Source organism: Artemia sp. Qi Xiang Cuo, chromosome 14, assembly GCF_049724085.1.
Source record: "Artemia sp. Qi Xiang Cuo chromosome 14, ASM4972408v1, whole genome shotgun sequence".
NCBI classification, from domain to species: Eukaryota; Metazoa; Arthropoda; class Branchiopoda; order Anostraca; family Artemiidae; genus Artemia; species Artemia sp. Qi Xiang Cuo.
The window spans coordinates 69,915,008-70,203,365 of NC_142807.1; the positions used below are offsets into that span (position 1 = coordinate 69,915,008).

The 288,358-nt window shown below is 35.4% G+C and overlaps 2 protein-coding genes and 1 pseudogene across 4 annotated transcripts in view; 1 reads left to right on the forward strand and 2 right to left on the reverse strand.

The window, feature by feature from the left end:
- The first annotated feature begins 29,034 nt into the window (after positions 1–29,034).
- Positions 29,035–153,690, forward strand: LOC148944805 (pancreatic lipase-related protein 2-like). Of its 2 annotated transcripts, none has more exons than XM_089099674.1 (12): positions 29,035–29,182; positions 42,822–42,973; positions 71,713–71,820; positions 82,173–82,319; positions 104,858–104,978; positions 113,265–113,381; positions 119,823–119,945; positions 123,257–123,410; positions 131,811–131,935; positions 139,848–139,980; positions 147,763–147,954; positions 153,488–153,690. In XM_089099674.1, exons 1-12 carry the CDS (start codon positions 29,041–29,043, stop codon positions 153,642–153,644), a joined length of 1,671 nt encoding a protein of 556 aa, XP_088955800.1. In that variant the 5' UTR covers positions 29,035–29,040; the 3' UTR covers positions 153,645–153,690. The 2 variants fall into 2 exon arrangements, with proteins under 2 accessions (XP_088955800.1, XP_088955801.1); XM_089099675.1 differs by lacking the exon at positions 29,035–29,182 and adding an exon at positions 32,267–32,465.
- On the reverse strand, positions 75,812–77,028 carry LOC148944806 (52 kDa repressor of the inhibitor of the protein kinase-like; annotated as a pseudogene).
- A 51,306-nt stretch (positions 153,691–204,996) lies between the features above and the next one.
- Positions 204,997–288,358, reverse strand: part of LOC148944807 (uncharacterized) — a 288,793-nt gene continuing 205,431 nt past the window's right edge. For both annotated transcript variants that reach the window (XM_089100223.1, XM_089100224.1), the window contains exons 5-6: positions 215,197–215,335; positions 204,997–207,384 (exon numbers count right to left, since the gene is read on the reverse strand). In XM_089100223.1, the coding sequence (XP_088956349.1) occupies positions 207,165–207,384; positions 215,197–215,335 (359 nt within the window). In that variant the 3' untranslated portion in view covers positions 204,997–207,164. The remainder of the gene's footprint in view (positions 207,385–215,196; positions 215,336–288,358) is intronic.

Here is a 288,358-nt window from a genome sequence, read left to right on the forward strand (position 1 = left end):
TTCTGTGCCAAGGTGGTAGACCTAGTAAATATTTTACAAAACGGAAAAACAGCAAACAGATTTTTGACTTTTCAGATTTTGTAAATATTTTCCAAAATTGGGCGATGTAGAGGGCTACTGCATTGAACAGGCTAGCTAAGAGATGACGATTGAAGTAGAACTTGCAAGTGACAATAGAGGCGCAAGATGCTGAAATTCGACGTTTAAGATGCTCGATGAGAAGAGATCTAGTGTGACGTAAAGAGGACCCGATAAGAGGCCTTAGTATACTATATGATCAGCAGGCTGAACCGTTGTGCTTCCAAGTGATTGAAGAGGGAGTAGGACTCTTCCAGTTGAAAAGAACTATTTCGGACTTCGGATATCTAAATCTATACTCTTTTTTCTATTATTTTTCCTATGCCGTCTTGATCGATTTTTACGTTTAATGGGATGATTAAAAGAAGAATGGTCCATTAAAGCATTTATACAATTAACAACAACATTAGACATGTCTCCATATTTAGCCACTCGATTATTCAACCCGAAAGGATAAGCAGTACCAAGGGCATGGATCCAATAATCTTCACGTCTACGTAATTTTATATATTTTTCTTCTTTAGTTAAATTATTTAAATACGAATTTTCTAAAATCGTAATACGAGATTTTACGTTCCAACAGAAAAAGAATATTAGTTGTTTTACAATTTACCTTACCCAGAAATAAACATTGAAACTTTTTATTATATAAAGTAGGGGAGACTGGGGTAATGGGGGTCACCTAAGGCAAAATGAGAATAACAATTAAAAGAAAGATAAAATTCAAACCTAAACACGTTAAGTCTCTAGCATAGTATATTTTACCTATTGCATACTTGAATTGAGCCTTAATCAAGATTACATATAGGCATTAAGCATTGTTTTGCCAAACCAGCTTTGACCGGTATTACCCCCTATGATAGGGGTAATGGCAGTCGGTAATGTCATGTTCTACGAAAGGGCTGTAAATAAAAAAATGTGGGAAATTTCAATGACATAAACACTTTAAATTGAAATCATCATATTTATATTGTTACATAATTCTGTATATAGTAAATTAAAAAAATTTAATTTAAAGTATGGGAATAATTATAAATAAATTATTTGAAAAACAAAAAAAAAACAAAAACATATTTCCATAGCAAAAAACGGCTTAAAGAATTAAATCGCCAAAAAAAAAAAATATTCATATAACTTATGAGCTTGCAAAACTTTAAGTCAATTTTAATTTATTGAGCACATGTCACATAAATAGCCCTCAGGAGTGTCCCATCTGCAACATTCTTGATGTGCCCATAATGCACAAGAAGTGCACCGATACCACATTTCTCCATCTTTCCCGGTGTCTTCGCAATAGAAACAGGTTTCTTTGCCAATCTCTGTCAAACATAGCTCACTTTCTGATTCGTGTTGAATAAAATGGCTATCTAAAAATTTTGATTGGATGTGTTTGGGGAAATGATTGGCGTGGGAGGGGGGCTAGTTCCCCTTCAATCACTTTTAACTGTTAAAAAGGGCACTAGCCCCTTCAATTTCCAATTGAATGAGGCCTTTATGAAGTTTCTACGACAACTTTTTGGATTCGAAGTGCCCTGGTCTAAAACCGAAAAAAAAATAATACATTGTGTCAACATCGTTCTTCACTTAGGCAACGCTATTGCGCTGCCTATGATTTCTGAGTAGCATTGCTGGAAAGCACGAAAAGGGTACTATTCAAATCTACATGATCGAAAACCAATAACTACAGGTTTAGTTCTACCCCCTGCCAGACCTTTTAGCTATCTAGTCAATAGGTAGTCTACTTTTATTCAAACCCCATCCCAATAGTAACCAAAGCTTTAAAAGCACGGTTTGAAAAAAAATGTCTAGCGAGATAAATTACCGTTTAAACCTGATTTAACGCTTTTATAGTATATTTGGCTACTAAATTAAAAAATAAATGATGTTTTTAAATTTGTATAGGTGACATTAAAGTCTGAAATTAGGTGAAAAAGATTATGTCACCGAGAGGAGAGGAGGTGGGATTAAAAAAAAACTGATTTAGAAACGGAACCGTTTTTTTCGACTAATCTTAATAGTAAAAGTTTATCACGGAAAGAAACCTATAGGAATTTCGAAAAAGACCCTGAAACTCCCGAAAATCCTTTTGCCTTGAGGGCTTGCGATTGTCTCACCCTATTTATTATCATTTATTTTTGACCCACACTATACAAAGGTATAATACATGGATTAACACGCAGAAAAACACATAAAAATACAATGCAAATCAATATAAAATCAAAGGAAATCAGTTACAGAGTAGCACATAAAATATAAAAGATACTAAAACAAAAGAGAAATGACATAAAAGGATGGGGGAGAAAGAAGAGGAAAAAAAAAAAAATCAAAACTTGCAGAATCTAATAAAGCAGTAACGTAGAGAAATATTGACGACAGCTGTCTTTATTGTTATCATTATTTGATTTTTACTCACTTTTTACAATACTATGAAATGTGGAGTAACCAAAGAGAGAAAAAACCAACAAACAAATTAAGGAAAAATAACTTACGACTGAAAAAAATTGATAAGGTGGTAGTGCGGAGAAAAACGGATACAAGCGGTATTTGAAAGCTTTCTGTGCAGTACTTTACAGTAATATCAGGAACAAGAAATTTGTTAATAAGAACCCGGGTTTTAGTCCAAGGTGGAAGAAACAGCAAAAATTTAAAAAATCTAATATATTAGATTTCTTTTTAATTCTTTTTACTTAAAAAGGGGAAAAATTCCAGAAGCAAAAAGAATTGAATGGTCGCAAAAAGCGGAGTAGATCTTGGCCAACGCAAGTTTATTATATTTACCTCTATTGCCAACAATCTTAGCATATCCTAAGTGTCTTATTAATATCGGAGACTGTGCGCTGGCGCAAGCTTGGAAGACTATTAGTAATAGAAATACCGAGCCATCGAAAAGAATCTACGAGAGGGATAATAAAGCCACTACAACGAAGGGGAGTACTAAAATTTTGTGAAACGAAAGAAAGTCACATTTATCTACATTGAGAGAAAGACCTATATCAAAAAAAGAAGTAGCAACACGAGAAATCATGTTAGATAGACCAATTTCAGTTCGGCTTATAAGAAGCAGATCATCGGCATAGGCAAGATATGATACATCAGAAAAACCAGAGAGATAGGTGGCCGATATCTTTGCCCGAACTCCTGAAATACATAGTTTAAATAGGTTCGGAGATAAAACTCCACCTTGCCTTAAACCTCTTTTCAATTTAATAATAGTAGCTGGCTCCAATTTCAGCCGAAAAAGTATTATAACCGATAGATTGACACCGCAACCATGAAGAGCAGAAAAAAGCTGACTATGACATACACTATCGAAAGCTTTTGATAGATCTAAAGCACAAAGATAGATACTCTTTCCCTTAGAAGAGTTCTCAAGGAGCAAAGAAGATAATACACGATATGCATGCTGACAATCTACTCCGGGCTTAAATTCAAACTGGCTATCTCCCTCAAGCATATTATAGTCACAAAAGGTAGTAATACATGCTCAAGAACTTTACTAAAAGTGCAAGAGACAGTAATAGGTCGGTAAGAAGAGCAAATTAATGGATATTTTCCCCTCTTTAAAATTAAAGAAACAGTACCACACAAAAAAACTCTCCTGTTATGCTCTGTAAGGGGGTGCAATCTAATAAAAGGTGAAATCTAGTTATAGCCTACCATCATTATCAACATTAATTCATTTAAGTTTCTTAATTGCTTCAACTACGAAAGAAAGAGAAATGGGAATACAAAGAAGTTGAGATAGAGGGGGTACTAAATATAGCAGAAAGAGAATGAGCATACAAAGAATGCACATGGCAATTAACATTAGAAAAAATAGACGAGTAATGGTCATGCCAAGCAGATGCAGGAAGACAAGCACTACTTGTTATGTCACTTCTAATCGACTCAGAATCAATATCTTTTCGCCATTCTCTCTTTGATACAGGAAAATCCATACCACGATAACGCATTGACTTAAGATAATTTTGTATTCACTACGCTTCTTACGCTTAAGGTCAGTTACAATTCCACAATGCGATCTATCACATCCATTCCATACTTTTAACCAAAGCTTTGCTTTATTTTTCAAAGTTTTTAAATTAGGATCTGAAGACCAAATAGATTTTTGTGTACCACATCTAACACGTTGCAACGGCACTGCAACTGTCTCAGCATCTTTTAGAAATTTAATTATTTGATTATTATACTAATCCAGGTCCTTTTTGCAATTCACTGGTACAGAGCACTGGAGCAGATGATAGGGAACTCGTATGGCAGACAGCAGGTTTGTCAGTGTTGAAAAAGTTTAGAGAGGGACATCAGCTTTCTTCCAATTACTTTCTTCAAACCATTTTAAAGACGGAAGTACTTCACAAATTCTTGTAAGGTTTATATTAAGTGTAAGGGTCAATGAAATAGGGAGATGGTCTAAATCTTTTTCTTCATCATGTACGGACACAATTGATGTAGTAATACTAGGTGAGCAAATAATGTGATCAATATTGTTCTTAGTGCCTGATTGGTGAATGCAAGAAAATGGATGAGTTTTGGGTATAATATGATAAGATGGAAGGCAATCTAACAACAAATCACTTCTCACTGACGAGTGATCTATATCCGTACTGAGGTTACCAATGATCATATAATCTAGAGAAATAGAATGAATTTTTCCACTTTAAACTTCAACGTGTTGCAAGCTTTGGCATATCTAGTCATCAATCTGGCAGAACGATCCTCATAAGGCAGATAAGAATTAATGAAAACTGTAGTGAAAGAAAAACTCATCCGAGTAAAAAGCCACAGGAGAAGCCAAATTCGGATTGCCCTTAAAAACACAAGCTAGCCCACAGGATGGGCGGCCTCTTGTAGCTTGGGCAGTAGTAAAAAATACACCATGATGAGGGCTCCGACGCAAAAGGTTAATGCTAAAGTCTCTAACAAGAAGTTCCCGCAGACACACCAAATCAAAATCATTGTAGAGCTCATCAATAACGAAGTCCTTATCCTTAGTACCATTAATATTAAGCGATATTATTGAAAACACCAAAGTCATTGCGAAATGGGGGAGCGCAAAATTAGTTCCTTAGATACTGAGCAGGACAGACTATAAGAAGCATGATTTTTACCACAGTTAGCACACTTGGGAACAGCGCTACAAGGACTATCCATATTAGAAAGATGTGGCCTTCACATCTGGCACATTTAGGGACATTGCTGGTGCAAGCACTTTGAAGGTGATCGGGTGACCGGCATTTGAAGCAGCATTTAGGTATTTCCTTAATTCCATGAAATTGAAAAAAATTCATATCCAACTTTAATTCCTTCTTTGAAATAGCGGACTGACTGAAGGAGTCTTCAAATTCAAGCTTGACTGACATAGTCTGGCCCAATTTATTTGCACTTTTTATACCTTGCAGTCTATTAATAACTGAAAGCTCGCCATCAACTGGGAAACCTCGGAGAATCCCAAAAAAGCGCTTGGATCGTACTTTAACTGTTGCTCCGGAAATTAAGTTCTGAAGTGACGTACAAAAATCTTCAGTTGCAGATTTATCAAAATTGACATATCATCTGTCATTAACAGGTTTCACGCTAAAAACTAAGTCATGCCCCGCTATTTGATCGAGAACAGAGATGTCTCTGGTTAAACCTAACCATAGACAAGCGTTACCAACGTGGTGCTATTGTGCTATTTCTGGTACAATTTAGAAGTTCTGGTCCAATGCGGTACATTTGTAAGTTTTTTGGTAAAATGAAATTTGCTGGTACATTTTGGTTTTACTTGTTCCTACCTGGCTCGGATATCTGCTCAAGCTTCAGTTTATCGAAAATTTTATTTTTTTGCGGCAATTTTGTAACCTGCTGTTCAGATGCTACAAATTAATCTCGTGTCGATACAATTTTAGTTGGAAGACTAGTACAGTTTATATCAAAGCGTTGGCAACGCTGCCAAAGACTCATTTAGGGTAAAAATTGGAATCGAATTGATATTATAAAGAATCCCAAAAAAGCGCTTGGATCGTACTTTAACTGTTGCTCCGGAAATTAAGTTCTGAAGTGATGTACAAAAATCTTCAGTGGCAGATTTATCAATTATGACATGCCATCTGTCATTAACAGGTTTCACGCTACAAACTAAGTATGCCCCGCTATTTGATCGAGAACAGAGGTGTCTCTGGTAAAGTTTTACATCTTCTTTTGACTTCACTTTTTAGCTTGTGACTAAAGGCCTTCAGTTGTGGTTTATGCCAAATGATTAGAGTTCTCCAAAAATTTTGAAGCCCCAGAAGTCAAAACAACGGTATTTTTGTTCTTCAGCTTCTCGAAGATATTAAGGATAATATACTCCCTTGGCTCTTTGTTTGATAAAATTCAGAGTTTTTTTCAGGAAAGATTGAGAGGGATGTGGGGTAAAACCTGTATACGCATAATGCCTTTTTTTTTTCGAAAACTCATGCACTTTCGTTTGATCGTCATGAAACAAAATTCTTTTTGTGAGGCTCAGTGTGATTATTCTTCAAACCTAAAAATAAACAAAATTCAATGTTAAAAATACAGAATTTTCTGATGGAAGTAAAAAGTGTAGATGAAACTTAAAACGAGCAAAAATTATTACTTTTCAGTTTATGAGACACATATCTGCAATATTGCTTTAAATAACCCGACTCATAACATTTCTCACAAAAAGTAGCGCAAAGCTCTGCTGATAATTGATCTTACTTGAGGTTTTTAGAGAATAAATTGTACAATTAAATTTACTGATTACATGGCCAATAAATCGAGAGCCTTATAAATTAGTCTTTTAATTTCTGCAGGGTACTATATACTTTTCTGTTTTATTGTGTCGACTTTGTGTTTTCAGCAAGTGCTGGTTTTTCAGAATTTTACAATTTTATGGAAGCCTATGGGTCAGTTTATTTAAGCCAACTGGAGAGTTTATCGTTTGACAATGTAGAAGACGGATGGAATAGTTTTAGGAAAATAATTTGTAAAGCCGATGATAATGTCGTAGGGAAGAAAGTTAGGAACCCAGCTAGGAATATTAGTGAAACCAAGGCCGTATCCAGGGGAGGTTAGAGGGTTTGAACTCCGTCCCCCCCCCCAAAATGTTGATCTGACTCATAAAAACGTAATAAAAATGGATATAAACAATTTTTTATGCGTTTTTTGAGTTTTTCTGTGTGCCACCCCCCCCCCAAAAAATCCCTGTGTAAAACACCCCCCGAAAAAAAAATCCTTGGTACGGCCCTGGTGAAAATTCTTTATGTTTAATTAAGGGGAGGAGGGGCTGTACAAGAAATATCTGAGTAATAGATAATATGAAAATAAGAGTTATGTACAGACAGTGGAGAAAGCCTTAAAATATGAAATAAGGAGGTGTAAAGTGGAGGCCGTGGATAAAATTGCTGAAGATGTAGCCAAACGGATAACCAAACGCATAATAGTAAGATATTGTACTGGGATGCTAATAAATTGAGATGGAATAGTCAATCTTGACTTGTCCCATTTAAACACAGGAACGGGGCCACAATCAAACAGTTCGTGGTTATAAACTGTAAGTAATGAGCGATGCGGCTCAATAGTAACCTAAAATCTAAGAAGCAGAGTCTGAATAACAATAGATACATCAAAAGAATCGAATATCGATGGTTATTCAATATATGTAAACTTCATCAACTTAATGGCACCCATCCAAAGTTACGAGCATGAGAAAATTCGCCCAATTTTGGAAAAAGTGGGAAAACACCCTCAAGCCATCAAGTGTTTTTAATTAAAATCACTCCGTCAGATTCAGCATACCAGAGGACCCCATTGTAGAGGTTTCAAGCTCCTATGTAGCCTACTAAAATGTGGAAATTTGCATTTTTTTTGCCAGAAGAAAGATCACGGATGTGTGTTTATGTTTTTTTTTCAGGATTGATCATATCGAAACAATGACTGAAGAATATCGGAAGAGGGCTCATTTGATTGGAAATCAAAAGTTCTAGTACCCTTGTTGAAAAACCAAGAATGTTGGAGGTTAGCTTAGCCCCCTCCCTCGCTCATTTTTTCACCTAAGTCACCCTGTCAAAATTCTGATATAGCCATTGTGTTCAATATAGTCTAAAAATCTAATAACTGGGTCTTTGAGGAGGACTTAATCCCCCACAGTCCCCAGGGGAAGGCCTGCAAGTTATGAACTTTGCCCATTTTTTTACATATAGTATTGGTTATGGGGAAGTATGCAAAGGTTTTCAGAGGGATTTTCTGGAAGGAGGGAGGGGTTAGAGACGTTACGTGGGAGGATCTTTCCTTGGAGGAATTTTTCCTGGGGGAAGGGAATTTTCCATGGAGGGTTACAGGATTTCCTAGCATTATTTACGAAACGATCAGAAATTAAATAAAAAACAAGTTTCTTTTTAACTGAAAGTAAGGAGCAACATTACGACTCGAAACGAACAAAAACAATTACGTATATGAGGGGGGTCGCTCCCTCGTCAATACCTTCCTCTTTACGCTAAATTTTTTTTAACACTTTTAAAAGAGCTATTTATTCTAATTAAACGGTCTTTGTAATTCATAAGTCGTTCTTAAAGAATTGGGACAAAATTCAAACCTAAGCGTAAACAGTGAGGTATTGACGAGGGGGCGACCCCCTCATATATCTGTTCGTAATAATTTCTGTTTCCTAATAATTTCTGTTCGTTTAAGTTTTAATGTTGCTCCTTACTTTCAGTTAAAAAAAACTTGTTTTTTTTTATTTAGTTAGTGATAAGGAAAGAGTTAAAGAGAGATGGACAGAACAATTCTGAAAATTGGCTAAACCAGGATAAAGTTACAGGAAAAAACATAAGGAAAATGAGAAAGTTTGTGACACCTTGGATGTGTAGGAAGATTTATTTTTTGAAGGAGAATTAGTAACATTACTATAAATGATTAAAACCTGATAAAGCCCTAGGTGCTTACAGTTTGGTAAATGACTTTCTTCAAAATGAGGTTATGAGGTAAGAAATAAGTTAGAGAAGAATAAGTTACATATGCTTTGCAAAAAGGGAAGTACATAGCGATTTTAGGAAATCCCTAATTTAACCCCTGTATAAGAAAGATGATGAGTGAGTGTGAGGATTACCAAGGCATTATCCTGGTCTCTGTAGGTAGCAAATTACATAGTAATATGATACTTTTTAGACTGAGAGATGCTGTACACAAAGTGATAAGAGAAGAATAATGCGGTTTTAGAAAGGCTAGAGGATGTGTGTCGACCAAATTTTCACTCTTGGGTTAGTAATTGAGAAATACCAGAGTTATCAAACACCTTTGGTCCTCAGTTTTATTGATTATGAACAAGAGTCCGATTCTGTTGATAAAAGAGCTTTAGCGAAGGTCTTATCCTTGTATGGTATATCAGACAAATAGGCTACCTTAGCGCTACATACGAGAATAAGACTGCTGCGGTTAAGGTAGGAAATGAGGTTAGTAGCTGGCGTGGTATTAAATCAGGAGTTAATCAGGATTGTGTTCTATCCCCGTTTATATGGATCACTTTGATTTACTTTGTCTTAAGCGAAGCAAAGGAAAGACAATGGGAAAAAACGGAATCAAATGGGGAAGTAAAACTTCCCTGGACTAAGATTATGCTGATGATTTAAGCATCTTAGTTGAAAGTGTGAGCAAAACGAATGAGAGGTTTTGCGAGTTCAGGGTGCTTGAATAGGTTTGAAAATTAATGTTAAAAAGAATACGTCGCTAAGGCTAGGAGTAAGTGAAGATGAAAGGGTGAAATTGTGTAACGAAAAGATCGATCAAGTGGACAGCTTCACTTACCTTATTAGTATTATTAGCAAAGGCGGTGGGTGCAGTGAAGATGTCAAAAGTAGAATAGCTTAGCCCCACGGTATTTTTTCACAGTTGAATAAAAGTTTGAAGATTAGGAAGATAAGTCTACAAGCCAAGAAAAGATTATTGGAAGCTACAATAATGACAGTGGTCAAATATCGTTCTAAAGCTTGGGTGCTCTGAAAGACAGATGAAGATAAACAAGGTGTTTGCCAGAGAAGTTGCCTACAAATTATTTTGGGTACGTGACTGACTGACTGACTGTATTTGGAACAGTAGGCCATGCGAAAGGTATGGTTCAATCCTGCTTTCTAGGACTATAACGAGAGAAAGGTTGATATGGCTAGGGCGCGTTCTGCGGATGAAGGATTATAGATTGCCAAAGATTTTCCTTTGCGGCCAACCGTCAAGGGCTAAACGAGAAGCGGGTCGTCACCGAATGAGGTGGGAGAATGTCGTAAGAAAAGATTAAAGGGAAATGGGAACTTCCAAAGAGAATGTAAAAAGGGAGCTTTGAATAGATTGGGATTGAGGAGGAGCGTGCGTATCTGTGTTGGCCTCAGGCGGCTTGGTGCTGCGTTGAGCTGTTAGTAGTAGTAGTAGTAGTCGTCGTAATATTGCAGATATATGTTGGATAAACTGCGAAACAATAATTTTTCTTCCTTGTAAGTTTCATTTTCAATCTGTATATCGATCAGATCATCTTCTTTTTTTTTATTACTCAGGAACAGAGATCATCATTCTCTCCCACTCAAGGGTCATTGGTAAAACAGTTGATTAGTCTATACTGTTATTTTTTCTCTGCAAGAGATATTCACAAAGGGGATTTTCTTTCATTGCATTTACTTGGTTTTTCTTTTATTATTACTAACTTATACTTAAAATCCAGATTCACTTTTGGGTGCCTACAAAATCATAATGGTGGGGAGTGAAGGGATGGGGAGGGAAGCAAGATTACAAAATTTTTCCTAAGGTCAGGTTTTTTACATCAAGTTTCAAAATCACGCATTCAAGTTTTGGTAGTGAGGCCGAGTCGCTCTTCCCACCTATATTTACTCATGTTCTAAAGAACTTTTGTATCCAAGTTCTTTCTTTTCCCTCAGAGTATGATAGTAAAATTCAATAAAATTTTGAAAGCTTAGTATTCTGTGAATCAGTTATCCATCTTACAAAATACGCTGCTTTTATTTAATTACATTTGCTCCACTTTTCCTAGAAGCTTGATTTAGAAGCACTTTTGCCTTAATGTCAAGAGTGAACTCCCTTGGCTACGAAATGTATGGTTTCTTACACCTTATTATGAAGAACTCATTTACAGCGTGTCTTTTTTCACATTTTAGTAGAAATAGGAAGTATATTTAAATATATCTTTATAATAGCAAGTAGCCAGGAAAGTATCTAAGGGTTGTTTTAGGGGCGCCCCCCCCAGGAGGTCGAAATTCAAACGGATTACAGAAGCGGAAGGGCAAAAAACATCAAGGAGGTAAACCAAGCTATGGTGGTGCCTAAAAACATCAGTTCCCTCCAAACATCAGTAATTCTGTATCCGTTCCTATAAATAGCTACTCCCTATTAAGCTTTAGCTTCTCTTTCAAACAGTTCGGGATAACGAATCGTAGGTAAGGAGTGACTAGTGCTGAAACCAAATCGAACTCCCCAAAAAAGAGTTGTTATATATATTTATGCTTCAAAAGAATTAGCATTTTACGGTGATTTCAATTACATATAATTCAGTAAGTTTAAATATACCTACCAAAGGCTAAACGCTTAAAAAAAATTGCATAATTTCCAAAAGAAGAGGCAAAATTACCCCTAGAAGGGTGAGTGATTTTTATGAAAATTACCTAGTCATAGTAGGTAATTAAAGTCACAGAATCCCAATGCAGAGGTTTCCAGCCCCCGTTTACAAAAATGGGATTTTTCCCCCCGAGAAGAGTGACCACTAATGTGTTTTATTTGTTTGTTTTTGTTTCTCTCTTTTGGGCCCAGGAGTGACCATATCGAGCCTATGGTCTAGAAAATCGGGGAAGACCCACTTGAGTGAAAATTTTAATGCCCATTTAAGTTCCAAAAGAGATAATCCCACAGCAAACTTATGTTTCCTGACAATCGTCGGTGCAAAACAGTTATTTAGTCCAAATAGGGTCAGAAAAACAATTAATTATAATATAAAGCTACTGATATATAAAAAGCTATTGATTGTACATACCATTCGATTTAAAACTACCTAAAGTCTTCATAGTAAGCTTTCCAGTTTCAGAGGCATTAACACCGCGCGATGACGCATTCGTTCCTAAAGATGTCATACATTAGACCCGTTCTTTTGCACTATGATCTTACATCTAAGATCTCACATCTTTCTGCAAAGATTTCCGTTCTTCTAACTCATCTTTGTTTTAAGATCTTACAGCTCACTGATGTTAGCGAAAAGTGTGAAAGACGCCATCTTTCTTCTATATAGAACAAATGATGAGAGAACTTTGATGATATACTCATAATTGTTCTTAGACCGCTGATCAGAGCAGAATGATGAAAGACGTTTGTAAAAGAACGCTATAAGATGTAAGATCTTAGTGCTAATATTTCACTTTTAAGCGTTCTTTGTCAAAAGATATAAGATCTTAGCACAAAGATGAGTAAAAGAACGGCCTATTAACTAAATTAATTCATTTGGGGCTCAATAAAATAATGTACTGTGATGACCGATTGTGTATCTGCTAGAATGGATGAGGGTAAGTAGATCTTTGTTTAGATAGGGAGGGAAGAGTATGCTTGAAGCCTCAAAAAATGCAGTTTCATGCCAAAACTTCCTCTCTCTCCGTGAGCTTTCAGGTAAATAGAGATGTAGGTATAAAAGGAAGGGCGTTTAGAAATTAAGCTCTAATCTCACTCGATTCTTGAAAATATTTCTGTGAATCATAAAAGATTGCATTCATATGCTCACTAGTACAAAACGTTCAGAGGTAGCAGGGGGTCGTCATGAAAGCTTCCAAGAAATTTCTCAGGAATAGTGGGGGCAAGTGCTATAAGCAGTTTTGTTTGCGTGAAATTTAGTTGAGAATACATCTCATTCTTCTATTTATTATATGCTTAATTACTTCTTATTTTCATTGGGTATTTGCTCCTTTGCCCTCCCCCTTCCTACTGGCATCTCTTGTATAAAAAGGTTTTGATCGAAGAACCCACCTTGAAAATTATGCAAATGATGACCCTGTAATTCATTTTTGATGTTTCACACCCCCCTTTCCCTTTTAATAACCATTTAGATTGTACATCTTTCAGGATGACCACCCTTTTCGAAGAATTATTAAATTTGTTAAGCATATTTTAACATTGTTAAACGAATATTAAACTTGAACTTAAAAAATGGGAGATAAAGCAGGGAGTATTTGCATCCGTCCCATTTAATAGAGTTTTGAGTCAATAGTTCGTAACAACAAGCTGTAAATGAAGATCAACCTGTCATAGCAACCTTGTCAGTAGAAAGCGAAACTCTTAAAATCGAGGTTTTATTTAGAATATGTTTAGCAACAAAATCTATTAAATATGCGAATTTCTAACATTCAAATGTTAACTTTACAGTTGCTCATAAAGCTAAAGACACATTAAAATTTACGATATTTTAGAAATATGAATTGACCCCCCATTTTCTTCGGTCATTTGGAAATCATAAACTATTTCCGAATTGAACTGGTAATTAATTTGCAATCCCAAAAACAAAACAAAATCTATCTGGAACTTCTGGAAATTTTGAAAAAAGTCTTGAAAACCTCCAAAGACGACGTCAGACTTAAATAAAAAACACACTAATATATGAGGGGGTAGCCCCGCTCAAATAAGGACTAATATACGTCCATTTTAAGTTTTAGTGTTGCTCCTTGCTTTCAGATGAAAACACTTATTTTTTTTTTTTAATTTACTTAAAATAATTTGCATAATTTACACTTTAGTGAAAACAAAATACATATTAAATGTTTTCACTCTTTTTTAATTTAATAAATAAAAAAGAAAAAACCCCAAGAAGGTGTGTTACCATCTTAGAAATTATGCAAAGAAATTCATGTTGGGAAATCCTAAGGCTATTGTTGGAAAATATGGACTTTCTGATTTTTCCAAAGAAGGTTTCTTTTCTTACTTTTTGAATGTGACCATCCATAGTTCTTAGACGTAGACTATCAAAATAGGCTTTACTTCAATGAACATTTATAGATCTTTCGCCCTTTTTAACTAACAGAAGACTTCACGCCACAGGAAGTTGCCAGTTCATAGTATTTTGGCCCGAAAACTTCTCGGCCTGCCGAGCAGAAATTTTGAGAACTGTTTAGGAGTATTTATATAGCCGCCTAGTCTCTGAGGCCAAACTGGAAGGCAGCACACCATTCGCCCGCAAATGCTGTCCGTAAAAAAGAACCGTTGAAGCAGACAGCATATCCAATAAAATCCCTTGCTATAAAGTTTCGCACAGTTGCACTTTGTTTATTAGGATGATGGCCAACAAATTTCAATTATGGATGGGGGGTGTAATCTAGCCCCCAAAGCGTTGGATGAATACCAAAGTGATTGTGGGGTCAACCTCCGAACTCCCTTAATTAGGAAGTATATATATATATATATATATATATATATATATATATATATATATATATATATATATATATATATATATATATATATATATATATATATATATGTATATTATGTTTAAGAGGTAATTACTTGGCAAAAAAAAAAAAAAAAAAAAAAAAAACTGTCGTCCTAATCCAGCAATTGAGACAAATGTGCACTTGAACGAGGTTTTTACCTTACTCATCTATCCAACTACCTAGGACCAAAAAGTATAACCGAACCATCAACCCAATAGAAATGTCCAAATCCATGCAAAGTCGTCATCAATAAATGTAAGTCGTTGTAAATTTACAAGCAAAAGCACCTTAAATCTAGCGAAATATTTCCAAGTAGAACCTTCCATTAGGGCTCATCAGAAGAAATACCACCTGCCTTAACGGGTTTCGAGGCTTTACTTTCTTTACCTGGCACAGTGGAGCCTCTACCATAAGATCTATATGGTATCCCTATGTCAGGTAAAACTTGTGAACTACTGGCATACTAGTAAAGCTATTAAAAATCACATACAAAAAGTGTTTCATTGTTTCCTTAATAAAATCCCAGAGGTCACTGAGCTAAGACTATTCTGGAACAAATGAAGACTGGTCCAGATGTGTCTTTTATTGGTATCCGGAACCAATTACAGATTTAAAGATCCTCAAGCTTGTTTGAAAACAGTCTACAAATTCAAAATTCGAAAAAAGAAAAGCGAAAGAGAAATTATATTAAAATATCATTCAGTATTTCTTTATAATTTTTTGTATATTTACCTAAAAGTTCATGATGCATAAAACTAAATATTTGAATTGCCAACTAATTTTTTTGGCAGAAAACCCTCTTAAGATCAGTTTTTCGCTCAGATTTTTACGTCTATTTTTAAAATCTGTGTAATTACTGCATATTTTTGCATACCTAAATAATTGGGAATAATAAGCTGAATAAGTAAGATTTGAATGTATATTACTTTCAAGGAATGGAAAATTAATTGCGTCAAAATTAAAATTATCTGTTTTATTATATATTTTAAAAACTAGTTTATTATTATCTTAAATTTTAATATTTAAATCTAAGAAATCGTCAGAGTGTCCTGTCACATAGCTAGGCTCCAGAATTAACTCTTGTTGATAAATATTTTATGAAATCTCCATAAACTCTGCAAAATTTCTTACTAAGAGATCGTCCAGATATCTTTTATTATTTGAAAGATTATATTTTACATTACTTTGGCTATTTTTATTTATCATATATTCGTATTCAAATTGACTTAAAACAGGTCCGCTATGAATGGACTCGCATTCCCACCCATAGGAATGCCAACAGTTTGTTTACATAAATTCCCATTAAATCTTATAAAGTATTAAATAGAACAAATTCCAATAAATCACATACCATATCCAAGCTATAACATCTTGAATCAATAGTAATTCTAAAAAAAATTCGTCCATCGGGCTTTTTTATTAAAAGTATCAATTTTCAAAAATCCTATATTATACATAAGAAAATATTTATTAATGACAATTTTCATTTTTTAGAATGCTAAATTAAGGTAAAGTTTTTTATACAGATTTGTAAAATAAATTTACTCGACTCTTTTAGCAGAAACATTCACTAAAGAATCTATCACTTGTAACGAGTTATTAACGCTCCAATATGGGTTAAAGTTAGAAAATTTTTTAATTCCGGAGCAATATGCTTTAAATTTATTTCTAATTTCTCCAAAAATTAAAGTTAGGCCAGTTGTCGCAATTCTGGTTGGACACCTCGCTGCCCCAGCAATAAAACGTGGTTTTGGTGGATATTTATGAAATTTTACCGTCCAATATAAGAAAGGAAACGTTTTATCATTATCATTAATTTTAATATTGAATTGTTTCTTCTATATTTTTAATTAAACTATTCTCATCTATATGAGCCTTTTCGTATGTATTTGTTGTTTGTAACTCTTTTGATAAAATATCACAATAGAGCTTCTGACAAATTATGGCAAAATTATTGCTATCTTTATCAATTGGTACTGGTACAATTATAAATTCATTCTGTATATTAGAAATTGCTTGTTTCATATTGGAATTATAAAATATTGAATTTTTCTCAGAATTTGTTGGATTAATTCTATACATGCTATTTCGTACACTAGTCAAAATCAAATTTATCCAATTCTGAAATCTGTCTTTAGTTATTTTCTCCTTCTTGCACCATTTATCAATAAATAAGTTTAAATCATTCTTTAATCCCCTAAAGATATCTTCTGGCCTTATCAGATTACAACGACAAAGTTTAGCTCTAATTTTCATCATGTTTTCTGGGTCAAGACGCTTTAGAATGGACAAATCCTCCGTTACAAAATGTTCTTAGGTCTGATTTCTATACGGTAAAATTTGCTCGCAACTACAAAATTGTTTCAAAGTACTCTCCCTGTTAAGTTTTTTAAGCATTGAATTATAGTTAAAAATCATTTGACCAATCGTTTTTGAAAATTTATATGTTAAAATTGGACTATCTTTATACACCAAATTATATGGAAGGGTATTCTTCACCTTAACGATTTTTCTCAGACTTCTGACCTATCTAGATCATTTTTTATGCACCAATGCAAGATACCAAGTTTCCCGAAATAACATGAGGCCGCTTTCGAGAAATAGAATATATATATATCTACTTATACAATTATTCCTCACATATAAAGATAGTATATATATAGTATCTAAGTATATATATACTTATAAATATATACTTATATATATATACTTATAGTATATATATATATATATATATATATATATATATATATATATATATATATATATATATATATATATATATATATATATATATATATATATATATATATATATATATATATATATATATATATATATATATATATATATATATATATATATATATATATATATATATATATATATATATTTATAAGTAGTAGGCTAAATATGTCACTCAGTTATATATTTCTGTATATAACTTATATAGGCCTAGTCAGTGAGTTACACATATTTATAAGTAGTAGGCTAAATATGTCACTCAGTTATATATTTTTGTATATAACTTAGATAGCGCTAGTCAGTGAGTTACACATGTTTATAAGTAGTAGGCTAAATTTGTCACTGAGTTATATATTTCTGTATATAACTTATATAGGCCTAGTCAGTGAGTTACACATATTTTAAGTAGTAGGCTAAATATGTCACTGAGTTATATATTTCTGTATATAACTTATATGCCTAGTCAGTGAGTTACACCTATTTATAAGTAGTAGGCTAAATATGTCACTCAGTTATATATTCCTGTATATAACTTATATAGGCCTAGTCTGTGAGTTACACATATTTATAAGTAGTAGGTTAAATATGTCACTGAGTTATATATTTCTGTATATAACTTATATAGGCCTAGTCAGTGAGTTATGTATATTTATAAGTAGTAGGTTAAATTTGTCACTGAGCTAAGGCCTTTGCAAAACAAAAGTGATCCGTTTATCTGGCCTCCCCCAGGCCATTCAGTGTGTCCTCAGGTGGCAATAGGGGAACGCTCTACAGATATGTAGGGTGTCTCCATAGGAGGCACGGACCAAGGGGGGGACCTTGTCCCTGGGGATCCATAATAGAATATGGGGCACCCTTGCCCGGGGTCATAAATACAGGCGGAGGAGGAGGAAGGCCCCTCAAATGTACACTCAAAAGGGCCCACTGGTTTGTCCACAAGTTCCATGAGTTGCAAACCTTCTCCCAGCAATGGGTTAAATTGCATGGTGATGCAGAACACCATCGCGGGAGGATCCTCTATAGGAGGACAACTGTGGCAGGGCGTAAGATCCAGATCTATGGACAACGGCCTCTGCAAAGAGCTGCCTCGACCTTTTCGGGGTACCTTCAAGACTGGGGACCTTGCGGTCAACTCTATTCCGACTTGAGGAGTGGCGCCCCTCGAGGAAATTATAGCCTAGTAAACGACACAGCATTCGCACGGGATTCTGACTAATGGACAATTCTTCTGGGATTGGTATGTTTTGATGGGCGTCTTTGGGCTGAAAAACCTCTTCCTAGCTAATTTATCTATTACGGGTTGCCTCCCCGTAGTAGCATAATATTTGTAGGCATGAATATATAATGAGTCGTAGGTAATAGGCTTAAGATTGTCTGTGCAGAATTTCGACTCTTGTTGATAGAAGAGCATCACCAAGTGCTGAAAACCAAGTTGTGACCAAGATGGGCCCAGGATTGCACAAAACCTCCATTCATGGAGGTCCCAGGGACTTCTTGCTGTCCAGTCCTAAGCCGGCTTAAGTACTTCGGTGTAGACTCGAGAAGATATGTGATCCCCGTCCTGCACTGGTATCCGGGATCATTGCTTTTCCTGAGGCGAAAAAAATTTCAATGATTTAAAGAACATGAAAATTGGAACTTGGAATGTTACGACATTAAAAAATGACTATCGTATCGACATTTTGGCTGACGAATTCAGACGATTCGAACTGGATTTATTAGGAGTTCCAGAAACTCATATCCCAGGGGTAGGAAGCATGAAATTAGGTGATATAGAATTTGTTTACTCAGGCAGGAAGGATGGGTTACATAGACAGGGAGTAGGGCTCATGATGAATAAGGAAGCTGCTAAGTCTTGTTTAGGCTGGGAAGGTGTTAATAATAGAATACTAATTGCTCATTTTATGACTAGAAAGTTCAGGGTATCAGTTATAGTAGTATACGCCCCCGTAGAACAGACTGACGGAGATACTAGTGACTCAGATGAATTTTATTTAGAGTTACAAGAGAAAATAGACATGGTCCCTGGTAGAAATATGATTTTATTGCTGGTAGATTTTAACACCCAGGCTGGTAGAAATAAGGATTGATGGTATCTCAGCTTAGGTAAATTTGGTGTAGGAAAAGAAAACAGTAATGGATACAGACTTTTGCAATTTTGTACGTATTAAATAAAAAAAACAAGTTTTTTTAACTGAAAGTAAGGAACGACGTTAAAACTTAAAACGAACAGAAATTATTCCGTATATGAAGGGGGCTGTCCCCTCCTCAACGCCTCGCTCTTTACGCTAAAGTTTTGAGAAAGTCAAACTTTAGCGTAAAGAGCGAGGCGTTGAGGAGGGGACAGCCCCCTTCATAAACGGAATAATTTCTGTTCGTTTTAAGTTTTAATGTCGGTTCTTACTCTCAATTAAAAAAAAAACTTTTTTTTTTATTTAATTTTTGAACGTTTTCGAATTAATGCAGGTTTTGATTTTGGCTCACCGTACATGAATAATTAAAACAAAATTTGCATATTATATTTGGTTAAATGGCTTTCTCGAAACTTGTTTAATTTTATTTACGAACGTTTTTATTAGTAATAAATATACGTAACTTAGAATTAACTTACGTAACGAACTTCTATATTCATAAATTTTTAACACGTATATTAGGGGGTTCGCCTCCTAGTCAATACCCTGCTCTTTAAACTATAGTTCGAATTTTTTTTTCCAGTTCTTTAAAAATGACCTCTTAATCACAATCAGTTGATCAGTTGAAAAACTTGTTTTTTTTTATTTAATTCCTGATCTTTCTCTTTAATAATGCTGGGAAATCCGGCGCCCCCGTCATAGCAATGTCCCTTCCCCCCTGTACTCGGCCTTCATGGAAAGATCCTTCCATATAGCCCCCCACCCTCTCCGTCCCCCACCTACCAGAAAAAATCTCCTCTGAAAAAGTCTGTATACTTCCCAATAACCAATACTAAATGTTAACATTGAGTAAAGTTCATAACTTTCAGCCCTCCCCCTGGGGACTTTGGGGGATCAAGTCATCCTAAAAGACATTTTTATCATATTTTCGACCATGCTGAACAAAATGGCTATCTCAAAATTTTGACCGGGTGACTTTGGGAAAAAAATGAGCGTGGGAGGGGGCCTAGTTGCCCTCCATTTTTTTTTGTCACTTAAAAAGGGCACTATAAATTTTAATTTCCGTACAAATGAGCCCTCCCACTATATTCTCGGACCAAGGGTACAATACGAAAACCCCTGGGAAAAAAAAAAAAAAAAAAACAACAACCAACCCGCAAACCTAACACCGCATCCGGGATTTTTATTCCGGCAAAAAATTTAAAATTACACATTTTTGTTTATAAGAGTTTGGAACAACTGCCTTCAAGGTCACTGATAAGCTGAATATGATGGTGTGATTTTCATTAAGGTTCTATAACGGTTAGGGGGTCTTTCCCCCTTTTTTCGAAAATCAGCCAAATTTTCTCAGGCACGTAACTTTTGATGGGTAAGATTAAACTTAATGAAAATTATATATTTGAAATCAGAATTAAAATCTGATTCTTTTGATGTATCTATTGATATCAAAATCCCGTTTTTTAGAGTTTCGGTTACCATTGAGCCGGGTCGCTCCTTACTTACAGTTCGTTACCACGAACTGTTTGATAACAATCTAGTTATAACCAATACGGTGTTTGGTCATAAAATGGCTCATAAGCTAACATGGTATTCACGTGATGGTAAGACAGCAAACCTTATTGATTATGTTTTAGTAAACCGAAGACTGGAAGGATCAATACAAGATACTAGGGTATATAGGAGTGCTGTTATTGATGTTAAAAGTAAAGATCACCATCTAGTAGTGTCAAGGGTTAATTTAAAGCTGAAATATCGGAAGAGTAATTACCTCCCGGGAAGTTATGATGTTAGTAGACTCCAGGATGAGAATTTGAGAGAAACTTTCCAGGAACAGTTGAATACTAAACTTGAGAGTTTAAAATTTGATAATGTGGAAGATGGTTGGAATAATTTTAGAAAAATAACTTGTGAAGTTGCTGAAGGTGTATTAGGGAAGAAAGCTAGAACTGCAGCTAAGAATATTATTGAAAAAGCTTTATCTTTAATAGACAGGAGAAAGGACTTGTACAAGAATTATCTGAGTGATAGATCGCATGAAAACAAAAGAAATGTAAAGAAAGTGGAGAAAGTATTGAAACATGAATTAAAGAGGTGTGAAGTGGAAGCCATGGATAAAATTGCCAAAGACTTGGAAGGTGCAGCCAGACGGCATAATAGTAAAGTATTGTACTGGCACGTTAACAAATTGAGAGGTAGTAGTCAATCCGGACTTGTCCCAGTTAAAGATAGGAATGGGGTGGCAATTAGCGATAAGGAAAAAGCTAAAGAGAGATGGGCCGAACATTTTGAGAATTTGCTTAACCGAGATAGAGTTGCAGGAAAAAATATAGAGGAAAATAGAAAAGTTTGTGATACATTGGATGTGAAGGAAGATTTGTTTTGTGAGGAGGAATTAGCAACAGTACTAACAGGATTAAAGAATAATAAGGCTCCAGGTGCTGATAGGGTAGTAAATGAGTTTCTTAAATATGGTGGCTCTGAGGTTAGAAATAAGTTATTGAAGATTATGAATATGATTTTTGAAAAATGGGAAGTACCTAGCGACTTTAGGAAAACCTTAATTAAACCACTGTATAGGAAAAATAATAAAAGTGAGTGTGGTAATTATCTTGGCATTAGTCTGGTCTCTGTAGGTAGCAAATTACTTAATACGACTAATATGATACATTTTAGACTGAGAGATGCCGTAGACAAAGTTTTAACAGAAGAGCAGTGCGGTTTTAGAAAAGGTAGATGATATGTTGACCAAATTTTCACTCTTAGGTTAATAATTGAGAAGTGCCTAGGTTTTCAAGCACCTTTGGTCCTCAGTCTTATAGATTATGAGAAAGCGTTCAATTCTGCTGAGAGAGGAGCTTTAGTAAAGATTTTATCCTTGTATGGTAAGCCGGACAAATACATTAAAGTGATTAGTGCTATGCACTAGAATATCACTTCTGCGGCTAAGGTAGAAAATGAGGTTAGTAGGTGGTTTTGCATGAAATCAGGAGTTAATCAGGGTTGTGTTCTATCCCCCTGTATATGGATCATTTTCCGGGACTTTGTCTTAAGGAGCACAGGAAAGGCAATGGGAGACCACGGAATCAAATGGGGAGGAAAATGTCTCCTGGACTTAGATTATGCTGATGATTTAAGCATCCTAGATGAAAGTGTGAGCAAAATGAATGAAGTTTTAGAGGTTTTGCAAGTTCAGGGTGCTAGTATTGGTTTGAAAATTAATGTTAGGAAGACTAAGTCAATAAGGCTAGGAACAAGTGAAGATGAAAAGATGACGTTGGGTAATGAAAAGATTGATCAGGTGGGCAGCTTCACTTACCTTGGTAGTATTATTAGTAAAGATGGTGGGAGCAGTGAAGATGTTGAAAATAGAATAGCCAAGGCTCAGGGTGTTTTTTAACAGATAAAAAAAGTCTGGAAGAATAGGAAGATAAGTCTACAAACCAAGATTAGAATCTTAGAAGCTACAGTGATGACAGTGGTCAAATATGGCTCTGAAGCATGGACGCTCCAAAAAGCGGATGAAGATTTGCTAGATATTTTCCAGAGAAATTGCTTAAGGATTGTTCTGGGTACCCGGCTGACTGACCGTATTTCAAACAATAGGCTATACAAAAAATGTGGTTCAATCCTGCTTTCTAGGTCTATAATGACAGAATGGGTGAGGTGGATAGGGCCTATTGTGCGGATGAAGGATGACAGAGTGCCGAAGATTGTTCTTTTCGGCGAACCCTCAAGGGTTACACGAACATCAGGTCGTCATCGAGTGAGGCGGGAGGACTTCATAAAGAAAGATTTAAAGGAAATGGGAACTTCGTGGGCGGGTGTAAAAGGGAGGCTTTGAATAGATTGGGGTGGAGGAGGAGCGTGCGTAGCTGTGTTGGCCTCAGGCAGTTTGGTGCTGCCATGAGTTGTTAGCAGTAGTAGTATATATATATATATATATATATATATATATATATATATATATATATATATATATATATATATATATATATATATATATATATATATATATATATATATATATGTATATATATAGTATATATATACTATATACATATATAGACTACCATATATACCAAATGTTAGCCCAATTTTTAGAGTGCACGTTGTAATTTTTTGAATCTTTTATTGTTCAATCCCTCAAAAAAGGGATATTGCAACGAGAAACCAATAATTGTTTTCTTCTATATATTTTGAAGAAGAGGCCCTAAACTATACTATGTAGAACAGGGTCTTATTTTTTTGGGGGGGGGAGGTGTCCAAAAAAATTGGAGGGAGACGTTAAAAAAATTAAGAAACACATTCAATTTTTTATATTCATTCTGGCTACATTTTTTACGAGTCGGACAAACATTTCAGGGGGGGGGGTCGAACTCCCTAACCCCCCTGGATACAACCTTGATGTAGAACGTTACTAGATAGTATATGAATAATCTGATCCCTGAGAAAAAGGGACAATGAACTGCCTTGTTTAGCTTTACATTGTCGACGTTAGCTTCAGGAACACAGGATGTATGGTAAACTTGACTATGGCCTACTAGGAATGATAACTAGGCCTACTCTCAATTTTTTTATTTTTATTTTTTTAATTTGATTCTCATGCAAATTTGCCTTGGTATGTCTTTTACTCTTATTGTTCTGTTAGCAGGAAAAAGAGAAAAAAATAATTATGATTAAATAGTTTTATATTCAATGCTAAGAAGTTTGGTTATTCTTTGAGGTCTCTTAAATTGCTTCATTCGCTTAGGCACCGCTGGAATTTCAGCCCCTTGATTAAATTTTCGCGTACGAGTAGCAGTATAAGCGAAATAATGATTCTATGAGTTTATTTACCGCTTGTTTTTAGCTGGTCGTCCTTATCCGTTTCAACATTATTGAACATCACAATGGTACCGCTCGCGGTCGTACGTTACTCGACTGACCTTACGCTCGGTCTTTGACTTTTTAGCGGCGTCGTCAAAATAAATTAAAGCAATAGTAATTATCTTAGCATCAACGCTAGCAATGTCTATAAATAATTTTTGTTGTATTTCATTTGTAAATATCTCATTCCATAATACCTGAAAACAGGGAGGACTGCAATAATTTCGAGAGGAGAATTATGCAAAATCTTGCAAAAATCTTTTTTGTTAGGTGAGGGGTATGGGTTGACTTTCTTAAAAAAAGGAAATGTGAACAATATGCAAATTATTGAAAAAGCTGTAACGAAATCACCATGGGATATTTCGGGGGGTGTAGTTTTTTTTATAGAAAAAGCTTTTATTGGGAAGTGGTATGGAGTGGCTTTCTTAAAAAAAGAACATATTAGCAAATTACAAATTATGGAAACATTATTATGAAAACACAAAAAAAGACATTTCGGAGAGTCTATTTTTTTGCATATAAAAATCTTGTTTTTTGGGGGCGGGGCTAGGGGTGGCTTTATTAAAAAAATAAAATATGAACAATATGAAAATTGTTGAAAAAGTTATAGTGAAAACATAATTAGATATTTCGGGGGGTGTAGTTTTTTTATAAAAGAAAATCATTCATTGGAGAGTGGTATGGAGTGGCTTTATTAAAAAAAGAAAATATTAGTAAATTACAAATTATTGAAAAAATATTATGAAAAAACAAAAAAATAAATATAGGTGAGTATATTTTTTTTTATAGACAAATCTGTTTTATTGGGTGAGGGGCTCGGGGTGGCTTTCTTAAAAAATAATTTGTAAACAATATAAAATTGTTTATGATGACAATTATGATCAAAACTCAAAAGATTGGCAGTTGGGGGCTGAGCCTCTCCCTTCTCTGTGCCTAAGGCTGGGCCTCATTAAAACATTTGACTTTAGGTTCAAAAGGATTTGGAATTGAACGACAATCTGTACAACTAATTGCGCTGTGATGCAGCAAACGCAGTTGCCAAATAAGTGGCAAAAGCTTCAATACAGGTATTCTTGGTTATGTGGTGATATGAGGGACATCGTTGTTAGGTAGGTGGGGGGGATTGCGCCTCACTTAAAAACTAATCTAAGGCTAAATAATATGCCCATTGCTATTGGGTGGAAAAGCCACGCGCCTTTTCCTGAACTTGAAGGAACTCGGTCGCAAAGCCTGACCGGTTTTGAAAACTGTAAAGAACTTGAAGAGAAAAGTAACAAAAGAGAATGCTAATTTAACAAAAAATAAATAATTATAGGTTTCCTTTTTAGAATCAGAACTTCCTTTTTAGATTTAATGAAAGCATAGTTTTTTATGGATATAAATTTCATTATAGGTCTTGGTATTATGGAGTATTTGGAGTGCTTTGCACAGGCGGGAATGGAATGAAAATGGAATGTCTAGAAGGAAGTGCTGATCTGACGGGATGAATTGCTCCAGAGGCGCTATTTATGTCGATTTGGGTAAGTTAAATCAGGATTACAGCAGGTATTTACTCAGTGTCCTAGGGCCAACACTTCCCTTCTAACTAACTTTCGAAACTAACTTTCCTGGTACTTGTGCATTATATGGTAAACACGAATGGAGTCAAGATTAGTTAATGCTAATGAAATGAAATAAAATAGGATGAATATATAATAGTTAAGAAACAAATTTAGGCTATATATTTGCACATAAGGGGTGGGGGTGGGGATTAAAGCATAGTATATATTAAATACGTAATCAACCTAACCTAGGTACCTTTTCCCCCCTAAACCCCCCCAAAAAAAGGTTTAAATATTGTAAATTTTGCCTGGAGAATTCTCCTTAGCCAACTTTCATTTGAAAAAAGACAAGGTTTTCATTTGATCTCTAATCGTTCTTTAAATCATGCCGGAAATGCCTCCACCCCCTCCGTGAAATATTTTTTCTGGAAATCTCACTCCCCTATTTGGCAAGTTTCTACCACGGAAGACTTCCCCATAGAGAGTTTTTCCAGAGAAAAATTCCCCTATGGAAAATTTCTCCCACAGAAAATCCCCTCCCACAGAAAACTTCCTAGATTCAAAACCCTTTGAAAATTTCCCCCGGACCATCTTTCCCGAGCATCTCCACGTGTAAAATTTAGTCGCCAAAAAGAAAGTAACACAAATAAAAAGAGTTTCATATAGGAATTTTGGCTAATTCTCCATTGTAAGATTTCTTCTTGAAAGCTCATTCCTGGAAACCTCCTACCCAAGGAAAATCCTCATCGTAGAAATTACCCCCCCCCCTCCTTCTTCCAAAAATATTTTTATGCTTCCCAAATAAAAAAATACTATGCGTAAATATTGGGCAAATTTCATAACATACAGCCTTTTCCCCAGGGCTGTTGGGATCATGCCATCCCCAGTACCACGGTTATTTGACCTTTTAACTATGCTGCACAAATGGACCCTCCTACATAGCCCCTTCTTTAGGCCATGGAACCTTTGCAGGGATTTGTTGATTGTAGTGTTATTATTGCATTTTAATGTGAAAAAACACAATCTATCTATCTACATAATCAATTTATCTATTTATCTATCTTTCTATCTATCCATCTATCCATCTATCCATCTATCAATCTATCTATCTATCTATCTATCTATCTATCTATCTGTCTATCTATCTATCTATCTATCAATCTATCTATCTATCTATCTATCTATCTATCTATCTATCTATCTATCTCTCTATCCATCTATCTATCTATCTATCTATCTATCTATCTATCTATCTATCTATCTATCTATCTATCTATCTATCTATCTATCTATCTATCTATCTATCTATCTATCTATCTCATCATCTATATATATATATATATATATATATATATATATATATATATATATATATATATATATATCTATATATATGCTATATATATGCTATATATATATATATATATATATCTCTCTCTCTGCTGCTGCTGCTGCTGCTGCTGCTGCTGCTGCTGCTGCTGCTGCTCGCTCGCTCGCTCGCTGTATATATATATATATGTCTGTGTGTGTGTGTGTGTGTGTGTGTATATATATATGTATATATATATCTATTTATCTATTTATCTATCTATCCATCTATCTATCTATCCATCTATCTATCTATCCATCTATCTATCTATCTATCTATCTATCTATCTATCTATCTATCTATCTATCTATCTATCTATCTATCTATTTATCTATCTATCTATCCATCTATCCATCTATCAATCTATCTATCTATCTATCTATCTATCTATCTATCTATATATATATATATATATATATATATATATATATATATATATATATATATATATATATATATATATATATACTATATATATATATATATATCTAGTGCATCTATCTAATAGATATATCAAAATTTTGATCAGATGACTTTGGGGAAATAGTGGGAGCGGGAGGGGAGATAGTTGCGATCTAATCTTTTTGGTCACTTAAAAAGGCACTAGAACTTTGAATAATCCCTTTGGATTACCCCTCTCCTGATCTTCGAGGACGATTGGTTTGATACGATCACCCCTGGGGAAACAAAAAACAAATAAAGACATATCCGTAATCTTCCTTCTACAAAAAATAAAATTCGTTCCTTTTTGATGTTTCTGTCTATATCTATGTTTCAGAAACATAGATATAGACAGAAAATAAACAAAATTCGTTTATTTTTGTAGGTTGGAGCTTGAAACTCTACAGTAGGATTCTCTGGTACGTTGAATCTGGTACGTTGAATTTTTTTTTAATATTTACCCATACTCGTATAAATGTTGCCTGTGGAGCAATTCAGCCTATTGAATCAAAGACTTCCTTCTAGATATTTTTCGTTCTGCCTACATATTCTTATGTCTGCGTATTCAGAGTACTCCATCATAAGAATGATTAAAGCCGTAACCGAGATCAGCACATCTACAAATAGCCATTTTTTTTTATTCTAGCCAAAAAGAGAATTCTACGTGAAAAATAAAGATGACTGAGAGAAAATTGGCAATTGCGTTGATTTTCCCCCAAGATCCCATGAGACAAGGTGGTTAGAACTTTGACCTGCTTTTTCAGTTTCTGACAATGATGGATCTGGTTCCGCTTCTTTAAACTGTGGGTGCAAAGCAATAGGACTTGTGTGTTACGGGAATGAAAACGATAAACCAGATTCAACACCCTAAAAAAAAAAAAAAACCTATTTGAGGCTGGGCAGCCTATTTGGCTTTTGGCTTGTCGATCGACATCACAGTTCTATCAAATTTTTTACTAGAAAAAAATTTCCAAGAAATGTTAATGAATAAAAAAAAATCTGGAATTAAACCTAACCTTTACATAAAAATTTCCTTGACTGCCAAATACTACAGACCCCAATCTATTAACCAGGAAATAAATATGACAGTCGGCATAAAAAGAAACGGAAAACCATAGAAACAGGAGAGATAAGAATGCTTGGAAAGAGAAACTATTTTTTTCTGTGCAGTCCCACTTGTTTGATGATTTTTAATTTTTTTTAGGTTCAGAGACCGTATATAAAAACAAGCCAGCCTACATCCATAATTATTGTACAAAGCAGAAACCTACTTTAAAAAGTTATTTAGTCATTAGTTAAATTTATGCTTCAAAAACTAGTTCCTCAAGGATGACTGTAGCTTAGATTTAATTTGTCCAGATTCCTTGTTTTAAGATCAGAACCTCCAAGTGCCAAAGAAGTATGATGCTAAAGACAAAAAAGGGGCGATGGTGCGAATAGTTTATTTTGTCGTAATTTTTCTGTGTTTTTCTAAGGGATTAACTAGGCAGGAGTGGAGTGGTGGGGAAGTATTAGCAGAAGTGGAGTGGATTGGTAGAAGTATTACCGGCGTTGTACCTGACCCTGAAAGTAAGTAATTTTTTCCAATATCCTCGTGTCTGGAAAAACGCCGGCACAGGGGGAGAGAAGTGGCGTTATTTGTGAGGGGGGGGGGGTCAGTTGCTCCCCATTAATTTGGAGAAAAAGATATTTTGGAGAAAAAATTAAAAATATAACCCATGACCTTTGACTCTCCAGCTGTGGGCCCCTCTTGACCCGCAATAAAAGTGCTGGAGCTACGTTCCTTGTGGAGAGGGTGTTTCCAAGCCTGAACTTGCTATTAGTACTGCATTCCCACTCTCCAGAAAAAAAAAACGCTATTAAGGCCCAAAGACCCTTATAAAATACTAACAAATATCATTCCCTAAGGCATACCAATAAACTTTAACCCCCCCCCCTAATGATCAAATATACACCCTACACCCTGTTTTGTATATACGCAAGGCATTTCTATAGGCTTAATTTGCTGTTGTACATTCTTGAGAGGGTTTATTCAAATAGAAATTATAAGTTTTAGTGACCCTTTAAAGTTACCAAAAACATTTAAGGGTAACTAACCCCCCACCTATCCATGCCATTTTCCCAAAGACGTCTGATCAAAATTTTAAGACAATCATTTACTCAACATAATTGAAAAGTCCAAAAAAGATTTAAAAGATTTTAAGTTACCAAAAACATTTAAGGGCAACTAACCCCCCACCCATCCATGCCATTTTCCCAAAGACGTCTGATCAAAATTTTAAGACAATCATTTACTCAACATAATTGAAAAGTTCAATTTCGGTCCCTCTAATTTGGGAAATCAAATTTGTCCATTGTTTGCATATAGTATTAGTTATTGAGAAATTTAGAGATATTTTTCGGAAGGAGGAGGTCTGCCGGGGCGATTTCCGCAGGGAAAATTTTTCATCAAGGAGGGAAGTTTCTGGGGGAAATTGCCAGGGAAATTTTACATGGGACATTTTAAAGGGGAAATTTTACACGGGGTGAAATTTGACAGTAATCATATACATAATTCGTTTTACTCGTCTTTGTCTTTGGTGACTCAATTTTACATGTTGAGATGTCCTTGGAAAAATTTTTGCTTGGCTGGAATTGTATGGGTGGATTTTTCCATGGGTGGATTTCCCATGGAAGAAATTCCCCATAGTGAAATTTCACACAGGGAGAATCTTTCCATAATGGAGGAAGGAGAGGATTTCCGAGAAAAATTTTCTGAGGAGGAGAGGGGGATTTCAGAGAATTTGAAAACGATCAGAAATTAAAGAAGAAAATGTCTTTTTCGAATGAAAGTAAGGAGAATTATTCAGGAGGAACTGTCCGCAGAAAATTTTCCTGGGGGTATTGTCAGCAAGGATAGTATTGTCCGGGAAGTTTGCTTTCGGGGGGAATTGAAACAGAAAATACTCTGCATGGGGAGGTTTTTCATAGGGTGAACGTTCCATGGAGGGGGGGGGGGCAGATTTCCCGGCATAATTTGAATCATTTTGTTTGTCAATTGTCATAGTGTTATCGAAACAACAATTTAACAAAAGTTGGTCTTTGACTACGTGGCGCCGTCATCCAATTAAATTAAGGCAATAGTAATTATCTTGATAATAGTAATTATCATGGTGTTATCCAGAACACACTCAAGAACTTTGCTCTGTAAGATCTGACACCGGTTTGCCTCTCTGAAATCGGTTATTATTTGCTTATTTTGAGGGAGAAAAACTACGATGTAGGCATGTTTTAATTAAATATTTAACATACAGAGGTGGTTAGGTGTTAAGTTAGGTATCTAATATAACGAGTTCCAGGCGGCCTGCTTTCCATAATTCTCTGTTTTAGTTTTCATAATTTTGCTACTAAAGTATTATATTTTTATCATATGTTGGTTTGTTTTATTAGGATCAACCTAACTTTTCTTCTTGGGTGTGTTCTGCATAATTAAAAAGTACCTAAATAAAATTGACAGGAGAGTGGATTTTTTTCCTATTCTGATTTGTTTGAAAAGTACTTGTTTACCCTACTATGTATTTGGCCAGTATTTTTTTTCTTTGAAATACTTACCAATACTCATTTAAATAGTAATAGTGCCTATGGAGCAATTCAGCCTATGGAGCAATGAGCCAAACATTTCCTTCTTGATGTTTTCCGTTCTGCTTACATATCCTTATGTTTGCGTATTCAGAGCACTCTATCATAAAAATGAATAAGCCTTAACCGATTAGTATATCCATAAATAGCCATTTTTCATTCTAATTAAAAAGAGAACCCCGGCTAAAAACAAAAGAGGACTTACAGAAAGTGTGCAAGAAATTGTATTTATTTACGCTCAAAATTTCATGAGACACATGGTTAGAATATTTTGCCTCGCTTATTCAGTTTTTGGAACTGATGGCTCTGATATAATTTCTTTAGACTATTGGAGCAAAACAGTGAGACTTGTGTGTTATCAAAATGAAAAAGGTATACCACGTTCAATACCCTGAAAAATAGCCTACTGCTTTATCCTTTATTGGTCTGTGGCTGGTGAGCCGTAAGTTCTTAGATATAGGGAAGAAGCAACCCGCTTTCGAAAATTTTGTACGCCACGTGGCTTAAGTGTGCCACTCGAGGCGGAACAATTGGCACTCCGAGGTGCAACCTGCATCACAAAGTGGGCAACTTTCTTGGCTATAGGCTCATCGATTGAAATTACAGTTTTTTTTTATAATTATTTTGTAGGTCTTTGGAAGTATTCCAAATAATATTCATGAATAAAAAATATGCGTGATTAAATCTAACCTTTACATAGAAATGTCCTTGACTGCCAAATACTACAGACCCCAATCTATTAACCAGGAAACAATTATGACAGTCGGCATAAAAAGAAACGGAAAACCATAGAAACAGGAGAGACAAGAACGCCTTGAAAGAGAAACCATTTTTTTCTATGCAGTCCCATTTGTATGACTTTTTATTTTTCAGGTTCAGAGACCGTATATAAAAATAACCCAGCCCACATTAGTAATTATACTACAAAGCGGAAACCTTCTTTAAAACGTTATTTAGTCATTAGCTAAATTTATGCTTCAAAAACTCGTTCCTCAAGGATGACTGTTACAGCTTAGATTTATTTTGTTCAAATTCCATGTTTTAAGATAAGAACCTCCAAGTGCCAAAGAACTATGTTGCTAAAGAAAAAAAGAGATTATGCGGCGAATAGTTGATTTTGTTGTAATTTTTCTGTGCTTTTCTAAGGGATTAACTGATACCCCTACTCGTGTTTTGTATAATGTTACAGAGTGGATTGGCAGAAGTATTGCCGGCGTTGTACCTGACCCTGAAAGTAAGCAATTCTTTTCGATATAATCGAGTAATAATAAAATATTCCGGCACATTTGGAGAGGGGGCATCCAGGCCTGAGCCTGGTTTTAGTAATGAGTTTTTAGTATCCGACGACAATATTATTTTTACCTCCCCTAATTCCTCCCCCTCCCCCACCATCACCACCACAGTATAAGAAGACCATAGTATTTACGAAAAAACCTCAGTTGCGCCCACTAAGATGCTGCACCCTGGAACATTCGTCTTTCTTACCCTGTCTAGCAACGCCAATGGTAATATCATTCTTTGAAGCGTTCCAACACCCCCCCCCCTTAATGGTAGAATATTTACTCCGAATTGCACATACGCAATAAAATTTCCTTGGACAGAATTTGCTACTATATCGCTCGTTAGCCGTTAAATCAATTTGAAGAAAAGAATTGCGTACGGAAAATTCATTCCGTATATATATTTTGGGGTATATATTTAACCTTTAGGAGGGGGTCGGGATGGAGGGTGAAATTTGTGGGTACGCCTTAAAAGATGAAATTAGTAAGAATTTTAGAATGTTTAAATTAGTTTTCGGAATTTTATAGAGTTTTCTTTGGAGAATAGGAGTGCAGCACTAATATCCTGGGCTTTAATGCCCATCACAATATCACTGTTTTTACGATTAATTAAATAAACTTTTTCCACAAAATAAGTATTTCAAAGAAAAGCAAAGAACTCCATTAAACAAAAAATGAGCAAAAACAAAATCAAATAATCTACCAAGCGTGAAACTACCACAAATCAGCATCAATAAATAAGTGAAACCCAAAAAGAACATAAATTACAATAAATAACCGAGTTAAACTCAAAACGAGCAGAAATTAACATAAGTTGGGCTCAAAACCCCTATACCTTCCCAAGGCCAGAACATAATTTACACCTTACTGAAAAAAATATAAGTGTTTTTACTTTTATAACTTTAATAAATCAAATAATATTAGCGTTTTGATGACTAAATATCAGTTGACTAGGGGGCGAACCTCCTAATATACATATTAAAAATACTTAAACATAGAAAATTGCTACGTTTTCTACTTATGAACTTGCACACATTTGTTCCTAATAAAACGTTCGTAAATAAAATAAAAAAAGTTTCGAGAGAGCCATCTAGCCGAAAAGAAGCAAAATCAAAATTCAAATTTTGTTTTAATTATTCATGTACGATGAGCTAAAATCAAAACCTGCATTAATTCAAAAACGTTCAAAAATTAAATAAAAAAAACAAGTTTTTTTAACTGAAAGTAAGGAACGACGTTAAAACTTAAAACGAACAGATATTATTCCGTATATGAAAGGGGCTGTCCCCTCCTCAACGCCTCGCTCTTTACGCTAAAGTTTGACTTTCTCACAACTCTTATTTTTCTTTAAACAATAAAAAACTTTAGCGTAAAGAGCGAGGTGTCCTTTTCATATTATTTCGAGGGGACAGCCCTTTCATATACGGTATAATTTCTGTTTGTTTTAAGTTTCAGTTAAAAAAAAACTTGTTTTGTTATTTAATGAAACTAAAAACTTAAAAGATAAGAACACTCTAGCATTCAAGTCCAGGAATAAAATTAAAATTTATGATATAAAGCAATATTGCAGTGAAATTATGAAATAAAACAAAAACACTGGAATTTTTACCAATAGTTAAAAATGTAACTTATTATTTACGATAATAATTGTAAATGATAAGATGATTAGTGAAGTATTTCAGCTTAAATTGAAAATAAAACTCAGGACATCCCACAATCTCCATAATCCCCAGTGTGAATTTCTATCTTTATTCCTCATTCCTGCAAGATGCACCTATATTTGTGATGTCTTGCCTTTGCTCTGATACTATATTTCAGGCGCGTACGTAAATTTGTCCAGCAAGAAAATGGTTGGGGCAAATGCTTCAAACCGCATGAAATAGGTTACAAATATGATAATTAAGAAACTACGGCTGAATCCTAAAAATGCTGAAATTTTATAAGGGCTAAAGTCTGGATATACCCTACACGTAGTCGCTGGAATACATTTTTTCCCAGCAATCAAGAATATCCAAAAAAGACTTAATTTGCATTTATTAACATAATAAGTGTATAATAAGTGTAACATAATACTTATTAACATAATAACATAATAATAACAAGACTTAATTAACGTAATTTGCACTTTACTGAAAAAAATACAAATGAATGGGCATTGTCAGTTTAATATACATATAGCCTACCTCGCTCTTTAAGCTTAAGTTCTAATTTTGTTCCGATTCTTTAAAAATGACCCCTTAATCACAAAGGCCGTTATTTAGAATAAATAGCTCTTATGAAAGTACTAATAAATCTTTGGCTTAAAGAGTGAGGTATTGACTAGAGGGTGAACCCAATCAAACACGTAATATTTTCTGTCCGTTTTAAGTTTTGATGTTACTCCTTATTTTCAGGTGGAAAACTTGTTTTTTTTTATATTTAATTTCTGATATTCTTTTTTTTTTAAATAATGCTGGGAAATCCAGCGCCCCCTTCATAGCAATGTTCCTTCCCCCATGAAAACTTCCTTCGTGGAATTTCTTCCCAAATAACCCCCGACCCACCCACCCCCCTACTACCAGAAAAAATCCCCCTTGAAAACGTCTGTATACTTCCAAATAACCAATACTATATGTTAACATTGGGTGAAGTTCATAACTTTCAGCCCTCCCCCTGGGGACTTCGGGGGGATTAAGTCATCTTAAAGGACATAGTTTTCATATTTTCAACCATGCTGAACAAAATGACTATCTCAAAATTTTGATCAGGTTACTTGGGAAAAAAATGAGCGTGGGAGGGGGCCTAGTTGCCCTCCATTTTTTTGGTAGTTTAAAAAGGGCCCTAGAACTTTTGGTTTCCGTTCCAACGAGTCCTCCCACGATATTCTAGGACCACTGGGTCGATACGATCACCCCTGGAAAAAAAACAACAACAAATAAACACGCATCCGTGATCTTTCTTCTGGCAAAAAAAAAAATTGCAAAATTCCACATTTTTGTAGATAGGAGCTTGAAACTTCTTCAGTAGGGTTCTCTGATACGCTGAATATGATGGTGTGAGTTTCATTAAGGTTCTATAACTTTTAGGGGGTCTTTCCCCCTTTTTTCAAATATCACCCACATTTTTTCAGGCGCGTAACTTTTGATGGCTAGGACTAAACTTCATGAAAGTTAAATATTTGAATTCCGCATTGAAATCTGATTCTTTTGATGTATCTATTGGTATCAAAAACCCCTTTTCTAGAGTTTGGGTTACCATTGAGCCGGGTCGCTCCTTACTTACAGTTTGTTACCACGAACTGTTTGAAAATGCTGCTAATGAACTGTCATGACGTACATGCTTATGTTTACTCTTGACACGTCTTATAGGTACCTATTAAGAAGAGATTAGATAAAAGTTGTCTTATATGTTTAGGTTCTTTTTATTTACAAACTAAATACAACTAAAAAAACGGTATGCCCGGCTGAGAGTCCAGCTCGTGTTACCGGGCAAGCAATAACAAATAAAAACAAAATAAAATATTACACAAAATATTACTGTAATGACACGCAATCACACTCTTTTATAAATAAATAAAAAGAAAGAAATGTATGACTTACCAAGCATCACCCCAAGCCACAAGCAAAATGGAGAAGTTACCAAAACAAATCACCAAAAATAAAACAAAAATAGTAAAGTGAAGCTGCGGTGAAACCGACTAAGACAATGAATCAGCAGGACGACCATAACAATATATGTATATATATATATATATATATATATATATATATATATATATATATATATATATATATATATATATATATATATATATATATATATATATATATATATATATATATATATTTATGTATATACATACATACACACACATACATATATAAAAAAAATATTGAAGTAAAGGAGTTTTTAATTGACTCTGTAGTGTACCAAAAGAAAGGCCAAGATTAAGACCCGACCCATGCACATTCCAAAGTTTGGTTATACAGTACCTTAGTGAGAGCCTCGATCTTTCAGTGCATGCTTGGTGTTAAACATGCTTAGAATATCTCCTCGTTCCATAATCATGCGGTTAATCACGTATAATCACGTTGGTTAAATATTTCCATAGCATAAAAATGATTTGGTAGAATTTAGGGAAAAAACTTAATACAAAACATCATTCCATGAAAAGATAATAATAATTCCACAGGCAATATATTAAGCATATAATATATACTTTTAATTGGGGATTTTGATGGTAGGGATATTGGAGAGGGGATGAAACTTTTTAGAATACGCATAGCTTCGTTTCGCTGTCTTTGAAGTGGTTTTATATGAGTTTTAAATGTATTCAGGAAAATCAAGGGACAACGACTCAGATAAGAATGGACAAGGGCAAAATATACCGATCTCATTGCATGAAAAGGTAGAATAAATTTCAAATGCCGCAATATTCCGACATTTATTTCCAACTTCATCCGCAATTTAGCAATGTGTTCCTTCCAACTCATATTCTGATCAACTAGCACACCTAAATATCTCACACTAGATACACTCTCTAAATAAGTAGATTCACCAATGGGTAGTCTACTAAGTACAGGTAGTGACTGGCCAGTAAGAGAGAAAATCATGTACTTGGTTTTTGTCACAAAGACAGATAATATATTGGCATTAAACCTAGTTTCTATCCTCGCAAAAGCAACCGACATAATCTTTTTAAGCGACATTTCATCAGCACCGCCCACTGTGCAGGCCGTATCGTCAGTGAATAGGACGTTTAGCCCGAGATCTTCCAGCGCCCTGTTGATGTCGTTAGCATAAATAGGAAAGAGTAGGGGTCCAAGTATGGTCCCCCGAGGAACGCCGACTTGACCAGTGACTCCAAGTAGCGAAGAGGTTGCATTTCCACCATCCACAAACTGACTACGCCCAGTTAAATATGGTTCAATCAAAGAATTTGTAGGTCCACGTGTACCATAGTTATCGATTTTACAAAGCAGAATTACAGGACAAACAGTATCGAACGTTTTTTTTATATCAATATTTATAGTAGCCGAATTTTCATTTTTATCCAAAGTGTCATGTATAAACTGTGTGAGTGACAGAATTGCATGTTCAGTGCTATGACCTTTCCTAGACCCAAACTGAAGGTCATTAAAACATCTCCTCTTATCAAAAAACTTCACTATGCGGTTGTAAAGACATCGTTGAATTACTTTTACGAATGAAGATAGGATCAAGATTGGCCTGTAGTTTGTTGAATCTTTCACTTTATCACCCTTATGCAGGGCTAAAACACGTGCAGACTTTAAACAAGTTGGGAAACATCCACTTGAAAAACATAAGTTGATAATATGAACTAAAAATTCTGTAACATACCTTCCGACGACCCATTCTTTAGTTGGTATATTACTTGCAGTAATTCCTCCGCTGATATCGGCGTTAGGAAAAAAGAGTAATCCGATGGAGGCAACATGGAAGTAGAATATGCTGAATTAGGTAAACTTCGAGTCGATGCCTCAAGTGATGTTACGTGACCAATATTTGCGAAATGCTCATTTAGGACACCAGCAAGATTTTGCTTTCCTTTAACAATTTTCTTGTTTTTTGGTGATAATACCTCTTCTGGAAGGTTTTTCATTTTCTTTTTCCCAAGGCATTCATTGAAAATCAAGCAAGTCTTTTTTGGGGACCCTTCATCATTTTGAAATTCATGAAGATAGTATGACTGCTTCGTTTTTCGCAGTAGCTTTGTCAGACAATTTCTGTACTGCCGAAGTTTGGCCTGATTTTAATATGTAGGACCTGCCATGAATTTCCTGAAAAAGTTATTTTTGGTATGGATAGTAGACAGAACAGCAGCTGTAATCCATGGTTTCTTCGTTTTAAAATAACGCCTAGCTTGTCGGCTTGATAAAGGACATGCCTTATTAAGTACTATTTCAAACTGGTCGATGAAGTACTCAGTAGCTTTGTCCACATCGTCACATTCGATAAATAAATAAAAGTTTAAATAGGGATCAAATCCTCTTAACAGAAAGTGATTTTCACCAACAGTGATAAAATTTCACAAAAATACTAGATATTTCGGTCACATATGCAGTGACCGTCATCAGTAGTAAAACTCCTGATGAGTTTTACTGCTAGTAATCAGTAGTAAAATGTTTTACTACTGATGACGGTCACTGCATATGTGACCAAAATATCTAGTATTTTTGTGAAATTTTATCACTGTTGGTGACAATCACTGTCTACTAAAAGGATTTGATCCCTATTTGAACTTTTATTTATCTATCGTCATGGAAAGGCAGTGTGGTCTCCGAAATTACCGTCGTCATATTCTAAGAAGGGAGACCGGCCGACTAGGGACAGTAAACTTTTCAGTTTATCAATCGAAGAAGCATCCAGTTTTCTTGTCCTCAAAGAAGAGGGTACAGGGGATGTGGTCTGGTTTGAAGGTCGCACAAGATCATAAAATGGTCAGAAGTATCTTCAACTATAACATTACAACTCAGTGTCTCAAAATGTGTGAAAGTATTGTTAATTAACGACGCTGATGACTCCGTGATTCTCGTTGGGATCCGGCATGTTAGAAGCAAACCCGTGGACAAACAACTCATTACAAGGTCAACGGCCACATTATTTGAAAGCATTGAATTCACGTTCCTATGTACATTACAAATATCAAAATATCAATATTAAAGTCACCCAAAACACTTTTGAATGGCAACATAACACTTTTGAATGACTTAAATCTAGCTCAATAGCAAAAAATTCAAATGAAATTTCTTCATAAAAATAATCATAATCATTCACTTCTCTTATAGATATACTATCAAAGAGTTTGTGGTAACGAACTTCAAGTAAGGAGCGACCCGGCTCAATAGTAAGCGAAACACTAAAAAACGGAAGTTTGATACCAATATATACATCAAAAGAATCAAATTTTAATGCTGATTTCATGTATATAAGTTTAATCAAGTTTATTCCTACCCATCAAAAGTTAAGAACCTGAGAAAACTTGCTTGATTTTCGAAAAAAGGGGGAAACACCCCGTAAAAATTTCACACCCTCAGATTCAGCGTATCAGAGAACAGACTGTAGAGGTTCCAAGCTCCTATCTGCAAAAACGTGGAATTTTGTATTTTTTGCCAGAAGGAAAGATCACGGATTCGTGTTTATTTGTTTTTTTTCCCAGGGGTGATTGTATCGACCAAGTGGTCCAAAAATATCGTGGGAGGGCTTATTCGAAAGAAAATTATAAGTTCTAGTGCCCATTTTAAGTGACCTAAATAAAATGGAGGGCAACTAGGCCCCTTCCCACGCTCTTTTTTTTCCCAAAGTCACCTGACCCAAATTTTGAGATAGCCATTTTGTTCACCATGGTTGAAAATATAATAACTATCTCTTTTAGGATGACTTAATCTCCCAAAGTCCCCGGGGAGAGGGCTCGAAATTATGAACTTTACCCAATGTTTACATATAGTATTGGTTATTGGAAAGTATACATACGTTTTCAGCGGGGATTTTTCTGATAGTAGAGGGGGGATCGGGGGCTATGTGTGAGGATATTTCCATGGAGGAAGTTTTTATGGGGGAAGGGACATTGCTATGAAGGGGGCGCTGGATTTCACAGCATTATTTAAGAAAACGATAAGAAATTAAATAAAAAAAACAACAGTTTTGCAGCTGAAAGTAAGGAGCAACATCAAAACTTAAAAGGAACCGAAATTATTACGTATAGGCTATGATTGGGTTCAACCCCTAGTCAATACCTATCTCTTTAAGCCAAAGATTTCTTAATACTTTCGTAAGAGCTATTTGTTCTAATTAACAACCTTTGTGAATAAGGGGTCATTTTTAAAGAATTGGAATAAAATTTAAACTTTAGCGTAAAGAGCGAGGTAATGACTAGGGGCTGAACCCCCTAATATGTATTAAAAATTTATGAATATAGAAGTTCATTACTTAGGTTAATTCGTAAGTTACGTATATTAATTACTAATAAAAAAGTTCGTAAATCTAATTAAAAAACTTTCGAGAAAACCAATTAACCAAATAAGAGTAAAATTAATATGCATATTTTGTTTAATTATTCATGAACGGTGAGCCAAAATCAAAACCTGCATTAATTCAAAAACGTTCAGAAATTAAATAAAAAAACAAGTTTTTTTTAACCGAAAGTAAGGAGTGACATTAAAACTTAAAAGGAACAGAAATTATTCCGTATATGAAAGGGGCTGTCCCCTCCTCAACGCCTCACTCTTTAAAAGCTAAAGTTGGACTCTTTTTCACAACTCTATTTTTTAAAGCAATAAAATACTTTAGCGTAAAGAGCGAGGCGTTGAGGAGGGGACAGCCCCTTTCATATACGGAATAATTTCTGTTCGTTTTAAGTTTTAATATCGCTCCTTACTTTCAGTTTAAATAAACTTGTTTTTTTATTTAATCATTTACAAAAAAGCCAACCCTCCTCTCTGTCTACCTAATCTATTTTTAAACAGCGACTTATACCCATTTATATGAGCTAGCTCAGAAGATTGCTGATAAAAAAACGTTTCACATACACAAAATACATCAATCTTATGGTCGGGAAGTAATGTTGAAATGTTTTCTAAACTACTCATAAATCCACAACAATTTAGAAATGTCGTTCTCAGACACTTCTTTGTTCGTTTAGTCACAATCATTCCAGAAGAAAGGTATTTGTTCGTGGGTAAATTATTATTAACATAATCATAAGCATTTTCTTCCTCTCTATCAATGCCTGAAAGAATCTGGGTCTCCCCTCCAACTCACTCAACATATCACGAGTTCAGCCGCAACCACCACCATTCAAATTAGAAAATTAATACTCACTCATATTCCCCACTTGGCTGTGGACTGGGATGATGCAGTGGAAAAAAGTCAAACCTTTTTGAAGTTTCAAACGCTGACACTGCGGCAGTAAGTTCTTGTAGAATTTCTGCAACAAAAGTTATACGGCAAAAAAACTGAACCAATCTTAATGAATTTAGGTGTAGGAGCTCAGTGATCGATGAGAAGGGATTTGGAAACAATAAAAAAACACGAAAAAAGAAAGCATATAAGAACAAAAAGAGCAAAAAGAAAGGAAACAGAAATAAAGAAAAACACAGACAACGAGATAAATACACTTCTTTTTCAAGTAGGGCACTTTACTTATCATTCTTCACATCCTTAAGCAGCATAAACTATATACTGAATAAAAAAACATAATCAATCTGACAAATTATTATATAGAGCTATATGCAACCGATATTAGCATTCGTCATGTGTTACCCATTGGCCAGTAATATCGCTTCTAGTTTGCAGCAATAATCTGGTACCGGATTGTTTCACTCACGTGAACTTGGATATTTTCTGAGCTTTAAGATTACGTGCCTTGGCCAAAAGCTCATTGTGTAAGGCATTTAATGAAGGAAGCAGCTCAGTACATATTCTCATACCGCTTATTTTAAGTTTGCCTACATTGCTCAATAGCATATACAAGTCCGAATCATTCACAAAAGAAATAAGAAACGGCGATACTCCAGCTTGTTTGTTGTTTCTGGTTGTAGTGGTGCTAACAATCTTTATACGGTACAATTTTTTAAGAGGAATATCCTTTTCAATCTCTAATTTTTTTTTAATAACGTCTCAATATTTTCGCTAAGAGATTGGCCTGATTTCTCTTTTGGCAGCTTGATGGCTTTCGATAGAAGATCGGAGCTCTACTATCTCACCATCTTTATCTGCTAAGCTTTGCCTAAGACTGTATGTCGGATATAATCGTATCGATCTTGGAAGGCACACTAGCCTTGTACGCTTTGGTCGAAGATTGATCAGCAGAAATTAAAACCAGGCGTTCCTTCAAGTCCTTAATTGCTTTTCCAAACAACGATAATGTCACCGCCATTGCTGAATATTTGTGCTGTAATAGCTACGCAGCAGAAATTTAGAGAAAACATGAGACGAAGACTTACACGCAAGGGTGGGGGCAATATTAAACCCCCCACTGTCCAAAAAATGTAGCTGTAATTTAACTCCAATTGGGAATTTTCCTTACGCTTGTAGTCAGCACGCCAGTAAAGCAGTCAAACAAGTTAACTTGGCAAAGTAGAAGTGCTGAATTAACGAATATCGACTTACGAATATAGAACACAAATACGCTTACAAACACGAACACGCTTACGAATATAGAATAACGAATAACGAGTGTAGAATTCAATTTATAATCCTCTTAGCTCGCTAGGTGTTATCTCATTGAACTTTGTATCAATACAACAGTTCATATATGCTGTTTATTGTGTTTTTTCTTAATGACGCTAAAATTTTATAATTGTTTCCAGGAACTGTACAGTGCTACGGTCCGTATGGTTGTTACTCAATAGACCCTCCGTGGACATCAGCGATTCGACCAATTGGTGTATTTCCAAAACCCCCAAAAATAATTGCCCCTTCGTTCTGTTTTCGCTCAAAGAAGAACCCTAACCTGTGCATAGTAAGTAATTTTCGCCTTGTTCATTTTACCCATCACAAGTTAATTTTTGTCAATTTTCAACAAAGTACAAGTATTGTTTACTTTCATACAAAACAAATAGTAAGCAACAAATATTAAGTTTTCCGCCAGGTGATTTCCTAGACTTCAATCATGGAGATATTTTCCAAGACAATTTTTTTCTTAAAATCAAATGACATATAAAAAGCTGTTGTGGGTTCCGGGACGGGGGGGGGATACATCCTCCTCCCTTGTCCAGACTGGAGATTTTCTTGACATTCACAAATATTCTGAAAAACAGACAAGAGACCCGTCGCAAATATTACCTGAAGATCTGTCGAAAAAATGTATTATCAAAATTCTATTTGCGGAAATATGTTACAGAACTAAATTAACATTGGGGTATGAGAGTTGATGGTGTGATTGTTGATATTAATTTTAAGAAGACCAACTTGCTTGAAATAAGATTCACTGAGAATGAAGAGGTTGGGTAAAGTAATGAGAAAACTGACTGAAGCTTCACATGGTAGCTGAATTAAAAATGATGGTGGATGCAGTGAGGTACGTAAGAAGTAGAAAAACCAAAGTGCAAGGTGTTTCTCTACATTTGAGAAGAAAGTTTGGTAAAATTAGAAGATCAGTCTTACAGCAAAGATTAAGATACTAGAAGCCACTGTAATTTCAATAATCAAGTATTGCTCTGAGCTGCGGAAGCTTCGAAAGGCTTAGAAACATATGTTAGATATTTTCGAGAGGTAATGTACACTCAAAAAGGCCCACTGGTTTGTCCACAAGTCCCATGAGTTACAAACCTTCTCCCAGTAATGGGTTAAATTGCATGGTGATGCAGAACACAATCGTGGGAGGATCCTCTCTAGGAGGACAACTGCGGCAGGGTGTAAGATCCAGATCTAAGGACAACGGCCTCTGCAAAGGGCTGCCTCGACCCTTTCGGGTACCTGCAAGACTGGGGACCTTACGGTCAACTCTATTCCCACTTGAGGAGTGGTGCCCCTCGAGGAAATTATAGCCTAGGAAACAACACAGTATTTGCATAAGATTCTGACTAATTGATAGTTCTTCTGGGCTTGCTATGTTTTCGCGGATGTCTTCGGGCTTAAAACCCGTTTCCTAGCTGATTTACTTATTATCGGCTGTTTCCCCGTAGTAGCGTAATATTTAAAGGTATGAATATATAATGAGTTAGAGGTAATAGGCTCGAGATTGCCTGTGCAGGATTTGGACTCTTGTTGATATAAAAACATCGCCAAGTGCTGAAAAACATGATGTAACCAAGATGGGCCCAGGATTGCGCATAACCCCCTTTCATGGAGGTCCTAAGGACTTCTTGCTGTCCGGTTCTAAGCCAGCTTAAGCCCTTCGGTGTAGACTTGAGAAGATATGTGATCCCCGTCCTGCACTGGTATCCGGGATCATTACTTTTCCTGAGGCGAAAAGAATTTCAATGATTTAAAGAACATGAAAATTGGAACTTGGAATGCTACGACATTAAAAAATAACTATCGTATCGACATTTTGACTGAAGAACTCAGACGATTCAAACTGGACTTATTAGGAGTTTCAGAAACTCATATCCCAGGGGTAGGAAGCATGAAATTAGGTAGTATAGAATTTGTTTACTCAGGCAGGTAGGATGGGGTACATAGACAGGGAATAGGGCTCATGATGAATAAGGAAGCTGCTAAGTCTTGTTTAGGCTGGGAAGGTATTAATAATAGAATACTAATTGCTCATTTTATGACTAAAAAGTTCAGAGTATCAGTATAGTAGCATACGCCCGTGTAGAACCGACTGACGGAGATACTAGTGACTCGGATGAATTTTACTTACAGTTACAGGAGCAAATAGACAGGGTCCCAGGTTGAAATATTATGTTTTTACTGGGAGATTTTAAGGCCCAGGTAGGTAGAAACAGGAATAGATGGTATCCTATCCTAGGTAAATTTGGTGTAGGAAAAGAAAACAGTAATGAATACAGACTTTGCAATTTTATAGGTATAACAATCTAGTTATAACCAATACGGTATTTTGTCATAAAATGGCTCATAAGTTAACTTAGTATTCACGTGATGGTAAGACAGCAAACCTTATTGATTATGTTATAGTAAACCGAAGACTGATAGGATCAATACAAGATAATAGGGTTTGTAGGAGTGCCGTTATTTATATTAAAAAAAAAAAGATCACCATCTAGTAGTGTCAAGGGTTAATTTAAAGCTGAAATATTGGTAGGGTAACTACCTCCTGGGAAGTTATGATGTTGATAGACTCCAGGATGAGAATTTGAGAGAAACTTTCCAGGAACAGTTGAATACTAAGCTTGAGAGTTTAAAATTTGATAATGTGGAAGATGGTTGGAATAATTTTAGAAAAATAGTTTGTGAAGCTGCTGAAGGTGTCTTAGGGAAGAAAGCTAGAACTGCAGCTAAGAATATTAGTGAAAAAGCTTTATGTTTAATAGAAAGGAGAAAGGACATGTACAAGAATTATCTGAGTGATAGATCATATGAAAACAAAAGGAATGTAAAGAAAGTGGAGAAGGCATTAAAATATGAACTAAGGAGGTGTGAAATGGAGGCCATAGATAAAACTGCCGAGGATCTGGAAGATGCAGCTAGACGTCATAATAGTATCATATTGTATTGGCATGTTAACAAATTGAGAAGGTTTTACCCTTGCTTTGGTAAAGGTTTTATCCTTGTATGGTATACCAGACAAATACATTAAAGTGATTAGTGATATGTACGAGAATAACACTGCTGTGGTTAAGGTAGGAAATGAGGTTATGAGCTGGTTTTGTATTAAATCAGGAGTTAATCAGGGTTGTGTTCTATACCCCTTTATATGCAGGAAACTTTTTAAAACACGATTAGCCTTCAAAATCAAACTATGTACATACCGACGAGAAAATGTTAAAGGAGTGTCACCAGCAAACGAAGTCAGACAAGAATCAGGCAGGTAGAACCTCAGCGTGCATAGATATACCTAATAGGGAAGTGGACTAAGCACCGAACCTTGTGGTACCCCACAAGTTACACGAAACGCGGCAGAAGCGACATCATCAAAAATAAAATTAATAAACCTACCATTGAAATAACTTTCAAAATATTTTAAACATGATCCCTTCATGCTTATACTTTCTAATAAAATTCGTAATAAAATTCTAAAATCCACTGAATCAATTTTTTTTTTAAATAAAAAAAAATCGCGCGGGGAATTTCACCTTTTTTTCCAAACTATTATTTATGAAATTAACAAGGTGAATAACAGCATGACTAGTGGAGTGGCCTCTCCGAAAACAAAACTGTGTCTCACTTAATACACCATGCTTCGTAAGATGATCATAAAGGCGGCGATGGACCACTTTCTCAAGTATCTTGGAGAATAGCGGGTAATATTGAAATTGGTCTCCAATTACCCATATCTGTATTCAAACCTCCTTTGACAGTAGAAAAAGATCTGCTAAGCACTTCAGAATAAATTTGTATGAAAATGAATTAGGTGCTAGTCTATACGAATATATACAAAACAATTGGATGTACGAAAAATTGGATTCGAAACCATTGTCTAGGCCTCTAATCGAAAAAAAGTTAGAATTGTAAAAATACATTTTTTGGAAACAAGAGTATAGGTTGCCCGAAACTGTGTTTTTTTTGTTAATCCAGCTAGAACTAAACAAGAAGATGTAAATCCTCAACTTAGGCGATCAGAAGTCACAAGAAAATAATTAAAAGAAGCGCGCTTCCTAATGCTATTTTGTTATGACTGCTCTTCCCTTGGGAACGTAGTGCCATGGAGCAAAAATGAAGTTTTTAAATAGAGAAGGGTGAAGGATAGGTGAGTACAGTCGTGTTGACCTCAGACATTCTTTTGTTATGTTGAGTGCTGTAGACCCAACCTACGCTAAAGTTGAAACTATAGTTCTCGATCTTAGATAGGCTCTAGCTCAATAAGACTTGTTTCATGGCTTGGCGACAACTTTCCGAAAAAAAAACATTTACTTTATCAAGCTGACCCCTAGATCAGCAATTTTTTTAAATTAATTCATTATTGAACCTAGCTCTTGGAGTTAGTGATGTTACGGCACCATATCTATGATTGACTAGTGAGTGACTTCAGTACGGTGAACTTCATTAGACTGAATATGGCAATGTCAGTATACTATATTATGATACGTTGGAATTCAATACACCATATGCTGTAATACCAACATAGCTAATAATGATTATTATCTATATGATACTAATATTACTGTAAGGTTAGTAGTACTGTAGAGAGGATATACCTGTCATTCTTGCTGCTAAATTCTTTGGAGAAAAATTGAAATTTGTCCCTGCGATCGTAGATCTAGACTATCATCATTAAAAAAAGATTAAAGCACAAATTATCATATGGGTTTCTTTTTAGAATAACAACATTAAATGAAAAAATACTAGAGCGTATTATTGTTGCATCTTCAGACTCTTTCCTCATGGTTGTATGAACAGGCATTAATGTTAGGACCTGCAATGACGGCGTTCGTGAAACAGATTAACAAGGGAAAAACTTCGAATGAATTGATTTTTGATGGCCCTACAGCATCGGTATTGTCTGATTTTAATCAAAGCGCCTTGTAGTTTGAAGTATAATCGGAATTAGACCATTTCCATTGTCATTTGCTAAGGGACCTGGCATAGGGTCCAGTAATTTTCCCAGGGATACCAAAACGAAAGAAAACCCTCTTCATCGAACTGTAGGGCGAATGTCTCTATTTTTTCGTACGTCTTGTAAATATTTGCACCTCATGAATAGCCCAATGTACCCCCCCTCGAATAAAGTAAGTCTTAGGTTATTTTCGGAAAATAAACCTATAATATGACAACACAAGGGGCAAAGCTTTTTCTTGGCAATATATGATGATGTCAAGGCAAATTTCACTTTCGGTAGATGAACACTTTTTGGATTCATTAGTGGTGTAATACCATTCGTTCTCTAATGGGACACTTAAAACCAACCACAAACTTAAAAAAAAAGTAAAAGCAAAGAAATAACTAATTTTCTGTTAGGGTAAAAACTTGGATGCACACTTAGTAAATAGCGAGTTAAGTCCTACTGTAATCCTAATTTCCAAAAATTTAAAGTTAGAGGGAAAGATATAATTAGTCAAAATCTGATTTTTACGTTAAAGTCAGAGATTTAGCTTTTATAAGATTGATATTACCAAAAACAGAATCATAACAATTAATTTACTGTGGCAAGAAGCTATATAGTCAGCATTTCAAATCTAAGTTCATTAAAAACGCCATACTCTTCCAATAAGTAAGTATCGTATTGAACTTATCCATGATGGTAGAAATTTAGGAGAGACCTCATTCGAGCAAGATTCTGAAGATTTAATGCTCTAGCTAAGAATAATACCACATCACACCGAAGGACGACTTTCTGCCGCAAAGTGACAAAGTCGGATATAAATGACAAAACGGGCTTCGGTCAAAAGTTCTTGGTTGCCTAATTAGCTTAAAATTATCTAATACATTTATGCGATGTTTTGCGCTTCTTACAACATTCAAGCTACGTGTAGCGGTCATAATTTCAGGCAGAGGAGGTAGAAAGCCTCTCTGGTGAGCACTGTGCAGGGCCCATCAGTGCATGAGAATGTCTCACGAGTCACAAACCTTGTCCCAGCAATAGCTTGAATTGTTGGTATTGCAGAAGAATGTATTACCGTTGGTAGATATAGCCAACCCCTGCTAAGAATGGAAAGGAAGTGTTTACTGCTGCCTTGAAAGTACCGAATAAGTTTTCTTTCTTCTGGGAATAAAAAAAAAATACTAACAATGAAGAATGAAAGACTGCGCTACCGCGTCCAGGGTAACCGAAGAGCGTCATGCGATGATAGCCACCATGTCTGGGGCTGCTGATCATTTGAAGACCTGTAATCTCGCAAACGCAGCTCCTTTAAGAATGTTGACAGCATTGCCCTGAAGGCTGTATTCTCCCGATCTCACTCATTGGAACCCTTAACGTTCAGATGCTTGTCGTAGGAGGCAAAATTGACCTGCTTGTTTTGTGCCGCTCACAACAGCCGCAGAATACAATTAAGTCAGGCCTGAAACTTAATAAATAGAGGATTCAGTGGACGTGGACCAACAAGTTCACCTATCTTGGCAGTCTGATCAACAGCGCCAACAACCGCTCAATAGATATAAAAGTTGACTCGCTCTTGCGAGTTGCGGTTTCAAAGCCCTTATGCCATAAGGCATAACAACAATCCGTCCTTACATCTTAGGCCACGAATTTTCAATACTTTGGTCCCTACCCCTCCCCGTAACAATGTACCTTTGTAAAAGTTAAACACTGAAAGTAGATGACCAGTGTCGTCTCGCAAAATAAGAAAGCTAAATGCTTCCGCCAAATTACCAGAACTAACTAAATTGATATAATCTCAAACGTCGAACCCTTCAAAAGCCTTAACATTCAACAAGCAATTCCCCATAAAGATCCATCTCCAGTAACTTCAGTGACGAGGTCACATCTGAATGATGATTCTACCCCGTCTCTGCCAAACTAACGGTTCTCGCCCTCGTGGTCTTCTCCCAAAGAGGGGGAAGGATAAATTCACGCCTTCATTCCCTCTTAGACCCTCTTCGTTTAGCCGAAGCCTGAAGGAAATAGAAAATACATTTCCACACCATTACTATGAAAGAAGCCCCAAAACGACTTTCAATGGAAGACGGGACTTAAGGATAACAAAATATGCTGTAAAACGGTGGAGTATAATATGTCTGCGTATTTAAATGGATTCCGCCGAAATAACAGGTCTGGGTGAGGCTTTAATTTGATAGACTTACTTGAGCTGAGGGCTATCTATATAAATTCTGTCTTGATATGTGGGAAGAACTTACCCCCCCCCCTCAAAAGCCTGTTCACAGAAAATCCCTTTAAGGGGTGATAATTATAACTGCTAAATAAAAACTAATGGAATAGTGAGTGTGAATTAACACAAATTTTAATTTCATTTCTGCTCTTGAGATGTGTATCCACAAAAAGAAGAGTGTTTCCCTTTCTGGTTGCTGCAACAATTAATTTTATTAATTATTATAATATTTTGATAATTATTTATTACTTTTTGGTGGGTTTGGGGATAGAAGTGTTTAGCTTGCTTGGTTTACCCTTTCTAGTCTTTGGTAAATCTCTTAGGACAATGAAAATAAATCCTTTCTAACTTCATATTAACGATTTCGTACGCTCGACAGTACGAAAGCGATCGAGACATTGCAAAAGTGCAACAGTACGATGCATTATTTGATGTCATTTGCAAATATACTAATCACTACCCTTGTAATTTTGCCCTTTTCCCCCTCCACCCAATGGACTGGATCTATCAATGTTTGGTTAATATTGCCAAATAAAGTGATTAACAGAAAAATACAAAACAACACAAAATCAAAAAACTTGTGTAGGCTATATAGCCCAGGCCGATACCTAGCCCCGTCAGGTGCAGGGAAACTTGAAACCATCTACGAGGGTAGCGATGAATATGTTCGGAAAAAAACATTAAAAGATGTATCGAATGGTAGGTATATCTCCTAGCTAGCAAATCAATCAAGAAAAGGAACATTTAACCACAACACAGATTTTCAAAGGATAATGAAGAAACTGACAATTTGTTTTTCGAGTCTCGCGTTCTTTGGAATTTTTTGAGGTTTATAAAGAAGAAGAATTGAGTTTTGCTCTTTGAAATTACTAGGTGTATATTTTTGAAGGTGAAAATTATTGATGAAAGAAGGAGTTATTCATATGGGATATTTAAAATCTTCACAAAAACATAAATTACTGAATGTCCTTCTTTTTGGGTTAAAGTTGGAATAAGACTAAATAAATAAAAAGGCTAAACCAACAAATATTACTGCAACGATAGTTGCTCTGGGGGTTGTCAACTCCAAAAATCATTTAAACCCGTACCACGCGTGATTTACCTGCGCTATGCTTGGATCAAAATGTGTCATTCATGGTTCAGTTAGGAACGGCATGGTAGCAGTGCTTCACGAAATTTGGGAAAAATGCCACTCCGAAGTGTTCACCAGATGGTGAAAAGTCGGCAGTCCCTTGCACATGTAGTCAATGATTTAATTTAAGAAATTTGTTTTGAACCTTTTGTGTCTTATGTATGTCAAAGGGTAAATAATACCATAATATTTCCAGGAATATTAATGGTTAGTATTTTCCCACACGTATTAGTAATTTCTAAATAGCTTAAAGTCAAAGTAAACATCTTGTTTTGTCGATCAGTCCAAATGAACAAGTAAGAGTGAATCCCAAGCTTTTGAAATTATCCCTTCCTTGCGAAACGCATTTCCAAGGAACCTAGAAAACATGAGATAGAAATTCAACTTTAACCTTATTAATAGTTTTGTGGTAAAACACTAATTTAATTGCGATAGATAGATAAGTTCTTTGTTCGTAACTGAATCAAAATCAACATTTATAGCATAGAAAACACACGTAAAAGAAATAGAATATAAAAAAATAAAGTAAATAGAAAAACAATCAATAGGAAACATCACAGAAAAAAAAATATTATGCATTATGCCGTTCATAATTGGAATTGCTGTGCTGGAGTGGGATGAAGCGTTTAAGTATCTTGGGGTTTCATTAAATCTGATGATGTCTTTGAGTACCAAGGGTAATGTCCAAGAAGAACTCTGGAAAACTATTGAACGTGTCAGGAAATACAGCTCTGACTCTTCAATACTAACGTCCTCTCGTACTAATACACAGACAATAATCTTGGGCTTTGCCTAAACAGTTTGGAAGTCGAATCTAAGCAGGGGCGGATCTAGAGAGTGGTTTTTAGGGCACGTGCCACCCAAGAAGAATGAAAGTTGCACTAACTATAAAGATGGCATGGTGAAAGATACGAACGGGGAATTTAAATTACGGTAGTGCTTCGCCAAAATAAAACATTATTTCTGTATTTGCCCCTGAATTCAAGGCTTTAAGAACAGCTGTTTTTGACGCATCTTTGGAGCAAGCTAGTTCACCTACAAAAATAAAATTGAAAAGACCTCTATACACAGGATTACCTGAACAGCCACTTCTCAGAGATGAAATTTCAAGTAATTAATAGCGTTAGTTGGGTCAGATGGTTTGAATGGGTGTCTATTTCCTCGTGAGAACAGGTGCCAGGCCCCCTGAGATGAACAGAAGTAAACAAAAGTAGAAACTGCCTGGATGATCCCTTGAAAAGGATCCTGCGTGGCACAGGTCATCCCCGGAGGATATTTGATGAGCAGAAAGAGAAAAGGTCTTCGTAGAGAGGTGCTGTTGTCGGCTTATCTACCAGCCGGTGTGGGAAGGTACTTCCAGTTTTAGAGGCAGTACCTGAAATTGGGTAGAGGATTTAAGGAATTTGAATGTAACTGTCTTTGGGATGATTATGTTCGTTTCTATGCTCTTAATAATATTATCCATAATAAAAATAAAATAAAAATGAAACAATGGGTGCCATGAGAGTTATGGCCTTGATTAGTCCGTTTAGTATGCTTAAGGGAGCATTTTCAATTTTAGTTAGGGAAGTGCCCCTACACACCACCATACCCCCTTGTAAACTCCGATCTTTTCTTGATACTAATTGTGGCTAACTGCACCACTCAAAAGGTAAACGATGGACAATGTATTTTCGACGTAACACATTTAAGTAGATGTTATTTTATTTAGACCACACTGCCTTTCAATGATGAACAAACAAATAATTATTTATTCGTCATAGAAAGGCAGTGTGGTCTAAGAAAACAACATCAAATTAAAGGTGTTACGTCGAAAATACATCGTACAAAAGGGCAAATGAGACCAGCCCAGTAAACAGCTATCAATTTCAATTTCAATCAATTTATTCAATCAATAAACTCAACGAAATACACTTAAATATAAACTCCCCCATAAGGCTCTATGGCCAGGAAAAAAAACAGGCGAGAAACAAAAATGAAACAAATACATAAAGAAAAAACATTTTCGACATCATACATTCACACCTTTAAGAGACTGAACACAGGAGAAAAAAACCCAGAAAATAAATAAGAAAAAAATCATAAAATACAATGATCCACATAAAAAAGAAGAAATTTTGTTTACAAAAACCAAAAACTAAGCAGGGGACTACCAAGCAATCAATCAAACAGTCAATTTATTCCGCGTGGACTACCCTATGCTCAATCAATAAATCAATTTATTCAACAAATAAATTTACGACAAAAACACTTCAATATAGAATCCTCCGTAAGGTTTTATGGCCAGGAAAATAAAAATAAGAAAAACAGGGGAAAAACAGAAATGGCAAAAATACTAGAAAAAAAAAGTATTTTCAATAGAATACACTTCAACCTTTCAAAGACTCAACACACACACACACACACACACACACACAAAACAAAACAAGGAAGAGAAATAAAACAAACAATAATTGAAAGACCCAAACAAAAAGCGATTTTAAGAGACCCCCCCCCAAAAAAAGGACAATCCAATAAATTAAACCAAATTCCAAATATATATTTGAAACCGATCCACAAAAAATATTAGACAAACTCAGTACCCTCACAACCAACGTTTCCAACCCAGGCTAGGTCACCCGCCCCCCAAATAATAATAATAAAATTAAAAAAAATATTTTAAACATGAAAAATCAAGACATGAAAAAATTTCTTAAAATTCTTTTGAAACTACCAAACGAGTGACATTCTGGAGCTGACTCCGGTAGGCTATTCCAAACGATAAGACAAGCAGTTACTGGATTAAAGTCAGACCTCACCGATGGAGTAAAAAAAAAAATTAATTATCCTTGAATTGCGAAGATGATGCGAAGACCTATCATTGACGAAAGAATAAGTAGTTTTTAAGAGCTGTGGGAACATCACCATGAATTTGATGAAAAGCGAAAGACGCACACGAAAGAATGTAGAGAGACTGCAAATCAAGTAATGGGCTAGTTGGTTAGTTGTAGGAAAATTTATTTCCTGTATAAGCCTTCTTGCCTTATCATATAAATTAGAAAGTGGTTTAAAAAAAGTAGAGAAAGTTGACATCCATATTGAAGGGCAATAAGAGACGTAGGACTGAACTAACCAATGGAACACAATTTTTAAAACTGATCCAGGAAAAATGTGTTTTAACTTCCTCAAAATTCCAAGACTCCTTGAGATCTTCATATTAATTAGTCCAATATGATGCTTAAATGAAAGGTTTTCATCGAGAAGAATACCGAGAAATCGGACATATCGTTCCTTAGGTCTACGGAGAGAGCCTCTTCAAAGCTGGATATTAGTCAACTCAGGGCACGCCATATAAATACGGGAAAAATTAAAAAACTTTAATTAGCAACATTTAGGGCAAGGCATTTTGCATCAAACCAAAGAACGACTCTCCCAAAAACGTCAACTAATTTGGGAAGCATCTCAGGCTCAGTTCCTACTATAGTATCAATGGTACTTTCATCAGCGAAAGCAACAAGAGTGTCCATATCCTGCGAAAACTAGGGATTTTTCTTAGCACTGAAAGATTCAGAATGACATAGGCGACAGCAAACTGTAGGTTTTTGATTCTTAACTGCAACTATAAGGTCATTAACATAAATCAAAAACAGAAAAGGTCCAAGAACAAAGCCTTGAGGAACACCAAACTCAACTTTACACGAAAAGCGGGAAAGGAAATCTATGGAGATAGTTCTACCTGACAAATAGGAATCAAACCAAGCATGAGCCTGTCCTCTTACACCACTATGTGATAGCTTATACAGCAGAATCTCATGAGTTAAAGAGTCAAAAGCCTTGCGGACATCTAGGAATATAGCAGCAGGAATCAAACCAGAGTCAAGCGCGGTGTGGAGAAAAGAGATTTTGTAAACTCAAAATTTGGTTTGCAATTAGAAGCCACGGAAGGCTTTGTCACCTTCATGGGAAATTTGTTTCACATTTGGGCAAGATTAAAGAAGGAAATTTGCATCAAGACTTTGAATGAACATTGTCAATAAACTCTCTCTGAAAATAATCTGGAAGTTTGTTATTTTGTGAATGACCCGAAAAGTTATTTATTTTGTTGTGTATAAATATGCTAGTTTCAATTTCATCATTTTAGTATTTCTACTGAAGACGGTCACTGATAAGTGATCGAAATATCTGGATTTATGTACCTTTTTTCACTGTTTAATTAGATGGATTTATACCCATTCGAAAGCTTATTTGCACGATTGACAATAAGAGGTGGAATGTCGTTTTTTGGATTTATGAATTTTATCTATTAGTTCCGAGATTCATCATTAAAGGTGTTATGATCATCAGAGTGTCAAAATAATGGAAAGAAGAGTATGAGAAATCTGGTCTAACAAGCTCGATACGTTCGTATGAAGATAATTTAAATGGTACTGAGGATAAGGTAGCATGGGTTCAGCGCGTTCATACAAATACGAATAACTCAAATTAAGTATACTGTAGGTCAAAAAGAGATAAAAGAAGGTGACAGAGAGTTAGAAGATTCCAGGCTGTGGAAGAATCTTGATTCTGCGAGCCAAGATTAGAATATTGGAAACAGCAGTGATGACAGCGGTCAGGTATGGATCTGAAGCTTGGACGCTCCAAAAAAAAAACGGAGGAAGTTTTGCTAGATGTTTTCCAGAGAAATTGCACATGGATTGTTTGGGGTACCCTGCTGACTGACTGTATCTCGATCAGGGTTGCCAACTTTCCGTGTGAAATGCACTCTTTTTTACCTCAGAAGGAAAGCGAAAGAGTGAAAATCACTTTTTGGGTGTTAGTTTTCATTCACTTTGAACGTCAGTAGTTGGTAACTTCATCAGAAGTGAAATGAACCCAAGGAACAGGGTTACCAACTTGCACACTTTTCATTTGAAATGCACTGTTTTAAACCTCAGAGGTGATGCGTAAGCTTTGGTAGCCGTGCGCGTTCACGTTTTTTTACTTGCACTGTTTTTGAGCAAAAATCACTCCTTTTTTTTTTTACCTTGATTTGGAATCTTTGGACGTCAGTGGTTCGCAATCATGATCTCAAACTGTAAGCTATACGAAAAGTGAGATTCAATACCACTTTCTAGGGCTATAATGAGAGAAAGGTTGAGAATGCTGGGGCACGTTCTGCATATGAAGAATAGCAGATTGAAAAAAGATTGTCCTTGTCGACCGACTAACAGTCTAGGGTCAAGCTAAAAGTAGGTTGTCCCCGGTTGGGGCTGGAGGATGTCGTAAGAAAAGATTAAGGGAAATGAGAACTTCTTGGGAGGGTGTAAGGAGGGTGGCTATGAATAGGTTGGGGCGGAGGAAGTGCGTACAAATCTGTGTTGGCCTCAGGCGCAGTTTACAGTAGTAGTATACATTAAATATTTCTTTTTCAAAAGTTAAACCAAAACTATGCTTTTTAGAAAAAATATATCTAATTTTTATCCCACACGGCCTCTCTCTGTTGCTCTCTGTCTCTCTTTCTCTCTCTCTCTCTCTCTCTCTCTCTCTCTCTCTCTCTCTCTCTCTTAATAACCCCGTTCTGCCTCTCTCTCTTTGTCTCCCCTCACAGAAACTCTTTTTTATCTTTACCCTCTCTCTCTCATCCTCTACATCAGTTTTATTTGATTTCTTTTTCAGCAACATTTAACTAATTATAATTTCTAACTATGAAAGTTGATAAAGAGATCCTCAAAAGCAGAAAATACTAAACAAAATATGCTATCAATGAAATATATAACATTGATCCATGGAAACCTTAACTGGATTAATTTAAAAAAAACTTTTTCAACAAGACAAATTTTTCAAAGAAAAGTAAAGAGCTTGATTAAGCCAAGAATGAGCAAAAATAAAGTCAAATAATCTTCTAAGCGTATAACTATCACAAATCACTATCAATAAATAAATCAAACTCAAGACAAACAGAAATTACAATAAATAGCCGAGTCAAACTCGAAACGAGCAAAAATTGACATGAATAGGGCTGATAACCCCCATGCCTTCTCAAAACCAGAACACCGTTTACGCTTTACTGAAAAAAAAAAAAACAAACAACACAAAAACAAATGACTGTGGATTGTCAGTTTAATTGACATATACTGACATTTTTCCTTAAGGTTTTGATAATTTTTCGTTTATGAAAGTAAGAAGGTGAAAACCTTTAAAATGTATTTTGTTTTTAGTAAAGTGCAATTTGTGTTCTGGTCTTGAGAAGGCATTGGGATTATGCCTTCTCAAAATTAATTCATATTAATCTTTGCTCGTTTTGAGTTTGACTCGGCTATTTATTGTAATTTCTGTTCGTTTTGAGTTTTATTTATTTATTGATAGTGATTTGTGGTACTTTTATGCTTTGGAGATTATTTCACTTTATTTTTGATCATTCATTGCTTAATGGAGCTCTTTACCTTTCTTTGACTAGCTTGTATTGTGGAAACAGTTGTTAAAATTAATTTCTGTTCGTTTTGTACCGACATAGTCTTTTTCATCGAAAAAATAATATTACATATCTTTTCAGTTTTCTTCTATAAGAATCCATAGAATGGATTGCTATTTGTATGTTGGGGAAACTTTTACAACAATTTTTAATCTTGGCACAAACAGTATTTTTAGTTTAATTTTATAGCTTATGAAGTTGACCTGAAAAATAAAACTTAATATCATTCTCCAAAGATTCTATCTATATCTCTTTGACAACCTGGATACACTTATACTCTTTTTATTTAACCAGCCTGAAGCATTCACCGACCACTCAATCTTTTAAAATGATTACAGTGTAGCCGAATTTTGTCTCCTATAACCTAAAGGACTATTAAAAATACTATAACACAATTACTTCAGAGCAGAGAAGATTCTAAACTATTACTTCAGGCTGGTTATAAGTAATACGAAGCATTTATAAAAGAACCAAAAGTGTTTATAAGTGTTACAAATTATCGGCGAGGGTTCTATAAGTGGTACAAAACATTTGTAAAAGCACAAAAAGCATTTACGAATGTTATAACGCATGATAAACAGTTTTATAACTAATTCAAAGCATTTATAAAAGGACCAAAAATGAAGCATCAGTAAGAGTTTTATAAGCAATAGAACATATTAATAAAAACACAAAAGCATTTAAAAGTGTTAAAAAGCATCAGTAAGAGTTTTATTAGTTATATAAAGCATTTATAAAAGCACCAAAAGTGTTTGTAAGTGATGCTTACACTAAGCATCACTAAGAGTTTTATAAGTGAAGAAAGTATTTATTAAAGCACCAAAAGCATTTATAGTAAGAGTTTTATAAGTGAGACAAATCATTTATAAAAGCACCACAAGTGTTTGTAAGTGATGCTTTCACTAAGCATCACTAAGAGTTTTATAAGTGAATAAAATATTTATTAAAGCACCAAAAGCATTTATAGTAAGAGTTTTATTAGTGAGACAAAGCCTTTATAAAAGCACCAAAAGTGTTTGTAAGTGATGCTTTCACTAAGCATAACAAAGAGTTTTATAAGTGAAGAAAGTATTTATTAAAGCACCAAAAGCATTTATAATTGTTCTAAAACATCAGTAAGAGTTTTACTAGTGAAACAAAGCCTTTATAAAAGCAACAAAATTGTTTGTAAGTGATGCTTACACTAAGCATCACTAAGATATTTATAAGTGAATAAAATATTTATTAAAGCACCAAAAGCATTTATAGTAAGAGATTTATTAGTGAGACAAAGCATTTATAAAAGCACCACATGTGTTTGTAAGTGATGCTTTCACTAAGAATAACAAAGAGTTTTATAAGTGAAGAAAATATTTATTAAAGCACAAAAAGCATTTATAGTAAGAGTTTTATTAGTGAGACAAAGCCTTTATAAAAGCACCAAAAGTGTTTGTAAGTGATGCTTTCACTAAGCATTACAAAGAGTTTTATAAGTGAAGAAAGTATTTATTAAAGCACCAAAAGCATTTATAATTGTTCTAAAACATCAGTAAGAGTTTTACTAGTGAAACAAAGCATTTATAAAAGCAACAAAAATTTTTGTAAGTGATGCTTTCACTAAGCATCACTAAGAGTTTTATAAGTGAAGAAAGTATTTATTAAACCCCCAAAAGAATTTATAGTAAGAGTTCTATTAGTGAGACAAAGCATTTATAAAAGCACCAAAAGTGTTTGTAGGTGATGCTTTCACTAAGCATCACTAAGAGTTTTATAAGTGAAGAAAGTATTTATTAAAGCACCAAAAGCATTTATAGTAAGAGTTTTATTAGTGAGACAAAGCCTTTATAAAAGCACCAAAAGTGTTTGTAAGTGATGCTTTCACTAATCATCACAAAGAGTTTTATAAGTGAAGAAAGTATTTATTAAAGCAAAAAAATCATTTATAATTGTTCTAAAACATCAGTAAGAGTATTACTAGTGAAACAAAGCATTTATAAAAGCATCAAAAATTTTTGTAAGTGATGCTTTCACTAAGCATCACTAAGAGTTTTATAAGTGAAGAAAGTATTTATTAAAGCACCAAAAGCATTTATAGTAAGAGTTTTATTAGTGAGACAGAGCATTTATAAAAGCACCAAAAGTGTTTGTAAGTGATGCTTTCACTAAGCATCACTAAGAGTTTTATAAGTAAAGAAAGTATTCATTAAAGCACCAAAAGCATTTATATTTGTTCCAAAACATCAGTAAGAGTTTTATTAGTGAGACAGAGCATGAGTTTACAAGTGGTATAAATCATCAATTAGAGTTCTACAAGTGATACACAGCATTTATAAAAGCACCAAAAGCGTTAATAAGCGTTAACTTTGTAAACTCTTTCTCATGCACACTTATAAACGCTTTTGGTGTTTTTACAAATGCTTTGTTTCACTAATAGAACCTTTACTGATGCTTTGTAACACTTATTAACGCTTTTGGTGCTTTTATAAATACTTTTTATCACTTTTAAACCTCTTACTGATGTTTTATAACACTTATAAATGCTTTTTGTTCTTTAAGAATGCTTTGTATCATTTATAAAACGGTTTATCAGGCTTTATGACACTTACAAACGCTTTTGGTGCTTTTATAAATGCTTGTTATCACTTATCAAATTCTTGATGATACTTTATAACACTAACAAACGCATTTTGTGCTTTAATAAATGCTTTGTATAGCTTATAAAACTCTTACTGATACTTTTTAACACTTATAAATGCTTTTGTGCTTTCATAAATGCTTTGTGCTTTCTAAAATTCTTGATGATACTTTATAACACTAACAAACGTATTTTGTGCTTTAATAAATGCTTTGTATAGCTTATAAAGCTTTTACTGATGCTTTATAACATTTATAAATGCTTTTAGTGCTTTCATAAATGCTTTGTATCACTTTTAAAATTCTTGATGAGACTTTATAACACTAACAAACGTATTTTGTGCTTTAATAAATGCTTTGTATTGCTTATAAAACTTTTACTGATGCTTTTTAACACTTATAAATGCTTTTGTGCTTTCAAAAATGCTTTGTATAACTTCTAAAATTCTTGATGATACTTTATAACACTAACAAACGCATTTTGTGCTTTAATAAATGCTTTGTATAGCTTTTAAAACTTTTACTGATGCTTTTTAAAACATATAAATGCTTTGTGCTTTCATAAATGCTTTGTATAACTTCTAAAATTCTTGATGATACTTTATAACCCTATCAAACGCGTTTTGTGCTTTAATAAATGCTTTTTATAGCCTATAAAACTCTTATTGATGCTTTTTAACACTTATAAATGCTTTTGTGCTTTCATAAATGCTTTGTATAACTTCTAAAATTCTTGATGTTACTTTATAACAGTAACAAACGCATTTTGTGCTTTGATAAATACTTTGAATAGCCTATAAAACTTTTGCTGATGCTTTTTAACACTTATAAATGCTTTTGTGCTTTCATAAATGCTTTGTATAACTTCTAAAATTCTTGATGAGACTTTATAACACTAACAAACGCATTTTGGGCTTTTATTAAATGCTTTTTATAGCCTATAAAACTCTTATTGATTCTTTTTAACACTTATAAGTGCTTTTGTGCTTTCATAAATGCTTTGTATCACTTTTAAAATTCTTGATGATACTTTATAACACTAACAAACGCATTTTGTGCTTTAATAAATGCTTTGTATAGCTTATAAAACTTTTGTTGATGCTTCTTAACACTTAAAAATGCTTTTGTGCTTTCATAAATGCTTTGTATAACTTCTAAAATTCTTGATGATACTTTATAACACTAACAAACATATTTTGTGCTTTAATAAATGCTTTTTATAGCCTACAAAACTCTTATTGATGCTTTTTAACACTTATAAATGCTTTTGTGCTTTCATAAATGCTTTGTATCACTTATAAAATTCTTGATGAGACTTTATAACACTAACAAACGCATTTTGTGCTTTAATAAATGTTTTTTATAGCCTATAAAACTCTTATTGATGCTTTTTAACACTTATAAATGCTTTTGTGCTTTCATAAATGCTTTGTATCATTTCTAAAATTCTTGATGATACTTTATAACACTAACAAACGCATTTTGTGCCTTAATAAATGCTTTGTATTGCTTATAAAACTTTTGCTGATTCTGTTTAACACTTATAAATTCTTTTGTGCTTTAATAAATGCTTTTTATAGCCTATAAAACTCTTATTGATGCTTTTTAACACTTATAAATGCTTTTGTGCTTTCATAAATGCTTTGTATAACTTCTAAAATTCTTGATGATACTTTATAACAGTAACAAACGCATTTTGTGCTTTAATAAATACTTTTTATAGCCTATAAAACTCTTATTGATGCTTTTTAACACTTATAAATGCTTTTGTGCTTTCATAAATGCTTTGTATCACTTATAAAATTCTTTATGAGACTTTATAACACTAACAAACGCATTTTGTGCTTTAATAAATGCTTTGTATGGCTTATAAAACTTTTACTGATGCTTTTTAACACTTATAAATGCTTTTGTGCTTTCATAAATGCTTTGTATCACTTCTAAAATTCTTGATGATACTTTATAACACTAAAAAACGCATTTTGTGCTTTAATAAATGCTTTGTATAGCTTAAAAAACTTTTACTGATGCTTTTAAAAACTTATAAATGCTTTTGTGCTTTCATAAATGCTTTGTATTACTTCTAAAATTCTTGATGAGACTTTATAACAGTAACAAACGCATTTTGTGCTTTAATAAATATTTTTTATAGCTTACAAAACTCTTATTGATTCTTTTCAACACTTATAAGTGCTTTTGTGCTTTCATAAATGCTTTGTATAACTTCTAAAATTCTTGATGTGACTTTATAACAGTAACAAACGCATTTTGCGCCTTGATAAATACTTTGTATAGCTTATAAAACTTTTAATGATGCTTTTAAAAACTTATAAATGCTTTTGTGCTTTCATAAATGCTTTGTATCACATCTAAAATCCTTAATGATACTTTATAACACTAACAAACGCATTTTGTGCTCTAATAAATGCTTTTTATAGCCTATAAAACTTTTATTGATGCTTTTTAACACTTATAAATGCTTTTGTGCTTTCATAAATGCTTTGTATCACATCTAAAATTCTTGATGATACTTTATAACACTAACAAACGCATTTTGTGCTTTAATAAATGCTTTGTATAGCTTATAAAACTTTTACTGATGCTTTTTAACACTTATAAATGCTTTTGTGCTTTCATAAATGCTTTGTATCACATCTAAAATTCTTGATAATACTTTATAACACTAACAAACGCATTTTGTGCTTTATTAAATGCTTTTTATAGCCTATAAAACTCTTATTGATGCTTTTGACCACTTATAAATGCTTTTGTGCTTTCATAAATGCTTTGTATCACTTCTAAAATTCTTGATGATACTTTATAACACTAACAAACGTATTTTGTGCCTTAATAAATGCTTTTTATAGCTTATAAAACTTTTGCTGATGCTTTTTAACATTTATAAATGCTTTTGTGCTTTCATAAATGCTTTGTATCACTTTTAAAATTCTTGATGAGACTTTATAACACTAACAAACGTATTTTGCGCTTTAATAAATGCTTTGTATGGCTTAAAAAACTTTTAATGATGCTTTTAAAAACTTATAAATGCTTTTGTGCTTTCATAAATGCTTTGTATCACTTCTAAAATTCTTTATGATACTTTATAACACTAACAAACGCATTTTGTGCTTTAATAAATGCTTTTTATAGCCTATAAAACTTTTATTGATGCTTTTAAAAACTTATAAATGCTTTTGTGCTTTCATAAATGCTTTGTATAACTTATAAAATTCTTGATGATACTTTATAAAAGTAACAAACGCATTTTGTGCTCTAATAAATACTTTTTATATCCTATAAAACTCTTACTGATGCTTTTCAACACTTATAAATGCTTTTGTGATTTCATAAATGCTTTGTATCACTTCTAAAATTCTTGATGAGACTTTATAACACTAACAAACGTATTTTGCGCCTTAATAAATGATTTTTATGGCTTATAAAACTTTTGCTGATGCTTTTTAACATTTATAAATGCTTTTGTGCTTTCATAAATGCTTTGTATCACTTTTAAAATTCTTGATGAGACTTTATAACACTAACAAACAAATTTTGTGCTTTAATAAATGTTTTTATAGCCTATAAAACTCTTATTGATGCTTTTGACCACTTATAAATGCTTTTGTGCTTTCATAAATGCTTTGTATCATTTCTAAAATTCTTGATGATACTTTATAACACTAACAAACGCATTTTGTGCCTTAATAAATGCTTTGTATAGCTTATAAAACTTTTGCTGATGCTTTTTAACACTTATAAATGCTTTTGTGCTTTAATAAATGCTTTTTATAGCCTATAAAACTCTTATTGATGCTTTTTAACACTTATAAATGCTTTTGTGCTTTAATAAATGCTTTGTATAACTTCTAAAATTCTTGATGATACTTTATAACACTAACAAACGCATTTTGTGCTTTAATAAATGCTTTTTATAGCCTATAAAACTCTTATTGATGCTTTTTAACATTTATAAATGCTTTTGTGCTTTCATAAATGCTTTGTATCACTTTTAAAATTCTTGATGATACTTTATAACACTAACAAACGTATTTTGTGCTTTAATAAATGCTTTGTATGGCTTATAAAACTTTTACTGATGCTTTTTAACACTTATAAATGCTTTTGTGCTTTCATAAATGCTTTTTATAACTTCTAAAATTCTTGATGATACTTTATAACACTAACAAACGCATTTTGCGCTTTAATAAATGCTTTGTATAGCTTATAAAACTTTTACTGATGCTTTTAAAAACTTATAAATGCTTTTGTGCTTTCATAAATGCTTTGTATTACATCTAAAATTCTTGATGATAATTTATAACACTAACAAACGCATTTTGTGCTTTAATAAATGCTTTTTATAGCCTATAAAACTCTTATTGATGCTTTTTAACACTTATAAATGCTTTTGTTCTTTCATAAATGCTTTGTATAACTTCTAAAATTCTTGATGTTACTTTATAACACTAACAAACGCATTTTGTGCTTTGATAAATGCTTTTAATAGCCTATAAAACTTATTGATGGTTTTTAACACTTATAAATGCTTTTGTGCTTTCATAAATGTTTTGTATAACTTCTAAAATTCTTGATGATACTTTATAACACTAACAAACGCATTTTGTGGTGTAATAAATGCTTTGTATATCTTATAAAACCCTTTCTCATGCTTTATAACACTTATAAATGCTTTTGGTCCTTTTATAAATGCTTTGAATCACTTATAAAATTCTTTATCATGCTTTATAACACTTGTAAACGCTTTTGTTGATTTTACAAATGCTCTGTATCACTTATAAACGCTTACTGATGCTTCGTAACACTTATTAAGGCTTTTGGGGCTTTTACAAATGCTGTATCACTTATAAACTCTCACTGATGCTTCGTAACACTTATTAAGGCTTTTGGTGCTTTTATAAATGCTGTATCACTTATAAACTCTCACTTATGCTTCGTAACACTTATTAAGGCTTTTGGTGCTTTTAGAAATGCTGTATCACTTATAAACGCTCACTGATGCTTCGTAACACTTATTATAAGGCTTTTTGTGCTTTTATAAATGGGGTATCACTTATAAACTCTCACTGATGCTTCGTAATACTTATTAAGGCTTTTGGTGTTGTTATAAATGCTTTGTATTTCTCATAACCAGCCTGAAATAATAGCTTAGAATCTCCTCTGCTCTGAAGTAATTGTGTTAAAGTATTTTTAATAGTTTTTTTTAGGTTATAGGAGACAAAATTCGGCAACATTGTAATTAATTTGAAAGATTGGGTGCTTGGCGAATGGTGTTTTCTTCAAAATTTGGCAGCACTGAACATAGATTGATGGCCAGGGCGAAGGGCTATTACTTCTGGCTGGTTTTAATTTATTTAACTTGTAAGAGGCGAAGTAGTCATAGTAGTATCCCCAAAATTTTCAACTTAATGCCCCCAGTCCTTCTCGACATATTTCTGAGGTGTCTTATTGGCAACCATAAATAAGATGCCTTTTGATTTATTTCAAAGCAACTTTTAGCTTCAAACCATAATGGGCCAATTGTATAATAATCGTGGGGGCTGGACAATACCAATGTCTCTAAAGACATAGTTGTTGGACCGCTCTACTATGCTGAATAAAATGCCTGTCTCAAAATTTTGACTGGATTCGTTTGGAAAACGAATGGTCTCGAGAGAAGGGCTTCTTACCCTCCAATCTCTTGTTACTCTTAAAAAGGGTACCTGACAATTTGCGCTGTAATTGAAGCGCAAGGGGGAGGATTTCTACCTTCATATATCTAGTAAAAACATTTTAAACACATAAAAGCAAAGAGAAAACATTTTAAGTGTATTTTGTTTTCAGTAAAGTCTAAATTATGTTCTGGTCTTGAGAAGGCAAGGTGGTTGTCAGCCCTACTCATGTAGTTTTTTCTCGTTTTGAGTTATTTGTTTGAGTTACTCGGTTATTCGTAGCATGATTTAAATAAACAAAGTACGTTCGAAATGTTCTAACTTTTTTAATTTTAATAAATTAAAAATTATTAAAACTTTAAGGAATATATATATATATATATATATATATATATATATATATATATATATATATATATATATATATATATATATATATATATATATATATATATATATATATATATATATATATATATATATATATATATATATATATATATATATATATATATATATATATATATATATATATATATATATATATATATATATATATATATATATATATATATATATATATATATATATATATATATATATATATATATATATATATATATATATATATATATATATATATATATATATATATATATATATATATATATATATATATATATATATATTTCAGCTAATTTAAGGACACTTTATACATATATATACACATACATATATATACGTATGCATATATATATATATATATATATATATATATATATATATATATATATATATATATATATATATACACACATATATATATATATGTATATTTTGCTAGATTTAAGGTGCTTTTGCTTGTAAATTTACAACGACTTACATTTATTGATGACGACTTTCAATGGATTTGGACATTTCAATTTGGTTGATAGTTCGATTATACTGTTTTGTCCTAGGTAATTGGATAGATGAGTAAGGTTAAAACCTCGTTCAAGTGTAATTTACCTCACTTACTGGATTAGGATGACAGTCCTTTTCTTCTTCTTCTCTCTCCTTTTTTTGCCAAGTAATTACCTCTAGAACAATATATATATATATATATATATATATATACATAGATATATATATATATATATATATATATATATATATATATATATATATATATATATATATATATATATATATATATATATATATATATATATATATATATATATATATATATATATATATATATATATATATATATATATAATATATATATATATATATATATATATATATATATATATATATATATATATATATATATATATATATATATATATATATATATATATATATATATATATATATATATATATATATATATATATATATATATATATATATACATATATATATTCCAATCGAATGAGCCCTTTTCGAAATTTCTACGATAACTCCATCAATACGAAGTGCCTGGTCTAAAGCAACCCCCCCCCCGCTCAAAAAAAATAATACATTGTGCCCATATCGCTCTTTACTTAGGCAGCGCTGTTGCGCTGCCTAAGATTTGGTAAATGGTTGACGAAAATTAGCATTGACAATTATTTAAGTGGTAATAGTCACCAATAGGTATGCTGTAAATACTCACTCTCACTCATAATTAGTCATGTTAGGCTCGTAAGTTCCTTTGGGAGTCTATTCAAGCGGGCAAAGACCTCTGCCTCTCTAGAATAGATACTTACGATGTTTCCCGTGGCATTCTGTACTTATTATGTAATTTTTTCAGATTCGCTTTTTTTCAGATTCGTTTTTTTTTAAGAGTCATAACCGTTGAACGTTTTTTTTCTTCTTGTGCCTTAACCAAGACAATCACATCCGTTTATTTTGCCAACTAACAATCACTGTTCAGGATTTGTTGTATGAATAGTGAATAAAAACAGTAAATCTGGGTAGTTTGCGGTATGACTTGCTTCAGCTTCCTTTTCAAAACCATGAATTGAATTTAATACCTATATTGACATTTCTTATGTAATACTTGGCAGATATATGCCAATAATCGTTTTGACTTTGGATGTTTGCCTGAAGATCAAGTAACAAAACTTACATCACTTTTGTTATTAAATATATCCTAGTGAAATGAAAATGAAAGTTTTGTTTACAGGTGCGTATACTACGTTTCAACTGTCGAAGGATTGAATATCTGATTCTTCTGGATACTAATCCTTATGATTACAGCCAGGGACAGATCTAGGGCAAAATCTTGGAGGAAGCCCAATTTGACAAGGGCACCAATGAGCAAAATCTTGAGGGGGGGGGGCAGTGTGACAAAAGTGCCAATAATTGACCAATCTGACAAATTTATTCTAAAAAAAGAGTAAAAAAAAGAACAAAAGAGGGAAAGAGGGCGCCAGAAAGAATCTTGGGGGCCCGAGGTACCTCCCCCTTGGCCCCCCATGGTCCGACAGTGATTACAGCTCTCCAAGGGTGGGTACAGAATTAATGTTTCTAGAGGGGGCACCAGTGAAACTTAGGTAGCAAATTTCGACCGTCTGGAGGGGAGGTGTGGGAGGGGGTATATGCCTCAAAAATGACCCTATGGGCCTACCTAAGAAGCTCTCAGTCCTGATCCAGGCCATTTCGTTAAGTTTTGGGATTGAGGCTCAATTTCAAATTTCATATTTTAAAGAGAACCAATGCATAAGAAGGTATACTAGAATTAATTTTGGGAGAGGACGCATGCCAGAGCGGCAAATTTGTCAAACCGGTGGATTGTATGAGATGAATTCCCTCGGGTTTTCATTTAAATTACCGTGTTTCTATTGTTGTTTCGAAAGTTTTGTTCGTCCCTTCTCCCCCATAGTGCTCCCGTCTAAAAAAAACTCAATTCGTACGTACACGTCTGGGTTAAGAGCAAATTATCTGGTAACCCTTTGCAGAGATTCTTTTTCTGAAAAGAAAAAAAAAACTTTAACAACAGAAGAGTTCGATTCCTGATTCTACAGTCTTTCAAAATATACTAGTCGCAGCCCTACAATTGGTTTCCAATACCCCTAATTGGGGCCAATACAGCCCTAAGCTATGTACAAAACTTTGCTGATTTTGTTGTTAGTTTTTTTTTCAAATTCCAGGTTTCCCAGCATTATTTAAAAAAATGATCAGAAAGTAAAAAAAACAAACAAGTTTTTGAACTGAAAGTAAGGAGCAACATCAAAACTTGAAACGAACAGAAATTATTAAGTATATGATTGGGTTCGCTCATCTAGTCAATACCTCGCTCTTTAAGCCAAAGATTTTTCAGTACTTTCATAAGAGCTATTTATTCTAATTAACAGCCTTTGTGATTAACGGGTCATTCTTAAAGAATTGGAACAAAATTCGAACTTTAGCGTAAAGAGCGAGGTATTGACTAGGGGGAGAACCCCCTAATATACGCATTGAAGAATATAATAAAATGTCGAAAATATAACAAATATGTCTTTTAGGATGACTGAATCCCCCAAAGTCCCCAGGGGGAGGGCTGAAAGTTATGAACTTTACCCAATGTTTACATATAGTATTGGTTATTGGGAAATATATAGACGTTATCAAGGGAGATTTTTTTCTGGTAGGGGGGGTCGGGGGGTATATGGGAGGATCTTTCAATGGAGGAATTTTGCATGGGGGAAGGGACATTGCTATGAAGGGGGCGCCGGATTTCCCAGCATAATTTAAAAAAAACGATCAGAAATTAAATAAAAAATAAACAAGTTTTTTTTACTGAAAGTAAGGAGCATCATTAAAACTTAAAACGAACAGAAATTATTCCACATATGAAAATTGCTGTGCCCTCCTCAATGCCTCGCTCTTTACGCTAAAGTTTTTTATTTTTTTAAAAAATAGACTTGTGAAAAAGAGTCTAACTTTAGCGTAAAGAGCGAGGCGTTGAGGAGGAGACAGCCTCTTTCATATACGCAATAATTTCTGTTTGTTTTAAGTTTTAATTTTGTTCCTTACTTTCAGTTAAAAAAAAACTTGTTTTTTTATTTAATTTTTGAAGGTTTTTGAATTAATGGAGGTTTTGACGTTGGCTCACCGTACATGAATAATTAAAAAAATAGTATATTAATTTTACTTTTATTTGGTTAAATGGCTTTCTCGAAAGTTGTTTAATTTTATTTATGAACGTTTTTTATTAGTAATAAGCATACGGAATTTACGAATTAACTTATGTAACGAACTTCTGTATCCATATATTTTTAATACGCATATTAGGGGGTTCACCCCCTAGGCAATACCTCACTCTTTACGCTAAAGTTCGAATTTTGTTCCAATTCTTTAAGAATTACTTTAAGAATTACGACTCTTCTAGTTTCAGATTTTCATTTTACCTAGATTTTTATTGAGAAGTTTTTGTGAATTGTTCTTAGAGTACTTTTTTTTATCTATTTTGCCGAGGAAAACTATTAGTCATATAGCCAAAATATAAATATGGATTTGTTTACTTGTCACTTTCTTGATTGGAAGAAAAGTCGTCATCTATGGAATGGTTTTGTTCTTGTGTAAAGGTAGCAGTGAAGCCACATTTCAGCCTAGCTGCGTTGTTGAGTCACACAGTTTCCATGGCAGAGTAATTGGTGAAGTCGAAGCCATTTTCAAAATTAAAATTCATATAAAGTGAACTTGCGATTGAAAAGGCCACTCTTTAACAATCATTAAACAGTGAAGTTATACCAAGTTACCTTTCAGACTGCATCCCCAAAACTAAATTCCCTGGGTGTTATAAAATTACTGGTTCAACTGCTAAATTGGAATGTCAGTTTTTGTAGTGCTTCTTAATTACCAAGACTTGCACATGCCAGTGTCCTTTCCATGGCCATGTCGTTAACATAAAAACAGTTCTTACTTGCTAAAATTATATGCCTACCATGCCTGCCTCGTGCCGGTCAGGTAAAGCATGTAATGGCAACTCTAGTTAATGCATAAATTTCGGTGCTTGACTGAAAGTAATTAAATCCAAGCATCCTGCCCAAGAGCCAAAAGCTTCAATTGCCGTTGACTTCACTGGAGTCAAAACTATATTCACTGGCCGTTATAATATTACCCATTCTATAAAAAAAATTTGACGGTACTTATCTGTTATATCCACCACACTCCAGTTCTTGGTCTGACAGAACCGGTTTCTTTCTGTAGGTTCTCTCAGCTTTGCGTCGGAGAGTGTATATACACGGCAATGTAGGTATATTTTAGTCAAACATTTTAGTTGGTATTTTGGCTTGGTTAGCAACCATTTAATATAATGCGTTCTGGGGGGCCTGATTTCCATAATTGTTTGTTGTAGTTTCCATAATTTTGTTACTAAAGTATTTTATTTTCATAATACTTAGGCATATTTTATTAGGATTAACCTTACTTCACTTCTTGAGTGTGGTGGCTATAACAGATAAGTACCAATTTGACAAATGTGACATGGATAGTTTTTTTTAGAACTCCTACATTACCATGATGTGCCCATGCCATATCTGGCATGTTTGAGAGCCCATGGTTCTCAACGATCTGTACGAGGTATTTCAGTTATAACCCCATGCACGTCTAACTCCCACGACTAGACAAAGATGTCCACCCAGGCACTTCCCCTATACGGTGTAAGATATAAGGTAAACTCTTATTAGTTTTAGCTTCATTATGCCACTAACGATAGCACCCATACTATTATGCTAATACAGGATTCTACTTTCTTTTTTTTTACTTCAGAATATATCGAAACAGCAGCATATATCTTACAGTGATTATAAAGATTAGAAGTCCCCAATTACCCAATCGTAGAGAGAATCTGTCTATAGATATCTACAAATACAGGTTTAGGCCTATGTAGCAGAAATTCCATGTTTTTAACAATTTTTCTTATTTTGTCTGTAATTCTGGACCCCCAAAACCTTTCCTTGTTAAGCCTTAAGCATGCCCATCTGAATATGAATTAATATAGCGCAACTGTTTAAGCGATAAAACTAATAAGAATTTACATAATTTTTTTTCTCTGTTTTTCAGAATATATCAAAACCACAGCACATATCTTATACTGACTATAATGGTCAGAAGCCGACTGTTATAATTACTCACGGCTATATGGAAAATGGAAGACAAGCATGGTTACAGGTAGGTTTAAATTCTTTGTTAAATGTTAAAAATAATATTTTAAAAAGGTCAATATAAAATAAAAAAAACTTGTGTTAGGATTTGTGTTAATAGTAGAAGTGTGACTTTGAACCAGAAGTTTAACACACACAAATAATGAACACAAATTATGTGGGGCAGAGCGACAATTTTGGCACAAGTATGGCCAAAATGTCTATTGGAATTTGACACTTGACAGTGTCATTTGACACTAAAATTTATAAGGTTCAAATTATTTGGTTCAAATTTTGAAAAATACTTTTACGAGTCCTATATTTTTGCGTTATTAATTAAAAAAACTTTTTCCACAAAATAAGTTTTCCAAAGAAAAGTAAAGAACTCCATTAAACCAAAAATGAGCAAAAATAAAATCAAATAATCTACCAAGCGTGAAACTACCACAAATCAGGATCGATTAATAGATGAAACCCAAAACGAACCGGATTTACAATAAATAACTGAGTCAAACTCAAAACGAGCAGAAATTAACACGAGTAGGGCTCAAAACCTCTATGTCTTCCCAAGGCCAGAAAATACTTTGCACTTTACTGAAAAAAAATATAAATGTTTTTACTTCTATTATTTTAATAAATCAAATAATATTAACATTTTGATTAATAAATACCAGTATATGTATATTAAACTGACAATGCACATTCGCTTTATTTTTTCAGTGAATTGCAAATTATGCTCTGATCTTGGGAAGGCATGGAGGTTTTGGTCCCTACTCATGTTAATTTCTGCTCGTTTTGAGTTTGACTCGGTTATTTATTGTAATTTCAGTTCGTTTTGGGCTTTATTAATTTATCGATGCTGATTTGTGGTAGTTTCACGCTTAGTAGATTATTTATTTTTTTTTAGCTCATTTTTGGTTTAATGGAGTTCTTTACTTTTCTTTGAAAAACATATTGTGTAGAAAATTTGTTTTAAATTAATTTCTGTTCGTTTTATATTTACATAGTCTTCAGGGAAAAACAAACAGAAGTAGCCCCAAAAGTTTGAACATAATACCCTCTGTCGTTCTTGGGATACTGCTGAGATGCCTTATTGGGAATTAGCTTTAATACAGTGCATTTTGACTTAATGTTAAGGCAATATTTAGTTTTGAAATATAATGGGCAAATGGGAGGATGGGCATGGGAGGGGGATTAGTTGCCCTCCAATCACTTTCAACTATTAAAAAGGGCACTGCCCCTTTCTATTTTCAATCGAATGAGCCCTTTTTGAAGTTTTTACGACAACTCCTTTGATGCGAAAAAAAAAAAATATTACATTGCACCCACATCGCTCTTTACTATAAAAATGGTAAGCCTTACAATCACTTTCGACTATTAAAAAGGGCACTAGCCCTTTCAATTTCCAGTCGAATAAGCCCTTTTTGAGATTCTACGTCAACGCTTTCTATAAACACCTTGTATGCTCCCAGGGCATAAATTACAACCCTTATCCCGAGGGCTATCAGGGGGTTGTCATCCTAAAAGACCTAATGTCCAGAACTTTCAACGTCATGGAAAACATTGGCTATCACAAAATTTTGATCGTACGTGTTTGGGGAAATGATGGGCGTGAGAGGGACGTTAGTTGCTCTCCAATCACTTTCAACTATTAAAAAAGGCACTAGCCCTTTCAATTTCCAATCGAATGAGCCCTTGTGAAGTTTCTACGGCAACGCTTACTATAAGAACCTTATATACTCCCAGGGCATAACTAACAACCCTTGCCCTGAGGGCTGGGTGGGGGGGATGTCATCTTTAAAGACCTAATTTCCAGAACTTTCAACTACGTTGAGCCAAATTTCTATTTCAAACATTGATTGGATGTGTTGGGGGAGGGAGGTTAGGGGCGGGGGGTTGGAGAGGGATGTGTTTGGGCGTGAGAGGGAGGTTAGTTGCCCTTCAATCATTTCCGACTATTGAAAGGGCACTAGCCCTTTCAATTTCCAATCGAATGAGCCCCTTTTGAAGTTTCTATGACAACGCTTCTAATAAAAACCTTATTTACCCCCAGGGCATAACTTACAACCCTTACCATGAGGGCTGTGAGGGGGTCGTCATCCTCAAAAACCTAATTTCCAGAACTTTCAACTACGTTGAACAAAATGGCTTTCTAAAAATTTGATTTGGTCTGTTTGGGGAAAAGGTGGGCAGGAGAGGGGGGTTATTTGCCCTCCAAATACTTTTGATTATTAAATAGGGCACTAGCCTTTTCAATTTCCAACTGAATGAGTCCTTTTTGAAGTTTCTACGATTGCGCTTTCTATAAAAACTTTATATGCCCCCAGCGCGTAAATTCCAACCCTTGCCCTGAGGGTTGCATGGGAGTGTTATCCTCAACTACATAATTTCCGGACATTTTAAGAGATTTAAACCAGACGGTTACTTCAAACTTTAGATTGGATGTTGTTGGAAAAAAGGTGGGTGCCCGAGGTGGGTTTGTTGTCCTTCAACAATTTTTAACATTTTAAAAAGAGCCCGATTCCTTCTAATTTCCAATTGAATGAGCCCTTTTTTAAAGTCTCTACAATATCGCTATCTATAAAAATATTATATGCCCCCAGAGCATAACTTACAACGCTTGCCCTGAGGGCTCTGAGGAGGTTATCATCCTCGAAGGCCTAATTTCTAAAACTTTTAACTTCTTTGAATAAAATGGTTATCTAAAAAATTTCATTGTATATTTTTGGAAAAAGGTGGGCGTGAGAAGGGGGTTGATTGCCCTCCAATAACTTTCAATTATTAAAAAGGGCACTAGCCTTTTGAATTTCCAATCGAATGAGCCCTTTTTCAAGTTTCTACGACAAAGCTTTCAATAAAAACCTTTTATGACCCCAGGACATAACTTACAACCCTTACTCTGAGGGTTCTGGGGGAGTGTCATCCTCAAAGATATAATTTCCGGACCATTAAACTACTTTGAACAAAATGGCTATCTCAAAATTTTTATTGGATGTGTCTGGATAAATCGTGGGCGTGGAAGGGGTGTTACTTTCCTTCCAATCACTTTCGACTATTAAAAAGGGCACTAGCCAATTCAATTTCCAATCGAATGAGCCCCTTTTCAAGTTTCTACGACAAAGGTTTCAATAAAAACCTTATATGCCCCCAGGGAATAACTTACAGCCCATACCCCGAGGCAGGCACGTACGCAGGATTTTGTTTCTAGAGGGGGGGGGGACAAATACTTCAAAGCAGAAGATAGAAAGCACATTATATTACGTAACATCTACAAAAACCAAAAGCACATGTATCAAGAAATAGAGACTCGCCCCATATTGAAAATTGCAACCTACGAGCAGAGCTAAGAGCAAACTTTTCCTGAATCTCATCCACTGATATAAAAAATATCTTGATGGACATTCAAGAGCGCAAAGCCATTTAGTCGGCCTTCATCCATTCGGCTACAGAGATAGGTTTTTAGCCTTTTCATTGAAGAAAATGACCTCTCAATACATGCTGTAGAAGTAGGAATGACGCAGAAAATGCTGAGTAACATATGGACGTTGGGAAATATGCCTCGCTCACGCTCTGCCAGGCTCTGTACTGCCGTCTTTGGAAAAAGACAGGGGGCTACTTTCAGCCACTTAGCCCGCCATAGTTGAAGCTCAGGCTTCATAGTGGACTCCGAGCTTGTTAGATCTGAGGCAAATAACTGGATCAGATCTTTAACATCGCCAATAGTCTCTTTTACGACAAAAGATGGCAGGATTCCGCTGAGGCCTTTCAGAATAACTTTGTGCTTTGTGAATCGAGCTTCGAGTGATTGTATGAGCTGGTCCACGATTGGGATGAAAAGGGAAACTCAATAGAAAATTCTATGTGCTTGTCTGCCGGGATATCATGTGGGATGTTGACGACATTTCTCTTTCGTGGCATGACAATAGTGATTTCCAGCTCTTGGCATATGCACGTGACTTCCCAAAACAGCTGACCACACTTCTCCTCCGCCTTATTTCTTGTATCTTGAAACATTTCTGTCACACTTTCGACACACTGAATGCACAAAGCCATATCGATGTTTTCTGACTGCATCAGCTTGGACAAATTCAGTGTGTACCCCTGAAAAAAATCCATCAAAATAAGGGTCACTATATAGTCAAAGCTCAGGATGTTATTGAGCAGATTTCTGGCTTTTGACGACGCCACGGAGTCCCCATTTGTCTCTATGTCTTCTAGCGCCTTAAAGATCGGAACAATTAACTGCTTTGATATCTATATCGCGTCGTGTCTTTCGACCCATCGAGTTTTGCACACTCCTTTCAGATTGACTTCAGTATATGTTTTTAAGACAGCACTTCGCTTGGCACTGAAGTGAAAGAAATTAACTGTATCACGAATAACCATCATACAGTTCTTGATATCAGGAATCTTGCTCGAGTCCGTCAATACCAAGTTCAAGGAGTGGGCGACACAGTGAACATACTTGGCGAGTGGATATTTGTTCGAGGTAAAAGCCTGGGCTCCTGACATATGCCCGCTCAAGTTTGCAGCCCCATCATACCCTTGTTCTCTGCATAGTTTCTTATCGAAACTAAGTTTCTCAATTCGAATTATCATAGATTGACTGAGGCTTTCACCTCACAAGTCTCCAACAACAGCAAACTCGATAAACTCTTCCCTGATCTGAAAAGTTTCGCTATCCAAAAATCGAAGCCCTAGAGCCATCTATTCCTGCCTCGATATGTCGGTTGTCTTGTCTGCAAGGATGGTGAAAAAGCGAGCCGATTTTACTTGATCAATAATCTTTGCAGTAAAGAGCTGTCCACAAATCGATCGTATCGACTAGTTCGTTCTGAATTCTGGGGCTGCAGTACTGGGCATTGCTCGCACTTTTCTCAAACACCTCTTTCATTATTAGATCGTCTTTCATATGATAGCGTAGCAAGGTCCTAAACTTTCCATGGTTTTTTACAGCGTCTACAAAGGTCAATTTCCCCGAATCCTCGTCCCCATGCATTGCAAGTCCTTGCCGCCCACACAACAGTATTGTTTCTGTGATAAGACGAAGCCTTTTTCTGTTTATTTCTATTTCATCTCTTTTCTGAGTATTCAAGACTTCCATTATAGAGGACTTTTGCCTGCTCACTGTTGCCAGAAGACTTTCCTCCCAAACAACAGCGTCTTTATGGTAAGAGTTTGACTGATGTTTAGAAAAGTCTTCCAGCACGTTTTTCCAATTCACGCGAGGCTCCATGACAAGCTGCCCTAATTTTTGGTGAGACCCCCTTCCGGCTTGATCACAAGCAAACAAAGCTCATATTTGCAGAAATACCCTTTTTTCACGGAAGAAAATACTAGCCAAGCGTACTTATTCATCTGGCTAACTTGAAACTTCCTTGTTTTTGAGCCTGTGACATGAACTCGAAAAGGATAGTCTTGTTTAGCTTAAAATGCCTTTTCAGTAAATTATACTTTGTTTCATCGGAAACCGAACCTCTTCTTTCAAAAAAGGTTCCAATGTCAAGCTCAACGTCATTGTTTATTTCATCACTTTTGCCTGCTACTACCTCAGCATTTGGGATTGATTCTTGAGCTGAAGTCGAAGGCTCAGTCTTAACGGCATTGTTCAGCTAATCACCATGGCCACTTTTTTCCGAGTCAATCTCACTAATTCGTCGTTTTTTATCCCAAAGCTGGAGAACACTCTGTTGTTTTTTCGACACTTCACACTTGTCCTATCTTTAGCAACACTTGGTTTTAGACTGTCAACTGCAAGAGCAAAGGCCTGGCTCTGGGTTTAATTGCAAGAATGACCGCTTCATCCCCTGGGGAAGGACCACTCACGAAAAAATAATCTTTAAAAACTAACAGTTAGCTTAAAAAAGATGGACAGGAAATGGATTAATACTATGCTGGTGACCCAATCGGGTAATTACAGGCTGAAAAATCATCGAAAACGGTTAACACATTATGTCTAGATCAGTAATTAGTCACTATCACTTATTCTGTGAGAAGTATCAGAAAATTATGGGAAAGTAAGAAAAAATATCGTGAGATTTCGAGGGGCTGGTGGACCTGGAGGCCCCTCCCCCTGCGTACGTGCTTGCCCTGAGGGCTGTGGGGGGAGTGTCATCCTCAAAGATATAATTTCCGGACCTTTCAACTACTTTGAACAAAATGGCTACCAAAATTTTGATTGGATGTGTTTGGATAAATGGTAGGTGTGGAAGGGGTGCTAGTTGCCTTCCAATCGCTTGCCTTCCAATCAACTATTAACAGGGACACTAACCATTTCAATTTACAATCAAATGAGCCCTTTTCGAAGTTTCTATGACAACATTTTCTTTAAAAATCTTATATGTCCCCAGGGCACAACTTACAACCCTTGCCCTGAGGGCTGTTGGGGGGGGGGGGGTCCATCCTCAAAGACATAGTTTCTAGATCTTTCAACTACGATGAACAAAGTGGCTATTTCAAGATTTTGATTGGATGGGTTTGGGGAAAAGATGGGCGTGAGAGGGGTGTTAGTTGCCCTGCAATCACTTTCGACTATGAAAAAGGGCACTGGCCCTTTGAATTTTCAATAGAATGAGCCCTTTTTGAGGTTTCTACGACAAAGCTTTCTATAAAAACCTTATATGCTCCCAGGGCATAATTTACATTCCTTGCCTTGAGGCCTGTGGGGGGAGTGTCCTCCTCAAAAATATAATTTCTATTTGGAAATCAACTACGCTGAACAAAATGGCTATCTCAAAATTTTTGATTGGATGTGTTTGGGGAAATGGTGGGCGTGAAAGGCGTGTTACCTGCCTTCCAATTACTTTTGACTATTACAAAGGGGACTAGCCATTCCAATTTCCAATCGAATGAGCCCTTTTAGAGGTTTCTACGACAACTCCTTCGATACAAAGTGTCCTGGTATGGAAAAACAAATCGATGTTAAGTCCCCCAAAAATGTTTGGGGAAATTTTGGGCTTGAGAGGGGGGTTAGTTGCCTTCCAATTACTTTCAACTATCGAAAAGGGCAATAGCCCTTTGAATTTCCAATCGAGTGAGCCCTTTTTCAAGTGTTTACGATAACGCTTTCTATAAGAACCTTATATGCCCCCAGGGCATTACTTACAAACCTTGCCATGAATACTGTGGAGGGGGAAGGGTGTGTCCAGCTCAGAGGTATAATTTCCGGACCATTCAACTGCGTTGAACAAAATGGCTATCTCAAAATTTTGACTGGATGTGTTCGGGGATATGGTGGGCGTGGAAGGGCTAATAGTTGCCCTCCAATCACTTTCGACTAATAAAAAGAGCACTCGCCATGTCAATTTCCAATCGAATGAGCTGTTTTTGAAGTTTCTACGACAACACTTTCTATAAAAACCTTATATGCCCCCAGGGCATATTTTAGAACCCTTGCCCTGAGGACTGTGGGGGGGGGGGTTGTCATCCTCAAAAATATAATTTATGTCTGGAAATCAACTACGCTAAACAAAATGGCGATTTTAAAATTTTGATTGGGTGTTTTTGGGAAACCCTGGACGTGGAAGGGGTGTTAGTTGCCTTCCAACCACTTTCGACTATTAAAAAGGGCACTAGCCATTCCAATTTTCAATCGAATGAGCCCTTTTCGAAGTTTCTACGACAACTCTTCGATATGAAGTGCCCTGGTATGGAAACAAAAATAAATTGTGCCAACATCGTTCTTTACTTAGGCAGCGCGATTTTGCTGCCTATGAAATTTTTTTTATGAATTATAGATCGCACGATTCTGTGTGCTCATCAGTAAACCCTGTAATTGTTTGTGGGGGCCATTGGTAACTCTGATAAGGTTGTTTTTTTTTCTGTTGGACAACCACCAGAGACCAGCTGTAGAGAGATCCAAGTAATTCCCTGAGAAGAAAAACACCTGTACCATATAAGGCCCGTTCTTTTGCACTAAGATCTTACATATAAAAACTCACATCTTTCTGCAAAGATTTCCGTTCTTTTAACTCATCTTTGTTCTAAGATCTTACAGCTCACTGATGCTAGCAAAAAGAATGAAAGACGCCAATGTTCTGCCATATAGAACAATGATGAGAGAACTTTGATGATATACTCATCATTGTTCTTAGACCGCTGATCAGAGCAGAATGATGAAAGATGTTTGCAAAAGAACGCTATAAGATGTAAGATCTTAGTGCTAAGATTTCACTTTTAAGCGTTCTTTGTCAAAAGATGTAAGATCTTAGCAGAAAGATGAGTAAAAGAACGGCCCTATAGCTTCACAGCTACATCATAAAATGTGATCACTAAGGTGGCTGTTAAGCGAGATTTGGAGTGAATGCTATGATACTATTAGGCGTCTTGGAAGACTCCTCAGAGTATTTGTCGCATTGAAAATTGCAGAAGATTATAGGCTAATATTGTCTTTAAAACTTATTGTAACTGAAACTTTTTGTTTTAATTTTTACATTTTATTTTACCGACTTTGGTAAGGCATGCTAACCTACTCATATGTTACTTCACAATCAATATAAAACATTTTAAAAACAATTTGTGACAATTTGAAAAAAACAGTTGTTTAAACAATTTTTAAAAACAGCGAAAAACAACTTAAGACTGAATTTAAAAACCAATTTGTTTACTTCCAAGAAATTTATGAATGGATACAAATAAACTTGGACCCTTAATTGAAATCAATATTTTGGTGAATTATAATTAATCTATTTTTGAATTCATCTAGGTCTAGTCTGGGCATTGCTATAATTGTTTTGGCAATGATAGTCCTGAATTTCCGTTAAACCCATGTTAAAATACCAAAGTTCATTCTATTATTTAAAAATTCAGTTATCCATACCTTTTGAGATAAAATCCTCCATACGTAATGAATTCGACTATTATTAATTTTAGGCTCAGGACATAATTAAATCCACAGCGAACCACTAAAGGTATATACATCTGATATGTTCGATAACATACACGCCAGGATGCAATTTTTCGACGTTGGTATTTTTTAAGACCACGCATATACAGTGGCCGTCATCAGAAGGCCAGCTTGAGTCTATCTGCTGATGATAGCCACTTTATATACTACTGAATTATCCAGAGATTTTGTTGTTGTTTCACTGTCAAATAGAAGACTTTGTCCTTATTAAACTGCTATTTGTACGATTTTTTCACGGGGGGGGGGGGGGCAAGCCAAGGTGCCGAAAAACTGTGTCTTTACGCACATAATAGATCAGAACCTTATATTTTGGGGAGGGGGCTGAGCCATTCAAGAAAATGCTCCAGGAAAGGTTTTAACCCCCGGCCTTCTTCCCACACAGATGTTTCATGCAAAACTTATATTTTATTTACGTATTTATTAAAACGAAACTTTAGTTTGCCTACGTGTAAAGACCGATATATTAAGTGAGTTATGCTCATAGTATTTAATTCTAAATTACTTAATTGTTTTTGGTGTGTGTATGAGGTAGGGGGTAAACCTAGACAGATTTTTTTTATAATGGTGTGATTTTTATTCCTTTTTTTTTTTACCAGAGATTGTCATTTTGTTTCTGAATACAGCAAGATTTCTCCCTTTCTTGTATTTTATTTATCCTCCAGGAGAGGCATAGCCACCCATTATATCCCCTACCCAGAGTGCATTTGTATGACTTTCTACACTAGGACAATTATCAAATAATTAAACATAAATTTCGTACAACTTAGTAAATTTAAAGCTCATTTTCTATGACAGAGACATGTATCTATTTTCTAATTTTCTTTGGACGTAAGGTTCTAGCTAGTCGCTGATGCAAATTAATTCTAAACCATGCCTTTTTATATTATTATTTTATTTGTTCAACTTTAGGCCGGAAATTAACAAAAATAAACTTTAGCGAGAGATAAAAGATTTTTCTTAGTTAAGGATTTGGACTTCTCCATTCCATCAAGTTTTGCCTGCAATTTTCCTGAATATTTCGTAGTAAAATTGGTTCCATCCCAGACACGCACAGAGGACAGTCTTGAGTCGCGCTTTCCACGGAGGGATGCCAAGCTATAAAAAAACGTCAAATTCAGAGTTTAGCGTGAGCTTTCCAAGTGCCAGAAACCTCAGTATTATCTACCCAGTATTCAATACAGCTTATTTTAATTTTATTTTTGTCACGACAACCAATGAAAACTAATTTTTCTTACTAAGAAAATCGTTTTCATTGGCTGTCAGTGACGAAAATCAGTTGCACAATACTGAATGTGGGGCTAATTTTACCATGAACATCAGGTTTTACTTGAATTCTTCCCTCATGTAACTCCAGCCGACTCAATTTTGGCAAAGCATCAAAATATAATAAACCATAAAAATGTCCCCAATCCCGCCATGCGGAAGTGTGAATCTGGAATCGACTACAAACTTGTAAATCAGTTTTTCTATAACAGGACATGGCGACCACACTGATGTTATATTACGATGCCAATGTTATTGTCCTTGACTGGGTTAGTGGTTCTGCTCCTCCTTATACACAAGCAGTTGCCAATATACGTTTAATTGGTACAATGGTTGCGCAATTCATAGTGGAAGTATCGGTAAAGTATATTTGGTATCTTAGTTGTGTTTTTTGTACTTCCGTCTCAGACCTAATGAAAACATTTGCCACTGATATCGTAACCGACTCTTATTTATTGCGAACAATTAACCTTTGGCCTTTACTGCTCAACGAACGTACCTCTCTCTCTCTCTCTCCATATAAATAAATATATATATATATATATATATATATATATATATATATATATATATATATATATATATATATATATATATATATATATATATATATATATATATATATATATATATATATATATATATATATATATATATATATATATATATATATATATATATATATATATATATATATATATATATATATATATATATATATATATATATATATACTGTACTGTTTTAATAGCTGGAAAACATGTGAGAATTGAAGTTTGGTTAATTCTAATGAAATAAAACAAAATAGGATAAAAAATATACAGTTTAGAAACAAATTTGGGCTAAATATTTGCACATTAGGGGGATGGGGGTAAAGCATAGCATATATTGAATGCGTAATTCTAACCTAGGTACCTTTTCTCCCCTAAACACCAAAAAACTAAAGTTTAAATATAGTTCCCGGAGAGAAAAATACCTTGTTTATACCGTCAGATAGGATTCATCGGGTAATGCGTGTTGCAGACTAACAGGCAGGTTTTTACTATATCTGATCTTCGCATTCGCGCGTGTTTTCCAGCTAATTGGACAGTATCATATATATATATATATATATATATATATATATATATATATATATATATATATATATATATATATATATATATATATATATATATATATATATATATATATATATATATATATATATATATATATATATATATATATATAAAAAAAAAAAAAAAAAAATATATATATATATATATATATATATATATATATATATATATATATATATATATATATATATATATATATATATATATATATATATATATATATATATATATATATATATTATGTTTAAGAGGTAATTACTTGGCAAAAAAAAAAAAAAAAAAAAAAAAAAAAAAAAAAAAAAAAAAAACTGTCGTCCTAATCCAGCAATTGAGACAAATGTGCACTTGAACGAGGCTCTCACCTTGCACATCCATCCAACTACCTAGGACCAAACAGTATACCCAAACCATCAACCAAATAGAAAAGTCCAAATCCATGCAAAGTTGTCATCAATAAATGTAAGTCGTTGTAAAATTACCAGCAAAAGCACCTTAAATCTAGCAAAATATTTCGAAGTAAAACCTTCCATTTAGTGCTCATCAGAAGAATACCACCGGCCTTAACGGGTTTCGAGGCTTTACATTCTTTACCCAGCACGGTGGCGCCTCTACCATGAGATCTATATGGTAACCCTATGTCAGGTCAAACCTGTGAAATACATGCATACTAGTCAAGCTATTAAAAATTTTATACAAAAAGTGTTTAAATGTTTCCATAATCCACTCCCAGAGGTCACTGAAAGAAACCATTCTGGCACAAATGACTACATGTACATACTTAAAATTTATTGGTTTCTGGAGAAAATTACAACTTTAAAAAAAAAAATGATTGACTGAAACCCATAGAAACTAACACGTTAATATCTCATAACAACATATCTTTCATTATGTCTTTATAATTTTTTGTCTAATTAACTAAGAGTTCATGATAAATGAAGATAAATTTTTTTAATAGCCGACAAATTTTTTTGGCTTAAAAACCTCTTAAGATCAGTTTTTCTCTCAGCTTTTTACATCTATTTTTAAAATATGTGTAATTACTGCATATTTTTGCATACCTAAATAATTGTGAATAACAAGCCGAATAAGTAATATTTGAATGTATATTACTTTCAAGATATGGAAAATTAATTACTTCAAAATTAAAATCATCCGTTTTATTATATAATTTAAAAACTTATTTATTATTATTTGAAATATTAATATTTAAATCTAAGAAATGGTTGGAGTGTCCCATCCCATAGCTAGGCTCAAGAATTAACTCTTGTGGATAAATATTTTTTGAAATCTCAATAAACTCTGCACAATTTATTACCAAGAGATCGTCCAGATATCTTTTATTATTTGAAAGGTTATATTTTACGTTGTTTGGGCTATTTTTATATATCATATATTCATATTCTAATTGACTTAAAAACAGGTCTGCTATGAATGGACTTGCATTCCCACCCATAGGAATACCTACAGTTTGTTTATATAAATTCCCACTAAATCTTATAAATGTATTAAATAGAACAATTTCCAATAAATCGCATACCATATCCAAGCTATAACATCTTGAATTAATAGTGCTTCTCAAGAAATTCGTCCATCGGGTTTTTTTATTAAAAGTATCAATTTTCAAAAATCCTATATTAGAAAAAATAAAAGATTTCTTTATCACCGTTTTCAATTTTTCTAATACTAAATTTAGTGACAAATTTTTATAAAGAGTAGTAAAATCAAATGAATCGACTCTTTTAGCTGATTAAATAAAAAAAATAAGTTTTTTAAACTGAAAGTAAGGAGCGACATTAAAACTTAAAACGAACAGAAATTATTCCGTATATGAAAGGGGGTGTGCCCTCCTCAACGCCTCGCTCTTTACGCTAAAGTTTTTTTTGTTTAAAAAAAAAAGTTGTGAGAAAGTCAAACTTTAGCGTGAAGAGCCAGGCGTTGAGGAGGGCACAGCCCCTTTCATATACGGAATAATTTCTGTTCGTTTTAAGTTTTAATGTCGCTCCTTACTTTCAGTTTAAAAAACTTGTTTTTTTTTATTTAATTATGAATAGGCTTGAGATTGGTCCAAGGGGCAAAAATTGTTTTCATTTTGATGTCCTTGGTACTTTGTCTTGTAAGTCGTAAATTAGACAAACCTTACTTTACCATACCATATACAAGTTTTCATTCTAGTATACCAAGTTTTGACATGTTTTGGCGAGTCTACTGTTCTGACACTCCCATTTAATAAATTTCAGTCCAAGAAGTATGTATAATTTTTAGTAATACAGCTATTTTAAAAGTTGTGCTACCATACGGCAAATTAGGAATAAGAAGTTAAGAAAATGGTCCAATATATAATATATTTCGACTAGTCTGTTGTCTTCAAAGTGCTTGATAATTAATAAAAAAAATGAGATGAATATCTTCAATTAATAGCATTGAAGATTTTGCTAAAACAATCTGACTGGTTTAAAGTGTAATTGTTGAAAATCACGTCAGGATTTTTCAATAAGCACCTCTTTTCAAATGTCAATGAATCTTCCATAGAGTGGTAATGAAACTTTAGTTATAACAAGGGGGTGACCCTCTCGCTACTTACTTTGGAAAAATTCGCTGGTTCATTTAAAGGTTTAGCTAAATTTTTAACGAAAACTAAGGTTTAAGCTCTAACCTAAAAGGATACTTACGATCATTGTTCGTATCATAAACGCAATTTCCAAGCCAACAAGTCGTGTGTTAGCCGTTGCTTGAGTGTAAAGGGGCAAAGATCCTCCTCCCCAATCGACGATAATAGTATTGTAATCGCCATGTCCAAGAAGAGCAATTGCCATCTCCTGGAATTAAATAAGTAGTTTTTGAAACAAAATTAAAATAGCCACGAGATAGGGGCTTTTGTTGTACTCTAAAGGGGCAAAGATCCTTCTCCCCAGTGGACGATGATAGTATTGAAACTGCCATGTCCAAGAAGAGCAATTGCCATCTCCTGGAATTAAATAAGTAGTTTTTGAAACGAAAATATTGAGTTCAGGAGAAGGGCCCGTGGAAAATTAAAATACTCAAGTAGGTAAAACTCTCCTAGATTTTTTCAAAAACTAACTTCATCATCTAGTAATTATGAAAATGATTTAAATTTCCTCCATTTTGTTTGTGAACCGAAAAAAAAATTGAAGGTTCTTAGAGATCAAGAGACGAGAATGGGCATGAAAATTAAAGTAAACTAAACTAAGCGGCTCAGAGTAGAAATTAATGGGAGTAAAGAGTGATACTTTAGAACAAGAAAATCAACCAAGTGAACCACTTCGCTTAAAACTTCACCAACTTTACTTACCACTTCACCTGGGTAGTATTAAAAGGAAAAACGGCGGATGCAATGAAGTTGTAAAAAGTGGAATAGCCAAAAGGTAGGGGCTTTTGTTACAATTAAAAAAAAGTTTGAAGACTAGCAAGATAAGTATGCCAACTGATATATATTGAAAACATGGGTGCTTTGAAGGTGTTTAAGTGTTTAAGTGAAGGTGTTTAAGTGTTGAAGGTGTTGAAGTAAGTGTTCAAGGTGTTTAAGTGTTGCTTTGAAACATGGGTGCTTTCAAGTTTTGAGGATGATATGCTGGAATTTTTCCAAAGGAATTGTCAAAGGACAGTTTTATGTACTCATTTAACCGACTGTATATCAAAAAAATAGCTGTAAGAAAATAGTCGTTCGAGCCCACCTCTTAGGTTATAATAAATGAACGGTTAAAATTTGTCGCCTAAAAATCGTGGTTGGCTAATGTTTTATTTTCGTCGTTCCAAATTACTAATTTTTGGGATATATCAAATATTCCTCAGTATCACCATGTTATTATTTTTAAAAACGAATGGATCCACTGTTACTGGCTCAATGCTTGAGCCTTCAGGGCCCGTTGCCTCCACATCCCAAAACTAAATTGTCAATTAAATAAAAAAAACAAGTTTTTTAAACTGAAAGTAAGGAGCGACAATAAAACTTAAAACGAACAGAAATTATTCCGTATATGAAAGGGGCTGTCCCCTCCTCAACGCCTCGCGCTTTACGCTAAAGTTTTTTATTGTTTTAAAAAATAAAGTTGTGAGACAGAGTCAAACTTTAGCGTAAAGAGCGAGGCGTTGAGGAGGGGACAGCCCCTTTCATATACGGAATAATTTCTGTTCGTTTTAAGTTTTAATGTCGCTCCTTACTTTCAGTTTAAAAAACTTGTTTTTTTTATTTAATTTCTGATCGTTTTTTAGTTAATGCAGCTTTTATTTGCATAAAAATTTTACTTTTCTTTTGCTAAATGGATGTCTTTACAAATAAACTTACGTAGCTGACGTCTATAGTCGTATATTTTTCTTCTGGCAAAACATACAAAGTTGCAGATTTTTGCAGATATGAGTTTGAAACCTATGTAATAGGGTTTTCTGACACGCTAAATCTGACGGTGTGATTTTCATTAAAATTCTTTCACTTGTAGGGGATGTTTCCCCCCTCTTTAAAAAATCGAGTAAATTTTCTCAGGCTCGTAGCCTTTGATGAGTAACACTAAACTTAATAAATTTTAAATATTTAGGATCAGCATTATAAACACATTCTTTTGATACATTTATTGACATCAAAATTTCGTTTTTAAAAGTCTCGATTACTATTGAGCCGTATCGCTTGTTTTTCTATTGTTTTTTTTATTACGTATATGTTATTACTTATATGAAGGGGTTCTCCCCTTAGTCAATACCACGCTCTTTACGTTAAAAGTAAAAAAAAAATTTGATTCACAAACCCCTCAATCACAAAGGCCGGTTAATTAGAATAGATGCTCTTTTGAAAGCACTAAAAAAAACTGTAGCGTAAAGAGTGAGGTATTGACTTGGGGGAGAACCCCCTCACATACGTTATAATTTCTGTTCGTTTTAAGTTCTAATATTCCTTCTTACATTTCAGTTGAAAAAACTTGTTTTTTTTATTTAACTTCTGATCGTTTCTTAAATAATGCTTGGAAATCCGGCGCCCCCGTCATATAAATGTCCCTTACCCCAAAGAAACATCCTCCCTGGACATTTTATCCAGAGTAATACCCTCCTCTCGCCCCCCCCCCCCCCTCGAGAAAAAATCCTTCCTGAAAATGGTTGTATACTTCCCAATAACCAATAAATAATGCTGGCAAGTCCGGCGCCCCCTTCATGGCAATTTCCCTTCCCCCATGAAAACTTCCTTCATGGAAAGATCCTTCCATATAGCCTCTGACCCTCTCCTTCCCCCACCTACCAGAAAAAATCTCCTCTGAAAAAGTCTGTATACTTCCCAATAACCAATCCTATATGTTAACATTGAGTAAAGTTCATAACTTTCAGCCCTCCCCCTGGGGACTTTGGGGGATCAAGTCATCCTAAAAGACATTTTTATCATATTTTCGACCATGCTGAACAAAATGGCCATCTCAAAATTTTGATCGGGTGACTTTGGGAAAAAAATGAGCGTGGGAGGGGGCCTAGTTGCCCTCAATTTTTTTTGGTCACTTAAAAAGGGCACTAGAACTTTTAATTTTCCGTTCCAATGAGCCCTCCCACGATATTCTAGGACCACTGGGTCGATACGATCACCCCTGGGAAAAAAAAAAAAACAACAACAAACAAACAAACAAATAAACACGCATCTGTAATCTTCTTCTGCCAAAAAATGGAAAATTCAAAATTTTTGTAGATAGGAGCTTGAAACCTCTTCAGTATGGTTCTCTGACACGGTGAATATGATGGCTTGGTTTTTATTTAGGTTCTGTAACTTTTAGAGGGTCTTTTTCCCTTTTTTCGAAAATCAGCCAAATTTTCTCAGGCGCGTAACTTTTGATGAGTTGATCTAAACTTAATGAAAATTAAATATTTGAAATCAGTATCCAAATTTAATTCTTTTGATGTATCTAGTGATATCAAAAATCCGTTTTCTAGAGTTTTGGTTGCTATTGAGCCGGGTCGCTCTTTACTTACAGTTCGTTACCACGAACTGTTTGAAACATTCACCAAAGAATCTATCACTTGTAACGAGTTATTAACACTCCAATATGGGTTAAAGTTAGAAAATTTTTTAATTCCAGAGCAATATGCTTTAAATTTATTTCTAATTTCTCCTAAAATTAAAGATAGATCAGTAGCCGCAATTCTGGTTGGACACCTTGCTGCCCCAGCAATAAAACGTGGTTTTGGTGGATTTTTGTGAAATTTTATCGTCCAATATAAGAAAGGAAACTGTTTGTCATTATCATTTATTTTGATATTGAAATTTTTCAAAATTCTTTCTTATATATTTTCAATTAAACTATTCTCCTCCATATGGGCCTTTTCGTATGTATTTGTTGTTTGTAACTCTTTTGATAAAATATCACAATAGAGTTTCTGACAAATTATGGCAAAATTATTGCTAGCTTTATCAACTGGTACAATTATTTTACTGGTACAATTTTTTTACTGGCCGTTTAATGACCCCCTAAAATTTATAGAATCTTAATGGAATTATAGAATCTTCACCATCATATTCAGCGTATCAGAGAACCTTACTGCGGAAGTTTCAAGCTCCTATCTACAAAAATGTGGAATTTTACATTTTTTGTCAGAAGAGAGATCACGGATGCGTGTTTATTTTTTTTTTTATTATTTTTTTTTCAGGGGTGATTGTATCGACTCAGTGGTCCTAGAATATCGTAAGAAGGCTCATTGGAACGGACATTAAAAGTTCTAGTGCCCTTTTTAAGTGACAAAAAAATTGAGGGCAACTAGGCCCCTCCCACGCTCATTTTTTTCCCAAAGTCACCCGATCAAAATTTTAAGATAGCCATTTTGTTCAACATGGTTGAAAATATGATAAATATTGCTTTTAGGATGACTTAATCCCGCGAAGTCCCCGGGGGGAGGGATGAAAGTTATGAACTTTACCCAATGTTAACATATATTATTGGGAAGTATACAGACGTTTTCAGGTGGGATTTTTTCTTGTAGTGGGGGGAGGGGAGTGGGCGGGTCGTAGGTTATGTGGGAGGATTTTTCCAACAAGGAACTTTTCATGGGGGAAGGGACATTGCTATGAAGGGGGTGCCGGATTTCCCAGCATTATTTAAAAAAAGATCAGAAATTACATATAAAAAAACAACAAGTTTTTCACCTGAAAGTAAGGAGCAACATCAAAACTTAACACGAAAGAAAACATTAGGTATATAATTGGGTTCCCCCACTAGTCAATACCTCGCTCTTTAAGCCAAAGAGTTTTTAGTACTTTCATAAAAAACTATTTATTCTAATTAACGGCATTTGTGATTAAGGGGTCATTTTTAAAGAATTGGAACAAAACTCGAACTTTAGCTTAAAGAGCAAGGTATTGACTAGGGGGTGAACCCTCTAATATACGTATTAAAAATATATGAATATAGACGTTCATTACGTAAGTTAATTCTTAAGTTACGTATATTTATTACTAATAAAAACGTTCGTAAATAGAATTAAACAAGTTTCGAGAAAGCCATTTAACCAAATAAAAGCAAAATTAATGTTCAAATTCTGTTTTAATTGTTCATGTACGGTGAGCCAAAATCAAAACCTGCATTAATTCAAAAACGTTCAAAAATTAAATAAAAAAAAGAAGTTTTTTTAACTGAAAGTAAGGAACGACGTTAAAACTTAAAACGGACAGAAACTATTCCGTATATGAAAGGGGCTGTCCCCTCCTCAATGCCTCGCTCTTTACGCTAAAGTTTGACTTTCTCACAACTCTATTTTTTTTAAACAATGAAAAACTTTAGCGTAAAGAGCGAGGCGTTGAGGAGGGGACAGCCCCTTTCATATACGGAATAGTTTCTGTTCGTTTTAAGTTTTAACGTCGTTCCTTACTTTCAGTTAAAAAAACTTGTTTTTTTATTTAATCATCGTGAAGGGACTATCTGAATCATCAACATTGGTAGATTTTGCTTGCATTTTCTCTATTTTCTTACTCCCGTTTTGGTTAGAACCAGTACCATTACAAGATTCAGGAATAAACAGAACAGAGGGGCCTACTCCAAAGATACTTGATTTAAATTTGAATAGAACTGTTTTTCAGGTCCCAATATTTGCTTTACCTTTATATTATGATAAATAAATATCAAAATCAAGGTACGGACGTTACATAAATAATTTTGGCCAATCATTATCGACGAGTTGTATATTTGAAACTGTTCTTCCCAATTTCATTTCTAATGATGGTATACTGCTGTTTTGGGCATTTCTTTACCATTTTATCAGGACACATTTTTAACTCCCCATATATGTTTTCTAGAATGATTTTTATAAAAAGGTTTCTCTTGGTGTTCAGGAAGGGGTTTATCCTCTCACTTCAGAATCGAACCCATTAAAATATGATGAAATGGGATTCATCCTATTTCCCGGAAAAAACTCCCTAGCAATTTTCGTTACTGTCGAAGTCCTCAACACTTCTCCGAATTATCGCTCTATGAAGAAATTTTTGTCCTCATTCCTTGATCATCCTGATACCCGAAGCCTCATCTACTAAATTGAATATATAAACTACCAATTCTTCGCTCCCCAGCGTTCGTTAAAAATGAACTAGGAACCAATTACTGATTTCTTGGAAAGGTTATGTCATGTACGGCAGTCAAATCGAAAGTTACGGGACACAATTAACAAAGTTCTTAGACGAGAGGAAGTCTTGTTACTCTTGAAAAAAATGTGGGTTTAAACCTCCTCTGAGGCTTTTCGTACCTAATTGGCTTCCTTTGTCTAACTTTGTTCAAAATAGAAAAATGTAATCCAATCTTTTATTTCTGACATGCTTACAACTATTTAAAACTCGCCGCTTAGATATTATTATTGAACTGCTGGTTATCTAAGACCGTATCCAGGATATTTGTTTGGAGATTGGGGGGGGGGGGGAGGAGGTCAGGTGGTAGGGGTCTATCAAATCTTTTTTTACGGGAGAGGTTACCAAAAGAATGAAGAAGAAGGGTTCTACCTCCCATGAACTTTGTATAGCGATCTAAAATAAGTTTTTTTCACCTGCATTTTGAAAGCCAATTTATGAGCCGGACAAATATTTTTAAGTTTCTCATAAGAAATATTTTTTAAATCTATTTTTGACAACTGAATACGAGTCATTTTCGAATTTTGTAATTTACGTTAAAACAAGGACGACCATCGTCAACAGTACCCAAAATAAAACTGGAATTTAGTGGAAAAAAGTTGTTACAAAAATGCTTGATTTTACGGGGGTTGAAAATATCTAAATCATATCAAGCTTGCTTCATATCTATCAAAATTGATTTTAATATTATCTAAAGTTGTATAATTTTAGAAAGGGGAAAATAACCCAAAGCCTGGTGGGATCTTCATGGAATGGCACCCAAAACTTCAGTGCGTCTGCTTATCCCAAGCTGAAGTTTTTGGCCCACTATCTACACAAATGCAAAGTTTAATGTTTTACTCGAGACAAACGATCAGGGATGTGACTTAATTTGGTTGTTTTGTGGGGTTTTAAATTCTAGCGTTAGTTTAAGTTGCAAAATCAAACTGTGCTCCATTAAACTGCTGTAATTTTATACTGTTGAGTGTTTCTGTTGGCACCTATTAGCCCGATTACGCAAAATACAAGAAAAAAACAGACACAACACCAGAAGAAAACGAGGAAATTTGTAAAGACAGATAGAAAAAAGTAACAAAAAACAAACTTACTCAAAAAACTAATCGATAAAACAATGTTTAGAGCTAAAATCCTAAAATAAAATCCTAAAATCCTAAAATAAAATCCTAAAATAAAATCCTAAAATCCTAAAATAAAATCCTAAAATCCTAAAATAAAATCCTAAAATCCTAAAACAAAATTCTTAAATCCTAAAATAAAATCCTAAAATCCTAAAATAAAATCCTAAAATCCTAAAATAAAATCCCATTTAAAAGAGTGTCAGGTTTGTCATTTTACATAGATTCAACGGAAACTGACAAAAAAAGAAAAAAAGGTGATGAGACTGGGACTTCATTTTATGATCTTAGTTTTAAAATCTGTTTTGTCGATGCAATTTTTTAAATATGTTTGTTTTCTTTGTTTTTTATTGTACTTCGGCCATGACGGCTGTTGCATATATAGCCGAAATATCCACATAGGTTGTATTTAATGTCTTGAAAAATTTCCTCGTTATCTTCTCTTGTTTTGCATGATGGGAAGGAAGTGTGGTTTTCGTCGGCATTTAAGAAAAAACACTTTTGGACGGACACTTGGACGGAAGAGATAGTCATTTTGTTCAAAATTGTTCAAAGATCATATAAAAAAGGCCTTCGGGGTTGAAATAGCCCCCCAGAACCTAGGGGCATGGGTTGCAAGTTTTGCCGCGAAGGCATATAAGGTTTTTGTGGAATTGGTGGTCCTATGAACTTTTAATAGGGCTCATTTGATTTCAAATTGGAAGTTATTCTGCTTTTATAAAATTCAGAATTGAATTGAGGGCAACTAACACCCTATCCCTTCCACAACCATAATTTTCCAAAACAAGCGTCCAATCAAAATTTGATATGTCTACTTTCTTCAGCATTGTTGAAAGGTCATATAATTATGCCTTTGGGAACGTCAAACTCCTCAGAGCCCCCAGAACAAAGGCTGTAAGTTAGGCAATTCGTTCACTGTTTACATATAGTATATATTATTGGGAAAGGTATGCATGCTTGACCTTTAGTTGATTGACAAAGGGTATTCAGGTGAGCCTTTTAGAGAAGGTCGAGGGGAGTGTTGAACTAAATCAAAACAAATTTTGTATAAGGGCTGTCAAAAGGGTACAATTCAGGAACTACATAGCATATTAATCTAAGATTTTCAAAAAATGATAAGGGAGATGATCAATTGACCAAAAAGGCAATATTTGTACGCTACTACTAGTACTACAACTATTAGCACTACTACTGCATCCACTACTACAATCACAGTACTACATTTAAAATATTGAGGGGAAATTTGAACTAAATCAAAAGACATCATATACATTCAAATTGTCAAAAGAGCGTATCTCAAGAATAGATTCGAGTATTAAGATGGAACTTTCAACAAATATTTAAAGGGGAAGATTGATTGACCAAGGGAACAATGTGTGCATGCAACTACTACTACTACTGCCGCTACTTCAACTACTACCTTTATTGCATCTACAAGTAAGGCTAGGAATGGTAAGGTGAAAATCATAAAAGTATACAAATATCCGGGTTATCAAAAGGATATATCTAAAATGCCATACAAATGGCTACTTATATTAAGTTGAAACTTCCAGGACTTGATGAGAATGGCGTTCAAATCGCTAACAGGTAATACACACTCTATTAATATTACCATTACAGTTACTGTAACTAATGGCGCTAAGGGTATTAAGGTTAAACTTTTAGGAACATTTAGGGGGAAATTCAATTAAACCAAAAAATTATATGCATGCAGATTTTCAAAAGGGCATATAAGCAATATTGCAGGCAGTGCCTCTCTGTAATAGCTATAAATATCATTGAAACTTTTAAAGGAGCTAACTTAACTCAAGATTAAAAGTTCTAGTGCTCTTTTTAAGATTCAGAACAGGATGGAGGACATGTGGCCCTCCTCCCAAGTCCATTAATTTTCCAACACACATCCAATCAAAATTTTGAGACAGCCATTTTATTCAGCACTGTATAACAGTCCAGCAGCTAAGTCTCTAGGTATATTAAATATTTCGACCCCCCACAATTATGCAATTGGACCATTATACTTTATAACTAAACGTTCCTTTAAAACTAAATCAAAAGGTATTGTGTGTATGGTTGCCAATAAGAAACTGAGCAATATATCGACAACGACTGGGGGTATTAATTTGAAACTTATGGGTTACTACTATCACTAATTCTGCTCTTACAAATTGAATAAATTAAAAGACTGTAAATGTATCCAAGTCTTTAAACAGCATAGACAGAAAATTCGGGAATGATATTAAGTCTATTTTTCAGGTTAACTTGAGGAGTTTTAAACTCAAATCAAATAATACTATTTATATCAGGATTAAAAATTGTCGAAGAAGTTTCTCCAACATAGAAGTAGTAAGCCAAACTATGGATTCTTACAAAAAAAAAGACGAACAGATTTAAAATATATTTTTTTCCATTAAAAAGACTATCATAGGCAGGGCAATAGCGCTGCCTAAGTGAAGAACGATGTTGACACACTGTATTATTCCTTTTTTTTTGGGGGGGGGGGGTTCTTAGTTTTAGACCAGGGAATTTCTTATCAAAGAAGTTGTCGTAGAAACTTGGAAAAAGGCTCATTCCATTAGAAATTGGAAGGGCTTGTGCCGTTTTTAATAGTAGAAAGTGAATGGAAGGCAACTAGCACCCCTCTCAAGCCCATCATTTCCCAAAACACATCCAATGAAAATTTTGAGATAGCCATGTTGCTCAACGTAGTTGAAAGTTCTCGAAATTAGTTCATTGAGGATGATAACCCCCCTACCCCCCCCCCCCCCACAGCCCTCAGGGCGACGGTTATATGTTATGCCCTGGGGGGATATAAGGTTTTTATAGAAAACGCTGTCGTAAATACTTCAAAAAGAGCTCATTCAACTGGAAATAGAAATGGCTAGTGCCCTTTTTAATTGCTGAAAGTGAATGGAGGGCAACTAACCCCCTCTCACGCCCACCATATCCATAAACACATGAAATCAAAATTTTGAGATATCCATTTTGATCAACGCAGTTGAAAGTTTTTGATCTTTGAGGATGATAACCCCCTCAAAGTCCTCAGGGTAAGGGTTGTAAGTTATGCCCTGGGGGCATATAAGTTTTTATAGTAAGCATTTTTGTAGAAACTTCAAAAAGGGTTCATTCGATTGGAAATTGAAAGGGCTAGTGCCCTTTTTAATAGTAGAAAGTGATTGTAGGGCAACTAATCCCCCTTTCACTTCCATCATTTCCCCAAACAAATCCAATGAAAATTTTGAGATAGCCATTTTGATCAACGTAGTTTAAAGTTCTGGAAATTAGATCTTTGAGGAAGACGACCCCTTCCCAACAACCCTCAGGGCAACGGTTGTAAGTTATGCCCTTAAGCCATATAAGGTTTTTATACTTTGTACTTTACTGAAAAAATTCCTTTAAATGTTTTCAATTTTATAACTTTAAGAAATCAAAAATTAATTAAGATCTTAAGGAATTTACTGAAAAAAATATAAATGTTTTTACTTTTATAACTTTAATAAATCAAATAATATTAACATTTTGATTAATAAATATTAGTATATGTATATTAAACTGAAAATGCACATTAATTTGTATTTTTTTCAGTAAAGTGCAAATTATGTTCTGGCCTTGGGAAGGCATAGGGGTTTTGAGCCCTACTCATGTTAATATCTGATCATTTTGAGTTTTAATTTCTGTTAGTGGGCATGTGGGAAAATGGGCGTGGAAGGGGGATTAGTTGCCCTCCAATCAACTTCAACTTTTAAAACAGCACTAGCCCTTTCAATTTTCAATCAAATGAGCCCTTTTCGAAGTTTCTACGACAACTCCTTCGATACGAAGTGCCCTGGTCTGAAAAATAAATAAAAAAATAATACATTGTACTAACATCACTCTTTACTCTAAAAATATCAAGCCTTCCAATCACTTTCGACTATTAAAAAGGGCACAAGCCCTTCTATTTTCAAATCGAATGAGCCCTTTTTGAATTTTCTGCGACGTCGCTATCTATAGAAACCTTATATACCGTCAGTCTATAACTTACAACCATTGCCCTGAGGGCTCTGAGGAGGTTAACATCCTCAGAGACCTAATTTCTAAAACTTGTAACTTCTTTAAACACAATGGCTATGTAAAAATTTTGATTGGATGTGTCTGGGGAAAAGGCTGGCGGGAGAGTGGGATTAGTTGCCTTCAAATCACTTTCGACTATTAAAAAGGACACTAGCCCTTTGAATTTCCAGTCTAATGAGCCCTTTTTCAAGTTTTTACGACAAAGCTTTCTGTAAAACCAAATATAACCCCAGGGCATAACTTCCAACCCTTTCCCTGAGGGCTGTGGGGGGAATATCAACCTCAAAGATATGATTTCCGGACCTTTCAACTACTTTGAACAAAATGGCTATCTCAAAATTTTGATTGGATGTGTCTGGATAAACAGTGGGCGTGGGAGGGGAGTTAGTGCCCTTCAAATTACTTTCGACTATTAAAAACGGCACTGGCCATTTCAATTTCCAATAAAATGAACCCATTTTGAAGTTTCTACGACAACGCTATCTATACAAACAATATATGCCCCCAGGTTATAACTTACAACCCTTTCCCTGAGGGCGGTGGGGGGGGGGTGTCATCCTCAAAGACCTAATTTCCAGAACTTTCAACTACGTTGAACAAAATGGCTATCTCAAAATTTTTATTGGATGTGTTTGGGGAAAAGGTGGGTGTGAAACTTTGATTGGATGTGTCTGGATAAATGGTAGGCGTGGAAGGGCAGTTAGTTGCCCTTCAATAACCCTTTTGACTATTAAAAAGGGCATTAGCCCTTTGAATTTCCATTCAAATGAGGCCTTTTTGAAGTTTCTATGACAAAGCTTTCTATAAAAGCCTTATATGCCCCCAGGGTATAACTTACAACCCTTGTCCTGAGGGCTGTGGGGAGGGGTTCATCCTCAAAGACATAAATTCCAGAACTTTCAACTACGTTGAAAAAATGGTTATCCAAAAATTTTGATTGTATGTGTTTGGAGAAATGGTGGGCGTAAGAGGAGTTTAGTTGCCCTCCAATCATTTTCAACTATTAAAAAGGGCACTAGCCATTTCAATTTCCAATCGAATAAGCCCTTTTTGAAGTTTCTACGACAGCGCTTTCTATAAGAACCTTATATACCCCCAGGACATAACCTACAACCCTTGCTCTGAGGGCTGTCGGGGGGGGGGGGTGTCGTCCTTAAAGACATAATTTCCAAAGTTTCCAACTATGTTGAACAAAATAGCTATCTAAAAATGTTGATTGGATGTGTTCGGGGAAAAAGTGGGCGCGAGAGGGGGGTTAGCTGCCCTCCAATCACTTCCTACTATTAAAAGGGGAACTAGCCCTTTGAATTTCCAATCATATTTCCAAAGCTTTCAATAAAAACCTTATATATATACCCAGGGCATAACTTATAACCCTTGTCCTGAAGACTGTAGGGTGTGTGTCCTGCTCAAACATATAAATTCCAGAACTTTCAACTATGTTGAACAAAATGGCTATCTCAAAATTTTGATTGGGTGTGTTTGGCGAAATGGTGGATGTGTAAGGGGTGTTAGTTGCCTTCCATTCACTTTCAATTAAAAAGGGCACTGCCCATTTCAATTTCCAATTGAATGATCCCTTTTCGAAGTTTCTACGACAACTCCTTCGATACGAAGTGCCCTGGTCTGACAAATAAATAAAAAAATAATACATTGTCCTCACATCGCTCTTTACTGGAAAAATATCAAGCCTTCCAATCCCTTTCGACTATTAAAAAGGGCACTAGCCCTTCTAATTTCCAGTTTCCAATTCCTTTTTGAAGTTTCTACGACATCGCTATCTATAAGAACCTTATACCGTCAGTCCATAACTTACAACCACTGCCCTGAGGGCTCTGAGGTTATCATCCACAAAGACGTAATTTCTAGAACTTCTAACTACGTTGAACAAAATGGTTATGTAAAAATTTTGATTGGATGTGTTTGGGGAAAAGGTCGGCGTGACAGGGGGTTTAGTTACCGTCCAATCCCTTTCGACTATTAAAAAAGGCACTAGCCCTTTGAATTTCCAATCGTATCAGCCTTTTTTCAAGTATTTACGACAAAACTTTCTGCAAAAACCTTATATGCCCCCAGGGCATAACTTACAACCCTTACCCTGAGGGCTGGGAGGGGGGGGGGGGAGTATCAACTTCAAAGATATGTTTTCCGGACCTTTCAACTACTTTGAAACAAATGGCTATCTCAAAATTTTGATTGGATGTGTCTGGATAAATAGTTGGCGTGGAAGGGGAGTTAGTGGCCTTCCAATCACTTTCGACTATTAAAAACGGAACTGGCCATTTCAATTTCCAATCAAACGAACCCCTTTTGAAGTTTCTACGACAACGCTATCTATACAAACTATATGTGCCCCCAGGGCATAACTTACAACCCTTGCCCTGGGGGCTATGGGGGTGTGTGTGTGTCATCCTCAAAGACCTAATTTCCAGAACTTTCAACTACGTTGAATAAAATGGCTATCCCAAAATTTTGATTGGATGTGTTTGGGGAAAAGGTAGGTGTGCAATTTTGATTGGATGTGTCTGGATAAATGGTGGGCGTGGAAGGGCAGTTAGTTGCCCTTCAATAACTTTTGACCATTAAAAAGGGCACTAGCCCTTTGAATTTACAGTCGAATGAGTCCTTTTGAAGTTTCTATGACAAAGCTTTCTATACAAGCCTTACATGCCCCCAGGGCATAACTTACAATCCTTACCCTAAGGTCTGTGGGGGGGGGGGGATGTTGTCATTCTCAAAGACATAATTTCCAGAACTTTAAACTACGTTGAAAAAAATGGCTATCTAAAAATTTTGATTGTATGTGTTTGGGGAAATGGTGGGCGTAAGTGGCGTAACAAAGTGGCTATCTAAAAATGTTGATTGGATGTGTTTGGGGAAAAAGTGGGCGTGAGAGGGGGTTAGTTGCCCTCCAATAACTTCCTACTATTAAAAGGTGCACTAGCCCTTTGAATTTCCAATTGGATATCCAAAGCTTTCAATAAAAACCTTATATATTCCCAGGGCATAACCTATAACACTTGCCCTGAAAACTGTGGGGGGAGTGTCCGGCTCAAAGATATAATTTCCAGGATTTTCAACTGCGTTAAACAAAATGGCTATCTCAAAATTTTGATTGGATGTATTTGGGGAAATGGTGGGTGTGGAAGGGGTGTTAGTCGCCTTCCATTCACTTTCAATTATTAAAAAGGGGACTAGCCATTTCAATTTCCAATCGAATGAGCACTTTTTGAAGTTTCTACGACAACGCTTTCTGTAAAAACCTTGTATGCCCCCAGGGCAAAACTTACATCCCTAACCCTGAGGGCTGTGGGAGGTTGTCATCCTCAAAGACCTAATTTCCGGGTGTTTGTGAGAGGGGGATTAGTTGCCTTCTAATCATTTTCAACTATTAAAAAGGCACTAGCCCTTTGAATTTCCAATCGAATGAGGCCTTTTTGAAGTTTTTTCGACAAAGCTTTCTATAAAAATCTTGTATGCCCCCAGGGTATAACTTAAAACCCTTGCCCTGAGGGCTGTAGAGGAGTGTCCTCCTTAAAAACATAATTTCTATTTGGAAATCAACTACGCAGAACAAAATGGACGTCTCATAATTTTGATTGGAAGTGATTGGGGAAATGGTGGGCGTGGAAGGGGTGTTAGTTGCATTCCAATAAATTTTTACTATTAAAAAAGGCACTAGCCATTCCAATTTCCCATCGAATGAGCCCTTTTTCAAGTTTCCGCGACAACACCTTCGATACGAAGTGCCCTGGTCTAAAGGAAAAAAAAAAATACTTTGTGCTAACATCGTTCTTTACTTAGGCAGCGCTGTTGCGCTGCCTGTGATTTCTTTTTGTTTTGGGTTGCATTTATTTATTGATATTGATTTGTGGTAGTTGTATGCTTGGTAGATAATTTGATTCTATTTTTCTTCATTTTTGGTTTAATGGAGTTCTTTTTTTGAAAAACCTATTTTGTAGAAAAGGTTTTGTAATTAATGTCAATAAAAAACAAACAGGAAATTACTAAAAAAAAAATTCGGTAAAATAATTTTTTAAAAGAAAAGTAAAGAGCTAGACTAGGCCAAAAATGAGCAGAAATAAAGTCAAATGACCTTCCATGCGTAAAACTATCACAAATCACCATCAATAGGTAAATGAAACTCAAAACGAACAGAAATTACAATAAATAATCGATTCAAAGTCAAAACGAGTAAAAATTAAGGCGAGTAGGGCTGACAACCTTTATGCCTTCTTAAGACCAGAACATAATTTGACTTTACTGAAAAAAAGAAAAAAATAAATGACCGTGGATTGTCGGTTTAATATACATATAGGCTACTGATATTTATTCCTTAAAGTCTTAATAATTTTTTATTTGCTAAAGTGAAAACATTTTAAGTGTATTTTGTCACATACATTTATAAATGTATTTATTATATGTATTTATTACATATGTACATTTATGTATGTATTAAATAAAAAACAAGTTTTTTCAGCTCAAAGTAAGGAGCAACATTAAAACGTAAAAAACAGAATTATTATGTATATGGGAGGGGGGAGGGAGGTTTCCCACTCCTCAACAACTCGCTCTTTATGCTAAAGTTTTTCGGCACTTTAAAAAAAATTACTTGTTGTTCTAATTAAACTGCACTTGTCGTTTAGGAGTCGTTTTAAAGAATGGGACAAAATTTAAACTTTAACGTATAGAACAAGTAGCTGAGGGGGCGGGGGAACCCACCTCATTTATGTAGTAATTTCTGTTTTGTTTTAAGTTTTAATGTTGCTCCTTACTTAGAGCTGAAAAACTTTTTTTTTATTTAATTCTGATCTTTTTTAAATAACGCCAGGAAATCTGGCGGAAAAATCCCCCTCTCCATGGAAATATCTTCTGGACAATCCAATCCTTGTAAAATTTTTCCCCGGAAAATTACACTTAACATGTCACGCGTAAAATTGAGTCCCTAAAGAGAAAGCTTGACATAAAAAGAAATTTCGTATACGAAGTCTGGGGAATTCTCCCTATATAAAATTTCCCCTGAAAAGTCTACCCCCTAGCAACTTCCAACTCCTTGGCAAACTCTCCCCGTGCAAAATACCTCAGTAGATAATTCGTTCTCTCCTACTCACCTGAAAAATGCATGCATACTTCCCAATAACAAATGCTATACGTAAACAATACGCAAATTTTATAATTTAAAGACATTTAACAAATAAACTTTCAAATCGGGAATAAATCCATTTATTTAGACAGTGAAAAAACAGGTACCAAAGTGCAGATATTTCGGTCGCTGTATATGTGACCGAAATATCTGAACTTTTGTACCTGTTTTTTCACTGTCTAAATAAATAGATTTATCCCAATTTGAAAGTTTATTTGTTCGTCGCAGAACGGCAGTGTGGTCTAAGAAAACCACATCTAATTGAAAGGTATTATGTCGAAAAATAAAGACATTTCCCCAGCGGCTGGGGGAGGGGAGGTCACGTTATCTCCGAAGACATAGCTATTGGCCCTTTAAATTATGCTCATCAAAATAGCTATCTCAAAATTTTGACCGGATAATTTCGGAAAAAAAAGTAGCGTGAAAAGGGGCCTAGTTGCCTTCCAATTTTTTTGGTCACTTAAAAAGGGCACTGAAACTTTTTTTTTTGAATGAGGTCTCTCCCGATGTTCTAGTTCCACTGGCTTGATATGATCACCCCTGGAACAAAAAACCAAACAAACATATAAACACGCATCCGTGATCTTTCTTCTGGCAAAAAAAAATAAAACCACATTTTTGAAGATAGGAGTTTGAAACCCCTATAGTAGGCTCTGGTACGCTGAATCTGATGATGTGATTTTCATTGAAATTCTATTACTTTTAGGGGTGTTTACCCCTTTTTTTCGAAAATCAGGCAAATTTTTTCAGGCTCTTAACCTTTGATGGGTAGGACAAAACTTAATAAAACTTATATATTTGGAATCAACATAAAAATCCAATTTTTTTCATATAATTATTGGTATCAAAATTCCGTTTTTTTTATAGCTCCGGTTACTATTGAGCCAGATCGCTCCTTACTTACTGTTCGTTACCACAAACTGTTTCAAAAAACATAGATTTTTAAATGTATGTCTCACCCACAGTAGACAGAATATACCAGTAAGCTTATCGCAGATCATTTCTGGTCTTCGTGAACAAAAAGCTCCTCCTACTTATTTCTGCCTTAGCTTGTCTCGCTTGTCTAGCTTGTTTCTGCATTAGCTTTATTTCCGTTTGTTTCAATGCACTTTGATGGAAACAGTCCGAAACAGACTAACCTGTATAGCATGTCTAACATGTTTATATCTGCCAAAACGTTCTCCGGAGCACTCACACCCCGGTCCGGGTTTTTATAATGGGTGAGATAGAGAATGATCATACTGGATAATATATGAACTGTGGTCTCACCTTTAAGGCTAAATAAAAAAATATTACTCGTTTGTGCTGCGATTGTTTGTCAATAATAATCAAAAGTAATCAAGTATAATTTTTTCATTTTTGTTCACTTTATTCAAAATTTTAAAACGTGGCTTATATCGTTTTTTTGTTTTTTTTTATTACTGCAACTGAGTAGAGGTACGACCTTTTATAGTTTCGTACAAGCTTACTTGTATTCTTCAGAAAGGTGTTTAATAGTTCCTACACACAGGGGATGGGGGGACCTCTCCAACCCAACATCGGCCCAGAGGCCTTGTCCCTGGATAATATAAAAATATGGACGTAAAAACCCGTTCATTTTTTGACATTTTTCTTCTGTTCGATTTTACAGTAAGCCTTTGAGCATTAGTAAAACAAAACTCTTGATTTTTTTTTTTTTTATCTCACTTCTAATGAACGTTCTACTTTGAAAGTGGACAAGGTTATGTTTTTAATTTTAGTAAAATTAATAGCACGCATAGTTTATAATCATAAATACATAATTAATATAGTAAGTTATTATTAGTAGCTTCTCTGCAATTGCTTGGAAATTTTTAAATACTGACAGCGAACATCGACAGGTTCATAGTTTCTGTTTGGAGAGCACCGATGAAACTTTAGCTCCCCCAACGGTATTGCTCAGCCCTCTACCCCTGTAAGTTTTTAACATTTTTTAGGGAGGAGGGGGCACATCTCTCTGTGCCACACCTAGGATCGGTCCTTGGCTGCAAAGGATATCAGACGTGATAATTTTGTGTGCCTGTAGGACAACAAGAAACAATAAAGCATAAACTACAAAGGGTCAGTAAAAAAATTCCCCCAACACACAATTTGAAGCCTACAAGTTTTGAAGCGAACTTTAAATATCTAGTATGAAATGTGTCACATTTTAGCCTTCGTTTTAGCCATAGCCATTTAGCCATAAAGGTTTTAGCCATTTTAGCCATAGCCTTCGTTTGATAAAGGATAGCTTCTTGTCTCTGGCGTGTAACGTCATACGGTTATTATGAAGGCCATATCCAGGGGGATAGGGGATTTGAATTCCCCCCCCCCGATATGTTTGCCCGACTGTTAAAGACGTAGGAAAAATGAATATAAACACATTTTTGATGCGTTTTTTAAAGTTTTTATTTGTACCCCCCCCCCAATTTCCCTGAAAAATATCCTTTCGCATAACGCGTATCGAAAAAAAAAATCCTGGATACGACCCTCGCTATGATACAAATTTAGTTAGCAGACATAGCAAACTGTTATATTTAAATATAAAAGGAACATTTTGATGTGAACTTTAAATATTCACCTATTGTTAGTCAATTATAAGAATCTGACGAAAAAAAAAATATATACTCATATATGTCTTTCGAGTATAATTGATGTTAGCCACTTCTTTCATTTATTGCAACCTGTAAATCTAGAAAATAAATAGTCTGACAACGAATTTCAAGTGAGTTATAACTCATCAAAATGCATTAGTTTGCACTCAGATTTCTTTTCTTTTTGTCACCACGGATGCTTAGGAATGGTCTCTCAAGGAGAACAAAAAGTGGAATTTCTATCTAGATTGTATGATAATTTGACACAAATTTATCCTTTTCAGGAGAAATATGGTCCCTCAACTAGACAATTCCATTTTATTGGTCACAGCTTGGGCGCTCATCTCGGGGGATATGCTGGTTCGACATTAAAGAGATTTGGATTCACTCTTGGCAGAGTTACAGGTTTGTATTCTCTTGGAATTAAATAGAATTTGAAAAAAATTGTATTAAAGACATTGAGTTTAAATAAAGCCAAGTGAAACACCAGTATATATTCCTACTGGGAGAATTGACACTTCGTCTCTTTTTGGCATTTCTATGTTTTGGGTGATGCTTCAAACATTTATGTTCAGGTAACGTGAGTGTAAAAGAAAAAAGAATATAGAAGGAAATTGGGGGCATGTTTTTGGTCAAATCTCTCTAACATCCTCTTGGCATTTATAACGAATGAAAATATGGCTATAGTTGCTACAGGGCAAGGGGGTAATTGCTTTCTACGCAAATGATTTCCCCCTTACAGACTTTAGATCCTGGTCCTTCTCCACTTAGACTTAATTGCTGAAATCACTTAATCAATCAAACACGAGCATGAAAGACAAAGAAAAAGTTAAGGGAAAAAGAAACTTACGAATGCCAAATCATAAAGTGTTCACAGTTTCTTGGCGTAGTGGAGCTTTTGAGAGCTATTAAATAAAAAAAACAAGTTTTTTAAACTGAAAGTAAGGAGCGACATTAAAACTTAAAACGAACAGAAATTATTCCGTATATGAAAGGGGCTGTCCCCTCCTCAACGCCTCACTCTTTACGCTTAAGTTTTTTATTGTTTTAAAAAATAAAGTTGTGAGACAGAGTCAAACTTTAGCGTAAAGAGCGAGTCGTTGAGGAGGGGACAGCCCCTTTCCTATACGGAAAAATTTATGTTCGTTTTAAGTTTTAATGTCGCTCCTTACTTTCATTTAAAAAAACTTTTTTTTTTTATTTAATTTCTGATCGTTTTTTAGTTAATGCAGCTTTTATTTTGGCTAACCGTCATTGAATAAGTAAACAAAATTTGCATAAAAATTTTATTTTTCTTTTTCTAAATGGCTGTCTCTAAATTTGATTCTGACGTAATTTGCAAATTAACTTACGTAACGAACTTCTATATTCGTAGCCTATATTTTTCTTCTGGCAAAAAATACAAAGTTGCATATTTTTGCAGATATGAGCTTGAAACCTATGTAATAGGGTTTTCTGATACGCTGATTCCGACAGTGTGATTTTCATTAAAATTCTTTCACTTGTAGGGGATGTTTCCCCCCTCTTTAAAAAATCAGGTAAATTTTCACAGGCTCGTAGCCTTTGATGAGTAATACTAAACTTAATAAAATTTATATATTTAGAATCAGCATTATAAGCCCATTCTTTTTATACACTTATTGACATCAAAATTCCGTTTTTAAAAGTTTCGATTACTATTGAGCCGTATCGCTTGTTTTTTTTATTGGTTTTTTTTATTACGTATATGTTATTACGTGTATGAGGGGGTTCTTCCCTTAGTCAATACCATGCTCTTTATGTTAAAAGTAAAAAAAAATTTTTCCATTCACAAACCCCTGAATCACAAAGGCCGTTTAATTAGAATAGATAGCTCTTTTGAAAGCACTAAAAAAAAAACCGTAGCTTAAAGAGCGAGGTATTGACTTGGGGGAGAACCCCCTCATATACGTAATAATTTCTGTTCTTTTTAAGTTCTAATGTTGCTTCTTACTTTCAGTTGAAAAAACTTGTTTTCTTTAAATTTAATCTCTAATCGTTTTTTAAATAATGCTTGGAAATCCGGTGCCCCCTTCAAAGAAATATGCCTTACCCCAAAGAAACATCCTCCACGGAAAGATTCTCCCTAGTAACCCCCTCCTCCAGCCCCCCCCCACCAGAAAAAAATTCTTCCTGAAAATGTCTGTATACTTCCCAATAACCAATACAATATGTAAGCAATGGGAAAAGTTCATATTTTGCAGCCCTTCCCCTGGGAACTGTGGGGAATTACGTCATCCTAAATGACATATTTATTAGATTTTCGACTATGCTGGACAAAACGGATATCTCAAAATTTTAATTGGGTGACTTTGAGAAAAAAATGAGCGTGGGAGGGGGCCTAGTTGCCCTCCATTTTTTTGGTCACTTAAAAAGGGCACTAGAAGTTTTAATTTCTATTCCAATGAGCCCTCCTACGATATTCTAGGACCACTGGGTCAATACGATTACCCCTGGAAAAAAAAAAAATAAATAAACATGCATCCGTGATCTTTCTTCTGGCAAAAAATAAAAAATTCAACATTTTTGTATATAGGAGCTTGAAACCTCTACAGTAGAGTTGTCTCATACGCCGAATATGATGGTGTAATTTTCATTAAGGTTCTATGACTCTTATGGGGTCTTTTCCCCTTTTTTCGAAAATCAGCCAAATTTTCTCAGACGTGTAACTTTTGATAAGTAAGATAAAACTTGATGAAACTTATATATTTGAAATCAGAATTAAAATCTGATTCTTTTGATATATCTATTGGTATCAAAATTCTGTTTTTTAGAGTTTCGGTTACCATTGAGCCGGGTCGCTCCGTACTTACAGTTCGTTACCACGAACTGTTTGATAATAAAGTACTTTATAAATATTGCATATCTCACAGGCACTTCTTAGAGTATTGTGGCGTTTTGTGCCAGAAAATGTTGCTCTAACTTTCCCTTAACTTTCATAGTAAATTATCAAGATCAAATGTCATAATTTTCAATCTTAAGTTTTAGATATTAATCAAATAAAAAAAGCAAGTTTTTTAAACTGAAAGTAAGGAACGACATTAAAACTTAAAACGAGCAGAAATTATTCCGTATATGAAAGGGGCTGTCCCCTCCTCAACGCTTCGCTCTTTACGCTAAATTTTTTTATTGTTTTAAAAAATAAAGTTGTGAGACAGAGTCAAACTTCAGTGTAAAGAGCGAGGCGTTGAGGAGGGGACAGCCCCTTTCATATACGGAATAATTTCTGTTCGTTTTAAGTTTTAATGTCGCTCCATACTTTCAGTTTAAAAACTTGTTTTTCTTTAGGTAATTTCTGATCATTTTTTAGTTAATGCAGCTTTTATTCTGGCTCACCGCCATTGAATAAGTAAACAAAATTTGCATAAAAATTTTACTTTTCTTTTGCTAAATGGCTGTCTCTAAATTTGGTTCTGACGTAATTTACAAATTAACTTACGTAACGAACTTCTATTCGTATATTTTTTTCTGGCAAAAAATACAAAGTTGCAGAATTTTGCAGATATGAGCTTGAAACCTATGTTATAGGGTTTTCTGATACGCTGAACCTGACGGTGTGATTTTCATTAAAATTCTTTCACTTTTAGGGGATATTTCCCCCCTCTTTAAAAAAGTAAGGTAAATTTTCTCAAGCTCGTAGCCTTTGATGAGTAATACTAAACTTAATAAAATTCATATATTTAGAATCAGCATTATATGCCCATTCTTTTGATACATTTATTGACATCAAAGTTCCGTTTTTAAAAGTTTCGATTACTATTGAGCCGTTTCGCTTGTTTATTTTTATTGCTTTTTTTATTACGTATATGTTATTACGTATATGAGGGGGTTCTCCCCTTAGTCAATATCATGCTCTTTATGTTAAAAGTTAAAAAAAAATTTAATTCAGAAACCCCTGAATCACAAAGGCCGTTTAATTAGAATAGATAGCTCTTTTGAAAGCACTTAAAAAAAAAATGTATCGTAAAGAGCGAGGTATTGACTTGGGGGAGAACCCACTCATATACGTAATAATTTCTGTTCATTTTAAGTTCTAAAGCTTCTTCTTACTTTCAGTTGAAAAAACTTGTTTTTTTTTTAAATTTAATTTCTGATCGTTTTTTAAATAATGCTTGGAAATCCGGCGCCCCCTTCATAAAAATGTCTCTTACCCAAAAGAAACATACTCCAGGGAAAGATTCTCCCGAGTAACCCCCTCCTCCAGACCCCCCCCAGAAAAAATCCTTCCTGAAAATGTCTGTATACTTCCCAATAACCAATACAATATGTAAGCAATGGGCAAAGTTCATAACTTGCAGCCCTTCCCCTGCGAACTTTGGGGGATTAAGTCATCCTAAAAGACATATTTATTAAATTTTCGACTATGCTGAACAAAATGGCTATCTCAAAATGTTAATTAGGTAACTTTGAGAAAAAAATTAGCGTGGGTGGGGGGGGGCCTAGTTGCCTTCCAATTTTTTTGGTCACTTAAAAAGGGCACTAGAACTTTTAATTTCCATTCCAATGAGCCCTCCTAAGATATTCTAGGACCACTGGGTCAATACGATAACCCCTGGAAAAAAAAACAAAAACAAACAAACAAATAAACACGCACCCGTGATCTTCCTTCTGGCAAAAAATGGAAAATTCCACATTTTTGTAGATAAGAGCTTGAAACCTCTACAATAGGGTTCTCTGATACGCTGGATATGATGGTGTGAATTTCATTAAGGTTCTATAACTTTTAGAGGGTCTTTCCCCCTTTTTCGAAAATCAGCCAAATTTTCTCAGACATGTAACTTTTGATGGGTAATATTAAACTTGATGAAACTTATATTTTTGAAATCAGACTTAAAATCTGATTCTTTTTATGTATCTATTGGTATCAAAATTCCGTTTTTTAGAGTTTAGGTTACCATTGAGCCGGGTCGCTCCTTACTTACAGTTCGTTACCACGAACTGTTTGATACATTGTTTCTCTAGGTGTCAGAGGAAATCCAATAAAAGGTGTAAAATCTTTTTAGATATTATGTTATATATTTTATAATGTTTTTTTCCTGAAATATCCGTAATTTTGCTGCAAATTTTTTTTCAAATTATTCACCCACGAATTATTCACCCAAAATTAGGTATTTGACGATAATACTACTACTGGCAACTCACTGCAGCACCAAGCCACCTGACACCAACACAGCTCCACACGCTGCTCTTTTACCCAAATCTAATCAAAGCCTCCGTCTTTATACCCTCTCAAGTTACCACTTCCCTTAAATCTCTGATGACATCCTCCCACGCACCCGGGGACGACTTACCTTTTGTTTGGCCCTAGATGGCTGGCCGCCAAGGACTATCTTTGGCAATCTGTCATCTTTCGTCCGCAGAATATGTCCTAGCCATTTCAATCTTTCTCTCATCATAGCCATAGAAAGTGGGATATGACCATATTTTTTATACAGCTCACTGTTTGAGATACGGTCAGTCAGTCGGCAACCCCAAAGAATCCATAGCTCTCTGGAAAACATTAGGTAAATCCTCCTCCGTCTTTCGGGGCACCCGCGCTTCAGAACTATACTTGACCACTATAGCTTCCAATATTCTATTCTTGGTTCGAAGACTTATCTTCCTATTCTTCCAGGCTTTCTTCAACCGTGAAAAAACAACATGGGCTTCGGCTATTCTACTTTTAACATACTTCACTACACCCACCTTCTTCACTAACAATACAACCTAGGTATGTGAAGCTCTCCACTTGATCGATCTTCTTGGTGCCCAACATCACCTCCTCACCTTCACTTTTTCCTAGTCTTAGCGATTTAGTCTCCTTAACATTAATCTTCATACCTATTCTTGCACCCTGAACCCTCAAAACCTCTAAAAATTAATTTATTTTGATAAATGTTTTCACCTAGGATGCTGAAATCATCAGCATAATCTAAATGTAAAAGATTTTTACTTCCCCAGTCAATCCCGTTTCCTCACAATGCCTTTGTTGCGCTTTTTGGGACAAATTCCATAAAAATGATACATATAAATAGGGATACGACGTAATCCTGCTTAGTTTCTGATTTAATACTTCTTTTTTTTTAACGCTGTGACGTTCCAAATTGCAATTTTCTCGTTCCTTAAATTTTTGAAATTATTACGGTCTCAGGAAAAGCGATGGTCCTAGAACCAGTCCAGGATTGGTCCTAACACATCTTCTCAAGTTTACATGAAGCGCTTAAGCCGGCTTGGATCCAAGAAGCAAGAAGTCCCTGCGACGGCCAGTATGAATAGAGACTTTCAGCAATCCTTGGTCCATCTTGGTCACAACATAGTATTTTGCGATACTTTTCTATCAGCAAGAGTCGACATTCTACACCGACAATCTCAAGCCTACTACCCCCGACTCATTATATATTCATGCCGACAAATATTATGCTACTACGAGGAGAGCAACCCATAATAAACAACTTAGCTAAAAAGAGGTTTTTAGCCCCAAAATGCCCACAAAAATGGATCAAACCAAGAAGTATAATTTCCTCGAGGGGTACCACTCCTCAACGTCGCCTTGCAGCACTGTTAGCAGTCACGGTAGGAGTGTTCATTGGTAATACTTAAAGAGATGGGACTTCTTTAAGCAAACTCTAAAATATTCTGAAAACTACTTTAAAACAATCATAAATATTTACTTGTCTCACTCCTGAAGGCACTTTGCTTCAACTCACCCACTTCATCCAAGTCATCGAGCAGCTGGTAGCCCTGTCTATGTGCTACTATTATTGTGCTACTATGTCTATTTGCTATATGTGCTACTCTTTTCGGTTGTATGATAACAATAGCAAACGCTTATCAAGTGGCAAAAAGAAAAAGATGTGGTACTAGGGAATATAATGGCAATATGTAAACTGGGCAATATATTGCTCCCTTAGGGTGCGATGATAAATTGAAGCGAAACCCTTTAACAATGAGATAAGTAACTATCTTATGATTTTTTTTTTCAAAACTAATTTTAACAACTTTATAGGCTTTCCGTAAAATAGTCTCATCTCCTTAAGCATTGCTACGACATCTAACGTTGAAACTCTAAATGGTTTGGGCATTGACAGAAAACTAGATCTAAAATATTTTAAGAGGTGAGGTCTGATATTTTCTTTAACCAATAATTTTGACTAATAGTTTTTTTTTGTTTTGGCAGAAATTTTGACGAATCTCTACCTTTCTTCTAGAAGGAGGGGGGGGGGGTTCTTTTATTAGAACTTTTTTCCATATTGTTTCCATAATTAAATATTCGAGTTTTTGATCATTTCCTTCTCTTCTCTGTGAAATTGAAAAAATAAATTTAAGCAGCAAGTCTGATTTTTTTTATTCATTACAACTTTTGTTCAGTTTAGGCTGTAGTTCTACAGTTTAAATACAAAAAAAATAAAATAAAGTATGAAATTAAAAATTAAAATGAAATGTGAATTATTCTGGGTTTGACGGTGGCTGTCGCATAGTCTTTACCCCTCTCCTACTCTTCACGCTAGGATTTGAGTTTCTTCTTGAAAGTTTTTAGAGTCCAGCAAACATAACTGATGGGTAAAAACATGTATTTATTTACCGTTTGCCTTTAAAAATATTTCAAGAAAAAACTAAATTGTTCAAAGCTATGAGAAATGAGTAAACCTTTCATTTTAAAGACATTATGCTAAATAATTTATAAATTTCATTACATTACTCTTGTATTAGCGCATTCATTCTTGAAGTTTCGGGAGAAAAGTTGAACTGTTGCGTGAAGAACCTGAGGTTAAAGGGGTGACAGCCCCCCTCATCCATGTAAATAGTTTACGTTCATTTTAATACTTTTGCCGTTACTCTTTTCACTTATTTCCTTTTTTGTAATCTGAGTTCATGTTTATTTAGGAGAATAGCTCGTTTAGGTATTTTTACTTCTGAAAAATAAAATAGAATGGTTCCAAGGAAGAGGAAGGCTGTCACCCCAATAAAGCCCCACAGTTTAACCTTAGCGAGGGTTTATCATAATGCTTCGATATTTAAAAACCATCGCTTAACGCTAAAAACTACCTTTTCTGCAGGAAAGGTGTCTCCCTTCACCAAGAAACAAATATTCTTCCAAATGCAAAGATATCAGCGGTTATTTTCCCCCTCTCTCCATATTTGTCTAAGCAACCACACATGATAAGTTTGTTTATATCAAAGAAGTAGAGTAGATCGAGATCGAGGAGGAGGGCTTAAAGCTCTGTTGCCCTCAGGTGGCTTGGTGTTATAATGAGTTGTTTGTAGTAGCAATTGTAGTAATACTACCACTAGACGAGTAGAGAATTACATATAAATATAAAGACTTAAGAATTAAATATAAACCACAAGTTTTTACTACTAAAAGTAAGGAGCAACATTAAAACTGAAAACTAACATAAATTGTTCTGTATCTTATGGGAGCTCCTCAGACCCCTACTCTTTGGGCGAATGTAATATAACTCTTTACTTCTACATAAAACCACTTTTTTTATTTATTAATTTCCGTTCATGTTTGTAGCTTGCCCAGGACTACTCTAAATGCGAGGAAGGTTACCATCCCCTCAAAGTAACTCTTTAAATCAGAATTTAAGTCTTGCATTGCAGTGTTTCGAGAAAAAGGCTCATTTAGTTCTTTTCTTTAAAATAAAGTGTAATTATCAAAAACAGACTATCCAGTGTATGATTTGTTTTCAGGTTTGGATCCTGCAGAACCGTTTTTTGAAGGAACGGAGACAATTGTCAGACTAGATCCTAGTGATGCAGACTTTGTTGATGTCATCCATACTGATGGCAAGCCTATTCTTGCTGGCGGTAAGCTCTTAAGAATTATTTATACCCAGTCCTACCCAGATCCAGTGGGTCTATCTAAGATTTTTTTTCGAAACTAATTTATTGTGCTCGAAACAATTTTTTGGAAGGTTTGCATTTACTCGTTGTATTCCTAGACGTGCATTTATTTCACAAAAGGTAAGGGAAACCTGTCTTCATTATTTCAAACATAGCCGATGCCGAATAAATGAAATCAAAATATGGTAGTGAATAAAACACAAGCGATTAGCTTTAAAGAATCCACAGCAGTAACGATGGTAGCAATTTTACTTCCATTATCAGAAGGATCTAAAATATTTTGTCCCACAGTGCTTTTCTTTTCGCAGTGGGCATTTCCCCTCTTTTGAAGAAAGTATTCCGAGGGTCTGCATGATAGTAAAGCAGTTTTGTATTCGCAGAAAAGGCCTTTCTTCATGGGGTACAACTTTTGCCTACACAAATCTCTATTTCTGTCACTAAAGCATAAAAAAATGTACTTTAACAAATTTATTGCTTTCGCGGTTTCTTCACCGATACCAGCACACAGGCCATCCTTGTCCCCTTCACCCGTCAAGCTAAGAATATCACAAAAAGAGCTGGGCAGAAGAACATTACCTATAGCAAGTTTTATAATTTAACCTTTCATGGTTAGATAGATCTACCCCTTCTTCAAGGATCATACGGATTTCTGGTCCACCTAATTCCGATTCCGAACTTAATTTGAAAGTTTCGTGACTTTTAAATGTTCACCGGCATGAAATTCCTCTTCTAAGAACAAAAAAACAGCCAGAGAGACATTAAATCCGTAGAATCGAGAAAAAAAAGGGCGTTTCTTACTTCGTTCGGGATTATTTTCATATCTGTTTACTTTAAAAAAAAATTGTATTCTTTGACAGAAGAAAGATCACGGATAAATGTTTATTTGTTTGTTTTCTTTTTTTTTTGTTTTCCCATGGGTGATCATATCGATCCAGTGAATATTGTGACAGGACTCATTATAACGGAAACTAAAAGTTCTAGTGTCCGTTTTGAAGTGACCAAAAATTGGAGGGCAACTTGGCCCCCTCCCACGCTCACTTTTCTTCCGATGTCACCCAATCAAATTTTTAAGATAATCATTTTGTTCAGCATAGTCGAAAATCTAAAAAATATGTCTTTAAGATAACTCAATGCCCCACAATTCCAGGGGGACGGGCTGCAAGTTATGAACTTTGCCCATTGTTCACATATAGTATTGGTTAATGGGAAGTATACAGACGATTTCAGGAGGGATTTTTTTCTTGTGGGGGGGGGGAGGAGGAGGGGATTACGGGGGATGATCTTTCCATGGAGGATGTTTCCTTCTGGGAAGGGACATTTCTATGAAGGGGGCGCTGGATTTCCCAGTATTAGTTAAAAAACGATCAGAAATTAAATAAAAAAAACAAGTTTTTTCAACTGAAAGTAAGGAGCAGCATTAAAACTTAAAGCGAACAGAAATTATTACGTATATGAGGTTCGCCCCCTAGTCAATATCTCGCTCTTTACGCTAAAGTGTTTTTTAGTACTTTCAAAAGAGCAATCTATTCTAGTTAACCGGCCTTTGTGATTCGAACAAAATTCAAACCTTAGCGTAAAGAGTGAGGTATTGACTTGGTGATTGACTATATTGACCATGTGAGGTATTGACTATATTGACTAGAGTGAGGGACGAACTCCCTAATATACGTAATAAAAACATACGTAGATAGAAGTTCTTTACGTAAGTTAATTCATAAGTTACGTCAGAACAAAATTTCGAGAAAGCCATTTGGGTAAAAAAAGTAAAATTAATATGCAAATTTCGTCTTAATTATTCATGTATGGTAAGTCAAAATCAAAGCTGCATTAATTCAAAAACGTTCAGAAATAAAAAAAAAACAGGCTTTTTTTAACTGAAAGTAAGGAGCGACATTAAAACTTAAAACAAAAAGAAACTATTCCTTATATAAAAGGGGTGTGCTAAAGTATGACTCTGTCTCACAACTTTAGTTTTTAAAACAATACAAAACTTTAGCGTAAAGAGCGAGGCGTTGAGGGGGGACATCCCCTTTAATATACGGTATAATTTCTGTTTGTTTTAAGTTTTAATGTCGCTCCTTACTTTCAGTTAAAAAACTTGATTTTTAATTAAATTAAAACAAAGGTCCACAGTCTCCGATCTTGAAAACCAATAAAAATTCCATTTTAGCATTGGTAGCACTGAAGCTAGTTGGGCACTGTAAAACCACAGAGGGATGAATAAGGGTCACTATAATGCTGTTTTTTACCTCTAATGGAATTACATTTTCATAAAGTCGTATTTTAGCATTGGTCGTGTAGAAGTGTTTCCTTTTTTCCGGTTGCAAACAAGCTGCTGGAAGGTCGAAGAAAGATTGATAAGAGCTCATTTAATAGCTATATTTACATCCAATTCCCTTGTTAAGTAGAAGAAGAGATAAGGACTGCAACCGTGCTCCTTATAGTAATCTCGAGTGGTTGCCTACGCTTTACTGAAAACTTACTACAATGCACAATTGATAAGTAATATTGTGTTGGCAATTAGCAAAGATATAGAAGCAAATTAATTGGACATATCTATCATGCGTTATTTTTAGTAGAGTACCAGTAACCACTGAAATGTTACAAGTGGGGCTCTTTAGGGCATAGAGTGATTTTTCTCATTTGAAGCTACTATTTTGCTTTTTACTTGTATTTACAAGCAGTTTTTTGGTTAATGATTTATAATAGACTACCTTAGAAAAGTATTGTGAAGAAGCTATAGATGTGCACCCGTGTAAAGAGGCTTTGTTTGTTTTTAGTCTGTATGGATAATGCTGATAATAATGAACTGGGCGGAAGATCGTGCTTTGCTTTTTAAGGATTTAAAGTGGCTTTCTGATAAAGTTCAGAAAGCAGTTGGTACTTTTGGCTGCTGTAATTCATAAAGCAGTTTGTTGTGCAAAATATTTACATTCCAAAAAAGACGGGTGCATAATCTTTCAGCAGAGGGTTTAAAACCATCACTAATAATGTAGTGGAACAATTGAGAAATGTGTCCTTTTTTTTTAAAAAAGGAGTAGCTGTTTGTAACAGAAACATTGTCTACGGATGTTTAAGATACGTGAAAATAGGCTGAAGTAATCAATAGAGCTTGCTTTGTTTGAAGAGATGAAAATTGAGTCTGTGTTTTTCTAAATCTATCCCAACAGTGCCTTATGAACTTCCACTTTATGGTTTAGGTGATTCATACCGAAGCCATTCTTAGTTTTCATTGCGTTAGAAGGATATAACAGTCATAAATATGAAGCAAAATTCAAAATGAATGTTGAAACTTATTATTAAAAGTATATTATCATATAATAAAATTAAGTTTAGAATAGACATTATAAATATATGCTAGGAATATGTCTTATTGAAATATATTAGAAGAAGTATATATAAGTATCAGGGTTGGAATCAGGAGGAGCCTCAGGGCCAGATCTTTCCCTGCCCGAAATCCTATTTTTTTTAATTCCTGAGTAATTCTTATTCAAAATATATAATAATACTAGCTATTTTTGTTACGGGCTCCCTCTCTAAATAATTCCTCATTACAAACCTGAGAAGTAATCATTGTTAGTATATTATTAGAACAATTTTAGTATTAGTATTGTGAAAAGTCTTTGGTGTCTGGATAAAATCCAAGCATTAATTGATGCAAGGAAAGATTTTATAACAAGTCTCAAACTGAATACATACAAAAGCAGGAAGCATCACCTGGAAAAATTAACTTAGAAACTTTTTTGTTGCCGAGAATATAAAACCTGTCAAAAGGTTATCATCAAACCATCTCATTATGTTACATAGCAACAATCTTTTCTAATAAAGCCCACGCGAGAAAATTTCCGAAAGATCTATTTTATTGTAATGTTGAATTTCGGGCGTTTCTTTGGTAAACATTAATATTTTGAACAGAAATTACACTGTATAAAAACTGAATGATTTAATCATAAGAGAAAGATGTCAAAATTAATTTTTGAATAGTCTAATTGAATGTCTAAAGAACTTAAGATCGCAATACGTACAAAAAAGTACAGACTAAAGGGTGTGCCACTAAATAGCCTTATTAATTTTGTAACAAAATGACAAATGTGGTACCTCTCTCTCCTCCTCTCACACCCTCCTAACAATTCTCCCTCTTTCTCCCTCTTTCTCCATATTTTCCCTCTTTCTCCATATTTTCAACGTCATTTTACCTTTACTTGACTTGGGAATTAACAGTAGGCCTACACTTTATGTATCTAGGGTTGGGGAATTAGAAGCACTCTTTCTGTGTCTGGGGCTTGAATACTAGTAGCATATTATATGTGTCTAAGGATTGAGAATTAGCAGCATATCTTACGTATCCAGAATTTGTCGTGGCACATTTAATTTGTCTAGGGTATGGGGATTAGCGGCACATTTAATGTGTCTAGAGTCTGGGGATTAGTGGCACATCTTATACCTTTAACAGCGCATTCTTTCCAGCTGGGAACTGGAGACTAAGAACCCATCATCCTCGTTTGAAGAAAGACAACATAGAATAAATAATTAAATCTCAGGGTGTTTGAAAGAAGTTTTAAAAGAATGCAAACGGTGGTAGTATTTAAAGCTTGCTTCAATGCGGTAATTCGAAAGGCAATATGATATGCGTAATAAATTTCACAGAGTAAAAAGAAGCTGAAAAATATGTTTTGTGTTTTTGATATTGACGAATGATTGTTGCCAGAAGGAAAGTCGTTAACTAGCTATTAAGATGATATAAATCAAATTCTTAGATAAAAAATTCCAATTATTTATGCAAAATTTCAGTATTTTAGAAAAGGATATATTACAAAGTTTGAAAAAAAAAACGTAGTAATTACCTTGAGGCCTAAGATACAGGAACGCAGATTAGAGTGGTCGATTAAGCGCATTTCTTTTAATAGGGCGAGTAGGCTGAACTGATTTCAATACCTTTTTAACTACTGTCGTCGGCATCTACTGAACGCTTCATGTTTCAAACACTTCGTGGTAACGAACTGTAAATAAGGAGCGACCCGGCTCAATAGTAACCGAAACTCTAAAAAATGGAATTTAATACCAATAGATACATCCATGGAATCGAAATTTTATGCTGATTTCAAATATATAAGTTTTATCAAGTTTATTCTTACCCATCAGAAGTTATGAGCCTGAAAATTTGCCTTATTTTCGAAAAAAGGTGGAAACATTCCTAAAAATCATAAAATCTTAATGAAAATCACATGATCAGATTCAACGTATTAGAAAACTCTACTGTAGAGGTTTCAAGCTCCTATCTGGAAAAATGTGGAATTTAGTATTTTTTGCCAGAAGAAAGATCACGGATGCGTGTTTATTTGTTTTTTTGTTGTTTTTTTTCCAGGGGTGATCGTGTCGATCAAGTGCTCTTAGAATATTGCGAGAGGGCTCATTCGAAAGGAAATTAAATGTTCTAGGGCCCTTTTTAGGTGACCAAAAAACTGGAGGGCAGCTAGGCCCTCTCCCACGCTCATTTTTTCTCAAAGTCACCTGATCAAAATTTTGAGGTAGCCATTTTTTCAGCATAGTCGAAAATCTAAAAAATATGTTTTTGAAGATGGCTTAACCCCCCAAGCCCCTGGGGGAAGGGCTGCAAATTGTGAACTTTGCCCATTGTTTACATATAGTATTGGTTATTGGGAAGTATACATACGTTTTCAGGAGAGATTTTTTCTGGTGGGGAATCGGGGGAGGGGATTACGTGGAAGATCTTTCCATGGAGGATGTTTTCATGGGGGAAGGGATATTTCTATGAAGGTGGTGCCAGATTTCCAATTATAATTAAAAAACGATCAAAAGTTAAATTTAAAAAAAGAGGTTTTTTCAACTGAAAGTAAGGAGCAACATTAAAACTTAAAAGGAACAGAAATTATTGCGTATATGAGGGGGTTTGTCCCCTATTCAATACCTTGCTCTTTACGCAAAAGTTTTTTTTAGTACTTTCAAAAGGGCTATCTATTCTAATTAAACGGCCTTTGTTTTTCAAGAGTCATTCTTAAAGAATTAGAAAAAAAATTCAAACTTTAGCGCAAAGAGCGAGGTATTGACTAGAGGGCAAACCCCCTCTTATTCGTAATAATTTCTGTTCCTTTTAAGTTTTAATGTTGCTCCTTACTTTCAGTTGAAAAAGATTGTTTTTTTTTTAAATTTAATTCATACCAATAGTCATTCATGCTTAATCATTAAGCATTTGCCACCCCGAATTCATACAATTTGTTTTTCTTTTTCAAAAATTGCATCATACTTACAATAATTAAAAAAAAAACACAAAGAAATATTTCAAGTTTCTTTTTCCAGTAAATTTTGTATTGTACAACATGTCAACTTATGAGTTGTCGCTGCCGAGAATTGCATCCCTCTACTAAGATTACTTTGAATTTTTAGGTCTGGGTCTAATTCAGCCTTCTGGACACGTAGATTTTTATCCCAATGGAGGCATGAAGCAGCCAGGTTGCGGAGGTGACATTACTGAATCAATTGACATGGAAGATGGCAGTATTGTTTATGGTATAGTTTAATTTTATAGATTTTTTTTCTTAGTTTTTTTTTTGTGCAAAGAAATGTAAATTTAAAATAATAAGGACAGGCCTCAGTAATTTTGGATTGAATATGACCAACCTGAACTTATTTGACTAATGAAACGCTTATAAGAGACATAAAAGTCCGAAAACTAGATAAATGAAAATAAAATTTGTTTAAAAACAATTTATTTATCAGTTATATTAGCGTCAGATTTTTAATTAGTTTCTTTAGGTCTTTAAGATTTTTTTGAGCATTAAATATAGTTTGTCTAAAAATTTTGTGTTGTTGTAAATTAACTATTTACAGAAAAGATTAACATGCTTATTCAAGATTCAGGACCCCTATTATTTTTGCCCTACACTAATCTTGTCAAATAAGAAACACCCTAAAACTGAGGAACTGACAATTTATTAAGAGTTGAATGAAACCTTATTTTTTTTTAGTTTCAAGTACTATTTTCTGCTAATTTATATGTAGCTCTCAAAATGAAGAAGCTGAAGAAAATGCTGGCCGTCTTTATGCTTCCTCTTCTTAAATTCAAAAATAATTCCAACTTCCTTGGCTTTTTAGCCGTGCAGAAAATGGTCTCCACAGGGGATCTGCTCATCAAAAAGGCTCGATTTTTTAATTGAAATGATTTCTCTGCTGTATCTGCCACAGAAAATCTTTTCTACTCGATGCAGCAGGATTATGCCATCTTTGACGAACAAATTGGTGGAACTTCTTCTCCATACCCAGCTCGACCTTCTTCTTCTTCAAAGCTTGTGATTTATGCGAAAAACTCTTTTCTTTTTAGAAAACATGTTGCCAGCTGATTTAAAATACCTCTAACTGAGTTTTTACTTGTAGGATAAATATAATCTCAATGTAAGTATAAACAGGTAGACAAAACAAACCCATTTACCTTTTTAGTGAAAGTAGCTCGCAAAGTGGTGTTGGTTTCCTTTGAAGGTGTAATTTTCTTTGTGCGTGTTCAGATGCTGTTTTCTGTCACAGACTCTGTCCAAGTTTCCCACTCAGAATTTCCCCAGTTATACGATTATTATTTTCCCTTAGACAACCATGATTTAAACACCTTACTATAAGTTAACTACTATTTAGAGTAGCAGTAATCCCCAAAATGTCATAATCACTCTGGTCTCCATATTGACTGTGACAATATTTATTGCTTGAAATGTTAGATGGAATACTTTTCTTTATGTTTACCCCTTCTATGGAGAAACAAAATTTCACTCAATCTTTATATATTCCCTTATTGTTTGTAAGACTTGGCAGGACTTGGCAGAAATTGATTAAAGCTCGGAAAACATTTATGAAGTGAAAGCTTAGCGCAACACTAGTTATGGAACTGTTTTTCCAAGAAAATGAGATGTCAATCATCAAAATGATCAAATAGTTGGTGGTAACGAGCTGTAAGTACAGAGCGACATAGGGTAACTGTAACTGAAACTCTGAAAAAGAGTTTGATTACAGCATATACATCAAAAGAATGAAATTGTTATGGTGATTCCAAACATATGAAACTGAAAAAGTTTAAAGATCTCCATCAAAAAATGAAGTTTTCTGCTAGTTTGTGGTAAAAAAACAGAATTCTGCCCCAAAGAGGGCCAAGCTCTATCTACTGAAAATTCAGAGAGGGTCAGTCAACTCAAAATTATCGAAAAACTATATATTAACCTTCCTAGTTTCAGTGGTAGTAATGCTGCGCGGTGGCGTGTTTGTTCCTAAGGAATCAAGTAGTCCATACAAAATAAAAGGTTATTATATTTTAAAGCTTGAACCTCCTTAAGCCTGAACATAAGTGCTGCGGGGTGATGACCCCGCAGCAAAATGTTTTGCCAAAAATGCTTTCTTTGAAATATAAAATATAACTTCCATATTCTAACAAACATAAAAGATGGAGAGCCGGGGGGGGGGGATCTTGAGCGTCGTCAGAAAATTTCTTAGGAAGGGGAGGACAGCGTTTCAAGGAAATTTGTTTATCGAATTTGCAACGGAAATAGTAAGTTTTATTTTAATTTATTATATATTAAAGGGTTCGTGGTAACAGAATGTAAGTAAAGAGCGAGTCGTACTAATAGTAGCATAAACAGGTCTTTAAAAGGATTTTTGATTCTAATACATACATAAAAAAAAAATTATTTTCTATTTCATTCTAGATATATAAAATTCATTAAGTTTAAATTACCAAGCAAAAGTTGGGAGCCTGAGATGTGTACCATCTACAAAAACGGGGGAAAGACCCCCAATAAGGCAAGTGATTTTGATGAAAATATTATCATCAAACTTAGCATAATAGAGGTTGATATTGTAAGAGGTTCAAGCATCTATCTACAAAAATGAGAAATTTTATATTTTTTCCCCGAAGGATGATCATATATTCCTGCTCATTTGTTTTTCCTTACTTTTTGTTGTTTTTTACTCTTATGTTATTTCATCGAACTACTGGCCCTAGAATAGCAAGAAAAGGGTCTTTAGAGACGATATTGAAAATTTTATCGATCTTTTAAGTAGCAAAAAAGATTGTAAGACAGCAAAGTGGCGTTTTCAGACATTATGTGGCACACAAAACAACTATTTTGACCCAAAGGGTTTCAAAAAGCCAGTAACTGAAAACATTGAAAAATGAGTATCGAAAAAATTTAGAAGAGAAGGGAGACGAAGTTTCAAATAAAGGTTAAAGTATTGCGCTAAAAAGTGAGCGCTTCAAAGGTCGAGGAAGAAGTGCGGAAGTTTTTCAAAGGATTTGTCTAATTAAAGTTTCAGGTTCTCATTTGAGTGGCAATGTATCCACCAATAAGCTGATAGGTTATCTCAAATTTTTTGTTTGAGGGTTCTTACGGTTCCGAACGAAAATCAGGATATTCCCAAATTCGATGAGAGTATTTTTTATGCAAGAATGTAAAGGAAAGTAGAATTTGGAAGCGATTAAAGGCTCGGATAAATTCAAGAAGGGAAAGAGTGTGCTTAGTTTTGGCTATCTCAATCGGCTTTGTGCTGCGGTGAGTAGTTAGTTATACTAGTTGTATCTCTTACCTTTCATTACTGCAGAAAAATGCATTTTTATAATCATGAAAAAAGACCAGGAAATAACAATGTCATGTTCTTTTTTTTATAAAGTGTGTAATTTTGGTTACTTCCAAATAAAAGATTGAGTTAAAATAAAATTTTTTGCCTTTTGAATTGATTCTATAGTTGTATTTTTTCTAAGTTAAAAAATTTAAACTTAAAATTATATTTTGATGAAACCTTTGTGACCTTCAATGCTTCTATTGAAATTGTTTGGGTAATTTCAGGTATTCGACGCTATATTGGCTGTAACCATATCAAGGCAAATGAGTTCTTCACGGAGTCCATAAAACGTGATCACTGCCCGTTCTTAGCTGTTGAATGTCCTTCTTGGGAAGATTTCCAAAGTGGGAAATGCTCTTGTGGATCAGGTGCAATTAGGTAAGACCGTTGCCTAGCAAAAGCATGATGTACAGCTGAAAATAGATACCGCAGTGTTTGGACTAGATTACTAACGTAATCAAAAATAAAGCTTGGATTACGTCTTCTAATAATACTTTTCAACCGAGTTCACCCATTAGCCACCTTTTTATTTTTTTTGTGGAAACTGGATTTTAATTGATTTTTAAAATTGTTTAGAAAATTTTAGCTCGGAGAAAAGATTACACATAAAAGCCATGAAAATTAAAAAAAAATACTTAATTTTAATTATAGGCCGTTATGGGCACTCAATTTTATCATTATTAAAACAAAAGATCCATAATCTGGTATTTACAAAACCAGATCATGTTATATTACTGATATTTTTATTGAATGCTTATTTTATAATTTGATATTGTTACTGAAACCTTAATAATTATTATTGAATGCCGATCTTTGATCTGGTATCCCCAAAACTCTTCCAAATTAGCTTTCTATCCTATTAATCAACCCGATTGTCCAAGTATGTGTTAATGGACTCTACTTGCATATTGTGTGAGATCCCCATTTTTTCAACAATATCTATAATTAAAAAATACTTAGAATATAGTTGTACACTGCACGACTTATAATGACAATAAAATAAATTTTTCATTAACGAAAGTCAAATATTTTTTTTTTTTCATTTAAGTTTATACTGAAAATTATGTACTAGCGGTTATAGCGAACAGAGCGACTAATGGCTTTGAAAAAAATGCCCCTTCCCCTCTCCATGATAATGGGACAGATAAGATGAGTTTTAGTGGTCAAACACATTATACATCAAAACGAATTAAAATCCCCCAACAGAAAGTATGCTGTTTATATGCTTTATAATTGGTTACTATTCTTTATACATTGTTTATGGATTTTTTTAAAGGGGTTCCTACAAAAACAAGATTTTGTGATAATACGAAAAAAATGGAATATAGTAAGTTCCTCCAACAGAGGCCACACTGTTAAGACTTTATGCTTGATTCTTTATCCTTGTTTTTAAGGATTTATTTTTTTGCAGGATTTTTTTTAATCACTTTAGTGGCAAAAAACATATTACATCAAAATACATTTTATTACCCCGACAAAGAGCGCAAAGTTACTTTACGCTTGATTACTATTTACCTTTTTTAGGGATTGTTTTCAAAGATGGGATTTAGTGATGAGAGACAATACATCAAAATATATAATTTTTTACATTAGAAGTACTAAGTTCCCTCTATAGTAACTGTGCTGATTTTCTTCTTTTTAGTTGATTACTTAAGGGATTTTTTAGATTTTGAGACGAAGTTTAGTAACAAAATACACATTACATCAAAATGTATTAGACTCTTTCAACAGAGATCATACTGGTACTACCTAGTGCTTAATTATTTATCTTTATACTTCTTTAGGGATCAATTTACATGTTTAAAAAAACATAGAAAGAAGCCGGAAATATCGGAGCAATTTAACTTCTTTTGCATTCCAGAAATTCTAAGGGAGTTTTTTCTTTTATAAAGAGTAACTAACTTTCTAGTGAGTAAGTTATAAGGCATTTTTATCCAAGATTGAAATTTATTGCATGATATTGATAATTCTTATGTTTTGACCACCAGATACAGGCCCATATAGTCATCAAACTTTTTTCGATGACTGCTCTTTATAATCTGTTTTTTTACTGCTTTTGAAATTAAAAATATAAGATCATAGAAGGAAAGCTGTAGCCACGACACCCAATTAGGTTTTTCATGTCTCAGAAATTGTAAGGGAAGCAATTCGTATTTATTAATTGCATGAAACAAGATTTTATATTATTAATACGAAAATATATACACAATATACTGGACCAGGAACAATGTTATTAATCATTACTGTCCTAGTAGGGGCATTGTAAAATTAGCTACATTGGGTAAAATCATTAAAACATTTGGCCAGTTTGTTGTGACTATTTTTCTCACCTGCGTCAGAGTTCTTCTCTTCTCTCTTTTTTGCATGCTGACCAAAGGTCTGTGTTGCGCAGGTACCGATCTGACGATTCAATGCCTTAGATCGGGAGCGCAATGCGTGGTTGGGGGCAAATCATCCGACGCTTCCCTCGTTTTTCCCCCAGATTTCTCCAGGTACCCATTTAGAGCTGGGTCGACTCTGGCTGACGTTACAGGGTCACCATTGACCCCCGTTCTAAACAATATAACCAGCGACACCAGGACTCGAACCCATGACCTCAGGATTTCAAGTCTGGAGCTCAAACCACTCGGCTAGGACGGCTTGTCAGGATTGCCACTAAACATTTAACAATATCCCAAGGTTAACTTTTGGAAAATCCCAAGGTTTGAAAAAACAAACCAAGACTTCAGAAATTCTAATATTGTTGTTTGACTTTTTAAATGCTTAGCATAGTTTCTCTGTATTTCCTCTTTTTATAATTTTAGAGACCAAACTGCCTTTCCATGACAATAAATAAAAGTTCAAATTGGGATAAAATCCTTTTAATAGACAGTGTTTCACAAAGAGTGACAGAAATTCACAAAAAACACCAGATATTTCAGTCACATATGCAGTGACAGTCATATTTTTTTTTCTTTCTTACTTTTCTTTTTTTACTACTGATGACGGTCACGGCATATGTGGCCGAAATATCTGGTATTTTTTGTGAATTTCTATCACAGTTTGTGAAACACTGACTATTAAAAGGATTTTATCCCTATTTGAACTTTTATTTATCCTCTTTTTATTTTTTATATCTTCTATGGGCAGTGCCGTTTTTCACATTTTTTTCTACTAAAACTTTGATGGCTCTCATGTTTTGGAATTTTGACCATTAGTGTTTTATTTACACTCTGTTGAGCTGAGAAAAAAATCTCACAGCAGAAGTCGAAGAATAAGGCAAAGCAGTTGAATTGCACATAAAAATGACAATAAAGGAAAGTAACTGCTATCCATGCCATCATTTGCATTCCATGTGAGACCCATCACCTTAACATGTTTCTTGTTTCAATTGCAAGGTAATTTGCACAAAATCTATAGCTCCTTCAGATCCACTTTAGATTTAAGTTAGGGGATTGGATAGCTAATCTAAATATGCCACCTAACGCCACTAGACTTGAAAGCCCATCCCTACGTCTAGAAGGTATGTGTCCTCTTCTCCCTATGCAAGTTTATGGAGCTGAGGATGAGGCTGTTTGCAGAGTTCACAGAAAAGATTTTGTTCGGAAATCCAAGTCAATCCAACATAGAGAAAAGGCCGAAACACCTTACAACGATTATAGGTAATGACCCGTGGAACTTTAGCTCATATTGTAGAATTTTCAGGCGGCAGCATCTTTTCACAACGATTTGAGTCATCTGGAATTGATGAGCAATCTATATTTTTCGTACCAACTTTCATTAATGTTAGTATGCGTTTGTCAAAAGTGACCCAAAATTGCGAATATAAGTGCTAATTACTATAAGACAGAGTGAGGAAGGTCTTCCACGGAAACCACTTGTTCCGTCGCCACATATCCATCGCGTGAATTCCATTTTGCAATACAATTTTATCTGACCTGCTGACGGTCATATTGTAGAGATAAAAACAGATGGGAAAATTTATCAGCCTTCTTAAACCGATTGTATTTATTTTTATGAATGGGCACACAAAATGAAAAAGAAACGTTGAATACAATTTCTTTATTAGTTACAACAGACGATTTCATCCTCCCCACAGACAACTAATAAGCCGCAACCAAAACCACTTGTAAAACAGAGCAACGATTCAATCTAGCTCAGCTTCAACTAAGTCAAAAAACTACAAAATCTACAAAACTTCACTTTTAGGTCTTTCTTATCATCGACTTGCCGATTTCTATCCAGAATACTCGTTTCGTAGGCTACTTCCCTCACTCCCCATTGATTATAATCAGCTCTTGAATTGGAATTTCTAATTCTATCTAGATTTATAGTTCTAAGAACAGATCAGAAGTGATTAAGATCTACTGTTCCTCTGTTTTTTCGCTGTTAAATTGTTTAGCCTTTGCATGGTGTCCCTTCCTATTTAAGTCAAGGTTTTACCTCCTCCAAAAATCTCATCTTCATAGTTACGAATTCACTGTCAATGACATTCTCGATAAATTCTCGGAAAACCAATTCTCGTGTCAGGAAAAGATCGTGGCCTATTCTAAAATTTCCTCTTCCCTTAATGCCCGGAAAAATAAATCAAAAGTCGTGACCGAGAAATCAGCTGGACAAACGAATTACAATCTCTGAAGAGCAATTTTTTTGCTTACTATTCATTTTAATGATAATTCTGACTTAACAAATGGCACTTATATTATGTTATATTCAAGTAGCCTCCGTACCATCAGAAATAAAATCTTCAAGTAGCAATTATAATTTTACTTCTTACCTTCAGTTTGAAAACTTGTTTTTTATGGTAATTTCTGACCGTTTTTCAAATCATACCAGGAAATTCCCCTCCCCCTCCCGTGTAAAATTTACCCTGGAAAATTCTACCAAAAAATTTCCTCCCCATGGAAAATTATCCCCGGTGGTAATCCCCCTCCCGCAGAAAACACCCCCTAAAAACTTCTGTACATTACCTAATAACAAATACTGTACGTTAACAATGGGCAAATTTTTCTACCTTTACAGCCCTTTCCCCAGGGACTATGGGAGGTTATGTCATATCCAAAGGCACTGTTATTTGACCTTTATATTATACTTAATAGAATGGGTATCTCAAAAGGTTGATCAGAGGTTTTAGGGGGACTAAAACTTTTGATTTCCGATCAAATGAGCCCTGTCTCGATCTTTTAGGATCAGTGGTTCAGTACGATCACCCCTGGAAAAAAACACGTGTCCGTGATCTTTCTTCTGGTAAAAAATGCAAAATTCCACATTTTGTATAAAGGAGCTTGAAACCTCTACAGTAAGGTTTTCTGATACGCTGAATCTTAATTTTCATTGAGATTTTCCAAACTGGGCAAACTGTCTCAGGCTTGTAACCTTTGATGGGTAACTTGGAATCTGCATAAAAACTCAATTCTTTTGGTGTATCTATTGCTATCGAAATCATATTTTTTACTATTACTTTACTATTACCTTTCGGTTACTATTAGCCCGAGTTGCTCCTCACTTACAGTTCGTTACCGTGAACTGCTTTATTCGAAATCAGTAAATATCCTACCCGGTTAGTTTACTTTTGTGGAATCTTAAGCCAGTAAAAAGGACGACAAGCTTTTGAGAATCAAGGATTTCTACAATTAGTTTCTCTGTTTCTCTCTGGAATAATAAACATTGTACAATGAACGTCCCGCACTATAAGCAGGCTGCTTTGTTTTTCTCTATTCTTAAGTTTGAAACTGGGATCCTTAATATCTGTTAAGTTAAGGTCTGTAGTTCACAGGATCTCTAAAACTTAACAATTAGAGCTAAAGCCGAGGGTATCTTTTGAGTACCGTCAAAATAAATGCTAATGAGCTAATTTCATCCAAAAAGTTACCATATACTAGTAGAAGTGAAATTTTTTCTACTTTAGGAAAAACTTTCGCTCGCCTAAACAAAAATTCAACTTATTTGAAAAAAACTGAAGCAATAGGTGATCACTAAATCGAGCTTAGAATGAATTAACTTTGTCACCACTGCTCATATTCACCTGAGGACAAAATCATCACGTAAATTTCTTTGGCATCTCACCTTTTACCACAGCAGTCCATGTAGCGTGCCTTGAAAACCCTAATCCTATTAGATGTGTCATTATTCAACACTAATGCTCGGAATAAGGTTTGGGGATTGGTAGTCGGTCCAAAAATTTTTATTTTTTAAATTTAGAAGGCGTTTTGAATAATTTTGATGAATCTTCTAAGAAGTTTTAAAAGTTCTATAAGATGTTCTGTTTTTATTTTGTTTTACCAATTTGCGTTATGTCTCATTTTGCCCATTTGTGGAAATATTCATAAATTGGAGCCTTTGAGATCATAACAGTTTTTATCCTATCTCAAATGAGATACTATACTAAAAGATGTTTTTGCGTAAAATAAAGCTTCATGAACCGTCCTGAATTTTCTGGGAGCAAGTGCAAACATAACATATTGCAGCTTCTTCGATTATGGCTGCTTTATGGTGGTTGCAAATTAAGACAAATGATATTTCTTAGGATAAAAGACAAATATGACTTCAGTGCAGAAACGGGACCCACTGTAAAGTGGAAACTGCCATTTGGAAACAATTTCATGATGAGTATTGGGACAAGGATAAGTGTGGAAAACTTTTTGGAAATCTCTTCATGATTAATTTTTTGTTGCTGGGAAAACAGTTACTAAATCGTCTGCCAAATGATTCAAACGATTCCAAAAGAGTTTTCTGTCTGTTAAGACAAAGGCAACTTCATGTCTTAGTTTTGGGCTCAATTTTGGAGATCGTATTATCTCAGATGCTGATTTTGCTGATGACCTGGCCATCCTATCGGACTCCATGGATCAGTTGCTGGAAGCGCTTCTGATCTTACGAGAAGAGGCCGCAAATGTAGGACTGCAGATAAACTGGGATAAAACGAAAATTATGGCTATAGGTTCGTCTTTTCCTGATGTCAATTCTCCAGTTAGCCTATATAGAACAACTAGCATTGAAATTGTCCAAATTTTCACCCACCTGGTCTCTACAGTATCTTCAGATGGCTCGCTTCTCCCCGAGCTTCAAGCAAGGACACCCAAAGCGTCTTCTGTCATGGGTAGGTTGAACCGTCTGCATTAGCGACAACCGAACATCAGTCGTTCAACTAAATTGCGGATTTTCAACGCCCTCGTCGGTTCTGTAATGCTTTACGCAGTTGAAACATACCATGCACCAGCCATAATACTAAAGGCCATCGACGTATTCCAGATAAGGAGCCTGAGAAGGACGGAAGGTCTAAGGTGGTTTGATTTCATGAGTAATGAGAAGCTGCTGCAGCTCACCAAGCAGCCTTGGTTTTCAATCCAAGCAGCTGAGCGTACCTTACAATGGTTCTGACACCTACTCCGAGTGCCCCTGCTCTTACCCGTAAAGACGATCTTTGACTTCGACCCAACAGAAGCCGGTTGGAAGCAACCCCTTGGCCAACCGAAGAAACAATGGTCCGACACCCTGTCTGAGCTTCTGGCGATAGTAAATATCAGACCGGGCGAAGTACAAACGCTCGCACTGGACCAAAGTGGATGGAGGAGGCAGACGTCACTCTCTACACCTAACAGTGCCTGGCAGGAGACCTGAGCCAAGTTAGTGAAATCATCTAATGTTCGGCAGAACCATTGCTTCAGGGCAAAGAGAATGGGAGATTTCTGAGAATTTCATATTTGGCGGTTTATCATAGGAAGATATAGATGAAAGAATACCAGTGCTACTGCTAGTGGAGCATCTGGTAACTTCATTATAGAAGAAGAAGATTTCAAAGAAAATTGCATAACTCATATAGTAAATATTGATTCTTCTTTTCTAAAGCTAATGCTTTTTTTAAATTACAATTAATATGATTCTTTTTAGTTTTCAAAGATTTTTTTTAGTCAAAATCCAGTCTTTGCAAAATACGACCAGATCAGCTGGGGAAAATCTTGGCAAGACTAGTTGAACAGACTAAGTAATCGTAAGCTGATACGCGTACTGGTGGTTGAGTTCTGCTTTCTTTACAACTTCTTGTATGATTAACTACCTGCAAACGCAAGTATGCTGCAGTCTAGGGCAGGCTAAAAAAAGGAACAAAATCGTAAAAAGCTAGATGGCGTAGGTGATTTTTTTGGGGGGAAATTGCACCTGTTTCTGCGCTTATAATTTATTAATTCTCTTTTCTTTTCAGGGAGTAAATTCTCAATTTTTCATTGTGCTCTGCTGAACAATTTAAAATACAATAGTAAATCGTTTGCTACCTATTTCGAATTTAAATATAAATTTTTAGAGTTGAAAAAAAATCTAGATATTGAATTTGGGATGCAAGATGTCAAGCAATGAAATTCCGTTGAAGTTTCTTAAGATCTTTGGCCCATTCACCAAAGATATTAAACCTGTTTTCAATTTAAAATTATTCATTCAGTAAAGTTCCTTCAAACAAAAATCCTGGATACGCCCCTGCTATAAAAATATATATTAATCATTTTAATTATTTCAACAATCCTCTTTGTTTTGATCAAGTGGCTGGATAGGAATTCTTACTGTCTATTGGAAATTTTCACATAAGCTGGGGTTAGTACTGCCTCTGGGGCTAAAACAGCTAGTAGCTGCCTCCGCGGGGGGGGGAGGGAGAACTGACACATATTCTGACCTGAGATATCTTGATTATTTTAAACAGTGGTCATTTCAGCAGTTTTGTATCATGACTACGTGGGAAAGCCCATATCCCTAGGAATATGTTTAACTACTAATACATGGCAGCAAAATATAAATTTCTTTCTAATTTAGGTGTCATGTTATGGGCATGCATTCGCGTCAAGCTTATGTTCAGAAATTTCCAGTGGGCTCACAGCAGCCAGTTCCACGTTCTATTACTGCGTATTTGTTGACAGGATCAGAGAAACCTTTTTGCAGTAAGCATTATGTTTGTATGACTTCTTACGGTATTAAATAAAAATAACAAGTTTTTTTTTAACTGAAAGTAAGGAGTGACATTAAAACATAAAACGAACAGAAATTATTCCGTATATGAAAGGGGCTGTCCCCTCCTCAACGCTTTGCTCTTTACGCTAAGGTTTTTTATTGTTTTAAAAAAATAGAGTTGTGAGAAAGTCAAACTTTAGCGTAAGGAGCAAGGCGTTGAGGAGGGGACAGCCCCTTTCATATACGGAATAATTTCTGCTCGTCTTAAGTTTTGATGTCGCTCCTTACTTTCAGTTAAAAAAAACTTGTTTTTTTTATTTAATTTTTGAACGTTTTTGAATAAATGCAGGTTTTGATCTTGGCTCACAGTACATGAATAATTCAAACAAAATTTTCTTATTAATTTACTTTTATTTGGTTAAATGGCTTTCTCGAAACTTGTTTCATTTTATTTACGAACGTTTTTATTAGTAATAAATATACGTAACTTACGAATTAATTTACGTAACGAACTTCTATATTCATATATTTTTAATACGTATATTAGGGGGTTCGCCCCCTAGTCAATACCTTGCTCTTTAAGCAAAAGTTCAAATTTTGTTCCAATTCTTTAAAACTGACCGTTTAATCACAAAGGCCGTTAATTAGAATAAATAGCTCTTATGAAAATAATAAAAAATCTCTGGCTTAAATAGTGAGGTATTGACTAGGGGGTGAACCCAATCATATATGTAATATTTTCTTTTTGTTTAAATTTTTGATGTTGCTGCTGTTGCAGTTGAAAAACTTGTTTTTTTATATTTAATTTCTGATCTTTTTTTAAATAATGCTAGGAAGTCCGGCGTCCCCTTCATAGCAATGTTCCCCCATGAAAACTTCCTTCATGGAAAGATCCTCCCACATAACCCCCGACCCCCCCCCACTACCAGGAAAAATCTCCCCTGAAAACGTCTGTACTGTATACTTCCCAATAACCAATACTATATGTTAACATTAGGTAAAGTTCATAACTTTCAGCCCTCCTCCCGGGAACTTCGGGGGATTAAGTCATCCTAAAAGACATACTTATAATATTTTCGAACATGCTGAAAAAAAATGGCTATCTCAAAATTTTGATCAGGTGACTTTGGGAAAAAAATGAGCGTGGGAGGGGGCCTAGTTGCCCTCCATTTTTTTGTTCACTTAAAAAGGGCACTAGAACTTTTAATTTCCATTCCAATGAGCCCTCCCACGATATTCTAGAACCACTGGGTCGATACGATCACCCCTGGGGAAAAAAAAAATAAACACGCACCCGTGATCTTTCTTCCGGCAAAAAATGCAAAATTCCATTTTTTTGTAGGAGCTTGAAACCTCTACAATAGGGTTCTCTGATACGCAGAATATGATTGTGTGATTTTCATTAAGGTTCTATAACTTTTAGGGGGTCTTTCCCCCTTTTTTTGAAAATCAGCCAAATTTTCTCAGGCGCGTAACTTTTGATGGGTATGATTAAACTTGATGAAACTTATATATTTGAAATCAACATTAAAATTTAATTCTTTTGATGTATCTATTTGTATCAAAATACCGTTTTCTAGAGTTTCGGTTACCATTGAGCCGGGTCCAAATAACCAATACTATATGTTAACATTGGGTAAAGTTCATAACTTTCAGCCCTCCCCCTGGGGGCTTCGAGGGATTAAGTCATCCTAAAAGACATAGTTATAATATTTTCTTCCATGCTGAACAAAATGGCTATCTCAAAATTTTGATCGGGTGACTTTGGGAAAAAAATGAGTGTGGGAGGGGGCCTAGCTCCCTCCCACATATTTTCCTCCATTTTTTGGTCACTTGAATAGGGCACTGGAACTTTTTATTTCCATTCCAATGAGCCCTCTCGCGATATTGTAGGACCACTGAATCGATATGATCACCCCTGGGAAAAAAAAAAACAAATTAACACGTGTCCGTTGTCTTTCTTCTAGCAAAAAATGGAAAATTCCACATTTTTGTAGATAGGATTTGAAATCAAAAGCAAAATCTGATTCTTTTGATGTATCTATTGGTATCAAAATTCCGTTTTTTAGAGTTTCGGTTACCATTGAGCCGGGTCGCTCCTTACTTACAGTTCGTTACCACGAACTGTTTGAAAATCAAGTTTTACATTTTATTGCTATTCAGTACTTTAAGTAGTACGTGAAGCAACAAAATAAGTAAACTTTCTTCAGATGCGTGAAAAAATTGTTTAACTTGTATAATACTGATAACTATTCTCTGTGGTCGTTTTAAGGTTTAAATTTTATTTTTATTAAAATAAAGGAGAGGGCACAGTTGGCAGTAAGAACAAGCAAATTCAATCCGAAATTTTATTTCTACATATCTTCAACACCATTCTATGAAAATAAAAGTACATAGACCAGATTTTAATTAATTAAAATGTTTTTTGTAATATCTTGTATTCAAATTTTAGAAATACGTGAACATTTTGCTAATAAATGAAAATGTTGTTAAAATCTGGTCTTAAAATTTTTGAGATGGAGGGAGGGGCTGTCTTATCAAGATTTAACCCGGGCATAGGAGAGGCCAGAACGGCCACTGCCTTTTCTAAACCTAACTGAATTCTAACTAGAAATTTTAACTAGAAATTAATTTAACTAGAAACACATTTAACTAGAAATTTTTTATTTTTAAGCATAATGCTCACCTTTGTTTACTTTCCTTTCATACGATTTATGTTCAGTTTTTTTCTAATTTTTGATATAAACTCCTTTGTCCCTCTGAAAATTAGAAGTGTTTTGCACTACTTTTCATTTAATTTTTTGAGACACACAATCAAGAAGGAGCTGTACTGACACAAGACTGAATAATGAAAAAACGGCTTTATAAAAGTAAATATCTAGTAAAAGGGATACAAATTTCCCACCTAGCGTTTTTATTTGTTCAGTAATAAATTTTGTGTGATCAATAGCCTAAAAATTTCGAAAAACCAGTCCACCTGTGGGTATTGAAACGTCACTAACTAGAAGGTCCACGTCCCTCGAGTACAAAAATTTGAGTTCTATTAAAGCTTGGAATCGTTGACTTGTCCTCCCCAAAAAGACTGGATCGAATAGGTGCGGGACCTGACTGGATTTTTTTATGGAGGGGGGGGGGGGCTTCTATATATTAAATATTTAAATATGATTCAGATTTAGTATATATATATATAAATATATTAAATTTCCAATTAATTGAATATCAAATAATGTGGTAACATGGTTTTTATGGTATTTAAGTGGTGTAGTGGTAGATACCTCTATTCTCCCTTTATAGGGGAGATAAACTATGGCCCTAAGGTAATTAAACTTTGGTAGCGCGCCTTAGGCTATGGACGGACTAATGAGGCGTACCAGCTGGGTATATTCGAGAGACTAAAGGTAGATTGTAGAGAGGTTGGCTATAATACCATTTTTTTATTCAGTTGACATGTACTAATACAAGGTTTGATAATACATATATATTCTACTCTGACTGGTTTTCCCAGGTAGACCAAAAGTTTCAGAAAACTATAATAATATATAATAAGATACTTAGACACTTACAATAATCCGACAATATTCCAAGGTATTTCTAATAAGATAATAAATGGGCAGAGGTTCACCCTGCAAGTCCGCCCTCAGTCTCAAAAATCTTAGTATATATATGAAAAACCAACCACTTCCATTCGGTTCATTGACGTACTTATCCAGGAAATTGGTTATTGAGCAAGTTCCCTCCAAGCTAACACATTCCAGGATGTGTATCTTTATCTTAATAAAAAGTGGTATTTCGAAACTTTGTAGTTGCGTCTTAATATATTTTTACTAAATTCCAAATTGACTTAATTAGAAAGCTTTACCACAATAATAAACACGTTAATAAATCTCATCAAGCAATGCGAACGTGAAATAAATATAATTTTAATTATTTTAATAATTAATTATTTTTACATTATTATAAAAAGTAATTTGCTCTATATTCCGAACAATTTTTTGTTCATTTAGATGATAACACGGGGCCTTTTCAAATGTGGGGCCCAGTTAGGCCTAATCACTCCAATTGCTCTTAATCGGCCCTGCCCTCCAATAATTTGTCTTCAAGGAGTCGATCAGCTGGATCATTTAAAAAATCATTACAACTCAAAGTTTTCGACTCAAGACTGATTAAAATCAGAATGCAGCATTGAAATCATTGTTTTTAAATAAATTCTCTGGCAAAAGGAAATTAGACCAGAGTAGAAAATACTCATCTAGCGCCCTACTCCTTCCTCGTAGTTTGAAAAATCTCGCGTGATTAGGCATGTATTTACTTCGAAAATCGGGCTTCTTGTGTAAAATTTAACTAAATGAAAGATTGTTGAAAGTTACAAACCCCCTCGACCACCCACACCCACCTTTAAATTTGAAAAAAAAACCCATAAATTTTGCACACGTTTTTCATTTGTTTTAGATTTAAGGGCGCAACAAAGTAAAAGAATCAGGTTAAAATGGATATTACTTTTACAAATATATTGAATAAGAATTTTCATATTTTATATATATATAGTTACTACTGGAACAGGTCAATATTTGCCTTCAAGTCATTACCTCCAACTATTTGTTAGAGATATCTAATTATGTCAGCATGTATCTCATTTTGAATTCAGCTGCCGTGTCATTTTGAAAATGGTTGTGTGCTATCAAGAAGAATACTTTAGAAGCTTTACGACGAGGTTCTTGTTATATGACAGTTCTTGCGTTTTCCTGAGTGTTTTTACCAATGTATAGTCGACGGTCCAAAGCAACATTTCAAAACTAACAACATTAGTTGGTAATGGTTTTGTGGAAGATAGAAAGGGCTATGTATCCTATACCGAAGAAGAAAACAAATTAGAAAATCGCGAAATTAAAGAGATTAACCTGTATTCGCGAATTATCAGCTTTGTTTTATTCTAAACTTAACCAAAAGGAAAATAAAGATACTGTCCTGTATTTCAATGCTGAAACGTGTTTTTTATTCCTATTAGTTTATTTTAATGTCGTATTCCAATCACAATAACAATATTTCTCATTTTTAGAGAAAAAGATAGCCCCATGATTTTTGAAATCTGACTTACAAATGCTGTGTGTTAGCTAATATTAAACAAAAAATTTAGAGATACAAGTAACCTAATTTCTGGAGAGACAAACAAATCCGCCTTATTAAAGCTTAATTAGCTCTTGAAAAGAAACGTCTTAGATACAAAGAATGGAGAATGTAGAGAAAATAGCATTAAGTGCAAAGTTGCTTCAACATTTCAGTTTTGCAAAGCAGGCAAAGACACATAACTGACGCTTCTCAAAACATCCCGGGCTGATATGTCGAATCGCGTAAGGACAGCAACAGCTTCAAAAACTCATATATTTTTTTGTAAAACCAAAAAAAAATTGAATGAAACGGATAGGATTGAGTCAGTCGGGGACAGACATTGAGTTTCCTTGGGTGAAGCTTGCAGACGGGTTCTTATGTCGCTCGGATCTCTGGTCTTCTTATGACGTAATTTTTGGCTGGGGATTTTTTTTTTCGGTTTTTTTTTGGAGGTATTTTATGGTCTACACTGATGCTCTTGGTTTCAAAATTCCTTATTATAGAATTTTCGTGTTTTTAGCTTGATAAGATTAGTTTTAATATAATAATCTTAATATGATACAATAATATAATAATTTAAGTTTAAAATAATAACAGATTTAAGCTGAAAACACGTATGGACTCCCAATATTTTGTATGCCAAAGAGCTGGCTACTACGGGTTTTAACTAGCGCTTTGTAGGCTCGCTATGATCGTCACTCGCTATGATCGTTCAGCTTATGCATGATTTCCGTTGTGTATTTTGGCTCCATTTGCTTACTAATATTGGCAACAGAGCCTTGGGCTCTGACACGATCTTCATACCAAGTAGAGTTTTTGGGATTTCTTTTCCCTGGATTTTTTGGGAGGTTTTATAGTTATTAAGAAGTCTCTTAGTTCCAAACAGTTATGATAAACTATCTGAGGTCAAGCAAAAAGCGGGACGCTCTCGTCGGGATAGACATAATATGGAGGGATCTAAATGAAATAGGATTTGTATAGGAGTGAGCAAACTTTGGAGTTATGAATAGGTGCGTGTGGATGAGGAGTATAAGCTGCTTTTTTGGGCTCCATGGGCTTGGTGCTGTAATAAGTTTTCAGTAGTAGCAGCAGTGGCCTGCAGATCAGCTATATTTCAATTTTGTATTTCAAATGGTCTCTGCATCATTTAATAATCTAAACTTAAATATATCCCCTGTTTATGGGATCAAGCGGTTGAAATTTCTTTTGTCTTCGATAAAGAAAATTCAACATAAATTTTAAATGTAGAAATAATCACAAATCGGAAATGGTTATTCTAATCTAGACATCTGTAACTGAAACAGTTTCCTTTTTCTAATCTTCACTTTGAAAACAACTTAGCATACGGTTTTTCACTATTACTTCGTAAGTATGGGAATTTTTTTTGTATCTTGGATCTACTGGTTTGTTATCACACATCTCTAGAAAAATATGCAAGTCAAAAGTAAAACCTTAAAGTCTAAAGTGATTTAAAATTAACTTTGGGCAAAAGCCGTCACAAATATATCTTTGGGGGTTAATTCGGTCCGATTAATAAATTTAGGAAAATTACTTGGAAACAAGTAGAACTATATGACCCCCTTCCTTTAATACTTGCCTTCTTGTCGATTTTTCAATATTTACTTCCACACTGTCTTACTATTCAGACGGGTTGACTGGCAAGAACCTCGGCAAAGTAGAATTTTCTTTCACGTTAGGATTGCGTTGTGTGATAACACAAAAATGACAATCTTGTTTAAAATTGAAAGAAAAATGGCATTCACATTGTCTTGAATAGTGTAAACAAGACAATCGGCCTTTTTTTTTTTACAGCTAATCAGTTTTAAACAGAAAATCGTATTGAAGGAGGGGGCAGGGGGTAGTTAAGAATTGTCAAGCTTTAATAATATGATGCAAAAGATCTGTTTGATAGTGCAGCGGTCATCCCAACTGTTTTACAATCAGTTCTCTGTTTATTTCTTTTTTGTTAACAATTGTGCTTTTGCGGGAGGAAATATCGAGAAGTGGCATGAAAATGTCAATCGAAGATTAGAGGGGTTCGTGGGGTCATATAAGAGGGTGGCTTTTGAATCAGTGGAGAGCGAAGTCATTGCAGGAATCGCGAAGGCATCTTCTGGTTTTGGAAGACTTAACAAACTGGGGCATAACCCTGTTGCTAGCCGTTTCGCAAAGATGCGGATATTTAATGCGTCTGTAGGCTCAGTCCTACTCGACGTAAAACTTAGCCAACAAGAACCACGGTTTCAAGGAAGCTGGATGTGAGAAGACTCCGAAAGATAGACAAAATCTGCTGATACAACTTTATCGGAAAAGCCAGCCTCCTGACCTATGCGATAAAGATTCCATTTCTCCAGTTAGTATCGTATTATACGCTGAGATGGTGTATGCATATCTTACGATTGCCAGAAGAAACTCATTGTCAAGGTACTTATGATTCTAACTTCGCGGTCGCCAGGTAGAAATGACTGCGTGGTTGTTCAAGCCTACATCAACTCTTACGAAAGGCAGGAATAAGACCTGATGATGCACCAACGGCCGCCAAACGCCAGATATCCTGGATAGTGTCTGTTCTTTCAATAGATCCAAGTCCTTAGAAGAACTAAGTTTAACGAGTGGGGTAGGTATTTGTGGAGTGATTTCAGGAAGTACTAGATATTCGAGCTGTTTGATAATAAGAGCATATGCAGCTATAATAAATATTCCCGAGTAACACCGGGCAGTTTCAGCTTGTTGAAAATAAAGCCACATTTAAAAGTTGTTCGTGGAGTAACATGTTTATAGCTTTAATTTTTTCAGGGTATCACTACCGAATAACTCTATTCATATCTGACACGGATGAGAGTATATCCCATGGAGTTGATTATGGCTTCCTATATCTGGCACTAGGAGATGCTTTGAGGACATCTGAACCAATTAAACTTAATAAGAAGTAAGTATGAATAAGGGCCAGGGGTTGTATTTTTCTTTCAGAAACTAAACTAGACAATAGCAACTATATATATTTTTTTGACAGGTTTCACTATCAATGGAATTGATTGACTCTTAGCCTTATACAGTAAAATGGATATTCCTTACCATAATCTATGATCTCCGTGTGGATACTAAGAAGTGACGGATCCAGGGGGCGAGGGTCCCCCCTAGCATAGTCTAAAGTAGTGTAGTTTAACTAATTAACGCAAGTTTGCGTTAATTAAATTTGCTTCAAACGCAAGTGTATCGGATCAACCTATTTCCCCCCCCCCCCTCACCAAAAAAAAAATCCTGGATCCGCCCCTGATACTAAGATTACTGGTTAATATGTTTGATTGTTTGATATTTTTAAGTCACATTTTCGCACCTGTTCAGCTTCCGACTTTACACCCTTCTACTCCATGTTTGTATTTATTCACTTCTGTGTTTGTTTTTGCTTGTATTCTTAGTTCATTCTCTATTAATGGGACATTTTAGCACGAATTTCTGTCAACAAATGTGAAATCGGTTTCTATAAATTGTTTTGGCTGTAACAAAGTACAATCAATATTGACAACCTAAAAGCAAAGAAATAAAACCAAAATATCAATGATTTTGACTTGCTATATATGAATATGTATATTTGATTCGATATCTAGAAACCTGAAATTATAAACATTGTAAAAAGACTAAAATAAAAAGTTTGGTATAAACAAGTCGCACCATCATGAGGATTTTTTTCCCGCGCATGATTCAACGCGAAACTTGAGTCAATCAAAGCCTAATTTTGGATCAACTCAAGTAAGGCTTAAACTCTATTGACGTCCCTAGCTTCCTGTCACTTATCCTTTATTTGTAGGAAACATGTCAATTGATTGCCGCTGTCACGGCTAAAGGTGGTATCTGAAAGTCTCACGCTTCTGAAGCAATTTCCCGAAAACTGTTTTCTTAGCTCTTCTTAAAGTGAAGATCAGCAAAGCAGCAAGGCCGTACCCAGGATTTTTTTTTCAGAGGGGGTTTTACTCAAAGATTTTTTTTTTTTTGGGGGGGGGGGGTCTACACCAAAAAACCTCAAAAATCGCATACAAAATTTGTAGTTTTGTTAAGCTTTTACCAGTCAAAAAACATTTCGGGAGGGGTTCAAACCCCACTAACCCCCCCCCTCTGGGTACGACCTTGCAAAGTAGTGAACGTTCGGTCCTTTTCCGGTCCTCCTCATCTACATCGCTTTGCTAGTCTGGAAATTTCTAAATTTTTGGGTAATTTGATTTACCATAAATATTAGATTCAGTATTCGGTATAAGTATTATGATCTGAACTTCTTTTTATAGAGTTTTGGTTTCAATTGCTAAGGGTCGCTTTCCAATTACATTTGTTTTTCTTACAAACCGTTTGATTCAGAACTCTGTTAAATATGAGGTAGGTTGTGACCACCTTCCCTTAACCCATGTAGTAGCAAATTCACGTTTAATATTCGTACTGCTGCGTTTTTATTGTCCTTGAAACATTATTGATCCCGAAAAAGTGTACCCCTTAAAATATTTAGGGGGTCTAAAATATTTAAAAGTTAAAGAGTCGTCACTTTAATTTTCAAAAGGAGCTCTTTGAAAGAGTCCTTTTTATAAGGAACTCCATTAGCCCCCCCCTTCTTTGAAGATAGGCATATAAAAATCTTCCTTTAGACTACACCTACATCAGCTCTACAATCCACTATACAAGGAGAGCTATTATCATGATGTACCCATACTATAGGCCTAGTAAAAACTAATCCTCACAGTTAAGGGAGATTAGGCGGGAAATCGTAACTGTGATCCCCCTACTCCTTTATTCACCTGAATGCTCAATGAAATCTAGAGGCAGCTTTGTGCCTAAAAAGCCCTTTTCAAGAGGCTCCAAGCTCTGATCTTTGCTCATGGGGATTCAGTGAATTCTTATCAATAACTGATGCCTATCTATGCACCAGTGTAACTAATTCTTTGAAGCTTCAAATGAATCAACTCAGGTAACAAAGCTTAAATCGGCTTTCTGTAAATCTCTTCATTTCCTGCAGATTGGACGTAGCTGCCTAAGGAACAACTGTAGTAGGGCGCGCATTATAGCCTCTGAAACTTGGTTCCAAATTATCTGTTGCATCCAGTTGCATCACAGAGTTGCACATTATATATCAGAGTGTATGCAAGCGAATTCTTTTACGGTGAGGATGCAACTAAGGTCTGAAAAAACTGTTTTAAACCCAAATTTCCAAACTTTCTATGAAAGGTCCTTCACAGAAATTGCAAAAATGTTCAAACGATTACGAATTTAAATTCTGACTTCCTTTCATTAAGAGGAATATATGTGGATGAATATAGGATGATGCATGCAGCAGGGGTGTAAAGGGAGGAAAACGCTCCATTCTTATTGCGGGGGAACTTTCAATAAGAGGAATATATGTGGATGAATATAGGATGATGCATGCAGTAGGGGTGTAAAGGGAGGGAAACGCTCCATTCTTATTGCGGAGAACCTTTCATTAAGAGGAATATATGTGGATGAATATAGGATGATGCATGCAGTAGGGGTGTAAAGGGAGGGAAACACTCCATTCTTATTGCGGAGGAGATAGTTTTCATCGGAAAATCATATTATTTTTTGAAAAGCAAATGCACTAAATTAACTTTTGTTATCGAGGCATTGCTCTGCAAAAGTTAAAATTTGCTGTAAAGAGTGAGGTTATTATACATAGCAAATACTTTGATTATATATCAGAGTGCTTGCTCGCTGATTCTTTTATGGTGAGGATGCACCCAAGGCCTAAAAAACTGTTTTAACCCCCAATTTTTTAACTTTTTATGAGAAGTCCTTCATAAAAATTGCAAGTTCTGACTTCCTTTCATTTTGAAGAATATATATGGATGAATAAAGGATAAAGGCCGCAATATGGGCGTAAAGGGAGGGAGACATTCCATTCTTATTGCGGAAGAGATAGTTTTCTTTGAAAATCATATTTTTTTGAAAAAAAAAACTACACTAAAATAACTTTTGTTATCAAAGCATTGTTCTGCAAAAGTTAAAATTTACTATAAATAGTGGGGTTTTAACCCCGGAGCCCTTTTGGAATAACCTTGGGTACGGTATTACTTAAGAAGAAAGAAGCTAAATAAACTAGATAAAAAACTGTTACAAATTAAATAAAGAAACTGTTTTAAAATCGAAAGTAAACGACCAAATTAAAACTTAAAGGCCTCAATTAAAGGCTTTTAATTAAAAACCTTTGTTTTAAAGGCCTAAATTAGATGCGAAACTAAAGGCTCATGAAAAGCGTTTTAGGCTAACATATTCAAACTTTCTATGAGACAAATTGATTGGATATTTAGATGACCATGGATCTAACTTTTGACCCCTTTCATTAGGAAGAATGTATATATATATATATATATATATATATATATATATATATATATATATATATATATATGAATATATATATATATATATATATATATATATATATATATATATATATATATATATATATATATATATATATATATATATATATATATATATATATATATATATATATATATATATATATATATATATATATATATATATATATATATTGTAAACGGTTTCAACTGTTTGTATGTTATGACACATGAGCAAAAACTAAATAAAGAAACAAGTTGTTTTTCAAATGAATGTGAACAACAAAATTAAAAATTTTAAAGGACACAATCATTCCACACATGAGAGAGACTTGGCCCTTTACAGCCCCTCAACCTTTACGTTAAAGTTTTACTTTTTGCTGTTAAATGGTTTAAGAACGACTGCTCAAAGATAAGGACAACTGGAATGAGATAAAAGATAATTTTTCACAATCCATGAAGGATGAAAGTGCATATTAATGCGTATTTGCAAAAGTAGTTTCGTTTTTTTTAAGACAAATGGCAAATATAATACGCGAAAGCAACCATAAATATATAAGTTGCATTCATGAATGCTTTCGTATAGCATTGTAAAAATTTAGCACAGACAACACAGGTTGAGGAGGTGGATGCGCGACAAAATTTATGTCCGTTTAATGCTGCTCTTCACTTTCAATAAAAAAAAACTTGCTTTTTTAGTTATTCTTTTGAAGTTCAAATATTGCTCTCGTTGTTCTCCGTTGAATGCAAATACCATATCTAAGTGAAGTCCGTTTTGCTAGCTGCCGTGGAAAAATCGTCCTTTTATTAGGGTCCTCACTTAGAATTTTATCTTTGGTACTCTTATGGATATAGAATTAGAGAAACGGTTTCCTAATGTCGGAACCTGAAGGCATCTAGAATCAGGATAACAGCTTACCGATTTCGATACACCAGATAAATTCATTACATAAAATACATGACGTATTGCGTCTATGTATATTTCTTAACCCAACCCAAGTACCAAAGAACTGACCATAGTTTTGTTGTTTTATCAGTGTTTTAAAGCTCCCGTCATAAATTCAAACTTTATAATCTTGTGCCTGTTGAAGACCATCATGTTTTTTTTAGAATCAAGGGAGGGTACAGAAAGCAATTATTTTGATGATAAATGCTAAACACTAAACAAGAGAAACGGAGAAAATACAGTCATCGTACATTGTTTCTACCATTCCTCTATTTCCGTTAGCGGTTACGACTCGCTAGCCGATGTAGCCAGTTAATTGTAAAGAGCAATGATGTTCTGGTAACTCTTCACCGAATGTAAACATTAAAAAAATCCTTTCTTAGCTCATACTGTGTTTTTGCAGAAAACTAGAACAGGTTTGTGGACTGCCCATGAGTTTTAACAGACATTTTGCGGAAAAACTCATATGCGTATGCGTCGAAGCTTCCCAACGCGTGCAAGAAAACGTGCTCCGGAATCAAGCGAATAGCCAATTTGAAAAAATGGACCTCAACTAAAAAACATATTATTTCTGTACAACTTCGTAGATACTCGTGAAACTTTGCTGATTATTTGTTAGCAAGAATAGAAATCACCAGCATCAATTGATCGAAACTCATTTTTTGTAATGTAGTTGGGATTTTTCCACATCGTACCCGCCATTTTCACACTACTTTATGCACTTTTCTCCTCGAAAATTATATACATAGTTCAAACTATGTTTTCCTGTAAATCAATTTAGGAAAGGGTAATGGAAAGCCTGTTTGTCTGGATTGGATATTAAGGGTATTCCCTGGAATGTGGGCCAATTCACTTTAAAAAGTAGACATCAAATAATAAATAGGTTCAATGTAGCTGGTTAATAACCAGTTCACATTACTTAAAAAGTGAAGAATATACGTCAAAGAGTATCTATGCAAACAATTGTAGGTAAAGCTTTGGTAAATTATAATGTCTAGCATAGCAATGAGAATTCATTTTAGGATAGGATGGCAATTGATGTTTGTTTGTATTCCTTTATACAATTTTCTAGAAGTTTTCCAACCTTACTGTATGATATGTTGTCCAAAAAGGAAATTCGGGTATACAAATTGAGGTATATCATAATGCCTGAAAAAAAAAATAGTACTTAAAAAAATAGAAGGATCAAATTGAGATTTAACCAATGCAGCTAATTAATTCCAAGGAGTAAATAATGTTCTGGCAAGTCTCTACTCAGCGTTAATATCAAAGTAACGTTGAGTTGGAGTCAGTTGACCCCTTTATTAGTATTCTAAAGCTATTATCATAACTGTCAGTTTTATACTTCAATGCCTCTGTTATTTTTGCAAACTTTCTAATTTTAGTGTTACCCAGTCTTCTTTTGTCTTTAGAAAAAATTGTACAGGGAGATTGAAGACGTCAAACTTTTAATTGATTCTCCTCTCATAGTTTTGATGAATTCTAGTTTCCAGTTTATTTCAGTATGTTCTTCTAATCCGCAAGATAATAGAAAACTTCTTACAATTTCTATAAGAAAAAGGGCAAATGTCTGAGCTATGAACTTTTCTTTTTGTATAGTCGTCAAAAATGCCAGACCAAAGACCAGACCTTTTCTATCCCTTTGGAATAGTTCTTTTTAGACATAATTTTTTGAAGTCTTGATGTTTAGACAGAAAGTAGATATTATGCAAGAGCTAAGGATGCCAAAAAAGGAAAAAAAACCTAACTTCATTCTGAATTTAGCCTACAAAGCTGCTCATGGAAAGCTTTTTCAAACATTTTTGATAAGGATAAAATATAGAAACAAAATGTATAAAATGCCGTACAAAAAAGAAACGAAACAGCTCGTTGCAGATTAGAGTTTCTGATCTTCTTGTATGTATTTATGAGACCAGCTATAGATATTAAAGAGGCTATAGATCTATAGATCTGTTATTCCAACCATCTTCCACATTATCAAATTTTAAACTTCAACTATTCCAGGAAAGATTCTCTCAAATTCTCATCCTGGAGTCTACCAACAATATAACTTCCCGGAAGGGTAGTTACCCTTCCGAAATTTGAGCTTTAAATTAACCCTAGACACTGCAAGTTGGCGATCTTTAATTTTAACATCAAGAACAGCACTCCTATATACCCTAGTATCTTGTATTGATCCTGCCAGTCTTCGGTTTACAACATAATATAAGGTTTGCTGTCTTACCATCATGTGAATACCATGTTAACTTATGGGCCATTTTATGACCAAACACCGTATTGGTTATAACTAGATTGTTACACATACAAAATCTATAGATCTGTATATTCCATCCATCTTCCACGTTTTCAAATTTTGACATGTTGCTTTTACCAAATTCAAAATAGTTTGGAAAAATGCCGCATACTCTCTAAAGCTCAAACTCTGACTCCTAAATAGCAATGTCGTCTCTGTACTAACGCATGGATGCGAGACATGGGCACTGACGAAAGAGCTTGAGAAACGAATACAATGTTTTGAAAATAACTATCTTCGGCGCAACCTGGGGATCCTCTGGTCCGAAAGAATTACGAACGCTGCCATACATGAAAAGACGGAACAACCGCTAATAGTTGAAAAAGTCCTAAGTAGTAGATGACGATATTGCGGCTATATGGTCCTAATGGGCGATGGCATACTCCCCCATGATGTCTGGTGTTGCCTCCTCCCCCCCGACATTAGAAGACGTGCATAACAGAGAATGACGCTTGGCCGATCCCTAGATAAAGAGGCTGCTGTGGCGAGGACATCTTTGGAAGATCTGTAGTCTCAAGCTGTTCAGAGGTCGTCGTGGAGAGGCACCGTTGTCGCCTTATGCGCCAGACGGCGTGGAAGGAACTAAGTCGAAGTCTAAGTAAGTTTTGTATCTCCAGTATATCCACGCAAGGTTTTGACTGTAGAAACCGATAAAATCCGTTTTAACTCCTGTGAATACTGGGGTCCTATATCAGAAAGTATAGTAGACTGAAAACCTTTTAAAGAACCATTGGGCATTCGTGTTGAAATAAGGGTATTTCAATCTTTTGAATTTTTGTGTTGAAAATTAGTTTTGATAGAGGGCAGCTGAACACAACTTTGTCACAAAGAGACAACTACATGCAATTACAGATTTCATAGTTAGGATAAAACGTTAAATTGTAAGTATACTGAATCATTTTCGGTTAAAAATGTATTGGACAGTTTTATTTATTCTAAATAAATTATATTTTAAGCCTCGAGCCACCTTTACCTTAATGATCGACTTATCACAATCTATATACATGTTTTAGTATTTACCAGCATTTCACAAAATAGCTATTTGCTAATACCAATCTCTAATATTTCTATCTAAAGCAGAAAAATCTAATACTTTATCCGTCTTTTTTCTAGGAAAATAAAGTTTGAGCCTGGAGCTTCTTATTCCTTTATGACCGACTTACCACAGCCTAGCAAAATAACACTGGCGATTTTGGAATGGAGACACTGGAGGAATTTATTCAACCCTTTTACATGGAGAATACTCTCTCAGCCTGGATTATTCGTCAATAGGATAGATATTGAATCTTTGGAAACTGGAGAAAGGTAGATAAATAAGTAACATTAATTTGATCAGATCTTAATTAGAAAAGGTGATCTTATTAGCTTACTTCCCAAGAGTTTTGGAAGGTAAATTGCCTGATTTTTTGTTTAAATATCATATTGGCAAAATATTTCATTAACATGGTAATTTTGACATGGTAACTTTACTTACATGGCAATTTTATTAACGTGGTAAGTTTAATTAGAAAAGCTGATATTATTAGCTTATTTCCCAAGAGTTTTGAAAGGTAAATTTTCTAATTTTTTTAATCATATTGATAAACCCTTCCATTAATATTGTGATTTTCATTATTTTCTAGAAGTAACGAATCAGAATAATGATAATTAACAGGACGAATGAAAACGAAGCGAAAGAAAATAATAACAAGAGCAAATAAGAGGAATGGGAGGAATTGGTATAAGAAATTCTTTTAAAATATCTATTAGCTTTTTTTAAAATAAAATATTACAAATACAAAAATAATTACTATAAGCAATATTAATACCCGGTATGGTTAGATGAGTGACAGGGACTTAGGTGAAATCCTATTTAGGGGGAAGGAGGGTATGTTTAACTATAAAAAACATATTTCATAGGCAGCGCGATAGCGCTGCCTAAGTTAAGAACGATGTTGGCACAATGTATTTTTTTTTTTTTGGTCATTGGTCTTAGACCAGGGCACTTCGTATCGAAGGAGTCGTCTTAGAAACTTCGATAAGGGCTCATTCGATTGGAAATTGGAGTGGCTTGTGCCCGTTTTAATAGTCGAAAGTGATTTGAATGCAACTAACACCCCATCCACCCTCACCAATTCTCCAAACAGATAGGGATAGCCATTTTGTTCAGCGTAGTTGATTTCCAGACAGAAATTATGTTTTGAGGAGGACACCCCCCCCCCACAGTCCTCAGGGCAAGGGTTATAAGTTATGCCCTGGGGGCATATTAGGTTTTTATAGAAAGTGTTGTCGTAGAAACGTCAAAAAGGGTTCGTTCGATTGGAAATTCAAAGGGCTAGTGCCCTTTTTAATAGTCGAAAGTGATTGGAGGGCAACTTGCCCCCCTCTCACTCCCACCTTTCCGCCAAACACATCCAATCAAAATTTTGAGATAGTCATTTTGTTCTATGTAGTTGAAAGCTCTGGAAATTAGGTCTTTGAGGATGACACCCCCCCCCTCCCCCCGACAGCCCTCAGGGCAAGGGTTGTAAGTTATGCCCTGGGGGCATATACGGTTTTTTTAAAAAAGCGTAGTCGTAGAAACTTCAAAAAGAGCCCATTTGATTGGAAAATGAAACGGCTAGTGCTCTTTTTAAAAGTCAAAAGTGATTGGAAGGCAACTAACACCACTTCCCCGCCCACCATTTATCCAGACACATCCACTCGAATTTTTGAGATAACCATTTTGTTCAAAGTAACTGAAAGCTCCGTGAATTATATCTTTCAGGATGATACTCCCCCTCAGCCCTCAGGGTAAGGGTTGTAAGTTAGCCCTGGGGGCATATAAGGTTTCTATTAAAAGCTTTGTCGTGGAAACTTGAAAAAGGACTTATTCGATTGGAAATTCAAAGGGCTTGTGCCCTTTTTAATAGTCGAAAGTGATTTGAGGGCAACTAACTCCCCTCTCACTCCCACCTTTTCCTCAAACACATCCAATCAAAATTTTTAGATAGCCATTTTGGTCAACGTAGTTAAAAGTTTTAGAAATTAGGTCTTTGAGGATGATAACCCCCTAAGAGCCCTCGGGACAAGGCTGGTAAGTTATGCCCTGGGGGTATACAAAGTTTTTATGGATAGTGATGTTGTAAAAAGGGCACATTCAATTGGAAATTAGAAGGGCTGTTCCCTTTTTAGTAGTCAAAAGTGATTGGAGGATAACTAACACCCCTCTCATACACACCATTTCCACAAACACATCCAATAGAAAATTTTGAGATAGCCATTTTGTTCGACGTAGTTAAAAAGTCTAAGAATTATGTTTTTGAGGACTCCCCCCAGAGCCCTCAGGGCAAGGGTTCTAAATTATTCCCTGAGGGAATAACTTAAGGTTTTTCTTATCGAAAGCGTTGTCATAAACACTTCAAAAAGGAATCATTCGATTGGAAATTGAAACGGCTAGTGCCCTTTTTAACAGTCGAAAGTGATTGGATGGTAAGTAACCCCCCTCTCACGCCCACCATTTCCCCAAAAACATCCAATCAAAATTTTGAGATAGCCATTTTGTTCAACGTAGTTGAAAGGTCCGGAAATTATACTATTGAGGATGACAACCCCCTCTCAGCCCTCAGGTCAAGGGTTGTGAGTTATGCCCTGGGGCATACACGGTTTTTATAGAAAGTGTTGTCGTAGAAACTTCAAAAATGCTTCATTCGATTGGAAATTGAAAGGGCTAGTGCCCTTTTTAATAGTAGAAAGTGATTTAAGGGTAACTACCACTACTCTCATGCCCACCGTTTCCCAAAGCACATCAAACCAAAATTTTGAGACAGTAAATTTGTTAAATGGGCTTGTAAGTTCTGGAAATTACTTCTCTGAAGATTAAAACCCCCCCCCTTCAGCCCTCAGGGCAATGGTTTTAAGTTATGCCCTTGAGGCATAAAAGGTTTTTATTGAAAGCGTTGCCGTAGAAATTTCAAAAGGGCTCATTTGATTGGAAATTGAAAGGGTTAGTGCCTTTTTTAATAGTTGAAAGTTATTGGAAGGCAGCTAACGCCCTCTCGCGCCCACTATTTCCCAAAACACATCCAATCAAATTTTTGAGATAGCCATTTTGTTTAACATAGTTGAAAGTCCTGTAAATTAGGTCTTTGAGGATGACACCCACCCCCCTCTCCAGCCCTCAGGGTAATGGTTTTTAGTTATGCCCTGGGGGCATATAAGGTTTTTATTGAAAGCTTTGCCGTAGAAACTTCAAAGGGCTCATTCGATTGGAAATTGAAAGGACTAGTGCCTTTTTTAATAGTTGAAAGTAATTGGAAGGCAACTAACGCTCTCTCACGCCCACTATTTCCCCAAACACATCCAATCAAAATTTTGAGATATCCATTTTGTTTAACATAGTTGAAAGTCCTGGAAATTAGGTCTTTGAGGGTGTTGTCGCCCTCAAAGCCCTCAGGGCGAGGGTTGTAAGTTATGCCCTGGGGGCATATAAGGGTTTTCTTATAGGAAGCGTTGTCGTAGATACTTCAAATAGGAATAATTCCCCTACGTAGGGCTCAAAACCCCTATGCCTTTCCAAGGTTGAACATAATTTGCACTTTACTGAAAAAATATAAATGTTTTTACTTTTTATAACTTTAATAAATCAAATAATATTAACATTTTGATTACTAAATGTCAGTATATGTATATTAAACTGACAATGCACATTCATTTTTATTTTTTTCAGTAAAGTGCCCTGGGAAGGCATAGGGGTTTTGAGCCCTACTCATTTTAATTTCTGCTTACTTTGAGTTTGAATCGGTTATTTCTTGTAATATCTGTTCGTTTTGGGTTTCATGTATTTATCGATGCTGATTTGTGTTAGTTTCACGCTTGGTAGATTATTTGATTTTATTTTTGCTCATTTTTGGTTTAGTGGAGTTCTTTACGTTTCTTTGAAAAACTTATTTTGTGGTAAAATTTTTTTAATTAGTTTCTGTAAAAATTATAAATATTCACTGTTAAGGTTCAGTGTTAAAAACGAGTATTTCGTTTTTTCAAAATATTTTCAGATACGAAAAAACTGAGCAGATAATTACGACTTCGAAGCAAATAAATACATAGGTCAGGTTTTGCCATGGGTCCCAACGAATCAAGAACTTTTGTTTGTTTATTTTACTTTTAGCGAAAATGAACAAATATTATTTGCCCTGTTCTTCCAATATACGCCCGATTGAAAAGTCGACAAGGCAGAACCAAGGATCTTTGATACTATTGAATAAAAAAAACAATAAGTTTTTTTCAACTGAAAGTAAGGAGCAACATTAAAACTTAAAACGAACAGAAATTAATACGTATGTGAGGGAGGATTCATCCCCTAGTCAATGCCTCGCTCTTTAGGCTAAAGTTCAAATTTTATTCGAATCACAAACCATTGAATCACAAAGGCCGTTTAATTAGAATAGATAGCTCTTTTTAAGTACAAAAAAAACTTTTGTTGTAGAAAGTGAAACACCTATTAGGATTAATTAATACATTTATTATTCATTAATTCCAGCCCCCCAAGAAACAAGACAAAAAAATAAGGCTATGCCTTTTTATTGAGCCCTCGGTTCCAGGGTTGTAAGATATGCTGAATTGTAGAATAAAATTTTCATTATTCGCCCCTTTTGAAGGGGTTACAGCTTATGCACTTTTGTTATTCTTTTTAATTTAGTAAATAGACATGTTGCTAACGAAACATTTATGTTTTCTATTAAGAAAAGGAATTTCGTGTCTTTATTTTTCTCCTAACTGATGGAAATTTTTTTTATTAAGAAGTAAATACAAAAGGAAGTATTGTTACATAATTATTTACTTTGTTTATATTTGTTTCCTTTGTTAGCAGAGCTACCAAAGGGAATTTCCTGGGGATCCAGAGTTCATCCTCAAAACAATTTTTAATATTAGTTTTTGTTATTTCATTTTTTCAGAACTGAAGAAATTTTTCATTGAAAGGCAGTAAACATAAAAGGGTTGATTGTCATGAAGTTGCCAATTTTGTTTAAATATTTTCTCCTTTGTCAACAAAGCAGCCAGAAAAGTGTCCTGGGGTCTAGTAATCCCCTCACCTCACAATTTTATATTATCTGTAAATTATAACTTTTTTGTCGACAATGTCAAGGCCAAACCGCATATCTCGACATTTTTTTTTTGGGGGGGGGGGGGGGGGTTTAACACAATTTTATATTCAAAAACAATCGGTGTCGTATATAGAGTTTTTATGAAGTATATTTGATACAGTTGCAGATAGTGTAAAAACCATATATCTCGCTGACTTTTTGTCACAATCCTTTAAGAGGGACTGTTAAAACACAAGGGTGAATTTTAGTTAGAAATATTTTTAGAGAACTTTGAAAATTTGGCGTAAAGAACGAGGGTTTGAGGAGGGCAAACCCCTTCATATGCGGGATAGTTTCTGTTTGTTTTAAGTTTTATCGTTGCTCCTCACTTTCAGTTTAAAAAATTTGCTTTTTATTTAATCAACTCAAAAGAATAGAAAATTCCTTAGACTTTTTCACTTTCCTCTAGCTATTATCTTAGATTTTTAATGTTTTTATGATCAGATAATTGTTTTGGAATGGTGCTTGTCCGTCCGTAGGCCTGTCTAAAATCGAAAGACACTGCCACACATATCCGTGTACGTAAAATGAAGTGTGCGTATTTGTGTGTGCCTGCAGATTTTATTTTGCAAAGAGAAACGAACCAAACTAACTAATCTAAAAACGTGACAATAAATGCAGTGTCATTATGTATAAACTAAAAAAAAGTGTTTAATGAAATAAGTGTATGAGGACTAAGGGTCCTGAGCTGCGGGTTGTACATACTTATTTGCTCATTATACGAAAGTTTTTTTCAGGTTTACTCTTTGTGGGAACGATGTTATGCTGACGTCAGGAATTCGTACCGTTTTAGCCGAAGACACGGAATGTCGAATCCAGACTCAGTACACACAAGGAAGTCTTAGGTATCGCAAGCTGAAAAATAGATTAAGCATTTTTTCAAGGTTTTCTTGATCTTACTGTGATATTATGTTTTGTTCAAACAAATATATTTTTTATATTTCTTAATTATTAGTTTATGAGAAATGGTATGTCGTGTGTTGAAAATTAAATTAGAAAGCAAGTTTTCATATGAAACTAAAGAACAACATTAAACTGAAAACGAACAGAAACTGCCTTGCATATGAAGGGAGCTGTCCCCTCTAATCTCTCACCTTCAATGCTAAAATTAAACTATTAGTCTACCTAAGGAACTTTAGAGTGTCAATAATATTGCCAGTTGGTGATTATATAAATTCTATTTTCTGGTTGCCTCTCGAAATACTCGAAATAAAACCTTCTTTTTCAAAGCAAGTGCCAATATATAAACTCACTAGTTCTCGTGACTCTGTGAATTCTTTTTTTTTTTTTATCACGACATATTTTCATTAGAACATTTGTCCTTGAAGTACTGGTAGGAAAACTCAAACAACATCGTAAAAGAAGTGGGGGGTCAAAGGGGTGACAGCTTCCTCATATACAATTTCTGCCATTTTTTAGTTTCAATGTTTTCTTTGATTTGGATTTGAAAATATGTTGTTTTTTAATCTAATTTCTTTTCGTTTTTAAAATCGTACTGGGGTTAATTCAGGGTATTATTCATCTTCTCACTGCAGTAACCATTTTGGCTTTAATTATTGCTTCTTGTTACGCCACGATGGGAACCAAAAGCAAGAAGGGTCTTGTCACTTCTAAGTGCATGGGTCACTTTCAAACCATAAAAAATTGAAAGTTTAACTTTCAATATCCTTTCTTTGGAGTCCGCTTTCACTATTCTACGACCATCAATTTGCTTTTGACATCCCTTATTATCGTATATTGTGGATGATAAAAAAAAATATTTTCAGCTGAAAAGAAAGGACCACCATTAATACTTAAAACGTATAGAAATCATTACATAAGTAGAAAGGGGGGTCCGACTCCCACGATTCACCCCTGCTGCCACCTACAACTTTTTGCACACCATATATGGGCATAGAGTCCCTAGGGGAAATGGATTTCTGAGAAATTGATTGCGTAATCAAAGTGTGTCAATGACCTAAATTTCCAAAGGTGTTGATGTTGTTGTTGTTGTAAGTGCACGCTCTCAGCGAATGTCAAGGTCAATGTTATTGTTGTTGTAAGTGTACGCTCTCAGCGAATATCAAGGTCAATGTTGTTGTTGTTGTTGTAAGTGCACGCTCTCAGCGAATGTTATGAGTTTCCAGAAATTTGGAACACCTGTGCTGTCGACCTCAATTCCCCTATCGTGAATCAATAATTCCTCTTAAAAACAACAAATTAATTCCCCTTTCTTGACAGATCAATCAACCAATGACATCATCTGTCAGACTTTAAAAATTTTCACCTAGAAACGATTCTCCAGGAATAGATCCAAGTCATTAATGTCTTTGCCTCGGAAACAACTCTACTGGTCGAACTCCAAAAGATATTAATAACCAAACGCCATGGAAACAATTCTCCAAGAAATATCTTAGCGATGAATTGTTTTAGCGCGGGAATCAGGTTTCTTAGTAATTTGAAATGCGTCAGCGCAGAGATGCCAAAAACAAAAGGAACACGCTGAAATTACGTTTAGGGATTATTTGGGTGAAACCGTTTTAGACAGGTTATGGAATTATTTCGGCGAAACAGTTAGAGACATTTTAAAAGATGATTTAAAAGATGATTTTAGAAGAGGATTTGAGAGTGAAACTCTGTGGTCGTTATACCACACAAGTTCCATTTGAACAGTGTTGTGAGGTCCACTACCACAACCCCAAAGGGTTCCGATCCCCCAAACCCAACCCCGAAGGAAGCCACCGGCCCTCAAAGGTTCTCCGGATTCCCAAAGGGCCCCCGGCGCCCCAAAGGCTCCTGAGCCCCCATTTTAATACTTTTTTAAGGCTTTATTATATTTTTTCAGAACAAGTTTTTTTCTTAATGTCCTTCCTAAACCAATTTTACAACATGAAGTAGTTATCTTTTCCCCCAAAACTTTACTATAAGGCTTTTTGCACACCCAAACATCAAGCAATACTTTCCAAAGCCATTTCAGAACAAGTTCTTTTCTTAATGTCCCTCCTAAGCCCATTTTACAAATTGAAGTACCCATCCTTTACACCCACAACTTTACTATACTGATTTTTAATTCTCCAACAGCAATCAATAATTTTCAAAAGGCATTTAAGAACAAATTTTTGTCTTAATGTTCCTCCTAAACCCATTTTAAAAGTTTAAGTCCCAATCATTTTCACCAAAAACTTGAAATTAATGTTATTTGAATACTCAAACACCAAGAGATTCTTTTCAAAGTGCATTTCAGAACAAGTTATTTTCTTAATGTCCCTTCTAAACCTATTTTCCAACTTGAAGTACTTATCTTTTTCCTCACGTCTTTACTTTCCGACTTTTTGCATACCACAACACCAAGCAATACTTTTCAAATGGCATTTCAGAACCAGTTCCTCTCTTAATGTCCCTCCTAAACCCATTTTACAAGTTGAAGTACCCATCCTTTTCACCCACAACTTTACTTTACAGCTTTTTGAATGCCCCAACTCCAAGCAATACTTTTCAAAAGGTATTTCAGAACAAGTTATTTTCTTAATGTCCCTTCTAAACCTATTTTCCTACTTGAAGTACCCATCCTTCTCACCCACAACTTTTCTTTAAAGATTTTGAATTCCCCAACACCAAGAAATACTTTTCAAATTGCATTTCAGAACCAGTTCCTCTCTTAATGTCCCTCCTAAACCCATTTTCCAACTTGAAGTTCCCATCTTTTTCACCCACAAATTTACTTTACTGCTTCCTGAATGCTCCAACACCCAGCAATACTTTTCAATGGCATTTCAGAACAGGTTCTTTACGTAATATCACTCCTAACCACATTTTACAAGTTGAAGTACCCATCCCTTTCACCCACAACATTACTTTACAGCTCTTGAATGCCACAAACCCAAGCAATACTTTTCAATGCATTTCACAACAAGTTCTTTTCTTAATGTCCCTCCCAAACCCATTTTACAAGTTGAAGTACCCATCCTTTTCAACCCACAACTTTACTTTACAGCTTTTGAATGCCCCAACACCTAGCAATACTTTTCAAAAAGCATTTCAGAACCAGTTCCTTTCTTAATATCCCTCCTAAACCCTTTTTACAAGTTGAAGTACCCATCCTTTTCACACACAACATCACTTTACAGCTCTTGAAGGCCACAACACCAAGTAATACTTTTCAATGCATTTCAGAACAAGTTCTTTTCTTAATGTCCCTCCTAAACCCATTTTACAAGTTGAAGTACCCATACTTTTCACCCACAACTTTACTTTACAGCTTTTTGAATGCCCCAACAGCAAGAAATACTTTTCAAAGGGCATTTCAGAACAAGTTATTTTCTCAATGTCCCTTCTAAACCTATTTTCCAACTTGAAGTACTTATCTTTTTCCACACATCTTTACTTTCCAACTTTTTTGCATACCACAACACCAAGAAATACTTTTCAAAAGACATTTCAGAACAAGTTTTTCTCTTAATGTTATTCATAGACCAATTTTACAAGTTGAAGTACCCATCCTTTTCACCCACAACTGTACTATAAGGCTTTTGAATACCCCAACATCAAGCAATAGTTTTCAAAAGGCTTTATTATATCTTTTCAGAACAAGTTCTTTACGTAATTTTCTTCCTAAACCCATTTTACAAGTTAAAGTACTTATCTTTTCACCCAGAACTTTACTATACTCCTTATTGAATGCTACAACACCAAGCAATACTTTTCAAATGTAATTTCACAACTAGTTATTTTCTTAATGTCCTTCCTAAACCTATTTTCCAACTTGAAGTTCCAATCCTTTTCACCCACAAATTTACATTCAAGCTTTTTTGGATTCCTCAGCGCCAAGAAATACTTTTCAAAAGATATTTCAGAACATGTTACCTTCTTAATGTGACTCCTAACCCTATTTTACAAGTTGAAGCATCAATCCTTTTCACCCACAACTTTACTTTACACCTTTTTGGTTACCTCAACACCAAGCAATACTTTTAAAAAGGAATTTCAGAACAAGTTATTTTCTTAATGTCCCTCCTAAGCCCATTTTACAAGTTGAAGTACCCATCCTTTTCACCCACAACTTTACTATACTCCTTCTTGAATGCTCCAACACCCAAAAATACTTTTCAAAGGCATTTCATAACAAGTTCTTTTCCTAATGTCCCTCCTAAACCCATTTTACAAGTTGAAGTACCCATCCTTTTCAACCCACAACTTTACTTTACAGCTTTTGAATGCCCCAACACCTAACAATACTTTTCAAAGGGCATTTCAGAACAAGTTCATTTCTTAATGTCCTTCCTAAACCCATTTTAAAAGTTGAAGTACCCGTCCTTTTCACCCACAACTTTACTTTACAGCTTTTGAATGCTCCAACACCAAGCAATACTTTTTAAATGGCATTTCAGAACAAGTTATTTTCTTAATGTCCTTCCTAAACCCATTTTGCAAGTTGAAGTTCCCATCCTTTTCACCCACAACTGTACTTTACAGCTTTTTGAATGCCCCAACTCCAAGCAATACTTTTCAAAAGGCATTTCACAACCAGTTCCTTTTCTTAATGTCCCTCTTAAGCCCATTTTATAAATTGAAGTGCCCATACTTTTCACACACAACATTACTTCACAGCTCTTGAAGGCCACAACCCCAAGCAATACTTTTCAATGCATTTCACAACAAGTTCTTTTCTTAATGTCCCTCCTAAACCCATTTTACAAGTTGAAGTACCCATCCTTTTCAACCCACAACATTACTTTACAGCTTTTGAATGCCCCAACACATAGCGATACTTTTCAAATGGCATTTCAGAACAAGTTATTTTCTTAATGTCCCTCCTAAACCAATTTTACAAGTTGAGATACCCACCCTTTTCACCGTCAATTTTACTATAATACCCTTTTTAATGCTCCAACACCACTCAATACTTTTTAAAAGAAATTTCGTAACAAGTAATCTTAATAACGTCATTACTAAATCTATTTTAAAAGTTTAAAGACCAATACTTTTCAAACCACACTATACTTTAAAGATTTTTGAAGGCCATAAATCCAAGCAATACTGACCAAATGACATATCAGAACAAGTTCCTATCTTAATGTCCCTCATAAAACGTTTTTACAAATTGAAGTACCCATCCTTTTCACACACAACATTACTTTACAGCTCTTGAAGACCACAACACCAATAAATACTTTTAAATGCATTTCACCACCAGTTCTTTTCTTAATGTCCCTCCTAAACCCATTTTACAAGTTGAAGTACCCATCCTTTTCAACCCACAACTTTACTTTACAGCTTTTGAATGCCCCAACACCTAACAATACTTTTCAAAAGGCATTTCAGAACCAGTTCCTTTCTTAATGCCCCTCCTAAACCCATTTTACAAGTTGAAGTACCCATACTTTTCACCCACGACTTTACTATACTGCATTTTTGAATGCTCCAACACCAAGCAATACTTTACAAATGGCATTTCAGAACAAGTTATTTTCTCAGTGTCCTTCCTAAACCCATTTTACAAGTTGAAGTTCCCATCCTTTTCACCCACAACTTTACTTTAAAGCTTTTTGAATGCCCCAACTCCAAGCAATACTTTTCAAAAGGCATTTCAGAACCAGTTCCTTTTCTTAATGTCCCTCAAAAACCTTTTACAAATTGAAGTACCAATCCTTTTCACACACACCTTTACTTTAGTCTTTTGAATGTTCCAAGACCAATCAATACTTTTAAAATACATTTCAGAACAAGTTTTTTTTCATAATGTCCTTCCTAAACCCATTTTACAAGTTGAAGTTCCCATCCTTTTCACCCACAAAAGTACTTTAAATCTTTTTGAATGCCTCACAACAATCAAAACTTTTCATAGGCATTTCAGAACTAGTTTGTTGCTTAGTGACCGTCCTAAACCCATTTTACAAATTGAAGTACCCATCCTTTTTCACCCACAACTTTACTTTACAGCTTTTTGATTGCTCCAACACCAAGCAATACTTTTCAAAGGGCATTTCACACAAAGTTCTTTTCTTAATGTCCCTCCTAAATCCATTTTACAAGTTGAAGTAGCCATCCTTTACACTCATAACTTTACTTTACAGCTTTTTTGAATGCCACAACACCAAGCAATACTTTTCAAAAGACATTTCAGAACAAGTTCCTCTCTTAATATAACTCCTAAGTCCATTTTACAAGTTGAAGTACTCATTTTTTTAACCCAAAACTTTACTTTACAGCTTTTGAATGCTCCAACACCAAGCAATACTTTTCAAAGGCATTTCAGAACAAGTTCTTTTCTTAATGTTCCTCCTAAGCCCATTTTACAAGTTGAAGTACTCAACCTTTTCACCATAACTTTAGTATACTACTTTTTGAATGCTCCAACACCATGCAATACTTCTCAAATGACATATCAGGAGCTAATTTTCGCATTGATGTGAAGAAAAATTCAAGTTCTTTTCCTAACTATCCATATGAAAAGAAATAAGTTACAGATCAATTCTATTTTTCAAGAAAAAATAAAAATTTTCTACTTCAGTTCAGATTTTTCTCAAAGAGATGGAAAAATTTAAAATTACTCTTCTAAATTTTTCATAGAAGATACAAAAATTTATACGTTGATCATGAAAAGTTAACTCAAGTCTGAATTTTATTAAAGAACTTACAGTTCAATTCTAATTTCTCCAGAGAAAAATAAAAATCTTCCTCTGCAGTTCTTAATTTCACAAAGACACAAAGAAATTTAAATTTCTCTTCTGAGGTTTCGTAGATAAAAGAAAAATTTATAGTTCAATTTTAATTTTGTTTCAAAGAAAATGATAAATCTCCAACTCTTTAATAAACATTCTAAGCGCTGAACATGCTAACGTTTCCAAAGATAATAGAAATATAACAAAGTAATGCATAAAATATTTTTATTGAAGTAACAACATAAAAATATGTTACAGACATTATTTTACATTATTAACATCATTGAACAGCATTGAACATTCTGAATCTGTTCCATAAAATAATTTATCGAGTTCTCTCTCTCTTGATACTAGAGTTACTCGCTTCTCTTAGTTCATAACCACTAGAATAATCATTCCTCCATTTTGAGTCATATACAATTTCCACTGAGAATGTCACCTACTGATTCAATACACGTTTCATCCTAGGTATTATTTGATTCATTGACTATATGATCAATAGTGGTAATAATGCTCACTTGTGCTTCATTTTCCAATCAATTTGTCATTATATTCATTAGTAATATTGTCTGCCAATGCTCTTTTTATTTTACCAGCAATTTCACTGTCTATTATCACATTATTTTTACAGATGCGGCAGTTTTGACACGTTGACAAGATATGATTTATAATGTTGGTGCAGCAGTAGGCTCTTCTTTTCTTTACTGATTTCATTCGAATGCTAACACCGGAAAGATGACAATAAGATCTATCAACAGCTAACATGTTACCAGAACCATTAGCTAGAAGTTGACCATCTTCATCAACTATTATTTTTAAGTTGGCATTCTCTTTGAGCACTAACTTCTCTGGAAATGATACTTTCACATATCCAACTTTTGAACGATGAAAATTCTTGACTACTCCAAAGGAATTTAACTCCTCACTGTCATGACAACGTAGGCACACATTCCCAATAAGATCTCCACTACTACTTGTCCCATAGTTCAAATATATCTCTTTGTCAGCATTCAAGGCAACAATGACTTTATCATTGAATAATTCATTTTCACGTCTTTTTTAAAAATATGTTTAGGTGTTTATCCCTCCAATGGTAAAAAATGACTGATTTAACGCACGTAATAAACTTGATAGTCTCGATAACCTACCATGGAGTACCACTGGGAAAGCCGCTCCCATTGTAAGAGCAACAAGAGAGTACGCTTGCTACACCCGCAAGCATGCTTAGTGAGAGAAAAATACACAGTCGACCTGGGGGGATTTTCCGATGAGTATGGTTAGGTTAGGGTAGACTAGATTAAGTTAGGTTAGATTAGATTAGGTAAAGTCAGGTTAGGTAAGTTATCATAGGTTAGCTAAGTTAGGCTACGTTAGCTAGTAAACATCTCTCCATGTTTAAGTTAGGTTAGGTTAGGCTAGATTAAGTTATGTTAGGGTAAGTTAGGTTAGGTTAGCCTACGTACGCGCGCGTACTTAGGCTAACCTAACCTAACTTAACCTAAAATAACTTAATCTAGCCTAACCTAACCTAAATTAAACATGGAGAGATGTTTACTAGCTAACCTAGCCTAACTTAGCTAACCTAACCTAACTTACCTAACCTGACTTTATCTAACCTAATCTAACCTAACTTAATCTAGTCTAACCTAACCTAACCTAACCAGACTCGCAGGAAAATCCCCCCAGGTCGACTTTGTATTTTTCTCTCACTAAGCATGCGTGCGGGTGTAGGAAGCTTACTCTATTGTTGCTCATACATTGGGAGCGGCTTTCCCAGTGGTACTCCATGGTAGGTTATCGAAACTATCGAGTTTATTACGTGCGTTAAATCAGTCATTTCTTACCATTGGAGGGATAAACACCTAAACATATTTTTAAAAAAGACGTTAAAATGAATTATTCTAAGAAAGTGTGTGCACATGATAAAGTCATTGTTGGCTTGAATGCTGAAAAAGAGATATATTTGAACTATGGGACAAGTAGTAGTGGAGATCTTATTGGGAATGTGTGCCTACGTTGTCATGACAGTGCGGAGTTAAATTCCTTTAGAGTAGTCAAGAATTTTCATCATTCAAAAGGTGGATATGTGAAAGTATCATTTCCAGAGAAGTTAGTGCTCAAAGAGAATGCCAACTTAAAAATAATAGTCGATGAAGATGGTTAACTTCTAGCTAATGGTTCTGGTAACATGTTAGCTGTTAATAGATCTTATTGTCATCTTTCCGGTGTTAGCATTCGAATGAAATCAGTACAGAAAAGAAGAACCTACTGCTACACCAACATTATAAATCATATTTTGTCAACGTGCCAAAACTGCTGCCTCTGTAAAAATGATGTGATAATAGACAATGAAATTGCTGGTAAAATAAAAAGAGAATTGGCTGACAATATTACTAATGAATATAATGACAAATTGATTGGAAAATGAAGCACAAGTGAGCATTATTACTACTATTGATCATATAGTCAATGAATCAAATAATACCTAGGATGAAACGTGTATTGAATCAGAAGGTGATATTCCCAGTGGAAATTGTATATGACTCAAAATGGATGAATGATTATTCTAGTGGTCATGAACAAAGAGAAGCGAGTAACTCTAGTATCAAGAGAGAGAGAACTCGATAAATTATTTTATGGTACAGATTCAGAATGTTCAATGCTGTTCAGTGATGTTAATAATGTAAAATAAAGTCTATAACATATTTTTATGTTGTTAGTTCAATAAGAATATTTTATGCATTACTTTGTTATATTTCTATTATCTTAGGAAACGTTAGCATGTTAAGCGCTTAGAATGTTTATTAAAAAGTTGGAGATTTTTTATTTTCTTTGAAAAAAAAATTAGAATTGAACTATAACTTTTCCTTTTCTCTACGAAAATTCAGAAGAGAACTTTAAATTTCTTTGTTTCTTTGTGAAATTAAGAATTGCAGAGGAAGATTTATATTTTTCTCTAGAGAAATTAGAATTGAACTGTAAGTTCTTTAATAAAATTCAGACTTGAGTTAACTTTTCATGATCAACGTATAACTTTTTGTATCTTCTATGAAAAATTTAGAACAGTAATTTTAAATTTTTCCATCTCTGAGAAAAATCTGAACTGGAGTGAAAATTTTTATTTTTTCTTGAAAAATAGAATTGATCTGTAACTTATTTCTTTTCATATGGATAGTTAGGAAAAGAACTTGAACTTTTCTTCACATCAATGAGAAAATTAGCTCCTGATATGTCATTTGAGAAGCATTGCATGGTGTTGGAGCATTCAAAAAGTAGTATACTAAAGTTATGGTGAAAAGGATGAGTACTTCAACTTGTAAAATGGGTTTAGGAGGAACATTAAGAAAAGAACTTGTTCTGAAATGCCTTTAAAAAGTATTGCTTGGTGATGAAGCATTCAAAAGCTGTAAAGTAAAGTTTTGGGTTAAAAGAATGAGTACTTCAACTTGTAAAATGGGCTTAGGAGTGATATTAAGAAAGGAACTTGTTGTGAAATGTCTTTTGAAAAGTATTGCTTGGTGTTGGGGCATTCAAAAAGCTGTAAAGTAAGGTTGTGGGTGTAAAGGATGGGTACTTCAACTTGTAAAATGGGTTTAGGAGGGACATTAAGAAAAGAACTTAGTTTGAAATGCCCTTTGAAAAGTAATGCTTGGTGTTGGAGCAATCAAAAAGCTATAAAGTAAAGTTGTGGGTGAAAAAGGATGGGTACTTCAATTTGTAAAATGGGTTTAGGACGGTCACTATGAAACAAACTAGTTCTGAAATGACTTTGAAAATTATTGCTTGTTGTTGGGTATTCAAAAAGCTGTAAAGTAAAGTTGTGGGTGAAAAGGATGGGCACTTCAACTTGTAAAATAGGTTTAGGATGGACATTATGAAAAAACTTGTTGTGAAATTTATTTGAAAAGTATTGCTTGGTGTTGGCGCATTCGAAAGACTGTAAAGTAAAGTTGTGTGTGAAAAGGATGGGTACTTCCATTTGTAAAAAGGTCTTATGAGGGACATTAAGAAAGGAACTGGTTCTGAAATGCCTTTTGAAAAGTTTTGCTTGGAGTTGGGGCATTCAAAAAGCTGTAAAGTAAAGTTGTGGGTGAAAAGTATGGGTACTTAAACTTGTAAAATGGGTTTAGGAGGGACATTAAGAAAATAACTTGTTCTGAAATGTCATTTGATAAGTATTGCTTGGTGTTGGAGCATTCAAAAATGCAGTAAAATGAAGTTGAGGGTGTAAAGTATGGGGACTTCAACATATAAAATGGGTTTAGGAGGGACATTAATAAAGGAACTTGTTCTGAAATACCTTTTGAAAAGTATTTTCTGTTGTTGTGGCATTCAATTGAAGTAAAATAAAGGTTCGGGTTGAAAAGGGTGGGTACTTCAACTTGTAAAATGGGTTTAGCAGGGTCATTAAGAAAAGAACTTGTTGTGAAATGTATTGAAAAGTATTGCTTGGTGTTGTGGTCTTCAAGAGCTGTGAAGTAATGTTGTGTTTGAAAAGGATGGGTACTTCAATTTGTAAAATGGGTTTAGGAGGGACATTAGGAAAAGAAACTGGTTGTGAAATGCCTTTTGAAAAGTATTGATTGGAGTTGGGGCACTCAAAAAGCTGTAAAGTAAAGCTGTGGGTGAAAAGGATGGGAACTTCAACTTGTAAAATGGGTTTAGCAAGGACATTAAGAAAATAACTTGTTCTGAAATGCCATTTGAAAAGTATTACTTGCTGTTGGAGCATTCAAAAGCTGTAAAGTAAAGTTGTGGGTGAAAAGTATGGGTACTTCAACTTGTAAAATGGGTTTAGGAAGGACATTAAGAAAAGAACTTGTTCTGAAATGCCCTTTGAAAAGTATTGTTAGGTGTTGGGGCATTCAAAAGCTGTAAAGTAAAGTTGTGGGATGAAAAGGATGGGTACTTCAACTTGTAAAATGGGTTTAGGAGGGACATTAGGAAAAGAACTTGTTGTGAAATGCCTTTGAAAAGTATTGTTGGGTGTTGGAGCATTCAAGAAGGAGTATAGTAAAGTTGTGGGTGAAAAGGATGGGTACTTCAACTTGTAAAATGGACTTAGGAGGGACATTAAGAAAATAACTTGTTCTGAAATGCCTTTTGAAAAGTATTGCTTGGTGTTGAGGTAACCAAAAAGCTGTAATGTAAAGTTGTGGGTGAAAAGGATGGGTACTTCTACTTGTAAAATGGGGAACTTGTAAAATGGGGAAAGAAAGGAACTTGTTCTGAAATGCCTTTTGAAAAGTATTTCTTGGTGTTGAGGTATACAAAAAGCTTGAATGTAAAGTTGTGGGTGAAAAGGATTGGAACTTCAAGTTGGAAAATAGGTTTAGGAAGGACATTGAGAAAAGAACTTGTTCTGAAATGCCATTTGAAAAGTATTGCTTGGTGTTGGAGCATTCAAGAAGGAATATAGTAAAGTTGTGGGTGAAAAGATAAGTACTTTAACTTTTAAAATGGGTTTAGGAAGAAAATTACGTAAAGAACTTGTTCTGAAAAGATATAATAAAGCCTTTTGAAAACTATTGCTTGGTGTTGGGGTATTCGAAAAGCCTTATAGTACAGTTGTGGGTGAAAAGGATGGGTACTTCAACTTGTAAAATTGATCTATGAATGACATTAAGAAAAAAACTTGTTCTGAAATGTCTTTTGAAAAGTATTTCTTGGTGTTGTGGTATGCAAAAAAGTCGGAAAGTAAAGATATGTGGAAAAAGATAAGTACTTCAAGTTGGAAAATAGGTTTAGAAGGGACATTGAGAAAATAACTTGTTCTGAAATGCCCTTTGAAAAGTATTGCTTGCTGTTGGGGCATTCAAAAAGCTGTAAAGTAAAGTTGTGGGTGAAAAGTATGGGCACTTCAACTTGTAAAATGGGTTTAGGAGGGACATTAAGAAAAAAACTTGTTCTGAAATGAATTGAAAAGTATTGCTTGGTGTTGTGGCCTTCAAGAGCTGTAATGTAATGTTGTGTGTGAAAAGGATGGGTACTTCAACTTGTAAAAAGGGTTTAGGAGGGATATTAAGAAAGGAACTGGTTCTGAAATGCCTTTTGAAAAGTATAGGTAGGTGTTGGGGCATTCAAAATCTGTAAAGTAAAGTTGTGGGTTGAAAAAGATAAGTACTTCAACTTGTAAAATGGGTTTAGGAGGGACATTAAGAAAAGAACTTGTTGTGAAATGCATTGAAAAGTATTGCTTGGTTTTGGGGCCTTCAAGAGCTGTAAAGTAATGTTGTGGGTGAAAGGGATGGGTACTTCAACTTGTAAAATGTGGTTAGGAGTGATATTACGTAAAGAACCTGTTCTGAAATGCCATTGAAAAGTATTGCTGGGTGATGAAGCATTCCGGAAGCAGTAAAGTAAAGTTATGGGTGAAAAGGATGGGAACTTCAAGTTGGAAAATGGGTTTAGGAGGGACATTAAGAGAGGAACTGGTTCTGAAATGCCTTTTGAAAAGTATTTCTTGGTGTTGGGGCATTCAAAAGCTGTATAGTAAAGTTGTGGGTGAGAAGGATGGGTACTTCAAGTAGGAAAATAGGTTTAGAAGGGACATTAAGAAAATAACTTGTTCTGAAATGCCTTTTGAAAAGTATTGCTTGGAGTTGGGGCATTCAAAAAGCTGTAAAGTAAAGTTGTGGGTGAAAAGGATGGGAACTTCAACTAGTAAAATGGGTTTAGGAAGGACATTAAGAGAGGAACTGGTTCTGAAATACCATTTGAAAAGTATTGCTTGGTGTTGTGGTATGCAAAAAGTCGGAAAGTAAAGACGTGAGGAAAAAGATAAGGACTTCAAGTTGGAAAATAGGTTTAGAAGGGACATTAAGAAAATAACTTGTTCTGAAATGCCTTTTGAAAAGTATTGCTTGCTGTTGGTGTATTCAAAAAGCTGTAAAGTAAAGTTGTGGGTGAAAAGTATGGGTACTATAACTTGTAAAATGGGTTTAGGAGGGACATTAAGACAAGAACTTGTTCTGAAATGCCTTTTGAAAAGTATTGCTTGATGTTGGAGCATTCAAAATCAGTATAGTAAAGTTGTGGGTGTAAAGGATGGGTACTTCAATTTGTAAAATGGGCTTAGGAGGGATATTAAGAAAAGAATTTGTTCTGAAATGGCTTTGGAAAGTATTGCTTGATGTTTGGGTGTGCAAAAAGCCTTATAGTAAAGTTGTGGGGGAAAAGATAACTACTTCAAGTTGTAAAATTGGTTTAGGAAGGACATTAAGAAAAAAACTTGTTCTGAAAAAATATAATAAAGCCTTAAAAAAGTATTAAAATGGGGGCTCAGGAGCCTTGGGGGCGCCGGGGGCCCTTTGGGAATCCGGAGACCCTTTGAGGACCGGTGGCTTCCTTCGGGGTTGGGGTGGGGGGATCGGAACCCTTTGGAGTTGTGGTAGGGGACCTCACAACACTGTTCAAATGGAACTTGTGTGGTATAACCGCCACAGAGTTTCACCCTCATATCCTCTTCTAAAATCATCTTTTAAATCATCTTTTAAAATGTCTCTAACTGTTTCGCCGAAATAATTCCATAACCTGTCTAAAACGGTTTCGCCCAAATAATTCCTAAACGTAATTTCAGCGTGTTCCTTTTGTTTTTGGCATCTCTGCGCTGACACATTTCAAATTACTAAGAAACCTGATTCCCGCGCTAAAACAATTCATCGCTAAGATGTTTCTTGGAGAATTGTTTCCATGGCGTTTGGTTATTAATATCTTTTGGAGTTCGACCAGTAGAGTTGTTTCCGAGGCAAAGACATTAATGACTTGGATCTATTCCTGGAGAATCGTTTCTATGCGAAAATTTTAAAGTCTGACAGATGATGTCATTGGTTGATTGATCTGTCAAGAAAGGGGAATTAATTTGTTGTTTCTAAGGGGAATTATTGATTCACGATAGGGGAATTGAGGTCGACAGCACAGGTGTTCCAAATTTCTGGAAACTCATAACATTCGCTGAGAAAGTGCACTTACAACAACAACAACAACATTGACCTTGACATTCGCTGAGAGCGTACACTTACAACAACAACAACATTGACCTTGACATTCGCTGAGAGCGTGCACTTACAACAACAACAACATCAACACCTTTAGAAATTTAGGTCCTTGACACACTTTGATTACGCAATCAATTTCTCAGAAATCCATTTCCCCTAGGGACTCTATGCCCATATATGGTGTGCAAAAAAGTTGTAGGTGGCAGCAGGGGTGAATCGTGGGAGTCGGACCCCCCTTTCTACTTACATAAATGAAGGAGGATGTCCCCTCCTCAATACCTCGTTCTTAAGCGTCTCTCTTTACACCCTCCCAAGAAGTTACCATTTCCCTTAAATCTTTTTTTTATGACATCCTCCCACCCCAATGTGGACGGCCTACTTTCCGATTAGCCATATAGGGTTGGCTGAAAGGGAAAAGCTTGGGCAATCTGTCAACCTTCATCTTCAGAACGTGCCTTTCCATCTCAACCTTTTTCTCATTATAGCCCTAGAAATTGGGATTGAATCGCACTTTTCATACAGCCTACTGTTTCAAATACGGTTAGTCAGCTGGGTACCCAGAACAATCCGTAGGCAATTTCTCTGGAAAATATCAAACAAATCTTCATCCACTTCTCGGAGCGCCCATGCTTCAGAAGTATACTTGACCACTGTCATCACTGTAGCTTCCAATATTCTTATCTTGGTTTGCAGAAATATCTTCCTATTCTTCCAAACTCTTTTTAACTGTGAAAAAACACCCTTAGCCTAGGCTGTTCTAATTTTAACATCTTCACTGCTCCCACCGTCTTTAAGAATAATACTACCAAGGTAAGTTAAGCAGTCCTTCTGATCAATTTATTCGTTACCAAAAGTCACCTTTTCATATTCACTTATTCTAAGCATTACTGACTTGGTCTGTGGTAAGGTGACTTTATGGTATTTGGGGGCTCTAGTCGTAGATGCCTTTATTTCTCCCTTTATAGGGGAGGTAAACTCTGGCCCTTAGGTAATTAAACTTAGGCTAGCCTTAGTCATAGCCTTAGGCTATGACTGAACTAATGAGGCGTACCAGCTGGGTATTTTTCGAGGGACTAAATGTAGATTGAAGAGAGGTTGGCTATAACACAATACTTTTATTCAGTTAACGTATTATAATACCAGATATATATATTCTACTGGGACTGGTTGTCCCAAGTAGACCACAAGTCTCAGAAAACTACAACAATATATAATAAGATACTTAGACGCTTACAATAATCAGACACTGTTCCAAGGTATTTCTAACAAGATAATAAACGGGCAGAGGTTCGCCTTGCAAGTCAAAGAGTCTGCCCTCAGTCTAAAAAATCTGAGTATATATATGAAAAACCAACCACGTCCTTCCGGTTCATTGACGCATTTAGCCAGGAAATTGGTTATTGAGCAAGTTCCCTCCAAGCTTACCCATTCCAGGATTTGTATCTTTATCTTAATACAAAGTGGTATTTCGAAACTTTGTATTTGCGTCTTAATATATTTTTACTAAATTCCAAATTAACTAAATTAGAAAGCTTTACCACAGGTCTTCTTAACATTAATTTTCAAGCTTGTTTTAGTACCATGAACTAACTTGACCTCTAAGAATTTATTCATTTTACTCACAGTTCCGTCTAGGATGGTTAAATTATCAACATAGCCATAGGCCCGGGAAGTTTTCCTCTCCGTTGGTTTTCGTGTTCCCCTATTGCCTTTCTTGTGCTCCTTAGGACAAAGTTCAGCAAAATAATTCATATAAAATGGGATAGAAGACAACCGGGCAAAGTTCTTAGCCTGCAGCCCTTCCCCCGGGAGTAATAGGGGGTCAAGTTATCCTCAAAGACACAGCTATGGATATTTGGACTATGTTGAACAAAATGGCTATCTTAAAATTTGTATTGGTTGACTTTGGGGAAAAAAGGGGGTGGGAGGGGGCATAACTTCCTTCCAATATTTTTGGTCGCTTAGAAAAGTCACTAACTTTTGATTAAAGATAAAATGAGCCCTCTCTTAATCTTCTAGGAGCACTGGTTCGATACAATAACCCTTAGAAAAAAACAACAACAAAAAAACAAATAAACAAGCATCTGTGATCCTTCTTTTAGCAAAACGAACTGTCACATTTTTGTATGTAGGAGTTTGAAAGCCTCTATCGTAGGATTCTCTGATATACTGAATCTGATGGTGTGATTTTCATTTAGATCGCTTGATATTTCGTTGGTGTTTCTCCCCTTTTTCCAAAATTGGGTAAATTTTCTTAGGGTGGTAGCTTTTGATGGGTAACATAAAAAACTTGACGCATTCAAAATATTCCAAAAAGACCAAGCCCGTTCTCAATTCTATCGATTACATCTTGGGTCTAGTATGTTGCGTTTGTTTAATTTATTTCATCTGCATAAAAAAAGGATTTTAATTCTTCAAATGCTTTCGTACTATTTCAATGTAAATTTAAATTTTAAAATTTTTTCCTGGAATCCAAGCTCAAACGGTGTATAGTATTCTCAATTATTCATTTATCACGCCAGTCATTGATAAATTGTATCTTATTTAAATCAGCCATAAGAGTCATTTCCACAAAAATTCTTTTGAAAAACCTAAATGTACTTATGATCTAAGTATCCAGATCCTCATTCAAAGTGTATAACAAGGCTACATTTCTTTGAAGATTTATCTACAAAGTCTTCCCATGTAGGAAAAGCAATGCTTCATGGTTTTTGGGCCCTTGCTCTGGGGGCCGGTAATACCGTTGGAGACACAGCTTTGTTATGTTTTCAGATTAAAGTCGCGTCTGATTATGACGCGACGCAATGTTTCGTCGCTATGGGCATCCACGGCAAAATTGAAGTTGCAGAGGGTCTAATTGCCTTCCGATCATTTACTACTCGTACAAACGGTGACAGAACTCATCATGATAAACAAAAAACCGCGAAGAAAGGAAAAGAACGAGGACAATTAACAGCCAGTGAAAAAATTGAAAAATTATGCAAAAATTTCGGTCAAGACTTCCGCTTGACCGTCCTCAGTGCAGAATAAAACTGATAAAAATATAAAAACCAAACCTTAAAATAAAAACACCAAACTAAAATTGGACGACCCTTTCCAAGTAACGGTGAAAGGGTAACTGAATAAAAAACACAACGGTGTGTTTTTTATTCAGTTACCCTTTCACCGTTACTAGGAAAGGGTCGTGTGGTCTCAGAAATTATTTAGAACTCATCATATAATTTGAAAAGAACCCCTCCCGAAATCCTACAAACACCGATTTGGTGTTATCCCCCAGTGAAACAAAAAGTTCACCCGTGGCGTGAAAAATATTAAATTTTGTATTTTCGTAGTTTGTGCTTGAAATTCCCCCGCAAATTCTTGGGTACCCAGAATTTGAACGTGCAATTTTCAACGAGACCAGTTCCTTTAGGACCAGATTTTCCCCTTTTCCTGAAATTATGCGAATGGTTTTACGCCAATAAATTTAAGCTTAAGAGCTTTTACATATTTGGAATCAGCATAACCTGATTTATGTGCTGAAGATTTTTCAGAACTTCTGTCTTTACATTTCAGGTTGCTTCTGGCACATGTGGCTCTTTACTTATAGTCAGTTATAACGAATTTTTTGAAATACTACTGTTCATGGTTATATAGTATGAGAAAGATGACTGAATATCTTCCATACACAAATTTTGGACTTACCATTGATAACCTCCTTTGTCAAAAGAAGGGGTTGTCTGCTTCCAAGAATCGTGCTTACCGGGTAGTGTAATACACGCTCGGGGCAAGTGTGCTGTATTTAGTATAAATCTTACCGTGCATGAGGTAAATAAGTTTGACATGGCAAAAGTGGAGGAGTCAGTGGTATTTCAAGATGTACATCCGATGACCGAAAGTATTTAGCCTTTTTGTCAAAACTTACAAACAATTAGGATTTAAACAGCCTTTAAGAATCTAATTATCCCTGGACAATTTCGTAATATATTAAGTGCCTAAGAAATATTATTCATAGCAGCTGGGCAGGATAAACCATGTGATATTATTGACCCTGCCTACGAGACATACCTGCTTTGTTTCTTGCCAAGAAAACTGAATTTTCCATTTAATGGTGGAACTAATAGCAAATTTACGCGCGATGAACTTTCTTTGAAGAAATAGGTTTATAATTTAGATCACTTTCGTCAGCAAGGGAAAAATTCTCTTTTTCGGGATAAATTTTAATGGTATAATTCTGCTGATAAAGCAAGGCATGCTTCATTAAATCTTTTCCAAAGGAATTCCAAGAAAAAATCAAGTCTTTTTTCAACAAAAATTATTTAATACTATGTTAGCCAGAAGAGAAAAAAGATTCAATGCCTATAATACTTGAAAGTTCATAGGTGCTTTATAATAGACTTTGTCTGCGTTAGTAGCAATTATCAGGGAGTTCCTCAGACGTCCACTCAATATGCGAAAGTTTGGCTTATGTTCCAATTCCTTAAGAAGAACTGCTAAAAACGAAGGCTGTTAAATTGGAATAAAATTTTAGCGTAAAGAGCGGCGGTTGAGAGTGTGGCAGCCCCCTCAAATACCGATTAATTTGTGTTGGTTTTATGTCTTAAGTCAACTCTTTACTTTCATTTGAAAGATCTTGTTTTTTATTTAATTTCATGAGACTAAAGACCTACACAAAGATTCAATGAGCTTTTTTCTGTTTTGCAAAATGGTGTATGTGGTTTTATTTATGCTGCGGAGCAACACAGCTGCTTTCGCAGCTGCTTTTTTCGTGATCAGCGTAGTGGTAGCTTTGAAGTGCTAAGAGGTGTAAACTAAAAACTTTCCTGAGCTTGGGAATCCTGAAACGGGGCAGAAAAATCTTTGTAATATTTCAACTAGTTTCGCAGGCAGCTGAATAGCGATGCCAAAATAAAGACCAAAGTAGGCTCAATGTATTATTTTTTTTTTTCCAAAGCACTTCATAATGAACGAGCTGTCGTAGAAACTTCGAAAGAAGCTCATTCGATTGAAAATCAAAAAATCTAGTGCCCTATATAAGAGTCGAAAGTGATTAGACGACAACCAGACCCCCCTCCCATGCACCTTTTTTTCATTTTTCTTCTAGCCAAAATTTTTAGATAACCATTTTATTCGGTAAAGTTGAAAGGTCCAATCGCTATGTCTCCGGGGACGTCAGCCCCCATATCCCTCGGGGCAAGGGATGCAAATAATACAATGTGTACGTTGTTTACACATAGTATTTGTTATCCCGAAAGAGGGCATTTTTGACCCTTGGTATCGAAAAAGGTCAACTGCATTCTGGTGAAGCTTTCAAAGAATGTTGAGGGGAATGTTGAAATGAACTAAACACGGTATGTGCATCGAGATTGTCCAATGGGCGTATCAGCAATATATTAGGAACGGCTTTGATCATTAAGTTGTAACTTCCAGGGCATGATGAGGGGGATATTCAACTGACCAGAAGGCAATATGCGGATACTACTATTGCTACTACGGTAACTACTACTGCCAATACTACTATAATACTCATACTACTACTACCGTGACTACTACTGCCACTAAGGCTAAGGGTATCGAGGCAAAAAATTGAGGGAATATTGAGAAGGAAATTGAACTAAATCAAGTCACACTGTGTGCGTGCAGGTTGTCAAAAGGGCGTGCCAGCAATATCTTAGGAACGACTTGGAGTATGAAACTGAATATTGCAGGGCTTGTTGTGGTGTAAGTTGAACTAACCAAAAGGCAATATTTGCAGGCTACCACTCCTGCTTCTACTACTGCTACTTCTACTGCTACTACTACTACCTACTATTACTATTGCTGCTACTACTATTACTGCTGATACTACTACTACTTCTACTCTAATGCTACTACTACTACTATAACGAAGGGTAATAAGGTGAAAATTGTCGGGACTGTTGAGGGGATGCTGAAGTAAACCAAAACCCACTCTGTGCTTGTAGGTCGTCAAAAGGACATGTTAACAATATTTCAGTAACGATTTACGGTATGAAGTTGAAATTTTCAGCGAATATTGAGTGGATGTTTAAAAACAACAAATGGCGTTATGTGCATATTCCTACTAAGGTTACTGTTATCATTACAACTATTGTCAATACTGAAGCTAAGGTTATTAAGGGAAATTCCAGGAAATGTATAGAAGGATGTTGGCCTAAATCAAAAGACACTATGAGCATGAAGATTGTCAAAATGGCATACCAGTAATATCTCAGGAACAGCTTAGAGCATTAAGTTGAAAATATTGAGAGTAGTAATCAACCTTATACTTTGCCAACGCCCCCGTACCAAACAGGTTTCTGGTAGGTATAATCTGGTTTGGTGAGTATAATCTGGTTAGGTGGGTATAATCTGGTTTGGTTCAAGTTCTTCTGACACAATTTACCGGATTTCTATTTCATGATATACAAGTTTTTTTTTTAGGTTAAATCCATGTCAGATAAACCGGTGTGTCTTTTTTAGTTGCCAATATATTCAATTATTTTTTTTGTATATATTCAGGTTTCAAATTAGGATTTTCAACAGTTTGAATAGTTCATTCAAACTATTAGTATCGGTATTTTTGCGATCATTTACATAGATATGGAAAATTCTAAGCAGCTTCTGGTGAGTAAAATTTTCTCATTATTATAATAAAAAGAAATTGTCTCGCCATTAAGTTAAGGAAGAAATTCCTTCCTTACACCTTTTTTTTCACCGTGTTGTTACCTCTTTTAAAAAGCTTCCTTCTTTTAAATATTAAACGTTCCATGTATTTCAATTTTAGTAAATATTCAAAAAAAAGAGAGGCATGTTCATTTTGATTTTGATTCAATGTATATGAAAAAATAAAACAGAATTGGCATATTAGTTTTGGCAGATATGGAAGGTTACCTTCGTCATGAATATCTTGCTCTTTACACTAAAGATGTTAGCGCTTTCAAAAAAGCTTCCTATTCTAATTAAAAAGTCCCCCTTTTTTTTTCTTGTCCCAAACTATTTTTTTATCATGAACCGTTTAGAGACCAATTTGATCAACTTGGAGAAAGTTCAAATAGAATCATTACTGATATTGATATTAGTGCGTAAACTACAAACCGACAAAAATATCCGAAACTTTTGTTTTTCTTATAGCCTTGACTTTGAAGACATTGTCGCCCTCCACTATAACTTCGCTAATACATCCTTCTGTCAATCAAGCCATCTCCTCCAAAACACTTTTCAGTCATTTCTTGTTAAAAATTTTTTTTATTTCAACTCACCCACACGGGTTTTTCTACATTTGAACCAGAGAATTGACCTAAGTTTCACATTTGATTGATCAACTTGGAGAAAGTTCAAATAGAATCGTTACTGATATGATATTAGTGCGTAAACTACAAACTTACAAAAATATCCAGAACTTTTTTTTTCTTATAGCCTTTACTTTGAAGACTTTGTCGCCCTCCACTCAACCGTAGCTAATACATCCTTCTGCCAATCAAACCCTCTCCCCCAAAACACTTTTCAGTCATTTCTTGTTAAATTTTTCTTATTTCAACTCACGCACACGGGTTTTTCTACATTTGAACCAGAGAATGGAACCAAGTTTCACATTTGAATGATAGAACTGTATTTTCCATAATTTTCTTAAATCCCCCTTCCCTTCAAACTCAAAATTTTCCAAAATTCTACTTCAGAAGCTTTTTTAAATATTTGTAAAGCTTTAAGAAATAGAGCACTACAAATATCAGAATTATATTATGGGGAGATGTTTTTGAAATCACCCTCCCCTCCTTCCCTTCCCTTCCCTCCAAACTCAAAATTTGCAAAAATTTTATTTTAGAAGCTTTTTAAATATTTCTAAAGTGCTACAAACACCGGAATAAACTTTAGAGAGCAATTTTATCCGTGAAAGAGGGCTTGTTACAAAATTTTTTCTTCTTTTTTAAGGATGTTGAGGTGGAGTCTTGCAATCACCCTCCCCCGAAAACAGACCAAGATGGGGTGATAACACATCAATGCAAGCTGCAAGGTCTCTGGACCAACCAGGGCCCTCTCATGACATTGTCAACTCTGCACAGAATTCGATGAGAGAAAGCTTTATTCGCTATGCACCACGGTCACTTTGTAACGAGCTAACTGCAAGTTCTATGGTAAGCGCCATTTATCAGATAGCTTTCAACTTTATAACGCACTCACAATTTCGTTTTACAAATTTCCCTTTTTAAACAAGTTGCTGATAATTTAACTTTTACATTCGACTCAGAGATGGCATTCATGTTCTAAAGTTAAGAAAAAACCGGGTCAGCACGCGCCTCTTAGCCTAATCAAATGCAGATTCCTTCAAGGTGTAACAAAACTTAGCATATGAAAAACCTGTCTTTGCTCCGTGTATTCTTCAGTGAAATAAGGAACTTATCGTGAAATTTATTGTCCATATTTCATTTGAAGTCTAAATTTAAGCAAAATTAAACGATTATCGTTTGTTCGGCTAACAATTTATAATCAGCTACTTGTATGCGCGTGTGTGTTTTTACTAAAGGGGGGTAATTATTGAAGAAAAAAAAGCGTGTGTGGGGGTGGGGTAAAAAAAGGGGAGGGTTTAGGTTTAGGAAAACAAATATGCGGCTATTCTTACCTCAATTTCTTATGTACGGAAAGATTTGTAGGGAAAAGAAACAAGTTCTTTTTTTTAATTGGGTATCAAGACAAATATTCGATTGACTTTTTTTTTATTTTATTTTATTGCTATTAGTCAAACGTTGCGATGTTTTTGTATGTGTGTGTGTGTGTGTGTGTGTGTGTGTGTGTGTGTGTGTGTGTGTGCCGTCTCTGTGCGTGTGTCTTCTCTCTGTGTGTGTATCGTCTGTGTGTGAGCGTGTGTGTGAGCGTGTGTGTGTGTGTGTGTGTGTGTGTGTGTGTGTGTGTGTGTGTGTGTGCGAGTATGTGTGTGTGTGTGTCAGTGTGTGTGTCAGTGTGATATTAAAAAAATTTGTAATTTATTATACATTGTTTGATAAAAAGAAAAGAAAAAGAAAAGTGTGCTATAATTGTGATAAAACTTTCGTCAAAGAAAAAAAAACTTAATCCATTCATTTTCTAGTTTCAGCGGGAAGCTGTGAAAACTCCTGTCTTCCCTGGCCCGGGATTTCAAATTATCAATGGTAATTGTCCCCTCTCACCAGATGATGATGTTAGTGAAAGTACGTTATTTGATATCCCCCTGGATTTTTAATTTACAGCTGAAGAAATGGACAGTCTTATGCAAATTGTTGGGCCTAATTCTTCCAGGGACATTTTTAACGACAACTTTACTATTAGTGAATTGGATCCTGTATAAATAGGTATAGGGCATGAAAATAGTGCTATGTCCTCGGAATTGTGGGAATTTTTTTTGTTAGAATCTGTTCAAGGTCTCATGCAAACATACAGGGTAGATTTTAACCCAACCGAAGAAAACGCGGGCATTATTTTAAAAGACTCCGTGAAAGTTCTCCATAGTTATATCGACAGAATTCTAGCGCAAATTGAGATTCAGAGTCAGAAATGGGGGGGGGGGGGGTCAAGGGGGAATTAAAGCATCAGTTAATCAAAAAGTCTATTTACAAAAGGGAACATCCGGGGATATTTTTTATTTTCATTTTTCAACTTGGAACCAGACTTTTTACCCAGGTCTAAACGAATTTGAAGACAACTTTTTCAACTGGGTGAATAAATTGATATCAACTTTGGATACGCTTAGCGAGAGGGGAAGTAGTTCCACAATTTTATACATTGAACACATGGATCTGAATCTCAGTAGATTTAAAAAAAAACTTTATTTTAAGGGGTGGACGGGGTAACAGAATAAATTGCCACCAAGATTTTTTGGTTGCAGAAGTGTCCCAGAGCTTATGTTTCGACAAGGGGCTGCAATGCTTTAAAAACGTAAATTTAGGGGGATGCTTTTCAACATTATATAATAAGTCAACAATGAAAAATCTCAACAGACTTGTTAGTAACGGAGTAAAAAAATTCACTCAGTTAAATTTTTTGTGTTTTGTAGGAAATTATTCAGTTTCCTTTAAAGAAATAATATTATACGAGAACGAAATGTAAAATCTGTGGGGGGGGGTGTTTGTTCTCCAGTATGACACTGAATTTGTAGATGGGGGAAAGAAACCAAATAAAAAGGGGGGTTTGTATTCAGTGAGGATATCGATGGTGGACAATTTTAAAAATTGGGGGTATGGATTATTTACGAGCCTCCCAAAGATGTAAATACCTATGGTCATTTTTCCCCGGTACAGCAATAAGTCAAGTCCTATCTGAAGGTGTGAAGAAAGGGGAACGTTACTATTGCCCCATGTGCCTTTCCCCATTTACATCTGAGCGAACATTTTCAGACCACATGAGCCATTGCAAAATTCATGGGAATCAAAGAATAGAAATGCCGGCAGAAGGCAAAGATATTTTACAATTTAAAAATTTCCAAAATTCCCTGCTACAAGTTGATAAAATGTCTTTGGATTGTGAAACAAGACTGGTTGAGGTATCAGACTCATCAAGGCCAAATATAGTCAAGGAACACAAACTAGTTGCGTGTTCCTATGCGCATGCTCGTCGCGATTCCAACAATCAAATGCAATTGGAAGAGTTTTTTTGACTATGAATGAGGAGGGCAGCATGAAAAAGCTATTGGTATCCTTAATAAAAACAGCAAACAAGGCAATTTCACGATTACGTCATATCAATTACCCAATGACATTGTCAGATACTGAGCAACTGGCGCTGGAAAAGGGGACGATTTTCTGGGTATGTAGGGGTGCCCTTGCCCCAAAAGACGCGGTCCAGGACCACAATCACCTTATTGACCCTAATTCAACGGGAAAAAGTAACTTTCGAGGGTGGGCACACAATTCGTGTAATTTAAAAATTAAACGGCAACTTTTTCTTCCTGTTTTTATACATAACTCTAACTACGATCTGAAGTATGTGCTACCAGTATTGGCACGTCTTCAAAGAAATGGAACAATAGATGATGCATGGGTGATAGACAGCTTTACGTACAAAATCATACCTAAATCATCGGAAAAGTTGCTTGTTTTGGAATTTATTTTTAAATTTGTTGAAGCCGGCGTTGAGTACACGAATTAAATTTGCTTGTTAGATTACTGCGGTTTTTTCCCCAGATTGTAGAACGAATCATTTTGGGAGCAGAAAAACGACGACGGTCTCAATGTGTTCTCCCTTCTGAAGATGCAATCTCCAAATTATTTATCTGAGATGTTAAAGGCCAACGGGATACACCTTTATGACTATTCTTGTTCCATGTCGAGATTCGCCGAGGAAACTATTCCTTCAATTGAATCGTTTTACGATAGTCTTCACGATCGTAGTACCCCCGAGGAATACAGTTTTGCTAAAAAAAGTTTGGGCAAAGGGAGGGTGTAAAAATGGCTTTGACTACTGCAAGCTGTATTTTTCGAGTGACGTGTTAACTCTGTTAGACATTATATGTAAAAATACGGACAAAATCTATGAGGAGTTTAATTTTGATTTGGGCTATTATTTTTCTTCGCCTCATCTAGTGATGGACCTTATCCTAAAAATTAGTGGGGAAAAAATAGGGCTAATCACTGACATTGATCAGCATCTGTTCATTGAAAGGTCAATGAGGGGGGGTTTTGTTTTTCACGGGGATCGTATCTTGGAAACTGATTCAACTGGAGAGAAGACGGGGACAAAATCGGATGCAGTTTTCCTCGATATGAATTCTCTCTACCCCTCGGCCATGTCCCATTATGCACTACCTTGCGGCGACTATAAATGGCTCAATGACCCTCAAGCTCCCCATGTCCCCAACATTGACAGTGTTGAGGAGAATGGCCCGGTTGGATGGTTTTTTGAAATTCATGGAGATATTCCAGTTGAACCTCACGATCCTGTAAGGGATTTTGTTGTTCCATGTGTCAATAGACCTGTAACTAGTGACTCTTTGAGTCCCTACTATTGGCATTTAGTCGATGTAGAAGTATCGCATTTGACATCTTCAAAACAAAAACTTAATGCTGACCTTCTGCCGAAAAAAAACATACTTGTACATCATATATCTTTAAAGTGGACATGCAACGATGGTTTCAACGTCACAAAGGTTCACCAAGCGCTCCAGTTTAGCCAAAAACCCTATCTAAAAACATTTGTTGACACCTTTGTCAAGAAACGTTCTGAAGCACAGACGAAAGCCGAAAAAGAAATTTATAAACTCATTTTGAATTCGGCTTTCGGCAAAATGTTTTAGAGTGTTCGTAATAGGAATCGTTGTGACGTCGTGACCGATCCTGAACAATGTGCTCGAATTATTGCCGATCCAAATTACACTTCCTTCACAATCATTGGCCCGGACATGGTACGTTTGAATAGGAAAAAAAGACGCATTGTCCTGAATAAAAATATTGCTCCAGGCAGTGCGATCTTGGAGATCTCAAAAAAGCTCATGTTGGAATTCTACTACAATGTGGCTAGGGTACAGTGGCCGGAAAAGGGGCAAGTAGAGGTCTTCTACGGGGATACAGATTCTCTAATATGAAAAGTTAAAACGTCAAATATAATTGATGATTGGGCGCACGGTATAAATATCAGCTCTCGGATGAACTACACAATTTCGTGTAGGGTTTACCCATTGATAGTGATACTTCGGGCACACAATCAGATTTTTTTATTTAATTGCGAACCGGTACGCGACATGATTTCCAGTGGTGTGTTTTTAAGTTCGAAGGTGAACTTCATACTATCATATGAAGAGAAAATCAAGAAACGTTGCAATGGAGTACCCATGCACTGTGTGGATAAGATTTTCAACATGGATATTTATATAAATTCTATTGTTGAAATTACGATTCGAAGAGCCTAATTACTGGCAATTCTTTCTCTCAAATACAGAAACTTTACTGTAAATGTGGAAAAAATTGCCATGAGTACCATTTCCGACAAGGTCTATGTTTGTCAAGACGGTGTGACCACCCTCCCCCTTGGACACTATTTAACTTCAAACCGGGCCGAATGTGTTATCCATAGGGAAAGTCTCGGTTTGAATAAAGTCCTTTAAATTATTTCCTAAAAACCTTTGGGGGGGGGGCCTCGTGGCCTTTGGGGGGGGGGGGGGCTCACGGCCCGGGGGGGGCGGCCACCAGCGGGGGGCGCACTGCCACTATCAAAGTTATCTTTTTGACTTAGAGCAGATTTTTTGTAAATGTTTCATTAAAAAAAAGTGATTTTTTTCAAGTGCTCTCTAATTTAATGTTCTATTTTTTTTCTCTATAAATAAACAAAAAAAAAGTTTTTTTTCTCTCTGTGCCCATATAAATGTTGTATTTTTTTTTATTATAAACAAATTAAAAAAAAAGTGTATTTTTTAATGTTTAATGTGCTTTTTTTTCAAGTATTGTTACTTTTTTATGTATATAATCAAAGAAAAATATGATTCTTTATTCGTCTTCTTATTCTTCTTGAAGAACAGAGTAGTAGTAGTAGGGAAATTATTGAGTCAATAGGAAATCATGGTGTACGGTTTGTTTTTCAGCTGATCTGTTGAGAGGACCAAGTATCAATTTAACTAACCGTTCAGATAGCTACTGTGTAGACCGTCTACGTCGGGTAAAACAACACTCTTAACTAAAATAATTAAAAATTGCGATAAAATGTTTGCGGAAAAGCCGAAAAAAATCTACTATTGCTATAATATTTGGCAGGAGTCATATGATAAAATAAAAGCAATTGCTGCCATGGGATTGGTGCAGATACAATTCATACAGGGACTTGATGTTTTCAGCATTATTGAACCAAACTCTTGGCTGATCATTGACGATCTGGCTGAATCTATTGTGCAATGGTCCCTGCAAATGCTGCAATTGTTCAGTTTTCGCTCTCATTATGAACGGAATTCCGTTTCTCTGGTTCTACACAATCTCTTTCATCAGAGCAAATGTATGCGAACACTTGCTTTGAACTGCACCTATTATATCATCTACAGAGTTGTTCGTGATTCTAGCTCACTAATAACGCTCAATATACAAATCTATCCAGGTGCCCCTAAATTTTTGCTCTCAGCATACAATCAGGCAACTAATAAACCCCACTGTTATATCCTATTGGATCTTAATCAAAATACACCCGAGGATCTGCGTGTAGTCACAGATATTTTCGACAATGAAATTACAGTATATCTCCCCGTGAACGCTAAAAAGACCTATTAGTCGCTATCATGACACTGAAGAAACTACATGAAAATAGACATTGGTTTTCAGTTCTAAGCACTTCAAAACCTCAGCTTAGAAAAGCAATACTCAAACATGGTATTGACAATGATTTCATTAATCTAATATCTGAACTTTGCTTAAATTTGATCGAGGGCAATATTCAACTGCCAGGAGTAGTTAAGCAACAGGCAAAGCAACACCGTTCCATTGTACGTACATTGGCCTCTAAAAAGAAAGGAAAGAATTTTAAAAGGAAACGACTTCTTCAAACAGGTGGTAGCTTTTTCACACTTTTACTGCCAATATTTGCGGGATTTGTAAACAGTTTTCTCTAGAGAATAGCAAAACTCTTTAAATTTACTCCAACAGAAATCGTTCCTCACCCGTGGATCACTTTGAGGGCAATCTGAGTAAATTCCTTGACAAAAAAACTAATGAGGATGATAAAAAACTGCTTTTACTTCAAGATGCATTTCGCGAAGTGAACAAACACAAGTCCTATCGATCGAAGCCCACTGCTGACCCCAAAAAATAATCATCTTCTCAAGTGTCTGCAGCGGATGCTGTAAAACAATTAAAGAAGTTGTATTGGTTTTATTTTTCTTTTAAATTTTTAATTATAAGCCCCAAATATTTGGTTGAAAAAATAACACAACTCCTATCTTAACTCTTGGGAAGTGGTGAAATTTAAGTTGAGAGCAATGGGGAAAGGATTATAACTCAAGGCAAGAGCTATAATCTACTTGATTTAATCTATGATATGGTTACAATTCGTAAAGGACTATTATCATTTGACACTCATCTATACAACTTTTTAAATACATTAAACTTCCCCAAAAGTCTTATTGGCAATAGACAAATTCTAAAAAAATTAAATGAACATGCATCATCATCATACATTGACACCATTAAAATATGAACTAGCACAAGAAGATTTGAAATTAATTTTATAAAATACTAGCACACCGCTGGTAGCTAGACAAAAGTGAAGACGTATTAAGTCAACGTCTCCACCAGCAGCAGTCAGTATACAAAAGGGTAGCGGATATTACACAACGTGTTTACGTTCAAAATGGTTGAAATTCTGAAAGGCATTTATGAAAATATTTGTGAGGCGGGGAGTTTAAGTTCCCCGGCCACTCTTTCCAAAGTCACGGGTGTTCACACTAAAAGTGTACAAGACTATCTACAAAATGAATCAAGTTACACTCTGCATTGAAATCATAGACTTCGTGCCAATCAATATCGAAAAACCAAAGTCTTTTACCCATTGCATATAATGCAAGCAGATCTCCTGACTCTAGATGAGCTTCAAAGACCTCACAATACACCGTACATGTAAATTCTTCTTGCAATCAGTGTTTATAGGTATTATGCATGTGTATTATTAGGTCAAACGAAAAGAGTCGTTTAAGTTGCACGGTCCATTGAAAGTATCCTTGGAATGGGTGCATATAAAAAAATTTAAACAGAATATGTAAGTGAAGTTGTTAATTACCCTATTGCGAAAGTACTAGAGAAATATAGTACACAGCTCTATCATAGTCACAGTCCTATAAAGGCTGCATTGGCCAAACGATTGATAAGAACTATTCGACTTATTTCAAGATATTGTACACTGAAAAATACATCGACTTTTACTTATTATCTAGATAAAATCATGTTGATTTATAATCAACGACCTCATAGATCATTGTCCAGCTCTACACCGAAGGAAGTTAATCAATCTGATCATGATACAATTAACACCTCTCTTAAACAATATTCTAATTAATCAATTGTCAAGAAGAAAAATAAATTCAATGTTGGTGATACTGTTCTAATTAATAGAACAACTAATGTTTTTGAAAAAGGGGTATTACTTGTGGTCGACTGAACTTTTTATAGTGGCAAAAATCCTAGACACTAAACCCATAACTTATCGCTTGCGTGATACCAAAGATGAAGATATTCTCGTCGGCTTTTATGACTATGAATTACAAAAAGTTAAAATTAATATTGAAATCTATCAAATTGAAAAGATATTAAAGACACGTACTCGCAGGGGTAAGAAACAGTTACTTGTTCTGTGGCTAGGATACAACTCTGATTTTGATTCTTGGATCGGTGTTGAAGATATTGACAATGCCCCATGATTTCTATGTAACTGTCATGTCCAACGTTTACGATCCTCTCTACAACGACTTGAATACGACAAGTGATTTTTGGACAAAACTCTCCCCCGCAATCAAATTTGACGGTGCATATGAAGTGGCTCTTGTCGACTGTATTCTCAAAAATACCTATGACATCCTGAGAAAGGATCGTGTGTATGATATAAAAGTTATACCATTCGATTGGACTATGAATGGGCTGGGCTTTGTCGACTGAAAAGGGGTTGAAACTCTTAAATCTAGTGATTATCCGTATGTCGACTTGAACTATATTAAATATGAAAATACTGAGGATTGGTGACGTAAAATCGATATGAAATTCTCATATTGTAGGAAAGGTATGTTCCCCATCAAATGTTCATTGGAAAATAATAGGGTATACATGAGATGACCTGTCGGCACTGAAACAATTATTCTCAATGATAATCTGAGAGATGTCAATTACTTTAAACAGAATATGATCAATGGGAAAAATAATGGCACCGTTAACGGGATGGATCAAATTATTTTTGCTGATTATCCACCTGGTTTTGCCTCGGACTCTTGCATATTTCTCTATGCATCCTTTGTAAAAATATCAAGAGTCGGCAATTCAAATTCTTCCTTTCTACGTTTTCTTGAACAAACAAAAGGTCATGAAATTGTTCATCATTATAATATAAAGCATCTTCAGTATATTTCCGTAAACACTTCATATTTGGAACTCTGCCAGATAACACTAAGAAATGAATTAGGTGATCCTCTAGCAATTTCAAAAGGCTTAGCAGTGATTACATGTCATTTTCGACCCATTGTCAACGACAGCACTATCACCTAAAATGAACAATAGAAGAATTCCATTTGTTTGTCCCGATATTGATTGTTATGTTGGTGCTTTGAGTCCACGTCAAATAGGCAATGGATTGGACTACTACAAGGGTCGTACTACAATGTCTGGCTCTGGTCTTGGTAGCTGGTTTGCTAGGCTATTTCCTTCTGCACTACCCCTTGCCAGAAAATATCTTGTACCTGCTGCATCAAATTTTGCTGCCTCCACACTACAGGACTGGGGGTCGGCCAAGAATTTCAAGGAGAGTGTTAAGGAAAATATCAGATCATCAGCAAGAGCCATTGGTGAACAAATAAAATCTCGACAAAATGGGGAGGGATTGAAAAGGATGTGTTTGCGTCATTCACTCATCAGTCTCCACCCAGGCAGGAAGCAAAGGACATCAACAAGGACTTTGAGGAATAAAACAACGAATGCCAATAAGAAGAAAAAGAAAAAGATTTTTAGATCAAAGAAGGATTTCTTCTCTTAAGATGACTTATCTCCCCCACAAGGAATCATATCCATCAATCAGTTCCTCATTGAATCTATTCAATGCTGAAAATGTTGATGTCAGTGTCAAGTATGGTTACTTTGAATAATTTCATCCCCAACAACCCTTCTCTGAAAATTTAGACTTTCAAATATTTTCCAATGAAGACTAGTTAATGGATTTGTCGTCAGGGGTTATTTATTTAAATTTTGTTGTGAAGAAAAATTCAGATAATACAACTCCAAATGCCGGCGATGGTCTCTCCTATGAAAACTGTATTCTACACAACCTATTCAAACAAATTAATGTATTTATTAATGGTACTTTGGTGAGCACTAGCAATAATTTATCAAACTATGCAAGCTACATACAATTTATGATGATGACGCCAAAGGCGTACAAGGAGATGAGAGGACAATCAGTGAGCTATGAATATCGATCAGGTGTTGATACTGACGGTTAGTTGACTAGTGCAGTGACACAAGAATATCATCTGGTTGGAAAATTACATCAGGAGATATTCAATATATCCCAATGGCTACCCCCTAACGTCAAGATTGACATTAAGTTACAGATGGCCCCATGAAATTTCATTTTGAGAAAAACACTTCCTGCAGACCCCGATGCAAATGTCGTTATCACATCAGCAAGTCTCCACGTCCGAAAACAACAGGTTATGAACTCTGTTGCATTGGCAATGGAAAAGCTAAGAGCCAATGGTAAAAGCATGAAACTTCTTGTTCCCCATACAATCATCAATCGACCTCGCATTGCCGTTGGTTCTCGTAGCTATAGCGATTCATCATTTATCAATGGAGAAATCCCATCAAAATTGGCTTTGGCCTTTGTGAAGAGTGGCAGTGCCGTTGGATCCTGGACGGAATCCCCCCTTGATTTTATTTTTTTCGATCTATCTAGCCTTGTGTGCAAAGTGAATGGTATTCCACTGTACACTCTATCATTTGACAAAAAATCCTATAGAACTCTGTACGAGTTAACCTCGCAATCCCTAAATCATGACTCTCAACTATTTGAAAATAGAATAACTGATTCAATATTTTCAAAAAAACATGGGGTTACTATTTTGAACTTGTCAGGCACACAAGATATGAGTAAAGCATGAATTGGAAATGCACGTTTAGAATGTGCATTTGTAAATGCTATGGTGGAGAGTAACGCGCTAATATTACTCAGTCAATTTGAAACCTTTTGCGAAATCACACCCGACGGCAGCGTTCTACTAGATTTTGCACCATAAACACAAATCAAATAATCGACATATTTAGTATGGATCCAGGCATGTCCCAGTACAAGTCCTATTGCATACCTTCGGACTTCAGTGAAAAAATTCCAAGCGTTAACAATACCCTAATCATTGTTAATAGCAGTCCATCGACTTTGACGACCGGTCATTGGCTATGCATCTTTCAAACAGCGAAGAATATTGAATTTTTTGATCCTCTTGGCCTATCGTACAAATTCTACACGCCATACATTAACAAGTTTATTGAAAGCAGTGGGAAAACCATTATTCAAAATCAACGAAGAGTACATGATTTAAAGACTAAGACATGTGGCTTTCATGCACAACTCTTCTTCATGTTCAGATGCCGTGTCTACACCTACAAGCAGTTTCTCGACATCTACGTTGATTTACCTCAATTGAACGACTTTCTAGTGGAGAATATACTTACAATTGTTTTTAATATTGATTTTAGTGCCATACGAATATAATTTTCTAAAAAAGTATGTGGAATTGTTTATTAGTAAAAAAAAATTATATACATGATAAAATCACTTTCCTACTCTCTAGATTTCATCTACTACTAGGTATTTGTCGACAACAACTAGTGCAGGTAGCTTATCTGAATTCACAGTGCACTGATCCTGATGTACTGCAATGTTAGGGTCACATTTTCTACAGTAGAGTGTGACTTCACTCTTGTCATATTTCTTTGTATAGTCAATGATACTATTCTCATTCATTCTATAGAATTCACATGTTTCAATTTGCGTATTTGAACCAATTTCATAAACAGTTTCCTCAAGTGTCGAATCACATTCCGTCACAGCCAAATAAAAATCAGTGGGCTTATAATCAAAACATCCATTGTCTTCAAAACAATGATTTAGTAATCATAGTCTCTTGTTATTCCAGCAGTTGATTCTCTGACCTGGTTCCTACTCCCAGAATAAACTAAAACCGCGACAGCACCAATCTAGTAGCAGTAAACTAAAATACCACTCAGGATACTGTCCAAACATACCAGCATTTATACTCTCCCACTGCTTACATTAATCAAGATGACAATTGGAGCATAGGTAACCTCTAGGATGAGAGTCACACACCTCTTCAAGACAGGAATTACAACCTTTAATTTGTACAGCATATCCTCTAAGCAATTTACATGGGTTGCATAATCTACACTGTTCATCATACTCATCAATTATTGTGCAATTCTCACATGATGACCAGCTGCCCAGTGAGTACATACATAGTGGACATTTATGGACCACTTTGTCATGTTTTGACGCTTTCACTGCCACAATGAAACTGAGCTAGCAACAACAAAAAATTGTCTGAGATAAGAGAGAGAGAGAGAGAGGAGTAAATCATCCTTGAGCACCATCTTTCTCATGAAAAAAGTCCTTAATTTCTAAACTAATGTTTAAAAGCATACCCACAATATCATCTTGCCGTGTCGTAATCAATATATTAATAAATTTGGTAAATGCATTTGGACCACGACGTAGAAGCTTCATACAACAGTCTAATGATGGAGAATCAGTTTTCATTATATCGACAAGCATTCCCCGAGAAAATATCTTCCTTTGAATAGATAGCTCTAGAAAATTACCATATAGAACCAAAAGTTTTCCAATAAGAACTAGATTCCTCATGATTCAATCTTTCTTGAATCTATCCATTTTCTAGAGGCCTAACTCTCTCACAACCAACTTCAGACTAACCAGAATTTCTTTTTGTACTCTAAAAAATATATGCTAGTTTACTATAGAAAGAAAAAAATACCATTGATTTAGAAACGATTTTACTGAACATAATTACAATAATAACATTCACTGATGCATTTTGTTCTCATCAATATATTTCGATACGACATCTAATAATGTCCAAAGTGTACTTAGATGGAGAATATTTCCTTTTTCCGAAAATTCTAGTTGCTGCTCCTGTTTAAACTCGCATAATGATATCACATATCTGACATATACGGTATCCCATTCAAGATATAGTTTACAACCAGTGGTTATCTCTACAGCCACATCGGGAATTCGTATATCAGTGCCTCTACTGTCGGTTACGAAATTATTCTCTAAATATGTAAATACACTACTTATTTTTTCTCTACTTGTATCCTCGCAAATAATTTATTCTCTCTGAAATAGATTCTCTAAATTATGCTAGTGGTAATGAAAAACATTTCTTTTATTCAAATCCCCATCCCAACTCAAGTTATACTCACTCTCTTTGAAAAGGTGTAATGCCCTGTAGAAGTATTACCTATATGCATAGGGATAGTCACTCTCTTTGAAAAACCAAACCAGACTATACCCATCAAACCAGACTGTACCCATCAAACCAGACTGTACCCACCAAACCAGATTATACCCACCAGAAACCTGTTTGGTACGGGGGCGTTGGCAAAGTATAAGGTTGATTACTACTATTGAGAAGGATTTTCAATTAATCAAAAAAGACTATGTGCATGCTACTACTACTACTACTGCTACTACTGTTAGTGCTACTAGTGAGGTTAATAGTATATAAGTGAAATCCTTACAAAATGTTTGCGGGGGGATGGGGTTCAGCTAAATCACAACACTCTATATGCATGTAGGTTGTCAAAAGGGTATATAAGCAATGTTTTGAGAACAGCCTAGAGATTTAAGTTTAAACTTTCAGGGCATGTTGAAGGGAATTTTGAACTAACTAAAATATACTATGTGCATGTTACCACTTTTACTTCTATTAATCAAAAAACCTTTTTGCACAAAATAATTTTTTCAAAAAAAGAAAGAAAGAGCTTCATTCAACCAAAAATGAACACACATAGAAACAAATAATCTACCAAGCATACAACTGCCACAAATCAGTATTAATATATAAATGAAACCCAAAACAAACAGAAATTAAAGTAAGTCAAACTCAAAACGAGCAGAAATTAATATGAGTAGGGTTCTAAACCCTATGCTTTCTAAATGCCAGAATATAATTTGTACTTTACTGGAAAAATTTTAAATGAATTTACTGAAAAAAATCTGCATTGTCAGTTTAAAATACATATGCTGATATTTATTCCTTAAAATCTCATTTAATTTTTGTTTTCTTAAAGTTATAAGTGAAATTATTTAGAAGATTTTTTTTCAGTAAAGTAAAAATTTCAATTTCCAATCGAATAAGCCCTTTTTGAACTTTCTACGGCAACGCTTTATATAAAAATCTTATATGCCCTCGGGGCGTAACTTACAAACCTTGCCCTGAGGGCTGTGCGGGGGGGGGGGGCTTGTCATCCTTAAAGACCTAATTTCAAAAACTTTCAACTACGTTGAAGAAAATTACTATCAAAAAATTTTGATTGGATGTGTTTGGGGAAAAAGTGGGCATTAGAGGGGGGTTGCCCTCCAATCCCTTTCGACTATTAAAAAGGGCACTAGCCCTTTGAATTTCCAATCGAATGCACCCTTTTTCAAGTTTCTACGACAAAGTTTTCAATAAAAACCTTATATGTCCCCAAAGCATAACTTTTAACCCTTGCCCTGAGGGGTCTGAGGGGGTTGTCATTCTCAAAGACCTAATTTCCAGAACTTTCAACTACGTTCAACAAAATGGCTATCTCAGAATTTTGACTGGATATGTTTGGATAAATGGTAAGAGAGGAGTTAGTTGGCCTCCAATCACTTTCGACTATTAAAAAGGGCACTAGCCATTTCAATTTTCAATCGAATGAGCCCTTTTTGAAGTTTTTACGACAACGCTTTCTTTGAAAACCTCATTTGCCCCCAGGGCATAACTTATAACCCTTGCCCTGAGGGCTGTGGGGGGTTGTCATCCTCAAAGATCTAGTTTCCAGAACTTTCAACTACGTTGAAAAAAATGGCTATCTCAAAATTTTGATTAGATATGTTTTGGGAAAAGGTGGGCGTGACGGGGGGGGGGGAGGGGGTTAGTTGTGTTCCAATCACTTTCGACTATTAAAAAGGGCACTAGCCATTCCAATTTCCAATTGAATGAGCCCCTTTCGAAGTCTCTACGACAACTCCTTCGATATGAGCCGCCCTGGTATGGAAGAAAAAAACAAAAAATAAATAATCATTGTGCCAACATCGTTCTTTACTTAAGCAGCGCAATTGCGCTGCCAATGATTATTACTACTACGACTACTACTTCTACTGAAGCTAATTCTATTAAGACGAAACTTTCAGGGAATACTTAGGTGGATGTTGATCTAAATCAAAACGCTCAAAGTGCATTCAGGTTGTCAAAAGAATTTATGGCCAGTTACTCAGGAACAGTTTAAGCATTAAGTTGAAATTTCTATGGCGTGTTGTGAGGGATGTTGGGCCAACCAATAGGCACTCTGTACATACAAAAGAAATGACATCTGAAGCTTCTGCAGTTAAATGTTTATCGTGGAACATTAATGGCTCGTTCGCGAATAAAATTCCGATCTTAGGTGCTGTTTTTGAGCAAAATGAAGTTGTCTGTTTACAAGAACATTTCGTCACAAGCCGCAGAAAAAGTATTCTTAGTTTTAATAGTTCAGTATCGGTTTATTCAGTTTCAGCGAAGCAGCTAAGTGGAAAAGGGTGACCCTCCGGTGGTATTGCCACTTTTTTTCGTTCGACTCTAAGATCTAGTGTATTTGAAGTCAATGATAATTTTCTAGCCGTTCGTATTGAGGGCTGTGTTTTTATTAATGTATATTTGCCTACAAATTACCATGATGAGCGTTCGGAGCGTGCTTTTACTTTTTCTAGTGTATTAACCGTATTACATCCTGAAGCCTTCAGTGCATATTAGTTGGTGACTTCAATTGCGATTTGAATAAGCCGCTCTTATCTAGATCCTTACGTTCTACGCTGTTGCTTAGCATTTTTGGAGACCAGTTTGACCTCAAGTGCAAAGATTTAAATTTTACACATGTACACACCTCAATGTCCACATCAGATCTCGATCACGTTGTTGCATCCGCAAATCTCAGGATTTTGCCTGTCAAGGTTGTGCTTGATTTTCAGCTATCTGATCACTTACCAATACAGTTCTCAGCCGAGATTCCTTGCCACAGCTCAGATACACAAACGCAAACAACTTCAAAAACACCTCCTAGGTCTTGCCATGATTGGCGTAAAATTAACCCTGTTTTATTTCAAGAAGAAGCCGCAAGAGTCCTTAGTAAGATCCGTGTCCCTTTCCATCTTCTCTCTGGATTAACTGGTCTTTCAAGGGAGGAAACACAACTATCAGTTGACTTTTATTGCGCAGAAATTGGCCATGCCCTTCGCTGTGCTGAAAAAGCTGACTTCCCTCTAAGCGGATCCCTTCATCCTACCCTTCCTGGCTGGTCTGAAAATCCACATTTAATGGGTATCCATCGAAAGTCTAAATTTTGGCCTCAACTCTGGATTTCATATGGACGACCTCTTACAAGGGTCCTCAATTAACTGCGCCAGCTCACAAAAAGAAAATTCCCAAAAGAGCAAAAACCTCACAGAAAAAAGATGATTGGTCTCGAATCTACACGGGCCCAAATTAATCCTTCTCTCCTTTTCCGTTTTCTGTCCTCTAAAAGCGATGAGTCTTTATCCGCATCTGCTATCCATGATTCTGAATCGTACAAATATTATGGGTCAGAATTTTCGCCTCCTGACCCAGCCCTCAACGAAAGATACGAAGCTGAGTTGGACGACTTCTTAGATAGTTGTCCTCAGAGTGATTATCTTGTAACAGAGGGAGCTGTATACAAGGACATCTCTCACCTAAAACCTAAACAATCTTTTGCAATTGACGGGATCAGTGCACTCCATCTAAAAAGTGGTGGGCCTGCTCTCATTAGTCATGTAACCCTCCTGATGCAGATTATCCTCATTCAGGGTATTGTCCCAACCACTTTCTCAATTTGGGATCTTACGCCAGTTCCTAGAAAAGGAAATGTTACCATGCAATGCTCCTCTTTCCGTCCAATCACGGTTGCTACCTCTCTCTGCAAGTTATTTGAACTTTTATTCGTAGATGAGTTTGAAAAACTGTGTTGCAGTCCACCAAGACAATTCGGTTTCCAACGCGGCATTGGTTGTGCGGAAGCGCTCCATGTCGTTACATATGCACTCCAGGATGCACACAAATTAGGAGAAAGTCTAGCGATCGGGGGCTTGGACCTGCAGAGAGCGTTTGATTCATTGATTTATGCGCTTATCTTGCTAAACTCAGCTAAAAGAGGAGTGAACTCAAATATCATCCGGGCTTTCCGTGATCTTTATTCTCACCTTTGCGTGCGACTCAAGCTCCCTCCCGATAAAGGCCTTCCACCAGCCCCACGGTCAGCTTTGATACCAGTCCGTAAAGGTGTCCGTCAGGGAGCAGTTTTATCCCCCAATTTCTTCAGCAACTACGTTATTGAACCTGAAGACAGCTGTCCCTCACAATACCTTCTCAGTTCCATTGACATCTCCCTAGTATGCTATGCTAATGACACGCTGAATCTCAGCCGGACGCTTAACCGCTTTTCAGAAATATTCTCATGTCTGCAGTCCAACTACGAAAAAGTCGGTCTGAGATTTAACTCCCAAAAGTCGGAAGTCTTGCTTTATAATTGGAAGAATGACCCTCCTACTAATATCACACTAGGTGATTGCTCAGTAAAACCAGTTAATAAAAAAGTATATCTGGGACTGCCAATAGGTTCCTCATTACACCACACCTGTTCCCTCCTGATCTCACATCTTGAATGGTGAATATCCAGCTCCCATGCTTCGATAGTTGAATCCACCCTGAACTTTATCCGTCCACTACTGGCAAGTATTTACAACGCTACCGCTCTGCCACATATATTATATGTGACCCCTTTCTGGAATTTATTGGCAAACCGTGAAAAGTCTAAAATCCGCTCTTTATTTTTCGGTTTTGCTAAGTACCTACTAAAATTGCCACCTTGGACAAAAAATAGTTTTCTGATTCGGCGTTACAACCTAGCGGACCCAAATCTAGCTGTTGAGACACTTATTAGCCGGCAAAAAACAAAACCAGCAATTCTAAAGCACGAGTGGGCAAATTTGCTTATTTAATTTTCCCTCTTGATTCCCTTTTTATTTTTTTTTATTTTTTTTTCTCCTTTCAAAATTTGTTGTCCTTGTTCCTATTTTCGAAGAAGTTGTTGTTTCTGTTGTAATTTTTGAGTATGTTATCTTTCAGTTTCCACTTTTCGTACTATTTTGTATACTATTTAAGTAGTTGTTACTTTTGTTGTTATTTTTTTTTTTTCTTTAGTATATTATCGTTTTGTTTCCTCTTTTCGCATTTTTCTATACTCTGTCATTGTACATTTATTGTATACGACGGGTTTTCAATATATATTATTATTATTATATTATATTATACCTCTGCTAATACTACTGCTGCTACTTCTATTACTAGTACTACTTATGTTACCATTACGACAGCTACTACTGAGGCTAAGTCTATGAAGATGAAGCTTTCAGGGAATACTTAGGGGAATGTTTTACTAAATTAAAAAATACCCTGTGGAGGCAGGATGTCAAAAAGGCGTATCAGGAATATCCCAAGAATAGTTGAATCAATTATTTTTATTCCTTATCAACAAATAAATAGACTTGCAAAGATGGGTATTAAGTTAAAACTTTCAGGGCATGTTAAGGGAGATATTGAACTAACCATAAGGCACTATTTGCATACTAATACTAATACAACTGGTACTACTACTACTACTGAAAATACTAGTACTGCTACTACATGGGCTACTGCAGCTACTTGTAAAACTGCAACTACTACTACTACAACTAATGCTACTAGTACTCATACGACTACTATTAGTAGTACTACTGAAGCTAAGGGTATTACGGTGAATTTTTCAGGGACTATTGAGGAAGATGTAAAACTAAACATAATCGAATGCATTATGTAGATTCAGGTTTTCAAAAGAGTGTAACCGCTATATGTAACAACTTTAAGTGTAACCACTTAAAGTATTAAGTTGAACCTTTCACTGCATGTTGAGGGCAATGATGAAGCAACCAAAAGGTACTATATGCATACTACTAGTAGCACTTCTAGACCTCTGCTATCACTAATACCACTACTTCTACTACTATATATGCTACGACTAACAACTCACCGTGGCACCAAACCACCTGACGCCAAGACACTTACGCACGCTCCTCCTCCTTCCTAATCTATTCAAAGCCTCTTTACACCCTCCCAGGAAGTTTACTGCGCCCACCATCTTTACTAATAAAGCTAACTAGGTAAGTGAAGCTGTCTACTTGATCGATCTTCTTTGTTATCCAACGTCACCTTTTCATCTTCACTTATTCCTAGCCTTAGTATTTCCTAACCTTACTCGTAGTCTTCTTAATATTAATTTTCAAACCTATTCTAGCACCCTGAACTCGCAAAACCTCTAATATCTCATACATTTTGCTGATACTTTCATTTAGGATGCTTAAATCATCAGCATATTCTATGTCCAAGAAAGTTTTTCTTCCCCATTTGAATTCATGTTCTCCCATTACCTTTCCTCTACTCCTAAGGACAAAGTCCATCAAAATGATCCATATAAAGAGGGATAGAAAACAATTCTTTTTTACTCCTGATTTAATTCGAAACCAGCTTCTAACCTCATCTCCTACCTTAACCGCAGCAGCGTTATTCTCGTACATATAAATGATCACTCTAATGTATTTGTCGGGTATACCATACAAGGATAAGTCCTTCGCTAAAGCTCTTCTATTCTATCAACAGAATCGAACGCTTGCTCTTAATATATAAAACTTAAGACTAAAGGGGTTTGATCACTCAGACACGACTCAATTATTAACCTAAGAGTCAAAAGTTTGTAAGCACATCCTTTGACCTTCCTTAAGCCACACTGTTCTTCTCTTAAACTTTGTCTACAACATCTCTCAGTCTAAAAAGTATCACCATAGCCTAATGAGTAATTTGCTACCTGCAGTGACCAGGCTAATGCCTCTATAATTAACGCAGACACTCTTATTACCTTTCTGTTACAGGGGTTTATTTAGGGTTTTCCTAAAATCGCTAGGTGCTTCACTTTTTTCAAAAATCATATTCATAATCTTCAGTAAGCTATTTCTAGCCTCAACGCTACCATATTTAAGAAACTCATTTACCACACTAACAGCATCTGGGAGCTTCTTATTTTTTATTCTTTTAGTACTGTTCCTACTACTAATGTGTGCATGCTGCTACTGCTACTAATTATACTGTTACTACTACTACTAATACAATGTTGGGGTTCCACCCCTGTTTCTTTTCTTTTCAGATAAATGACCCATTTTCTTTTCTGTAATTACATTTGCCCGTAAGATAATTTTTAATCCTAAGTTGAATTCTGGTTGCTAAGCTAGATTCTTTCGCAATAAGTAAGCTTTGAGCTAAATTCTATTTTGGACTTCCTGGTCTGAGTCATTGAAAGGTAAAGTTAAGAAAAAGTAGAATGGGTTTTGAATGGGGATTGAGAGGATTGGCTGGGCCAAGCCAAGGTCCACCTCTATGAAAAGTTGCTGTACAGAATATTATTTTTTAGTTAGTCTGCATTTAGACCCCGTTTGGGGAAGCATATTTTTGTTGTTATATGTGACCGTTTTGACGAATACAAGTAAGGTATATTCTACAAAATGTGTACTAATTTTCCCGGAACCCAGGCAGGGTAGGAACAGAGTTACGAGATACCGTCATTATTATATTGACAGAGGGGTTCGTTACCTCCAAGGAGAGAGTTAGAGATTTTTAGTGGTAACCCAGGGCGGGTACCCTTGGCCTTAGAATTTGACCATTTGATCGCTCGATCACGTTATCATACCCTGGGGCAGGGTATACTGTAAATTGGGTAGTACTAAACCCGATATTTGCAGAACCGGTGTGGTAGACGCGGGCATCCCATTATTATTTGGTGCCGCCGGGGCTTTTCCCTCCAATAAGTGGTGACACCCGCACATTACCACGCCAATACTGGTGGCTTACCAGTATAACACTGGTTCCAGTGGTGGTTACCAGTATAACACTGTTGGCAGCAATAAAAGCAGCTATTAACAGCACTGATAGTAAAAGAATTCCGCGTTTTCGAAGAGATAAGTTAATTTAGCCTACAGAGTAGCCTATTGTGAAAAAAAGAAAAAAATACGGAATCAAATAATAAAATTATGAAGATCTATAATCCGCTGTGCCTTGTTAGATAATAATAAAAAAAATTACGAATCAATATATCGCGCAACTAATTAGTTTGCAAAAATATAAGGCTAATTGTCAAGCAGCAATTTTTCGCGAGAAACCGGAAGTTACTTGGATAAAAGAATTTCCATTTAGACTGAAGAGGTAATTTGTAGTTAGCAGAATTTTGAAATAATGTCGGACAGAGATAATATTAACTCAAGACCGAGAAGGGCGAGTGAAACCCATAGAAAAAGTAGGAAAATAGAAAGAAAGGCTAATATGGAGGCCTTTGAGAGAGAGCACCGAGAATATAAGAAAGAAATGCAGGCTGAGAAAAATGAAATTAGAAAGAATAGAAAATATAGAATGGAGCATTTGTAATAGAAGAATGGGACGAAAAAAAAAATTCATTTTATGACTTTATTGGAAAGTTCATTTTAGAATCAAGGTGAATTCAAGGATAAAGTAGGCTATAGATGAAAATAAAAAGGAACCATTGGTGTTGACCTCAATACTTTATTTTTAATTGATGATTAGTCTCGAATAAGGGGTGTAATTTTCTACGGGCAGGGAGGCAGCTGCCTTCCCCCAGACCCCAGTTTTCCCCCCAGCTGAAATTTAGCGTCCTCAAAAACCTTGTCAAAACTAATAGCCCTACATAACTCAAGCAATCAAAGAAACAGATCAGTTTTCTTCCTATACCTTTGTCATTACGCTGCTATATGGCTTATAATTCACTGTCATTTCCACTCGACTTGGAAAAATCAGCGCAAACTTTGCCCTCCCCCTAGGATTTCAACCAAACTACGCCACTGCCTCGAAGGAGGATTATTATACCTTGGGTATCTGTGATGCTAGATATCCTAACTTCATTTTCAGATAGTTTTTTCTTACTGACATTTGAAAAGAACTACAAGCTAATCATGAGCTCGATACGAAATATTTCAAGTTAAGGCGAAAAGCTGAAAATTTCGGTATCTCAGAGGAGTCATAAAGCTTCTTTTCCTGTGTATGTTCTGAGAGGTAATTTTTCAAGCCTTTAGGTTCCAGGGGCGGATCAGGGGGCAGAGGGACCACGGTTTCCCCAAAATTCCTCTGGTGCCCTCTTTTCTTTTTAAAATAGACTGTTCCATTTGTTCAATTATTTGCACCTTTGTCGCGCTGCCCCCCCCCCTCAAAGATATTTCTCTAGATTTGCCTTTGCTAGGTTCTCTCCTGTGTGTCCCTTTCCAGCACTGATGCCGCAGATGTACTCTTTTATCTAATTGAAATTCTGACTTAGATCTTTTTAAAATGAAATTACAGCCAACGTAGACATTCCACATTGTATTCAAGCTTACTGGTACTGTTTCCTACTTTACCATGGTTTGATACATTAAACCTATGCATTCCCCATTCTGACCTAGGTCTTTGGCCGGGTACTACTTGGCGTAGGGAGTAACGTCTGCCTCCTCCATGTACTTCGGTCTTTTGCAAGGGTTTGCGCTTCACTCGGTCTGATATTTGCCATCGCTAGGAACTCGGATACGCTGTCGGATCATCACTTCTTTGGCCGGCCGCAAAGTCAATTCCGACCGGCTTTGAAAGCGTCAAATTCGAAGATCATCTTTGCAGGTCAGTGCGGGGGCATTCGAAGTAGACAAAGTGCACTCGGCTGCTTGGTTAGAAGACTGGGCCTGCTTGGCGAGATGCAGCAGCTTCTCGTTACTCACGAAGTCGACCCACCTTAGACCTTCTATCTTTCTCAGACTCTTGGACTAGAATCTATCGATGGCTTTTAGGATTTTGGCTGATGCTTGCCACGTTTCGGCTCCATAAAGCATTACAGAACCAAAGTGTGTGTTGAAAATTCGTAGTTTGATTAAACGAATGATATTCGGTTTTTGCCAAAGGTGACGGTTCAACATGCCCATGGTAGAAGACACCTTTGATAGCCTTTCTCGCAGCTCGGGGAGAAGGGAACCATCTTAAGAAATCGTGAATCCCAGGTAGGTAAACCTTTAGACAACTTCTATGCTAGTTGGTCCGTCCAGACTGATTGGAGAAATGACAGCAGGAGAAGACGGGTTTATGGCAAAAACTTTCGTTTTGTTCCAGTTTATCTGCAGTGCCACAATTGCGGGCTCTTCTCTAAGATTTCTAGCGCTTCCAGCAACTGATCCATGGAGTCCGCTAGGATAGCCTGTTCGTAAGCAAAATCAGCATCCGAGATGACACGATCTCTTACTTGAAGACAGCTCTCAGTGCCATGGTGTAAAGCTTTGAAGAGTCTGCAGTATTTCTCGGGGAGGCCAGTCGATGCTAAAAACTTCCAAAGTGCCTCTCAGTCCACTGAGCCTAACGCAGTACGGAAGTCAATGAAGGCGAAAAAATCCTTCTGGTGGAACTACTTGACTTTTTCTATTACCTGTCTAATTGTGAAAATCTACTCGATGCTGGAACACTCCGACATAAAAGAAGCTAGTTCAGGTCACCGAAAGACACGAATTATATTTCGACACCAATTCAATAGGACCACTGAGAAAAGTTTTCTGGTACTGACAGCAGAGGTATTCCACGGTAGTTTGAACAATCCCTTTTAGAGCCTTTCCTTTTCCATAAGAGGATGATGAAACCTTTCCGCCAATCTTCAGGAATTATCTCAGTTTGCCAAATTGTGGAGAACATAGTTTGGAGAAAAAGGAGCATTGTAGAACCAGCATATTTCAGCAGTTCAGAGCTCAAGACATAGATGCCAGCAGCTTTGTTATTCTTGAGCCTTTTAACTGTGTTTTTAATTTTTGAGGGGTTTAAAGGCTCATATTTAGGAACATCTGCTTCAGACTTTTGACTAGTAGATTTGCTGGGACTATTATTTGGAGAGATAGACGGGGTAGTATTATTTAAAACCGAGCAAAAGTGGTCCTTTCACCTCTCAAGACAAGTGCCCTCATCAGTGACACGTGTCCCATCCAGGGATAGGACAGATCCCAATGTAGGAGTTTTATTTTCCGTATGGTCTTGGAGATGCTTGAACAGGCTACCCACGTTTTTCTTTTTTGCTGCTAATATAATTTCATCAGCTTTATTTGTAACAAACTGAGTTTTGTCCAAGTGAATGAGACTGTTTCGCACTCCATTAAGCCTCCGATAAGTAACAATGTCCTCAAGGAGTCTTGCCCTTTGTGTTTGCTCTATAACCTCCAGTGTTTCATTTGTTAAACAAGATTTCTTTGGAAAACTTCTTTTGCCAAGCACCAATTGTGCTGCTTCGCTTGTCTGCGATTTAAAATACGTCCAGGCGTCTTCACTGCTGCTAAGTGCGCCAAGGAGCTCAAGTGGTTTGATACCTCAATACTATACTTCAGGGGAGTATTTGGTTTCCGGAGTTTCCCAATATCTGCCGGAACTGGCCTTCTTTCTGATCTTCGTGCTTGAAGGCGGAGATGGACTTCAGGACACACAAGCCTGTGGTCTGCGTTCCCGAGCGTGATTGTAGTCTATTTTCGCTTTTCCGCTTCCGATAAGATGGGTTTCTGTAAGACCAGCAATCGCCACTTTATTCTTATGGAGTTCTATGGAGAGTAGGTTCTTTGATTTGGGTACATTGAGAGTCAAAACATTCCAAATGGCTATCCGAAGCCTCCATTGGTCCAGGAAATTTAGTCTGTCAGTCTTTCTGATGTCGTCAGCATGTCCGTTGACGCGCGATGGTAGAGATCTTAAAAGGAAGTCCAGATCCAAGGCTATTTTGTCACTTTTTGTAGCAATTTAGTTCAGGTGGAGGGTTGCTAGCCCAACCGACCCTAGGCCTGGAGTCTGATTAGAGCCAGGTAAAACCTAAATACTAAGATTCCTGGGGAGGGCTTCACAAGCCACAAGAGGTTGCGGCCACCGTGATCGGAGTGTTTAGTTAGGAGAAACCCCATATCCAGAGGCACTTGGTTAGCAGACATCATTCCGGATGAACTCTTCACTTCCGATGCCCCGATTCCACATTCTGCGTTTTTCAGAATACTAGAATGTTAGAATATTTTGCTTTAAATGCTTTAAAGCTATGTGCTTGTGCTTTACTTGTGCTTTAAATGCTTAGATCTAGATGCGGATCTAGATTCTTTTATAACGGCAAAAAATGTCACCGTTTTTCTCAAAAGGCAGTAAATACGAATGTTGGGTAGCATTTCCAGAGAAAATTTAGATAAATCTACGAAAAAGTTTTCGCAACCTACGATTAAAGAAACAAGATTGAAGGAACCGAACTTTGACCATTATGGGTACACTTGCATGTACCAACAACAGTGATAACAATAAGACAAACAAAGTAAGGGAATTCAATAAGTCCTTATAAGAAACAAAATATATAATGATGAAATAGCTAAATTTATTGGTGTTATTATCCTCGCAGAAATCTTTCTTTAAGCTTTCTTTGGTAGTCATCCAAGGTCTGCTACGTTTAAGTAAGAATTTAAGTTTTGATGCCATGTCACAAGCTCTCATTCTTTAAAAAATTATTATTTCAAAATAAAATTGGTGTAAAAATGAAGAAATAGAATAGTCCTCAGCAACAATTTTGACTTGTTGCTTCCTTGTTTTTACCAAGAAAAGCCATAAAGCTATTATGCGAGATAGCCAATCGCTTTACAATTGTCGAAAGCTATACCTCGAGGTTCCCAATGCCACGAGGAGCCATATTTGCTTCTAAAATGCACGCTGTCATTATAAAATAAACGGATGACATGGACATCTATTTTAAACAGGGTCGTATACAGGATTTTATTTTTATATGGGGGGTTTTAGAAAATGATTTTTTTTTGTTAGGAGGGGGGTTACAAAAATACAACTTCAAAAAACATCTAAATTTTTTTATAATCATTTTTGTTACGTTTAACGAGTCGGAATATCATTTTGTAGGGGGGGGGGGGTCAAATTCTCTAACCCTCCCTACCTGGATTTTAAAGCTTCATATAGCTAATTTGATTCATTTGAAGCTTGATGGAAATGTGTGCTTGATGCATAATTTTTTGCCATTTGGTTCCTCTTGACCCAAGATTAAAATCAATATCGGTTTTGATTTATTAAATCAATTAGATTTTTTATTTGATTAAAATCAATTAAAAAACACCCATATGGATGGCTTTGTAATTACCGATGCGATCAAATCTTCCTCTTAAAGAAAGAGGTTCACTACTGGCTTATCTCCTCACTTACTCTGAAATAATTAATCTTCAACTTGGCAGAAGACTGAACTTTCAGTCAATCTGTCTCCAATTGTCATCTTTTGAATATTCAAAAGCGTAATATAATCAGCAACTTTGAACCTTGGAATGAGATAAATCTAGAGATGATTCATGATGAACTAAAGACTTTTATTTTCAATGGGATTGGCTGATTTATTAATCCGTGGTAAAACAGAGAGATAGGAGATAATTAGCAGAGCTACAATGGTCAGAAATATTATTGAAGAAACCTTCAAATGAGACAAAGAGCATGAACTTAGTTGCAACGCTATGCTAAGCAATAGAAGATTCGAAGATAATTTGTTTCAAACTACAATTGCAACAAGAACGAAAGCTTGCAAATAATTGGCAATAAAAAGTTTGAAATTTTTCAAACCCTCACTATAATTTTTACTCGAGACAATCAGCTTTGAAACGCGCAGATGCTTCTAAGGGCGTGGCTTTAAGCTCATGTTAAGGGTTGATCTGCAATCTTGATTAGTCCCTTGATGAGGTTTATATCCCCTTCTCCTTATATCATAACTATAATTCTGTTGCAGGAGAATAACAATGGCCTCTTCATGAATTAAATGAATTAAATCATGACAGAAAAAAATAGAACAAGTAATAATATAAATGAATAAATAGATCTTAAAGCGAGTAATGCTTAAATTGGGTATGCAATAGCAAAATATTTTTTTTTCGCTTTACGCTTGATTTGCATATCCAATTTAAGCATTACTCGCTTAAGATCTACTTATTCATTTATATAATTACTTGTTGGAAAGTTTTTTTTTTATTAATACACACGAAGTGGCTTTGGAACACAGTTTGGTCCGGGTACAAAGACACTCAGACTACTCCGAAAAACTTAAAAAAATTCATGGGGAATACTTTACTCTATAAAGGGGACACAACTATGTTGCACGAAAAACATTTTTAAAGTATCTTGAGTTCAGCTCTGGATCCAATGGTGTCAATAATTTCTTCTTGGCTACGGTGCAGTTTATTTCCCAACAGCTTTTCAGGGAAAAATAGTACCTCCAAAACAACATATATATCCAACAATATTGACTCTAAGTTCTAGCAAAAATTTGCCATAAACTCCTCCTGAAAATAAACTAACCAAAAAAAGACCATTGTCTCAGTTACTATTTGAAAACCTTGTTGTCTCAGTTCAGTTTTGTCCATTATTACGTTTCCGTTTAATTTTAAATGGAAAGACAGTGTGGTTTAAGAAACTATGTAAAGTTCAGAATATTTAAGTTGGGAGCGAAATAGTTTAGCTTTTCAGGCGAACACCTAACCAGCTTGGCCGAGGGGAGCACATACAGGTTCTTGGTTTTCTGTGCAACGATTTGCCAGAGGTGTTCCACAGTCAACTAATCAGATTTTATTTTGGACTCCTCCTTTATACTCATTTTTGGAGCCGTCTTGTGAAGTCTTGGCAAAAACCCTCTCCTTGCATTTATGTTTAAGTTAAAAAAAAAAATCCAAGCTTACAGAGATGACAACTGACTGTGAAGATATTAAAATAAAAGACTTCCGTATCCACAGTGAAGCATTGCTGCAAATCGTATTGAAACCGGGATGCTTCGCAGCACTTCCATTACTATAACTGACTGTGAAGATATGACAATAAGAGATTTACTATCTAAAGTGCTTCATTACTGGAAATTGTACTGAAATCGGAATACTTCACAGCACTTCCATTACTATAACTGACTGTGAAGATATGACAATAAAAGATTTCACTACCTAAAGTGCTTCATTACTGGAAATTGTACTGAAATCGGAATACTTCGCAGCACTTCCATTACTATAACTGACTGTGAAGATATGACAATAAGAGACTTCACCATCGAAATTGCTTCACTACTGGAAATTGTACTGAAATCGGAATACTTCGCAGCACTTCCATTACTATAAATAATGGTGTGGCTGAAGGTGGTATGATGTTCACTGCTTCTAAAGAGATGATAACTCTAGCAGAGATTATCAAAACTATATCTCCAACTCCCATTCCCACATTAAATTTTTTTTAGCAAAAATCCTGGGTAAGCTCATGTCTTCTAGTGTTATCAAGTTGTTTCAATTTATTTTACTCTAGGCTAGTGTTTTTTCCTACAAACCTATACAAAGGGAACAGAAATGATATTCATTGTATTTAACGAAACAATATTTCAACCGATAACTAGAACAGTCTAAAATTTAGACTCTAAATTCTTTGTTAGTGTTTTAGAACCTCTGTTTGAAAACATAAGTAACTATGCTTCAAATTACTTTTCTCTCGGCTATACTCATACTAGTAGCCTAGAAAATATATACATGATACATAAATATAGCTTTATTTTCAACAAACATTATTACAAGTTAAATGACGAATTTCTCGTTGAGTATACTAACAAATATGAAAAAAACATGAAAAAGAAACCTTAAAAACGGAACAAATCTAGCAGTTTTGAGATACCCACAGAACACAATAACTTTCTCCACGGGGTTCTGTGTTTCCCTTGATAATAACTTAAATTTCAAAAACGACTTAAAGATGTGTCTTTTTCAGCCCAAACACTCCGATTCCCGCATACATCAGCAAGTTGAGTTCTGTGGGCACTCAGCTTCAGCCGCAAGAGTTGCAGTTTTCTTCAACACGTTCCATGAATGAAATAAAGCAACTTTACTGTTAAAGCGCATAAATAAGTGTCACAATTAGAGTGTAGAAAAAAATTTAACAAAAAGGTATTCATATAACTATTTTGAGATGGCCTCAGAATGCGTTAATCTTCTACTCAGCTTATTTTTTTTCTTGATAGTAACTTGCTAATAATCAAATGAAAACACAAGAAATGACCTAAAAACATGCTTTGTGGCAGTTGAAAGAACAATGCGTAGGCGGGTTTTACTTTAAGGGGCATTCTGGTTCTGTGGGTTTTATGAGGAATATGGTTTGAAAAAATTTGGACTTTGAAAAATATTTCGCAATAGTATATTCATAACTCTTTAAGATGTTTCTGACAGTGTTTATACCAATATTCTCAACTTTAAAAAATTTTCCGAATTTTTGAAATGTTCACTGAGTTGATGTTAATTTTCAAATTTTTCCTTATTCATACAAAATTATTAAACTTCATTCCACGAGTCGCTTAAGTCCTCATGGTCAGAAAATATATATATATTTAGATATTTAATTGTAAAAAAAAAAACTGTAGAAGGTCTTCATAATGTTGTGGCTGAGGGGAAATAAAAATGCATTTACTGTCATTATTTTTCATTCCTCTTGGGGAGAAGGCTTATTTTAAGACCGATTTCAGTTGGGAAGGTTTGATATTTTCAAGGATTCTCCAAGATAACTTTCGATGACATCTTTTACAGTATATGCACTGAGACTCGTTTTAAAACGTCTTTTGTAGATTTTAAAAAATGTATCGAGTCAGAGCTGGTGTTTGAGTTTTATTCTACTCATATATAATTCTTAAAGTTCTTCCACTGAGTGAGATCATTTTACAATTCTACGAATTTTATGGTATAGTCTAGAATATATTTTTTCGCAGTCACTTCAACCCAGTTGAAGCGATTATAAAGTTATAAAAGTTTTAAGAACGCCTCCTGAAAAGAATATATTTTTCCAGCCGTCAATTTAATCGTCTAGTCCTAAGGATAAAAGCAAAGTATATAGGCTACAAGGGTTAATTTAATGTTAATGCAAGACAAGATTATCCATCAATACAGCATTCTGTTGCTTTCTACAAAGACGAGGAAATGTAAACAAAAAAAAGATCCTAGTTTCAAAACACTCTATTAAGCATCAAAATCATAATGCAAAATGTGACCTAAATTCAGATTCATCTTTAACATATATATAAACGATACTCTGCAAGCATAGATAAAACCAAAAGCATAGAATATTATAAGCAATAACCAAACTAATCCCTTTGGAAAATGTTTTGACGTGAAGCCTCTTATTTAGTTCGAGACATCGAATAGTACGCAATATTTATTCGAAAAAAAAGAAAATTGCTCGAAAGAAAGACACATTTGAATAAGTGCTTGAATATATGTATCTGAAAATTTTGTTTCGGCACTGTAATTTTATAAAAGAACCTTTTACATATTTATAAAACCTGTAGGCTGGAAAAAATAAATTCCAACCTTAGTCTGAAACAATAGGAAAAGAAACATTGGCCTAGACAAATATCAGTTCAAATACATACCAAATATCGGCCCAGAGACACTTTTTTATTCTTATCCAAATAAGGCTGACGAAGCAAAATTTTACTCCTCTGAGAACCAAGCTTCAATATCAGTATTAATAATAAGTCTTTATGGGCTTTAAAATCTAGAAGTCCGGAGAAATCTACAAGAATTCCCCTTCTAGGAAAGACTCCTGGTTCAGTCAATACAAATGTAGCTGCCTCAAGATTTGTTTTTTCGAAGAGTTTTCCAATGATAAAAAGTTCTTGGTTTTAGCTATGCCTTTGTAGATACCTTAATAGGCCTAAGGACTTTTATCATATTCTGATGTGTAGAAATGTCAAAAGTATCAGCAATAATAATGACGGAAGGGGATAAGTTGAAGTACAAGTGGCTTCAGTTATGTTTACACACGAATCAGAATGTACTTGGAAGTTTGCCAATGTTTGTGCCACTTTCATAACAAATAGATTTGAATCAGTTCGACACAGGAATCTCACCTTATCGTAGACACAGTTTAGGAAGCCCATTTTTGCACTGAAAAAGAAGGATAATCAACTTTTGACATTAAAATTCCATTAGAAATTAATTCGCAACATTTTTATTTTTATCTTAGATTTAAGTAAAGTGAACCTGGAAGATCAAAAAGGAAATTAAAAGTCAACGAATGTAGCCTAGCTTATGATCAAGAATTAATATGATTAAAACAATTGATTAAAGCGATGAAAAATTGAATAAGTGATTCAGTGGTAAAATATACCAAATGATAAAATGATAAATGATACAATGAACAATGTTAACAAAATGTGAAACTGAACAAAATGTAAACAAAATGAACAAAATGTGAAACTTGGATCAAAAGTTATTGCTATTCGGGTAGCTCGCATAGAGGTGAAGGGTGCCTAATGTGTAACTGTGTCTCGTAACCTGGGTATAATGAGAAAATTAAGCATTTTTTTCCTCCTTTTGTTATGCGTCTTCTTTATTTTTCCCTTGTCCATCCATATATATTGTATTGTAGTAGCCTTTGGCTTGGAGCATTTCCTTCTATTGTTCGGCCAGTGCTCTACAAAACAACGCGGTTCGGCTGTTAGATGGCCTACAACCCCAGGATTCGGTACGAAACGCGTATGAGCGCGTAAAGATACTGCCAGCTTCCGGATTACGGGAGTTGTATAATGTATACACTTCCATTCATTTTTAGGATTCAAAAGGGTATAAACCTCCCGTGATTTGATAGCTTAGCAAACCGGAGATCTTATGTCCATGATTATGATACTAGATCATCTGTAGAGATAAATATTCCGCTGGTTGTTTCGGCCCGATCGATGTTTTCTTTGCTTCATAGCGGGATCAGAAGTTGGAACCATCTTTATCAAAATATAAAAAATATAGGTGATATTTCTTCGTTTAAGATACTAACTAAAGGGAAGCTTTTTAGTAAGTATGAATTTTAGTTTTTTTTTAAGATATTGGTAGTTATATATGGCTCCTAGGGATGATGATTATGATTATGATAGTAAATTTAATGAAAATGTTAAGGTATAAGGTTTGTGGTGCTGTTTGGGGACTGTGATATACATAGATTTTTTTTTTATTTTTTTTTATTTTTTTGTTATGTTAGTGTATTTTTTCCACCCCCTTGGACAAGCTTTTACTTATTGGGGTGGCCGCTAAACTGTTGTTAAACTGTTTGTTTGTTTTGAATAAATCTCTCTCTCTCTAAATGGTATAGTCACATAGATCGTTTGATGCATGCACAATTCCCTATGGTTTTTAATAAACAACGAAGACCACACTGCTTTTCTATCATAGAAACAACAAAAGGTAAAATAATGGGAAACTAATCTAAAACAGTGAGATTTTTTATCCTTAAATGAATATTTCAGCTATATTCATGGGCTGTCTTTCGCAAAGAGCATAAAAATATAAAATAAGACTAAAATAAAATGCCTGACCATTAAAATTAAAACGGTAATAGAATCATTACTTGATGGAAATTCAGCAACAACTGAAGAAAAACAATTCGAAGCAAGGCAATTCATTCAGGTAAAAAAGAAATAAACAGCAAGTTTTTACTGCGATTCTCGCTTATTTGGATAGCTATTGTTTTCGTAGTATAATTTGTTACTACTACTACTACTAACAACTCACCGCAGCACCAAGCCGCCTATTTTTTTGCAGTAGAAAAGAAAGTAGAAAAAAATTAAAAGACAAATTCATAAACTACAAAAAAGAATAAAAATTACCTTAATAATGGCAATATTTAACATAATCCCAGCTCTTTATGTGCAAATTTAATTAAAAATTAATTAAAAAATAAAATTGGAACAGCAATAGATAATATCAATGAACCTGAATCAAGAATTCCTTTTAGTTTATAATGAAATGTATCGTATTTGTAATGTATTTTACAGTAATAAAATAAAATGAGAATGGTGATATCTTTCAATGATTTGACAAATCAAACTAAGCAACTATTTTTCTCGTATGAGACATGGAAATGGTAAAAACTAACCAAGTACACTTTTTAAACGCATTTCTGCATAAGCTGAAAATGGTTGGAGTGAGTTTCACTTATAGTACAGGAATAATAAGGTTTGGCCAGGAATAAATTGATAAAGTAATGCTTTCTTCACTATCCAGACCAGAAAAAATCGCTGAACAACATATTCAAAATCCCCATCTCCAACTCGTCACAAAATTTGTTTTTTTTTCGCCGTTTTTGTTTATTAATTTTTAATTTTTTTGAAAAAAAATGAAATATCACCAAACTGGTGTTTGATATGTCTTTCTGTATCAGATTTAAAAGCTGAAACGATATCTGATGTTAGTTTCTCTGAAATGTCAAAAAATAAATCAGAAATACTCTGTTTTTGAACAAAATGAACAAATTTTAACGTTTTAGGAAAAAAAAACAAGCGTTCGATAGAAGTTTCTAGATCAATTTTGAGTTGACGCATTAGGTTTTCTGAGATACTTCAAGATCTTTTTAATACCCATCCTCCCCACCCTTCCCAAAACCTTGCTCTTCGCAGGCATTTGAGATCAAAATCTATTCACCTTCATCACCATAAAAAACGACGTAAAAATTATTTGTAACAAAACGTAAGAAAATTGCAAATCCGATTGATCAAAGGAACAAAAATCACAGAGAAAATTAAATCACAGGCTCCCCCTCAGAAAATTCATTTTCTTGAAACTTCGCGTTGTTGCCCTCTACATACTCGACAACCTATGGTGCATTCCAGGCCATTTTTCTTGCAGGAGTATCTCTCACTGTCGCAACCATCAGCTCGGTGAGAACGCTTCACTGTCTTTAGAAGATGAGGAGGAGCAGCGGGGAGATCCGTCATTTTTGGCTCTAAAACTTGTTGCCTTGAGGATTATATCCCCAGCTTAGGGGGTCAACCGTGTTCCCTAGCCAAACCTGAAACTGGCTGTAGACTCGGAACAAATAAAGCTTCGCTGCCATAATAGTCAGAGGCAGCTCTTGTGGGTGTACGAATGAGGTGGCAGTATTGACTTTCCTCTGGAAAACTTGGTTCCTGGCAGTGTCAAGACTTGGCAGATCCTGGCAATTGTAGAGTATCAGCCAAGCTTTCTCTCCAGCCGCAGATATCTCATAATGAGATGCAGATTTTTTGGTAAACAGGGTACCGGTGTCTCTGAAACTCGAGCTGGATAACAATAGCTGAAGAGCTTTTCCTTTTCCGATGCCATAAATGTGTGATGTTGTGTTGCAACCCAGTATGGCGTGACAGAACGGCATCAGCTGGCAAACTTCTGATCCTAGCTTGTGTTTTATCTGACAAACATCCCATGCTGAGCATTCACTTCCAAATTTCACTTCCGGCGAGGAGTAAACTCGATTTGAACTCGTGTTTCCATGACAGATGAGGAGGACGAGAACATCCGTGTCAGCAGCAACCACAATGGTGTCGCTATGGAGTGCAGTTTCAGTAGCCTTCTTCACTACGTCTAGATCAGCATCTCTTTCAGAATGGTATACATCGCAACCACTGGCTACCAGAGCGTTTCCAAGAATCTACAGGAAACGCGATTTGTTCTCCTTGCATGAAAGAAACTCCTCTTTCTTATGCAAAGATTCATGTCTTCGGTAAATAATACTTCGCGGCCCACAGATCCAGCTCGACGCAAATGGGTTGCATCTTTGATTAACGGACCGCCGCCGTGTCCGTCGGAGACGACAACTGCACGGGGATACTTTTTTTGACGTATTGAATGTGCGAAGACGCGATAGCCTTGTATGTGGAAGCGACCTTCCATGGGATCCGATCGAGAAGGGTGCCCCCGTCTAAGATGAAACTGGTAATTCCCACCGGTCTTGGGGACTGAGCATCAAACCCACATGACTGATAGGCTGCTTTTGCTAGCTCGGGCTTGTTGACCTTTCACATGAATCCGTTTCTTTTGAAAAGAGCAGGAGGAATGGTATAGAGCTCAAACTTGAAATAATATTCCTTGAGACTAGACCTCTGGGCAACGACAATGAACCTCTGAAAAAGTAGCGCCGGGTCGATGTGCGCCACCTCAGAAGAGTCCAACTTTTTTCTGGTCATCAGAGTCACTTGGTCTTACTTTTTAAAGACGTGTTTCTTCAAGGTCTTTTCTGACATCTTGTCTAAGATTTTCTTCCCAGCAGATTTGGCTTCGTCAACATTCACTCCTGGAGATGAAGTTACTCCATTTGCAATGTTTCTCAGTTGTACATTGCCTTTGAATGGGGATGACGCTTCGAAGAAATCTACCAACTTCGCGGTATCTTCAAAGTCACGGGTTTGTCTGCTCAGACTCAAGTCACGATGCTGCTCGCTTGTAGAGTCACCAATGCTCGTCAGGTTCTGCATCAACAGATTGACCTCAAGACACGCCGACCTCGATAGAACCCAAATCGCTCTCTGTTCTTCAGTCATGCCACCACCACCAGTGAGTCCTCCCAATGTCTTTAGGCTTCGCATGTACTCTTGTTCAATAACTAAGTCTGCTGAGAGGCCGGCCCAGCGCCGATCTGACCTTCTAATCGTGTGTCCTTCCTCTTTGAACATCTGAAACATTTTTGAACATCTGAAGCATTTATATCAACAAACTAAAAACCTGAATAAGATTCTTTGTACGATCCGGAGCGGAGATAACTTTCTATTTGCATAAGACTGCAGCTCGGTTGCCACAAGATGGCCTTGAGAAACACGTGTAAATGTTATCACGCTAGCTTGAAAAGATCTGGATGTATACTGACAAAAGACAAACGAACGGACAAAAAAAAAACACAAAAAAAATATCATGGTTATTACTTAGTTTTTTTTGCCAAAAATAACGAAATTTTGCTATTTTTTTACTGAAAATGGATTTTTTTCATTTTACTTGACGTCTATAAGCAAAACTAAAGTCAGAAATGGTTTCAGCTCTCAATTCTGATACAGATATACATATCAACAACTCATTTCGTGACACTTCATATTGTCATGAAAAATAAAAATTAATGTAACAAAAATAGCGAAAAAAAGAAACAAATGTCGCAACGGGTTAGAGATGGGGATTTTGGATATGTTGTTCAGCGCTTTTTCATGGTGTGGATGGTGATGAAAGCATTACTTTATCAATTTGTTCCTGGTTCGGGCATTTTTTTTTCCGTATTATTACTGTACTGTTACGCCTGAGTCTGTTAATCATCTAGGAAAACTAAGCGCTTAATATGTTACAAGGATCCTATAGACATATAGCTGAGCACAGATGTATAACACAAGCGTGTGTTACATAAAAATATGGCACACAACAGAACACAACAAATGAAACAAAACAGAAGGTTTTTAGAATAAATTTGCAGCAAATGGCCGTAATTCATGGAGCTGAGGTACTAGCAAAGCAAATAACTATAAACTGTGGTCAGGGCAAAAAGAAGTTGTTTATTGCGTTCAAGTGTTACCAAATAATGATTTCTAATAATAAATGAGAGGAAATCCCTTATCTTTATCGTAAGATATTGCTTTTTCTCGACTGAAACCAAATTTAAACATTAGACTAAAACATAAATTCAACATTAATTAGTTAAAAAATTAATCACTTCAAACAATCAATTTAACATAGATTCAAGCACTGCTACAACTAACAACACACTGCAGCACAAAGTTGCCTGAGGCCAACGCAGCTACGTACACTGCTACTCCAACTCAATTAATTAAAAACTTCACTGTTCACCCCCTTCCATGAAATGCCAATTTAAGTCTCCTTAAGCATCATCACAAGTCCAAATTACATCTGAAGTTAATTCTTAAATTAAGTCTGGTGTTTATTTTAAGTCTGTACCAAAAACCTAAACTTATCCCTTTATGACAGAAGTGTGTTGAAATACGAACAGGGTGTAACAAAACTTCACCAGTACACTGGCAAATTTTAAGAAATAATATCAAATAAAGAACTTAAACCCTAAATTTGGGCAGGTTTGTTTTAATTTCTTGATTTAATAGATACAAAATATTTGGTACAGTAGCCATTCCTTGGAACAAAATGACCTTAATAAATGCTACAAGAAATTTGGGATTTTGCTAATTACGACAAACAATTTGATGAGGAGTATCTAACCTTTTCAGCTCGGTTTCTTAAGGATTTGGTTTTGTCCAGTTTTATAGAGAATGTTTTTTGTTGTTGTTGTATGATAGAAAATATAGAAAAATATAGAAAAATGTGTCCATGTGGAAAAAAATGTATCTTTTAGAAAACTGAAAAGGCTGAATGAGATTAGTACATTGAGTATTACACGTAGTAAATTCAGTTATGCATTATAATCATTAGTACGTCAGTACTATTATTAACAAGTCATTGTAACACAAGGTCATTTACTGCCAACACAGCTTAAGGCCATGTCAGTCTCTTAGCTATAGAAATTAGGAATTGATATAGCCGTTTCTTGATTTAACGGTGCAAATTATTCTATGTGCTACAGAAAAAACACGGTATTTTACTAATTTTAGAAGCCTATTACTTAAAAAGTGTTGTTGTTTTATAGATTGACTTCTAAAGAACAACGTGTTTCTTTTATTGCAGAAGTAAATTTTTCTTTTTGACAAAAGACAAAAAGAATCAAATTTGTTATTTAAAATTCATATTCGCCTAGATTTAGCAACTCTTTTTGTTAAAAATAATAATAAATGTATAATAAATAAATAATAATAATAATAATAATTACAACAATAATAAATAAAAATTAATTTTGTTAACTTTTTGTTATAAAACAAACACAAATCACCTTCCCCCGTCAAAATAGGTCTGATCCTAGAATTAAAAATTTTAGGAACACCCAGCACCTGATAAAAACTTTGATATAAGCCTATTTAAGACAAAATAGGCCAAAACTTAAAGTCAAGTCCCTAGGCTGATAAAATCTTGACCCTTAGCGAGTGCAGGTCACCGCTGAGCTGTGACAGTTAAAAAACACTTGTAAATGATTGGAACGACAATCCTCGAACCTCAATGCGTATATTTATCGACTTCACTGCCACAAGGCTAACACTGCAGTAGCACCAATCACTGATATTCTGCAAGGCAATATGGGCCCAAGGTTCGATTCTTGCTGCCGCAAGTTTTGACAACAGGCTTGCTACATGTCTCTGTAAAAAAGACCCTAGCAACTGCGACGTCGATTCGAGACCCTGTGTGCCATCAATGGCTCTGGAGAATATTTATCCTTTATCATTTTATTCTGCCACAATGTTGATTTTATTTCATCCTGTCATGGTGTAGAAGTAAAATTAAACGGACACATATTCAAATCCCTTGTCCTTTATAACATATCTCAGATCAAAGGGAGAGGAGTCAAAATTAGTACCTTTCTAATTCGAAATTTTAGACCCCTGTGCCCCCTTACTAAACTGTAGAAGGTTGTTTTAAGCTCAGTGAATTATTTCATGGAACAATTTTTGTTAACATTTTACTCATTCCGAAAAAAAATAAGATGAAATCTTATGATTTGGGACCTCAAGCTTGACAACACATATGCTAATGTTTATGTTGTTTATAGGGCAGTACAACCTTACGCTGTAAAAAAAAGAAAAAAAGTAGTTTCACAAGCATAAATCTTAGCGACTGTCTTTTCATAGACGAATACAAGAGAGGAGAGGGTGGGGGTACAAAGAGGACTCCAAGAGAAGATTAAATCTATATTATGGCTTAGCTTGAAAACCTCTGTATGTGGCTAAGTAAAACCGAAATGGATCCCTTTTAATCCGTTTATGTGTGTCGATACTTATTTGATCGATTGTAGTTGGCAAACTTAATATTGTAGTGGGCTGCACCGATGCTATTAGACCTATAAAGAGGAATTTGGCTTACCAGCACTGTCCAATTTCATGCTCTTCCGCTGTCAGCTCCATATGCTCTTGGTCTTCAGCAATGAAATCCTGAAAGCGATTAGCGCACTTTTGCCAGTAATTTGAAATAGCTCGATAGCATGACTGATGTAGGAGAAAATCTAAAATATTGAATGACGAAATCAAAAAAATGTTTTAATTAGACTAGTTTTCTGATATTAAAATCTAAAAAAGTCTCTTGGCTAACCAAAGAGTAGGTTGCATATTCAGCAAATTTTTGTTAAATAGTTGTTTGATTTGAGGGCATATGATTGTAGCTGGAGTCAAGAGGAATGAATAAACAGAATAAAAATATTAAAAAAAGATTAAGTATAACTTTTATTCAAAATAAACTAGATAACTAAAAGCAAATGAAATAAAACAAATTGTTTGTTTTTCTCACTCAAGAAGCCTCACTGGAAACTTTTAATTTTGAGCTTGGAAATTGTGTGTAATATTTCTTAGTGCTTAGCTTTGGTGTGATGATTTTTGCAGTTTTGTTGAATTTTCTAATTTTCCGAAAAACTCGGAGCGGTGTTTCATAAATGCGAGGTTGGGAAGAGTGCCAATAAGTTATCTCAGTACTCTTAGCTGAAAAACATGCCAACAAATTTTACTTACAAAATCCCCAAAACAGAGCCGAATTATGCCAAGAAGACTACAGTGCATGATTACCACCCGGTGACAAAAAATCACCAGAGTTTAGTGATTTTCTGGTTGATTTAATGATTTTCTTCAATAATCTAGTGATTTGTGTGCAAATGTAGGCAATATAGAAAATCACTGGAAGTAGAGATAAATTACTAGGGGTGGGCTGCAGAGTAATGAAAGGTAAGAAAAGGAAAGTGAAATGGTCTTTTCGGTAGGCAAGAAGCCTCTCTGGCTGATATACCCTGAGATTTCAAACAGCCTGATATACAAAGATAATACTTCAGAGATAAGACACGATCTTATTCGTTTAATGCACATCATGGACAGCGCTGCCTAAGTAAAGAGCGATGTGAGCATAATGTATTATTTATTATTATTATTTTTTTTTTGTTTAGACCAGGGCACTTCGTATCGAAAGAGTTGTCACAGAAACTTCAAAAGGGCTCATTCGACTGGAAATTGGAAGGTCTAGTTCCCTTTTTAACAGTCGAAAGTAAATGAAGGGCAACAACCACGCCCTCCACGCCCACTGTTTCCCCAAACACATCTAATATAAATTTTGAGATAGCCATTTTGTTCAACATAGTTGAAAAATCCGGAAATTATGTCTTTGAGGATGACACTCCACGCTTAGTCCTCAGGGCAAGGGTTGTAAGTTATACCCTGGGGTATATGAGGTTTTTATAGAAAGCGTTGTCGTAAAAACTTCAAAAAGGATCATTTGATTGGAAATTGAAATGGCTAGTGCCATTTTTAATAGTCGAAAGTGATTGGAGGGCGAGTAACCACCCTCTCACGCCCATCATTTGCCCAAACACATTTAATCAAAATTTAGAGATAGGCATTTTGTGTAACATTGTTGAAAGGTCCGCAAATTATGTCTTTGAGGAAGAGACTTTCCCCGACACCCTCAGGTAGTAACTGATGCCCTGGGGGCATATAAGGTTTTTATAGAATTTGCTGTCGCACAAGCTTCAAAAAGAGCTCATTCGATTGGAAATTGAAACGGCTAGTGCCGTTTTTAGTAGTAGAAAGTGATTGGGGGGCAACTAACCCCTTTCTCATGCCCACCATTTCCCAAAACACAACCAATAAAAATTTTGAGATAGCTATTTTGTTCAACGTAGTTGAAAGTTTTAAAAATTAGGTCTTTGAGGGTGACCCCCCCCCCCCAATACCTCTCATGGCAAGGATTGTAAGTTATTCCCTGGGGGCTTATAAGGTTTTTTATAGAAAGCGTTGTCGCAGAAACTTCAAAGAGGGCTCATTCAATTAGAAATTGAAAGGCTAGTGCCTTTTTTAATAGTAGAAAGTAATTGGAGGGCAACTATTACCCCTCACATGCCCATCATTTTCCCTAACACATCCAATCAAAACTTTGAGATAGCCTTTTCTTTCAAAGTAGTTGAAAGGTCCGAAAATTATGTCTTTGAAGATGACATTCCCACCAAAGGCTCATTGGATAGGTAATCAGAAGTTATACTACCTCTTTTGAGATTCAGAGTGGTAGGAGGTTGGATACCTCTCCCCCAAACACACGCCTAGTATTTTCCTGAAATGCCACTTACACAAAATTTTTAGATGGTCATTGGATGTCGTAGAAACTTTGAAAAAGTTTCAATTTCCAATTCGATTTGAAATTGAAGGGACTATTGCCAGTTTTAATAGTCATCAAAAGTGATTGAAGAGGAATTAAATCCCCCCCCCCCCTCACACGCCCACCATTTCCCCAAACACATCTAATCAAAATTTTTAGATAGATATTTTGTTCAACGTAGTTAAAAGATTCGGAAGTTATGTTTTTTAGGATAACACCCCCGTCGCCATGGGGACGAGGGTTGTAAGTTATGCCCTGGGGCCATATAAGGTTTTTTTTATAGAAAAGGTGGTCATATAAACTTCGGAGGGGCTCATTGGATTGATAATCACAAGTTCTAGTGAATAAAATCTGTTTGCTTTCTTTGATAGCTTGGATACACTTACGCTATCTTGATTTGGTTAAATTTTAAGAGCAGAAGTAGCCCCGAAAGTTTGAACATAGTACCCTCTAAAAACACAGTGCATTTTGATTTAGTCTTAGGGCAGCGTTTAGTTTTTAAACATAATGAGCAAATGGGAGGGTGGGTGTGGGAGGGGGATTATTTGCCCTCCAATCACTTTCAACAATTAAAAAGGGCATTAGCCCTTTCTATTTTCAATCGAATGAGCCCTTTTTGAAGTTTCTACGACAACTCCTTCGATACAAAGTGTCCTGGCTTAAAATACAACAAAAAAAAATAATACATTATACCCAGACCGATCTTTACTATAATTAAATAAAAAAAACAAGTTTTTTTAACTGAAAGTAAGGAACGACGTTAAAACTTAAAACGAACAGAAATTATTCCGTATATGAAGGGGGCTGTCCCCTCCTCAACGCCTCGCTCTTTACGCTAAAGTTTTTTTATTGTTTACAAAAATAGAGTTGTGAGAAAGTCAAACTTTAGCGTAAAGAGCGAGGCGTTGAGGAGGGGACAGCCCCCTTCATATACGGAATAATTTCTGTTCGTTTTAAGTTTTAACGTCGTTCCTTACTTTCAGTTAAAAAAACTTGTTTTTTTTATTTAATTTTTGAACGTTTTTGAATTAATGCAGGTTTTGATTTTGGCTCACCGTACATGAATAATTAAAACAAAATTTGCATATTATATTTGGTTAAATGGCTTTCTCGACACTTGTTTAATTTTATTTACGAACGTTTTTATTAGTAATAAATATACGTAACTTACGAATTAATTTAAGTAACGAACTTCTATATTCATAAATTTTTAACACGTATATTAGGGGGTTCGCCCCCTAGTCAATACACTGCTCTTTAAACTATAGTTCGAATTTTTTTTCCAGTTCTTTAAAAATGACCTCTTAATCACAATCAGTTGATCAGTTGAAAAACTTGTTTTTTTTTTTATTTAATTCCTGAATTTTTCTTTAATAAGGCTGGGAAATCCGGCGCCCCCTGCATAGCAATGTCCCTTCCCCCATGAAAACTTCCTGCATGGAAAGATCCTTCCATATAGCCCCCGACCCTCTCCTTCCCCCACCTACCAGAAAAAATCTCCTCTGAAAAAGTCTGTATACTTCCCAATAACCAATACTATATGTTAACATTGAGTAAAGTTCATAACTTTCAGCCCTTCCCCCGGAGACTGTGGGGGATTAAGTCATCCTAAAAGAAATATTTATTATATTTTCGACCATTTTAAACAAAATGACTCTCTAAAAATTTTGATCGGGTGACTTTGGAAAAAATGAGCGTGGGAGGGAGCCTAGTGGCCCTCCATTTTTTTTGGTCACTTAAAAAGGGCACTAGAACCTTTAATTTCCGTTCCAATGAGCCCTCCCACGATATTCTAGGACCACTGGGTCGATACGATCACCCCTGGGAAAAAAAACAAAAAAAACAAACAAACAACCAAACAAACAAACAAATAAACACGCATCCGTGATCTTTCTTCTGGCAAAAAATGCAAAAATCCACATTTTTGTAGATAGGAGCTTGAAACCTCTACATTAGGGTTCTCTGATACTCTGAATATGATGGTGTGATTTTCATTAAGGTTCTATAACTTTTAGAGGGTCTTTCCCCCTTTTTTTGAAAATCAGCCAAATTTTCTCAGGCGCGTAACTTTTGATGGGTATCTCTAAACTTGATGAAAGTTATATATTTGAAATCAGCATTGAAATTTGATTCTTTTGATATACCTATTGGTATCAAAAACCCGTTTTCTAGAGTTTCGGTTACCATTGAGCCGGGTCGCTCCTTACTTACAGTTCGTTACCACGAACTGTTTGATTAAATAAAAAACTAGTTTTTCAAACTGAAAGTAAGGAGCGACATTAAAACTTAAAACGAACAGAAATTATTCCGTATATGAAAGGGGTTGTCCCCTCCTCAACGCCTCGCTCTTTACGCTAAAGTTTTTTATTGTTTTAAAAAATAAAGTTCTGAGACAGAGTCAAACTTTAGCGTAAAGAGCAAGGCGTTGAGGAAGGGACAGCCCCTTTCATATACGGAATAATTTCTGTTCGTTTTAAGTTTAAATGTCGCTCCTTACTTTCAGTTTAAAAAACTTGTTTTTTTATTTAATTTCTGATCGTTTTTTAGTTAATGCAGCTTTTATTTTGGCTCACCGTCATTGAATAAGTAAACTAAATTTGCATAAAAATTTTACTTTTCTTTTGCTAAATGGCTGTCTCTAAATTTGGTTCTGACGTAATTTACAAATTAACTTACATAACGAACTTCTATATTTGTATATTTTTCTTCTGGCAAAAAATTAAAAGTTGCAGATTTTCGCAGATATGAGCTTGAAACCTATGTAATAGGGCTTTTTGATACGCTGAATCTGACGGTGTGATTTTCATTGAAATTCTTTCACTTGTAGGGGATCATTATTATTATTAATATCTCAGTTTTTTTTTTCATAAATTGCTTGGTGACGCCGTGATGCCAAGTGGGATGATCCTCCCAGCGAGGACAACTGCGAAGAGCGAAAAACACACTCGAGGGTGTCAACGGTCCCGGCTAGAAGCAGAGAGGATTGGCTTGCCGTTGCTTCAAAAGCTAGCCAAGAAACTTTTCCTCTTTATGATTTATGACTAGGCAATCAATGAGAACACGAAATAGGGCTACCGCGTCCAGGGAAATCAACGGACAAGCTACCCCGTCCGGTGAAACCGACGGACAAGCTACCGCGTTCGGGGCAACCGATGTATTGACAGCCAAAAGCGTTGGAAAAGAATGAAGGCAACGTTTGACAAGTCCGTTACAAACGGACGCTAGAACGGTTTTATCTACAAAAATCACAACCAGAATCGGCACGTTAAATTTTCGGACACCTTCGAAACCAGGAAAGAAAGACATGCTCCTCCGTGAAGCAAACCGCTACAATTGGGACATCATCGGCCTCTCAAATTTTCTACCTCTGGTGGTTTCTGTAGAAAACTACGGTGCAGATAATTAGCCATTGAACGTAGAATACACACGCGGGATGATGGCTTTTGAAGCAAAATCCCTCAGGAAGCTTGCTGGCACCACCTACCTTGATCAAATATCAAATAGACGGCACTTGTCTTCGCTTAAATATTCCCAGACCATCATGCAGACCATCCAGCTTCAACAGCTTCGATGGTTAGGCCACGTTCAGCGGATGTCCCCAGCCCAACTTCCAAAAATTGCGTTTGAAGGAAGGATTGATGCCTCCCGCCCAAAAGGACGACCTCCGAAGCGCTGGAGGGAAAACTTTCCCAGCCATCCCCTGTCGGTACTCCTTCGGACTGCAGCGAACAGGGAATCGTATAAGAAGCTTTGCCATAGTTCAGTCAGAGGAGAAGCCCCGAGTCGGCCAATCCGGCCGGATGGGAGTTAAGTAAGTAAGAGAATTAGAGGATTGCAGCCGTCCTTCATCAGGCTTTTTGGGCCTTCCCCGGGCGGTTGCTTGTATATAGTTTATTTTGTAATTAGTAGTAAATAAAGCAAGTCAAGTCAAGTCAAATCTTTAAAAAATCAGGTAAATTTTCTCAGGCTTGTAGCCTTTGATGAGTAATACCAAACTTAATAAAATTTATATATTTAGAATCACCATTATAATCTCATTCTTTTGATACATTTATTGACATCAAAATTCCGTTTTTAAAAGTTTCGATTACTATTGAGCCGTATCGCTTGTTTTTTTTGTTTTTTTTATTACGTATATGTTATTACGTATATGAGGGGGTTCTCCCCTTAGTCAATACACGCTCTTTACGTTAAAAGTTAAAAAAAATTTTAATTCACAAACCCCTGAATCACAAAAGCCGTTTAATTAGAATAGATAGCTTTTTGAAAGCACTAAAAAAAGAAAAACTGTAGCGTAAAGAGCGAGGTATTGAAAACCCAAAGAAACATCCTCCACGGAAAGATTCTCCGGAGTAACCCATCCTCCCGCCCCCCCCCCCCCAGAAATAAATCCTTCCTGAAAATGTCTGTATACTTCCATGGGCAAAGTTCATAACTTGCAGCCCGTCCCCTGGGCACGGTGGGGGATTAAGTCATCCTAAAAGACATATTTGTTAGATTTTTGACTATGCTGAACAAAATGGCTATCTCAAAATTTTAATTGGGTGACTTTGAGAAAAAATGAGCGTGGGAGGGAGCCTAGTTGGCCTCCGTTTTTTTCGGTCCCTTAAAAAGGGCACTAGAACTTTTAATTTCCGTTCCAATGAGCCCTCCTACGATATTCTAGCACCACTGGGTCAATACGATTAACCTGGAAAAAAAACCAAAAAAAAAACCCAGATAAACACGCATCCGTGATCTTTCTTTTGGCAAAAAATGGAAAATTCCACATTTTTGTAGATAGGAGCTTGAAACCTCTACAGTAGGGTCCTTTGATACAGTGAATACGATGGTGTGATTTTCATTAAGGTTCTATAACTTTTAGGGGGTCTTTTCCTCTTTTTTTGAAAATCAGCCAAATTTTCTCAGGTGCGTTACTTTTGATGGGTAGGATTAAACTTGATGAAACTTATATTTTTGAAATCAGAATTAAAATCTGATTCTTTTGATGTATTTATTGGTATCAAAATTCCGTTTTCTACAGTTTCGGTTACCATTGAGCCGGGTCGCTCCTTACTTACAGTTCGTTACCACGAACTGTTTGAAAACATCAAGCTTTCCAATCACTTTCGGCTATTAAAAAGGGCACTAGTCCTTTCGATTTCCAATCCAACAAGCCCGTTTTGAGTTTCTACGACAACGCTTCCCATAAACACCTTATATGCACCCAGGGCATAAATTACAACCCTTACTCTAACGGTTGTTAGCCTAGTTGTCATCCTCTAAGACCTAATTTCCAGAACTTTCAACTACTTTAAACAAAATGGCTATCTCAAAATTTTTATTGGATGTGTTTGCTGAAATGGTGGGCGTGAGAGGGGTGTTAGTTGCTCTCCAATTACTTTCGACTATTAAAAGGGCACTAGCCCTCTCAATTTCCATTTGAATAAGCCCCCTTTGAAGTTTTTACGACAACTCTGTCTATAGAAATCTTATATGCCCCCAGGGCATAACTTACAACCTTTGCCCTGGGGGATCCGGGGGGTTTGTCATCTTTAAATACATAATTTCCAGAACTTTCAACTACGCTGAACACAATGGCTATCTCTAAACTTTGATTGAATGTTTTTCGGGGAATGTTTGGCATGAGAGGGGGGTTAATTACTCTCCACTCACTTTCGACTATTAAAAAGGGCAATTTCAATTTCCAATCAAATGAACCCTTTTTGAAATTTCTACAACAAAATTTTATATAAACCTTATATGCCCTCAGAGCATAACTTATAACCCTTGTATTGAGGGCTCTGAGGGGGTTATCATCCTAAAATACCTAATTTCCAGAACTTTCAACTACGTTGAACAAAATGGATATCTCAAAATTTTGATTGTATGTGTTTGGGGAAACTGTGGGCGTGAGAAGGGGGTTAGTTGCCCTTCAATCACTTTCGACTATTAAAAAGGGCACTAGCCTTTTCAATTTCCAATTTTGAAGCCAATTTTGAGCCCTTTTTGAAGTTTCTACAACATCACTTTTTATAGAAACCTTATATGTTCTCAGGGCATAACTTAAGACCCTTGCCCTGAGGGCTGTGGGGTTGTCATCCTTAAAGACATAATTTTCAAAATGGCTATCGAAAATTTTTGCTTGCACGCGTTTGGGGAAAAGGTGGGTGTTAGAGGGGGAGTAGTTGCCCTCAATTAACTTTCGACTATTAAAAACGGCACTAGCCCTTTGAATTTCCAACTGATTGAGCCCTTTTTGAGGTTTGTACGACAAAGATTTCAATAAAAACCTTATATGCCCCCAGGGCATAACTTATAACCCTTGCCCTGAAGACTGTGGGAGGAGTGTCCTGCTCAAAGGTATAATTTCCTGAACTTTAACGTGCGCGGAACAAAATGGCTATCTCAAAATTTTGATTGGATGTGTTTGGGGAAATGGTGGGCGTGGAAGGGGTTTTGGTTGCTTTCCAATCACTTTCGACTATTAAAAACGGGACTAGCCATTTCAATTTCCAATCGAATAAGCCCTTTTTGAAGTTTCTACGACAACGCGTTCTATAAAACCTTATATGCCCCCGGGCATAACTTACAACCCTTGCCCTGAGGGCTGTGGTGGGTTGTCATCTATAAAGACCTAATTTTCAGAACTTTCAACTCCGTTGAACAAAATGGCTATCTTAAAATTTTGATTGGATGTGTTTGGGGAAAAGGTGGGCATGAGAGGGGTGTTAGTTGCCCTCCAATCACTTTCGACTATTAAAAAGGGCACTAGCCCTTAGAATTTCCAATCGAGTGAGCCTTTTTTAAAGTTTCTGCGACAACGCTTTCGTTAAAAACCTTATATGCCCCCAGGGCATAACTTACAACCCTTGCCTTGAGGGCTGTGGAGGAGTGTCCTCCTCAAAAACATAATTTCTATCTGGAAATGAACTAAGCTGAAAAAAATGGCTATCTCACAATTTTGATTGGATATATTTCGGGAAATACTGGGCGTGGAAGGGGTGTTAGTTGCCATCCAATCACTTTCAACTATTAAAAAGGGCACAAGCCACTCGAATTTCCAATTGAATGAGCCCTTTTCGAAGTTTCTACGACAAATCCTTCGATACGAAGTGCTCTGGTCTAAAGGAAAAAAAATAATAAATAATACATTGTGCCAACATCGTTCTTATATGCCCAGGGCATAACTTAAAACCTTTGCCCTGAGTGTTTTGGAGGAGTGTCCTCCTCAAAAATTTATTTTCTATATGGAAATCAACTACGCTGAACAAAATGGCTATCTCAAAATTTTGATTAGATGTGTTTGGGGAAATGGTGGGCGTGGAAAGAATGTTAGTTGCCTTTTAATTACTTTCGAATATTAAAAAGGGCACAAACCACTCCAATTTCCAATCGAATGAGCCCTTTTCCATGTATCTACGACAACTCCTTCGACACAAAGTGCCCTGATATGGAAAAAAAGTAAATATATTATGGTAACATCGGTCTTCACTTAGGCAGCGCGATTGCGCTGCCTGGGATTTCAAAAATGCAGGAAATGATAAGGCAGATGATCAAAACGGCAATATTTGCATGCTATCAATACTACTGCAACTACCTTCTCTACTACTACCACACTTCTCCATTTACAGTATTATGAAGAAATTTGAATTAAATCAAAAGAAGCTATGTGCATGCACATTGTCAAAATAGCGTATCTTAGGAATTGATTGGGGTAGTAAGTTGAAACTTTCAAAGAATACTTAAAGAGGAAGATCATCTCACCAAAAGACAATATTTGCACACTACTGCTAATGCTACTATTCTTAATAAATTTACTACCACTACCACTATGACTTCAATTGCAACTGCTTGTAAGGCTAAGAGCATTGAGATAAAAATTTTGAGAATTATATGAACACACTGGTTATAAAAAAGATATATCGGCTACGTCATAGCCATGGCTAATTCTATTAAGTTGAAACATCCAGGATTTGATGAGAATGATATTAGGCAATAAATTAATAGGCAATAAATTAATAGGCAATAAATTAATACTACTGTTGCTAGTAGTACTACCGCTATTCCATACTATTGTAAGTAATATCAATAATACTATTGTGACTACTATTACAACTGTGCCTAAGGGCACGAAGGTGAAATTTTCAAGAGATTTTGAGGGGGGGGGCAGATGAACTGAATCAGAACACGCCCTCCACATGCAGGTTGTATTGAGCTGAAACTTTCAGCGTGTGTCGAAGGGTATGTTGAAGAAACCAAAGGTGTTATGCGCATACTGCTACTAATGCTGCTACAACTATTGCTACTGCACAAGCTAAGGGTATTTTTGTAGGACTCCTTGGCTTTTCATTAGAAACATATCTGTAAGTTTAAGATTTGGAGGGGGTTTTCCGCAAGGGCGGATCCAGGATTTTCTTTCGGGGGGTGGGGTGGGTTTACTAATTTTTGACTCAGTTTTCGACTAATTTTACTAATTTTTACCTAGGTTTTACTAATTTTTGACTTATTTTTGACTCGGTCCAAAATTTCGGGGGGGGGGGGAGGGGTTCAAACCAGGTAACCCCCCTGGATACGGCCTTGGTTTTCCGTACCAGACGAACTGATATATAATTGATTTTATTTTCTTCTGGATTCCTTTTGTGGGGTTTGATATTGAAGCGAAATACCATATCACTGGACAACAGTAGGCCTAAATATTAACGTACTGAGCTTTTTGAAATATTGTGAAAGCTCTTCCATATCCGTAAGCAAGTGCCGAGTTAAACTTCTGCAATGTTCAAGCCCAGTTTACTTTCTCCGTCTCTTTCCATGTTTTTTTCCATTGGATACCTAAACCCTGCATTTCATCTTTTCTTTCTATCCCGCCAATAAACTGAGGTTCTTCTTCGCTTACACAACTGACTTCGCATTTTTCTTTGTTTAATTCTAGTTTGAACAAATCCCTGTACTTAGTTATATAATGCAGAGCTCGTAAATAATCCATGTCTGTTTCCGTGAAAATCGTTCTAAGGGTAAGGGTATTAAGGTGAAGCTTTTAAAGAATATTAGGAGAATATTGAACTAAATAAAAAAAAAAAAACTATGAGCATGTGGACTTTCTGTAAGGTGACAAAGCAATATCTGAAGAACAACTTATATTATTAATTTAGACCTTTCAGGGCAAGTTGTGGGAGACTTTGAACTAGCCAGAAGGCACTACATGTATACTTTTAATACTACCACTAAAGTTAATGTAACTAATGACGCTAAAGGTATTAAGATGAAACTCTTAGGGAACGTTTAGAAGTTTCAGTTAAAGGAAAAAAGTGCATGCATGCAGGTTTTCAAAAGGGCATATAAGCAATATCATAGGCGGCATCACTCTATAAAAGCTAGAAATGTCATTGAAACTTTTAAAGGAGTTAATTCAATTCAAAATTAAAAGTTATGGTGCCCTTTTTAAGAGTAACAAGAGATTGGAGAGAAAGCAGCCTTTCTCTCAAGCCCATTCATTTTCCAAACGCATCAAGTCAAAATTTTGAGACAGCCATTTTGTTCAGTATAGTAGAATGGTCCAGCAACTATGTCTTTAGAGATATAAGGCATTGTAACCCTCCACAATTATGCAATTGGTCCATTATGCTTTAAAACTAAAGGTTGCTTTAAAATAAATCAAAAGGCATTGTAGCTATGGTTGCCAAAAAGACACCTCAGCAATATATCGAGAACGACTGGGTGTATTAATTTGAAACTTTTGGTGATACTACTATGACTGCTTCTGCTTTTACAATTTAAATAAATAAAAAGAGTGTAAGTGTATCCAGGTTGTCAAAGAGCACAGAAAGAAACTTTTGGGATTAACAATTAAGTTTTATTTTTCAGGTCAACTTCAGAAGCTATAAAATTAAATTAAAAAATAAAGTAGGGCTGATAACCCCTGGGCCTTCTCAAGACTAGAACATAATTTGTGCTTTACCGAAAGCAAAACACGTTAGAAATGTTTTCACTTTTCTTACTTTCATAAATAAAACATTATCAAAACTTTAAGGAATAAATATCAGCATATTTCGATTAAAATGAAATCCACGGTCTTTGTTTTTTTCTTATTTTTTTCAGTAAGGCCCAAATTGTGTTCTAGTCTTGAAAAGGCATGGGGGTTATCAGCCCTACTTTGTTAAATTTTGCTCGTTTTGAGTTAATAATAAATTCAGGTTTTCCTGTTTTCAAAGGGAAATAAAAGATTTTGTTAATTTTTCTTTAAAAGAGGCTTGAAAAAGTTTGTTTGCTGCGAATTGAATGGTGGTAGGTGCCATGCAAGTGCTCCACTCCAAAATCGTTATAGGTAAAACCTATGCCGGGGCACCATCTCGAATGCTGAGGATTGACAAAAGGTGTTTTGGCTCCGTTCCCCATCCAAGGAATGTACTGGCTCTTGTCAGGCTATCCACCCGAGAAAGTGTCTTTTACCTGGTTTAAATTCATCAAATTAAGCCTTGGACAAAACTGACCTCTCGTTGAAGACCTTAGGCACGCCCAAAGACAGTCCATTTTGACTTATTTACGGTAGCAAACTGCAATGTAGGAGGTATCAGAACTAAATTTGATCAGTTCCTATAATTGGTAAACTCTGTCAAACCATCTATTATGTGCATTACTGAGACCAATCTCATCCACGACATACCGATCAGGTAGGCTGCGATACAGGGGTACACGCTCCTCAGCCAAAGCTGAGTACGCACTTACGAAGCGAAATAAGGACGAGGAGGTGATTCGGTATCAGAACTAAATTTGATCAATTCGTATAATTGCAAGCTCTGTCAAACATCTATTATGTGCATCACCTGAGACCAATCTCAGCCACGAAATTAAAATCAGTGAGGCTGCCATACAGGGGTGCACACTCATCGACAAAAACTGAGTACGCACTTAATGTGCTAAATAAGGAGGAGGAGGTGATTCCATCTATGTTCAGAACCATATACCGTACTCATGTCTGAATCTCCCGAGCTGAGCAGGTGAAGAAGCTATATGGGCTAGGGCTACCGTTTCAAATAATTGTTCAATCATTGGGACTCTAACCCCCCCCCCAACCTGCCAGATCGGTAGCTGCCTTAAAACCTACATTGATTACATTCAGAGAAAATACGCTAAGTCTGCCATCCTCCTCCTCATAGCGTATGGCTCCGTAGCAAAAACAACGATAAGGAGAGTCAGGCTTGTATGATCTGTCTCTTCCGCATGGGCTTGAACAACTGGATGAATTTGACAGTTATCATGATACAAACGAATCATGTTGTCTTGATTTATTCGTTACGGATTACCCAGGCTTTTGTAAGGACACTCTTGCCTTCTCATGAGAACACGTTGCCGTCATTATGTAAGGAAATCTTCTTACTTTTCCCCCTTGCTTCTAAGCAATGGGGAGCCTTCCTCCTTGAAGGGCCCCATAAAGCTGCAAAAAAGTACCAACAGGCCATAGTCGACTGTATCACAAGATGAATTCCATCGCTCTTTAAGCTAAATTCAAATTTTGTTTGAATCACAAATCCCTGAATCACAAATGCCTTTTGATTAGAATAGATAGCTCTTTTGAAAGTACTGAAAAAAAACTTTAGCGTGAAGAGTGAGGTATTGACTAGGAGGAGAACCCCTTCATACACATAATAATTTCTGTTCGTTTTAAGTTTTAGTGTTGCTCCTTACTTTCAGTTAACACAGTTCGTTTTTATTTAATTTCTGATCGTTTTTTTTAAATAATGCTGGGAACTCTCTCGCCCTCTTAATAGAAATGTCCCTTCCACCAAGGAAACATTCTCCATGGAAAGATCCTCCCACGTATTCCCCTCCTCCGAACCCCCACCAGATAAAATCCCTCCTGAAAACGTGTGTATACTTCCCAATAACCAATTATATATGTAAACAATGAGCAAAGTTCATAACTTGCAGCCCTTCCCCCGGGAGCTTTGGGGGATTAAGTCATCCTCAAAGATATATTTATTAGATGTGCGACTATGCTGAAAAAAATGGCTATCTCAAAATTTTCATTGGGTGACTTCAGAAAAAATGATCGTGGGAGGGGGCCAGTTGCCCTCCAATGTTTTGGTGACTTAAAAAGGGCACTAGAATTTTAAATTTCCATTCAAATGATCCTTCTCAAAATATTCTAGGACTAATGGATCGATATGATCACCCCTGAAAAAAAAACAACAAAAAAACACGTATCCGTGATCTTTCTTCTGGCAAAAAATACAAATTCCACATTTTTGCAGATAAGAGCTTGAAACATCTACAATAGGGTTTTCTATTAAGCTGAATTTCATGGTCTTATTTTTATTAAGGTTCTATCACATTCAGGGAACGTTTCCACCTGCTTCTAAAAATAAAGTAAATTTTTCTTGGTTCGTAACGTTTGATAAGTAAGACTGAATTTGATGAAACTTATATGCTTGAAATCTGTATAAAAATTCAATTCTTTTGGTACTGAAATTCTTTTTTTTAGAGTATCATAGCAAAATAGCAAAAACAACGATAAGGACAGTCAGGCCTGTATGATCTGTCTCTTCCGTATGGGCTTGAACAACTGGATGAATTTTACAGTTACCATGATGCAGGCGAATCATGTTGTCTTGATTTATTCGTTACGGATTACCCAGGCTCCTTTAAGGACACTTATGCCTTCTCAAGAGAACATGTTGCCGTCATTATGCAAGGAAATCTTCTTACTCTTCCCCCTTGCTTCTAAGCTATGGGGAGCCTTCCTCCTTGAAGGGCCCCATAAAGCTGCAAAAAAGTACCAACAGGCCATAGTCGACTGTATCAAAAGATGAATCCCATCACTCTTTACGCTAAATTCGAATTTTGTTTGAATCGCAAATCCCTGAATCACAAAGGCCTTTTAATTAGAATAGATAGCTCTTTTGAAAGTACTGATAAAAAAACTTTAGCGTGAAGAGTGGGTATTGACTAGGAGGAGAACCCCTTCATACACGTAATAATTCCTGTTCGTTTTAAGTTTTAATGGTGCTCCTTACTTTCAGTTGAAAAAATTTGTTTTTTTTATTTAATTTATGATCATTTTTTAAATAATGCTGGGAAACCTGGCGCCCTCTTAATAGAAATGTCCCTTCCCCCAAGGAAACATTCTCCATGGAAAGATCCTCCGACGTATTCCCCTCCTCCGAACCCCCACCAGATAAAATCCCTCCTGAAAACGTCTGTATACTTCCCAATAACCAATTATATATGTAAACAATGGGCAAAGTTCATAAGTTGCAGCCCTTCCCCCGGGAACTGTGGGGGATAAAGTCATCCTCAAAGATATATTTATTAGATGTACGACAGTAGTAATCAACATTATATTTCTATGGCCCCTCCGTACCAAACAGGTTTTTCTGATAGGTATTCTATTCTACTGGTCATTACACTCTTTCTTTGTCAAGAGATTTACGCAATTTCAAAGTTCAATGTCTTTTTTTTAGTGATAAATCAAAACCAGCATGTCTTGTTTCGCTGTTATGCAATTATTTTTTGTATATGTTCGGGTTTCAAATTAGATTCTTCAACAGTTTTGAATAGTTTATTCAACTTAACACTACTGACATTTTTTGTAAACATTTACATAGAAAATGGATAATTCTAAGCAATTTCTGGTGAGTAAAATTTTCTCATTATTATAATAAAAATAAATTGTCTTGTCATTAAATTAAGGAAGAAATTCTTTCCTTACACTAGAACTAAGGGTACTTATGCACTTAGAAGCCTATTGTTTTTAGGAGCTGAAACCTCTACATAGTTCTCTTATAGGCTGAAATTTACGGTGCGATTTTTATCAAGATCAGTGGGCCTTTTGAGAGATGTTTTTGAAAAAAGTGCTTAGCTTTCGATCGGTAATTTGGGATTAGAATAAAATGTTGATTCTTTTAATTTATCAATTGTTAAAAAAGCTTCCTTTTTATCAAGATCAGTGGCTTTTTTTTTAGGGATGTTTTTGAAAATACTTCCAGGTCAGTCTGCATTTACGGTGCGATTTTTATCAAGATCAGTTAACCTTTTTAGGGATGTTTTTGAAAAAGTGCTTAGCTTTCGATTGGTAATTTGGGGATAGAATAAAATGTTGATTCTTTTAATGTATTAATTGTTACAAAAACTTCCTTTTTAGAGTTTCGGTTACTATTAACCTGATTTGTTCCTTACTTATAGTTCGTTACCATGTACTGCTGGAAAATGTATTTCAGTGATATTTTAGATCATAGTAGTCTAATGGTGCTTTTAGTCTTTAGAAGAAGAACCAAAACAATTTATAATATATGCTGCTTACCAAAGCTTAAGAGCTTAAAATAACTATAAAAAATCTAAATTTTTAAAAATGATTATTTTTTTTTTATAATAAATTAAAATATAAATATTTATTTAATTGAAAAAAAAAAAAAAATTCCATCTCCCCCTATTTGAAAACCAGTTTTTTAATGCAAAAAATACGCACATATTGCAATCTGTTTAAATCAGAATAATCCGTGGATTCTTAATCTTTATGACCCAAGGACCAAAATGGTCCCATTCCCCCTGCCAGCTTTTTAGCAGAAAGATAAGCATCTTGCTTGTAAAATTTCGTGGCAAACCCAGTTTTTGTCGAATTAAGATTCAGTTGCTCAAAAAAGTAATTTAAAACCCCTTATTCTTAAATCAAGATTTATTTGACAAAACTTTAGATTTATAACATAAAATTAATTATTTTCCAAACCCAAAATGCATTTTTTTTTTCAATATAAAGTTTTGCCTTTTTTTAAACGAGGAAGATACTTTCTATAATGCTCATCTGTAAAATAAAGCGAGATGGAGCGAACCAGCATTAAAGAAAACAACAAGGGCATATATTATCAAATATACTGGTAGAATAACACATGACCTGGTCCATCCAAGGGCTACAACTCTTTTAATATCGAGGTCTTCTGACCCCATTATTAGCCCGTCGCAAACTTGAAAAAAGTTGAAAAGGGAATGTGTTGCTTCGTATATTAGCTCAACCTCAATAGATCAAGATAGAAGGTACCATTTTCTTTTAGCCGTGCCAGGTACTTCTGATGTAAAGCCAGAATTTGTAAGTGTATATATTTTTTCTATCCCTATTTTCAAAAATAAGGTAAATTTTCTCAGGCGCATAGCTTTTGATGAGTAAAACTTAAAATTTGTTTCTAAACTATTTCATTTTCTTTCATTAACCAAATTAGCGGTATATAAAGGAATGCTTATCACGCATTTCTATAAAAAAAAAACTTACCTTGTAACTTCTAACCAATACGCATTCTAATGCAATAATTCCAATATTCCTTTTAAACAAAAACTAACTATTTGAAAAAAAAAAAAAAAAACATGATTTTCAATTTCACAGTTTGCAACCATACTTAAAATGGTATTATTTCGCTAAGCTCTTGCGCGCATCCGCTCCGTATCAGATCTCCCATCGCTATTTAATCCGCTTTGAATTCTAAGTGGGCTTCTTGTGACAGGATGTGTATTTCCGATAAGATATATTAACACATGGAAAGAAGGTTTTTAATAATTTCCAATTATGTCTTCACAGTGTTGTCAAGAAACAGTATTTGGGGGTGGCCTCAGTTCATTGAAACACTTAGGTGTTTTCGAGAAAGAATTTGAGGCTGTTCTATTTGAACAGGGTTGTGAAGTCCGATCCCCACAACCCAAAAGGGCATAGACCCCCATACCCCAACGGACGCTCCCGAGTCCCACGGGTTCTCCCCGGGAGGGGGGGGGGGCAAGGCAGGGCATGAAGCGCCGCGGGCTCAAGACGCGACGCCGAGCGGTACTATAGGCCAGGAAAGTGCCGCAGGATGCGCCGCAGGGATGCGCCGCGGGGGTGCACCGCGAAAAAAAAATTGCTTGATAAAAAAGAAAAAAAGAAAAGTGTGTTATAATTGTGATAAAACTTTGGGGCGAACTCATTTCATTGAAACACAGGTGTTTTCGAGAAAGAATTTGAGGCTGTTCTACTTGAACAGTGTTGTGAAGTCCGATACCCCCAACTCGAAAGGGTATCGATCCTCCTACCTCGAAGGAAACGCCCGGCTCCCAAGGGTCCCCCCCGGGTGGGGTTGGGGGGGGGGTCTCTAAACACGACAATCCAAAAATTAAATTGCCCTTTAAGGGTTGATAAGGATGGAGAAAAAAAGTTCTTCTTTCTAACAATCATTTATTTAGCCCAGGTCAGCTACATCCACAACTTCAAATAAATCCGTCGACAAAACACAGAGGACAAAACAGATTATTGAGAAAGTAACGCCACCAACTGACAACATATGAGATTCATGTCCATTAACTGAAGCTGAGGAGCAAGTGTTCATACAACATACCGCGTCAGTTGAACGATGGTCAAATTTCATTGAGAGTTATAATGAAGAGGGTCAAGCACCCGAATTGGACCCATATTTTGCATTTTTATTTTAAAAAATTTTTGGAATAAAACCATTAATTTTTTTTTATCATTCTCTTGTTCTAACTTACCCTTCAAACAATAAGACTACATTTTCCTGACTAAAAAAAAAAAAAAAAAAAAAAAAACAATATATATTTTTTAACATGTTCAGTTGACATTATGAAAGAAATAAGGCAATGTAACTTTTTTTTTCTTCTTCTTTTAATTGTTCAGGTGGTAGTGGTGGGGCAATGACTATGAGAAATTGACAAAGTTTATTAACTATAAAAAAAAATGATTATTTTACATAAGAAAATAAAAACTTTTTTTTTCTACAAATTAAAAATATAGCACCACCAGCGACACCATTGAGTGATGAAGCAAGTATATTTAAGGTAACCAGTCTCTCACCACCAGCAGAGTTCTGGGATTTATTTATACTGGTTCTATAGACTTTGGAGTGGCATAGAGGGCTTCTCAACGATGTTTTTTGGGAAATGGCTAGGTTGGAGGACATAACCTGCGATATTGACATGCTTGAAGACCCGGAGTGGGCAGATAGTTTCATGCGTGAACATTTAGGTGATGCTACAAGTAAATCTGAACTGGGTCCTCATAACAAAAATCCATCAGATGACAATACAGGCTGGCTCGATCAATTGTCTCCAAACACCTTGGAATATGTACTAGGGAACCTCATGTCACATCCCCCCAATGTGATTGAACAGACTGGGAGTGGTGTTATTGACAATTCTCTGTCACCCTCCACCATTCCACTAAATAGTATAGATAGTAGTAGTAATACAACAGCAGCTTATTTATCCGGAGACATTTTTAACGACCACTTTACTATTAGTGAATTGAGTCCTGAACAAACAGGGACAGGACAAAAAAATAGTGTTACGTCCCCGGACTTGCCTAATTTTTATTTGTTAGAATCTGCTCCAAGCCATTTGCAAACATACAGGGTAGATTTTAGCCTTCCCGAGGAAAACGCGAGCATTATTTTAAATGACCCCGTGAAAGTTCTCCATAGCTATATCGACAGACTTCGGGTACTTATTGAAATTCAGATCCGAAATTGAGGAGGTCGGGAGGGACTTAAAGCATCGGTGAATCAAAAAGTGTACTTACAAAAGGGAACATCCGGGGACGGGCTTAATTTTAATTTTTCGACAGGCACCCAGACTTTATACCCAGGTCTAAATGATTTTTAAGAAAACTTTTTAAACTGGGTGAATAAACTTAATTAAACTTTGGAGACATCTAATGAGAGAGGGAGTGGTTCCACAATTTTATATATTGAATACATGGATCTGAATCTCAGTAGATTTAAAAAAAGCTTTATTTTAAGGGGAGCGGGTAGTCGACGAATAAAATGCCACCCAGATTTGTCGACTACCAAAGGGGTTCAGGGTTTCAATTTTGACACAGGGCTACAATGTTTTAAATATTCGTTTTTAACAGCAGCCCATAAGACATTAAAAAAAGAATCAACAATGAAAAATCTTGACAGACTTGCACGTAACGGCGGAAAAAATTTTTCCTAAAGTAAATTTTGATTGTTTGGAGGGAAGGTATCCGGTGTCCTTTAAAGAAATAAGCATATTCGAAAAAGCAAATGAAAATCTTGGGGTGGGGGTGCTTGTTCTGCAGTACGACACTGAATTTGTTGATGGGGGGAAAACCGAATAAAAAAGGGGTTTTGTATTCCGTGAGGATACCGATGGTTGAAAATGTTTAAAACTAGGTGTAGATTTTTTACGATCCTTCAAAAGATGTAAATTCATGCGGTTATTTTATCCCCGTCACTGCACTAAGTCGACTCCTCTGTCAAGGCGTGAGAAAAGGTGGACGTTTCTATTGCCCCATGTGCCTTTCCCCATTTAGATCTGAGCGAACATTCTCAGATCACATGAGGCATTGCGAAATTCATGGACATCCGAGACTAGAAATGCCGGCAGAAGGCAAAGACACTTTACAATTTAAAAATTTTCAAAATTCTCTTCTGCAATCTGATAAAGTGTCTTTGGATTGTGAAACAAGACTGGTTGAGGTATCGGACCCATCAAAGCCAAATATAGTCAAGGAACACAAACTAGTTGCGTTTTCCTTCACGCACGCCAGTCACGACACCAAAAATACAATGAATTTGTAAGAGTTTTTTTTTACTATGGACGAGGAGGGCAGCATGGAAAAGTTATTGGTTTCTGTAGTAAAAACGGCAAAAAAGGTACTTTTACGATTATATCATATCAATTATTCAATGACATTGTCGGATAAAGGGCAACGGGCGCTTGAAAAAGGAACAATTTGCTGGGTATGTAGGGTGGCCCTTGCCCCAAATGACGTGGTGCAGGACCGTGATCACCTTATTGACCCTAATTCAACGGGGAAAAGTAACTTTCGAGGGTGGGCTCACAATTCGTGTAATTTAAAAATTAAACAACAACTTTTTCTACCGGTTTTTATACATAACTCTAACTATGATCTAAAGTATGTGCTACCTGTATTGGCAAATCTTCAAAGAAATGGAACAGTGGATGATGCATGGGTGATAGACATCTTTACGTACAAAATCATACCTAAATCATCGGAAAAGTTGCTTGTTTTGGAATTTATGTTGAAATTTGTTGAAGCCGGAATTGATTACACGAATAAAATTCGCTTTTTAGATTCCTACAGTTTTTTCCCCAAATCATTGAGCGAATTAATTCAAGTGCAGAAAAACGATGATGGCTGCAATGCTTTCCCCCTTCTCAAGCAACAATTTCTAAATGATTTATATGATTTGTTAACTGTCAAGGGCATCTATCCTTATGATTATTATTGTTACATGTCGAGATTCGCCGAGGAGACTGTTCCTTGTATTGAATCGTTTTACGACAGTCTTCACGATCGTAGTTGCATCCCAGAGGAATACAGTTTTGATAAAAAATATTGGGCAGAGGGAGGGTGTAAAAATGGGTTTGACTACTGCAAGCTGTATTTGTCGAGTGACGTGTTAACTTTGTTATACATTATGTGTAAAAATACGGATAAAATCTATGAGGAGTTTAATCTTGATTTGGGGTATTATTCTTTTTCGCCTCATCTAGTGATGGACCTCATCCTGAAAATTAGTGGGGAAAAAATTGGGCTAATCACTGAAATTGATCAGCATCTGTTCATCGAGAGGTCAATGAGGGGGGGTTTTGTTTTTCACGGAGACCGTATCTTGGAAACTGATCCAACAGGAGAGAAGAGGGGGACAAAATCAAATGCAGTTTTCCTCGATATGAATTCTCTCTACCCCTCGGCCATGTCCCATTATGCACTACCTTGCGGCGACTATAAATGGCTCAATGACCCTCAAGCTACCCATTTCCCCAACATTAACAGTGTTGAGGAGAATGGGCCGGTTGGATGGTTTTTTTAAATTGATGGAGAGATACCAGTCGAGCTTCACGATTCAGTAAAGGATTTTGTTTTCCCATGTATCAATAGAGCTGTGACTAAGGACTCTTTGAGTCCTCGCAATAGGCGTTTAGTCGAGGTGGACGGATTGCATTGGGCACCTTCAAAACAAAAACTTATTGCTGACCTTCTGCCGAAAAAAAACATAGTTGTACATCATGTAGCATTAAAATGGATGTGTAACAACGGTTTCAACGTAACAAAGGTTCACCAAGCACTCGAGTCTAGTTAAAAACCCTATTTGAAAACGTTTGTTGACACTTTTGTCGGCAAACGTTTTGAAGCACAGACGAAGGCTGAAAAAGAATTTTATAAACTCATTTTAAATTCAGCTTACGGCTAAATGTATGAGAGTGTTCGCAATAGGAATCGTTGTGACGTTGTGAACGACCCAGAACAATGTGCACGAGTTATTGCCGATCCAAATTACACTTCCTTCAAGATCATTGGCTCAGACATGGTAATTTTGAATAGGTAAAAAAAACGCAATGTCTTGAATAAAAATATTGCTGCAGGCAGTGCTATCTTGGAGATCTCAGAAAAGCTCATGTTGGAGTTCTACTACAATGTGGCTAGGGTAGAGTGGCCGGAAAAGGGGCAAGTAGAGTTCTGCTACGGTGACACGGATTCTCTACTGATCAAAGTAAAAACATCAAATCTAATTGATGATTTGGCGCACGGTGAAATTACCAGTTCACGGATGGACTACACCATTGGGTGTGGTGGTCTTTACCCTGAGCTAGTAAAACGTCGGGTGCCCAATCAGCTTTTATTTTTTAAATCTGAAACCGGAAGCGGCTTGATTTCCCGTGGTATGTTTGTAGGTCCGAAGGTGTACTTTATACAGACATACGACGAGGAAATCAAGAAACGTTGCAAAGGAGTACCCATGCGCTATGTAGACAAGAATTTCGACATGAAAATTTATAGGAATTATATTGTTGAAAACGCAAGTCCACGAGCCAAATTGTTGGCAATTCGTTCATTGAACTAAATTAACTTTACTGTAAATGTAGAGAAAATAGCCATGAGTACCATTTCTGACAAGGTCTATGTTTGTCAAGATGGTGTGACCACCCTCCCCCTTTGACACTATTTACCTTCCGACCGGATCGATTTTATGGTCCACAGGGAAAGTCTCGGTTTAAATAAAGTCCTCTAAATTATTTCCTAAAAACCTTTTTTTTTGGGGGGGGGCCTCGCAGCCTTTGGGGGGGGGGGGCCTCGCGGCCCGGGGGGGGGGGCCGGCCGCCGCCAGCGCGGGGGGCGCACCGTCACCAAAGTTATCTTTTTTTTTTGGACTTAGAGCAGATTTTTTTTTCAAGTGCCATCTCTCTAATTTAATGTTTTTTTTTTCTCTATAAAAAAAAGTGTTTTTTCTCTCTGTACCTATGTAAATGTTGTTGTATTTTATTATGAATAAATTTAAAAAAGTATATTTTTTCAAGTGCTCTCTCTCTCTAATTTAATGTTTTTTCTCTGTAAATAAACAAAAAAAAGTGTTTTTTCTCTGTATCCCCATGTCAATGTTGTATTTTTTATTATGAATAAATTTAAAAAAGTGTATTTTTTTTTTCAATGTATTGTTACTTTTTTATTTGCATATAATAAAAGAAAAAAATATTATTCTTTATTATTCTTTGTATTTGTCTTCTTCTTCTTTTTCTTGAAGAACTTAGTAGTAGTAGTAGTAGTAGTAGGGAAAAATTATATAGTCATTAGACAATTAGGGTCTACAGTTAGTTGTCCAGGTGAACTGTTGAAAGGAACATGTATCAATTTAAAACACCATTCAGATCGTTTCTGTGTGGGCCTTCAATGTCGGTCAAAACAACACTCATAATTAAAATAATTAAAAATTGTGATAAAATGTTTGTGTAAAAGCCGCAAAAAATCTACTATTTCAATAGTATTTGACAGGATTCATACAAAAAAATAAAATCCATTGCTGCCATGGGATCGATGCAGATACAATTCATACAGGGACTTGATGTTTTCAACATTATTGAACCAAACTATTGGCTGATCATTGACGATCTGGCTGAATCTATTGAACAATAGTCCCAGCAAATGCTGCAATTGTTCACTGTTCGCTCTCATCATGAACAGATTTCCGTTACTCTGGTTCTACACAATCTCTTTCATCAGAGCAAATGTATGCGAACACTTGCATTGAACTGCACCTGCTATATCATCTACAGAGTTGTTCGTGATTCTAGCTCGCTAATAACCCTCAATAAACAAATCTATCCAGGTGCCCCTAAATTTCTGCTTTCTGCATACAATCAGGCAACTAATAAACCCCACGGTTATATCCTATTGGATCTTAATCAAAATACATCCGAAGATCTGCATGTAGTCACAGATATTTTCGACAATGAAATTACAGTATATCTCCCGGTGAACACTAAAAAGACCTATTAGTCGCTATCATGACACTGAAGAAACTGCATGAAAATAGACATTTGTTTTCAGTTCTAAGCACTTCAAAACCTCAGCTTAGAAAAGCAATGATCAAACATTGTATTGACAATTATTTCATTATTATAATATCTGAAATTTTTTTTAATTTGACCAAGGGTAATGTTCAACTAGCAGAAGAAGTTAAGCAACAGGCCAAGCATCATCGTTCCATTGTATTTACATTGGCCTCTAACAACAAAGGAAAGAATTTTAAAAAGAAACGACTTCTTCAGGAGGGTGGTAGCTTTTTCACACTTTTACTGAAAATAATTTCAGGACTTGTAAACATTTTTCTATATATGTAAAAACAATATAAATTGACTCCATTAGAACTCGCTCTCTCATCCTTGAAACACTTTGAGAAAAATCTGAGTAAAGTCCTCGACAATGAATCTATTAATGATTATAAAAAACTTATTTTACTTCTAGTTGCACTTTGTCGAGTTGACAAACAATATCGATAGAAGCCCATTGCTGCTGCTGATCCCAAAAAGAATCATCTTCTCAATAATTGGAACACAATCAAATAAGAAGTAATTGAATTCAATTTTATTTAAAATATTAAATATATTACCCCTCTAATATCGTTAAAAAATTACACGAATCTCAATCTATCTCTTGGAAAGTGATCAAATTCAAGTTGAGAGCAATGGGGAAAGGATTATAATTCAAGGCAAGAGCTATAATCTACTTGATTTAATGTAAGACATGGTTACAAATCGTAAAGGACTTTTATCATTTGACACTCGTCTATACAACTTTCTAAATACATTAAACTTCCCCAAAAGTCTTTTTGACAATAGACAAATTCTAAAAAAATTAAACTAACGTGCATCATCATCATCAAAATTAAAAGATGAACTTGAAGAAGAAGAAGAAGATTTTAAATCAATTTTGGAAAATACTAGCACACCACTGATAGCTAGACAAAAGCGAAGACGTATCACGTCAACGTCCCCACCACCACCAGCCCGTATACAAAAGGGTAACGGCCATCATACAACGTGTTTACGTTCAAAATGGCTGAAGTTCTGAAAGGTGTTTATGAAAATATTGGTAAGGCGGGGAGTTTAAGTTCCCCCACCACTCTTTCCAAGGTCACGGGTGTTCGCACTATAAGTGTACAAGACTATCTACAGAATGAACCAAGTTACACTCTGGCCATAAATCGTATATTTCGCACTAATCAATGTAGGTAAAGTAAACCATTTTTCGAATTGTATACAATGCAAGCAGATCTTTTGACACTAGGCGAGCTTTAACGATGTTACAATACACCATACAAATAAACCCTACTTGCCATCAGTGTTTTAGTTACTATGCATATGCAATTCCATTGCGATCAAAGAGAGGTGTTGAAGTTGCTCAGGCTATTGAAAGTATTCTCGAAAAGGATTCATATAAAAAAATTCAAACGGATCGCGGTAGTGAATTTGTTAATCCTCATGTTGCAAAAGTACTAGAGAAATATAGTACGCTGCTCTATCATAGTCACAGTCCTATAAAGGCTGCATTGGCCGATCGATTGATAAAAACTAATCGACTTTTAATTTCAAGATATTGTACATTGAAAAATACGCCGGCTTTTATTCATGATCTGGATAAAATCATGTTGATTTATAATCAACGACCTCATCGCTCATTGTCCAACTCTACACCAACTGAAGTTCATCATTCGGATCATAATACAATTGACCCCTTTCTTAAACAATATTCCAATGAATCAAAAGTCAAGAAGAAGAAAAATAAACTCAATGTTGGTGATACTGTTCGAAATAATAGAACAACTAATGTTTTTGAAAAAGGGAATTACTTCTGGTCCACTGAAGTTTCTAAAGTGTCAAAGATCCTATAAACTAAACCCATAACTTATCTCTTGCATGATATCGAAGATGAAGAGATTCTCGGCGGCTTTTATGACTATGAATTGAAAAAAGTTAAAAATGCAAGTGAAATCTATCAAATTAAAAAGATATTAAAAAATCGTACTCGCGGGGGTAAGAAACAGTTACTTGTTCGATGGCTAGGATACAACTCTGATTTTGATTCTTGGATTGGTGTTGAAGATCTTGACAATGTCCAATGATTTCTATGTAACTTTCATGTCCAACGTTTCCGATCCTATCTACAATGACTTGAATACGACAAGTGATTTTTTGACAAAACTCTCCCCCGCCGTCAAATTTGACGGTGCATATGAAGTGGCTCTTGTCTACTGTATTCTCAAAAATACCTATGACATCCTGAGATAGGATCGTAAATATGAAATAAAAATTTGACCCTATGATTGGCCGCCACCACCAGGTGATCAAGAACAAATTCAAAAAATCAATTGGATGGATTATACATATATTGAATTACCCTACGAGGAGCTCACCTGCATGAATGATTTATGTCGTACTATCAATAAAAGAATTTCTGCTCGTAAAAAAAGATCTTTTTATTTCAACTATTCTCAGGAGGAGTAAAAGATCTATATATGTTCATCCAGTTAAAAGAAGACGATTAGTTTCAAAGATAACTAACATAATGTTATGGAACTTAAGCTTCTACTACTCAACGTGAGAAGTACTGGGAGTACTACTTTACTTGCTGCTGACTACAAGCCTGCCTTTTCATTGGACCATTGTATATTTCTCTACGCTTCATTTGTGGAAACATCTCGGGTTGGTAATTCAAATGTTCCCCTTCTACGAGTTCTTGAACGAAAAACCAATCAAGAACATGTTCATCACTACAATATAAAGCATCTTCATTATATTCCCGTAAACACTTCCTATTTGGAACTCTGTCAGTTAACCCTAAGAACTGAATTAGGTGATTCTCTAGCAATTTCAAAAGGCTTAGCAGTGATTACATGTCATTTTCGACCCATTGTCAACGACGACGGTACAATAACCTAAAAAATGAACAATAGAAGAATTCCATTTGTCTGTCCCGATATCGATTGTTATCTTGGTGCTTTGAGTCCACGTCAAATAGGCAATGGATTGGGCTACTACAAGGGGCGTACTACTATGTCTGGCTATGGTCTTGGTAGCTGGTTTGCTAGGCTATTTCGTTCTACACTACCCCTTGCCAGAAAATATCCTGGACCTGCTGCGTCATCTTTTGGTGTTTCCGCACTCTAGGACTGGGGGTCGAGCAAAAATTTTAAGGAGAGTGTTAAGGAAAATATTAGATCTTCAGCAAGAGCCGTTGGTGAACAATTAAAATCTCGACAAAATGGGGAGGGATTGAAAAGGATGCGTTCGCATCATTCACTCATCAGTCTCTACCCAGGCAGGAAGCAAAGGACATCAACAAGGACTTTGAGAAATAAAACAAGGAAGACCAATAAGCAGAAGAAGAAGAAAAAGAAAAAGATTGTTAGGTCAAAGAAGGATTTCTTCTCTTAGGACGACTTATCTCCCCCACAAGGAATCATATCCATCAATCAGTTCCTCATCTAATCTATTCAATGCTGAAAATGTTGATGTCAGTGTCAAGTCTGGCTACTATGAACAGTTTCACCCCCAACAACCGCTCTCGTAAAATCTATACTATAAAATATTTTCCAATAAAGACTATTTCAATGATTTGTCGTCAGCATTTATTGATTTAAATTTTGCGGTGATGAAAAAGACAGATAATACAACTCAAAATGCCGGTGATGGTCTCTCCTCTGAAAACTGTATTCTACAAAACCTATTCAAACAAATTAATGTATTTATTAATGGAACATTGGTGAGCACTAGCAATAATTTATCAAACTATGCAAGCTACATACAATTTATGATGATGACGCCAAAGGCGTACAAAGAGATGAGAGGACAATCATTGGGCTATGAATATCGAACAGGTGTTGATACTGACGGTGAGTTGACTACTGCAGTGATCCAGGAGTATCATCTGGTTGGAAAATTAAATCATGAGATATTCAATATATCTCAGCGGCTACCCCCCAATGTCAATATTGACATAAAGCTACAGCTGGCCCCATCAAATTTCATATTGAGAAAAACACTTCCTGCAGCTCCCGATGCAAATGTCATTATCACATTGACAATTCTCCACGTCCAAAAACAACAAGTTATGAGCTCTGTTGCATTGGCAGTGGAAAAGCTAATATCCAATGGTAAGAACATTAAACTTTTTGTCTCCCATACGATGACCAATTAATATCATAGTCCCACCGACTCTTGCAGCTTTAGCGATTCATCATTTATCAATGGAGAAATCCCATCGAAATTGGAATTGGCCTTTGTAAAGAGTGGTCGTGTTGTTGTATCGTGGGCTGAATCCCCCCATGATTTTAATTTTTTTGGTCTATCTAGCCTCGTGTGCAAAGTGAATGGTATTCCACTGTACACTCTATCATTTGACAAAAAATCCTATAGAACTCTGTACGAGTTGACTATGCAATCCCTAGATAATGACTCTAAACTATTTGAAAATGGAATAACCGATTCAATGTTTTCAAAAAATCATGGGGCTATTGTTTTGGATTTGTCAGGCATGCAAGATATGACCATAGTACGAACAGGGAGTGTACGTCTAGAGTGTACATTTGCCAATGCTCTGACTGAGAGTATCACACTAATATCACTGAGTCAATTTGAAACCTATTGGGAAATCACACCCGACTGCAGTGTTCTACTAGACCTAGCAACATGAACAAAAACCAAATAATCAACGTATTTAGTATGGATCCATACATGTCCCAGTACAAGTCCTATTGCCTACCTTCGGACTTCATTGAAAAAATTCTAAGTCTTAACAATACCCTAATCATTGTTAATAGCAGTCCATCGACTTTGAAGACCGGTCATTGGCTATGCATCTTTCAAACAGCAAAGAACATTGAATTTTTTGATCCTCTTGGCCTATCGTATAAATTCTACGTTCCATAAATCAGCAACTTTATTGAAAGCAGGGGGAAAACCATTATTCAAAATCAACGAAGAGTACAGGATTTAACGACTAAGACATGTGGCTTTCCTGCACTACTCTTTTTCATGTTCAGATGTCGTGGCTACACCTACAAGCAGTTTCTCGACATATACGTTGACTTAACTCAATTGAACGACTTTCTAGTGGAGAATATAATTACAAGTGTATTTAATATTGATTTTAGTGCCCTGAGAATAAAATGTTTAAAGATGTATGTGAAATTGTTTATTAATAAAAAAAAAATTTATATACATGATAAAACGACTTTTCTACTCTTTAGATTTCATCCACTACTACTAGGTATTTGTTGACAACAACTAGTGCAGGTAGATTATCTGAATTCACGGTGTACTGATCCTGATGTACTGCAATGTCAGGGTCACATTTTCTAAAGTAGAGTGTGACTTCACTCTTGTCATATCTCTTTGTATAGTAAATGATACTATTCTCATTCATTCTATAGGATTCACATGTTTCAATTTGCCTATTTGAAGCAATTTCACAAACAGTGTCCTCAAGTGTCGAATCACATTCCGTCACAGCCAAATAAAAATCAATGGGCTTATAATCATAAAACCCAGTCTCTTCACAACGATAACGTAAAAACCATATTCTTTTGCTGTTCCAACGGTTGAATTGATGACCTGTTTTCTCCTCCCTGAATAATTTAAAATCGCGACGACACTAATCTCGTACCAGTAGGATAAAATAACGGTCAGGATTCTTTCCAATGATATCGGGATTTGCACTCTCCCACTAATTACATGTATCATAGTGGCCATTGGAGCATAGGTAACCTCTAGGATGAGAGTCACACACCTCTTCAGGACAGGAATTACAACATTTAATTTGTACAGTATATCCTCTATGCAATTTACACGGGTTGCATAATCCACACTTTTCATCATACTCATCAATCATTGTGCAATTCTCACATGATGACCAGCTGCCCAGTGAGTACATACATAACGGACATGTATGGAACATTTTGTCCTGTGTTGACACTCTCACTGCCACAATGAAACTGAGCTAGCAACAAAAAAAAATTGTCTGAGATAGAGAGAGAGAGGAGTAAATCATCCTTGAGCACCATCTTTCTTATGAAAAAAAGTCCTAAATTTCTAAAAACTAATGTTTAAAAGCATATCCACAATATCATTTTGTCGTGTCGTGATCAATATATCAATAAATTGTGTTAATGAATTTGGACCAAGATGTAGAAGCTTAATAATATAGTCTAATGATGGAGAATCAGTTTTCATTATATCGACAAGCATTCCTCGAGAAAATATCTTCCTTTGAATAGACAACTCTAGAAAATCATCGTCTAGAATTAAATATTTTTCCATAAGAACTAGATTCCTCATGATTCGATCTTTCTCGAATCTATCCATTTTTAGTCCTAACTCTCTCACGATCAACTTCAGACTAAACAGAATTTCTTTTTTCTACTCTAGAAAATATACGCTTGTCTACTATAGAAAAAGAAAAAATACCATTGATTTAGAAACAGTTTTATTGATCATAATTACAATAATAATATTCACTGATGCATTTTGTTCTCATCAATATATTTCGATAGGACATCTAATGCTGACCGAAGTTTATTTATATGGAGAATATTTACTTTTCCAGCAAAACACAGCTGCTCCTCCTGCTTAAATTTGCTTAATGATGTCACGTATCTAGCATACATAGTGCCCCATTCAAGACATAGTCTACAGCCAGCAGTTATTTCCACAGCTACATTAGGTACTCGTTTATCGTTCCTTCTACTGCTGTCGGTTCCATCATTAATCTCCAATAATGTAAATATATCACTCATTTTTTTTTTTCACTAATATCCTTGCAAATACAAACTATTATCTTTGAATTCAATTCTCTTACTAATATGAATTGTAAAGAAAACTATTCCTTTTATTCAAATCCTAATCACCAATCAAGTTATACTCGTTCCTCTTGGCAAAGGTGTAATGACCTGTAGAAATGTTTACCTATAGGACCGGTAGCATACTATACCTATCAGAAAAACCTGTTTGGTACGGAGGGGCCATAGAAATATAATGTTGATTACTACTTACGACTATGATGAAAAAATGGCTATCTCAAAATTTTGATTGGGTGACTTCAGAAAAAATGATCATGGGAGGGGGCCAAGTTGCCCTACAATTCTTTTGGTCACTTAAAAAGAGCACTAGAACTTTAAATTTCAATTCGAATGACCCTTCTCAAGATATTCTAGGACTACTGGATCGATATGATCACCCCTGAAAAAAAAACAAAAAAAACACGTAGCCTATCCGTGATCTTTCTTCTGGCAAAAAATACAAATTCCACATTTTTGCCAATAAGAGCTTGAAACATCTAAAATAGGGTTTTCTGTTACGCTGAATTTGATGGTTTGATTTTCATTAAGATTTTATCACATTTAGGGGGTGTTTCCTCCTGTTTCCGAAAATAAGGCACATTTTTTCAGGCTCGTAACTTTTGATGGGCTATACTAAACTTGATGAATCTTATATATTTGAAATCAGCATAAAAATCCCATTCTTTTGGTACTGAAATTCCGTTTTTTTAGTGTTTCGGTTACTATTGAGCGGGGTCATTCCTTCCTTACAGTTCGTTACCACGAACTGATTGACAAATTTAACTCTTCTGTCAGTTATGGTGAAGGACACGAATTTTATCGTATATAGTAGAGTCGGAAGTCAGCCAAATGTTGATAAAAGGTGTTTTTTAAGGGTATAGCCTTGTCACAGGTGAATAAGGTACATTGCCTCGGTCTCTGCCTTTACGTTGCCTTTACTATTGGTTGCTTTACAATGTAACGAATTTTATCGTATATAGTAGAGTTGGAAGTCAGCCAAATATTGATAAAAGGTGTTTTTAATGGTATAGCCTTGTCACAGGTGAATAAGGTACATTGCCTCGGTTACTGCCTTTATTGTTGCCTTTACTAAAGTACGTTGCCTTTACTATAAGTAACCCTATAGGGCTGCCTTTGATAGCCTTGTTACAGGTGAATAAGGTACGTTGACTCGGTTTCTACCTGGATTGGAATATATCTTGGAAGCATCACAGCGATCTCATTACACCAAAAGTTGCAAGGTCTGGGGGTTATACGGAGACTGAAATATGTTTTACCTCTATCACCTCTTCTAATATTATACCATTCAGTAGCGAGCCCTTACATTTCTTACGGTTGTTTTCTGTGGCCGAGTAATTTTTATAATAATTTTAGAAGAATGCAAATTTTACAGGATAAAGCGTTCGAGTGTTGATAAATTATGCTGAAGGCGCTAATGACATTGTGTCTTGTTTCAAGCGGTTAAAATTGCTTAATGTAGGACGAATCCGAGATTTACAAGGATGTAAATGTTGGTATAAGGTATCTCCTTCGGGCTTTAGCCAGCTCCTTCGTGTTAATAGTGCCCTTCACTCATATGATACTAAGAATGCCGATAATTTCGTAGTTGAGTATCGAGACACCACATATGCTGGCTTCGCTATCCGTTATTTAACTCTGAAAATTTGGAATAACATTCCCACTGGGATTCCGGGGGGGGGGGGTTGAGCAAATTGGTTTATTTAAAATAGATTTTAAAAAGTTATTTTTGAATAATGAAATATATTTTATTATTCAGATATTTTTATGAATAAGGTGACTTTTTGTCCCAATTCTTTAAGAACAACCGCCGAGACACAAAGGCTTAATATAACAAATGCCTAATATAACAAAGGCTTAAAATAACACAATGGCTTTGGAAATGGACTAAGAAACTTTTTTAAAGCACTAATCAATCTTGGGGTAACTATCGAGGGGCTGAGGAGGGGCAGGACCTCTTTTATACGGAATAACTTCAGTCCTTACTTCCAGCTGAAGTTTTATTTGTTTGTTTGTTCAATGTTTACCAAAGATCGAACGTAAGCAAGTTGAAAATTAGGGCTACGCATTTGTTTGTTGGATAGCAAAAAATTAGATTTTTGAGGGAGGAATTGTTTTTAATTTTCTCAGTTAACTTACCTGGCTTGAATTTCATTAACCAAGAAAAAACAAAATGTATTTCTCTTTAATTCAAAAATGGATCTTAAAAATAACACAAAAAACATTATTCGTGAAGCAATCGCTTGCATGGGATCTGGTACTTATTTGTACCGCCTATGTTTTCTTCATCTAAGTTGAACCTGTTTCTCTGACTAATCCTAACGAAATATCACAAAATATGATGAAAATATAATACTTTTAGAAACAAATTTGGGCTATATATTTGCAAATTAAGGGGGGGGGGTAAAGCATTGCAGGCCTGCATGCGAAACCTATTAGGTACAATTGTTACGCATATTATGAAGTAAAATTTTTTTCTAACTTCTACTAGTACTACTACTGCTAACAACTCATCGCAGCACCAAGCCGCCTGAGGCTAACACAGCTACGCACGCTCCTCCTCCACCCCAATCTATTCAAAGCCTCCCTTTTTACACCCGCCCACGAAGTTCCCATTTCCTTTAAATCTTTCTTTATGACGTCCTCCCACCCCAGATGGGGACGACCTGCCTTCCGTTTAGCCCTAGATGGTTGGCCGAAAAGAAGAATCTTCGGCAATCTGTCATCCTTCATCCGCACAACGTGCCCTAACCACCTCAACCTTTCTTTCATTATAGACCTAGAAAGCGGTATTGAACCACATTTTTCGTATAGCCTATTGTTTGAAATACGGTCAGTCAGCCGGGTACCCAGAACAATCCTTAAGCAATTTCTCTGGAAAACATCTAGCAAATCTTCATCCGCTTTTCGGAGCGTCCATGCTTCAGAGCCATATTTGACCACTGTCATCACTGTAGCTTCTAAGATTCTAATCAGTAGTAAGTATATATGGAATTTGCGTAGGTTATGTTCCTTCCGGTGTATTTCCATCACTTTACATTCCCTGGCACCTTTCCATGGCAGATTACCAGACTAGTTATTTGGCAGTGTATATTGTGGTCAAGCATGTTTTGAGAGTTTGGTCGTAATAATATAATGTCCTAGACTGATTATTGCTATTGTTGTCAATTGAATATGGGATTATACAAAACCTACCAGACAAGTTTCCGGGCCAACCAGACATGTTTCTGGGCCAAGCAGACAAGTTTCTGGGTCAACTATAATTTTCTAGGCCTTTACGGTCCATGGCACCTTTCCAGACCATGTACCTATAGATTTGGGGCCTTTACATTCCTTCCTATGCTATTTGGGGCCTTTACGTTCCTTCCTATATCATTTGGGGCCTTCCTATGCTATTTTCAAAGAGAGTGAGTATCCTCTTAAGTAATGGAATTTGAGGGTCGATAAAGTGAAATTATGTCACTATTCTAGTTTTTCTAAACCAGTATTGCCTATAACTTAATTTATGTAGACAATGAACGATATTAATTAATGTTTTGAATAATAGGGAGGGTGAATGATTCTGATTAGTGATTGGATTGTATGAACATGGAGAAAAAAAAAAGATTATGAAATTACGTCACTATTCTAGTTGTTCTAAACCAGTATTGCCTATAACTTAATTTACGTAGACAATGAACGATATTAATTAATGTTTTGAATAATAGGAGTGTGAATGATTCTAATTAGTGATTGGATTGTATGAAGGTGGAGAAAAAAAGGATTATGAAATTATGTCACTATTCTAGTTTTTCTAAACCAGTATTGCCTATAACTTCATTTACGTAGACAATGAACGATATTAATTAACGTTTTGAATAATAGGAGTGTGAATGATTCTAATTAGTGATTGGATTGTATCAGTGGAGAAAAAAGGGATTAAATTGATTAGCAGTTAAGGTAACCCAGAAAGAGTTGTTAACTCAGTTAATTTGTTATAAATTTGAAACAACATCAGTCTATGAAAAATGCCTAACGACGAATCGGAAATGTTTGATTAACATTTGCAAAAAAAAAAGGGGGATAATGGGATTTGCGAAATTGAGGAGATGTGTTGATAGTTTACTGTATAATACACAAGTGATGTTTTGGAGATTATTACCAATTTAGAATAGTTTAGAAATAAAAAAAAATTTAACAAGAAACGGCTGAAAAGTTTTTTGAGGGAGATTGGTTGCATGGAGGATTGAGCTGCATGAAAGTTCAGTTAAAGGGGGTAGAGTTACACGGGGGTTTAGTTAAATTGGGTCGAGTTGCACGAGGGTTCAGTAGCACGAGAGTTCAGTCGCACGGGGGTTCAGTTGTACAGGGTTTCGGTTATACAGGGGTTCAGTCACATGGAGGGTTCAGTTGCACGGGGGGTTGAGTTAAATGGGGCTTGAGTTGCACGGGGGTTCAGTTAAAGGGGTACAGTTACACGGGGGTTGAGTTAAATTGGGTCGAGTTGCACGAGGGTTCAGTAGCAAGAGTGTTCAGGAGCACGAGGGTTTAGTTGTACAGGGTTTCGGTTATACAGGGGTTCAGTTACATGGAGGGTTCAGTTGCACGGGGGTTGAGATAAATGGGGCTTGAGTTCCACGAGAGTCGACTATAAATAAGGCTTTTGCGTCCTTCTGAACTTTCTGTGAGAGGCGGGGGTAAGTTAGTTTAAATAATTCTAAGAGGAACTGAGTTTTTCTTTCATTGAAATGCAAGAGTTGGAATATTTCAGCAGTGCTTTGTCGTGGTTTAGCATGTCACAGTTACATTCTCTTGATTTTTCAAAGTTCATTTTGAATTTATGTAGTGAAATGCAAGAGTTGGAATATTTCAGTAGTGTTTTGTTGTGCTCTACCTTGTCACAGTTACATTCTGTTGATTTTCATAGATCATTTTGAATTTCTTTCATTGAAATGCAAGAGTTGGAATATTTCAGTAGTGTTTTGTTGTGCTTTACCTTGTCACAGTAACATTCTCTTAATTTTTCAAAGTTCATTTTGAATTTCTTTCGTGAAATGCAAGATTTTGAATATTTCAGTAGTGTCTTGTAGTGGTTTACCTTGTCACAGCTACATTCTCATGATTTTTCAAAGTTCATTTTGAATTTCTATCGTGAAATGCAAGAGTTGGAATATTTCAGTAGTGACTTGTTGTGCTTTACCTTGTCACAGTTAAATTCTCTTGATTTTTCGAAGTTCATTTCGAATTTCTGTCGTAAAATGCAAGAGTTGGAATATTTCAGTAGTGTTTTGTTGTGCTTTACCTTTTCACAGTTACATTCTGTTGATTTTCATAGTTCATTTTCAATTTCTTTCATTGAAATGCAAGAATTGGAATATTTCAGTAGTGTTTTGTTGTGCTTTACTTTGTCACAGTTACCTTCTCTTAATTTTTCAAAGTTCATTTTGAATTTCTTTTGCGAAGTGCAAGAATTAGAATATTTCAGTAGTGTCTTGTCGTGGTTTACCTTGTCACAGCTACATTCTCATTATTTTTCAAAAGTCATTTTGGATTTCTTTCTTTGAAATGCAAGAGTTGTAATATTTCAGTAGTGACTTGTTGTGCTTTACCTTGTCACAGTTACATTCTCTTGATTTTTCGAAGTTCAATTTGAATTTCTGTCGTGAAATGCAAGAGTTGGAATATTTCAGTAGTGTTTTGTTGTGCTTTACCTTGTCACAGTTACATTCTATTGATTTTCATAGTTCATTTTGAATTTCTTTCGAGAAATGCAAGAATTGGAATATTTTAGTAGTGTCTTGTAGTGGTTTACCTTGTCACAGCTACATTCTCATGATTTTTCAAAGTTCATTTTGGATTTCTTTCGTTGAAATGCAAGAGTTGGAATATTTCAGTAGTGACTTGTTGTGTTTTACCTTGTCACAGTTACATTCTCTTGGTTTTTCGAAGTTCATTTTGAATTTCTGTCGTGAAATGCAAGAGTTGGAATATTTCAGTAGTGTTTTGTTGTGCTTTACCTTGTCACAGTTACATTCTCTTTCATTTTGAATTTTTGTCGTGAAATGCAAGAGTTGGAATATTTCAGTAGTGACTTGTTGTGCTTTACCTTGTCACAGTTACATTCTCTTGATTTTTCGAAGTTCATTTTGAATTTCTGTCGTAAAGTGTAAGAATTGGAATATTTCAGTAGTGACTTGTTGTGCTTTACCTTGTCACAGTTACATTCTCTTGATTTTTCGAAGTTCATTTTGAATTTCTGTCGTAAAATGCAAGATTTGGAATATTTCATTATTGTTTTGTTGTGCTTTACCTTGTCACAGTTACATTCTGTTGATTTTCATAGTTCATTTTGAATTTTTTTAATTGAAATGCAAGAGTTTGAATATTTCAATAGTGTTTTCTTGTGCTTCACCTTGTCACAGTTACATTCTCTTAATTTTTCAAAGTTCATTTTGAATTTCTTTCGCGAAGTGCAAGAATTGGAATATTTCAGTAGTGTCTTGTCGTGGTTTACCTTGTCACACCTACATTCTCATGATTTTTCAAAGTTCATTTTGGATTTGTTTCGTTGAAATGCAAGAGTTGGAATATTTCAGTAGTGACTTGTTGTGCTTTAGCTTGTCACAGTTACATTCTCTTGATTTTTTGAAGTTCATTTTGAATTTCTGTCGTGAAATGCAAGAGTAGGAATATTTCAGTAGTGTTTTGTTGTGCTTTACCTTGTCACAGTTACATTCTATTGATTTTCATAGTTCATTTTGAATTTCTTTCATTGAAATGCAAGAGTTGGAATATTTCAGTAGTGTTTTGTTGTGCTTTACCTTCTCACAGTTACAATCTCTTAATTTTTCAAAGTTCATTTTGAATTTCTTTCATGAAATGCGAGAATTGGAATATTTCAGTAGTGTCTTGTCGTGGTTTACCTTGTCACAGCTACATTCTCATGATTTTTCAAAGTTCATTTTGGATTTCTTTCATTGAAATGCAAGAGTTGGAATATTTCAGTAGTGACTTGTTGTGCTTTACCTTGTCACAGTGACATTCTCTTGATTTTTTGAAGTTCATTTTGAATTTATGTCGTAAAATGCAAGAGTTTGAATATTTCAGTAGTGTTTTGTTGTGCTTTACCTTGTCACAGATACATTCTGTTGATTTTCATAGTTCATTTTGAATTTCTTTCATTGAAATGCAAGAGTTAGAATATTTCAGTAGTGTTTTGTTGTGATTTACCTTATCACAGTTACATTCTCTTAATTTTTCAAATTTCATTTTGAATTTCTGTCGTGAAATGCAAGAGTTGGAAAATTGGGGTCTTAGTCCACCAGCCTGAATGGTGGAAATCCACTAGCTCAGTATTGGTGTCCCAGTCCACCAGCCTGAACGGTGGAAATTCACTAGCTCAGAATTGGGGTCTTAGTCCACCAGCCTGAATGGTAGAAATCCACTAGCTCAATATTGGGGTCTTAGTCCACCAGCCTGAATGCTGGAAATCCACTAGCTCAGTATGGGGGTCCCAGTCCACCAGCCTGAACGGTGGAAATTCACTAGCTCAGAATTGGGGTCTTAGTCCACCAGCCTGAATTGTGGAAATCCAATAGCTCAATATTGGGGTCTTAGTCCACCAGCCTGAATGGTGGAAATCCACTAGCTCAGTATTGGGGTCTTAGGCAAGCAGCCTGAATGGTTAAAATCCACTAGCTCAGTATTGGGGTCTCAGTCCACCAGCATGAATGGTGGAAATTCACTAGCTCAGTATTGGGGTCTCAGTCCACCTGCCCGAATGGTGGAAATCCACTAGCTCAGAATTGGGGTCTTAGTCCACCAGCCTGAATGCTTGAAATTCACTAGCTCAGAATTGGGGTCTTAGTCAGAATTCAGATTGGAGCGTTGGGGTCACACATATAGACGACACACACACAAAGACGAAACACACATAGAGACGACAGACACACATAGAGACAACACACACACAGAGACAACATCTACACAGAGACGACACACACACACACAGAGACTACACACACAGAGACTACACACTCAAAGTGATGACTTACACATAGAGACGATACACACACAGCGACGACAAGCACACAGAAACGACACACACACACACACACACAGACGACACACACATAGAGACAACAAACATACAGAGAAGACACAAAAAACAGAGAAGACGACACACTCACATACAGATGACACACACACACACACACACACACACACACACACACACACACACACACACACACACACACACACACACACACACACACACACACACACACACACACACACACACACACACACACACACACACACACACACACACACACACACACACACACACACACACACACACACACACACACACACACACACACACACACACACACACACACACACACACACACACACACACACACACACACACACACACACACACACACACACACACACACACACACACACACACACACACACACACACACACACACACACACACACACACACACACACACACACACACACACACACACACACACACACACACACACACACACACACACACACACACACACACACACACACACACACACACACACACACACACACACACACACACACACACACACACACACACACACACACACACACACACACACACACACACACACACACACACACACACACACACACACACACACACACACACACACACACACACACACACACACACACACACACACACACACACACACACACACACACACACACACACACACACACACACACACACACACACACACACACACACACACACACACACACACACACACACACACACACACACACACACACACACACACACACACACACACACACACACACACACACACACACACACACACACACACACACACACACACACACACACACACACACACACACACACACACACACACATACACATACACATATACATACACACACATACACACACACACACACACACACACACACACACACACACACACACACACACACACACACACACACACACACACACACAAACACACACACACACAACAGAAACAAAAAAAGAAAACAAATAAACACACACACCCACCCAAACAAACAAAAAAACCGTACCAAAAAAAGAAACACACTCCCTCACACCCACACACACACACACACGCACCCACACACACACAAAGACAACAAACACAGAGAACAGAGACGACACACCCACACAGATGACACACACATAGAGACGAGACATGTACAGACACGACACACAAACAGAGTCAGTGAGAGAGATATCCAAAAGTTGGGTTGATCTAGGTTCACTTAGAGTGGCGCGCCACTCTAAGTGAACCTAGATCAACCCAACTTTTTGGATATCTCTCTCCCTATGACTCTGTTTGTGTGTCGTGTCTGTACATGTCTCGTCTCTATGTGAGTGTGTCGTCTCTGTTTTTGTGTCTTCTCTGTATGTTTGTTGTCTCTATGTGTGTGTCGTCTGTGTGTCGTCTGTGTGTGTGTGTGTGTCATTTCTGTGTGCTTGTCGTCGCTGTGTGTGTGTCGTCTCTATGTGTAAGTCGTCACTTTGAGTGTGTCGTCTCTGTGTGTGTCGTCTCTGTGTGTGTGTGTGTGTCGTCTCTGTGTGGATGTTGTCTCTGTGTGTGTGTTGTCTCTCTGTGTGTGTGTCGTGTCTATGTGTGTTTCGTATTTGTGTGTGTGTCGTCTCTATGTGTGTTTGTCATTTCTGTGTGTGTGTCTCGTCTCTCTGTGTGCGTTGACTCTGTGTGTGTGTATCGTCTCTGTGCATGTGTCGTCTCTATGTGTCGTTTCTGTGTGTTTGTCCTCTCTGTGTGTGATTCGTCTCTTTGTGTTTGTCGTCTTTGTGTGTTTTTTAAATTTTTGGGTCACCTGCTAGAGACTCTGGGCGGGTGGACGCCCCCGAATATTGTCCCAAACTCCTCTCTCAATTTAGGACTTGTTCACGGATGCTCAGCGTCTCCAATCACTTTCCCAATAGTATCTATTCATTGTCTCAGCTCAGTTTAGAAAATCTGAGCCAATTTCCACTTTTTCAAATTTAGGGTCACTTGCCTGAGACTCTGGGCAGGTGAGATGGCCACCTGCCTTGCCAAATAAAGCCCCGCGAGTCGGACCCCAACGCTCCAATCTGAACACTGACTAAGACCCCAATTCTGAGCTAGTGAATTTGAAGCATTCAGGCTGGTGGACTAAGACCCCAATTCTGAGCTAGTGAATTTTCCACCATTCAGGCTGGTGGACTAAGACCCTTATTCTGAGCTAGTGAATTTCCACCATTCAAGCTGGTGGACTGAGACCCCAATACTGAGCTAGTGGATTTCCACTATTCAAACTTGCGGACTTAGACCCCAATACTGAGTTAGTGGATTTCCTCCATTCAAGCGGGTGGACTAAGACCCCAATAGTGAGCTAGTGGATTTCCACCATTCAGGCTGGTGGACTAAGACCCAATTCTGAGCTAGTGAATTTCCACCGTTCAGGCTGGTGGACTGGGACCCCAATACTGAGCTAGTGGATTTCCACCATTCAGGCTGGTGGACTAAGACCCCAATTTTCCAACTCTTGCATTTCACGACAGAAATTCAAAATGAACTTCGAAAAATCAAGAGAATGTAACTGTGACAAGGTAAAGCACAACAAGTCACTGCTGAAATATTCCAACTCTTGCATTTCACGACCAAAATTCAAAATGAACTTCGAAAAATCAAGAGAATGTAACTGTGACAAGGTAAAGCACAACAAGTCACTACTGAAATATTCCAACTCTTGCATTTCACGACAGAAATTCAAAATGAAATTTGTAAAATTAAGAGAATGTAACTTTGATAAGGTAAAGCACAACAAATCACTACTGAAATATTCCAACTCTTGCATTTCAATTAAATAATTTCAAAATTAAATATGAAAATCAAGAGAATGTAACTGTGACAAGGTAAAGCACAACAAAACACTACTGAAATATTCCAACTCTTGCATTTCACGACAGAAATTCAAAATGAACTTCGAAAAATCATGAGAATGTAACTGTGATAAGGTAAAGCACAAAAAGTCACTACTGAAATATTCCAACTCTTGCATTTCAATGAAAGAAATCCAAACTGAACTATGAAAGTTAAGAGAATGTAACTGTGACAGGGTAAAGCCCAACAAAACAATACTACAATATTCCAACTCTTGCATGTAACGAAAGAAATTCCAAATAAACTTCAAAAAATCAAGAGAATGTAACTGTGACAATGTAAAACACAACAAGTCACTACTGAAATATTCCAACTCTTGCATTTCAATGAAAGAAATCCAAAATGAACATTGAAAAATCATGAGAATGTATCTGTGACAAGGTAAACCACGACAAGACACTACTGAAATATTCCAATTCTTGCATTTCACGAAAGAAATTCAAAATGAATTTTGAAAAATTAAGAGAATGTAACTGTGACAAGGTAAAGCACAACAAAACACTAATTAAATATTCCAAATCTTGCATTTCAATTAACTAAATACAAAATGACATATTAAAATAAAAAGAATGTAACTGTGACAAGGTAAAGCACAACAAAACACTACTGAAATAATCCAACTCTTGCATTTCACGACAGAAATTCAAAACGAACTTCGAAAAATCAAGAGAATGTAACTGTGAGAAGGTAAAGCACAACAAGTCACTACTGAAATATTCCAATTCTTGCATTTCAACGAAAGAAATCCAAAATGAACTTTGAAAAAACATGAGAATGTAGGTGTGACAAGTTAAACCACGACAAGACACTATTGAAATATTCCAACTCTTGCACTTCGCGAAAGAAATTCAAAATGAACTTTGAAAAATTAAGAGAATGTAACTGTGACAAGGTAAAGCACAACAAAACACTACTGAAATATTCCAACTCTTGCATTTCAATTAAAGAAATTCAAAATGAACTATGAAAATCAACAGAATGTAACTGTGACAAGGTAAAGCACAACAAAACGCTAATGAAATATTCCAAATCTTGCATTTTACGACAGAAATTCAAAATGAACTTCGAAAAATCAAGAGACTGTAACTGTGACAAGGTAAAGCACAACAAGTCACTACTGAAATATTCCAACTCTTGCATTTCACGACAGAAATTCAAAATGAAAGAGAATGTAACTGTGACAAGGTAAAGCACAACAAAACACTACTGAAATATTCCAACTCTTGCATTTCAATGAAAGAAATTCAAAATGAACTATGAAAATCAACAGAATGTAACTGTGACAAGGTAAAGCACAACAAAACACTACTGAAATATTCCAAATCTTGCATTTTACGACAGAAATTCAAAATGAACTTCGAAAAATCAAGAGAATGTAACTGTGACAAGGTAAAGCACAACAAGTCACTACTGAAATATTCCAACTCTTGCATTTCAACGAAAGAAATCCAAACTTTGAAAAATCATGAGAATGTAGCTGTGAAAAGGTAAACCACGGCAAGACACTACTGAAATATTCCAATTCTTGCACTTCACGAAAAAAATTCAAAATGAACTTTGAAAAGTTAAGAGAATGTAACTGTGACAAGGTAAAGCACAACAAAACACTACTGAAATATTCCAACTCTTGCATTTCAATGAAAGAAATTCAAAATGAACTATGAAAATCAACAGAATGTAACTGTGACAAGGTAAAACACAACAAAACACTACTGAAATATTCCAACTCTTGCATTTTACGACAAAAATTCAAAATGAACTTCGAAAAATCAAGAGAATGTAACTGTGACAAGGTAAAGCACAACAAGTCACTACTGAAATATTCCAACTCTTGCATTTTACGACAGAAATTCAAAATGAACTTCGAAAAATCAAGAGAATGTAACTGTGACAAGGTAAAGCACAACAAGTCACTACTGAAATATTCCAACTCTTGCATTTCACGACAGAAATTCAAAATGAACCTTGAAAAATCATGAGAATGTAGCTGTGACAAGGTAAACCACGACAAGACACTACTGAAATATTCCAAATCCGGCATTTCACGAAAGAAATTCAAAATGAACTTTGAAAAATTAAGAGAATGTAACTGTGACAAGGTAAAGCACAACAAAACATTACTGAAATATTCCAACTCTTGCATTTCAATGAAAGAAATTCAAAATGAACTATGAAAATCAACAGAATTAAACTGTGACAAGGTAGAGCACAACAAAACACTACTGAAATATTCCAACTCTTGCATTTCACTACAGAAATTCAAAATGAACTTCGAAAAATCAAGAGAATGTAACTGTGACATGCTAAACCACGACAAAGCACTACTGAAATATTCCAACTCTTGCATTTCAATGAAAGAAAAACTCAATTCCTGTTAGAATTATTTAAACTAAATACTTACCCCCGCCTCTCACAGAAACTTGAGAAAGACGCAAAAGCCTTATTTATAGTCGACTCTCGTGGAACTCAAGCCCCATTTAACTCAACCCCCGTGCAACTGAACCCTCCATGTAACTGAACCCCTATATAACTGAAACCCTGTACAACTGAACCCTCGTGCTACTGAACCCTCGTGCAACTCAAGCCCCATTTAACTCAACCCCCCGTGCAACTGAACCCTCCATGTAACTGAACCCCTGTATAACCGAAACCCTGAACAAAAGAACCCCCGTGCTACTGAACTCTCGTGCTACTGAACCCTCGTGCAACTAGACCCAATTTAACTAAACCCCCGTTTAAATGTACCCCGTTTAACTGAACCCTCGTGCAACTCAACCCTCCATGCAACCCATCTCCCTCAAAACACTTTTCAGCCATTTCTTGTTAAATTTTTTTTTATTTCTACACAATTTTAAATTGACAATACTCTCCAAAACATCACTTGTGTATTATACAGTACACAATCACCCCATCTCCTCCAATTCGCAAATCCCATTACCCCTTTTTTAGCAAATGTCAATCAAACATTTCCGATTCGTCGTTAGGCATTTTTCTTAGACTGATGTTGTTTCAAATTTATAACAAATTACCTGAGCTAACAACTCCTTCGGGGTTACCTTAACTGCTATTCAGTTTAATCCTTTTTTCTCTCCACTGATACAATCCAATCACTAATTAGAATCATTGACACTCCTATTATTCAAAACATTAATTAATATCGTTCATTGTCTACGTAAATTAAGTTATAGGCAATACTGGTTTAGAAAAACTAGAATAGTGACATAATTTCATAATCCTTTTTTTTCCTCCACCTTCATAAAATCCAATCACTAATTAGAATCATTCACACTCCTATTATTCAAAACATTAATTAATATCGTTCATTGTCTACGTAAATTAAGTTATAGGCAATACTGGTTTAGAGAAACTAGAATAATGACATAATTTCACTTTATCGACCCTCAAATTCCATTATGTGAGAGGATACTCACTCTCTTTGAAAATAGCATAGGAAGGCCCCAAATGACATAGGAAGGAACGTAAAGGCCCCAAATAGCATAGGAAGGAATGTAAAGGCCCCAAATCTATAGGTACATGATCTGGAAAGGTGCCATGGACCGTAAAGGCCCCGAAAATTATAGTTGACCCAGAAACTTGTCTGCTTGGCCCAGAAACATGTTTGGTTGGCCTGGAAACTTGTCTGGTAGGTTTTGTATAATTCCATATTCAATTGACAACAATAGCAATAATCTGTCTAGGACATTATATTATTACGACCAAACTATCAAAACATGCTTGACCACATTATACTCTGCCAAATAACTAGTCTGGTAATCTGCCATGGAAATGTACCAGGGAATGTAAAGTGATGGAAATACACCGGAAGGAACATAACCTACGCAAATTCCATATATACTTACTACTATAATCTTGGTTTGCAGACTTATCTTCCTATTCTTCCAAAATTTTTTTAACTGTGAAAAAACACCCTGAGCCTTGGTATTCTACAGTCAACATCTTCACTGCTCCCACCATCTTTACTAATAATTCTACCAAGGTAAGTGAAGCTGCCCACCTGATCAATCTTTTCGTTACCCAACGTCACCTTTTCATTTTCACTTATTCCTAGCCTTAGTGAATTAGTCTTCCTAACATTAATTTTGAAACCAATACTAGCACCCTGAACTCGCAAAACCTCTAAAACTTCATTCATTTTGCTCACACTTTCATCTAGGATGCTTAAATCATCAGCATAATCCAAGTCCAGGAAACTTTTTCCTCCCCATTTTGAGTTCGTGGTCTTCTGTTGTCTTTCCTGTGCTTCTTAAAACAAATTCCATCTGAATAATCCATGTAAAAGGGCATAGGCCACAACCTTGCTTAACTCCGTATTTTATGCAAAAACAGCTGCTAGCCTCATTTCCTACCTTAACCGCAGCAGTGTTATTCTCGTACATAGCATTAATCACTTTAATGTATTTTCCTGGTATACCATGCAATGATAAAACCTTTACTAAAGCTCCTCTATCAATAGAATCGAACGCTTGCTCATAATCTATAAAACTGAGGACCAAAGGTGTTTGAAAATTTAGGCACTTCTCAATTATTAACCTAAGAGTGAAAATTTGGTCAACACATCCTCTACCTTTGCTAAAACTGCACTGTTTTTCTCTTAAAACTTTGTCTACGGCATCTCTCAGTCTTAAAAGTATCATATTACTAAGTAATTTACTACCTACAGAGACCAGACTAATGCCTTGATAATTACCACACTCGCTTTTATCACCTTTCTTATAAAGTGACTTAATTAAGGTTTTCCTAAAATCGTTAGGTACTTCCCCTTTTTCAAAAATCTTATTCATAATCTTCAATAACTTGTTTCTAACCTCAGAGCCACCATATTTAAGAAACTCATTTACCACCCTATTAGCACCTGGAGCCTTATTATTCTTTAATTCTTTTAGTACTGTTGCTAATTCGTCCTCAAAAAACAAGTCTTCCTTCACATCCAAGGTATCACAAACTTTTTCATTTTCCTCTATCTTTTTTCCTGCAACTCTATCTCGGTTAAGCAGGTTCTCAAAATGTTCGGCCCATCTCGCTTTAGCTTTTTCCTTATCGCTAATTGCCACCCCATTCCTATCTTTAACTGGGACAAGTCCGGATTGACTACTACCTCTCAATTTGTTAACGTGCCATACTGTCCAAATACCTTACTAACATCCCTAGCCCCCTAATGGGCAAATATATAGCCCAAATTATATATTTCCCAACTATTCTGTCACTTTTCTTTCTCTTATCTCATGCTAAGCTGAAAGAAACTAACGAAGAAACCGGTTCTACAGTGCATCAATAGATGATGACCTTGACATAGGCGTTAGTAGAAAGGGAGGTGCTAATCGTGACAGAACACCAAATATGGGCATAGAGTCCCTAGGGGAGATGGATTTCTGAGAAATTGATTGCGTAATCAAAGTGTGTCAATGACCTCTTTTTCCAAGGAGAATTGTTTCCGGAAGTTTATTAATATCTTTGGAGTTCGACCAGAATTGTTTCCGGGGCAAAGTTTAGATCACACGTAACAATGATGTCATGGTTGATTGATTTGACACGAAAGGGGAATTAATTTGTTGTTTCTAAGGGGAATTATTGATTCACGAAAGGGGAATTAATTTGTTGTTTCTAAGGAGAATTATTGATTCGCGAAAGGGGAATTAATTTGTTGTTTCCAAAGATAATTGTTTCCGAGCGAATGTCTATTAATGTCTTTGGAGTTCTACCAAGAGAATTGTTTCCGGGTGAATGTTTTGATCCTGGCAATGAAGTGATTAGCACGCGAAAGGGTTCCCCAGTAATTTCAAATATGACAGCACAGAGATATCAAAAACAAAAGAAACTCACTGAAATTACGTTTAGGAATTATTTGGGAGAAACAGTTTTAGACATTTTAGGGAATTATTTCGGCGAAACAGTTAGAGACATTTTAAAAGATGATTTTAGAAGAGTTTTAGAAGAGGATTTGAGGGTGAAACTCTGTGGTCGTTATAATACACAAGTTGTATTTAAGCAGTGTTATGAGGTCCTATACCCCAACCCCAAAGGCCCCCAGGTCCCCCTAATGCCCCTCGAGCCCCCAAAGACCCCTGGAACCCCCCCCCCCACTTTTTAAAATAATTTTTGAATTTTTTTAACATGATATTTATTTTTAACTTTCTTATGTATCTTAAAATGACATGAAATATGCTTACGGCTCTACCAATCGTACTCTGTGCTTGTTCATAGACACGAAGCGGCTTTCCCACTGGTACTCTATGGCAGGTTATCGACACTACCTAGTTTATTGCATGCATTAAATCAGTATTTTTTACGCAGTGGAAGGATAAACACACAATTCATATCTTTAGAAAAGTGAAGATGAATTATTCGACGAAAGTCTGTGCACATGACAAAATCATCGTCCTGTTGAATGCTGACAAGGAGAAATACCTGAACTATGAAACGAGTGCAAGTGGTAACACTATTGGAAATGTATGCATGCGTTGTCTTGACAGCGAGAAGTTAGATTTCTTTGGAGTACCCAAGAATTTCAATCGTGTAAACGGTGGATATGCGAGAGTAACATTACCAGAGAAATTAGTGCTCAAAGAAAATGCAAACTTAAAAATAATTGTCGATGATCGGGGACAACTCCTTGCTAGTGCTTCCGGTAACATGCTACATGTTGATACATCCTATCATCATCTTTCCGGTATTAGCATTTTAAAGAGAACAAGAAGAAGACAAGCATACTCCTCAACTAATGTCATTAATCATATCTTGTCAATGTGCCAAAACTGTTATCTATGTAAAAATAATGTTATAATAGACAGCGAAATCGCAGGCTGAATAAAAAGGACATTAGCAGACAATATCATCAATGAATATAAAGATGAATTGACGGAAAGTGAAGCGCAAGTGTAGTAATAATGTATAATAATGTATTTAACATATTTTTTATATTAATATTCTACATGTCGTCATTTCATTAAAAATATCTTATGCATTATTTTGTTAAGTGTTCATTATTTTTAGGGTATGCTAGAACATCAAACGTTCAGAATATCAATTAAAAAGGTCAGAGATGTAAGAAAAAGAATTTTAGAGATAGAGATACTACTAGCAGGCTCAATTTTTCATAGAATGGGCATTTCACAACAAGTTCATTTCTTAATGTCCTTCCTAAACCAATTTTACAAGTTAGAGCATCTATCCTTTTCATCCACAACTTTACTTTACAGCTTTTTGAATGCTCCAACACCAAGCAATACTTTTCAAAAGGCATTTCACAACCAGTTCTTTTCATAATGTCCTTCCTAAACCCATTTTACAAGTTGAAGCATCCATCCTTTTCACCACAACTTTACTTTACAGCTTTTGAATGCCCCAACACCAAGCAATACTTTTCAAAAGGCATTTCAGAACAAGTTCTTTTCTTAATGTCCTTCCTAAACCCATTTTACAAATTGAAGTACCCATCCTTTTCACCCACAACTTTACTATACTGCCTTTTTGAATGCCTCAGCACCAAGCAATACCTTTCAAAAGGCATTTCACAACAAGTTCTTTTCTTAATGTCCTTCCTAAACCCTTTTTACAAGTTGAAGTACCTATCCTTTTCATCCACAACTTTACTTTACAGCTTTTTTGAATGCTCCAACCCCAAGCAATACTGTTCAAAGGACATTTCAGAACAATTTCTTTTCTTAATGTCCTTCCTAAACCCATTTTCCAACTTGAAGTAGCCATTCTTTTCACCCACAACTTTACTTTACATCTTTTTGAATGCTCCAACACCAAGCAATACTTTTCTATGGGCATTTCAAAACAAGTTCTTTTCTTAATGTCCTTCCTAAACCCATTTTACAAATTGAAGTACCCATCCTTTTCACCCACAACTTTACTATACTGCCTTTTTGAATGCCTCAACACCAAGCAATACTTTTCAAAGGGCATTTCATAACAAGTTCTTTTCTTAATGTCCTTCATAAACCCATTTTACTAGTTGAAGTACCCATCCTTTTCACCCACAACTTTACTTTAAAGGTTTTGAATGCCCCAACACCAAGCAATACTTTTCAAAAGGCATTTCAGAACAAGTTCTTTTCTTAATGTCATTCCTAAGCCCATTTTACAAATTGAAGTATCCATCCTTTTCACCCACAATTTTACTATACTGCCTTTTTGAATGCCTCAACACCAAGCAATACCTTTCAAAAGGCATTTCACAACAAGTTCTTTTCTTAATGTCCTTCCTAAACCCTTTTTAAAAGTTGAAGTACCCATCCTTTTCATCCACAACTTTACTTTACAGCTTTTTTGAATGCTCCAACACCAAGCAATACTTTTAAAAGGGAATTCAGAACAATTTCTTTTCTTAATGTCCTTCCTAAACCCATTTTCAAACTTGAAGTAGCCATCCTTTTCACCCACAACTTTACTTTACATCTTTTTGAATGCTCCAACATCAAGCAATACTTTTCAAAGGGCATTTCATAACAAGTTCTTTTCTTAATGTCCCTCCTAAACCCATTTTACAAATTGAAGTACCCATCCTTTTCACCAACAACTTTACTATACTGCCTTTTTGAATGCCTCAACACCAAGCAATACTTTTCAAAGGGCATTTCATAACAAGTTCTTTTCTTAATGTCCTTCATAAACCCATTTTACAAGTTGAAGTACCCATCCTTTTCACCCACAACTTTACTTTAAAGGTTTTGAATGCCCCAACACCAAGCAATACTTTTCAAAAGGCATTTCAGAACAAGTTCTTTTCTTAATGTCATTCCTAAGCCCATTTTACAAATTGAAGTATCCATCCTTTTCACCCACAATTTTACTATACTGCCTTTTTGAATGCCTCAACACCAAGCAATACCTTTCAAAAGGCATTTCACAACAAGTTCTTTTCTTAATGTCCTTCCTAAACCCTTTTTAAAAGTTGAAGTACCCATCCTTTTCATCCACAACTTTACTTTACAGCTTTTTTGAATGCTCCAACACCAAGCAATACTTTTCAAAGGGAATTCAGAACAATTTCTTTTCTTAATGTCCTTCCTAAACCCATTTTCCAACTTGAAGTAGCCATCCTTTTCACCCACAACTTTACTTTACAGCTTTTTGAATGCTCCAACACCAAGCAATACTTTTCAAAGGGCATTTCATAACAAGTTTTTTTCTTAATGTCCTTCCTAAACCCATTTTACAAGTTGAAGTACCCATCCTTTTCACCCAAAACTTTACTTTACAGCTTTTTTGAGTGCTCCAACACCCAAGCAATACTTTTCAAAAGGCATTTCAGAACAATTTCTTTTCATAATGTCCCTCCTAAACCCATTTTACAAGATGAAGTACCAATTTTTTTCACCCACAACTTTACTATACTGCCTTTTTTAATGATCCAACACCAAGCAATACTTTTCAAATGGCATTTGACAACAAGTTCTTTTCTTAATGGCATTCCTAAACCCATTTTACAGTATCTTTTTACATATCTTAAAAGGGCATGAAATATGCTTACGGCTCTGCCAATCGTACTCTGTGCTTGTTCATAGACACGACGCGGCTTTCCCACTGGTACTCTATGGCAGGTTATCGACACTACCTAGTTTATTGCATGCATTAAATCAGTATTTTTTACGCAGTGGAAGGATAAACACACAATTCATATCTGTAAAAAGTGAAGATGAATTATTCGACGAAAGTATGTGCACATGATAAAATCATCGTCGTGTTGAATGCTGACAAGGAGAAATACCTGAACTATGAAACGAGTGCAAGTGGTAACACTATTGGAAATGTATGCATGCGTTGTCATGACAGCGAGAAGTTAGATTTCTTTAGAGTACCCAAGAATTTCAATCGTGTAAACGGTGGATATGCGAGAGTAACATTACCAGAGAAATTAGTACTCAAAGAGAATGCAAGCTTAAAAATAATAGTTGATGAAGAGGGACAACTTCTAGCTAATGGTTCTGGTAGCATGTTAGCCGATCTTATCGCTATCTTTCCGGTGTTAGCATTCGAATGAAAGCAAAAGGAAAAAGAAGACATGCATACAGTTGCACCAACATCATAAATCATATCTTGTCAATGTGCCAAAACTGCTATCTATGTAAAAATAATGTGACAATAGACAGTGAAATCACAGGCAGAATAAAAAGGACATTAGCAGACAATATCATCAATGAATATAAAGATGAATTGACGGAAAGTGAAGCGCAAGTGTACTAATAATGTATAATAGAGTATTTAACATATTTTTTATATTAATATTCTACATGTCGTTATTTCATTAAAAATATCTTATGGATTATTTTGTTAAGTGTTCATTATTTTTAGGGTATGCTAGAACGTCAAACGTTCAGAATATTTATTAAAAAGGTCAGAGATGTAAGAAAAAGAATTTTAGAAATAAAGATACTACTAGCAGGCTCAATTTTTCATAGAGGATAGAAAAGTTTAAGTTCTCTTCTGAATTTCACCATAGAACACATTTCAATGCTAATTTCACCAGATAAAATAAAAAGCTTCCACTTCAGTTTTAAGTTCACCAAGACATGAAAAATTTAAAGTTCACTTCTAAATTTTTCCATAGAAGATAGGAAAAGTTATACTATGATTGTGATTATTTTGTATGAAGATAAAAAGTTTCGCTTTAATTCTAAATGTTCTTAAATTCAGTTCCGACTTTTCTCAAAGAGATGAAAAAATTTAAAGTTCTGTTCCAAATATTTTCCCGGAAAAAGAAAAGTTCAACTTCGATTCTGAAATTTCTCAATGAAAATGAAATAAGTTATTGATCAATTCTATTTCCCTAAAATAATATAAAAATTTTCCACTTCAGTTCAGATTTTTCTCAAAGAGATGAAAAAATTTAAAATACTGTTCCAAATTCTTTATAGAAGATAGAAAAGTTCATGTTCTCTTCGGAATTTTACCAAAGAACACAATTCAATTCTAATTTCTCCAGAGAAAAAAAAATCTTCCAATTCAGTTCTCTATTTCACAAAGACATAAAGAAATTTAAAGTTCAATTCTAAATTTTTCGGTGGAAGATAGAAAAAGTAATACCATACTTGTGAATATTTTCACGGAAGATAAAAAGTTCTAGTTCAATTTTAAATTTTCTCAATGAAGTGAAGAAAAGTTCAGATTCTCTTCTGAATTTTCTCTATGAAAAAGAAATAAGTTATTGATCATTTCTATTTTTCCAAATATTATAAAAATTTTCCATTTCAGTTCAGATCTGTCTCAAAGGGATGAAAACGTTAAAATACTGTTCCAAATTTTTCACAGAAGATAAAAAAGTTCAAGTTCTCTTCTGAATTTTACCAAAGAACACAATTCAATTCTAATTTCTCCAGAGAAAATAAAAATCTTCCACTTCAGTTCTTTATTTCACAAAGACATAAAGAAATTTAAAGTTCAATTCTAAATTTTTCGATGAAAGATAGAAAAAGTAATACCATACTTGTGAATATTTTCCCGGAAGATAAAAAGTTCTAGTTCAATTTAAAATTTTCTCAACGAAGTGAAGAAAAGTTCAAGTTCTCTTCTAAATTTTCTCTATGAAAAAAAAATAAGTTATTGATCATTTCTATTTTTCCGAATAATATAAAAATTTTCCATTTCAGTTCAGATCTGTCTCAAAGGGATGAAAAATTTAAAATACTGTTCCAAATTTTTCACAGAAGATAAAAAAGTTCAAGTTCTCTTCTGAATTTTACCAAAGAACACACTTCAATTCTAATTTCTCCAGAGAAATTAAAAATCTTCCACTTCAGTTCTTTATTTCACAAAGACACAAAGAAATTTAAAATTCTATTCTAAATTTTTCGATGGAGGATAGAAAAAGTAATACCATACTTGTGAATATTATTCTGGAAGATAAAAAGTTCTAGTTCAATTTAAAATTTTCTCAACGAAGTGAAGAAAAGTTCAAGTTCTCTTTTGAACTTTACCAAAGAACACACTTAAATTATAATTTCTACAGAGAAAACAAAAATCTTCCACTTCAGTTCTTTATTTCACAAAGACATACAGAAATTTAAAGTTCAATTCTAAATATTTTGGTGGAAGATACATTAAGTAATACCATACTTGGGAATATTTTCCCGGAAGATAAAAAGTTCTAGTTCAATTTCAAATTTTCTCAATGAAGTGAAGAAAAGTTCTAGTTCTCTTCTGAATTTTACCAAAGAACACAATTCAATTCTAATTTCACCAGAGAAAATAAAAATCTTCCATTTCAGTTCTTTATTTCACAAAGACATAAAGAAATTTAAAGTTCAATTCTAAATTTTTCGCTGGAAGATAGAAAAAGTAATACCATACTTGTGAATATTTTTCCGGAAGATAAAAAGTTTTAGTTCAATTTAAAATTTTCTCAACTAAGTGAAGAAAAGTTCAAGTTCTCTTCTGAGCTTTACTAAAGAACACAATTCAATTCTAATTTCTCCAGAGAAAATAAAAATCTTCCACTTCAGTTTTAAGTTCCCCAAAGAAATAAAGAAATTTAAAGTTCTATTCTAAATTTTTAGATGGAAGATAGAAAAAGTAATACTATGATTGTGATTATTTTCCATGAAGATCAAAAGTTTCACTTTATTTATAATTTTTCTTAAATTCAGTTCGGATTTTTCTCAAAGAGATGAAAAATTTAAAGTTCGGTTCCAAATTTTTCATAGAAGATAGAAAAAGTTATACATTGATTGTGAATATTCGACATGAAGATAAGGAACTCCACTTTAATTCTGAGTTTTCTCAAAGAAGTGCAAATTGTTTAAGTTCTCTTCTGAATTTTCTTAAAGAAGAGAAAAAAGTTAGCTCAATTCTGAATTTACCATTGAAAATGACAAAACCTTCCACTTCAGTTCTTAATTTCTCAAAGACATAAAAAATTTAAAGTTCAGTTCTAAATTTTTCTGTAGAAGATAGGAAAAGTTATACTATGATTGTGATTATTTTCCAGTGAAGATAAAAAGTTTCACTTTAATTCTAATTTTCTTAAATTCAGTTCCGATTTTTTGCAAAGAGATGAAAAATTTAAAGTTCTGTTCCAAATTTTTCATAGAAGATAGAAAAAGTTATACATTGATTGTGAATATTCGACATGAAGATAAGGAACTCCACTTTAATTCTGAGTTTTCTCAAAGAAGTGCAAAATGTTCAAGTTCTCTTCTGAATTTTCTTAACGAAGAGAAAAAAGTTAGCTCAATTCTGAATTTACCATTGAAAATGAAAAAACCTTCCACTCCAGTTCTTAATTTCTCAAAGACATAAAAAATTTAAAGTTCAGTTCTTAATTTTTCCGTAGAAGATAGGAAAAGTTATACTATGATTGTGATTATTTTCCAATGAAGATAAAAAGTTTCACTTTAATTCTAAATTTTCTTAAATACAGTTCCGATTTTTCTCAAAGAGATGAAAAAATTTTAAGTTCTGTGCCATGTTTTTCATAGAAGATAGAAGAAGTTATATATTGATCGTGAATATTCACCATGAAGATAAAAATTTCCACTTTAATTCCAAATTTTCTCAATGAAGTGCAAAATGGTCAAGTTCTCTTCTAATTTTTCAAAGAAAATAAAAAGGTTCCACTTCAGTTCTGGTTTTTTCTCAAAGAGATGAAAAATTTAAAGTTATATTCGAATTTTAAATTAAATTTTAGCTCCTTTGTCTTATGGACTTACCCCTCAAATTTTTAAATTGGAAAATGAGTGACTCGTTCTATTATTAAAGACAATCGTTCAAACTCGTTCATCTAACCTCCAAAACAATAGGTTAGGTTAGGTATAAATAAATATTAATAAATAAATAGAAACATTTCTACATGTTTAAGTTAGGTTAGGTTAGGTTAACTTATCATGAGCGCTCAGGATAAGTTAACCTAACCTTTTCCGGCGACTATAGTTAGGTTAGGTTAGGCTAGATTAGGTTAGGTTAGATTAGGTTAAGTTAGGTTAGGTTAGCCTACGCACGCTTCACTTAGGTTAGGTTAGGTGAGAGATAGGCAAAAAGTTAGGTTAGATTAAGTTAGGTTAAGTTAGGTTAGGTTAAGTTAGGTTAGGCTAGGTTAGCCTACGTACGCACGCGTACGTAGGCTAACCTAGCCTAACCTAACTTAACCTAACCTAACTTAATCTAACCTAACTTTTTGCCTGTCTCTCACCTAACCTAACCTAAGTGAAGCGTGCGTAGGCTAACCTAACCTAACTTAATCTAACCTAACCTATCCATACTCGCCGGAAAAGGTTAGGTTAACTTATCATGAGCGCTCATGATAAGTTAACCTAACCTAACCTAACTTAAACATGTAGAAATGTTTCTATTTATATATTAATATTTATTTATACCTAACCTAACCTATTGTTTTGGAGGTTAGATGAACGAGTTTCAACGATTGTCTTTAATAATAGAACGAGTCACTCATTTTCTAATTTAAAAATTTGAGGGGTAAGTCCATAAGCCAAAGGAGCTAAAATTTAATTTAAAATTCGAATAGAACTTTAAATTTTTCATCTCTTTGAGAAAAAACCAGAACTGAAGTGGAACCTTTTTATTTTCTTGGAAAAATTAGAAGAGAACTTGACCATTTTGCGCTTCATTGAGAAAATTTGGAATTAAAGTGGAAATTTTTATCTTCATGGTGAATATTCACGATCAATGTATAACTTCTTTTATCTTCTATGAAAAACTTGGCACAGAACTTTAAATTTTTTCATCTCTTTGAGAAAAATCGGAACTGTAATCAAGAAAATTTAGAATTAAATTAAAACTATTTATCCTCATTGAACTATAATCACAATCATAGTATAACTTTTCCCATCTTCTACGGAAAAATTTAGAACTGAACTTTAAATTTTTTATGTCTTTGAGAAATTAAGAACTGAAGCGGAAGCTTTGTTCATTTTCATTGGTAAAATTCAGAGTTGAGCTAACTTTTTTTCTCTTCTTTAAGAAAATTCAGATGAGAACTTGAACATTTTGCACTTCTTCGAGAATACTCAGAATTAAAGTGGTGCTCCTTATCTTCATGGCAAATATTCACGATCAATGTATAACTTTTTCTATCTTCTATGAAAAATTTGGAACAGAACTTTAAATTTGTTCATCTCTTTGCAAAAAATCGGAAATGAATTTAAGAAAATTAGAATTAAAGTGAAACTTTTTATCTTCACTGGAAAATAATCACAATCATAGTATAACTTTTCCTATCTTCTACAGAAAAATTTAGAACTGAACTTAAAATTTTTTATGTCTTTGAGAAATTAAGAGCTGAAGTGGAAGGTTTTTTCATTTTCATTGGTAAATTCAGAATTGAGCTAACTTTTTTCTCTTCGTTAAGAAAATTCAGAAGAGAACTTGAACATTTTGCACTTCTTTGAGAAAACTCAGAATTAAAGTGGAGTTCCTTATCTTCATGTCGAATATTCACAATCAATGTATAACTTTTTCTATCTTCTATGAAAAATTTGGAACCGAACTTTAAATTTTTCATCTCTTTGAGAAAAATCAGAACTGAATTTATGAAAAATTATAAATAAAGTGAAACTTTTGATCTTCATGGAAAATAATCACAATCATAGTATTACTTTTTCTATCTTCCATCTAAAAATTTTGAATATAACTTTAAATTTCTTTATTTTTTCGGGGAACCTCAAACTGAAGTGGAAGATTTTTATTTTATCTTGAAGAAATTAGAATTTAAGTGTGTTCTTTAGTAAATTTCAAAAGAGAACTTGAACTTTTCTTCACTTCGTTGAGAAAATTTATAATTGAAGTAGAACTTTCTATCTTCCGGGAAAATATTCACAAGTATGGTATTACTTTATCTATCTTCCACCGAAAAATTTAGAATTGAACTTTAAATTTCTTTATGTCTTTGTGAAATAAAGAACTGAAGTGGAGGATTTTTATTTTCTCTGGAGAAATTAGAATTGAATTGTTTTCTTTGGTAAAATTCAGAAGAGAACTTGAACTTTTCTTCACTTCGTTGAGAAAATTTTAAATTGAACTAGAACTTTTTATCTTCCATGATAATATTCACAAGTATGGTATTACTTTTTCTATCCTCCACCGAAAAATTTAGAATTGAACTTTAAATTTCTTTATGTCTTTGCGAAATAAAGAACTGAAGTGGAAGATTTTTATTTTCTCTGGAGAAATTAGAATTGAATTGTGTTCTTTGGTAAAATTCAGAAGAGAACTTGAACTTTTTTATCTTCTGTGAAAAATTTGGAACATTTTTTTAACGTTTTCATCCCTTTGAGACAGATCTGAACTGAAATGGAAAATTTTTATATTATTCGGAAAAATAGAAATGATCAATAACTTATTTCTTTTTCATACAGAAAATTCAGAAGAGAACTTGAAATTTTCTTCACTTTATTTATAAAATTTAAAATTGAACTAGAACTTTTTATCTTCCGTGAAAATATTCACAAGTATGGTATTATTTTTTCTATCTTCCACCGAAAAATTTAGAATTGAACTTTAAATTTCTTTATGTCTTTGTGAAATAGAGAACTGAATTGGAAGATTTTTATTTTCTCTCGAGAAATTAGAATTGAATTGTGTTCTTTGGTAAAATTCAGAAGAGAACATGAACTTTTCTATCTTCTATGAAAAATTTGGAACAGTATTTTAAATTTTTTCATCTCTTTGAGAAAAATCTGAACTGAAGTGGAAACTTTTTATATTATTTTGGGAAAATAGAATTGATCAATAACTTATTTAATTTTCATTCAGAAAATTCAAAGTCAAATTTGAACTTTTCTTCTTTCGGTAAAATATTTGGAACAGAACTAAATTTTTTCATCTCTTTGAGAAAGGTAGTAATTTAATTTAAGAAAATTTATAATTAAAGTGAAAATTTTTATCTTCATAGAAAATAATCACAATCATAGTATAACTTTTCATATCTTCTATGGAAAAATTTAGAAGTGAACTTTAAATTTTTTAAGTCTTGGTGAACTTAAAACTGAAGTGGAAGCTTTTTATTTTCTCTGGTGAAATTAGAATTGAATTGTGTTCTTTGGTAAAATTCAGAAGAGAACTTGAACTTTTCTATTTTCTATGAAAAATTGAGCCTGCTAGTAGTATCTTTATCTCTAAAATTCTTTTTCTTACATCTCTGACCTTTTTAATAGATATTCTGAACGTTTGACGTTCTAGCATACCCTAAAAATAATGAACACTTAAAAAAATAATACATAAGGTATTTATAGCGAAATAACGACATGTAGAATATTAATATAAAAATATGTTAAACACACTGTTATACATTATTAATACACTTGCGCTTCACTTTCCGTCAATTCATATTTATATTCATTGATGATATTCTCTGCTAATGTCCTCTTTATTCTGCTTGCGATTTCACTGTCTATTGTCACATTATTTTTACATAGATAACAGTTTTGGCACATTGACAAGGTATGATTTATGATGTTGGTGCAACTGTATGCATGTCTTCTTTTTCCTTTTGCTTTCATTCGAATGCTAACACCGGAAAGATAGCGATAAGATCTATCAACGGCTCACATGCTACCAGAACCATTAGCTAGAAGTTGTCCCTCTTCATCAACTATTATTTTTAAGGTTGCATTCTCTTTGAGTACTAATTTCTCTGGTAATGTTACTCTCGCATATCCGCCGTTTACACGATTGAAATTCTTGGGTACTCTAAAGAAATCTAACTTCTCGCTGTCATGACAACGCATGCATACATTTCCAATAGTTTTACCACTTGCACTCGTTTCATAGTTCAGGTATTTCTCCTTGTCAGCATTCAACACGACGATGATTTTATCAAGTGCACATACTTTCGTCGAATAATTCATCTTTACTTTTTACAGATATGAATTGTGTGTTTATCCTTCCACTGTGTAAAAAATACTGATTTAATGCATGTAATAAACTAGGTAGTGTCAATAACCTTCCATAGAGTACCAGTGGGAAAGCCGCGTCGTGTCTATGAACAAGCACAGAGTACGATTGGTAGAGCCGTAAGCATATTTCATGCCATTTTAAGATATGTAAAAAAATACTGTAAAATGGGTTTAGGAATGACATTAAGAAAAGAACTTGTTCTGAAATGCCCTTTGAAAAGTATTGCTTGGTGTTGGAGCATTCAAAAAGGCAGTATAGTAAATTTGTGGGTGAAAAGGATGGGTACTTCAACTTGTAAAATGGGTTTAGGAAGAACATTAAGAAAAGAACTTGTTGTGAAATGCCCTTAGAAAAGTATTGCTTGGTGTTGGAGCATTCAAAAAGATTTAAATTAAAGTTTTGGGTGCAAAGAATGGGTACTTCAACTTGTAAAATGGGTTTAGGAATGACATTAAGAAAAGAACTTGTTGTGAAATGCCCTTTGAAAAGTATTGCTTGGTGTTGGAGCATTCAAAAAAGCAGTAAAGTAAAGTTTTGGGTGAAAAGGATTGGTCCTTCAATTTGTAAAATGGGTTTAGGAGGGGCATTATATAAAGAAATGGTTGTGAAATGCCCTTAGAAAAGTATTGCTCGGTGATGGGGCATTCAAAAAGCTGTAAATTAAAGTTTTGGGTGAAAAGGATGGGTACTTCAAGTTGGAAAATGGGTTTAGGAAGGACATTAAGAAACGAAATTGTTCTGAAATTCCCTTTGAAAAGTATTGCTTGGTGTTGGAGCATTCAAAAAAGCTGTAAAGTAAAGTTGTGGATGAAAAGGATGGGTACTTCAACTTTTAAAAAGGGTTTAGGAAGGGTATTAAGAAAAGAACTTGTTGTGAAATGCCTTTTGAAAGGTATTGCTTGGTGTTGAGGCATTCAAAAAGGCAGTATAGTAAAATTGTGGGTGAAAAGGATGGGTACTTCAATTTGTAAAATGGGTTTAGGAAGGACATTAAGAAAAGAACTTGTTCTGAAATGCCTTTGGAAAAGTATTGCTTGGTGTTGGGGAATTCAAAAAGCTGTAAAGTAAAGTTGTGGGTAAAAAAGATGAGTAGTTCAAGTTGTAAAATGGGTTTAGGAGGGACATTAAGAAAAGAAATTGTTCTGAAATGCCCTTTGAAAAGTATTGCTTGGTGTTGAGGCATTCAAAAAGGCAGTATAGTAAATTTGTGGGTGAAAAGGATGGGTACTTCAATTTGTAAAATGGGTTTAGGAGGGACATTAAGAAAAGAACTTGTTGTGAAAAGCCCTTAGAAAAGTATTGCTTGGTGTTGGAGCATTCAAAAAGCTGTAAAGTAAAGTTGTGGGTGAAAAGGATGGCTACTTCAAGTTGGAAAATGGGTTTAGAAAGGACATTAAGAAAAGAAATCGTTCTGAAATGTCCTTTGAAAAGTATTGCTTGGTGTTGGAGCATTCAAAAAAGCTGTAAAGTAAAGTTGTGGATGAAAAGGATGGGTACTTCAACTTGTAAAAAGGGTTTAGGAGGGACATTAAGAAAAGAACTTGTTGTGAAATGCCTTTTGAAAGGTATTGCTTGGTGTTGAGGCATTCAAAAAGGCAGTATAGTAAAGTTGTGGGTGAAAAGGATGGGTACTTCAATTTGTAAAATGGGTTTAGGAAGGACATTAAGAAAAGAACTTGTTCTGAAATGCCTTTTGAAAAGTATTGCTTGGTGTTGGGGCATTCAAAAGCTGTAAAGTAAAGTTGTGGTGAAAAGGATGGATGCTTCAACTTGTAAAATGGGTTTAGGAAGGACATTATGAAAAGAACTGGTTGTGAAATGCCTTTTGAAAAGTATTGCTTGGTGTTGGAGCATTCAAAAAGCTGTAAAATAAAGTTGTGGATGAAAAGGATAGATGCTCTAACTTGTAAAATGGGTTTAGGAAGGACATTAAGAAAAGAACTTGTTGTGAAATGCCCATTCTATGAAAAATTGAGCCTGCTAGTAGTATCTTTATCTCTAAAATTCTTTTTCTTACATCTCTGACCTTTTTAATTGATATTCTGAACGTTTGATGTTCTAGCATACCCTAAAAATAATGAACACTTAACAAAATAATGCATAAGATATTTTTAATGAAATGACGACATGTAGAATATTAATATAAAAATATGTTAAATACATTATTATACATTATTAGTACACTTGCGCTTCACTTTCCGTCAATTCATCTTTATATTCATTGATGATATTGTCTACTAACGTCCTTTTTATTCTGCCTGCGATTTCACTGTCTATTGTCACATTGTTTTTACATAGATAGCAGTTTTGGCACATTGACAAGATATGATTAATGATATTAGTGCAGGAGTATGCTTGTCTTCTTCTTGTTCTCTTTAAAATGCTAATACCGGAAAGATGATGATAGGATGTATCGACAGGTAGCATGTTACCGGAAGCACTAGCAAGGAGTTGTCCCCGATCATCGACAATTATTTTTAAGTTTGCATTCTCTTTGAGCACTAATTTCTCTGGTAATGTTACTCTCGCATATCCACCGTTAACACGATTGAAATTCTTGGGTACTCCAAAGAAATCTAACTTCTCGCTGTCATGACAACGCATGCATACATTTCCAATAGTGTTACGACTTGCACTCGTTTCATAGTTCAGGTATTTCTCCTTGTCACTATTCAACACGACGATGATTTTATCATGTGCACATACTTTCGTCGAATAATTCATCTTCAATTTTTTACAGATATGAATTGTGTGTTTATCCTTCCACTGCGTAAAAAATACTGATTTAATGCATGCAATAAACTAGGTAGTGTCGATAACCTGTCATAGAGTACCAGTGGTAAAGCCACGTCGTGTCTATGAACAAGCACAGAGAACGATTGGTAGAGCCGTAAGCATATTTCATGTCATTTTAAGATACATAAAAAGTTAAAAAAAATATCATGTTTAAAAAATTCAAAAATTATTTAAAAAAATGGGGGGGGGGGGGTTCCAGGGGCCTTTGGGGGCTCGAGGGGCATTAGGGGGACCTGGGGGCCTTTGGGGTTGGCGTAGAGGACCTCACAACACTGCTCAAATACAACTTGTGTATTATAACGACCACAGAGTTTCACCCTCAAATCCTCTTCTAAAACTCTTCTAAAATCATCTTTTAAAATGTCTCTAACTGTTTCGCCGAAATAATTCCCTAAAATGTCTAAAACGGTTTCGCCCAAATAATTCCTAAACGTAATTTCAGTGAGTTTCTTTTGTTTTTGACATCTCTGTGCTTTCACATTTGAAATTACTGGGGAACCCTTTCGCGCGCTAATCACTTCATCGCTAAGATCAAAACATTCACCCGGAAACAATTCTCTTGGTAGAACTCCAAAGACATTAATAGACATTCGCTCGGAAACAATTCTCTTAGGAAACAACAAATTAATTCCCTTTCGTGAATCAATAATTCTCCTTAGAAACAACAAATTAATTCCCCTTTCGTGAATCAATAATTCCCCTTAGAAACAATAAATTAATTCCCCTTTCGTGTCAAATCAATCAACCATGACATCATCTGTCACGTGTGATCTAAACATTGCCCCGGAAACAATTCTGGTCGAACTCCAAAGATAATAATAAACTTCCGGAAACAATTCTCCTTGGAAAAAGAGGTCATTGACACGCTTTGATTACGCAATCAATTTCTCAGAAATCCATCTCCCCTAGGGACTCTATGCCCATATTTGGTGTTCTGTCACGAGTAGCACCTCCCTTTCTACTGGCGTTATAACAGATAAGGGTACTGTTCTATTATCTCTAAAACACGCGTCGAGAAAAGCAAAGCTCCCATAGTCATTACCCGGTGCTTATACGAGACGCTGTATAAAGATAGGCATTACAAATGGTTTTCACTCCGGGAACTATATTTAAACTTTAGTTTTTCGGGGTTTATGGGGACTAAAAGGTACCTAGGTTGGATTAGGTTAGGTTACGTATCTAATATATGCTATTCTTTACCCGCATCCCCACCCTTAATGTGGAAATATTTAGTCCAAATTAGTTTCTGAATTATTATATTTTCATCCTATTTTGTTTTATTTCATTAGCATTAACCAAACTTTACTTCTCGTGTGTTTTACACATTTTAGAACAGTACCCAGATAAGTACCTGGGATCTTATTATATAGCTGACCCTAAATCAATATCAAAACTTAATAATGCTACCAATTATTACTTCCAAAAAGTTTTTCCTTCCAAAAATTATGCTTCTTCCTTTGCTTCGTCCCAAATAAAAAAAAAACGAAAAAACCAACCTATTGACCAGTAAAAAAAAGCCTAAGACAGTAAGACTCCGCCCCTATAAGCAAACCATCATTCTAACTTCCTTCACTTAAAAGACCCTCATAACTTCACTGCCAGACACTCATGAACATTCACCCTCGCACAAAATCAGTAACATCCATACTCTACCTCTTTCACCATTAGTAGTAAACACCAGTAGTCAGGGCTTCCACTCTCGAAACTTAAAATTCGGGGACAAGTCTAAAAAATCCGGGGATTTTTCGGGGACAAGTCTTCAAGATTCGGGAATTTTCGGGGAAAAAACAAAATGGAATTTCGTTGCGAAAATTTGGGAGCCAAAATTGGTTTTAGCTTCGTTTTCAGGCTCAAGTAGTCCGCGTAGAAAATCAAGCCTTTTACAAAATAGGTTTTAGAGCCCGGGATTCGAACCCATAGCTGAAAACTCTTATTGCGGCAAAAACTTCAAAATTGTTAAAAAAAAACAAATATTGTTTGCGGTTTCTCGATAAGTAAATTAAACAGAAAAAATTCAACCTATAGGTATGGGGTAACATTAAAACTTAAAACAAACAAGAACTAAATTAAACAAGTAAATTTAAACTGAAATTAAAAGGGGAATTTTGATGAGAATTGACACAATATTGGGTTTTCATACTGATTCTAAGGTCTTAGGGGTTTACCCACCCCCCAAAAAAATTATCCCCCCGGGAAAAATGGAAAATACCCCCCCCCCCCCCCTACCTCTCACAAAAAATATTCCACGCAGAAAATACTCCCCCGCTGAAAATACTCCCCGCGGAAAATATCCCAGCGAAAAATACCCACCCCCCTGCGGAAAATACCCCTCGGAACATAATTTTTTTTTCATTGTTTGTTTCTACTATGCTTTCCTGTCTTTTGGTAACCTCATAATTACTATATAGTCACCGATTGACCCCGAGCCCTCCCACCAACCATGTGACCATCCATTTTCCGAATATAATACTTATTGCAGTATCATTTTTATATCAGCCCATCTAATGCCTGGACATGATAGCTGTAGGCTACAAATCATATAAAAATTACTTATTCTTTTACTTCGCGCTAACATTATTTGTCATTATTAACCAACTGTTCGCGATAAATAGGTCCGAAAACATATAAAACTTGACAAGAAAACAATATGAGCCTAATAACCAAATTTTTACTTTAAGCTGTAACGTAAATTTTCTTATGGATAATATTTTTGGGGTTACTTCCATTCAAATTCCCTACTCACCAACCTTTTACATAGTCTATAGCTAAATTTTAATTCATTAGGAGGGGGAGGGAGTGGTGCATTTTGTATGGTAAGAAGATTGTATTTAGGGATAGTTCCTAGGTAAAAATAAATCATACCATATTTTATTTTATTTTTTTCTATCTCAGAATTAGCCTTCATACAGGGTTACTAATTGTCCAAGAGCTAGAAGTTGTAATGGTAGACCTTAGATATTTGAACAAATTTACTTGGCTATCCCGAATATATTTTCCGTAAAATTTCCTTTGCCTAACTAACAGGTTTGCAAGATCGTAAAAAGTTCCTAAAACTGCAGTTTAAAATATTACGCCCACTGAAAATATTACACAGGTGAAGGGACCAGAATAATAAGTGTGAGGGGAGTGCTGAGTGAATACGTTTGAGGATAAAAGGTGATATGATAAATACAATTCTCAGATAAAAAAGAAAAGAACTTAAATTTTACACACCGAATGAAACAAAAATTTAAATGGTAAGAATTCCTGGCAAATAGATCAATTCCTTGAATACATTATGCGTTCACTCATTAAGCATTAAACATTAATACAGTATGTCCAAAACCAAAAATAACAAATAAAACCAAATTTAAACTTATGATTCGGCTTTCTAAACAATTCTAACTGAGCGTTCCGTTAAACAACTTCAAGTATAATTCTTGGCTAATTTTGTCAAGATTGCTTGACCACGAATGATGTAAATGTAAGAATCTTATAGCATTTGAAATACTGCATTCAAATGATTTAATCTAAATAAAAGAAAGTGATACTTTTGTGAACATATAAAGAACCGTCTATAATTAAATTCTATAGGTCTGGTTTTTATGCAAAGTAACACAGGAGACGAAAATTAATGAACAAGAGAATAGTGAAAATCATGGTTTGTAAAGTAATGTTTGCTAGGGATAGTCAGTAGGGATGAAACCGTGGTTGAGTGATTTTCGGGGAAATTTCGGGGATTCGGGGAACCAAATTTTTTTTCGGGGAGACAAATAGATTTTCGGGAAAATCTCAGAAAATTCGGGGATAGTGGAATCCCTGCCAGTAGTAATTGTCTAAACGCAAACATTTCAGCGAGGCACAAAACTTTTTCACTTCCTCCGTTGACTTCAGCAAATGTGGAAGGTCGTTTATTATTTTAGGTCGTTATGACGCAAGGTAAACAAAAATCTTGTCGTCACACTATGTATGTATGCATATATTTATTGCCCATCATAAAAACAAAGATACCTCGTACAACCTTGATCGAATCATCAATAGAAAAGAAACGAATTCAGTTATTGCAAAAAAATGCATTTAGTAGGAAACGGTTTTGAAGGTGCTTTCACCAGTAAACTGCTTCCGGTGCCTCTTATTTCTTTTTTTAACCGTGATCAAGAGATTAGCAACTCCAAATAGAAAAGACAAACAATTATTACTAGTCCAAAGATTCAGGGACAGAGATTCAGGAACAAAGATTCAGGGACATTCAGGGACTTTGCTCCTCTTTTGATGAGCTTAAGCGGATCGTCAGTGGTGGAACTCCGGATGTTATTGGATTATGTGAAACTTTCCTCGATTCAAAAAAGGATATGCTTTTAGATATCCAAAGATTTAGGATGGAGAGGATGAACCGGAAACAGATGGCGAAAGGTGGCCTTGCCCTGTATATTGCCGATCATCTTGTATATAATTTCCGAAGTGATTTGAGTAGAAATGAGGAAGGAATCTTTGAATCCCTTTTAATTGAGATTAAGTCAAGTTGTAAGGATTTAGTTGTCGGTTTGGTTTACAGATCCCCTAGTGGATCTATTCCTTCGTTTATGAAAATTCTGTAAGAGGTTTTGGACTTAGTCCAAAAGCATCCTTGCAAACTAATCCTTATGGGGGATTTCAACCTTAACCTGCTGGATCTAAATTCTGCTTCGGCTGCAGATTTTTTGTCAATGATGCTTTTTGCAGGAACTCTACCTTCAGTTTGTATACCAACCTGAGTTACTGAGATGCATGCATCACTTATTGATAACATTTTATCGTCACTAGATATCTTAGATGATTTGGTGATGGTTAGTGATGTTTCTGATAGTTTTCCTGCTATTTCACGATATAGGACTGCTGATCGATCGCAGCCTAAACCTTCTCCATCTAATCTCTCATTTTTCCGTTTTAGTGTCAGTGAGATCAGTCTACTTAAATCTCGTTTGACTGATTAGCCATGGGATAGTTTGGATTCTGAATCGGATTTTAAACGCTCTTTTGATTTCTTTTATGATTCAGTAAAAGAAGGTATCCTAGAAGTTTGCCACCAGAATCCAGCGCCTCATACCTCGAAAAGGATAGGACTGCCGAATTCATGGATGAATACAGGTCTCCGTAAAAGCTGGACAAGGAATAATAATCTCTTGAAGCTTTACAAAGCTTCGTCATCTACTTGTCATCATCAGTGGTTCAAGGCCTATAGGAGTATATTTAATTCTCTGTGTCGGAAGGCCAAGTCTCAGTATTATCACAGGAAATTTTCTGAGTGTGTAAAGGATGTTGGGAAGACATGGAAAATTATTAATTCTGTACTTAAACCTACTCCCCCTCCACCTTCAGTTCCAACAACGCTGATAGTTGATGGTAAAATTATCCAAGGAGAAGAAAATGTTCAGCTAGAGCTTACGTCTTATTTTGCTAATATAGGAAAGACGACTGCTTCCTATGTGAGCTCTACAACTCCTCGTTGCGATTTCAGAGCCTATCTTGGACCCCCATGTTTAAAGTCAATGGTCTGGAACCATGTTTCTGAGTTTGAGGTAGCTCGGATCGTAAATGCACTTAAAGGTTCATCGTCTTCAGGGCGAGACATAATTCCTACAAGGGTTATCCGTGCCGTTCTTCCTGCTATTCTGTCACCATTGACTAAGCTTGTCAATCTGTCTTTCAAGAAAGGAATTTTCCCTGAATCACTCAAGCAAGCTAAGGTTATGGGGCTGTATAAAGGTGGGTCCCAGAGTGATCCTGCTAATTATAGGCCGATTTGTCTTCTATCTGTTTTAAAAAAAAATTTTGAGAAGGCTATGCTATCCAGGCTTCTTAGTTTTCTGGATGTCAAAAATGTTTTCCATGATTTCCAGTTTGAATTCCGAGCGAATCACTCTACAGAGCATGCTTGCGCATCTTTCTTGAATTTCATTCATTCGGCAAGAGATTTTGGTCTTATCCCGGCAGCTTTATTTTTGGATGTTCTTAAAGCTTTTGATTCTTTGACTCATCAGATTCTCCTTTGGAAATTATCGCATATTGGTATAAGATCAAATGTTTTCTCTTGGTTTGAATCATATCTTTCTGGTAGACTTATTTCGATTGATCCGCTTTTCCGGAGCCCTTCTGAAGTAGAATATGGTGTCCCCCAGGGATCTGTTCTTGGCCCCGTTTCATTTCTGATTTACGTCAATGATCTGATTTCAGCAGTCAAGAACACCAGTCCTCTAGTATGCTGCAATCTGTGTCATCCGGATGTTCCTTCGTGTCCCAATGCTACTTCTAATGAAGATTGCCTCGTTGCTTTTGCTGACGACAGCACTTTTGGGACTCTAGGGAAGACAGAATGTGATATCAGGTCTAGTCTGGTGGCAATATTTGGGAGAGTAGTTTCATGGTTTGAGGCGAATTACTTGGCCTTGAATGTTTCCAAGTCACATTTTCTTATTTTTTCTCGAATTGGTGTAGCTTTCCCTCAACTGACACAGCTTCAGGTGTCACAAGGCTCCTTGTGTAGACCAAAGAATCTGTTGGTCCGGTTTCTTGGTATCCTGCTTGATGAGAACCTTTCGTTTAGACGCCATATAGCCATGATTAGGGTTAAGGTCTCACGGAGTTTGGGTGTCATTCGAAAACTCAAACACACCTTTCCTGGATCTATTCTGAAGCTTCTTTTTGTCTGCCTTGTCCAGTCATATGTCTCTTATTGCCCCATAGTATGGATGTCTACTTTTCCTTCTACACTGTGGTCGCTTTCTGTCATGTATAACAAAACACGGCGTCTGGTTATGGACACCAACCGTACTTCACCAAAACCGCTTCTAAATCTACGGTCTATCTACATTCTTTCTTGTGCTTCTTTTGATTTCATCAGTTTCATGGCAATCTCGCAAAATCTCTTCAAAAAACTCCTCAGTTTATTTCTGATTCAGCTCCATATAACCTTCGTTCGTCACATAATATCTGCATTCCTCCTACTCCCACTGTGCGGTCAGATTTCAATCCCCTCATCACTTGTCATCAGGTTTGGAGCTCCCTGCCTTCTTCAGTACAGAAATGCCACTCGTTTGGCACTTTCAAGAGGATTCTTAAGGACCATTTAGTTAAGAATCAAATAGAATTTTTTTTTTTTTTTTTTTAGAATTTTTTTTTTTTAGAATAGTTTTTTTTTTTTTTTTGGAGTTGATGTCCCCTGAATGTTTATTTTTGTTTTATGGTGGTCTTCTCTGCGCTTTGACTCCCAGGCCTCAGGTACGGTCTCTTTAATTTTATATGTTGTTTGGCGATTGATTTATTTTTTATGGTTGTTTGGATATATGGTATTTTTTTTTTTTTATTTCCCCTTGTATCCCTGGCCATAAAGCCTTTCGAGGGGGATTAGGAGTGTTGTGATTGGATTGTATGTATTGATTGGATTATTCAATGTAGGCCTATTTTAATGTTTTTCTATTGATTAAGTGTTTGATTTAAACGGTATGTATTCCCCCTCTATTACAGCCCTAGGAGCCTTTGGGGGATTAGCAAAAGTATTTTCTTGTATGATTAATTGATTATGAATAAATCTTATCTTATCTTATAAAGCCAACTTCGACTTTCTCAAAGGATACTTTTAGGTATCCTTAATTTTGTAGAATTCTGTGTGCCATCCCCATCCGAACTTACATTAAAACAAGTACAGAAATAATCCAGATTAGTGCCAATTTAATATTGATTAGTGCCAGATTAGTACCAAGTCCATTATATTACATTGTAATTCTATCGAATTATAACTTAATAATTCCATAAAAAGATAAAACGTGTGGAACAATCAACCTCTTTAACATTAGATTCAAATTTTCAAGTTTCACCACCTGCATACTACTACTACTACTACTAAAAACTCACCACAGCACCAAGCCGCCTGAGGCCAACACAGCCGCGCACGCTCCTCTTCCATCCGCAATCTATTCAAAGCCCCCCTGTTTACACCCTCATACGAAGTTCCCATTTCCTTTAAATCTTTCTTTATGACGTCCACCCACCCCAGACAAGGACGACCTGCTTTCTGTTTAGCCCTAGACGGTTGGCCGAAAAGAGAAATCTTCGGCAATCTGTCATCCTTCATTCGCACAACGTACCCTAGCCACCAGCATACGACTCGATGGAAAAGAGCGAGAGGAAAAACAAAACAAAATTACTTTGATGAATAAGCCAAAATTGCTTGGAACCAAGTTCCAGAACATTTTTTTTTTATGCTGGTCTCTTAAAAATAGCTTTAAATCAATCTAATATCTGAAGCCCTTTATCCGTTTCGAAAGCCAATTCCACCACGGTGAACTAATCCAAGCAACAGGTAACTAGGGAGAATTTTTCGTTTTATATTCCAGACCAAAAATACTAGCCATGAATATAGGAAACCTCTTATTTCAACAAGAATTACTTTTTCCCCGGACATACCAAGGACCTGACGACATTTGAAAATAGTGCTCTGTAAACATTTGAAATTAGTTTTCCATTAGAACATGTCACCCACCGATTTTGTTTATGTTCCATGATTATTCTAGTTTTTCTTGCTTTCGCAACCTTAGTCAAAATAAATTAATTTAAATTTAGATTTTCGTCGATTCGGTTTCCAGATTATTGGTTTTTCGATTATTGATATTTATTGGGTTTACCTACTGTTTTCAGCAAGGCCGTACCCAAGGGGGGGATTAGTGGGATTTTGGGGGTTAGTGGGGAGTTAGAGGGGTTAGTGGGGGTTAGTTTGGGGTCTTGTAAAAGTAAATTGTCCACAGGGAAATTTTTCAAATACTCTTAAATTTAAAAATACTATCGTTGCTAATACGGGGGGGGGGGGGGGATTTTCCACGAGGGAGAATTTTCCTGCAGAACTTACCACAGTTGGGTTTTTCCGTGGAGGGGCAGTTTCGGTAGACTTGATATGATCAATTTCGGTAGATATGATACAACGCTTGTTTTAATTGAAGGTTTTGACAAACCTGAAGAAAATAATGCACGTACTGATATTAGAGAAAATGTATTTTCTTTTATTTCTAGATGCTCACTAAAATCAGGCCTTCGGTACAGGGGTGGATCTAGAGCGAAATCTTGGGGGGACCCAATATGACAAGACTGTCAATAAGCAAAATCTTGGTGGGGAGCCAATGTGACAAGCGTGCAAATAATTGACCAAATTGAAAAATTTATTAAAAAAAAGAGTGAAAAAAAGAAAAAAAAAGGAATGAGGGCACCAGAAAAGATCTTGGGGGCCCCTCTGGATCCGCCAGTGCTTCGATGCCTGGGCTTTAGCGCCTTCGAATTTAAAATCAGAGTAGAAATTTGCTAATTTAGGAACCAAATAAACATGGGCCCTTATGACACGTGAAAAAATAGAGCACAAAGTAAAAATGCACAACAAAAAGACACTTTTAAAACAACGGAAAAACAAGTCAAAGTTATCTCAAAATGGCTTAAAAGTTACATTAGTGGAGGGAAGATACGGGGAAAAATGGTCAAACCTCGGAAAAATCGTAAGGGAATCTATATTTTAAACCAAAATATTCAGAAAAATTTAAATTAATTACACAAAAAAAAATTCCAGAGATCCAGAGAAATAAGGTAAATAGTGAAAAACTGCTTTTCGACCTCATATTTGGCAACACAGTCTTTCGTTTGATATAAAACGATCCCTTAGCTGCCGGAATCCGTCAAATAATGGTCTGAGGACTCCCCCCCCCCCGCCCCCTTACGTTCCATGAAGGTGAAAATAGATACGGGGTAAAGAAAACTGAATTTTTTACGTCGGATTCAGATTCTTAATGCTTGATTTGATAGGAAATGACCACTTAAACCAAAAAATACAATACATCCAAATGGAGATTCCTATTTCCCTCGTAGTTATGCAAGGGGGTTTCGGTAGGATTTTTTTGTGTGATGCACTACTTTTTCTGAACATCTTGGTGAAAAAAATCCTCTTACAAATTCCCTACGGTCAAACCCTATTTTTCCTCAACTACATCTTCTTTTGCAACAAAAATGTCACTGGAATACTGAAAAGTTTGGTAATATGTTTGTCAAGTACAGGTTTTTCTTGCTCAGGGCAGGTACTATCAGGATAGACAGTCACAGACCAAC

Excerpts from the sequence above, each read along its gene's own strand:
- LOC148944805 (XM_089099674.1), top strand. The coding sequence starts at position 29,041 with ATGGTGCGAATAGTTTATTTTGTCGTAATTTTTCTGTGTTTTTCTAAG. Across the intron at positions 104,979-113,264 it reads CACTCTTGGCAGAGTTACAG|GTTTGGATCCTGCAGAACCG; the intron begins GTTTGTATTCTC and ends ATTTGTTTTCAG. Across the intron at positions 113,382-119,822 it reads CAAGCCTATTCTTGCTGGCG|GTCTGGGTCTAATTCAGCCT; the intron begins GTAAGCTCTTAA and ends TTGAATTTTTAG.